The 288,358-nt window shown below is 39.0% G+C and overlaps 4 protein-coding genes and 2 pseudogenes across 11 annotated transcripts in view; 3 read left to right on the top strand and 3 right to left on the bottom strand.

Moving 5' to 3' along the window:
- The window catches only part of DCDC2 (doublecortin domain containing 2), a 170,111-nt gene extending 145,885 nt beyond the window's left edge, over positions 1 to 24,226 (bottom strand). The window contains exons 1-3 of one of the 3 annotated variants that reach the window (XM_037844571.1): positions 24,183 to 24,226; positions 23,157 to 23,543; positions 19,424 to 19,478 (exon numbers count right to left, since the gene is read on the bottom strand). In XM_037844571.1, coding sequence (XP_037700499.1) covers positions 19,424 to 19,478; positions 23,157 to 23,449 — 348 coding nt within the window. In that variant the 5' untranslated portion in view covers positions 23,450 to 23,543; positions 24,183 to 24,226. Of the gene's footprint in view, positions 1 to 19,423; positions 19,479 to 23,156; positions 23,544 to 23,706; positions 23,920 to 23,968; positions 24,081 to 24,182 lie in introns of those variants that run through there. The other 2 variants (XM_037844569.1, XM_037844570.1) reach the window with 2 other exon arrangements.
- Positions 24,227 to 64,603: 40,377 nt separating this feature from the next.
- Positions 64,604 to 122,857, top strand: MRS2 (magnesium transporter MRS2). 2 transcript variants are annotated; one of them, XM_037844573.1, is made up of 12 exons: positions 64,604 to 64,899; positions 66,692 to 66,765; positions 69,081 to 69,117; positions 91,873 to 91,985; positions 101,672 to 101,845; positions 104,102 to 104,232; positions 113,893 to 114,009; positions 115,274 to 115,426; positions 115,676 to 115,793; positions 119,790 to 119,903; positions 120,344 to 120,399; positions 120,506 to 122,857. In XM_037844573.1, the coding sequence occupies exons 1-11, from the start codon at positions 64,710 to 64,712 to the stop codon at positions 120,374 to 120,376; spliced, it is 1,254 nt and encodes a 417-aa protein (XP_037700501.1). In that variant the 5' UTR covers positions 64,604 to 64,709; the 3' UTR covers positions 120,377 to 120,399; positions 120,506 to 122,857. The 2 variants fall into 2 exon arrangements, with proteins under 2 accessions (XP_037700501.1, XP_037700500.1); XM_037844572.1 differs by lacking the exon at positions 120,344 to 120,399.
- Positions 114,008 to 197,414, bottom strand: GPLD1 (glycosylphosphatidylinositol specific phospholipase D1). Of its 5 annotated transcripts, none has more exons than XM_037844563.1 (26): positions 195,677 to 197,414; positions 195,163 to 195,245; positions 192,629 to 192,684; positions 183,567 to 183,645; positions 180,650 to 180,747; positions 180,119 to 180,229; positions 179,273 to 179,321; positions 178,550 to 178,604; positions 173,664 to 173,771; positions 173,414 to 173,441; positions 173,172 to 173,311; positions 170,709 to 170,774; positions 166,436 to 166,559; positions 156,063 to 156,202; positions 145,705 to 145,891; positions 140,149 to 140,259; positions 138,679 to 138,753; positions 138,423 to 138,579; positions 137,531 to 137,672; positions 136,946 to 137,051; positions 136,769 to 136,862; positions 130,511 to 130,687; positions 129,875 to 130,035; positions 128,560 to 128,586; positions 128,388 to 128,438; positions 114,008 to 125,219 (listed from the first exon to the last, which is right to left on the bottom strand). In XM_037844563.1, the coding sequence occupies exons 1-26, from the start codon at positions 195,751 to 195,753 to the stop codon at positions 125,133 to 125,135; spliced, it is 2,589 nt and encodes an 862-aa protein (XP_037700491.1). In that variant the 5' UTR covers positions 195,754 to 197,414; the 3' UTR covers positions 114,008 to 125,132. The 5 variants fall into 5 exon arrangements, with proteins under 5 accessions (XP_037700491.1, XP_037700492.1, XP_037700493.1 ...); XM_037844564.1 differs by having other exon boundaries at positions 166,436 to 166,556; XM_037844565.1 differs by lacking the exon at positions 195,677 to 197,414 and having other exon boundaries at positions 195,163 to 195,572.
- Positions 197,415 to 207,572: 10,158 nt separating this feature from the next.
- LOC119540429 lies at positions 207,573 to 209,813 on the bottom strand (annotated as a pseudogene).
- A 1,835-nt stretch (positions 209,814 to 211,648) lies between these two features.
- ALDH5A1 (aldehyde dehydrogenase 5 family member A1) lies at positions 211,649 to 236,167 on the top strand. The gene is made up of 10 exons (XM_037844568.1): positions 211,649 to 212,143; positions 216,901 to 216,984; positions 219,509 to 219,679; positions 221,490 to 221,606; positions 222,183 to 222,326; positions 225,555 to 225,698; positions 227,521 to 227,679; positions 230,545 to 230,714; positions 231,274 to 231,332; positions 232,749 to 236,167. The coding sequence occupies exons 1-10, from the start codon at positions 211,784 to 211,786 to the stop codon at positions 232,952 to 232,954; spliced, it is 1,614 nt and encodes a 537-aa protein (XP_037700496.1). The 5' UTR covers positions 211,649 to 211,783; the 3' UTR covers positions 232,955 to 236,167.
- LOC119540426 lies at positions 217,458 to 219,151 on the top strand (annotated as a pseudogene).
- Positions 236,168 to 288,358: the final 52,191 nt, after the last annotated feature.

Here is a 288,358-nt window from a genome sequence, read left to right as displayed (position 1 = left end):
TCCTTGAGGAATGATTTTCTAAAGTGGCATCATTCAGTCTGAAGAAGAGAAGGCTAGGCAGTGGTTTAATAATATTTTTCAACTCCATAATGAAACTTTACCCCAAACAGTGTTGCCCAGTTGTGTTACATAAAGGCTTAAATTGCAGGTTAAGAAACTAGGTATTTTCATCACTAAAATGAAATACAGTGAAAAGAACAAACATTTTCTCTATTTTAAAAATACAATATTTGGGGAGAAGAAGAATACTGAAATAAAAAATTGGATGCCCTTTCCTTTTTCTTCTCAGTATGACAAAGCTACATATTGGCACATTGGCTTCTGTTCCAAGCTCTCCCAGTCGTCTCCCTTTACTCAAACAGTTACTGTAATTTTACCGTTTCTCTAAAATCTTTCCTGTCTAACTGGAAAATGTGAAGAGAATTCCCTCTGATAACATGTAATTCCCATGGCTCTCCCTTCACTCAGAGCCCTATAATATGCATCAGGCCAGTGCTTATGCAAAATGCTAATAATTCAATCTAAGTCAAGTCTTTGTTTAATATTTTTTATCTATACATCTTCACCAGTACTACCTGTCTTACAAGTTCCTAACTGACTGCCACCCTCTCTTTTTGGGTAAGTAGCCTAGCACAGTAGCATGATAATTTTAAAAGTTCAACAGAAAGGGGCCAATTTGCACTCACACAGTGCAAATGGTCTGATATACACAGCTTTATTTTATAATTCCATGTGAAGACTTTATTAATATGCTTAAATAATAAATGTACCTCAGATCAATGAGGAAAAAAATCCTTAGGTGGTTGAATAACAAATGAAACTGACACATTCTTATCTGCAGTTGCACTTCTAAGGATCTCTAATTTTTATGAAGTTTTAAATAGTACACACCATCTGTCCTATTTGAAGGAAAAGAATTTATTTTGCCAAATTATTTGGGAACTCTCTACATGTCTTTCAAATACATAGAAAAATTTTATATCATCTACTTCTTCTATGTGAGTCCAAAATATCTTTAGCAAGACAGTCTTCAAAAATTGTCAACTGAAAACTCTTTTTTTCATTAGAATGGATGATGTATTATACATTAAATGGTAATAGTTTAAACCTAATCCTTTGTTTGATAACAATCACTGACATTCAAATAAGCATGGCATTCAGAGGAGTTACAGTCACTCATCCACTCATTGATTCATTTATTAAGCAATCCTTTCATTTATAAACCATAATTGATTTCATCTCACCTATAACTTTGACTCTCAAAAACCACGTGATGAAATAATCTAGAATATTTTTTGCCAAAATTAACATGTTGATGTTATCAAGAAATAAAAATCAATTAGGGGGATCAACAATGCATAGACTGACAAAAAAATTATATTTAACCAAGACATTAGAGCACATATATTTTAAATTAGAAAATAAGGTATAAACCACTCTAGAAAGAGATAAAGTGAGCAGCTGGGTGATGAAGTTTTTCTTTCTCGTTTTTTTTTTTTAATCATGTTTAATAGGTGTTGCAGTAAAGGCCAGAAGATGAACATGCAAAGAGCTTAAAGAGTATTGAATTAACTAGTAAGTTAAAGAAATGAAGAGAGAAGATGGGAAAAGGTGAGACTGAAACATGCAAAACTGTTAAATGTAAAACATGAAATAAGGAAGAAAAAATATTTAAGAAAGATGGAAATGTGGCCAAAAAATTAAGCACAAAAGGTTTTTAATAATTCTATTTAGAATTATTTCTAATATCTAAATATATCATTTGGGTATATTTAGAAATATTTAGATATAGTCAGAAATATTTAAATCTTGCAGAAAGTCACTTTATTCAATTAGTGGCATGTGAATATGGTAGAAAATGTTAGGATTCACCAGATTTAATTCTACATGTTGCTAATATGTTTCTACTCAGTTCTGGTGACAAATTATATTTCAGAAGATCCAATTAAATGGCTCCTTACGTTCTTTATCCTGTATTTGCAGTTCTCTATAGGAGAAGTTTCCCAAAACATAGTGGGACTTTCTCAGTAGTCAGAAACATGAGAAATTGTTTATGGATTGGAATAAACCAGTTACCCAAATATAAAATATGTGGACTTAATTCTGGGAACAATTAGGAGGAAAAAAAAAATCAGTTCTTCATTTCAAGATCCTAAAAAATCAAGAGGTATGGAAAGGAAAGGAGCCTATGTGCTAATTCACAAATTAACCATCAAATATATTAACATCTGGAGCTGTGCAATAACAGTATCTAAATGCTGAGACTGAAATAAATTCCTTGGGTAGCAGACTGTATTTCCCAAAAATGGGTATTTCCAGCCCCACATACTTTTCCAGAACTTTGCCACTCCCATCAAGAGATAGAGTCTATTTCTCTCTCCCTCCCTCTCCCCCTCTCCCTCCGTCTCTCCTTTCCCCTTTCCCTCTCCCTATCCCTCTCCCACTTGCCCTTGCAATCCTGCCACAAGTATTTCAGGAAGCCCAATCTAGGCCACAAGGAGAGACCCCATGGTAACAGCAGGTGAGGAGAGAACTAAGGCCCAGCCCTGGTCCAACATCAGCCACCATTCAAGTGAGTGAAGGAGCTTTCAGATGATTCCAGCATCCAGCCTTCGAGGCGTCAGCGAAGGCTCCAGATATCATGACGCCAAGAAAAGCTATCTCTCCTGTGCCCTCTCTTCATTCCTGACACACCAGATATGTGAGCAAAATAAATAGGTGCTCTATGCCAGTAAGTTTTGGGGTAATTTATAAGAAATACTTTGTTTCTGAAAATCTAAAAATTTTAAAACAAAGAAAACAGTACTATTTAAAGCAAAACTGATCACGGCCATCTTCACAAACCAGGAAAGTAGCATGATTAGTACGCACTCAAGAAAATATATTTCTGTGTGCCAGGCACTGTGTTTGAGGCCCAAGTAGTAGACAGATGATATGTGACCTCTCAGAATTTATGATCTAGGAGAAAAGATAGATTCCAATCAACTATTGAACCCCACAAAGATAAAATTCAAGTGCTGCAAGGGAGAAAGTCCCCGTGACTACCTAGAGTGGGGGGGCTGACCTAATTAGGATGGTCAGAGAGGACTTCACTGAGGAAACGAACTTGAGCCATTGCGTGGTATTTGTCTTAATAGCCCAGGAAACCAAGGCAAACAACAAATAGAGCTTCATGCTAAAAAAAAAAAAAAAAGCGATAAGAATTTGGTCATTGAACATTGAAGCCTGGTAGTTAGGAAAGGGACAAAAGGATTTTAGGGGAGAGACAAGCCCAAATGATAGGGACTGTTAGCCAATAAACTTTTAGTACAACATTGTCTTATATTCTACTTTAAGTTTTTGCCTTTCAGAACAAGTTTGTTCCATGTTCAGCACTGTATTAGAGGAACTTTGGAATAATGAAGAATTATAGGTAAAAAGTAGGGTGGAATAAAGGGGGAAAAATAATAACAATCACAGGAGATGATGCACTGAGAAGAAGAGAATTTAAAAGAAGCAGAAAACTGGAGCCAGAAATGAGTAGAATAGTGACTGGTGAGGATTCTGGATTTTCCACTATACATGAAATAAGGACTGGAGGACTTCATATTCACAGTTAAGATTATACCAAAGATACACAAGAATATTCCTCATTGACATGTACAACTGATTTATAAAGGCCCTTATTTTTGTTAGAATTATTCTATTTTACTAGATTCAACATGGCAACTAACAGCCATGAAGAGCTTCTGGTTGATGATAATGCATGTGTGAGTCTAAATATTCGGTACATGACCAAGTACTATCTCCCAGCTTCATCTTGGGGCTGCTCCTCTTCTGCCACTCTGGTCAAGGCCTTTATCATGTCCCAACCAGACTGCAGCAGTCCCTCAGTCTTTACAAATACACGGTTACTCCCTGGAATGTTCCCTCTCCCACTATCTGCTAGAAATTCTTACTAATTTAAGTCTCAGTACAAATGCAGTTTGTGATTTTCCTGACTTCCCCAAGCAGACTTCCATGCACACCCCCTTATACTCTTAATACTTTATTATAGAAATCATCTTATAGTATCTAAATTGTGTTTTTTTTTTTCCTATTTGCCTTCCCCTTTAACATACTTTCCTTGAGGACAGATGTGTCAGCTCACCTTTGCCTTCTACCATACCTTGTACAGTGTCTGGCACTACAGTGAATGAATACTTCTGAAATGAACAAGATGGATGTATTCACTTGGAAATACTGTTTCAATTTGGGGGCCTCTGTAATTCCTAGATTCCTAAACTGAAAGAAAATAAAAGACTGCAAGCAAGAAGAAAATAGTAAGACATAGAAGTTAGTAGTTAGTACAGTGGTCAGAGATTAAAATGACATATAACAAAGAGTTTTCTCAAGCCCATTAATGATACTCTCTCAGCAATATGAAATTTACCACCAACCCATACTTTACTTGATCATGCTGATGAGGATAATGATGAATACTTAAGAATACTGAGAACCCCTCTAACTTTTGATTGATAGTGCTATAATCTATGTAACTATTGAGACTAAGTTTATTGTTATTGGCTTTTTGTATGATCAAATAAAGATATATTGTTGATAAAATATAATCAAAGCAATGCCTGTGAATCTATAATTAGTACCTAATACATTACTTTTTTATCTGAATAATCAACTGGTTTTTCTTGCATAATCATAACATATATCTTTTAGATTTTTATGTCAATGAAGATTTAAAAGAAAGGTTGCCTTACTCTTAATCCAACTTTTTTGGTCAAATGATCTGTTTGAAAGGCTAAATTCTTTCTTGAAAAAAAATGAAATTGATATATAGTGATATATAAATAGTATGGGAAGAAATGAAAAGAGGACTTGAATAGTCAAATCTGTACTCTTCTATATTTTATCAAATGATAATAAATTTAGTCAATTATCTAGGCTTTCTCTTTTCTTTTTTTTCTGAATTTCTTACCAGCTTTTATATGAATTTTTAATGTGAAATTAATTATTTTTGGCACTAATTTTACTTCCTTGATTAAAGGTTTGAGGAGTAATCATACAGAATGGTCAAAATATTTTACGAACTTAAATTGTATGTGCTAGCTTTGTCATGTTAGCAGGAATGAAAATGAATTAGCTGCATTTATATACACAATTTGGGAAGCAAAAGACATATTAAAATAATTGTCATTATCATCAGCATGTTATTGAACTACACAGATTAGCATGTTGCAGAGGAGATTTGCTTTTCTTCTGGCTCTCCACTTGGATCAACTGGAATTCATTACCAAATATGTTTTGCCACCAGCCATAAAAGCTAACAAGGCCAGCTACACACTTTATGCTGCCCCATAAAAACCGAGGGCATGGCGCATGATCTGAGTTTGGACAATCCGACATGCTAGGACTTTAATTGGGATCTAAAAGCAAAAAGAAAATAGGGCATAGAGAATTAAGTTTGGTTGTAGTGGTAACAGTTAGTGTACAGCTCCCAGAAATGGCAGTTCTGATAATGCCAGAGGAGGTGACTGGTGTTCTGTATCAACAATGGTGGAGGTAAAATGTGTAGCATCCAGTTCTCAGGGCAGCAGCTATTGCACTAGCAATGGTAACTCTGTGGACTCATTTTGTGGTCAGTTTTACCTGTGGTTCTAGCTGCCCAGTCTCCCTTTATTTCTGAACTTGGATTTCCACATCTTCCACATCTGAGAGTTAGTCCATATCCTCTTAGTACTAATTCCTTTTCTGCTTATGTGAGCCATAATTAGATCCTGTTGCCTGTAACTAAGAATACTGAGTAATAAAGAAATTGATTCCAAGGGTAAATGTCGACAACAGATCTGCAGGAAAATGGAAGAAACCTAGAATTTGTTGTCAGGCAGGCTTTGTTGGGGCTGAAGGCAGTGAAAAATCCAAATAGCATTAATGGATGGAATTGGGGAGTCCATGGCATGCTGTAGTGAAGGAGCTAAACCATTGTTAGATATCACCCAGAAAGGGCTACAGGAGGTAAAGTTTGGGGGAACTAAATACCTGTCATAGACTAACATGAAGAACATGGAAATTCAAGTGCTATATATGAATTAGTTATTCGTAACGAAGAGCGTAAATAAGAGAATGACAAGTTCAAATCCCTGCATTGTGAAAACACTGCATTTAAAATAGGCTTTCTTGTTTCAATGGGGTAATAGGATCCTGGGGTGGCAGAAGACAAGTAGCAGCACTTACTCCTCAGCTACCAGGCAGGCATAGTAACCAAATAGGCAGCAGAGTCATTTGGTAATACAGTGAACTGATCTGTAAGGACCTATGTGGTCACTAAATAATCATGGAATTTCTAATATTTAAAGAGGTATATAACCCACTACTTGAAATCTCCATTCCTTGTCATTAACGGCCTAATTTAAACCACCAGTTATCACAACCCCAAAATCATTTGACCTAACAGCTCCCCAAATTGAAGGGAATACCTGATGTAGAAGGATTCTACAATAATACCACAAATAATACCATGAGTCTTTCTCAAAGTCTTTTCAAAGGGAGCTGAAGCAATTTATCAGGGTGATGAGCCCTGGGGATGGGAGTAAAATACCCAGGTCACTGAGGAACTAACAGACATTGGCTCTTAACAGACATGATTTTCAACCCAGAATGGTGCTTCCATTCATAAATATGTATACTTCAGGAAGAAATTCTTGCAGTTGTGCACTGAGATATGTACAAAAACATACACATTAGTATTGTTCATAATTCAAGGAAGGAAGGAAGGAAGGAAAGGAGGGAGGGAGGGAGGGAAGAAAAAAGGGTATTACATTTACAATTTGGTATACAAGTTTTAAAATATTGAAATAGGATCATAGCAGAACTAGAAAAAAAAAAAAAAAGACATACCCAGAGATCACAAGTTGGGACAGGATGTGGAAACTAAGGAGACATTAGTTTGAAGAGAATGAGTATATTTTCAGAGATATGAGTAATCTAATAATTTTGGCAGAAACAAAACATTTTGAACCCATTTTCTATTTGAAAAGAATTCTCACCATTTGAATCTCGGAGGAAAGCAGATCCCACCCCCACTTCCAGAAGGTGAAAAGGCTGGTTCACTTTCTCAGCCCATTTGCAGCTAAGCCCATCAGATCATGGCCTGAGCCTGGCCCAACAGTCCAACCCAGAACTAATGATACAACAAAGCAGAGAAGGTAGAAGTGGTATAATCAACAGAAGCAACATCCAGTTTCTAAGGGGGTGGCAGTTGCAGCAGCCACATTCAAGAGTTGGAGGCAGTGGTCTGAGCATCTGAATGTCTCCACTGTTCAGTGGGTGGTGGGATTTTCCTCAACGGCCTGGTCCTTTGGCATAATGTGGCCTGGACTCCCTGTAACTACTCATTGTATGAACTTAGTTCTCAAGCCCTATCAGAGATTTTGAAGGATATCCAATATGCTTTTAAAAATTCCTTTTCTGCTAAAATAAGCCATAGACATTTTATTTTATTTACTGCAAAAACCTCTGACTAATACACATTTTTCACTCTCTCTATAGCTCAGTCTTTATGAAATTACGCAAACCCTCAGTATTTGAAGAACAACTCCAAGACTCAATGACACACAGAAGTTTACTCTGTGCTACTTTATTTACTGGAATACTTCTCTTTTCAAGTGTTTATTTTATAATGATCTATACAATTTGTCCAATGTCTATTCTGCGGTCATCACAGTAAAAACTAATGATGAGTAATACCTAGCATCTGTAGAGGGTTTTGTAGCTGATCAGCACTAACATTACATTTTCTCTTTTGGGTCACAGCCTGGTAAAGCATGTAACGTGATGTCAGTGACCCCTCTCTTACTCCACTTAACAGCTACCCAAAACACATGGCCCTTAACATCAGCAACAACATGCCAAGACTTCCACTGACTGAGGTCCAGCTATGTTATCAGGGACAGGGTAAGAAGTTTAACTTCTATCTCTACATTTCTCATCCTCACAACAGTGCTTTAAGGGAGGCCTTAGCATTTCCACATTTCAGATAAAGAAAATGAAGCCCATGGAGAACTGCTTGAGTTCTTGGAGGGGGAAATGCAGTTTTCTCCAACACATGAGTCCCTCATGAGTCCCTTTCCACTTCCCTTCCTCCAACCCTGCAGTCTGCTTTGTCTGCCTAGTAACTGCACATGAAAATAAATAAAAACTCATTCAGTGTTTCTTGGCTCAATATCTCTTTCTCTAATCTCTTCACACTCGGTAGTAAATTTCCATGTAGAAATATTTTGGGCTTCCTGTGGGAGCCTTTTTGTAAACACACATGCCAAAGTCATTTCAAGTACTGTATTGGAAACACTCAATATAAATATCCTTTCCTACAGGGAATATTAGCAGAGGCCAAAGAAAAAAAAATGTCAATTAAGAATACAACTAAAATAACTCTAGGCAAGATTTTGTGACTAATGATCACTTGTTAAAGAAGGACATTAAGGAGATTAAAAGAAAACTGTACCCCCCCTTTTCTGGATTTACTTCTTAATTTTTAGCCTTTCTTATATATCTTCTCCTTCCTATCATCATCAAAGAAGGCATGATGAATAAATAAAAACCTTCACCACCCCTCAAATACCCCTTCAAGAAAAAAAATGATACTAATCATTTTGAAGGAAATTTTAACTCAGAAGGAAATGCTTCCCTTTGCACTAACACAAAATACATTATCACACATTCTTCTTGACTGTGAGCTCCACAGGGCCACGTTTTAGTCATCAACTTCCTCCCCTAAAATGCAAATAATCAATCTCTTCTCAGTAAGGTTGTCATGAGGCTTAAACTAGATAATCCTTGTAAACAGCTTAGAACACTGCTAAGCACATAGTAAAGAGTCTCTTTGTCTCTCTCTTCCCAACCTCTCCCCTCCTTCTCTCTCTGTTCCCCTCTCTCAGGTGGGTTCCAGTTTTGTGTATTTCCCAACATTTGGGTTGGCTCAATATTCAATCCAGTTAATACTTCAAAGACTTCTGACTCTCGCTGCTGTGAAAAAAACAAACAAACTGTGTCCCGTGTCAGTGAAGAGAAATACCATCTCTCCAGTTACCCAGGACAGAAACCCAAGAATCATCTGACCTACCTCTCTTCACTACTCCCACATCACAATCAATCACCAAGTCCTGTCTCTCAAAGCTGATCCTTCTACCATCGTCACAGCCTCTCCCAACAGGATACCACATTCATCTCCATCCTTGGCCCCTGGCTTCCAGCCCTGCTGTGGTAGCAAGAGTGATCATGGCAATTCCCTGCTGAACCCCTTCATTAGTTTCCAACTGTTATTAGGAGAAAGCCAGACCTTAACAAAAACCCCTTATGGCTTGATCCCCATCTACATCCTAAGCCTCATCTCTCATGTCTCCTTCCCCACCCTTCTACCTTACCCACTTCCCATACTTCAGCCAAACAGAATTTGTGTAAGTTCCTAGAATGTCCCATACTGTCTTTCATCCGTGGACATTCACATGTGCCATCTTCTTTGCCTGGAACACTCTTCCTCCCTATTTGCCTGGCTGACGTCTACTCATCCCCTTTAGGTCTCAACATAAATGCCACTTGTTCCAGGAAGCTTTTGAGGACTCCCCTGGTCAACGGTAGCTGCCTCTCTTGCACCCTGTGCCTTCTGTATCCTCACAGACAGCACATTTCATTATGACAACTTGTTTACCAACCTGTCTTCACTAGACAACAAGTGTCATGAGAGTCGGGATAATGACTAGCTTACTCACCAATGCAAATCCAACTAGCATGACGCCTGGCACATAAAAACATTTATTTGATGAAATAATTTATGGTATTAATTCTTAACCATCAAAAAGTAAGAGCAATAAATTTGTGATTAGCGTCATTCCCTTGAGCTCCATATCCTCCCACGTGAAAGGAGGTTTAAAATAACAGCAATTCATCTCTAGGCTCCTCTTCTCCAGACACTGCAAACAATGAAGCCATCTTCTGTAATCCTTTCAGGTCATTTAGATGGCATACTGGAAGAATGTCATTATGATTTTATAATTCTGTCTACATACCTAGAGTAATTACATGGTGTCTGGGACACACAAGATAAAATAATATTGGTATAGAATAACCAAGATTGTCTTTCTATTTATAACAAGTGTAGGACAGGACCTCTTGACAACAGATTTGATGCATACCAGAGATAGAGAGCGCGATAGGAATTCCTAAACAAATACAGAATTACAATTTGAATATGGTTATTTATAAGCTAGTAAATTGGGGAAGTGGGAAGGGGAATAGACTTCAGGAATAAATAAAAGAGTCACAAAGCTACTGAAAATTCTCAGCAGACAAATCACATTGCTTATACAACATATTATATATATATCTATGTATATGTGTTTAGATAGACAGATAGATGAGGGGAGCCAGATAAAGTTAATATTATTGATAAAATAATTGAACTAGAAATAGCAAGGGAATTGAAATCTGATTAGGAGAAGTGTAGGCTATGGGAAAGTAATTTAATCAAATTTTCATGTACTATTTGACTAAATTATGTATCAGCCAATTGAGCTTTCATGAGACACAAGCTATACATTTGCAAAAACCACACCAAAATAATCTCCTTGATACAGTGGAAAAAAAGTATAACCAAAAAAAGGTGACTTTTTTTCTTTAAGTCAGTTTCTTAAAAACAGCTGTAGAAAATCATATACTAGCTAATGCAAAATCCGTAGTACTGGAAATTGAGTTATCAGCTCATTTTTAGGAAAACAGGCTACGATTACGGACTTTTATCTATTAGCATATAATTTATAAAATGCAACTTAGATAATATTAGATGACTTGCATAAAAAATTTCTAAAGGTTGGCAGCCCAGTTAAATTAGGTTGTATAATTTGAAATAGCAAAGGTGGCCAAGGAGGTTCATAAATCTTTGAAACTCAAAGCTACTTACTGCTAGAAGAGAAGAGAAGAGAAGAGAAGAGAAGAGAAGAGGGAGAGACAGAGAGAGAGAGAGAGAAAGGGAGGGATGGAGGGACAGAGGAAGGAAGGAAGGAAGGAAGGAAGGAAGGAAGGAAGGAAAGGAAGGAAGGAATTCATTACACGTCATTCCTTCCTTCCTTCCTTTCCCGTCCTTCCTTCCTTCCCCTCTCCCCGTTCTAGAAAGAAAGGAAGAATGCATTAGAAATTTCCTAGAGCGAAATGTTCCAGGTTAAACATTAGACACTGCAAATAAACCCCACAATCCGTTACACTAAGAGGTTTTTCCCCCAGATCACAGGTTGGCCGAAATCAACCTTATTTCAACAAACCAAACATCCAAACTATGTAATCACAGGATGACATCCGAGCTTGATCTTGCTGGCTGCTTATAAAGGAGTCTTTCACAAAGATAAATGGGAATTTTCATTGTTGACCAAGTCAGACACTAAGGCATACCACCTGCATACTTCATGCTGAAATAAATCAAATGCAGATAAATAGCCCTGCCTTATTTAAAAAAAAAAAAAAAAAAAAAAAAAGCCTCCATCTGTTTTGAAGTACACTGAAACTGGCTATATTTCTGTACATAAAGATAAGGCTGTTGGCCTCTACCTGGGAGACAGAGCTTTTTAGCCGTTTTACAGTATAGTGACAGAGATCAACTGAATTACCCACATACTCTCTCCTGGCCTTAATCACCGGACACTTGAGAGGACAATGGCTGTTTAGGGGGACAGTCTGGGTCCAGGGACCTGAGTAGAACTAACAGTTCCTCAGTATCCAAGGCCAAGTCCTTGACTGGGTACGCACAGTGTTCTCACCATGTGACCTCACAAGGAAGGGTCCAAGGATTTATTGCTGCTATGAGCTACTGGGGATCTTGAACAAAGTTTCCCACGGTGCAAAAACACTTACCCATGCGTTAGGTATTTAAGGTTATACACACACAAGCGCACACACACACACACACACACAATCTGTTCTAAATTAAAGAGAAATTAAATTTGAACTCTCTAAACCAAGTGTCTACATAGCCTATTCAAAAGTGAATGTATCACCACAAATGACTGTAAGTGCTTGTTTCTTATTAATGTTTCCTATTCCTCTGAGTTTCAATTCCCTTGTTCTTTGAATTCATCACTCTCTTGGGTTCTATTTTCTCGACACACAGTGTGTGGAAAAATTGCAAACATCTTTTTGGATAGCTGCTCTGTCTGTCCAGGGTGCTATGCTACCTTCAGTTCTAAATACTAAACCACATTCCAAAAAGGGAATAATCTCTAAATCCTTTACTTTCATGGTGTTACTTCGAATTTTGTTGTTGTTGTTACTGCTGCTGTTTTTTTGATGCTGACTGGAAGTGTCAGCAAATCACAGGGCCACGTGCCTGTTTATACAGAAAAACTGAAAACTGGGAAATCAAAGGTAGCAACATGGGTTGCTGCCAGGCAGCTAACAGTTTTCCCCCACACACTGCCTCCTCCATGAAGGAGGGTGACAAACTGTGCAGTGGGGTCCTTCTGCATTTCCCAGGGAGGCTCTTGAAAACAATCTAACCCAAAAGACCGTACATTAGAGGGCATTTTGAAATTTAATTCAATCTCAGTTCATGCCTGCCACCCTGGGGGCACAAGTTCAATATGTAAGTCAGAAGAATATATTTGCCTGGTGTGTTTATTTTTAAAATAGATTAGAAGGAGATCTGACACTCTCTTTCAAAAAGTATTCAGTAATCTTCAGCAATTAAAAAAGAAAAAAAGAAAAAAAAAAAACCTTCCTTCAGTCTGACCTAAATTCTTCACCCTTCACACCACAGCTTAATTTTGTTTTCCACTTTTTGGTTCCCAGCTGTGATAGAGAAGAGCTGGCCAGTCACCATAGTCTTTGTAAGCACTGAAGCCAATAATTAAATAGGTCTAAATCATTTGTATAGTTATCCAATCTTTTTTATTATTTTTCATGTATCTTACTTTATAAAACTCTTTCCAGAGTCCTCCCACAGCAATTACCTTGCAGAAATTTCTAACTGACACATGGTATGTGTCTTTTTATACCTGCAATGCTAGAATCTAACCATCTGTAGGGCTTTCAGTAGGCTCTCAATAAGTATTCTTGAGAGAATATGAAACCATCCATGAGCAGTAGTCAATAAATGGCTAAGCATAATTCATTTGTTTTCCTTGACTAGATTCTGCATTTCACATTTCCGTATCATTCCTACCATAAGGAAATAATCAAAAATACATCTTGATCAGTTCCTCTGACTTCAGCAAAAATACTCAATAAGTTTATTCTAACAATTATGCTAAAATGTGAACCTAAGTATTGGTTTTCTAGTATTTAAACTACCCTTTCAACCAAAAGGTTAGTATTTAAACTGCCCTTTCAACAAAAGGTTAGTAAACTTTGATACAACTTCAAATCATGCTACATAATCCTAAAATTTCATCATATATATTTCAAATCTGAATCCCGTGCAGAACAAGAAGTTCTTCCCTATTCAATGGGTGGTGGTGTTGGAGTTGCAAAAAGGACCTCATTTTAGTGGGGACTTAAATGAAATTTTTTATTGAGAATGGTTTGGTACTTCAAACCATTTAGTTGCTAACTTAACTACTTTATCATATATTTAAATTTTTTCTTAAAAAGTTGATTATTTTGTCTACTAAATGTATATCGATTAGAATTCATCACTATAAAATAAAAAATTACATATGCTGTAATTCTGATTTCTGCCAATTTAACAGACAGCCAATCTCCTAGAATCATGTCTAAATGCCAAACAGAGAATGCAAGACATTTGGAACAAATGTCACAATACTTGTTAATGGCCAAACTAAAATCACCAACCTTTTGACTTTCAGTCAGAACTGATTATAGTATTATTGATGGATATTTTTCATTAGAGCAATATTTCCCAGATTGACTTAAAAACTACTTTCTTTCTCACTCTCATTCACATGCCCACACAGCTCAATACGGGGGTGGAGTGGGGAAGATAAAACAAGGAAATGTGAAACAAAAAAAGAATATAGTCCAGTTGTTGCTCTTTTACAGAAAATTTGGTCCTTACGGATCGTTGGCAAGGTCAAACCCGCCTTATAATCACCATGATCGCTGACATGAATTAGGTGTCCTTGAAAGAATGCTTCTTAATTAGCAACTATATTAGAAAAGTAGAGAAAAGGGGTAGAAATAAAAGAATGGGGGGGGGTCATTTCAGTTACTGAAGAAAAATTTGTAAATGTAGGTTTTATTTTCTTTGATTCTTCAATAAGTCAGTAAATGTGAGAACCATGATCTGAAAAGCTTCCCACAAGTTAAAGAAATATTCAGGAGTTTAACTATTTAGTAGTGTCCCTTTGAACCCAAAATTCCCAAGCTAAAGATCAGTGAGTTAAACCACATAGCCCCATGCCTTCCTGCAGGAGGGTTAATGATTACACTTGACTTAATGTCTAGCATCCCATTCCCAACCAACAGTCTTTAAATGGACACAATCTCTAATGAAACACTGAGATTTGATAATTATGAAATTGAAGTTAAGGACATTCCCCTGAGTAACAAACTGGAAGTTTAACCCAAGTTCACAAAACTTTTCAGACAGAGGCAAAGTCAAGATTTCAAAAACTCTCTTCCTTTCTCTCCTCTTCATGGTACTCCTGCAGCACTCCACCCTGCTAAGAAGAAACACAATTAACCCAAATTCTCCATAAAGGAAAATCTAAAATGAGGCAGCTGTTTTCAAGAGGACTGTGTGGTGGCTGATCCAGCAAGGAGTTCCTTGGGAAGACATTCACTAGGGTCTTAGTTCAGATTTTAATTTACAGATTTCAGTTCAGATTTTAATTTACAGATTTCTTCTTAAGGCAGCACTTCTCCAAACAATAGCTAGCACACTTATTCAGGGGTGGATTGCTTAGAGTAAGATGAGCCTGATCTTCTACCTACCACTTCACTTGTGGCTGACACCTCCACCAGCAGGCAAGGAAAGAAGACAAAAGGGGAAACTCAAGCCAGATGTTCAAATGTATATTTTTAAAAGTATAAATGTGAGGATTGGCTGCTGTTTTTTAGATGGGATTAGGAGAAACTGAGATTAACTAGGGATTGCTGTGAGGTAAGGATGGACCCCCAGTAAAAGAAAGAAATTGCAAAGCAGGTCTGGGGGCATCAGCAGTAAGCAGGCAGAATCACTCAAAGAGGAAGCCCTTGTGGCATTTTACAGAAGCTGCATGACCTTGGGAGAAACAGTGTTTGCTGATAACGTTTCCCCCAGTTTTCTATGTGTCTATCCTTCAAGCCTGATAAATGGCAGGGCTCCTTTCCTTTTCCAGCAAAGCTGATTTTCATGCTTTTGGTATGAGACAGGTCTTGTGTCTTTCACAGAGGTAAGTATTAAACAATATCCCCTCAGTTATCTATATTGTAATAGTTCTTTTCTTTTTCTTTTTGCAACTGGAAAATGTGGTCCTCAAACTTCAATATCATTACTAGTCTACAACATGACTGTAATTATCTACCCATCACCCTGACTTAGAGAGAGGAAAATAGTTTTATTGCACTAGCTCCCCAGATGATGCACGTCTTGTTCAATTTTGCTCCCCAGCACTACTCCCACTGTATTGTACAGCCTGGATGTTCAATCATATGGGAGCAGAAGAGATAAGGTAGAAAAACAAGAAAAAAGAAAGCAGAAATCATGGTCATTGCAAACAGAAGGGTAAGAGCACAGCATGGGCTGGTAAGGGAGAGGCAGGATATCACAGATTCAGACTCAGAGGCTTTCACTGTGTGTGGGAAGGGAGGACTCCCACTGATGCTTCAGTTCAAGAGGAAACGACCTGGAAAGTGGCCTTGGAGAGGAATGAGGAAGCGTAGCATGAGATCTGGATCTAGGCTGAGAGGAGAGGCAGGAGGAACCCACGAAGGGACCAGGAGGTTACAAATAGAGACGAGCTGCCGAGGTCAGAAACCGTCTTAGTAACATCACAGATACAGGGAAACCACAAGGAAAGGTGAAAACATAGTGATGTGAAATGACACAGAAACAGAGGCAAGAGTATGAGGGGAGCCTGGAAACTCTAGTAAGACCAAGATCTCGGTGTTCAGGGGCAAGGGGAAGACTGCTCGGAGCACACAGCGCTGCCCCCTACTTCGATTCCTTTCTTTCTACTTCTCCCTCTTTATTCCCCTCCCCTGACCTCCTGCCACTCAAAGTAGTGGCCAAATGAGACCCTGTGCTTCGTTCATTTTGGCAAAGAGGCCCATTACATTTCTGGCTTTCCCTGCCCGGACAGTAGGGCAGCAGAGGAGAAAGAGGGGAAAGAGGACTGGCTGTCCTTTCAGTGTCTCGTCAAAGACAAGCCTCATGGAACATAAAAGCACGAGCCACAAAAGAACTTCAAATGTTAAGGTGACACACAGATTTCAGTTACTGTGACCTGTTATCAGCAAGTGGATACCATCCTGTCGGAATTATTTACTATCTTAAGAGCAACTGGATTATATCGTGGACTTGGCTGAGGGTGCCCTGGGAGAAGGGGAGGAATGTCACTAACTTCCAGCAATCACTGGTGGGGTTTCCCATCACAGGTGAAAACCCCACACATGGGCTAGGACCCAGTGTTCCATGTGCTGCATTGCCCCATCAAGCCACACAGGTCTTTCTGTAGTAAAATGCCCTGGGAGTAATTAGGATTAAGATGCTCTGAGCGATTAGGAAAAATAAATCATGTAAACCGGTATTGTGACTTTTATCATTCGGACCCATCACCAAAAACCCAAACAGTATGAAATTCCCTCAGCTTTGTAGGAAATGCCCCGGTTTTGGTGAATAACTAACTTTACTCCTTCCCTTCATACTGACGCATATTTGAATAAACACTTTTAATAGTACTACTGTCCTGAGACTTCCCATGAAACAACTCTAAACCCTCCTCTGTATGTTCATGTTCGAAACCCACTTCAAAATTAATTCTGTGATATCCTCCCTTTATATGCTATCCTGCTTTAAGGAATACCTGTCAACAATAGTATTTGCAAAAACAAAAGATGCAACAATAGTTCAATTGGCTCTCAGAAGATACCATGATTGAAAGGAAATCACCACCTTAGGCAGAGAAAATAGAAATCTATAATTTTTGGTGAAAGACCAGCATCTGTGAAATTGGTTCTCCAATTCTGAACACAGACATAGTCCTCTAAATTACAAGTTTGTTGAATTCCAAAAGTTCACTGGTATATCACTTGTGGACAAAAGAACAGTATTTCCTCACAGTAACAATTATACAAACAATAGTTAATCATGGTAGCCCACAAAACCCTTTTCAACTTGTGCTCTACTAAAACATAGCAGTAACAATACTGTAGAACCAACAGTTAAAGTAATGTTTTTATGGGGAAATGCATTAGAGTTCTCTTTTGGGATGCTGGGAACACAAAACACTCTTTTGGGCAATGAAAGTAGGGCTCTCCTTCCTCAAAGCAGGCTTCAGAATGGGGGTCATGGTGTGGACTTTGGGGAGCAGGGTCTCTGGGTTGAAGATCAGGACTGGGAAAACAAAATAAGGAAAGTGAATATACTGCTTGTCTAGACTGGAAGTAAAGGTTGGGAAGGATGAAAACAAGAGAGAGGGCTCCAGGGAGAAAGTGGGAGAGTGGGTTTGGGTGGGTGGGGGAAAGCACTGAAGGTCTTGGACAAGCAATTTCTCACAACCTCTCCCCACCTCTTTCACATTCCAAAATTTCCTCTACTTCTTTCTTTTTGTTCTCTTTGGAAAGATTTGTGGGGAAGGACTCAGAAGAAATGTAAAGGCTTCCATAAGGGTCTTTGCAGCAAAAGGGAAGAGGTGGGGAGGAATCACCAGTGATAACTAGAGTGGAAGAAGTGGAGTCTTCAGTTTGGAGAACAGGAGTGAGTTTTTCACAAGTAAGATGTGCATAAGTCAGAACCTTCTCTGTGTGACTCCTGCATAGGCCCAGAATAAAGAGGAAACAATGGCTACTGCCCCCAAAACAGTAGAACAATTAGCAAATGTGAAGGCTTTCCATTTCTTAATCTTTTAAGAAAAAAAAATTGTCAATAAATTTGTTGCATACCTGTTGCACTTTTCATCAAAGACACTGTAATCCAGAATAAAGATGCTATACTTAAATTTTTAAGGCATTCAAACATTTCAATTTCTATTGCAAAAATCCAGGTTCAGTCACCAATGACATGCATGGTAACCTATCTCAAACAGGTATGCATCCTTCAAACACAGTTATATCCAGAACTAAAGGACTATTCTGTCCTTTGTTACTACTTGCTATAGATATCAACTTTGGCTGTAACATAAACACAACCTGAAAAAATGTATACCTTTGTCTACTTTAAGCTAAGTCCATCACTTTCATAAACAATTTCCCACACACTGGAATTCAGAAATACAAACTAAAACATTAATTGCTTTAAACAAAGTATCAGAATAGGACCTCTTCTGAAAATAATTTTAATAATGAATTTAACTTCACATTCTTCAAATACTGTACCATTAGAATTTTTCTTATGTGCGTTTCTTTTCTAGAGAGACCTACTTGGTCCTATCGGGAGTAAACATGATGTGAGAGGAAATGGTGATTGCTGAGGAGAGCCTCTCCAGAACCCTGGACTTCAAATGAGAAAATCTACTTTTTCTATCAGTCATTTGTCCCCTGACAGCACATGCCCACTGGAAACCCTGGTTTATGTGGGTCAAAATGGGAAGTGTGGCATCTGGACTGGTAAACAGAGTCCCAGTCTGGGTCTAGGTCAATTTTCCCTCTGCCTCACTGGGACATTTAAGGTCCCTGCCTTAGCTTTGTTTTTAATCTGCTTCTCTCACAAACTAAGGAATAACTTCCTACAGGATACCTGAAAATTCCATGAGGGTTTCAGAAACTATGTGGGATGTGATGGTCTGAATATCTCTTTCACAAGGCTTACTTCCAGTATTCACGCAAGCTTTTACTGACAACACTCATGTAAATGTGAATGCAAGTTAAAGTAGGGCTGTTTTCCTGCACATCATACAAAGTCATTCTGTGACTCAGAGGTAGCCAGGGTGATCCTGGCTATCTCAAACGCTGGGCTGTGAGAAGCAAATCAGGACAGGGGATGCAGTTTTGGTAAAGATTTATGTAACAGTGCTCAGTATTTCTTCACACCTGACAGGGAAAATCCCTATGGATTTCAGTCAGACCTAGCTAGCAAATGGGAAAATAAGAACATGCTGCTTCTAATCCTACAAGTCTCAGTCTCTTCATTTCTGATACTGATCCAAAGAAAGGGTCACCTTTACCTTAAAACATATAATATCTCATTTATATAAATTAGAAAACTCAGCACTTACAGTTAGAATGCCACCAAATCTCTAAGACACACAGAAAGAAACACAAGAATGGCATTGTTCTTTATTTTGAACCTGAAAAATATTATTCACTTTACCTCTGAATTAACAAGTTCCATTGGTCTTTTCTTGGTTTCTCCTATGTCCAAGTAACTGGAGGGGAGAGGAGAAAAAAAAAAACAATAATGGTTGCTTTTACAGCTTTTGAGTCAGTTATGTAAATTTCTTTCTAAAAAATATTAAAAAGTAAAGCAAGTCATAGGAAATACTTAGGCCTAAAGCAAAAATCAATAGCTACTAATTAAAAACAATTCTAGTAGCATGAACTGCTGTCAGCATTGTCAACCAGAGCTGAGCCATGTTTACACTACATTTCAAGGGAATTGAAATCTTAGAAATACATACTTCTATTAGGAAACATTTTTTTTCTCATCATGGTTAGATATATTTATTATATATATATTTCTGATTCTTTTATGAATTTGAAATAAAGACTGGTTTATCACTCAAGCTGCTTAATAGCCCCATTAACAGCTGACTTTAGATCAAATAAAGTGAAGAAAGCACTGATAATGTACATTAGGATAACAGCTGGGAAATCTTTTTCCTATGAGAACACTTGAATGATACAGAAATGCTCAGTCATGTGGGGTGGTTCAGATATTGGTGTAGCTAAGAGACAGATGAATAGACTGGTTAACCTCTGGAGACCCCTACTATTCCATTACTATTTGCTACAGATATTAACTAGTGAGCATTCTTCAGCTAAAGTACGCACAACCTGAAAACTTTATATCATTGCCAACTTTAAGTTATAACTCCAACACTGGGTTCTGTTTTCAGTTTTGTATGATCCTTGCACTATGCTTCATACATAAATGGTGATAAATAAATATTTTAACTTATAAATATAAATCTAGCTCCTAATTTCTAATCATGTGTATGTATATATATTTGTGGGTGTGTGTATATATATATACACACCTAAAAATACTGTAATTGCTGAGTTGCCCAAAAAAATTTTCTATTGGAATTACTTCTGGCTTTTGGCTATTGAAATGTGGTTTTTTGTTGTTGTTCGCTTTTCTGGATAGAATGCTTTAGTTAAAGCAATACAATTCATTTCTTCCAAGCAAACTATTTGCATAAGACAGTGCAAATACTCCCTCTGACATTGCAATAAAATAGCTTGTTTGTGAATCTGCAGGGATGATTTCTGTTTTAATCCCAACACTTTCTAACTGTGTGAGTACAAGAATACTAGAAATGAGGGTAGAGAAATCCACAGAGCAACGGGTTAGTTCTTTCCATATAGCCAGAGTGGTTAGCAAGACCGGGAGTGACATGACCAGGCCTTGCTGGCCACATTGTCTTTGGGACACATGGCTAAGGGCAAAGTTCTTCAAAGCACTGGGTGGGCTGACGCATGTCTTTGGTTGAAGGGCAATTGAAAGACATTATACTGCTTTGACAGAAGCCTCAAGAAATAAATCTGAAGGGTTAGTAAAGTTCTGCCTAAAGGTAACCAATTTGCAAATGTTCATAGGTTTCATAGGTCAAGAGAAGCACATGGAAACTGTGAGGGCAGAGTTACTGCTGGTTAGACATTGAAAACAATTTCAAGGCCAGTCTGAGAATTTTCACCTATTGGTGCGGTCCTACATGATACTCAAGCAGCAAATAAATACTGGTGCTTAAGAGATAGAACATGTGGTCTACCAACCAGGAGCATGGGCAGAAAACGTGATAGAAATGCAGAAAATCAGGTTCCACCCAGGTGTACAGAATTTAAATATGTAATCTAACAAGATTCCCAAGTGGTTTGTGTGCACATTCAAGCTTGAGGGCTGACAAGTCAATTTTGACTTGAAGTTAAGTTTGATTATACTAAAGCCATGGAAGAAGACTGGTAATTAAATAAGACACAACCGTGTTGTATCTATTGTAATCAATACGATTTCTGTTTCAGTTAATTCAGTAAATCATCATTTTTTAACTAAAAAAAAATTCTCATATGTAGGAAAGTGATCTCATATTGAGTGAATTTCCAAAATGTATAAGGAAAGTTTGGGGAAAACTTCCTAGAATTCTGCCACCACAAAATACAGGTTTAACAGCTACCTGGAGTTTAATTATGGTTTCTAAAAATATTAGGAAAATCTTAGTGAAAGTAATTCAAGCAGAAAGTTGAATTACTTGCATTTGAAATGTATTCTTCCATTGTTGCTGTATTCCTTAATTAACATCATTTAGGATCCAAATGAAAGTACATGAATCACCTTCAATACCATTGAGGTATTGCTTCGTTTGTTATATGAACTTACAAGTGCTAAGCTTCAAATACATTTAACTGTTAAATCCCCTTGGCTTCTATCATTATAACTATAGATACAACTACTTTAGCACAGATAAACTATTCACCTGTCAGCATGGAAAACTAACAACCATGGGCAATGTTATAACAAAGTTTTTGTTGTGAATTAAAAGCAAAAATAACCATGCAAATCTCTTATACACATAAAGGGTATTTCTCACATATACTTGAAAGGTAAGATTGACGTGCACTTTCTATTTGGTTTGGAACTGTATCTATTTTTATCTTTGGAGTTGGTAATGACAAATAGACAAAAGACAATATGAGTTACTAAGGTGATCCTACAACAATTTTCAGCAGATAATAGATTCCGAATCAGATTTCCATTACCACGAAAATGTTTTATGTGGAAATTATTCAACGAAAAATAAAGTATGAGATGAAAGGAACTAGACATAGAGATGCCTCGCATGTATGTAGTTCTTTGGTGTTTACAAAACACATTCCCTTCCACAGCATTTACTTTTCAAAACGACCGTCTGAGGTAGGAATGGTTAAGTTCCTTTTCTGTATTAGGAAAATGTTTAGCTAAGTCAAGTGACTTACCCAAGAATACAGAGTTATAAATAGCTCAGCCTCAAGTCTTCTGATTTGAAGGTCTAAGTTTCTTTGAAGCACACAAATTTCGTTTTGTTCTTTTCTACCAAGCTAGGCAATGCACCCTTGCCGGGAAGTTTCAGGGAAGGAAAAAATAAATCCAAATATATCCTTCACCTTCCATAAAAAGAATGCCTGGTATAACAACAGGGAGAAAACCCAGAACTCAATTTATAAGAAGTAGGAAGGTTAGGATGGATTTCGACAACCTTAATGACATTTGAAAAAATAATTCTATATAGTTAAGAAGAGAATTCACAGGGAGCGCAATCAACTTTTCCAAGCGCTATGCTAATAGCAGAAGCAAGCAGGCTGTGAGAGGAGGAGCACAAAATCAGAGTTTGGTCAATTGCACTTGGAATGAAAGGCTGAAAGAATTTTAAACGGGGGGGAGGGGACAATAAGAGTAGGGGAAGGAAATGCAGAGAAATTCTCACGATAATATAGTATCCAATACTCAGAACAATCTTCTCAGTAAGAGCGATTTTTAAGAAACTTTTATCGAGCTAAAAGGATAGGTTACAAGAAAAAGAAAAGGAAAGGGAGAGAAAAAAAGAGGGGAGGAAGCAGAACGCAAAATGCTAAAGTATCAGATTGGTCACTGACCTTGTTAAGAAAACTTTTTTAAAAGATTCCTGTTGTTTAGACACAACTTTTAAATCTGTTCCTACCGCTACCCAAGGGAAATCCCTTCTCCATTCACGCTTCCAACCTCTACCCTCAACCGCAAGGGGAACTTTGAGAGGCATGCGGTTACAGCCGCTCAGCTCCCTGGGTGAGTGTGGATGGGGGGTGGAGAAGGGTTGTCACGCATTTCTTCACCACCTGAAGTGGTGAGCGGGGTGGGCAGAGGGACTCACTTGAGTTTCTTGAAGGCTTCCTGGCCCCCAGCCACGTAGTTGCCCCCGCTCTGGATCTGGTCTAGCTTTCGGATGCGGTGGCCGGTCCGCGGGGTGTAGATGTTCCTGACCGCCCCAAAGGGCGCCTGAACGCCGCCTGTCACCTCCTTCAGGAAGACGTCAAAGCTGGACACCTTCTTCTCGTGGATGACGACGCGGCGCCCCGCGAAGAAGGGGTCCCCGTTGCGGTACACCAGCACGCTCTTCACGACCGGCTGCGACAGGTGGCTGGACCTGGCGCTGGAGCCGCTCATCTTCCCCGCGGGACGCCGCCCCGACTCGCTTCTCAGGGGCAGGCACCTCCGCTGCCCCAGCGGCCTCTCGGCACACACAGCGCGTGGACGACTCCTGAGTAACGAGAAACAGACAGACCCAAAGGTGAAAGAGAAGGGACGGCTGTGCGCCTGGCGTCCACCTCGCCGAGACCCTACAGGCTGCGAGACTCGGAGGAGGCGTTCAAGGGTTTCACCACAGTCTGCACAACCAATCAGCGCTCGCAATGCCCACACACCTGCTTCACATGCTACCCGCAGAATCCAGGTGTACGTCCCAGAGCAAGAGCCACGCGAGGGGCTTTAACCTGAGTTCGGGGAGAAGGGAGAGAAGTGGGGGTTGGGGGACGTGAATGGTAACTACGATGAAAGCCAACTCTTGACAAAGGACTTAGTTTTCTTTTCTCTCTTGCTTCCTGACCCCTCACCCCTCAAGCTCCCGCGTGCTCCCAAGTTAGAGCATTCGAGAGCCTCACTGGAGTTGCTCGCATTTTTCTTTACCGATTCAAAAAATAGATGCCTGAGGTTCACTGAGAGACAGAGACGGAGACTCCAGTGTCCGAGACCCCTCGCCCCTCCCCTGAGACCGCCGCCGCTTGGTGGCGAAGTCGAGGGTATCGTTTGAACTGGGCGGGGAGCGGCACGCAGCCAGGCCCCGAGTGGGAGGGGCAGGTGGTGGGGTCGCCGGGGAGGCGCCCCGGGAGGTGGTACCTACCGACACTCGGGGGCGGGTGGGGAGGGGGCGGCCGGGGCGCTCGCCCGGCTGGGGAGGGGGCGCCGCGCGGGGGCGCAGGGCGGGGATGCCGCGCTGCGGCTCCGCTGGCACCGCCGTGAACTCGGCGGCGGCCGCCCCTCGTTCGCGTTGTTCCTCCGGCTGCCGTTACCTCTGTGGGCCTCACTGGTCCCCGGGGAACAGAGTTGTTATTTCCCGCTGTTTCCATAGCAACTGCAGCCACGCGCGGGGAGCGGAGTCCGTGAACTAGGCCTGGCGCGCGCCTGGCTCCCTCGGGCTTTGCTGGCTGCCACAGGCAGAGGCGCAAAAGAAATAAGGGCGGAGGGTGAGGGATGAAGGGGCAGCCTGGGTGGCATTTTCGTGCACTCATTCAACAAACAGGTGCCTACTGTGTGCCAGGTGATGCGCTAGGAGCTGGGAATACTGCAGTGGAAAGGAGCCTACGATTATTTTGAGAGCCTACCGAATGCCTTACTCTCCGCCTGGAAAAGAATTTTTTGCTGCCTTCAAGGAGGCTAAATGGCTAAACGGTTGGCTGTGCCCAAGGTTCCACATCCATGCTGTTTGTGTGTAGATTAAATAGACCAATGGGGCAAGAGGGGGAGAAAGGAGCTTTGAGAATATTATGAATCGCAGTAAAAGAGGTGTTTTGTCCAATTCAGTCTGGGGGACACATATTTTGGGACCAGAAGAATTCTCTTAAGATGCAGCTTCCAGTTAATCTCTGCCAGTGTTCCCTTTATTCCTCCTCAGAGCTGTGTGTCATGTGCAAACTTCATTACTGGGTGTTCCTAATTCATCATACATGAATTAAAATATTAATATTAACTACCATTAATTGAACTTAACAACAAACCAGGCATTATGTTATGCACTTTACATAGATCATCTATTTAATGTTCACAGTAACTTCAGAGGTAAATATTCTTTCCTCAGATGAGGAAACTGAGATATAAAGAAATCAAATCAGGTCACACACAAGGATTCTGTCAGATTCCAGATACCATGTTCTTAACCACCATGGCAAACCAACATAAAAAGTGAATATGGGGGACATTGCAATCTCATGCCAAAATATTTTTGTTAAAGTCACTTAATACATTAAGGCCTTCAAAGTTCACGGTTTTCAAAAGGAGGAGGGACCATCCTCATACACAACTCATCACTAAATCCTGTAGGCTTTACCTGCTTACCGTGTCTTAAGTCCTTCTGCTTCTCCCCATCTCCACTGTCCCTTCCTTGATTCAGAACTTTGGTAGAAATGCCCATTCTGTAAATTGTCACATATCTAAGCAGTTAAAAATAATAAAAATGATATCTTACTTCTTTAATTTATTGATTCCCATTTAGCATGCAAGAAGCCTAAAATGAAGACAGGTTTTTCCTTACTAGGCGGCAGGCTGATACCAAGCATACCTTTATTCAGAGTAATCACAATCCTTTGAAACAGTAAACACTGAATCCTATTTTTTGGTATTGCTTCTTGCCATAAAGTGAACCCCACGGAAATCCATCGCTGCTTATTTTTAAATTTTAAATTTGGTATAAACCAAATAACTGTGAATTACTATTTTCTTTCTCTGAAAAATACATACAATTTCATTTTGAGAGATTTAATGTCCGTAAAAGACTCTGTAGTTCACTAGAATATGATCTGCAAACTCAATGTTAAAATGATAACTTTAAAAGTAGAGGGGAAGAAAGTTGAGAGAATTCACACAGAGAGCTTCTATTTTATCTGTGCTGCCTAAGGAAATATTATCTTGCCTGGATCTTCCAGCACTTAGCACCATGGTAAAGGTAAGTGTTCAGTAAATATTTGTCAAATGAATTAGTCTGAGAGTGAAGGGTGGTGCAGGCATGAAGAAAGAAGGGATGTTCCTTGAGGGTAGTTGGCGAGTTTGAATAGCTAATATGATGTGCCAGAGCACAGAGCACAGAGAGATAAATAAATGAAAAATTTTAAATACAGGCTGCCAGCTAAAGTAAGACTGTATTACATGCCTCTAATCAAAATTCCAGAAGGAAAATGCAGCAGAGGCTTTATTCAAAGAGTCAAATTGTTGAATTGTTCAAAGGTACAAATTATCATATTCAGAAAGTCAAGTGAATCCCAAGCAGGATAACTACAAAGAATTAATACCCAGGGCCAACATAGCAAATCTATCATACAAAAACAGACAAAAAGAAGATCTTAACAGCAGCAAGTGAGAAAAGACCAGTTATCTACAAAGGAAAGACAATTAGTTTAATGACTGACTTCTCAAAAGCAACAATAGAAATCAGAAAACTGTGGAATAAGATCTTTGATGTGCTGAGAAAATAATTGCCAATATGGAATTTGTACCCAGCAAAATTATCTTTTTCAAGAATGAGTGTAAAAGGAGAACATTTACCACAATGGAAGTTCACTAATGGAAATTCTGAAGAACTTAGCTCAGGCAGGAAAAAAAGAAAAAAGGTTTTGAATGAAAGTCTAAGGCAAGAAGGAATGGGACGGAAAGACATTGGTGACTGTGGTAAATACTTTTAATGATTGTATAAAACAATAACAACAATGTCTGATGTGTGACCTTTATGCTACAAATAGGACTAAAATACTAGAAAATATTAGCATATAAATTGCAAGGAGAGTAATCAAAGTTTAAGAATCATGACTCTTGTTTTGTGGAGGAGAATAAAAATAATGAAAACTTGAGATACTATTATATAGGCATGTTATAATATCTAGGGTAATCTTCTAAAATAGATATACTGAATATAACATGGGGGAAAGTGGAATAATGAAGTAGAAAAATAGTAAATTAAAAAAACCTAAAACATAGCATATATAAAGCACGAAATTTGTGATAAAATAAATCCAATGAGATTAATAATCCCAATCATAGGAAATGTTCTACATTATCAAATGAAAGAAAAAGATTATTAGACTGAGGGGAAAAATCCAGCTCTATGCTTTTTACAATGAACATACCAAAAATAAAAGGACACAGAAGCTACCACTTCACGCCCACTAGGAATGGCCATAATTAAATAATCAGACAATAACAAGTATTGGTGAGAACGTGCAGAAATTGGAGCCCTCATGCATTGCTGGTGGTAATGTAAAATGGTGCAACCACTGTGTAAAACAGCTTGTCAGTTTTCTAAAAAGATGTACATTGGGTTACCATAAGACCCAGCAATTTCACTCCTAGGTATATACCCAAGAGAATTGAAAACATATGTCTACAAAAAACTTATACACGAATGTTCACAGCAGAATTATCCATAACATCCCCGAAGTGGAAACAACCTAAGTGTCCATCATTTGGTGAAGGGATAAACAAAATGTGGCATATCCATATAATGCAATATTATTCAGCCATAAAAAGTAGTGAAATACTGATACATGTTGTAACACGGATGAACCTTTAAAATTTATGTTCAGTGAAATAAGTCAGGTACAAAAGGCCATGTATTGTTTGATTCCATTTATATTAAATGTCTAGGATACGCAAATCCATAGGGACATAAAGTAGATTAGTGGTTGCCAGGAGATGGGGATAGGGGAAAATTGGGAGGTATGAGGTTTCTTTTTGGAGCAATGAAAATTTTCTGGAATTAGTTAGTAATGATGGTTGTACAACACTGTGGATATATTAAAAACCACTGAATTGCACACTATAAAATGGTTAAAATGGTGAATTTTATCTGGGTTTTATTGCAATAAAAAGGAAACTGGAAGCAAAAGGATGGAAAAATATCTATCATATATACCAAAAAAAGTTAGCCAGGAGAAAAGCTAGGACTACTATATTAACAGCAGGCAGAGACTTCAAGGCAAACGGCATCCTTATCAGTAAAGAGGATCTTCCCCTAATGATACAAAGTTCAACTCACCAGGAAGATATCCCAGTTTTGCATTTTTGTTAGTTATACCACCATAGATCCAAATAAAGCAAAACTGACAGAATTACAAAGACAAATCAACAAATCTACCATCATAACGGTAATTTATAGCATAGCTCAAGAATTAACGGAAGAAACAGACAAAAAATGTTAGGACAACAAATATTTGAATGACCCACTTAATGACCTTGACCTATTAACAGTTGAGCAAACTTTTCCATAAGGGGCCAGACAGTAAATAGTTTAGGCTTTGAGAGCCAAAAGGTCCCTATAAAAACTCCTCAACTCTGCCATTGTAGCACAAAAGAGGACAAACAAAACATCAACAAATGGGCTATGACTGTATTTCAATAAAATTTTATTTAGAAAAAGAGGCAGTGGGCCATATTTTGTTCGCTAACCATAGCTTGCCAACCCCAATAATAGAGAGCTATAGAAAGGCTAAAAAAAATAAACCCTCATCTCAAAAAGTGGTAAAAACAACAGTAAAATAAACTCAAAGGAAGAAAATGATTTTAAGAAGCACAAATTAATGAAATAGGGAAAAAATCATACCATAGGAAAAAAACAGAAAAATGAGAAATCATACCATAGAGATGATCAACAAAGCCAAAAGTTGATTCTTTGAAAAGACTGATAAGATTAACAAAACTCTAGTGAGATTAATTAAAAGAATGACAGTGTAAAGAAACAATGGCAGAAACGGAAAAAAAATGAGGTATATCCCATACATGTGCAGACCTTTAAAAGATAATAAAAGGATGAACAACTCTGCCAATATTTTGAAGAAGGATGAAATGGACATATTTCCCAAAATATATAACTTCCCAAATCTTACTAAAACAAAAACAAAAAGACTAAAAAGACCCAAATAGCTTCACTAGTGATTTCACTGGTGAATTCTGGCAAACACTTAAGGAACTATAATTTCACTCTACTACAAACTTTTTTTGAGTTTAGCATAAATTTTCCCCAAATCTTGCAAGAAGAATAAAAGAAAAGAAAATTACATAAAAGAAAAGATTCTAAACTAAATCTTAGCAAACAAAATCTAGGATGATACATTATAAATAAGTTGAATTTATCCCAGGAATGCAAAATTGGTTTGACATTAGATAAATCAATTAATTAACTCCTTGTGTTATAGATTAAAGGAGAAAAATCATATGATAGTTTTAAAAGATGCAAACAAAATTCAAGCTCCATTTAAGATGAAATCTCCTAGTAAACTAGGAATTGAAGATAATTGCCTTTACATGATAAAGGACATCCACCAAAAAAAAAAAAAAAAGAAGAAGAAGAAGAGGAAGAAGACGTGACATTATACTTAATGATGAAACACTGAAATCAGTCTCTTTGAAATGGAGAACAAGATGAACTGCCAAGCATGTCTCTTCATAATTGTGCTTGAGTTCCTACCCAGTTCAGAAGGGAAAGAAAAAAGAAATAAAGTGGATATGGGTTGGAAAGAGACTAAATTGTTCTTCTTCCCAGATAATATAAATGTATGTGCAGAAAATATAAAAGAATCTATGGATAATTATTATACACCCAGGGGAGTGAATCTCCCTGGCAATGTGGAATTTGACTCCCGGGGAGGAATGTAGACCTGGCATCATGGGATGGAGAACATCTTCTTGACCAAAAGGGGGATGTGAATGGAAATGAAATAAGCTTCAGTGGCAGAGAGATTCCAAAAGGAGCCGAGAGGTCACTCTGGTGGGCACTCTTACGCACACTTTAGACAACCCTTTTTAGGTTCTAATGAATTGGGGTAGCTGGTGGTAGATCCCTGAAACTATCAAACTACAATCCAGAACCCATGAATCTTGAAGACAATTGTATAAAAAATGTAGCTTATGAGGGGTGACAGTGGGATTGGGACAGCCATAAGGACTACACTCCCCTTTATCTAGTTTATGGATGGATGAGTAGAAAAATAAGGGAAGGAAACAAACAAACAAACAGACAGACAAAGGCACCCAGTGTTCTTTTTTACTTTAATCGCTCTTTCTCACTTTAATTATTATTCTTGTTATTTTTGTGTGTGTGCTAATGAAGGTGTCAGGGATTGATTTTGGTGATGAATGTACAACTATGTAATGGTACTGTGAACAATCGAAAGTATGATTTGTTTTGTATGACTGTGTGGTATGTGAATATATCTCAATAAAATGAATGTTAAAAAAAGAGTTTAGCAAGGTTTCTGGACACAAATGAATACAAAGATCTATTGTATTTCTATACATCATTAGCAATAAACAGAAAATAAATTTATAAAAACATATCACTTTTTGAGTCAGATTATTAAGTTATAAATTTTGAGAATTTTAAATTTTATTAGTTTTCAAATATATTGTTGTAATGTTGTAATAACATCCTCTTATTATCTTTTCAGTATCTGTAGCATCTATGATTAAGTCCTGTTTTCCAGTTCTGATTTAATTTCTTTGTGACATCTCTCTTTTTTGTTATGGGTGAGCAAAGGATCAAAAACAGCCAAGACATCCTTTAAAAAGAAGAAAAATGTGGTAGGATATACCCCACAAGATATCGGGACTTATTATAAAGCTGTAACACTTACAATAACATAGTCTTGCTGCAGTCCTAGACAAATGGACCAATGGAACAGAATGGAAAGCTCAGAAACAGATCTACATTATAGTTGAACATTATATATGGATACATGACAGAGGTAACAATGCATTCCTGGGTGATACACTATACAATAAATGATGCTGGGACAATTGGTCATTCATGTGGATAAAAAGAAATTGGATCCCTCTCTCACAACACACACACAAATCAATTCCTGGTGTATAAAACCTAAATGTGAGTGGCAAAACTTTAAAGCTTTTAGAAGGTAATATAGGAGGATATCGTCAAGACCTCAAGGTAGAAAGAATTTCTTAAACAATACACAAAAAGCACAATGCATAAAGGAAAGGATTTATAAATACAGTTTAATTAAAATTAAGAACCTCTGTTCAAAGAAGACAGCCATGGAAGAGAAAAAAGCCACAAACTGGAGAGGTGATATTTGCAAAATATACAACCTTTAAAGGACTACTACTGACAATATATGAAGAACCATTATACATCCAAAACGGGAAGGGGAAAAAAAAAAACCTAACTCAGAAAAAAAATGGACAAAAGACTTGAGCAGGTTCTTAACAAAAGAGAAAATCTAAATGACTAATAAACATGTTAAAAGATGTTTAGCTTCATTGGAAGTCTGAGAAATTCAAACTAAATTTGCCACTGGACTAGCAAAAATTAAGTATGTCATTAAGTGTCATTAAGGATGCAGAACAATAGGAATTCTCATCCGCCACTGGGGAGATTATAAACAACCACTTTGGAAATCATTTGTCATTTCCTATAGAGTTGAAGATGTATGTGCCCTTAGACCCAGTAATTCTTCTACTTGGTATGTCTCTTAGAGAAACTCCTGCCCATGTTCACCAGGATGCATGTAGAAGAATGTTTATAGAAGCATTTCTCATAATAAGAAAAACAAACAATCCAAATGCCAAACAACATAGAATGGATAAATAATGATACATTCCTACAATGGAGCACTATACAACAATGAAAATGAACTTAACTGCACGCATCTATACATGGAAGTCTCTCACAAACACTTCATGAGCAAAAAAGAGCAAGACAGAAGAGTTCATCTGTAATAATCCCATTTGTATAAAATTCAAATGCATGCATAGCTAAATAATTCATTGTTTAAGAATCCAAATTGGTACAACTATAAAGAAAAGAGAGTGATAGATCCAAACTTTAGGATAATGGCTACCCATTGGGGTAGAGGAATAAAGGGGATGGGATCTGGCAGGAGCATACTGAGATCTTGTAGGAAAATGATACATTCTTGAGCTGGTAGGGGTGGTGGTACATGTGTTCATATTATTGTTTTTGTTTTATATCCTTCATATATAGGATAAATATTCCTGGTGGGTTTTCAATATTTAGTAATTTTTTTTTTCCAAAACAAAAGTCAAGATAAGTAGACTAATTCTAATTTAGAAGGAAGGAAAGGAGAGAGAGAGGGAGAGAAGAAGAGAGGGAGGGAGAAAAAAAGAGAAAGGAGGAGGGAGAGGGGAAGGAAGAGGAGCTACCAAGAGGGTATAAGCAAGATTTTAGGTGCTTGTTGGCAATCAGGAAAGAAGAGATTAATGTGAGCAATAACAACTGGGGAGGGCCCCCAGAGGCAGTGGATCTTGAGCTGGTCCTTGAAGAATCATCTGGATGAGACACAGTGTAAGAGATGGAGAGGAAATAAAAGGAGTCATAGAGAGGGAAAGACGGTGAGCAAAGACAATATGGAGGAACAGGCAAATCATCACCTGACGGAGGCTGGCTCAGGAGACGAGGAGGAGGCTGTGTGGCTGGGGAGTTTGGGGTGAAGGACAGTGACATATATCCCTGCATAGGCAGGGTGTACCCCATCACGGAGCACCTTGAAAGTCAGGAAAAATCAGTGAGGCTGCCTGAGAGAAGGCCTGTGGCCTGAGCTGATCAGTGTCCCTCTGAGCAGTCGGAGGAGACCCTGAACCACATAGGGGTGCAGGGGCTGGTGGGAGGGGGGGAGTCCTGGGTGGCCTCCTTAGTCCCTTAGCTATCTTGGGGAATCCAGGCTTTATAAGCCTGCTATATCAGAGATGCCCCGTGGTGACTGGAGAAATCCCTACTCCTTCTGGGGCTTAACTATGTGGATTCTGGAATTCCCTGCATAAGTGGGATGTGGGGCTCCCACCGCCCTCTGCTCAGCAGCAACTCTGCATCTGAGCTGGGAGTTCCCTGAAGCTGCCTTCCCTGTGGAATTAGGACAGAAACCCTGAAAACCATATGCCCAGAGGCCCCATTAGAGTGAGCAGTGACTCGGGGATGTGGCTGTGCCCCACGAGGGACCTGCAGAGGATCCCTGGAGCTAAGGGCCCTGTGATATGGGGTTGTTCATATGGGGTCCTGCTCAAGATGGGCTCCAGCAACATACCTGAGGGGGCGAGCCAGCCTGGATGGGTTCTGTGTAAAACTCCACTTCTTACACCTTTAGGGATAAGGGAAGCTCCAAAGGGGAGATTAACATAACATAACAAACATAACATAAACATAATGTAACATAACATAACAAACATAACATAACATAACATAACAAGGATAAAGCATTGCTATTTTCACTGTGTAGAATGCTGAATACCTGGTTTTTGTACAGTTGGAGTCAACTCTCAGCTGTCGTTTACCTCATCAGAAAGGCCGTCTCCAGTCACCCTGTCTAAATTGCCCTGGTCTCTGTCAAAGCCACTATTACATTTCCTAGCTCTCAGTGCTTATCACTCTCTAAAATGCTCAGGAAAGCGGGGCATTGTCTATTTTGTCACGGCTCCATCTGAAGTGCCTAGAACAGTGCCCGGCTCGTAGTTGGTGCTCAGTGAATCACTATTATATCCGTATGTGTGTAAAAAGGAGATGAAAAGGGAGAGTAGGAGAGGGGAAGGGAGGGAGGGAGAAAGAAGGAGGAGGAAGGAAGAAAGGAAGAAGGGACGAAGGAAGAAGGGAAGGAGGGTGGCAGCATCCTAGCTTTAGTCTCAGCTCCGTCCGCTACAGGAATTCACATGTCTAGGTACGTATGGAAGACCCACCAGGAATGTATTTTTATAAGAAATTGAGGCCTCTCCTGGGGGGGGGGGGGGGGTCGACAAAAACCTCCTCCTAAAGAAAAAGGGAGTAAGAGAAAGTTGATCCCAGAAACAAAGCCTAGACCATAGGAGAAAGACAGTCTTAAGAGTAGCATCACATTTGTCAGCTCCAGTCCCCAGATACTCATTATGGGGAATGGACATGGCTATAAAAGCTGAGATAAATATTTCACTCCAAATACTATAAACCTTTGAGCACCCTGTCTAAAAAGAATGTGGGAAGGGGAGGGAGCTGTGCTTGTGCAGGGAGTGGAGGCACGTTGGCTGCTCCCCTTGAACCTGGGTACTCTCACGTGGCATCCATGGCAGGGGAGCGTGGCAAGAGACAGTGTAACCCACAGAGGGGACCCTGCCCCATGCCCAGTGCCCAGTGCCAGCTTCTGGCTTTGGAAGCAACAGAGGCCTCAGTCGAAGACAGCACCAAAAGGAGCTGGAACAGGGAATGAGGAACATGTAGAAGTTGTGCAGAACTGTTTGAGAGCTCATTCCCTGGGAACTCCAGAAATAACTGGGAGCAACTTTGACAGGGGAAGGTTATGGGATGCACAGGTACTTTTCATATGGAAGCAAGAGCCTGGCAAGCCTTACTCGTTTCCACCTCTTTTATCCCCTGGTCCGATATGGCCTGGGAAAATTCAGGAGTTGGAGTGATGAGAGTGAGAGACAGAAGTCTATAAAAAAATTAATAGAATGTAGTAATTTTGAAAAAGATAAGTTATAAACAATTACAAATATCAGTTTGGGTTTACATTTAGAAACAACTTGGAGAGTTTTCACATCTCTGCAATTCCCTTCACAAACATGCTCACTTCTGGAGATCCAGTTCTAAGGGATGGAATTAATGAGATTTTTTACCAATAGGTCCACTTGTAAACCACAGAAATCCTCAAAGGGATTCATCAATGCTCCAGGCCTTCTGGAGGCATTTAACTAGCCACCTGGAGGATTCTCCCATCTCTAGACAATTATTTCACAGCAAAGAAAAAAACTGCCTGAAGTTTTCAGCAGGAGGGCAGATCCCACAGTCAAATCCTTTGGAGTCAATAAACATGTCAGATGGACCACATAGCTGCTGCAGGTCAGTTAGGCACAAAACTTTACTCTTAAAAGGATTGCTCTTTTCCTATGCCCAGATATCATATAGATAGGACCAAAAAATTACATACGCCAGATGACAGAGGTCTTTTTTTCAGGGCTTTTTTCAGAATATGACTTCTGAAATTGATTCATTCAATATTTATTGGTAATAATAGACTTTTACTATAAGAGAAAAATTAAGAAAGTTATCCACTAAGATTTTTTTTTTGTTTTTAAATACATACACATTCAGATGTATTCATCAAATTATTTAAATCTCTTATCTTAATAAAGATCTGCATCATTTCACAGGGATGATCTCAAAATTGATTTTAAATCACCTAACTGAAAATGTCACTATACTTCGAAATAGATTGGCTGTATTGTTTTATTTATACATCACACTTGTAATCTGGTTTTGAATACTGGCTCCATTGCTGAATACTGGAGTCACAATGGGTCTGTTACTTAAGTTTTCTAAGCCTTAGTTTCCTCATTATAAAATGAGCAAGAAAAGCCTACCCATATAATTTTAGGAGAACAAATATCCAGTGCTTATGGATGTTCTTGGCACATAATAAGCCCCCAGTCAATACTGTCTAGTATTTTTAAAGCTAATTTTTCTTCTTCTCTTGTCCAGATGAGTGTGGTAAATTCCAGAGAATACATATACAGCAATTGGCCAGACCCAGTAGAAGACAACAGAGCAGGGAGAAAACAACCCTACCGTGGACTGAGTCTTAAAGATATCACCGCTTGTGGAGGACCTCATCAGTGCTCCACACAGATCCTCTCCAATCCCTTTGACCCCTTGGGGTCATCCCACCCAATCCCTTTGACCCTTTGGGGGCATCCCACCCAATCCTTTTAACCCCTTGGGCGCAGCCCACCACTGGCTTCTGTGTGCCTGTGACTCTTGTTTGGCAGGCTATTAGCTATTTTCGGTAAGGGTATCCACTGTAATTTGGGTGTGACAAGTAACAAGCAAACATGTTTCCTAGTCCTAGGAGTTGATTCATAGCACTGGCATGTTGTTCACCTAGTCCTGGTAAATTCATTGTGCCAACCGTGTCTTGGAATGGGGGGAGGCAACTAGCATTTAATAACTTCCATGTTCCCAGCACATACTGTGCTAAGCCCTTTACATGTATTTGGAACCAAATAATGCACTGGTTAAAGAAGGGAGCTCTAAAGCTGGGATTGAGTTCAGGTTCAGCACATTGGGTGAGCCATTTAACCTCTCAATCTCCATAATCTTCTCATCTGTAAAGTGGGAGTAATAATATTACCTATTTCATAGGATTGTAGTGAAAGTTAAATGAGATGATGCCTGTGGGGCCTTTGTACAGGCAATAATAAATGATAGTGCTTGTTATATTAGGAAAAAAATGTCTATTCATTCTTTTTGTAATTGTTGCATCAAAGAAAATTTCAATTTAAAAAATTATTAGTATTCCAAAATATTTTTCTTTGTGTGTACACTCATTAGAAAAAAAGTGTGATAGATGATGGTGGTGTCCTGAGGCTGACATATTTAGCCTATAATATGGATAAGATACCATATATACATTTTAAAAGAAAAGGAATTTTAGGGTTTCTAAAGTGAGAAGGTACTATAAGGGGATTATTCTTATTTGCAGAATATTTACATATCCATTATTTGTAATTCATGTAGTGCCAATTCTAGTCATCTACCATCCTCTTTATTTTGCAGATTGTTCAATCTAAAGTGTGGAGACACGGAAGTTCCCCTGGCTTAATAAACTATAGAGCAGGGCCTTCCCAAAGCTCCAGAGGTCTGAAGGCGGTCACTGGGCTAGGAAAAGGCTAAAAGCTTTGCATGTCTGAAAGTGGACTGCAATTTAGATGAGGGAATAATCTCTGAGCTCCTGCTGTGCTCCTTCCATGCTCCTGTCTCCCATCCCCACTGCTTCCCATCTAGCACCCAAAGAAATTGTCCCTAAAAATATGTAAATACACCTCATGGCATTAGAAAAAATGTACCCTCCCAGAGATACCTGAAAAGGGTCACGTAGGAAACTACCTTGTATGCTATAAAGACCTGTAGAAATGAGTAGAATAAAACTTTCTTTTGCATGAACACTGAAGACAGAGTGTGCTCCCCTTCTTTCACACTTAAGTGTCTGGTATACATTTATCAGTTATATTCATTTACTTCTTTTCTGGGAAAGAGGACAGATCTATGTCTTAGAGTGGACTGAAGTTGAATTTAAAGCCTACACCATCAAATGTCACTACAAGTCTTTAAATGATCATTCAATTGCATGAGCTACCAGAAAAGGATGTAGCAGAAGTTGGGATGGAAGTAATCATCAACTCATTAACTCTCTGATTTGTTTCAGTGTATGTATTGATGATATGCATAATTTGAATCATAGATGTATTTGTTTTGCTCTTATACACTCTAGTTTCTGGAAACCGAAGAACAAAGTTTTACGCTAGTGTTACAGAAAACCAGAAAAACAGTGGGAATTCTTCAATTATAAAGAGTGAGAACTAGAGTAGAAATTGGCTTTTTAAATAATTTCTGCCTCAGTAGGAAGGTGTAAGAAGCTGCTAGGCTGACTTTACTTGCCTGCTAGGCAGCTGGAAGTAGATATAATATTGAAAATTTTCCTTGAGTAATTCCACTTGTGAGCATAATTTACTCTCTCACACAAGGAATTTGCTGTGTGAGAAAAGCTATTTAAACAAAGTAATTTCTTCCCCATGGTGATTAAATAGTCCAGGTAGGGGAAAAAGAAAACTTTCAAGAAACCAGGCAACCTAAGCTCAAAATCCTTTCAACACTTGGGCAATTCTCCATTCCCTTCACTTACAATTAAATTATTTTGGTCACTCTCCATACGAGCAAGCCTTTCTTCAATTCTGAGTTAATAAAATTGGAACTCATTTTCTTCTGCTTGACTCTATTAATGACTAACTACCTTAGGAATGGTTTTGCTATACCAAACTGAGTTTTGCTTTTCTATCTCTCAGTTCTCAATTCTTTACATGCATAGTCATTAAATAAGTAGGTATAAATATCTTACTGACATAAGTGGCATTAATAAATTAAACAGAACCAAAGTATATTAAGGCAGTTAGTGGCTTTTTAAATTTTTTTTCTAGCAAGTTCAAGGTACTTTGGGTCAATGAATTTGGCTTGCTGCCTATCCAAATTACTACTAGATTTTGTTAAAGTAAAAATTAGAGTAATGCATACCTAAGGTTGTTAATTTTTGTTGTTGTTGGTAAACTGCATTAATCCTTGGGTGATGTATTTTTTTGTCATTCAGGTTTTGAGCAATGTAACAATGCAATGGAACTGGATTGGGCCTGTCTCAAATATTCCAGGGGCTTCTTTCATATTTTCACACTACTGACAGGCTAAATTTTTCCACTGACATAACCTCAGAACAAATTTTACTTTTTTAAAAATTACAAAAGAACTTCACCATCCTGTAGTACCAACCAGTGTGCTCAGATGGCACTGTCTCCAGCTCCATCACCATCACAAGGCTATTGCTGGGAATATCTTAGATGTTCAGTTTGGACTATCAGTTTTTTAGTTAGTTCCTTTCAAGGATTTTCTTTAATTCACTGACAATTACAGTGAATTAAAACAGTCCTATTTCTTAGTACCTAGTAGGGTTTTTTGTTTTGTTTTGTTTTGTTTTCAGGTAAAACGTCTTAACTCACTGTGAATAATAATAAATAAAAGAATTTGAGGCAAGAAAACTACCCCCCACTGTGAACAACTAGGAGAGAAGTTAACCATTACAAAAGAATGATTTTTCAGGAAATTATGTCACTGGTACAGAAGTTATTGGTTAACAGCAATCCAGTTTCTGGAATTAAAGGAAAGAGCTGCTTTAGTGCACTATGATGTCCTGATGTCATTCAGAGTTCAGAAATTCTAATCAAGAAACTTTATATCAATCAATAAGAGCATAGAGGTGAGTATTTTTTAGACATTCTAATATTTTCTACTCACACATATTGATTTCTAAGTAATTATAAACCAACAACAGATGTTTTGTATAGCATTTTTCACAATATAGCATTTTTCAATCCCTCAGTTTTATGACCTATTTGATCATTTCCTAATGACATTTTCAAGTATTATAGTCAAACCGTACACAGTAAAAACCATACTGAGTACAGATTTGACAAGTGCTTTTTTAAAACATTTACTTGAATAAATGGTTTTAAGAACATTTAAATTAAAATACAGTAAAAGTTTACCTAGTAAGAACCAGGCATGACCTAATTTTTCTCACAATTAACTCAATTTTAATCTGAAGGAGACAGATGACAAAATAAGCTCACATCAGGAATTTACTTAAGCCAGAAGAAGGTAAAGGAGGAGAGGAAGGAAGACACAGATCACCACATTTCATTTATTCTAAAATGTACATCTTTTTCATATCTTTAAATTCATGAAATCAGGATGTATCTTACAGCCAATGAAGTCTTATAATTGTCATTGGCCAAGTGCTGGGCATGAGTAGTTGTATGCATGAGCAAGTGAGAACTTGGTCACAAACTGCTCACAGCGTCATCACTTCCACTGAGTTGTGAATATGGTTGTAAAGTTTAATCGAATTTTAAAATGAACTTTTTAATATTACACTATGATTTAGCAATGAAATGAAGTTTTATGAATGCTTTAACTAATTTATTTTGCTTACATTTTCTTTTATATATAAGAATGTGTACTAGTCAGGGTTCTCTAGGGAAACAGAAGCCACAGGAGATATCTGTAAATATGAGATTTTATAAAACTCTCTCACACCACTGTGGGGATGCACGCGTCCAAACTCTGTAGGGCAGGATGCACGAGTCCAAATTCTGTAGGGCAGGCCGCGAGCTGGCAACTCTGATGAAGACCTTCAATGAATTTCCCAGAAAAGGGCAGTTGAAGGAAAAAAAGTGCAAGTCTCTCTTCTCCTTTAAAAGTCTTCAAGTGATTGGATTAAATCCAGCTGATTGGATTCTTTCATTGGGGAAGACACTCCCTTAGTTGATAGTAGATGCAATCATCCACAGATGGAATCAATTGACTGATGATTTAATAAACTAGCCTTCTGGTTTATTAACCAGTCATGAAATGTCCTTGCAGTAATGGTTAGGCCAGACACCTGGACACCATCACCTGGCCAAGTTGACAAATGAACCTAACCATCACAGAATAGTATATGATGTATGTCTAAATAAGTCTAAAAGAGTACTTTTAATGAGCATACAATTTTTAAAACCTATGTGATAAGAAAGCATTGTCATCATTGATTTGGAAATGTCTTTCTTTGTTAGGGGTACATAAAATAATGGTGTATCTTGTAATCAAAGGTCTCTTGGATTGGAAAAAGTAGCATCATGCCAGGCTATAGTGTCAATACTCATAAATCTCTCCTACAGCTTTACATTTACAGCTGGAGTCCCCAGCCATTTGATATTCTCTGACAGACTGATGTCGTAGTTGCCATCACTACTTCTTCATCCCTGAAATCATGGAGTTTCCCAGTAGACCATAAAGCAAAGCTGGTGGCTGCTTCTCAGGATCCAGGGGTCACCCTTTACTCTCATTAGCATACTTTAATTGTAAGGTATTACGGAAATCAAAAATAAGTTTACCAGGTGTAAGACCTAGTTTTGGAGTATAATTCAGGAATAAATTATGTTTAGAATTATAAGTCCAAATTACCAAAGATCCATTATTTGTTATGGCAGAAAAGAATAATATAGTTTGGAAAACATTCCCAATAAGAAGAGTTGAAACAAAAAGGGGGGTGTTCTGATTTGCTAATGCTGCCATTATGCAAAATACCAGAAATGGATTGGCTTTATAAGGGGGCTTTATTTGGTTACAAGGTTACAGTCTTAAGGCCATAAAGTGTCCATGGTAAGGCATCAACAATAGGGTACCTTCACTGGAGAAAGGCCATTGGCATCTGGAAAACCTCTGTTAGCTTGGAAGGCATGTGTCTGGCGTCTGCTGATCCCAGGTTGTGTTCCAGCTCTACTCTCAACTCTTGTATATTCTACAAAGTATATCTCTTGGCTGCAGCACCTCCTGTCTGTGAACACTTTTACAGGACTCCAGTGATTCAATTAAGACCCTCCCTGAATGGATGGGGTAACACCTCCCTGGAAATTATCCAAAGGTCTCACCCATAGTTGAATGAGTCATATCTCCATGGAAACACTCAATCAAAGGATAACAACCTAATCAACACTAATAGGTCTGCCCCACAAGATTGTATCAAAGAACATGCCATTTTAGGGGACATAATACATCCAAACTCGCACAGGGGGTCTAGCTAACTATCTATCCACTAAATCTGGAACATATTCTCTGCACCTTCTGATTAGTTTAAGTTCTGCCATACTGTATTGAAATTTTGGCACTATGAGACCTTTCCTTAGGCCTTAAGGCTATATTAAAATGTATGAATGCATCTTTATCAATTTCAAAACTTCACTTCCATATTTGAGAAACTGGGGAAGGTCTAGAATAATTTACAACCTTCCCATAAGAGTGATAGATTAAAACTCTTCTCGCTTCATCATAGATCAGACACCTGAAAAAGGCTTCACATTATGTCTTAATTTCCAAGCTGCTATGACAAATACCACACAATGGATTGGCATAAACAACAAGAATTTATTGGCTTATGGTTTCAGAGGTTAGAAGTCTTGCTTCCTCCTGGGGTCAGAATCCTTGGGTTCCTTGGTTTTCCCATCACATGGCGATGTCCTCTCCTTTCTCTTCCATTCCTGCTGACTTCCAGCTCCTCCTCATGGCTTTCTCTCTATAAGGCCTCCAATAATAGGATTAAGACCATCCTGATCCAGTTGCCCACCCCTTAACTAAAAAGAACATCTTCAAAAGGTCCTATTTACAATAGGTTCATACCCACAGGTATGGGATTAAGAGTAAGAATATGTTTTTTTCTGGGGTACATAACTGAACATACCACCATGGTGTGTCCTGTAACAAGCTGGATTTTTTAAAGGATGAAATGGTGAACTTTAATAAATGGTACACCATGTCAAATAAGGTTTTACCCTGCTTTATCTTCACAATATAAATTACTTTAAAGGGATTTTTCATGAAATTACTATATAATTCTTTACTATTATCTAGAGCCAATTCAAAGGTATTACAGTATAAAGTGTCCGCACATATTTTTTTAGAAGCATACAGATGTATGCTTGTTAAGTGCCTCTATCTTCACAAGCCAAAATTTCAAATATTTTGATAGAAGTTAAATCTTTACAAAAACTAAAAACGCTGCCTACATTCAATACCTTCTCAATATACCTGTAGATACTACATAAAGGTAGAAGTTGCAGTAAATATCAGATACCACCATATACCATGTATTTTCTTCAAAGGAAAGGGTGTTAATTTTAACAGTTTCATTCTGAGAAATCCTTTAAAACAGCTGTGTAGTGCAGCAGTCTTTAAACTAAAGGCACTATCTTAAAGAAACTGATTTCAAAAATTAAAATTGGAAAAGGAAATGCAGTGGCAGGTAGGCATGATCTTAGATTAAAAGAATGTAAATGAGGTTAGATTTATATAGGTACAATTTATCTGGTTTTGATTTCTAGACTAGGAATTACCTGCATCATTTAACTCTTCCTGACAAGTGTGAATTAAAATAATCAATCAATAAATAAGCAAGCAAGCATAGGAATAGTGCTACCTTCTGTGGCCACATTCCTGAAAAATCTTCAAACATGATAACAGCTATATTTTGCAAACCGAGGTGGATCATGTGAGGCAAGCTGAACTAGGAAAATCATCTTGCAGACTCTGAGGCACCTTTAGATTTGGTGCAGGGAGTGGGGGGCATCTAGAGAAAACAGTCAGGCTCCTGAAAACCGAGGAAATTAAACAAAGCAAGATGCATCGTTCAACCAAGTGGCATGGACAAATCACAATAACCCATTCTCAGTCCTTAATTTGAATTCTATTCAGCCTTTTGTAATAGCTTACTTACAAACCTTAATTTACATCTTTATTAACCAATCACAAGAATGTATAGACAACCAATTGCAATAGCCTACTTACAATACTTCATTTAAACATTTACCTACTGTTTAAGTTTGCTAATGTTGCCATTATGCAAAATAACAGAAATGGATTGGTTTTTATAAAGGGGATTTATTAGGTTACAAATTTACAACAGTAAATTAAACAGCATCTCTCAGCATCTCCAAGCGTCTAGGTCTGGGTCAGCTCTTAGCTCCTCCCCAGGGCAAACTCGGGAATTACATATCATATCTTCAAAATGTCTCTTCTCAGCTTTTCTGAGCTTCTTCTTTCCACAGGCTCTTAAAGGACTCCAGTGATCTAATTAAGACCCACCTGGAATGGGCAGGGTCACACCTCCATGGAAATGATTTATTCAAAAGGTCTCAACTACAGTTGGGTGGGTCACATCTCCATGGAAGCAACCTAATCAAAAGGTTCCACCCTAGTCAAAAGACCAGTAAGTCAGCCCCCACAAGATTGCATTAACGAACATGGCTTTTGTGGGGGACATAACAGATTCAAACCAGCACACCCACCAATCACAATATACCAACATTTCAAACCCTTCATTTGATCTTTTAAAAACCCTCGTGCCAAACAACCTATGCATCTCCCCCTTGAGCACGCTCGTGCTCATCCCTTGAGCATGTACTTTCTCTTTCTTTTCAATGAACTTTATTACTCGCTTATATCTTCTTGTCTCATCCTTGAATTCTTTCTTGCAACCAGAAAGCAAGCCTGGAATGAAGCTCCCGTAACATCTTCTTCGAGGAGAACAAAGCTCCAGTAACACACCAGGCCCCAAAGAAGCCCACCTACCACTGTAGATGCAATATTTAAACAGGAAGATTTTAAAAGCTGAACTTCAGTTTGGAATAATGGAAATGAATCCTCTGCAAATAAATCCTGCATGCATTCTTAAGTCATAAAAACATAAAGAAAAACAGAATTTAACTCCGTGCTGGAATCTGGTAACATTAGGTTTGCACTTTTTAATGCCTACCATGAGCGGAAAATATCTATCAACATTTAAAGCGATGTATCTTCTAAAGAGAAAAAATGGTCTTAGGGTTTGTGGACTCTTATTATTATACATCATGTGGTTTGCATACACACCCCTCCCAGGGGACACTGGGCAATGTCTGGAGATATTTGTGATTGTCAGAGCTGGGTAGGCAGAGCTCTACTGGCATCTAGTGGATGGAGAACAAGAATGCAGATAAATAGCCTACAATGCACAGGCCATCCCCCAACAAAGAATGATCTGGTCTGAAGTGTCAGTAGAGCTGAGGTTGAGTAACTCTAATATAAGAATACTAAATACATTTTGACTAAAATTTCAGCCAAAAACATTTTAAAAACCATAAAGTTTGATTCTTATGAATTCAGTCTCTTATGTTTGATTACATTCTTCTGAGTTATATTTTTTGTTTCATACTTTGATATATTTACAATGTTTAGCCACTACTTTTCAAAACAGAAAATATATTTGACAGCCATCATGAGATACAAATACAGATATTCTTGTCCCTTGGAGAAATACTAGAAGATTGAAGTTGTTTGAATTAACTTCAGATGGGTCTGAATGTTTTCATTAGAAAAACATGCCTGCTAGAGAAAGGTGCATTGAGAACAGGAAAGAAGAGAAAAAAGAATGACTGCAGCAGGGTCATCCCTTCAGCAATCAAGGAAACGTGATTCTTTTAGGACTGGGATCCATAGCCTGAGATCTCTGAATGCTTAGGCTCTATGACACTTACAAGAGTCTGAATGCTATTTTCAACATTTCAAAAATAATCTAATAGTCATTGAACATTTGTCCACAATAAAATTTCATAGGCTCATTAAAACAGAAAACTCAGGGTATTGCATATAAGGTTTATTTTATGTGATGTAACCTTGTACGAATTTCTAGATCCTTTGGCAAGAAAGAATACAAGGAATCCTTTGTGGTTAAACAAAAAGTTGGAAACCACTGCTGTAAGGAAACCTGACAGTTGAAATCAATAAGTGTGGAAAAGTAAAACCAAAATACAATATGGTATGGATTTTCTCCCCTGGTTTGCAACTTGCAGTACTTCTTACCATAGTGTTTGGTATATAACTATAAGCTCAATAAATATTTAATGAATAAATGAATGAATAAATATGCAACCAAATTCTTGCTTTTCTGTTACACCCTACCAGAGCTCCCAGGGCCTATTTTTTTCAAAGGTCCCCCAAATTTTCTTAATGATACTTAGATAAATCTTGAATTTTTAAAAGAGGTTAAGAAAGGAACTCCTGCTCCTAATTATACAAAGTAACTTAGAGTAGACCTCTTGGAATTTTTGACTAAAGAAAGCCAAGAGAACTGGAATTTGATAGTTTTGGAAAAAAAAATACATAGATCCATAAAAATTCAGACACATGGGGATTGAAGTAGATTCCGTACAATTGTCTTACAATAATTTTCAAGTTCTGATTACTAGTAGTTGTGCTGGTTTGAATCTATTATGTCCCCCACAAAAGCCATGTTCTTTTAATCCAATCTTGTGGGTGCAGATTTATTATGGGTGGGACCTTTTGATTAGATTATTTCCATGGATGTGTGACCCACCCATTGAAAGTGTGTCTTGATTAGTTTACTGGGGACTTTTATGAGAGTTCAGGAGCTGACACAGACCCAGATGCTTGGAGATGCAGACAGAAAGATGTTTGGAGATGCTAAGCTAAGAGATGAAGCCCAGAGTTTGCCCTGGAGAAGCTAAGAGAGGACCCCCAGACGCTTAGAGAGAAACACCCCGGGAGAACAGGCAAAGATTCATAGGAGCTGAGACAGAGAAGCTAAGAGAGACAGAAGTGCAAGCAAGGATGCACAGAGTCTGAAAGTGAGAAGCTGAGACATATCTTGGAGGAAGCCATTTTGAAATGCAACCCTGGAGCAAAGGACCAGCAGATGCCAGCCACGTGCCTTCCCAGCTAATAGAGGTGTTCTGGATGCCATCGGCCTTTCTTCAGTGAAGGTATCCTCTTGTTGATGCCTTAGTGTGGACTCTTTTATGCCCTCAGAACTGTAAATTTATAACCTAATAAATCTCCTTCATAAAAGCCAATCCGTTTCTGATATTTTGCATAATAGCAGCTTCAGCAAACCAGAACAGCAGTCTTTGTAAAGGCAAGCCTTCCTGGAATTGAAAATGACCTCTGGCTTCAGGTATGTCTTGTGTGGATGCTACATTTATTGTGTTCTGATATGCTTGGTCTACTGAGGCCAGTCCCCCTTGAGCAAAGGCAAAGTACCATCTTGAGTAGGTGGATACTTCCTGTGTCAGTTATCCAAGGAAAAAGAAGGTGCTCAGGCAGGAACCAGGAATCAGGGAAGTTGTCTTACACTAGCAAGACTGGGAAGTCTAGCCTCCCTCTGGCCTTCTGGGCTAAGCACTCCTGAATCATCAAGGAAGAAGCCCCTGTCACATGGGTCTGTGTGTGGTACCCACTAACTTCAAATGAGTATACCATGTTTCATAAATAAGATTATCTAGATTAGTTATCCTTTGTATTCCTTACACAATTCTTTTCTAAATATGTTCTGAAGACACCTACATCAAAACCTTTTAAAGGGATTCTAAAATGCAGACTCCTGGGCCTTGCCTCAAACCTTCTGTTCTAGTTTGCTAATGCTGCCAGAATGCAAAACACCAGAAATGGATTGGCTTTTATAAAGGGGATTTATGTGGTTACAAAGTTACAGTCTTAAGGCCATAAAGTGTCCAAGGTAATGCATCAACAATCGGGTACCTTCATTGGAGGATGGCCAATGGTGTCCAGAAAACCACTGTTAGCTGGGAAGGCACGTGGCTGGCATCTGCTCCAAGTTCTTGTTTCAAAATGTCTTTCTCCCAGGACATTCCTCTTTAGGCCGCAGCTCCTCTTCAAAATGTCACTCTCAGCTGCTCTTGGGGAGTTTGTCCTCTCTTAGCTTCTCTGGAGCAAAAGTCTGCTTTCAAAGGCCATCTCCACAATGTCTCTGCCAACTGCAGTTCCTCTCTCAGTTCCTGTGCTTTCTTCAAAGTGTCCCTCTTGGCTGTAGCTCCTCTTCAAAATGTCACTCACAGCTGCACTGAGTTCCTTCTGTTTGCCAGCTCATTTATATGGCTCCACTGATCAAGGCCCACCCGGGCCACACCTCCATGGAAATATCTCATCGGAGTTATCACCTACAGTTGGGTGGGGCACATTTCCATGCAAACAACCTAATCCAAACGTTCCAACTTAATCCCCACTAATATGTCTGCCCCACAAGATTGCAACAAAGAATATGGCTTTTTCTGGGGGACATAATACATTCAAACCGGCACACCTTCTTAATCAAATTGGATCCCTCAGGTATAAAATCATATTTAAATGTTCCAGTTTTGAATCAGATTTGCTATGGGGGTCTCTAGAGTAGCTTAAGCCAGAACTTGAAAAGGGAGCAGAATCAACTCACACCCACTAGAATGACTATTATTTTAAAAATGGAAAACTAATGCTGGTGAGAATGTGGAAAAATAGGAGCCTTCGTACATTGTTGGTGGGAATGTAAAATGATGCAGCTGCTGTGGAAAATAGTTTGGTGATTTTTCAAAAAGTTAAACACAAAACTATTATATGACCCAGCAATGACATAATTATATACCCAAGAGAATTAAAAACAAGGACAGATATTTGTATACCAATGTTCATTGCAGCATTACTCACAATAGACAAACGGTGGAAGCAATCCAAACATCCATCACCAGATAAATAGATAAACAAAGTGTGGCATATACATACAATGAAATATTACTCAGTCTTGAGGAATGAAGTTCTGATTCATGCTCCAAAATGGATGAAACTTGAAGACATCATGTTGAGTTAAATAAGCCAGACACACAGAGACAATTATTCCATGATTCCATGTATATGAAGCAGCTAGAATAAGCAAACACATGGAGACAAAAAGTAAAGTACAGGTGTACATGTTACCAGGGGTAGAGGTAGGGGGAGCAGGGAGTTAATGCATAATGGGTATAGAGTTTCTGTTTGGGGTAATGGGGAAGTCCTGGTAATGAAAGGTGGTGAGGACAGCACAACATTGTGGATGTGATTAATCCCACTAAATGGGATGTTTGGAAGTGATTGAGATGGGAAAGTTTATGTTGTATATATGTTTCCACAATTTAAAAAAGTAAGTGACTAAACAGACAATGACAGTTAAATGCAATATACGATACTGAACTTGATCTAATAATGGAGGAGAAAAGGTCCAAGAGGACATTATTGGGACATTTGGAAAAATGGAATATAGACTGAAAGTTTTATATCAACGCTAAAGTTCTTGAACTTGGTAAGTGTACTTAAGGTGGTTACATAAGTGAATATCCTCATTCTGAGGAAATAAACATGGAAGTATTATGTTTTCGAGGAGCATAATGCATACAACCTACACTCAAATGTTTAGAAAACAGATCAATGATAGACAGACAGATGATAGATAGATAGATAAATAGATAGATAGAAAAAACAATATGGTAAAGGTGGTAAAATGCTAAAATTGGTGGATCTGGGTATCTGGGAGAGGGTCTGTGGGAGTTCTGTGTATGAATTTTGTATTATTTTTGCAACTATCCTATAAGTTTGAAATTATTTCAAAATTAAATGTTTAAGGGGGGAAAAAGGGTAGCAGAACCTGAGTTCAGTTCAGAATGGTGGCGATGGCAGTAAGGAAGACCCAAGGGAAAGAGCAGAGGCACCCTGAGGCCAGGCCTCTAAGCCCATCACAGAGAACGCTCCTTACTCACCATCCTTGAGGATGTATTTGTTTTTATTAAGGAGACCCATGTGCTGTTTCCATATGGAGCTTGATGAAAATTAAAGCTACAGTGACTCCCAGTCATCTCCACTACAACCAGCACACCATCTCTACTCTACCACCACAGCCCAAAGCAGTGTGGTTTCAGGGTAACTCCATTATTCCATCTGAGTTACTACTGTTTCAGTGAGTACATGTAAGGACAGGCAATGGGCCCATCCTGCTCAGTTTCCTGGGCTGGCTCCTCCTCCATCCCCATGGGGTTGCTTCCTGTGTCTCAGAGACTGCAACCTGGGCCCTTTTCTCTTCTTTTTCTCACACTTTCCCTAGGCATTTGCCGGCACTCCCATAGCTCTATTGGTCAAAAACTCCCACATTTATATATCTAGCCTAGACTCTTCACAGCCCCAGACCAATGTCTCCAGTTGCTTATTCAGTTGGATATTTACTTGGAAATCTCAAACTCACCATGTCCAAAATGCAACTCTGATCTTCTCTCTAAACCATTTCTTTTTTTCCAGGGTTCCCTTACTCAGTACATAGCACCGCCATTCACTTTTTTGCTTCTCCCATAATCATGGATTTCATCTTTACCTTCTCCCTCTTGTCAAATACCAAGTTCTACCCATTCTACTTCCCAAATATCTCTCCAGGCTATCCTCTTCAGAGCCACTGCACCTGCCTAGTCCATGCCCACCCACCCCCATCAACTATTTTAGGGATGTCTGCAGCAGCCTTCCAATGGTCTTGATTCTGCTTTTCTCTCGTAGAATCCATTCCACAAAGGGAAGCCAGAGTGATCATTTAAAAATGAATATGTAATATCCACCCCCCTCAGGTTTAAAAATCATTAATAGTTCCCCATTTCTTGAAGAATGAAGTCAAAACTCCTTAACATGGCTGACAAGGCCCACCCAGCACGATCTAGCCCCTGCCTACCCCACCAGACTCATCTAGAATCACTGACCTCCTCACCCACCCTGCTCCAGGCACAGCCACCTCTGATAGTCCTCTCAATGCACCAAGCAACACTAGTCTTCCCAAATGTTTTCCCCATTGTTGGAAAATTTTCTTAGTTCCTCCATTTCATCTGGCTAATGTGTATGCATCCTTCTGTTCTCAGCCAAAATGCCACTTCCTGAGAGGCTTTTCCTGACCTTCCAGGTTAGGTTCACTTATTATAAGTTCTCACAGAACCCTGCACAGTTCATTCAGCACTCTTAACAGGTGAAATTGAATAATTATTTGTATAATCATGTTTCTAACGTCAGTCTCTGCTATGAAAACTCCCTGAGGGTACGTATCATGTTGTTCTTTGTATTCCCAGGTCCTAACATAGTTCCTGGAAAATATTTGTCAAAGGAATGAAGAATGACCAGAATGCATTTTTGTTTCCAAGAAATATAGATGAGGACACAAAGGAATAGAACTTGCTTCCTCTGAAGGCACAAAATACCATGGGAAAGCCTTGCTTCTGGGTCCCACTGATGTTGACTTTCAGCATTCTCAGTCCCCTGTGTCTTCTTCTCTGTCCAGTTTCCTTTGCTTATAAGGACTTTAGCCATATTGGATTAAGGTCCACCCTCATTCAGTTTGGACACACCTGAGCTAATAGCATCTTCAATGTTCCTATTTATAAATGGGTTTACACCCACAGGACCAGAGATTAGGCCCTGGACATGCTTTTTGGGAGGACATGATTAAATCCCCATCAGTAACCAATAAGCTGTAGAGCTAAAGAGGTAAGAAAAGAGGTGAAGAAATTTTAAGATTATGTCACATAGGCGCAGAAATCTTTTGGGATTCTGTCATGTCTTGGGATGAAAAGGAAGATGGTGTTCAAGGTCCAATTTCTTACTACCCTACTAAAAACTGTTCTTATCAAGATCACCAGTAAGCTCCACAGTGCCACATTCAAAATAGCCTATTCTCATTTCTCATCTTTTCTACTGTAGATCTACCTATGGTAGCATATAACATAATTGGTCACTTCCTCATTCTTGAAACAATTTCTTCATTTGGCTTCTAGAACCCCACCCTCTTCTGATTTTCCTCCTATTTCTAGGCTATTCCTTCTCATACTTTTCTGCTGGATTCATCTCCTCCTCCCGACCATTCAACATGGAAGAATCAAACATTCAATCTTAGGACCTTTTCTCTTTGCTGTCTAATTCACTTCCTAGTAGGTCTTACTTAATCTTACAGCTTTAAAAGCTTCTATATTATCCCCTGGAGCTCCAGACTGCTTACTTGACATCTATACTTAAATATCTGTCTAGTAGATTCTTAAATTTAACATGGCTAAAAACAAACACCATGCCATAACCTGCTCTCCATGCAAACCTGCTCCTGTCCCAAATTCCCTATCTCAGTAAACAGCACTACCATTACCCAGCTGTTCAAACCAAAAAAATTTGAAGTCCGCTTCTATGTCTCTCCCTCTCTTATATCCCATCTGCAAATCTTATCAACTCAATGTTCATTACATAGATCCAAGCCCATCCCTTCTCCTCCTCTCCACCACTTCGACCTCATTCCAAACCACCATCACCATCTTTCTCTCCCTCTCTCCCCACTTATCTGTCTATTATCTCCTTTTCACACAGCCAATGATCCATCTAAATATAAACCAGATCATTACCTCCGTGCTCAAAGTTTCCCAATGGCTACGACCCTTCTCAAATGAAAATCCAAATCCTTGCTATGAATTACAAGCAATGTGTCTGGCCTTGTCCCAGTGTTTTTCTAAGCCTCTGAAAGGGACAACTAAGATAGAGTTGTTTCACTGTGCTGAAAGCAAAGTTTAGAAAAAGAATTACCACATATTTCCTCAAAGAAATATCTTTGAGAGTATGTAACATTTTTGAAAGATTTATTTAATCACTAAGGCCTTATTAAAATGAAAAATCTACCAACCACATTCTCTGTATCCAAGGCTCCTTACAGACTTCAAGTCCCCTGGAAGCAGTGTTTGAAGTCCTCCCTTGTCCTCAACGCCCAAATCAAACACCCCCTCTTTTGTAATATGCCTTCTCTATCTACTGCCCTCCTACTCCATGCCCAATCCTAATAACCTGCAGAATAAATGGTGCTCTCCTGTGTTTTTTTAGCTTCCTGTTCACACATAGTGATTGAATGGAAATCTGTGAAACTCAAAGAATTACTACTGTGAAAGGGACAACAAATTAACTCACATTTAAAAAAATATGCATCTATACCATATTTAATCAATTCTAAGGCTTACCTTTTTTCATATTTTTAAGACTAAAAGTGGAGACGCGGAGCAAGATGGTGGACTGGTGAGCTGTATGTTTTAGTTACTCCTCCAGGAAAGTAGGTAGAAAGCCAGGAACTGCGTGGACTGGACACCACAGAGCAATCTGACTTTGGGCATACTTCATACAACACTCATGAAAAAGTGGAACTGCTGAGATCAGCGAAATCTGTAAGTTTTTGTGGCCAGGGGACCCGCACCCCTCCCTGCCAGGCTCAGTCCCGTGGGAGGAGGGGCTGTCAGCTCCGGGAAGGACAAGGGAGAACAGCAGTGGCAGCCCTTATCAGAAACTCATTCTACTGATCCAAACTCCAACCATAGATAGACTGAGACCAGACACCAGAGCATCTGAGAGTAGCCAGCCCAGCAGAGAGGAGACAGGCATAGAAAAAAACAACACGAAAAACTCCAAAATAAAAGCGGAGGATTTTTGGAGTTCTGGTGAACATAGAAAGGGGAAGGGCAGAGCTCAGGCCCTGAGGCTCATATGTAAATCCCAAAGAAAAGCTGATCTCTCTGCCCTGTGGACCTTTCCTTAATGGCCCTAATTGCTTTGTCTCTTAGCATTTCAATAACCCATTAGATCTCTGAGGAGGGCCCTTTTTTTTTTTTTTTACTCCTTTTTTCTTTTTCTAAAACAGTTACTCTAAGAAGCCCAATACAGAAAGCCTCAAAGACTTGCAATTTGGGCAGCTCAAGACAACAGCAGAACTAAGACAGCTCTGAGACAAAAGGCAATAATCCAGTGGCTGAGAAAATTCACTAAACACCACAACTTCCCAAAAAAAGGGGGGTGTCCGCTCACAGCTATCATCTGGTAGACAGGAAACACTCCTGCCCATTGCCAGCCCCATAGCCCAGAGCTGCCCCAGACAACCCAGTGTGACGGAAGTGCTTCAAATACCAGGCACACACCACAAAACTGGGCGTGGACATTAGCCTTCCCTGCAACCTCAGCTGATTGTCCCAGAGTTGGGAAGGTGGAGCAGTGTGAATTAACAAAGCCCCATTCAGCCATCATTTCAGCAGACTGGGAGCCTCCCTACACAGCCCAGCAGCCCAGAACCGCCCTGGGGGGACGGTACTCACCTGTGACATAACACAGTCATCCCTCAACAGAGGACCAAGGGGTGCACAGCTTGGAAGAAGGGCCCACTTGCAAGTCTCAGGAGCCAAACGCCAATACCAAGGACTTGTGGGTCAGTGGCAGAGACAAACTGTGGCAGGACTGAACTGAAGGATTAGACTATTGCAGCAGCTTTAAAACTCCAGGATCACCAGGGAGGTTTGATTGTTAGAGCCACCCCCCTCCCTGACTGCCCAGAAACACGCCCCATATACAGGGTGGGCAACACCAACTATACACGAAGCTTGGTACACCAATTGGACCCCACAAGACTCACTCCCCCACTCACCACAAAGGCTAAGCAGGGGAGAACTGGCTTGTGGAGAACAGGTGGCTCGTGGACGCCACCTGCTGGTTAGTTAGAGAAAGTGTACTCCACAAAGCTGTAGATCTGATAAATTAGAGATAAGGACTTCAATTGGTCTACAAATCCTAAAAGAACCCTATCAAGTTCAGCAAATGCCAAGAGGCCAAAAACAACAGAAAATTATAAAGCATATGAAAAAAACAGACAATATGGACAACCCAAGCCCAAGCACCCAAATCAAAAGATCAGAAGAAACACAGCACCTAGAGCAGCTACTCAAAGAACTAAAGATGAACAATGAGACCATAGTACGGGCTATGAAGGATATCAAGAAGACCCTAGAAGAGCATAAAGAAGACATTGCAAGACTAAATAAAAAAATAGATGATCTTACGGAAATTAAAGAAACTGTTGACCAAATGAAAAAGATTCTGGATACTCATAGTACAAGACTAGAGGAAGTTGAACAACGAATCAGTGACCTGGAAGATGACAGAATGGAAAATGAAAGCATAAAAGAAAGAATGGGGAAAAAAATTGAAAAAATCGAAACAGACCTCAGGGATATGATAGGTAATATAAAACGTTCGAATATAAGACTCATTGGTGTTCCAGAAGGGGAAGAAAAGGGTAAAGGTCTAGGAAGAGTATTCAAAGAAATTGTTGGGGAAAACTTCCCAAATCTTCTAAACAACATAAATACACAAATCATAAATGCTCAGCGAACTCCACATAGAATAAATCCAAATAAACCCACTCCGAGACATATTCTGATCACACTGTCAAACACGGAAGAGAAGGAGCAAGTACTGAAAGCAGCAAGAGAAAAGCAATTCACCACATACAAAGGAAACAGCATAAGACTAAGTAGTGACTACTCAGCAGCCACCATGGAGGCGAGAGGGAGTGGCATGATATATTTAAAATTCTGAGTGAGAAAAATTTCCAACCAAGAATACTTTATCCAGCAAAGCTCTCCTTCAAATTTGAGGGAGAGCTTAAATTTTTCACAGACAAACAAATGATGAGAGAATTTGTTAACAAGAGACCTGCCCTACTGGAGATACTAAAGGGAGCCCTACAGACAGAGAAACAAAGAAAGGACAGAGAGACTTGGAGAAAGGTTCAGTACCAAAGAGATTCGGTATGGGTACAATTAAGGATATTAATAGAGAGAGGAGAAAAATATGACAAACATAAACCAAAGGATAAGATTGCTGATTCAAGAAATGCCTTCACGGTTATAACGTTGAATGTAAATGGATTAAACTCCCCAATTAAAAGATATAGATTCGCAGAATGGATCAAAAAAAATGAACCATCAATATGTTGCATACAAGAGACTCATCTTAGACACAGGGACACAAAGAAATTGAAAGTGAAAGGATGGAAAAAAATATTTCATGCAAGCTACAGCCAAAAGAAAGCAGGTGTAGCAATATTAATCTCAGATAAAATAGACTTCAAATGCAGGGATGTTTTGAGAGACAAAGAAGGCCACTACATACTAATAAAAGGGGCAATACAGCAAGAAGAAATAACAATCGTAAATGTCTATGCACCCAATCAAGGTGCCACAAAATACATGAGAGAAACACTGGCAAAACTAAAGGAAGCAATTGATGTTTCCACAACAATTGTGGGAGACTTCAACACATCACTCTCTCCTATAGATAGATCAACCAGACAGAAGACCAATAAGGAAATTGAAAACCTTAACAATCTGATAAATGAATTAGATTTAACAGACATATACAGGACATTACATCCCAAATCACCAGGATACACATACTTTTCTAGTGCTCATGGAACTTTCTCCAGAATAGATCATATGCTGGGACATAAAACAAGCCTCAATAAATTTAAAAAGATTGAAATTATTCAAAGCACATTCTCTGACCACAATGGAATACAATTAGAAGCCAATAACCATCAGAGACTTAGAAAATTCACAAATACCTGGAGGTTAAACAACACACTCCTAAACAATCAGTGGGTTAAAGAAGAAATAGCAAGAGAAATTGCTAAATATATAGAGACGAATGAAAATGAGAACACAACATACCAAAACCTATGGGATGCAGCAAAAGCAGTGCTAAGGGGGAAATTTATAGCACTAAACGCATATATTACAAAGGAAGAAAGAGCCAAAATCAAAGAACTAATGGATCAACTGAGGAAGCTAGAAAATGAACAGCAAACCAATCCTAAACCAAGTACAAGAAAAGAAATAACAAGGATTAAAGCAGAAATAAATGACATAGAGAACAAAAAAACAATAGAGAGGATAAATATCACCAAAAGTTGGTTCTTTGAGAAGATCAACAAGATTGACAAGCCCCTAGCTAGACTGACAAAATCAAAAAGACAGAAGACCCATATAAACAAAATAATGAATGAAAAGGGTGACATAACTGCAGATCCTGAAGAAATTAAAAAAATTATAAGAGGATACTATGAACAATTATATGGCAACAAACTGGATAATGCAGAGGAAATGGACAATTTCCTGGAAACATATGAACAACCTAGACTGACCAGAGAAGAAATAGAAGACCTCAACCAACCCATCACAAGCAAAGAGATCCAATCAGTCATCAATAATCTTCCCACAAATAAATGCCCAGGGCCAGATGGCTTCACAGGGGAATTCTACCAAACTTTCCAGAAAGAACTGACACCAATCTTACTCAAACTCTTTCAAAACATTGAAGAAAATGGAACACTACCTAACTCATTTTATGAAGCTAACATCAATCTAATACCAAAACCAGGCAAAGATGCTACAAAAAAGGAAAACTACCGGCCAATCTCCCTAATGAATATAGATGCAAAAATCCTCAACAAAATACTTGCAAATCGAATCCAAAGACACATTAAAAAAATCATACACCATGACCAAGTGGGGTTCATTCCAGGCATGCAAGGATGGTTCAACATAAGAAAATCAATCAATGTATTACAACACATTAACAAGTCAAAAGGGAAAAATCAATTGATCATCTCAATAGATGCTGAAAAAGCATTTGACAAAATCCAACATCCCTTTTTGATAAAAACACTTCAAAAGGTAGGAATTGAAGGAAACTTCCTCAACATGATAAAGAGCATATATGAAAAACCCACAGCCAGCATAGTACTCAATGGTGAGAGACTGAAAGCCTTCCCTCTAAGATCAGGAACAAGACAAGGATGCCCGCTGTCACCACTGTTATTCAACATTGTGCTGGAAGTGCTAGCTAGGGCAATCCAGCAAGACAAAGAAATAAAAGGCATCCAAATTGGAAAAGAAGAAGTAAAACTGTCATTGTTTGCAGATGATATGATCTTATATCTAGAAAACCCTGAGAAATCGACGATACCGCTACTAGAGCTAATAAACAAATTTAGCAAAGTAGCGGGATACAAGGTTAATGCACATAAGTCAGTAATGTTTCTATATGCTAGAAATGAACAAACTGAAGAGACACTCAAGAAAAAGATACCATTTTTAATAGCAACTAAAAAAATCAAGTACCTAGGAATCAACTTAACCAAAGATGTAAAAGACCTATACAAAGAAAACTACATAACGCTACTAAAAGAAATAGAAGGGGACCTTAAAAGATGGAAAAGTATTCCACGTTCATTAAATGTCATTAAGATGTCAATTCTACCCAAACTCATCTACAGATTCAATGCAATCCCAATCAAAATTCCAACAACCTACTTTGCAGACTTGGAAAAGCTAGTTATCAAATTTATTTGGAAAGGGAAGATGCCTCGAATTGCTAAAGACACTCTAAAAAAGAAAAACGAAGTGGCAGGACTTACACTTCCTGACTTTGAAGCTTATTATAAAGCCACAGTTGCCAAAACAGCATGGTACTGGCACAAAGATAGACATATAGATCAATGGAATCGAATTGAGAATTCAGAGATAGACCCTCAGATCTATGGCCGACTGATCTTCAATAAGGCCCCCAAAGTCACTGAACTGAGTCATAATGGTCTTTTCAACAAATGGGGCTGGGAGAGTTGGATATCCATATCCAAAAGAATGAAAGAGGACCCCTACCTCACCCCCTACACAAAAATTAACTCAAAATGGACCAAAGATCTCAATATAAAAGAAAGTACCATAAAACTCCTAGAAGATAATGTAGGAAAACATCTTCAAGACCTTGTATTAGGCGGCCACTTCCTAGACTTTACACCCAAAGCACAAGCAACAAAAGAGAAAATAGATAAATGGGAACTCCTCAAGCTTAGAAGTTTCTGCACCTGAAAGGAATTTCTCAAAAAGGTAAAGAGGCAGCCAACTCAATGGGAAAAAATTTTTGGAAACCATGTATCTGACAAAAGACTGATATCTTGCATATACAAAGAAATCCTACAAGTCAATGACAATAGTACAGTCGGCCCAATTATAAAATGGGCAAAAGATATGAAAAGACAGTTCTCTGAAGAGGAAATACAAATGGCCAAGAAACACATGAAAAAATGTTCAGCTTCACTAGCTATTAGAGAGATGCAAATTAAGACCACAATGAGATACCATCTAACACCGGTTAGAATGGCTGCCATTAAACAAACAGGAAACTACAAATGCTGGAGGGGATGTGGAGAAATTGGAACTCTTATTCATTGTTGGTGGGACTGTATAATGGTTCAGCCACTCTGGAAGTCAGTCTGGCAGTTCCTTAGAAAACTAGATATAGAGTTACCATTCGATCCAGCGATTGCACTTCTCGGTATATACCCGGAAGATCGGAAAGCAGTGACACGAACAGATATTTGCATGCCAATGTTCATAGCAGCATTATTCACAATTGCCAAGAGATGGAAACAACCCAAATGTCCTTCAACAGATGAGTGGATAAATAAAATGTGGTATATACACACGATGGAATACTACGCGGCAGTAAGTAGGAACGATCTCGTGAAACATATGACAACATGGATGAACCTTGAAGACATAATGCTGAGCGAAATAAGCCAGGCACAAAAAGAGAAATATTATATGCTACCACTAATGTGAACTTTGAAAAATGTAAAACAAATGGTTTATAATGTAGAATGTAGGGGAACTAGCAATAGAGAGCAATTAAGGAAGGGGGAACAATAATCCAAGAAGAACAGATAAGCTATTTAACGTTCTGGGGATGCCCAGGAATGACTATGGTCTGTTAATTTCTGATGGATATAGTAGGAGCAAGTTCACAGAAATGTTGCTATATTAGGTAACTTTCTTGGGGTAAAGTAGGAACATGTTGGAAGTTAAGCAGTTATCTTAGGTTAGTTGTCTTTTTCTTACTCCCTCGTTATGGTCTCTTTGAAATGTTCTTTTATTGTATGTTTGTTTTCTTTTTAACTTTTTTTTCATACAGTTGAGTTAAAAAAAGAAGGGAAAGTTAAAAAAAAAAAAAAAAAAGAAAAACAAGGAAAAAAAAAGATCTAGTGCCCCCTTGAGGAGCCTGTGGAGAATGCAGGGGTATTCGCCTACCCCACCTCCATGGTTGCTAACATGACCACAGACATAGGGGACTGGTGGTTTGATGGGTTGAGCCCTCTACCACAGGTTTTACCCTTGGGAAGACGGTTGCTGCAAAGGAGAGGCTAGGCCTCCCTATGGTTGTGCCTAAGAGCCTCCTCCCGAATGCCTCTTTGTTGCTCAGATGTGGCCCTGTCTCTCTGGCTAAGCCAACTTGAAAGGTGAAATCACTGCTCTCCCCCCTACGTGGGATCAGACACCCAGGGGAGTGAATCTCCCTGGCAACGATGAATACAACTCCCGGGGAGGAATGTAGACCTGGCATCGTGGGACGGAGAACATCTTCTTGACCAAAAGGGGGATGTGAAAGGAAATGAAATAAGCTTCAGTGGCAGAGAGATTCCAAAAGGAGCCGAGAGGTCACTCTGGTGGGCACTCTTATGCACACTTTAGACAACCCTTTTTAGGTTCTAAAGAATTGGGGTAGCTGGTGGTGGATACCTGAAACTATCAAACTGCAACCCAGAACCCATGAATCTCGAAGACAGTTGTATAAAAATGTAGCTTATGAGGGGTGACAATGGGATTGGGAAAGCCATAAGGACCACACTCCACTTTGTCTAGTTTATGGATGGATGAATAGAAAAATAGGGGAAGGAAACAAACAGACAAAGGTACCCAGCGTTCTTTTTTACTTCAATTGCTCTTTTTCACTCTAATTATTATTCTTGTTATTTTTGTGTGTGTGCTAATGAAGGTGTCAGGGATTGATTTGGGTGATGAATGTACCACTATGTAACGGTACTGTAAACAATCGAAAGTACGATTTGTTTTGTATGACTGCGTGGTATGTGAATATATCTCAATAAAATGAAGATTTAAAAAAAACAAAAAAAGAAGAGCATGGTAGGTTTAGGGAATGGGGAGTAGTTTTATTTAGTTGGAGCAGATTGTGCATTGCAGTAGGAGGAGAGGTGGTGGTTGAGACTAGAAAAATAGCATCTGAAATATTACAGAGTATAGTGCACCTGTTTGAGTTACCTGTTACCCATACATCTTCTCTAAGAACTTTCCTCTCCACAGCTTCCACTGAAGATGTGATCCCAGTTTGTCATGTTTTATCCACATGACCTCACTGTTTCAGAGTCACAGATGATTGAACCCCTGAGGTTCTTTTGACTTCCAGTTTCTTCCTGTCATTTCTCTATGTCTGAATTTCATTATCCTTATAAAGGACTCCAGTAATCTGGATTAAAAGCCAATTTGATTCAGTTGGCCACACTTTAATTGAAAATAACATCTTCACAAGGTCCTATTTGCAGTGGGTTCACAACCATGGGAAAAAATTAAGATTAAGAACATATTTTTTTTTTTTTCCCCCTCTGGGGTACGTAATTATACCTACCACAGGAGACATGTGGGCAACAGCTTAAAGAAGAGAGATACAGTAGACTGATTGCAAAACTGACCCAAATCCTTCATCCCTCCCTGAATCTACACCCTTTGCATTGTGACTTTACTGTTCCTTCCATCAAGAAGTAGACTCTATTTCTTTACCCCTAGGCTAGCCTTGTGACTTGCTTTGGCTAATAAAATGGGGCATAAGTGATTTCATGCAGTTTAAGAGAAAAAAAAAAAATGTTCAGCTTCACTAGCTATTAGAGAGATGCAAATTAAGAGCACAATGAGATAACATCTAACACCGATTAGAATGGCTGCCATTAAACAAACAGGAAACTACAAATGCTGGAGGGGATGTGGAGAAATTGGGACTCTTATTCATTGCTGGTGGGACTGTATAATGGTTCAGCCACTCTGGAAGTCAGTCTGGCAGTTCCTTAGAAAACTAGATATAGAGTTACCGTTCGATCCAGCAATTGCACTTCTCGGTATATACCCGGAAGATCGGAAAGCAGTGACACGAACAGATATCTGCACGCCAATGTTCATAGCAGCATGATTCACAATTGCCAAGAGATGGAAACAACCCAAATGTCCTTCAACAGATGAGTGGATAAATAAAATGTGGTATATACACACGATGGAATACTACACGGCTATAAGAAGGAACGATCTTGTGAAACATGTTACAACATGGATGAACCTTGAAGACATAATGCTGAGCGAAATAAGCCAGGCACAAAAAGAGAAATATTATATGCTACCACTATTGTGAACTTTGAAAAATGTAAAACAAATGGTTTATAATGTAGAATGTAGGGGAACTAGCAATAGAGAGCAATTAAGGAAGGGGGAACAATAATCCAAGAAGAACAGATAAGCTATTTAACGTTCTGGGGATGCCCAGGAATGACTATGGTCTGTTAATTTCTGATGGATATAGTAGGAACAAGTTCACAGAAATGTTGCTATATTAGGTAACTTTCTTGGGGTAAAGTAGGAACATGTTGGAAGTTAAGCAGTTATCTTAGGTTAGTTGTCTTTTTCTTACTCCCTTGTTATGGTTTCTTTGAAATGTTCTTTTATTGTATATTTGTTTTCTTTTTAACTTTTTTTTCATACAGTTGATTTAAAAAAGAAGTGAAAGTTAAAAAAAAAAAAGAAAAACAAGGAAAAAAAGATGTAGTGCCCCCTTGAGGAGCCTGTGGAGAATGCAGGGGTATTGGCCTACCCCACCTCGATGGTTGCTAACATGACCACAGACATAGGGGACTGGTGGTTTGATGGGCTGAGCCCTCTACCATAGGTTTTACCCTTGGGAAGATGGTTGCTGCAAAGGAGAGGCTAGGCCTCCCTATGGTTGTGCCTAAGAGCCTCCTCCCGAATGCCTCTTTGTTGCTCAGATGTGGCCCTCTCTCTCTGGCTAAGCCAACTTGAAAGATGAAATCACTGCCCTCCCCCCTACGTGGGATCAGACACCCAGGGGAGTGAATCTCCCTGGCAACGTGGAATATGACTCCCGGGGAGGAATGTAGACCTGGCATCGTGGGACGGAGAACATCTTCTTGACCAAAAGGGGGATGTGAAAGGAAATGAAATAAGCTTCAGTGGCAGAGAGATTCCAAAAGGAGCCGAGAGGTCACTCTGGTGGGCACTCTTATGCACACTTTAGACAGCCCTTTTTAGGTTCTAAAGAATTGGGATAGCTGGTGGTGGGTACCTGAAACTATCAAACTACAACCCAGAACCCATGAATCTCGAAGACAGTTGTATAAAAATGTAGCTTATGAGGGGTGACCATAGGATTGGGAGAGCCATAAGGACCACACTCCACTTTGTCTAGTTTATGGATGGATGAGTAGAAAAATAGGGGAAGGAAACAAACAAACAAACAGACAAAGGTACCCAGTGTTCTTTTTCACTTCAATTGCTCTTTTTCACTCTAATTATTATTCTTGTTATTTTTGTGTGTGTGCTAATGAAGGTGTCAGGGATTGATTTAGGTGATGAATGTACAAATATGTAATGGTACTGTGAACAATCGAATGTATGATTTGTTTTGTATGACTGCATGGTATGTGAATATATCTCAATAAAATGAAGATTAAAAAAAAAAGATTGATAGTAAAACTTTAAATAAAACAAACAAAAAATAAACCAGCCCTATGGAAAACAAAACAACAACAACAAAAAAGACTAAAAGTGTAACGCACCTTACAATTGTTGAAATTGGAATGCACCTTACAATTACTTATAGCTTACACCCAAAGCACAAGCAATGAAAGAAAAAATAGATAAATGGGAACTCTTCAGAATTAAAAGCTTCTATACCTCAAAGGAATTTTTCAAAAGGTAAAGGGACAGCCAACTCAATGGGAGAAAATATTTGGAAACCATGTATCTGACATGAGACTGATACCTTGTATATATAACAACAATGACAATAGTACAAACAGCCCAATTATAAAATGGGCAAAAGATATGAAAAGACATTTCTCTGAAGAGGAAATACAAATGGCTAAAAAACACATGAAAAAATGTTCATCTTCACTAGCTATCAGGGAAATGCAAATCAAGACCACAGTGAGGTATCATCTCACACCAATAAGAATGACCGCCATTAAACAAACAGGAAAGTACAAATGCTGGAAAGGATGTGGAGAAATTGGAACTCTTACTCGTTGCTGGTGGGACTGTATAATGGTACAGCCACTCTGGAAGACAGTTTGGTGGTTCCTCAGTAAACTAGACAATGAGCTACCCTGTGATCCAGCAATTTCACTTCTTAGTATTTACCCAGAGAATCCGAAAGCAGTGATAAGAACAGATATTTGTACACTGATGTTCATAGCAGCATTGTTCACAATTGCCAAGAGAAGGAAACAACCTATGTCCTTCATCAGATGAATGGATAAGCAAAATGTAGTATACACACACATGATGGAATACCATGCAGCAGTAAGAAGGGATGAGATTGTGAAACATAGGACAATATGAATGAATCTTGAAGACATAATGCTGAGTGAAATAAGCCAGACACAAAAGGAGAGCTATTGCATGTTACCACTAACGTGAACTCTGTGAAAAATGTAAAATAAGTGTCTTATATTGTCAAATATAAGGGACTTAGAGATAGACAGCAGCTAGTAAAGGATGAACGATAATATAATAACAACAGACAAGATATTGAGGGTGATCTTAATGATATGGGAATGCTCTGGTGTGATTTTTGGTTGTTAATTTTCTTTTGGTATGGTAGGAGTATTTTGGAAGGAATGAAAGATACTTGTTTTCCCCATTGTTTTGTTTTGTTTGGAAATGTTTTTTTTTTTTAATTTGATAAAGAAATTTTAAAATAAAAAAACAATTACTGTAATTAGAATGTGGAGTTTATCTGTGATTTTTCTTTTTTGGCATTACAGAGTTATGGTTATCTTGAAATTGATGTTTGTGGGGACCCAGGACCTGGGCCCCCTCCCCTTCATAGTGACTTCACATAGCTGCCTACTTTACCAGAAGAGACGTTAAAAGTTATCAGACCTCCCCAGGGGAGGAAAAATGTACTGTAAACAAAGTATTGAAACTATCCTCCCCGTCACTGTTGATAACAAATCTCCACACCCTTGTGTCACAAGATCGTGCAGAAACTCTGTTCTCACACCCTTCTCGCCCTAACCCTTATAAACCACCCTCTGGCACCCCCAGCTTTCGCCGAGCGCTAACATCCATCTTTCCCGGCGCCACGCCTTGGAACCATAACTCCTTTAAGTCCTATTAAACTAATGTCTAACTCCGTGCCTGGCGTGTTCTTAGGTCCTAGGGCTAAGCTGGGTTGTAACAATGTTATCTTAGATTTGATGAAATACGGAATATAAATTCTGTGCGTGCATGTTCCAGAATCTTTGTTATCAAGAATCTGGAAAACATTATTCCATTTGTCAATTATTTTTACTACATTAAATTTAAATATAAATTAAATGAGTTGGGGATGTTCCTAACTTCCTCACTTCTAATTTGCAAATTTCAACATATGAATGAAAATGCAAAGTATTATACACATGTCGAGTATTTTTTCACCTTTAACCGGCTTTCGACAGCTCGTCTCATCATTTACCTGTAAACGTGCCCCACCTTGTCGGAGCCCGTCCCTCCTCACTTCAGTGGAACGCAAACTCCTATTGGCCACGAGACAAACGCGGCGCACCCCACAAGGCACCTTCCGAGCATGCGTGGGAAGAAACAGGCAGAGCGGCCTTCCCCGCGCATGCGCGGTACGCAGCGGCCGCAGCTTGGACGCCCGCTGGAGCCGGCGTGTTGCGGGCTTAAGAGCTGGTGTCGGGTATGAAGGGTTGGTGTTTGGCTGCGGCGTCCTCCTAGCTCCAGGGCCATGGAGTGCCTGCGGAGTCTGACCCGGCTGCTGCCCCGCGCGGTGGGACTCTCCCGGCGGTCCTTGTGTGCCGTGGCCTTGGGCCGGACCCATGGGGTTCGTCCTGTTGCCGCCAGCGGCCGCGCGGCCCAACTTCTCGGAAGGAGCCCGGCTCTGCAGCTGTGCGGGCCCCGCCGGCTCCGCGTGGCAGGTACCTTCCCTCCCCACCCTACAACCTTGGGACGCAGGTCTTGGAGTGACCTTAGGTCCCCGTCCCGACCTTCTAGCCTGGTTGTGGCGGCCCCGCACGGCGTCCTAGGCCGGCCTGGGTCTCCGGCTCCGCCTTGGGCGCCGGGTGATTTGCCAGCTTGCACAGGTGCGCGGGACAAGCTGCGTCCCGCCAGCTCGTGATGTGACTGCCTTGCTAGCGTCCAAAACAACCCACCTCTCTGCTCTCTCACCGCTCCTTTTCGCAAATCTTGTGACGATAGTTGGAACCTTGAAAAATCCTGTTTGTCGCTTTGTGGTTTGCAGAGCGCGTTCACCTGGTGCCTTGGTTACCACCCCGCTTAAGTGTTCCTGTGAGAAGGACTTTTAAACACGAGTTGTACGCTTACTCATCATGATAGTTCGGAGGCCAGGTTTTTCTGTCCCTTCTTTATACCAGCTTCTAGACACATTTACACCATTGTCCAGTTACGCAGGTAGGCTGAAACACTTCTTGGTGAGAGTTGCTCCGGAAAAACATGTGACTTTATTTTCAAGTATTGTAGAGCTAAACAGCCAGAGAGGAGTGGGGGTGGGAATCCGAGTTCAAAAGCATGGTGATGCGTTTTAACATTTTCAGACAATTTGGATGCTAATATTGCTTAGAAATAAAAGATATTGAAATGTATGCCTTTCTCAAAAATACAGTACTCTTCTCAGTTGTACTCTAAAGTGCCTTCCAAAGTAACTCACTACCACCGCCTCTTTCACCATGCTTATTCCTGTCATTGGAGATTCTTTTCTAGTTGGTTTATATTCCATGTACCCATCTGTGACAGTGCTTGGGAACCCAGTTTCTGCCCATCTACTGGGAGAGCTTTAGGATCAGTACTGAGAATCAGAATCTTAATTCTGGTGACACTGTCTAACTTGTAACTTACTACCTTTATTCGCCTAACCCTTATACTTTATGTTTTGTAGAGGGAAACAGCAAACCTCAGATATTAACAAATTACGTAAGCTGTTAAATATATATAGTTGGAAGGGACTTTAAGATCAGAAATGAGAATATATTTACATGTTCTCTGGAGTCAACATTACTTTGGAAGCATAAAATAATTGGTGATATTTTTACACCTACATTCCTCTTATGTTTAGTATTTTAAAGTGTCTTTTGTCAGTTATAAATTTACTTGCTTTTATCTCCTGCGCATTTTATATAGACTTATTTTCAAATGTAGATTTGTTTTCATTTCAGTTGAATGGTGTATATCAAAAGTACTCATTATACAGTGTATCTGACATACATAGAAAAGAAGTAAAATTTGTCAATTTCATAATTGATAGTTCAGTCCCATCATAGAATGCTGAAAGATAAGGTGGTAATTGGAACCATTGTTTTCTGAAGTATATAATTTGCATGAAAAACCTTCTTAAATTGTGGAGAAAAGAATACTGGACATTTTCTTTTAGCTCAGTACATTGTGTTATGTATTTGTTCATCGAACTCTGAGATATCGTAATAATTAGAAAGGAAAAGAATGGTTAGGATCAATAAATTATTCTCTCACCTAAGCCATTAATTATTTAAAAATCCTTCCCTGCCTAACCTAACAAAATCATCTCCAAATATTAAAATTAACCGATAAAGAGAGTTTCATCTTTTTCCCAAAGCATAGAAGATTTTAAAAATAGTAAAATAGTCTGAAGGTCTCCGCATAACTATGAGAATTGTATTTCAGCTACACGTGAAAAACCAATTGTATGACCACAGGGAATTTTCATTTATTCTTCAGGTGAAATGATCCGGTTTAGAACTTCTGATGTCTCTCAAGCCACTTTAGCCAGTGTGGCCCCAGTGTTTACTGTGGTGAGTATGTATGGTACATTTGATAATGTATAGAGAGCACTTCACATGCTTATTAAGTTAATGGGGTTAGATTGTGGCCAAGATATTAATTTTTGTTTTTTTAGTGAATAGTATAAGTTATGTTGTCTTTGTTTTGTGGGTAGCCAGTGACCTGAGTACCAGCTAGATGCTTAACAGAGTTCTTGAAATTTGGCTAATGACTGTAGAGCTCTTCTTTTAATACTAGAACAGGTCATTCATATCACTGTTCAGAGCTTCCTACTTGAGCACTCAAGATTTCCCTGTGAGTCTGTTTAGAAGTCCTTAATGGCTATCAGTAATAGAGAGCCTTGAACCTGTGCTATACAGGATAATAAGCGGGAGCATCTTGGAGGCAGCACAATGTGGTATTTAAGAGTACATGCTTTTTAGGGTCATGCTCTTTGCAACTTTATCTCAAATAGCTCAGCAAAAAATTGATAAGAATAATATGTACAACAACACTGTATGTATATTTAGAGAGAGGAAATAAGACCACTGGACCAAAATGTTAACAAAGGGTGACCCTTGGTGAAAGTTATACTAGGAATTAGTTGTAATATTCTTACAACATTTTTGGCAGGCTTTTAATTAAAAAAAAAAAGTTTTATTTTAAAAAAATATATTCATGCTCTGAGCCAGACTTCCTATATTAGTATTTCTCCCTCTTACCATAAACTGAGTGTACTTGGACAAGTTGTGTTAATATCTTTGTGCCTTAGTTTTCTCATTTGTAAACGGGAGAGAATACTATTTACTTTTTAGAATTGTTGTGAGGATTAAATTAGCTCATATATGTAAAACTTAGAATAGTGCCTGTCACATAATCATTAAATATGTATTAGCTGTTGACATCATTATTATCATTTAGGCTTATTAACATAAGAATTTTTCTTTATAAACTATACAGAGCAAGATCACCCCCAGAATTACATGTAAAATTTATCACTGTCACTTAATGTTATTATTTGCCAGTTTAGAGAAGAATACAAAATCAGATTTAAATAATGAAGGGAGATTCACTGCTGGTGAAGTAATTGCCTACCAAGAGCATTTAAGAAAATCAGTTGGTGGTATTAGAAATAAGAGAGTTTAGAAAGTGAGCTATTTACAAAAATAAACATTTTTTAAAAATCATAGCTTTTATTGATTTTATTTTTTTTTTAATCAGAAAAAAAATTCCATTACCAGGGTCTGGATGGGGGTACAGAATGGGGGAGTTAATGCTTAATTGTTACAGAATTTCTATTTGTGGTGATAGAAAAGTTTTGGTAATAGGTGGTGGTGATGGTAGTACAAAATTGGAAGATAATTGATAGCACTGAATTATATATTTGAATGTGGTTAAAGGGGAGATTTTAGGTTGTGTATATGTTATTACAATAAAAATTTAAAAAAGAAACAATAGAGGACTTATAACACAAGCAATGAACCCTAATTTCACTTCAGACTTGACTGCTAGCAAGCATTATGGAAATCTATTCCCTCTACTTTAGAGGAAATACATGCATTTTCTGCTTCATGTTCTCTCTTCAAACCTTCAAACTAACAGAAGAGGCTTTTAATATAAATCTTTGATTCTGTAGCACCTACCAGGGAGATTTCTTAGCCTCAACTAGATATTTAGATTCATAAAATAGGCCTCACTTTGTTCAAGTTACTCAGAAGCTGATAGGACAGGAACCACAGCAGGGCAGCTTCAGGTGTTTTCCTCTTCAGAAGAAGTCCTTGCAGCAATCCAGGGACTTCCCTGGCTCTCCAATGACAGCTGAAGTGCAAGGAGATGAGATTCTCAAAGGTGGATGTGAGATCCACCTTGGCTTAGAATCCCCATACCTATAGGGCCAGTATCTCTTGTAACAATCTAAGAGGCACAGCTCCCAGTACCCCACAAGGAACAAGGCCAGTTATGAGAGCCACCAACACCCAAGAAAGAGCAGAGCTATGACTTCTTACCAGGTATCCATAATTTGTTCATAGTCTTCCTGGTCCCATGCAGTCCACCAGTCAGTGGTTATTTTTACTGTATGGAATGTTGCCTAATAACACAACTGATACTCCTTCTTTATCTGATTTCTAGGGGAACTGAGATAGAAAGTAAATCCAAGATCACATTTGTCCTTAGCTAAAGAAAAAGGGTGGTTCTTTTAAACTCTTGACTCATAACTGGATAACCTAAAGAAGGGCAGTTACGACTTATATCTGCCCTTTAATATTTTGATGTTATTACTCATAATATAAATAGTATACTAAGTTGGAGGGAAATGATATTTTGTTTTTGTATTATCTCTTTTCAGACAAAATTTGACAAAGCAGGAAATGTTACTTCTTTTGGTGAGTATTTTTAGTTATTTTCTTCTGAATCAGTTTTTTTTTTTTTTGTATTCTTTGTGTATAGTGAGTATTGAAGAGCTCTTTCTTCAGCATTTGTCCATCAACCCCTAATTAGAACTGGCCACACCTGACTGTGCTTATTTTCCCAAATTGTTTTTTTTTTTCTCTCAGGTGGCCACTTTTGTCTAATGCTGCATTAAAGGGGTGTTTTGGAGAGCAGTGCCTAATGTAGAGCTGGAGCACAAAGACACACTTTTCCCTTTTGTTTCTCTTCTGTTATTCTCCCTTTCACTGCCCTACTCGTATTCGTTCTCTTCTTGTACTATGATTAAGGTGGAATCACATAATATCACTGACTTTGCAGTGGCAGTGTGTGAGGGTAGAGCACTGGATGGCAGACAAATGGAACACCACCACTTATGACTCTCTGTGGACAGTAACTTTTTTTTTTCCCACATGTCACAAAATAATTTTATTCAAATTCATTACAAAATCTTGGGCTAACATCTTGGTCTTGAACCACTTTTGAATCATCTAACATGGTATCAAGAGAATTCCCTTCTCTTACATGACATTGTTTGAGATCCAGGTCTTGAGAATCTGTGTTTATGGTACAGATGGAAATGTTATCCTGAGCTTTAAAAACTCATTTGCATCACTTTGGAACAGTTGGCTTTTTCATTTGTTCAGTGGGGAGTGTTTTTGATTTCCATTTAATGGACCACTTTTGTTTCTTTAAGCAGTTTTAGTCACACACCATACAATCCATCCAACATGTACAATCAATGCCTTGGTATAATCACAGAGTTGTGCTTCCATCACCAAAATCAATTTTATAGAGCATTTTTCATTTCTTGAAAAAGTCTCATACCTCTTAAATCCCCTATTATTGACACTTAGCATTGACACTTCATATTGATGAAAGAATGTTGCAATATTACTGTCAACTATAGTTCATAGTTTGCATTAGGTATGTTTTTTCCCATATATCACCCTATTATTAACACCTTGTAATAGTGACGTACATTTGTTGTAGTTCATGAAAGAACATTCTTATATTTGTACTATTAAACACCTTCATTGTCCACAACAGGGTTCACCATGTTATACAGTCCTATGTTTCATTCTCTAGCTTTTCCTCTAGTGACATACACAACCCTAAACTTCTTTCAACCACAATCACACGTGTGATTCAGCACTGCTAATTACACTGATAATAAATAATATGCTACCACCACTCTATCCATTTTCAAGCATTTACAATCCACCTTATTAAAAATTCTGCACAAATTAATTATCAGCTTCCCATTCTCTACCCTCATTCTAATTCCTGATAACCTATTCGGTAGGTATTGATATCATGTTACTCATTATATTTAGTTCATACTAGTGAGATTATATAATATTTGCCCTCTTGTGTCTAGCTTATTTCACTCAGCAAAATGTCTTCAAGGTTCAGTCATATTGTCGCATGTATCAGGGCTTCCTTCTCTTTTTTTTTAAAGCAATTTTATTGAGATAAATTAAAATACCATACAATCAATCTAAAGTGTACACTGTCTTCTAATATATTCACAAAATTGTGCATACTTCACCACAAACAATTCTAGAACATTTTCACCCTGAAGTAGGTTCACTCACTCAGTTATACAGTCCCATGTTTTATCTTCTGGCTTTCCCTCTAGTGTCATACACAACCCTAAACTTTCCTTTCAACCACAGTCACACCCACATATCATTGCTGTTAGTTACACTCACTATAATGTACTCCTATCACCTCCATCCATTTCCAAATATTTAAATTCAATCTGGTTAAAAATTCTGCACAAATTAAGCAGCAGCTCCCCATTCTCCACCCTCATTTTATGTTCTGGTGACCTATGTTCTAGATCTTAACACCTTGAGTTTGCTAGTTATATTTAGTTAATAGTACTGAGAACATACAATATTTATACTTTTGTATCTGACTTATTTCACTCAGCATAATATCGTCAAGGTTCATCCATATTGTCGCATGTGTCATGACTTCATTTCTTCTTACAACTGAATAATGTTCCATCAAATACATACACACATACACAACACACACATATATATATACACACACGTTTTGTTTATCTATTCATTGGTTGATGGACACTTGGATTGTTTCCGTATTTGGCAATTCTGAATGATGTTGCTATGAACTTTGGGGTGCAAATGTCTGTTCATGTTCCTGCTTTCAGTTCTTCTGAGTATGTACCTAGTACGGGGATTGCCAGATCATATGACATTTCTATACTTAGCTTCCTGAGTAACCACTAAACTGTCTTTCACAGCAGCTGCACCATTCTACATTATCACCAAAAGTGAATAAGTGTTACTATTTCATCACATCCTCTCCAACACTTGGCAGGTTTCTGTTTTGTTGTTGTTGTTTAATTCAATTAGTTGTTTATTTGGGGGAAATTCATTTCCATCTGTGGCAGTAAAATTGACTATCAGCTGAATCAGCTACTGGGAGTCCATTTACACTTATGGTCCCTCTGTAATTAGTTTTACTTTCTAACCCAGATAGTTTTTTGTTTGTTTGTTTGTTTTAAATTTAATTTTATTGAGATATATTCACATACCATACAGTCATCCAAAGTGTACAATCAGTTGTTCACAATACCATCATATAATTGTGCATTCATCACCCCAATATAGTTTTTGAACATTTTCCTTGTACCGGAAAAGTGAGACTAAGAATTAAAAAAAAAAGTAAAAAAAGAACAACCAAATCATTCCCCACATCCCACCCTATTTTTCATTTGGTTTTCTTTTTTGTTATGATTGTCTCTCTTCTTTTTTTAAATTCATTTTTATTGAGATATATTCACATACCATGCAGTCATCCAAAGTGTACAATTGTTCACAGTACCATCATATACTTGTGCATTCATCAACCCAATCTATTTGTTGAACAGTTTCCTTGTACCAGAAAAAGTGAAAAAAGAATAAAAAATTAAAGTAAAAAAAGACACCCAAATCATCCCCCTACTCTATATTTCATTTAGTTTTTTGTCCCCATTTTTTACTCATCCATCAATACACTGGATAGAGGGAGTGTGATCCACAAGGCTCTCACAATCACACCGTTACCCCTTGTAAGTTGCATTGCTATACAATTGTATTCAAGAGTCAGGGCTACTGGATTGTAGTTTGATAGTTTCAGGTATTTACTTCTAGCTATTTCATTGCATTAAAGCCTAAAAAGGGTTATCTATACAGTGCATAAGAGTGCCCAGCAGAGTGACGTCTCGACTCAGTTTGGAATCCCTCAGCCACTGAAACTTTGTTTTGTTTCATTTCGTATCCCCTTTTTGGTCAAGATGTTCTCAGTCCCACGGTGTCGGGTCCAGATTCATCCCTGGGAATCATATCCCACATTGCCAGAGAGATTTACACCCCTGGGGGTCAGATCCCATGTAGCGGTGGGGAGGGCAGTGAGTTCACCCACTGAGTTGGCTTAGCTAGAGAGAGAAGGCCACATCTGATCAACAAAGAGGTACTCGGGGAGACTCCTAGGCACAATTATAAGCAGGTTTAGCTTCTCTTTTGCAGTAATGAGCCTCATAAGGGCAAGTCCTGTTATACAGGGCTTGGCACATCAAACCATCAGTCCTCAAAATGTTTGTGAGAACATCAGCAACAATCCAGGTGAGGAAGTCCAACACCTCTGCATTTTTCCCCAGCTCCTCAGGGGGACCCTGCATATATATTTTTATTCTCTCCCCAAATTACTTTGGGATGTTGCTATTTCACACTAACCTATGCAAACCTACCAGGTCTCACTTCCTCTTAAAAGTTCCATGTAATTATGGTATTTAAACAAACTGTACTAGTTAAATTGTCTAGGAAATATAGCTCTTGCACCAACTAACCATCTCTTCCCTTGGTCTCACATGGAATTGGAGGCTTTAAAATGCAGTTAGTATTGAACTTTACCCTTTCCCCTAGTCCTAACCACATCTGCTTCATTCATATCTCTGGTTGAAGTCTGGACTCTTTTTCAGCTTTTTTAACAGTTGCCATATGTTCTAATACTGACATTCATATCTCCCGAGTTCTAGCTCTGAGTTTCACGTGTCACCCAGATACCCAAAGTTCCAGGGATCAAACAGGTTACACACAAAGGGATCAAGATCTCAGAATCTGGAGATAGCCATTACCGTTCAGGAATAGATGTGACTGCTGTAAGAGCTTACAATCTAGGGACCATTACGATAAGCATTCCCCTGATAAGCTGTGCTCTAAGGGTCAATTCTGAGTTTACACATTGTAGTTAGTCCATATTGGTGAGGCATTATAGTGTTTGCCTTTGTTTCTGGTGTAGTTCATTCAGAATGCTGTCTACAGGTTCCATTCACTTTCCTGCCTGTCTCACAGCTTCACTCCTTCTCGCAGTTGCTCAATATTCCATTGTATGCACGCAAAACAGTTCACCATTCTGTTCCTCAGTCGATATACCCTTACGCCACCTCTACCCATTGCAAATCATGGATATTGCCTCCATAAACACCAGTGTCAAATGTCCATTCATGTCCCTGCTCTCAGATCCTCCAAGTGAATGCCCCCTAATGAGGTAGCAGGACCTTAAGGCACCCACATACTTAGCTTCTTACGGAACCACCCCGCTGTTCTCCAGAAAGGCTATACCATTCTGCTTCCTAACCAACAGTAAATATGTACATCCCTCTTTCCATGTTTTCACCAGAACTTTTATCCCTATTTATATTTTTTCATACAATTTTATAGAGCTATAGTCACATACAGTGTAATTATTCACAGTGTACAATAAGTTCACGATATCATCATACGGTTGTGTATTTATCATCACAGTCAGCACTTTGACATATTGGTTTCTATGGGAAAAAAAAAGTTGTTGGTTTTTCTTTTGTTTTGTTTTGTTTTTCTTGAGATTGTTCACAAACCATACAATTATCCAAAGATCCAAACTGTACAATCAGTTGCCCACAGTACCATAATAACAGCTGTTATTTTTTTTCAATTTTTAGAACATTTTCATTACTCCAAAAAAGAAATAAAGATAAAAAAAAAAAAAGGAAACTCATATCCTCTACCCATTGCAAATCATGCATACTGCTTCCATAAACACCAGTGTGCAAATGTCCATTCATGTCCCTAACCTGCCCCCCTCCATTACTGATTCATAGTATTGGTATAGTACATCTGTTACTGTTGATGAAAGAATGTTAAAATACTACTATCTGTAGTATATAGTTTGCAATAGGTATATATTTTTTCCTATATGCCCCTCTATTTTTAACTTCTAGTTATAGTGTCATACATTTGTTCTAATTCCTGAGAGAGATTTTTAGTATTTGTACAGTAATTACGGAGGTTGTCCACCACAAGATTCACTGTTTTATATATTCCCATAGTTTAACCTCCAGCTTCCTTCCGGTGATATATGTGACTCTGATCTTCCCCTTTCTACCACCTTTACACACCATTCAGCACTGTTAGTTATTCTCACAATGTGCTACCATCACCTCTGTTCATTTCTAAATGTTTAAGTTCACCCTAATTGAACGTTCTGCTCATAATAAGCAGCTGCTCCCCATTCTTTAGCCTCGTTCCATACCCTGGTAACTTACATTTCATGTCTATGAGTTTACATATTATAACTAGTTCTTATGAGTGAGACCCTGCAATATTTGTCCTTACGTGTTTGTCTTTTTTCACTCGATATAGTACCCTCAAGTTTTTTTCATTAACCCATTTTTTAAAAGATGGTTTTGTTCACATACCATACATTCCATCCTAAGTAAACAGTCGATGGTTCCCTGTATAGTCACGTATTTATGTATTCACCACAATCACCACTATCTATATAGGGACATCACCATTTCTTCCACAAAGAAAGAGGAAGAGTCAAAGAAGGTACAGAGACAAAAGAAAAAAAAGAAAGAAAAAAAGAAACATGACAGGAAGCAACAAAAGGAAAGATAGCATTAAACCAAAGTAGTAGAATAAAGAGTCAGACAGCATCACCAATGCCAAGAGTCCCATACCCCTCCCTTATGTCCCCCCCACCATATTCATTTAGCTTTGGTATATTGCCTTTGTTACATTAAAGGAAGGATAATACAGTGTTTCTGTTAATTATAGTCTCTAGTTTGCATTGAGTGTATTTTTCTCCCACTCCTACCCTATTTTTAACACCTTGCAATGATGGCATTCATTTGTCTTGCCTCATGTAAAAACATATTTGTACCTTTTATCACAATCGTTGAGCACCCTAGGTTTCACTAAGTCATACAGTCCCAGTCTTTATCTTTCCTCTTTCCTTCTGGTGTCCCACATGCTCCTAACCTTCCTCTTTCAACCACACTCACAGTCATCTTTGTTCATTGTACTTACATTGCTGTGCTACTATCTCCTAAAATTATGTTCCAAACCTCTCACTCCTGTCTTTTCCTTTCTGTCTGTAGTGCTCCCTTTAGTGTTTCCTGTAGAGCAGGTATCTTGTTCACAAACTCTGTCATTGTCTGCTAGTCAGAGAAATATTTTAAGCTCTCTCTCATATTTGAAGGACAGTTTTGCCGGATATAGGATTCTTGGTTGGTGGTTTTTCTCCTAGTATCTTAAATATATCACACCACTTCCTTCTTGCCTCCATGGTTTCTGCTGAGAAATCCGCACATGGTCTCATCAAGCTTCCTTTGTATGTGATGGATCGCTTTTCTCTTGCTGCTTCCAGGATTCTCTCTTTATCTTTGATGTTTGATGATCTGATTATTAAATGTCTTGGTATAGGCCTATTCAGATCTATTCTGTTTGGGGTACACTGTGCTTCTTGGATCTGTAATTTTATGTCTTTCATAAGAGATGGGAAATTTTCATTGATTATTTCCTCTATTGTTTCTGCCCACTTTCCCTTCTCTTCTCCTTCTGGGACACCCATGACAAGTACATTCCTGCATTTTGTATTGTCATTTAGTTCCTGGAGACGTTGCTCATATTTTTCCATTCTTTTCTCTCATCTGTTCTTTTGTGTGTAGGCTTTCAGGTGTCTTGTTTTCTAGTTTCTGAGTGTTTTCTGCCTGTATCATATTGAGAAAGTTTCCTTCTATTCCTATCCTTTGAAGTGTTTTCATCAAGAAAGAATGTTGAATTTTGTCAAATGCCTTTACTGCGTCAATCGAGATGATCATGTCATCCTTCCGCTTTGATTTATTAATGTGTATTGCATTAATTGTTTTTCTTGTGTTGAATCAGCCTTGCATAGCTGGAATAAATCCCACCTGGTCTTGGTTTATAATTCTTTAAATGTGCTGCTGGATTCAATTTGCGAGTATTTTATTGAGGATTTTTGCATCTATATGCATTAAACAGATTGGTCAATAGTTTTTTGTTTTTTTTTTTTAATTATCTTTGTCTGATTTTGGTGTAGGGTGATGTTAGCTTTATAGAATGAGTGGGGTAGCTTTCTTTTTTGAAGAGTTTGAGCAGGATTGGTATGAATTTTTTCTTGATTGAGAGAAAAATTCACACGTGAAGCCATCTGATCCTAGGCTTTTCTTTTGGGGGAGCTTTTTGATGACTGATTCAGTGTCTTGTGATTGATTTGTTGAGGTCTTCTATTTCTTCTGAAGTCAGTGTCGGTTGTTTATGCTTTTCTAGGAAGTTGTCCATTTCGTCTAAGTTGTCTAGTTTATTAGCATATAGTTGCTCATAGTATCTTCTCATTATCTCCTTTATTTCTGCAGGTTTAGTAGTTATGTTTCCTTTCCCATTTCTGATTGTATTTATTTGCATCCGCACTCTCGCTCTCTCGCTCGCGCTCGCTCTCTCTCTCTCTCTCTCTCTCTCTCTCTCTCTCTCTCTCTCTCTCTTTTGTTAGCCTAGCTAGGGGTCCATCAGTTTTGTTGATTTTCTTAAAGAACCAACTTCTGCTTTTGTTGATTCTCTCTATTGTTTTCCTGTTATCGATTTCATTTATTTCTGTTCTAATCTTTATTTCTTTCCTTCTGTTTGCTTTGGGGTTAGTTTGCTGTTCGTTTTCTAGTTCCTCCATGTGAATAGTTAATTCTTCAATTTTTGCTCTCTCTTCTCTTTTAATATAGGCATTTAGGGCAATAAATTTCCCTCTTAGCACCACCTTTGCTGCATCCCATAAGTTTTGATATGTTGTGTTTTCATTATCATTTACCTTGAGATATTTACTAATTTCTCTTGTAATTTCTTCCTCTACATACTGGTTTTCTAAGAGGATGTTGTTTAGCTTCCCTATGTTTGTGAATTTTACAATCTTCTGCCTCTTACTTACTTCCAATTTCATTCCATTATGTTCCAAGAAAGTGTTTTGTATTATATCAATATTATTAAATTTGTCGAGACTTGCTTTGTGACCCAACATGTGGTCTGTCCTAGAGAATGTTCCATGAGCACTTGAGAAAAAAGTGTATCCTGCTGTTTTGGGGGGGGAGGTAGTGTTCTATAAATATCTGTCAAGTCTAGTTCATTTATCATACAATTCAATATCTCTGTTTCTTTATTGATCCTCTGTCTAGATGTTCTATCCATTGATGAGCGCATGTATTGAAGTCTCCAACTATTATTGTAGAGGTGTCTACTTCTCCTTTCAGTGTTCTCAGTGTTTGCCTCATGAATTTTGGGGCATTCTGGCTTAGTGCATAAATATTTATGATTGTTATGTTTTCTTGATGAATTGACACTTTTATTAATATATAGTGTCCTTTGTCTCTTTTAATTGTTTTACTTTTGAAATCTAATTTGTCTGATATTAATATAGCTACTCCCACTTTTTTCTGGTTGTTGTTTGCATGAAGTATCTTTTTCCAACCTTTCACTTTCAGCTTTTGTTTATCCTTGTGTCTAAAGTGAGTTTCTTGTAGACAGCATATGGATGTGTCCTGTTTTTTAATCCATTATGCCAGTCTGTGTCTTCTTTTGGGGAGTTTAATCCATTAACATATAGTTTTATTACTTTAAGGACAGTACTTTCTTCTACTTTTTGGTCTTCAGGATTTTATATGTCATATCTTATTTTTTTCCTCTCTCTCCTTTTACCCTTCCTGATAATCTTTATTTCTACACTCTTCTCCAAACCTCTCTCTCCTGTCTTTTCCTATCAGCCTGTAGCACTCCCTTTAGTATTTCTTGTAGCGCCGGTCTCTTATTCACAAACTCTCTCAGTGTCTGTTTGTCTGAAAGTATTTTAATCTCTCCCTCATTTTTGAAGGACAGTTTTGCCAGATATAGAATTCTTGGTTGGCAGTTTTTCTCTTTCAGTATCTTAAATATATCATACCACTGCCTTCTTACCTCCATGGTTCCTGCAGAGAAGTCTGTGCATAGTCTTATTGAGCTTCCCTTGTATGTGATGGATTGCTTTTCTCTGGCTGCTTTCAGAATTCTCTCTTTGTCTCTGACATTGGACAATCTGATCAGTAAGTGTCTTGGAGTATGTCTGTTGGGATTTATTCTGTTTGGAGTACACGCTACTTCTTGAATCTGTAATTTTCTGTCTTTCAAAAGAGTTGGGAAATATTTCTTCTATTATTCTTTCTGCCCCTTTTCCCTTCCCTTCTTCTGGGATACCCATAGCACATATGTTTGTGCACTTCATGTTGTCATTCATCTCCCTAAGACCCTGCTCATATTTTTCCATTCTTTTCACTATCTGTTCTTTTGTGTGTATGAATTCAAATGTTTTGTCTTCCAGTTCACTGATCCTTTCTTCTGCCTGTTAAGTCTACTATTTTTCCCTGTGTTGTGTTTTTCATCTCCTCAATTGTGCCCTTCATTTCCATAAGTTCTGCTATTTGTTTTTTCAAGTTTATGAGTTCTTCTTTATGGTCATCCAGTGTCTTCTTTATATCCTTCTTCTCTTTTGCCATATCTTCCCTCAGCTGACTGATTCAATTTTTGAATTGAATTAGGGGCTCCGTTTGATTATTAATTATTTGTTTCAGTTCCTATATCTCAGTTGAAGTATTAGTTTGTTCCTTTTGCTCATCCATATTTTTGTATTTCCTAGCATGGCTTGTTATGTTAAGCTGTCTAGGCATTTGATTTTTTTGATTAGTTTATTCTGGAACTTCTTTTCACTCTTTTACCTGGGGTTTTCTTGTTTGGCTTTGTTCTCTATCCTTTGGTGTTCTGTTCATCTTATTTTAGACCTCTAACTTTGGTTCTATTTAGTTGATCAGAATTTTTCACCTCTTGTTTTTCTGTTTCTTGCTATGCCTCTATGTAGCCTTTTTATGAGACGGTCTCCTCGGATATGGTCAACCCCCATCAGGTTTTCCCAGTCCAGAGAGGCCCAGGTCTCAGAAGGAAGACATGGAGTTTCCTTGTGAATGAGACCTTCCTATGAGGCCTCTAGACTTGGTGCTTTTCCTATCCTGTCCAGCAGGTGATGCTTGCCAGCCTGCAGCTCCCTCATCAGTGTAAGGAGGTGTGGTGTCTTTAATTCTCCTGCTGACTTGGACACTGTTGGGGGCATGGCTGTCTCAAGCTGGTTTCTGATTTCCAGCCCCTGGGGTCTGAGTTCCCAGGAGGGCTGCCACTGGAGCTGGGCCACGCCCCACTCTTCTTGGGGAGGTTAAATGCCCTTCAGGGAATTGTCTTCCTCACCAGGCTCACTGCTTTGCCTATTTCAGCTCTATTTTCTGGGTTCAGAGGCCAGTTGCAGATACTGAAAAGAGCTACTTATAATTGTTATTTTAAAAAGACAGAAAGAAAAAAGTCCCTTTTTAAAGCATTTCCCCAGCCTGGAAGTTTTGTCAGTATCAGAATAGAGCATTTAAAGTTGCCCTTTTGGCTATTATCTGGATAATTACTCTCCAACAGCTTTAATTCTGACCTTGCCAGGGGGTTATTGAAGTGTAAAAAGTTGAGTCAGAGAGCAAGAAAGGAGGAGGGGCAAAATGTAGGGGGAAAAAAACAGCCTTTTTGGATCCAGGGAATGGGTGCCCCCTGGTATGTGCACCCCCTTCCTGGAGCCCAGCTCTTCTCTAGCACCCCCAGCTTGAAAAGTTAATTAATTTGTTAATTAATTCTCCAGTTGAGACTGGGTTGAGCCCCCTTTTTGTTCCCAGCAGATTGTTTTTTTTCCTTTCAGGGAGCCAGCTGTGAGACAGTCTGAGAGGTCTAGGCGGGGAGGGGCGCCAGACCCCTGGTCGGGGGAACTTAACAGACTTCGTTGCAGTCTCAGCTTTTTCACTATATCCAGACTTGTGTACAATGTGTGACTGGTCACTGGAGACCCCGAAAACAGTTTCATATAGTTCCTGTTTAATTACTAGCTGCTGTAGAGGAGAGACTAAATTCCACTCCTCAACACGTCACCATCTTGTGCCACCTCTCTGTATTTTTTAATAGTGGCGATTCTAGTAGGTGTGAATGATATCTCATTGTAGTTTTTTTAATCCAATTTTATTGAGATATATCACATACCATACAGTCATCCAAAGCGTACAGTCAGTTGTACTATCATCACATAGTTGTTCATTCATCACTACAATCAATTTTTTGAATATTTATATTACTCCAAAAAATAAGAATAAGGATAAAAATAAAAGTAAAAAAGAACATCCAAAACATCTCATATTCCTTTTCTCCTACTATTATTCATTTACTTTTTATCTCCCTTTTTTCTACTCATTTGTCTATACACTGGATAAAGGGAGTATGAGCCACAAGGTTTTCACGATCACACAGTCACACCTCTAAGCTATGTAGATATGATCGTGTTCAAGAATCAAGGATACTGGGTTGCAGTTCAGCAGTTTCAGGCGTTTCCTTCTAGCTATTCTGCTACACTAAAAACTCAAAAGGGTTATCTATATAATGCATAAAAATAACCTCCGGAATGACTTGCCAACTCCATTTGAGATCTTTTCACCAACGAAATGTTACTTTGTTTAATTTATCTTCCTCGTTTTGATCAGAAAGGTTTACTCAGTCCCATGATTCTGGGTCCAGGCTTATCCCTGGGAGTCATGTCCCATGTCACCAAGGAGATATATACCCTGGAGTAAGGTCCTACATAGCAGGGAGGGAAGTGAGTTTACCTGCCAAGTGGGCATAGAGAGAGAGAGACAGGCCACATCTGAGCTTTAAGAAAAGAGGTTCTCTGGGGGTGATTCTTAGGCATTATTATGAGTAGGCTTAGTCTCTCTGTTGCAGAAACAGGCTTCATAAGGGCAAGCCCCAAGATCGAGGACTTGGCCTAATACAATGTTATTCCCCAATGCTTGCGAGAATATCAGGAATTCCCCAGGTGGGGAAGTTTAATGTTTACACATTTTTCCCCAGACCCTCAAAGAGGCTTTGAAAATACTTTTTATTCTCTGCCCAAAATACTCTGTGATATATCGGGGCTTCATGCTAACCTGTACCAACCAACCAGATCTCACCCCCTTATTCAAGGTTCCATGTAATTATGGTTTTTGAATAAACTGACCATACAAGATAAGTTACATAGCATGCTAGAGAAAGTATAGATTTTGCACCAATAAACATCTCTTCCTTCGGTCTCACGCAGAAGTTGAGGTTTTGAAACTAGTCAATATCATCCTTTTCTCTTTAGTCTGAATTAACTTAGTTCCCATCAAGTCCATTTTGTTCATATCTCTAATTGAAGTCTGATCCCTTTTTCAGCTGTTTTTAACATTTGCTGTATGGGGTAATGCTGATATTCATAGCTGCTGAACTCGGGCTCTGAGTCTCAGGTGTCACACAGATACCCAAAGTTACAGGGACTGACAAGGTTATACACAAACAGCTCATCATCTCAGAATTTAGAGATAACCATTCCAACTCATGAGTAGATGTGACTGTTGTAAGAGCTTACAATCTAGGAACCTTTACCATAAGCTTTCCATTGATAACCTATGCACTCAGATTCAATTCTGAGAGTTTGCACATTATAGTTAGTCCATATTAGTGAGGCGTTAAAACATTTGTCGTTTTGATTCTGCCTTATTTCACTCAACATACTCTTCTCAAGGGCCACTTAGGTGCATACCTCACAACTTCATTTCTTCTTGCCACCTCTCAGTATTCCATTGTATGTATGGTTCACTATTCTGTTTATCAGTTGATGTACCCTTAGGCCACCTCCATCCATTGCGAATCGTGAACATGGCTGCCATAAACACCAGTGTACATTGTCCACTCATGTCCCTGCTATCAATTCTTCCAAGTATATACCCAAAAACAGGGTTGCAGGACCATATGGCAGCCCCATAGTTAACTTCCTGTGGAACCACCACTCTGCCCTCCAGCTGGGCTGCACCATTCTACTTCCCTACTAACAGGGAACAGGTATATCCTTCTCTCCACATTTTCTCCAGCACTTGAATCCCTCTGTTAATTTTTTTAATGGTTTTATTCATACCCCATACAATTCACTGTGAATAAGCAATCAGTGATTCCCAGTATAATCAAGTAATTGTGCGTTCACCACCACAATATATACAAGGACATTTCCGTCTCTTCCCCAAAGAAAGAGGAAAAGGAGAAAAAAAAAGAAAAAAGAAAAATACAGAAGACAGAAAAAAATAAAAACAAAATACTATGAAAAGGTCACACAACATCACCACCACCAAGAATCCCATATCACTCCCTTATATCCCCCCTTATAGACATTTAGCTTTGGTAAATTCCCCTTGTTATAATTAATGGAGGCATCTTACAGTGTTACCATTAACTATAGACTCTAATTTGCATTGATTTTATTTTTTCCCCTATACCATCCAATTTTCAATACCTTGCAATATTGACATTCATTTGTTCTCCCTCATTTAAAAACATTCTTAAATTTGTGCATTTAATTACCGTCATTGACCACTCTAGGTTTTGCTAAGTTATACACTCCCAGTCTTTATCTTCTATTTTTCCTTCTGGTTTCATACACACACTTAGCCTTCCTCTTTCGACTGTACTGACATTCATCTTTGTTCATAGTCTTTACAATATTGTATTACCATCACACAGTATTATGCTATCCATTCCATTTTTGCTTCTGTACAATCAATCCTGTTGTACCTTCTGTACTCATCAAATAACTGATCTCTAACCTCTTTTTATCTCCTGATAACCTGTGTTCTCAACTCTCAAATTTCAGTCATCAGTGTTAGTCCATATTAGTGAGACCATACAGTATTCGTCGTTTTGTTTCTGGCTAATTTCCCTCAACGTAACGTCTACTGTCTACCATTTTGTCTTTTGGATTTTATATGTAATATTTTATTTTTATTTTTTCCTCTCTTTCTCTTTTTACCCTTACTGATAGTCTTTATTTCTACACTCTTCTCCAAACCTCTCTCTCCTGTCTTTTCCTAGCTGCCTATAGTGCTCCCTTCAGTATTTCTTGTAGAGCAGGTATCTTGTTCACAAACTCTCTCGGTGTCTGTCATCTGAAAATATTTTAAACTTTCCCTCATTTTTGAAGGACAGTTTTGCCAGATATAGAATTCTTCGTTGGTGGTTTTTCTCTTTCAGTATCTTAAATATATCATACCACTGCCTTCTCATCTCCATGTTTCTACTGAGAAATCTGGACCGTCTTATCGAGCTTCCTCTGTATGTGATGGATCGCTTTTCTCTTGCTGCTTTCTGAATTCTTTCTTTGTCTTTGAAATTTAATAATTGATTATTAAGTGTCTTGGAGTTAGTCTTCTCATAGCTATTCTGTTTGATATATGTGGTGTTTCTTGGATCTGTAATTTTATGTCTTTCATAACAGATGGGAAATTTTTAGTGATTATTTCCTCCTTTATTTTTTCTGTCCCTTTTCCCTTCTCTTCTTCTAGGATACCCATGATAGGTATATTCGTGTGCCTTATGTTGTCATTCAGATCCCTTAGGCTCTGCTCATATTTTTCCATTCTTTTCCCTATCTGTTCTTTTGTGTGTAGGATTTCATATGTCCTGTCCTGCATTTCATAAATCCTTCTGCCTCTTCAGATCTCCTGTTTTATGTTTCCATTGTGTTTTTCATCTCTTCTATTGTGCCTTTCATTCCCATAAGTTCTGCCAATTGTTTTTTCAAACTTTTGAGTTCTTCCTTATATTTTCTCTGTGTCTCCTTTTTATCCTTATCTTTTCACCATTTCTTCCCTCAACTAATTTATTTGATTTTTTAATTGATTTAGGAGATTTGTTTGATTAATAGTTGTTTCAATTCCTGTATCTCAGTTGAGTGTAAGTTTGTTCCTTTGGGCCAATTTTCGTTTTTCCTGGTGTGATTTGTAATTTTTTGTTGTCTAGGCATCTGGTTTCCTTGATTACCCCAATCAGATTTTCCCAGAGCAGATGGGCCCAGGTCTCAGGAGGAGACTGTATTCAATATGAGGTTTCCCTGAGGATGAGACCCAGCTGATTGTCAGACTTTCCTGTGAGACCGCTAGACTCTACTTTCCCTGTCCTGCCCAGCAGGTGGCACTTGTCAGCCCACAGCATCCCACTGGTATAAACAGGTGTGGTCCCTGTAATTCTCCGCACACCCTGTCCTGGCCAGGGACCAAGGATGTCAGAAGTCAAGTTTAAGTTGTTTCTGGTCCCATACCCCCACCGGTGCTACTGTCTGAGTTCTCTGAGGGAGGACAGGTACTTAAACTGGGTCCTGCCCTGCTTTTCTTAGGGAAGATACACCCTTTAGGGAGTTATCTCTTACAGTTTAATTCCTTCTTTGTGTCTTTGGCTGTATTAACACCATACTTGCCTGGGTCAGTGCTGACAATTGAAAATACCTGAGGCTTTCTCTAATGAGCTACTTGGAATGGGAGGGAAAGAAAAGGAAAAAGAGAGAAAGCCCCTTTTCAGAGCCAGTTCCCAGAAGCCCCCGTTTCACCAGTCCACTGGTGTTGGTACCTGCTTCTCTGTATCCCTTTTCTTGGAACACAACCATTTTCCAGTATTCTGAGCTCAGCGGTCTCCAGAAGCCTCTGTTTTTATTTATTGATTTATTTTTTCCCATCAGCCCTCCTCTCTGCTGGGAGCAACTGTAATGTACTTTCCTGCTTGTTCCTGAAACCAGTGCTTGTAACTTGTTCAGTTGTCCAAATTTGTTAATTAAAACTGCAATTGGAGCTTGGTTGAGTTACTTTCTCTCACTCCAGGTATCTTGCTTCTTTTCCCCACAGTGAAGTTTTCCAACTCAGCCTGCTGTGCTGGTGTCGGAGGGGCACCAGCTCCCCAGTTTGGGGAGCTTTACTTAGAGTTCTGTGCTGTGATCTCAGCCATTCTACCCATTCTAGACTGGTGTACAGTGTGTGTCCAGTCACGGATATCCCCCAGCAGTTGTTCCAGAGTATTTACTAGTTGTTCCTGACTACTTACTAGTTGCTCTTGAGGACTAACTAAATTCCACACCTCTCTATGCTGCTATCTTTTTTTTAAAAATTCATTTTTATTGAGATATATTCACAAACCATGCAGTCATACAAAAAAAAAAGTGTACATTCAGTTGTTTACAGTAACATTATATAGTTGTGCATTCATCACCAAAATTAATTTTTGACATTTTCATTACCACATACACAAAAATAGTAAGAATAAAAATTAAAGTGAAAAAGAGCAATTAAAGTAAAAAAGAACACTGGGTGCCTTTTTTTTTCTTTTATTCCCCCATTTTTCTACTCATCCTTCCATAAACTAGACAAAGGGGTGTGTGATCCATATGGCTTTCCCAATCACATTGTCACCCCTCATAAGCTACATTTTTATACAATCGTCTTCAAGATTCATGGGTTCTGGGTTGTAGTTTGATAGTTGCAGGTGTTTACTGCTAGCTACTCCAATTCACTAGAACCTAAAAAGGGTTGTCTATATTGTGCGTAAGAGTGCCCACCAGAGTGACCTCTTGGCTCCTTTTGGAATCTCTCTGCCACTGAAGCTTTCTGTGCTACCATCTTGCTCTGCTTCTCCCTCTCATTGTAGTTTTAGTTTGCATTTCCCTAAGAGCTGATGGTGTTGAATGTCTTTTCATGTGCTCCTTCGCCATTTGTATATCCTCTGTGGAAAAATACCTGTTCATGTCTTTTTCCCATTTTTTTAATTGGGTTATCTGTCTTTGTTGTTGCATTGTGGAATCTCTTTATATATTCTACATCTTAAATCCTCACTGGATATGTGATTTCCAAATATTTTCTCCCATTGAATAGGCTGCCTTTTCACCCTCTTGACAAAGTCCTTTGAAACACAAAAATGTTCAGTTTTGAGGAGGTTCCATTTATTTATTTTCTCTTTCATTGTTTGTGCTTTGGATGTAAGGTCTTAGAAACCACCTCCTACCACAAGATCTTCAAGATGCTTCCCAGCATTTTCTTCTAGGAGTTATGGTTCTGGCTTTTATATTAGGTCTTTGATCCATTTTCAATTAATTTTTCTATAAGGTATGAGAAAGAGTTCCTCCTTCATTCTTTTGGACATGAATATCCAGTTCTCCCAGCACCATTCATTCAAGAGACTACTCTGTCTCAGTTAACTGGACTTGGCAGCCTTGTCAAAAATCAACTGACCACAGGTGTGAGGGTCTGTTACTGAACTCTCAGTTCGATTTGATTGGTCAGTGTCTCTATCTTTATGCCAATATCATGCTGTTTTTATCACTAGCATTGTAGAATGCTTTAAACTCAGGAAATGAGAATCCTCCAACTTCATTTTTCTTTTTCAAGATGTTTTTGGCTGTATGTGGCCTCATGCCATTCCAAATAATTTGGTAATTGGCTTTGCCAATTCTGCACAGCAGCTGTTGGAATTTTTATTGGGATTGTATTGAATCTTTAAATTAATTTGGGTAGAATTGAAATCTTAACAATGTTTAGTCTTCCAATCCATGAACATGGAATGTCCTCCCATTTCTTTAGGTCTTTGGTTTCTTTTAGCAATGCTTTGTAGTTTTCTGAATACGGGTCTTTGCACCCATGGTTAAGTTTATTCCTAGGTATTTGATTATTTTAGTTGCTATTGTAAATCTGATTTCTTCCTCAGATTGCTCATTATCAGTGTATAGAAACGCTACAGATTTTTGCATATTGGTCTTGTACCCTGCAATTTGCTGAACTTGTTTACTAGCTCTGATAGCTTTGTTGTAGATTTTTCAGGACTTTCTAACTGTAGGATGGTGTCATCTGCAGATAGTGAAACTTTTGCTTCTTCCTTTGCAATTTGAACGCCTTTTATTTCTTTTCTTTCCTAATTGCTCTAGCTGGAACTTCTGGTACAATGTTGAATAACAGTGGTGACAGTGGGCATCCTTGTCTTGTTCCCGATCATAAATGGAAAGCTTTTAGTCTCACACAATTGAGTATGATGTTAGCTGTGGGTTTTTCATATATGGCTTTTATCATGTTCAGAATGTTTCCTTCTGTTCCTGTCTTTTGAAGTGTTTTTATCAAGAAAGGATGCGGGATTTTGTCAGATGCCTTTTCTGGGTCAAACAACATGACCATGTGGTTCTTTTCCTTTGATTTGTTAACGTAGTGTATTATATTGATTGATTTTCTTGTTTTGAACCACCATTGCATACCTGGGATAAACCCACTTGATTGTGGTGTATAATTCTTTTAATGTGCAGTTGGATTCAATTTGCGAGTATTTTGTTGAAGATTTTTACATCTATATTCATTAGGGAGATTAGTCTGTAATTTTCTTTTCTTGTAATATCTTTATCTGGTTTGATCTTAGGGTGGTGTTGGCTTCATAAAATGAGTTAAGTAGTGTTCCCCCTTTTTCAGTTTTCTGGAAGAGTTTGAGCAGGATTGGTAATTCTTGGAATGATTGGTAGAATTCACCTGCAAAGCTGTCTGGTCCTGGGCTTTTCTTTGTTACGAGGTTTTTGATGAGTATTTCAATATCTTGTGATTGGTTTGTTGAGATCTTCTGATTCTTCTGGAGTCAGTGTGGTTGTTTGTGTGTTTTCTAGAAAATCATTGATTTCATCTTAGTTGTCTGATTCGGTGTACAGTTGTTCCTAGTGTCCTCTTATGATCAGCTTTATTTCCGTGGGTTCAGTAGTAATGTCTTCCCTCTCATTTCTGATTTTCATTTTCATCTTCACTCTTTTTTTTCTGTGTCAGTCTAGCTAAGCATTTGTCAATTTTATTGATCTTCTCAAAGAAACAACTTTTGGTTTTATTAATTCTCTCTGTTGTGTTTTTTCTTCTCTGTTTCATTTATTTCTGCTTTAATCTTTGTTGTTTCTTTCCTTCTGCTCTCTTTGGGAGTATTTTTCTGTTCTATCTCTAGTTTTTCCAGGTGTTCAGTTAGGTCTTTGATTTTAGCTCTGTCTTCCTTTTCGATGTTGTTTAGGGCTATAAATTTCCCCCTCAGCGCTGCCTTTGCTGTACCCCATAAGTTGTGATATGTTGTGTTTTTGTTTCCATTTGTTGAGATATTTATTGACTTGCAATTTTTTCTTTGACTCACTGTTTTAAGAACATGTTTAGCTTCTGTATATTTGTGAATTTTCTAGTTCTCTGGCTGTTGTTGATTTGCCAGCTTCATTCTATTACAATCGGGCTAATTGCTTTGTATAATTCAGTCTTTTAAAATTTATTGAGACCTGTTTTGTGATCCAACATTTGGTCTGTGCTGGAGAATGATCCATGTATATCCTGCTGTTTGGGGATGTAATGTTCTGTATATATCTGTTAGGTCGAGTTCATTTATCATATTGTTCAAGTTCTCTGTTTCCTTATTGATCCTCTGTCTAGATGTTCTATCTGTTGATGAGAGTGATTTATTGAAGTCTCTAACAATTATTGTAGGGACGTCTATTTGTCCCTTTAGTTTTGCCATTTTGCCTGATGCATTTTGGGTAACCTGGCTAGGTGCATATTTATGATTGTTATTTCTTTCTGGTGGATTGCTCCTTTTAGTAATATGTAATGTCCTTGTCTCTTATAATGTTTTTACACTTAAGGATTATTTTACCTGATATTAGTATGGCTCCCCAGCTCTTTTTTGGTTACTGTTTATGTGTAATACCTTTCCAGCCTTTCTTTTTCAACCTATTTATATCCTTGAGTCTAAGGTGAATCTCATATATAGCATAAAGATTGATCATTTATTTTTATCCATTCTGCCAGTATATATCTTTTGATTTGGGTGTTTAATTCATTAAAGGCAGTACTTGTTCAGTCATTTTATCCTTTGGCTTTTGTATATCATATCTTATTTTTGTCTCTGTTTTTATACTTTTAGTTACCCTGATTATCTTTGTTTCTACACTTTCTTTGAAGCCTTTGTCTCCTGTCTTTTCTTTTCAGCCTGCAGAACTCTGTTTAGTATTTCTTGCAAGACAGATCTCTTGTTAACAAACTCTCTCAGCATCTGTTTATCTGTGAATATTTTAAACCTTACCTCATTTTTGAAGGATGGTTTTGCCAGATAAAGGATTCTTGGCTGTCAGTTTTTCTCTCAGTATATTAAATATATCATTACCACTGCTTTCACACCTCCATGGTTTCTGATGAGAAACTGGCACTTAATCAGGCATCCCTTGTATATGATAGATTGCTTATCTCTTACTGCTTTCAGAATTCTCTTTATCTTTGGCATTTGTCATTCTGATTAGTGTGTGTCTTTGAGTAGGTCTGTTTGGATTCTCTCTCTTTGGAGTGTGTTGTGCTTCTTGAACATGTGCTCTTACGTCTTTCATAAGAGTTGGGAAGTTTTCTTCCATTATTTCCTCAAACATCTATCTGGCTCCTTTCTTTCTCTTCTCCTTCTGGGACAGCTATGACATGTATGTTTATGCACTTCACGCTGTCATTCAATTCCATGAGACCCTGCTCCGATTTTTCCGTTTTTTTCCCTCTACCTGTTCTTCTGTCCTTAAGAATCAGATCTTCTGTCTTCTAGCTTGCTGATCCTTTATTCTCCCTATTCAAATCTGCTGAATGCCCTAGTATGTTTTTATTTCATCTGCTGTGCCTTTCCGTACCATAAGTTCTGTCATTTATCTTTGCCTGCTTTCAAATTTTTTTATGCTCACCTAGTGTCTTCTTAATATCCTTAATTTCTTTAGTCATATTTCCCTTCATCTCCTTGAGTTGATTTTGAGATTTGTTTGAACATCTTTGATTAGTTGTTACAAATTCTGTATGTCCTCTGACTTTTTGATTTGTTTCTTTGACTGGGCTATATCTTCCTGTTTATTAGTATGGCTTGTAATTTTTTGCTGGTGTCTGGACATCTGGCTATCTTGATGAGATTATTCTGAAGATCAGTTTCTCTCTTGTCTAGGATTTTGTTGTTGGTTGGGTTTGTTTTAAGGCTCTTGTTTGACATTTGGTTCGTCAGTATTTCCCAGCCAAAACAGAGCCAGGGACCCACACAGGAGGTGCAGATCAGTTCCAGAAGGCCTTGGGGAGAGTGTCTGAAAGATGCCAAAAAGCCTTTTTTTTTCCAGCTCCCCAAAGCTACACTTTCCTGATCTGTCCGGAAGATGGCACTCTTCAGCCACCTGTTCTTTGCAGCTCTAAGCAGGGTATTTTTAGCCCTCTGCCTGTCCTCCTCTGACACTGGTTAAAGCAATGTTGCGACAGCGCCTGTCTGGGACAGACTAAATCACTGGAACCCAGTGGTCTTAAATTCTCTGGCCAATAGCTGGATCAGTCCTGGGCCATGTGCCCGCTCTGTTCTTGGGGAGGAAGACTTCTGTGGCTCTCCCAGTCTATAACAGCTCTCCAGGCAGAGACCAGGCTGTCCTGAAGCTGCTTGCCTGAAGGGTGGGGGTTAGGCTCCAGGAGTTGCAGCCATGTGAGTTACTCACAGTTCCTCACTCCAGTTTGTCATTCTCTTTGTCCCATTCTTCCTTGGATGCTTTGCAGTACTCCCCTGGTCTCCAGAGCCCCTGGACAGTTGTTTCAGACAGTTTCTGCCTGTTCACTGACTGTTTTTGGAAGAGGAGTGAGCCCTGCAGCTCCCTACTTCACCATCTTCCCAGAAGTTCAATGGGGCAGTTACTTTTTAAAATGAAATTAGTCATTATTTTGTTGTCTGACTTGAGAAACAGGTTCAGGTTTCCCTTCCCCTCCACCCATTATCCTGTTTCTGCTGTTGCTGAGATCCTATTCTGAGTGCTTTATGCACCTAGCTCCTTCAAAAGATTGTTCTAGTAACATCTGTTTCACCAGTATGGTTTGACACTACAAGTACAGATACTACTGTAATGAGTATAATTTCTGTAGTTTCTGTCAACTTTTATGCATTCTTTTAGGTAATTTATTTTTCAGGTGGACAAATCCAATGTGTTATTTTCTTATTTTGTATTAGTCCTAGAGAAAAGAAAATTGAACTTACCTGTTCACAGACTTAAAATACTAAAGATAATGCTGCAGCGAGAAAAAAAAAAAAGATGTGTAAGGTTTATATTCAAGGAAGATGATCATTCTCTAGAGCCAGAGATTGTTACTATGAGTTCTGTTGATCTATATCTATGGTTTTATATTGATCCCAAGGGGCTTCCAAGTACCAAGAAATTTTATAAATTCTATATAAGAGGAGCAGAGAATAATTAGAGTTTAGCCATATTTGGCCTGAGTATGTTTTTGACCTGAAAATGTGTACTTTGGATATAGAAAGACTCATTTTAACTCTTCATTGTGATAGTAATAGAAAATCTGTTACCTCAATAGCGGTGGTAGGAGTACTCTGACATAAAAATCTGAACTCGTCAGTTTATTAGGTTAGTTCAGTCTTGTTAATGAAATGTTTCTTTTATAGAAAGGAAGAAAATTGAATTATACCAAGAGTTAGGTCTTCAAGCCAGAGATTTGCGATTTCAGCATTTAATGAGCATCACAACCAGAAACAATAGGATTATCATGAGAATGGAGGTAAAGAACTTTTTTCATCTACATTTCTCCGCTTCATTCTTTTAAAAATTACTTCCTATCTTGATTAATATCTAGGTTAAAAGTAATTTTGGAATAAAAACAACCTATGTGAAACATAGGGTATTCTTTAATTGACATGTTAGTAAGCGTAAAACTCGTTTTACACGGATTATAAACATATGCTCTTGCCAGAAGTCAGCAGCACATAATACTGCTCTCATATATGTTGGGAAAGTTCTTACTCTGATCTCTATTCTGATGACTTGAATAATATTCACCTTAGTCTCTAGCTTTGAAATGAAAGAATCTTGATTTATAATAGATACAATATTTTCAATTGTATGCAGTTAATGTGTAATTATAGTATAATTTCACTTTTTCAGAGTTATCATAAAAGGTGAAGTTTAGGATTTAGAAGCAAGTATGGAGACATGGCCCTGCAGGGCATGGGACTTACTTTCTTCATAAAAGCCTTTAATGGCAGTTTTTTTATGCATTCACCTGGGTAAAAAATAAAAAATGTAAGCAGTCTTCTCCAAAGTGATTTTCTCAACTTTCTTGTTATCAGAAGCTAGCAGCACCCTTCAAAACAGTAACTCTTTGATGGATTGACTGAAAAAAAAAAAAAAAAGTCTACCCAATATCTGACTTTTCTTTTAATAGAGAAATTGTAGGTTTACAGACAAATCGTGCAGAAAATACAGAGTTCCCATAACTCCCCCACCCCCAACTATGAACACTTTCATTAGTGTGGTATCTTTGTTACAGTTGATGAAAGGATAGTTGTACAATTGCATAGTTGGACTATTAGCTATGGTCCATAGTTTACTTTAGGAATCCCTGTTTGTGTACAGGCTTGTGGTTTTTTTGTTTGTTTGTTTTTTTATTCTAGTAACATATAAAACCTAAAATTTCTCCTTTTAACCACATTCAAATGTGACATTAATTATGTTCACAATGTTGTCCTACCATCAATTACCAAAACTTTTCCATCATCCCAAACAGAAATTCTGTACCAATTAAGCATTAACTCCCTATTTCCTACTCCCACCCCAGCCCTGGTAAACCTATATTCTATATTCTGACTCTGAGTTTGCTTATTCTAATTATTTCCTATCACTGAGATCATACAATATTTTTTTTTCTTTTTTTTTGTTACATACAATATTTGTCCTTTTGTGTCTGGCTTATTTCAGTCATGTCTTCATGGTTCGTCCGTGTTGTTGCATGCATTAGAACTTCATTTCTTTTTAATGCTGAAAAATATTCCATTGTAGATCTATATACTACCTTTTGTTTATCCATTCATCTGTTGATGGACACTTGGGTTGTTTCCACTTCTAGCAATTGTGAATAATACTGCTGTGAATATTGGTGTGTAAAAATCTGTTCAAGTCCCCACTTTCATTTCTTTTGAGTATATACCTAGAAGTGAGATTGCTGGGTCATATGGTAATTCTGTACTTAACTTTTTGAGGAATCGCTGAACTGATTAGTACAGTAGATGCGCCATTTCACATTCCCAGTGCCAATGCATGACTATTCTAATTTCTGCACATCTTCTCAAACACTTATTTTTCAAGTTTTAAATAGTAGCCACTAGTGGGTGTGAAATGGTATCTCATTGTGATTTTGATTTGCATTTCCCTACTGGCTGATGATGTTGAGTATCTTTTTGTGTGCTTTTTGGCCATTTCTGTATCTTCTTTGGAGAAATGTCTATTCATGTCTTTTGCCCATTTTTTAATTGGATTTTTTATCTTTTTGTTATTGAGTTGTAGGCTTTCTTTTACATATTCTGAGTATTAAGTCCTTATCAGATATTTGGTTTCCATATATATTCTCCCATTTTGTGGGTCATCTTTTTGCTTTCATTATGAAGTCCTTTGCACAAAAGCTTTTAATTTTGAAGAAGTCCCATTTATCTGTTTTTTTTTTTTTTTTTGTTACTCTTGCTTTTGGTATAAAGTCTAAGAAGCATTGCCTAGCACAAGGTCCTGAAGATGCTTCCATATGTTTTATTCTAGGAATTTATAGTCCTGGTTCTTATATTTAGGTCTTTCATCCATTTTGAGTTGATTTTTGTGTATGGTATGAGATAGGCATCCTCCTTCATTTTTTGCTTATAGACATCTAGTTTTCCCAATGCCATTTCTTTTTTTTCTTTTTTTTTCAGTTCAGTTTTAGATATATTCACATACTGTACAGTCATCCACAGTGCACAGTCAGCTGTTCACATTACCATCATATAGTTGTGCATTCATCACCACAATCCATTTTGAACATTTTCCTTACTCCAAAAAGAATGAAAATGAGAATAAAAATAAGACTAAGAAAGAACTCCCAAAGCATGCTATCCCCCCATCCCACTCCATTTTTCATTTAATTTTTGTCCCCATCTTTCTACTCATCTGTCCATACAGTGGATAAAAGGAGTGTGAGCCACAAGGTTTTCACAATCACACAGTCACACTGTGTAAGCTACATAGTTAATACAATTGTCTTCAAGAATCAAGGCTACTGGGTTGCAGTTTGACAGTTTCAGGTATTTCCTTCTGGCTAGTCCAATACACTAAAAACTAAAAAGGAATATCTGTATAGTACATAAGAATGCCCTTCAGAATGACCCCTTGACTCCATATGAAATCTCTTCGGTCATTGAAACTTTATTTTGTTTCGTTTTGCTTCCCCTTCATGGGCAAGAAGATTTTCTCAATCCCACGATGCTGAGTCCAGGCTCATTCCCGGGAGTCATGTCCCACGTTGCCAGGGAGGTTTATACCCTTGGAAGTCATGTCCCACATAGGAGGAAGAGCAGTGAGTTCACCTGAATGGGCTTAGAGAGAGAGGCCACATCTGAGCAACAAAGAGGTTCTCTGAGAGAGACTCTTAGGCACAATTATAAGTAAGTTTAGCTTTTCCTTTGCAGTAATGAGCTTCATAAGGGCAAGCCCCAAGATTGAGGGCTCAGCCTACTAAATTGTGAGTCCTCAGTGTTTGTGAGAATATCAATAATAACCCAGGTGGGGAAGACCAACATTTCACATTTTTCCCCAGTTCCTCAGGTGGGCCCTGCAAGTTTATTTTTATTATCTATCCAAATTACTTTTCCCAGCATCATTTCTTTTTTGTTCATTTTATTGAGATATATTCACATACCATGCAGTCATACAAAACAAAGCGTACATTCAGTTGTTCACAGTACCACCACATAGTTGTGTATTCATCACCAAAATCAATCCCTGACACCTTCATTACCACACACACAAAAATAACAAGAATAAAAATTAAAGTGAAAAAGAGCAATTAAAGTAAAAAAGAACACTGGTTGCCTTTTTTTTGTTTGTTTTTTTCCTTCCCCCATTTTTCTACTCATCCATCCATAAACTAATCAAAGGAGAGTGTGGTCCATATGGCTTTTCCAATCACATTGTCACCCCTCATAAGCTACATTTTCATACAGTCATCTTCAAGATTCATGGTTTCTGGGTTGTAGTTTGATCATTGCAGGTATTTACTGCTAGCTACTCCAATTCACTAGAACCGAAAATGGTTTGTCTATATTGTGCGTAAGAGTGCCCACCAGAGTGACCTCTCAGCTCCTTTTGGAATCTTGTCTGCCACTGAAGCTTATTTCATTTCCTTTCACATCCCCCTTTTGGTCAAGAAGATGTTCTCCGTCCCACGATGCCAGGTCTACATTCCTCCCCAGGAGTCATATTCCAAGTTGCCAGGGAGATTCACTCCCCTGGGTGTCTGATCCCACGTAGAGGGGAGGACAGTGATTTCAACTGCCAAGTTGGCTTAGCTAGAGAGAGAGGGCCACATCTGAGCAACAAAGAGCCCAGCACCATTTCTTGAGGAGACTTCTCTTTCCCGATTGAGTGGACTTGGTACTCTTGTCAGAAAATCAGTTGACCATAGATGTGAGGGTCTATTTCTGAAAACTCAATTTGATTCCATTGATCTGTATCCTTGTTCTAATACCATGCTGTTTTGACCGCTGTAGCTTTGAAACAATTTTATAATCAGAAAGTGTGAGTCCTCCAACTTCATTCTTTTTCAAAATGGCTTTGGTTATTCGGGGCCCTTAAGCCTTCCATATAAATTTGATGATTGGGTTTTCCATTTCTGCAAAGAAAGCTGTTGGAATTTTGTTTGGGATTGTGTGGAATCTGTAAATTGCTTTGGGTAGAACTGACTTCTTAATATTTGGTCTTTCAATCCATGAGCATAGACTGTCCTTCCATTTATATAGTGTTTCAGTTTGCTAGGCTGCCAGAATGCAATATACCAGAAATGGCCTTTACAATTGGGGGCTATTAGGTAGCAAATTTATAGTTCTAAGGCCATGAAGATGTTCAAATTAAGGCATCCAGAGTAAGATACGTTCTCTGAGGAAAGGCTGCTGGCCTCTGGGGCTCCTCTGTCACTTGGGAAGACACATAGTGACATCTGCTGGTCCTCTGTTGTGGTTAGCTTCTGGTTTCTGTGGCTTTCTCCAAAATGTCTCGGATTTTGTTTCTAAGTGGCTCTGGGCTTCTATCTTAGCTTCTCTGTTAGCTTCTCCCTGGGGCAGACTCTGGATTACATAGCTTAGCTTCTCTCCAAAATGTTCCTTTCTTTCTGTATCTCCAAGTGTGTGGGTCTTTGTTGGCTCTGAGCATTCTATCTCCCTGAGCTCTCTTAAGGACTCCAGTAAACTAATTAAGACCCACCTTGAATGGACGGGGTCACATCTCCATAGAAATAATCTAATCAAAAGATATTACCCACAATAGGTCTGCCCCCACAACAGTGGATTAAAAGAAGATAGTCTTTTATGGGGTACATAACAGATTCAAACCAGCACATACAGATATTTTAAAATTTCTTTTACCAGTGTTTTATAATTTTTCATGTACAAGTCCTTTATATTCTTGGTTAGATTTATTCCCAGATATTTGATTCTTTTTAGGTGCTGTAATCAACAGAATTTTTTCTTAATTTCCTCTTTGGATTGCAGTTTCTAGAAAACTACTGATTTTTTGCATGTTCTTGTAACCTGCCATTTGCTGAATTCGTTTATCAGCCCTGGTAGCTTTGTTGTGGATTTTTCTATATATAAGATCGAGTCACCTGCAAATAGGGAAAATTTCACATCTTTCTTTCCAATTTGGGTGCCTTTTGTACTTTTTTTGCCTAACTGATCTGGCTAGGACTTCATGTATAATGTTGAATAATAGTGGTGACACTGGGCATCATTGTGTTCCTGATCTCAGAGGGAAAGCTTTCAGTCTTTCAGAATCGAGTGTGATATTAAGAGTTTCATATATGCCCCTCATAATACTGAGGAAGTTTCCTTCTATTCCTAGTTTTCTACCTGTTTTTATCAAGAAGAGTTGCTGGATTTTTTCAAATGCCTTTTCTTCACCAGTTGAGAGAATCATGTTTTTTTTCCCCTTTGTTCTATTAATGTGCTGTATTACGTTAATTGATTTTCTTACAGTTGAGCCACCCTTGCATTTCTGGAATAAATCCCACATGTCTTTTCACAAAGGAAAGTGTCTGTCATTTTTTTTTCTTGTGATGTCTTTATCTGGCTTTGGTATTAGGATGACATTGGCCTCATAGAATGAGCTAGGGAGTATTCCCTAATCTTCAAATGTTCAGAAGAGTTTGAGCAGGATTAATGTTAACTCTTTTGGAATTTTTGGTAAATTTCCCCAGTGAAGCTGTCTGTTCATGGGCTTTTCTTTGTTGCTGGATTTCTGATTTCTGATTCAGTCTCTTATAATTGGTCTACTGAGATCTCCTATCTTCTTGAGTCAGTATAGGGAGTCTGTGTATCTATGGAAATTTGTCCATTTCATCGAAGTTATCTAATTTATTGGCAGACAGTAATTCATGGTATCCTTTTATAGTCCTTTTTATTTTTGTGGGGTCTGTAGAATGTCCCCCCTTTCATTTCTGATTTTAGTTATTTGCATTCTTGTTTTTTGGTCAGTCTAGCTAAAGGCGTGTCAATTTTATTGATCTTTATCTTTTCAAAGAACCGCCTTTTGATTTTGTGGATCGTATATTTTTTTGGTTTTTTGTATGTTTTTTGTAATTGTCTATTTCATTTATCTCTGCTCTAATCTTTGTTATTTCCTTCCTTTGGCTCACTTGGAGTTTAGTTTCCTTTTTCTAGATCCTCCAGTTGTGAGATTAGGTCTCTAATTTGAGATCTTGCTTCTTTTTTAATTAAGCATTTGAGCTATATATTTCCCTCTCAGCATTGCCTTTCCTGCATCTAGTACATTTGGTATGTTGGGTTATCTTTTTCATTTGCCTGAAGATATTTCCTAATATGCCTTGTGATTTCTTTGACTTATTGGTTAAGAGTGCATTCATTTCCACATATTTGTGAATTTTCCATTTTTTCCTGTTATTAATTTCTGGCTTCATTTCATTGTGGTCAGAGAGATACATTGAATGATTTCAATATTTTTTAATTTTATTGAGACTTGTTTTGTGACCTAACATACGGTCTATCCCAGAGAATGATCATGTGCACTAGAGAAGAATATGTATTCTGCTGCTATTGGATGAAGTGTTGTTCTGTATATGTTTGGTCTAGTTTGTTTAAATTATTGTTCAAGTCTTCTATTTCCGTATTGATCTTCTGTCTAGATGTGCTATTCATTATTGAAAGTGAAGTATTAAAGCCTCCTGCTATTAACATAGACCCATCTGTTTCTCCCTTCAAGTCTGTTAGTAATTGCTTCATATATTTTAGGGGCTCTGCTCTTAAGTGCATATGTTTTTATAAGTCTTATGTCTTCTTGTTGAATTGACTCCTTTATCAGAATATAGTGACCTTCCCTCATAACAGTTTTTGACTAAACATCTGTTTGATCTGATATTAGTATAGCTGCTCCAGTTCACCTTTGTGTTTTACTTGCATGGTATATATTTTTTTCTATCCTTTCACTTTAAGCTTACTAGTATCTTTGAATTTAAGGTGAGTCATTTTTAAGGCGCTTGGTTTTTTATTCATTCTGCCAGTCACTGCCTTTTGGCTTAAGAGTGTAATCCGTTTACATTTAAAGTAAAGAGTAATAACAAAAGACTTTCTTCTGCCATTTTGCTACATGGTCTCTGTAAGTCTTATACCTTTTTTGACCCTCAATTCTTCTTTTAAAGCCTATTTTTATATTTATTTGATTCTTTGTATTATATAATTTGAATCCCTTTTCACTTCTTTGTGTATATATTTTTCATATATTTTCTGTGTGATTACTGTGGGGCTAAATTTATAATAATCACATTTAATTTGACACTAACTTAACTTCAATAGCATACATACACACTGTTCCTTTACTTTGTTGCCCCCCTTTTTTTGTACTTGTTATACAATATATGTTTATACAGTATTTGTCCAAAACTATAGTTTTACATTACTTTGTATGCATTTGCATTTTAGAACCTATAAGAAGTAAAAAGTGGAGTTGCATACCAAGAAATAGAATACAGTATTAGTAGTATTTGTAATTGCCCATGTGATTATCTTTACTGGAGGTCTTCAGTCCTTTATGTCACTTTTTTTTTTTTTCCTTTATGTTACTTTAATCTACTAGCTAGTTCCCCTTCCTTTCAGTCTGATGAACTCCCATTAGCACGGCTTATAGGGCAGGTCTAGTGGTGATGAACTCCCTTGGTTTTTATCTTCAAATGTCTTAATTTTGCCCTCGTTTTTGAAAGACAGTCTCGCCAGATGTAAAATTCTTGGTTATCAACTGTTTTCTTTCAGCACTTTAGATATTTCATCCCACTACCTTCTTGTTTCCTTACATGAGACTCACCTTAAATTCTATGACAAATCAGCACTTAATCTAGTTGGGACTCCCTTGTACATCACACATTGCTTTTCTCTTGCAGCTTTCAGAACTCTATCCTTGTCCTTGGTGTTCAGCAGTTTGACCCTGCATCAGTGTGTAGTTCTCTTTGAGTTTATCCTGTTTGGGGTTTATTGAGCTTCATGAATGTACGTATTCATCTTTCATTAAATTTGGGGAGTTTTTTTGTTATATTTCTTTGAATATATTTTCTGCTCCTTAATTCTTTTCTTTTTTCTGTTCCTCAGACTGAATCCTTTCAATTATCTTGTCTTCAGGTTCACCGATTCTTTCTGTTGCCACCTCCAATCTGCAGTTGAAACCTTCTAGGGAATTTTCCATTTTTATTATTGTCTTCAACTCTGTTTGGTTGCTTTTTAAAATTTCTACTCTTTCTTGAGTTTCTCATATTGTTCATTGTTTTCCTGATACCCTTTAATTCCTTCTCTGTGTTTTCTTTTATCTCCTTGATCATATTGAGGATCATTTTTTTAAAAGTCTTTGGCCAGTATGTCTAAAATCTGTTCTTTGTAGATGATATCTGGATTTTTAGCATGTCCCTTTGGATGGGACATCATTTCCTATTTCTTTGCTTGTGTTGCATTCTTTTGTTGCATACGGTACATTTTAGTATTTTTAAAGTGTTAACTCTGGAATTTAGTCTCTGCATTGTAAATTTGGGTCAGATAGTGATATGACAGAGATTTCCTTGAGTGCCAGGAGCTAACAAAGAGAAACAAACCAATGCCAAATCACCTTTCACAGAGTTTGCATATTGGCTCTGTGTTGGCAGTTGCTCTCCTTCAGAGTTTAGCCATCTTATCAAAAAGATCAGTCTGAGGCCCAATGTGAAGTGAGGGTCTTCTCTGTCTTTTATAAGCCTGTATCTTGTCCTTGGCTGATACTTGCTCATGGTCTTAGGAAGTCCCCCATTTACAGGAATTTCAAATGCCCCCTCTACTCCCTATAAAATAGAGTCCCACTCCCCCCACTCCAAGGTCTATTGTATGACTTGATACAGGTAACCCTTTGCCCCAGGCTGCCTTGACTTAATTGTTTCTTCTTACACGGCTTTTGCTGTCTCTTCTGTGTGTGCAGGAGAAGTCTTGGGAGTGTGAGCCCTAGACGAGTTCACTAGTTCACTCTTTTATGCTGCTGCCCAATTGCTTGTCACTGACATACAGGCACCCCAATATGTGCATAGGGGTTACTCTGCTCTTACGGGAACAATCTGGGACCCACAGTAGGGGCATGCTGGCTCTACACCACGCCAGCAAGAGGAGAGGGAAAAGCCAGCAAGTGCTCCAGGTGCTTCTGTGGTTTTTGAACTTAATTTTCTTGATTTGGCATTTTCCCAGTTACTGCAACCCTTTAACTGTTTTCTGGAGTTTTGAGGAAGATGGCTTTGCCAGTTTTTGCTAGTTATTGAAAGATTCTATAGGGGAATGGCACCATCTTGGTTGACTGGAAGCCTCTAATACCTAACTTTTAAGAATTTATTATGTGCCTTTTATTCCCTATTGCTCTCATGATTACCTTGGAATTCTTAATAAATATATAACTTGTGTAAGTAATTACAGTTCTATTGAGAGTGAGTTAGAGGTATCATGACTTATGGATAGTTTATGTTCCTATTTTTTTAAACACATTTTTTTATTAAATAAGCGATGAATTTTACTGTAATTTGGTTATGCTTAATTAAAAACTAGTGAAGTATTAAACCTCATTTTATGAATGTTATTTTTTCTAAAAGTTCTACAATTTGTATAAAAACATATGCGTGTCTGTATAAATATACAGATGTATCGTTTTATTTATCTTTTACAGTATTTGAAAGCTGTGATAACTCCAGAGTGTCTTTTGATATTAGATTATCGGAACTTAAATTTAGAGCACTGGCTGTTCCGAGAACTTCCATCACAGTTGGCTGGAGAGGGTCAACTTGTCACATATCCTTTACCTTTTGAGTTCAGAGCTATAGAAGCACTCCTGCAATATCGGGTGAGCCTATTTTAAGTAGCTTTTTGAGTTTGTTCTTGCTTTAAGATGGTTTTGAGTAAGAAGACAAGTTGGTATTGTTACAATAGCTCTTGCCTTGGCCACACACTCTCCAAACAAAAGCATTTCTAAGGTTCCTCTATGCAGAAGGTACTTAATTCTTAAACTTTATCACCCAATCAGTTAGAACTAAGGGCTCTAGAGTCTCTTTAAGAGTTTCTTAATGACATTCAATGAAGCACATTTCAATCTGGCTCCCTTTTTGTATAATTTTCATAGCTGGGTTAAGGGGTAATAGTGAAAAAAAACTTAACCAAAATATGATATAAATTAATATATACGTCAAACACTTAAATGTATTCTACTTTATTCTTAACTAAATTAAACTATATGTTATAAATTGCTTACACATGATAAATATTATAGTGCAAGTCATTAATCAAGTCATTCGTATACTTTACAAATGTTCTTTGATTTGTTGGTATGAGTCTTTGAAGCCGCTAAATGATGCCTCTCTTTGAAATATGGTTGGGCATAGGGAGCCATAAACAATTCTAATGATTTCCCCATTAAATTGATAGTCATTGGGTACCTGGGGATCTTGTCAGCCCCTTTCCTCGCTCCTGTAAAACTTTCATTATCCCTTCTCCTCTCACTAGTTAGGATAGATTGTTTAGGAGTTGGCTGCATGCAAGAGTTGGCACTAGGAGTGAACTAGCCAGAGGGGGAGAAGAAAAGGAGGGTAAATGGGACATGAGGTTGGTATAAATTGGGTGAATCTGGTACCCTTCTGTTTTGTCTGCCTTGCTCTACTAAAAGGACAGCAGATAGCTACATTCCCTGGTCAGGTTAATTAGGCAGTGGCACCAGCTAGTACCAGTCAAAGAAGTGGTAATAGTCGGAGCACAGTTATTAAGCAGGAAAAAAGGAGAAGTGAGTAAAAAAAAAAAATTATCAATGGTTATCAACAGTGGTTAACAGGCTGAACAGGCTGGGTATGCTTTCAGTTGCTCTTGCTGTTTGGAGAAAGGCATGGCTCTCAAAAAGGGAAGGTGAGTGTGGGGAGGGAGAGGGACTGGGCTGGTATGAGTCTCTTCTGCCTAGAGATTGACCTTAGATAGAATAGAGGGAGCTCAAGCTGTCAGCTGGGGCACACATTCTTCTTATCATTAAATGGAGTCCCGAGAAGATTGTCTTCTGAAAGACCACTATATGATATGCAAGAATAGCCACCTTCACTCTGGATGAATTAAAAAAAAAAAAAAAAAAAAAAAAATCTCCCCAAACCCCGTTGAGGGGCCATTACATGCCATGAACAGACATGCCCCACACAAATAGCCATCTCTGCCCATGACCCTTGGCAGCCTTCCCAGCTGCTACCTGAATCCACACCTAGCTGGGCAGGGGGTTTGGTATTTCTTTTCAGTACTTAAATATTAGGTCTGTCTCAGTTTGTCTGTCTAGCTCTCCTTCCCACACAATGCTTCTTGAACCTCAAAGCAACTCCTCAGTACCTGAAATAAACAACAGGATGTCTACAGCAGACACCATGACTCTCTTCTCCAATTTCCTTACCAAAAAATTTTAGATGCACAGTAATTGTGTGTTTCTAAGATAAACAAAATATGCTGGAATTTATATTATTGCTTAATTTTACTACTTAATTCATTTACTGTTATGCTGTTTGCCAACTGTCATGGAAATATTTCAGTATTTTAACAACTGGTATAGCCATGTAGTCATACCAGTATATACCTGCTGAATATCAACATCAACCTTGCCTATATTAACCTGAATAAAAGCGTATTTTTTAGTTTAAACGGTTTATTTTTTAAAGTCCAAGTTATGTTTTGGTTTTCAAAACAGCTTTGTCCTTAGAATTTAGAACCGTATTCTGTTTACAAAGAACACAGGTATTATTCACCACATGTAAAGTTTGTGTTTTAACTATGGAATGACATTTTGTTTTAATCAATCTCCATTCCTTTCATAATAAGTGCCTGTAGGGAGGGAAATCTTGGGAGAGCGAATTCCCTGTCAACCAAATCTGAGCCTGTGTGACAACATTATGCATGGTTATCTTTTAAGCCACTAGCTTTGGAATAGTCTGGAATAGGCATTCCAGTAATGACCATGTTCTGAAATGTTACCAACATTTCTAGCTGTTACAGATTTCTGTATCTAATCAGAGGATTCACTGATTCTGAGTATTCTAAAAGGATTGTTTTAATTCTTATGAAAGGTCATGTTGTTATCTAGATCAGCACCCTTCAGGGGAAACTTAGCATTTTGCAGCCACTAATCCTTGAGACATTGGAAGCTTTAGTGGATCCCAAACATTCTTCTGTGGACAGAAGCAAACTGCACGTCTTACTGCAAAATGGCAAAAGGTAAATATGGGTGATTTACCAAGTTGGGAGTTAAAAGCAGATACCTTTTTTTTTTTTAATACTTTATTACTGGACAACTTCATATGATTATTCCCTTTAAATTCAGATTTATTGAGATATATTCACATACCATACAGTCATCCACAGTGCAATCAGTTGTTCACAGTACCATCATATAGTTGTGCATTCATCACCACAGTCAAAAAAAAAAAAAAAAAAAAGGTAAAGTAAAAAAGAACACCTAAAACATTCTATCCCCCCCCCAATATCCTGTTTTTCATTTAATTTTTGTCCCCATTTTTCTATCCATTTGTCCACACATGGGATAAAGGAAGTATGAGCCACAAGGTTTTCACAATCACACAGTCACACCCCCTCCATTATTGATTCATAGTTTTGGTATAGTACATTTGTTACTGTTGATGAAAGAAAGTTAAAATACTGCTAACTGTAGTATATAGTTTGCAATAGGTATATATTTTTTCCTATATGCTCCTCTATTATTAACTTCTAGTTATAGTGTCATACACTTGTTCTAGTTCATGAGAGGGATTTCTAATATTTGTACAGTTAGTCATGAGCATTGTCCACCATAAGATTCACTGTTTTATACATTCCCATCTTTTAACCTCCAGCTTTTCTTCTGGTGACATATGTGACTCTGAGCTTACCCTTTCTACCACCTTCACACACCTTTCAGCACTGTTAGTTATTCTCACAACATGCTACCATCACCCCTGCCATTTCCAAACATTTAAGTTCACCCTAGTTGAACATTCTGCTCATAATAAGCAACCTCTCCCCATTCTTTAGCCTCATTCTATATCCTGGTAACTTATATTTCATGTCTGTGAGTTAACATATTATAATTAGTTCATATCAGTGAGACCCTGCAATATTTATCTTTATGTGTCTGTCTTATTTCACTCAATATAGTGCCCTCAACATTTCTTCATCAACCCATTGTTTGACAGTTTTTTTCACACACCATACATTCCATACTAAGTAAATGATTGTTGGTTCCCTGTATAGTCATGTATTTATGTATTCAACACCACCACCATTATCTATATAAGGACTTCTCCATTTCTTCTCCAAAGGAGGAGGAAGAGTCAGAGAAGGTAGAGGCAAAAGAAAATGAAAAGAGGAAGAAAGAAAGAAAAAAAAAAGACAACAAAAAACCAAAACTTGATAGCTAGAAAGTGATTAAAGGAAAGATAGTATTAACCTAAAGTAGAATAGAGAGTCAGATAGCGTCACCAATGCCAGGAGTCCCATACCCTTCCCCTATTCCCCACCCCCCCATATGCATTTAGCTTTGGTATATTGCCTTTGTTATATTAAAGGAAGCATAATACAATGTTTCTGTTAATTATAGTCTCTAGTTTGCATTGATTGTATTTTCCCCCCAATCCCACCCTGTTTTTAACACCTTGCAATGTTGACATTCATTTGTTCTACTTCGTATAAAAACTTATTTGTACCTTTTATTACAATCATTGAGCACCCTAGGTTTCATTGAGTTACACAGTCCAGTCTTTATCATTTGTCTTTTGTTCTCATGTCCCACATGATCCTAGCCTTCCACTTTCAACCATATTCACAGTCATCTTTGTTCAGTGTACTTACATTGCTATGCTACTATCTCCCAAAATTGTTTTCCAAACTTCTCACTCCTGTCTTTTCCTTTCTGTCTGCAGTGCTTCCGTTAGTGTTTCCTGTAGAACAGGTATCTTGTTACAAACTCTTGTCATTGTCTGTTTGTCAGAGAATATTTTAAGCTCTCCCTCATATTTGAAGGATAGTTTTGCTGGATATAGGATTCTTGGTTGGTGGTTTTTCTCTTTGAGTATCTTAAATATATCACCCCACTTCCTTCTTGCCTCCATGTTTTCTATTGAGAAATCTGCACATAGTCTTATCAAGCTTCCTTTGTATGTGATGGATCACTTTTCTCTTGCTGCTTTCAAGATTCTCTTTGTCTTTGACATTTGATAATCTGATTATTAAGTGTCTTGGCATAGGCCTATTCAGATCTGTTCTCTTTGGGGTATACTGTGCTTCTTGGATCCGTAATTTTATGTCTTTCATAAGAGATGGGAAATTTTCATTGATTATTTCTTCTGTTATTGCTTCTGCCCCTTTTCCCTTCTCTTCTCCTTCTGGGACACCAGTGACATGTACATTCCTGCCTTTTGTTTTGTCCTTAAGTTCCTAGAGACGTTGCTCATATTTTTCCATTCTTTTCTCTATCTGTTCTTTTGTGTGTAGGCTTTCAGGTGCCTTGTTCTCCAGTTCCTGAGTGTTTTCTTCTGCCGCTTGAGATCTGCTGTTGTATGTTGCCATTGTGTCTTTCATCTCTTGTGTTGTGCCTTTCATTTCTATAGATTCTGCCAGTTGGTTTTTCGAACTTTCAATTTCTACCTTATGTACACCCAGTGTTTTCATTATATGGTTCATCTCTTTTGCCATATCTTTCCCTAAACTTTTTGAATCAACTTAGTATTAGTTGTTTCATTTCCTGTATCTCAGTTGAAGTGTAAGTTTGTTCGACTGGGCCATAACTTCGTTTTTCTTAGTGTAGGCTGTAGTTTTCTATTGTCTAGGCATGGTTTCCTTGGTTATCCCAATCAGGTTTTCCCAGATCAAAACAGGCTCTGGTCACAGAAGGAAGAACTATTCAGTATCCATTTTCCCTGAGGGTGTGTCTTAGAAAATTGGTACACCTTTTGAGGCCTCAGGTCACTGTGCCTTTCTGCCCAGCAGGTGGTGCCTGTCAGCCTGTCACTCCAGACTAGTGTAAAGAGGTGTGGCCCGTGGCTGTTTTCCCCCAGGCTCTGGAGTCTGGTACTGAATGGAAGGCAGGTAGTAGAGCTGGGCCTCACGTCTTTCCTCTTAGGGAAGATAAACCCCCTAGGGAGAGGTCATTAGCATTTGAATGGTCTCTCTCTGCCTGTGCTATCTCAACTTGTGTCTGGGTCAAAATGCTGGGAACTGAAAATGGCTTAGGCTTTCTCCACTGAGCCGAAACAGGGACAGAAAGCCCCCTTCGAAGGGGCCAGCCTGCAGCCACCCTCCGGCTCTCCAAGGTCAGTCATCACCCAAAGCTTCTGTCTGCTTGTTGGGGATTCGTAGCTTGTATTGTTAATTAAAACCCCAGTTGGAGCTCAGCTGAGCTGTATTCACTTGCTCAGAGAGAGTTGCTCTCTAGCACCACAAGGGTTTGCAGGCTCAGGCCTTGGGGGGAGGGGGCTCCCAGCTTGAATCTGCAGATTTTACTTACAGATTTTATGCTGCGATGTCGAGCATTCCTCCCAATTCAGGTTGGTGTATGATGAGTGGACTGTCATGTTTGTCCCTCCGCAGTTATTCCAGATTATTTACTAGTTGTTCCTGGTTGTTTATTAGTTGTTCCATGGGTACTATCTAGCTTCCAGTCCTCTCTATGCTGCCATCTTCTTCATAGCTTTTTAAAGTAGGAAAGTATCTCTCTCAGTTTGCCAGGGCTGTTATAACAAATACCACAGACTGGTTGACTTAACAGAAATTTATTGTCTCACAGTTTGGGGGAGGTGCTAGAAGTCCAAAATCAAAGTGTTGGCAGAGCCTTTCTCTGAAATCTGCAGTGCCAGCAATCCATAACCCAGCCTCTGTCTTCTTCACATGGCCATCTCTCTCTTTCTCTCCATCTTTTCCTCCTAGCTGTCCAAATTTCCTCTGCTTATCAGGATTCTAGTAATATTGGATTAAAGACCACCCTGTGTTAGTATCGCCTCATTTTAAGTGACGGCATCTATCAGAGGGTCGTATTTACAAATGGGTTCAAATCCACAGGATCAGGGTTGGAAATTGAACATATCTTTGTGGGGGGGCATGATTCCAATCCATAACAGTAGCCTAGGTGGGAACTTGAGCAAAAAAAGGGGCACATACGCTAATGTTTACCTGAGCAGCTATTTTGCAATGAAACACTATTAATGAGCTCTTTTGCACATGTGATCTCATTTCATCATATCAGTAATCCATTTGGCAGTTCAGTTGCTGTTGTCCTCATTTTCCAGATGAGAAAACTGGGGTTTAGAGAATTTAAGTAACTTGACTTAACTTACATAGCTAGTAATTAACAGACCTAAATTCAAGTCTAGTTCTCTTTCTCTCCAAGGTCTATGTTTGTTATTGTTCTTTTTTTTTTTTTTCCAGTCAAAATCCATTCCAGAATTTAAGAGCAATAATTTAATTTGTATCATAAATTGTATTAACATGCGCTAAGGATTTGTATTCCTAAAATCCCTTTACGAGTTAATGGTTCAAATTCCTGGATTGGTGGTACCATGTCCAAAAAATGTTGGGGTCTTTTCATCATGTAAGAGTAACTACTCGAGGGACAGTGCAAGGTGGCGGCACAGGGAGATGTGGACTTTGGTTCGTCCACTGGAGCAACTAACTAATGAATAGTCAGGAACAACTAGAAAATAGTCTGGAATAATTGATGGGAGTCATCTGTGACAGGACAACATCATACAACAGTCAAGAATGGGTGGAATGGCTGAGATCACAGCATAGAACTATAAGTAGTGCTCCCCCACCAGCACAACAGGCTGAGTTGCAAAACTTCGCTGGTGGGAAAAAAGAAGTGGTCCCTGCTGGGAGCAAGGGAATGTAGCTCAACCAAGCTCCAATTGCTGTTTTAATTAACAAATTTGGACTACTGTATACATGCTGTGAACACAGATAAACCTGGAGCAAGCAGGAAAAGAATCCAGAGGTTTATCCTGGCAGAGAGGAGTATGGCTGATGGGAAAAAAAATACATAAATAAATAAAAACAAGAGGTTTTGGAGGTGAGCTTCAGAATACTGTGAAAAGGGCTGTGTCCCAGAAAATGGGGCACACAGAAATGGGTACCACTCTCAGTTCTTACCTGGTGAACTGGAGGGCTGAGGACTGCTGCTCTGAAAAGGGGACTTCTTGCTCTTTTCCTTTTTTTTTGTTTGTTTTTTTTTTTCCCCTCTTATTCTAAGAGCTCATTAAAGAAAGCCTCAGGCATTTTCAGTTGTCAGCATTGACCCAGGCAAGGGGGGTTAAGATAGAGACTCAAAGGAAAAACTCAAGTGTAGGAGGGCAATTCCCTAAAGGGCTTATCTTTCCAAAGAAGGGGGCAGGTCCCAGCTCAAATTGTGGCCCTCCCTCAGAGAACTCACTCCCCAGGGCCTGGTGAGCAGGGGACAGAACAGCTTAAGGACACTGGCTTCTGACACCCTCAGTCCCCTGTCTGGGGACATGGTCCACTGAGAATAAAATATACTGCATCTCTTTACAAACCAGTGGGGAGCTGTGGGCTGACAAGCAACCACCTTCTTGGGCAGGATAGGAAAGCACAGAGTCTAGAGGCCCTCACAGAAAAATCTGACAATCTTCTGGGTCTCATCCTCAGGGAAACCTCATACTGAATACAGTCTTCTTCTGGGACCTGGGCCCATCTGCTCTGGGAAAATCTGATTGGGGTAATCAAGGAAACCAGATGCCTAGACAACAAAAAATTACAACTCACACTAGGAAAAATGAAGATACGGCCCAGTAAAGTAAAACGTCAACTGGAGATATAGGTAATTGAAACAACTAATTATTAATCAAACAAATCTCCTAAATGAATTCAAAAATTTAAATCGAGTTGAGGGAAGATTATGGCAAGTGAGATGAAGGATATAAAGAAGAATTGGGCAAACATAAGGAAGAACTCGAACGTTTGAAAAAAAACAAGTAGCAGAACTTATGGGAATGAAGGGCACAGTAGAAGAGATGAAAAACACAATGAGACATACAACAGCAGATTTGAAGAGGCAGAAGGAAGGATTCATGAACTGTGGGACAGGATAGCTGAAATCCTACACACAAAAAGAACAGATAGTGAAAAGAATGGAAACATATGAGTAAGTCTCAGGGAACTGAATGACATCATGAAGCACACAAATATACATGTCATGGGTGTCCCAGAAGGAGAAGAGAAGGGAAAGGGGGCAGAAAGAATAATGGAGGAAATAATAACTGAAAATTTCCCATCTGTTATGAAAGATACAAAATTACAGATCCAAGAAGTGCAGCGTACCCCAAAGATAATAAATCTGAGTAGACCAACTCCAAGACACAATAATCAGATTATCAAATGTCAAAGACAGAGAATATTCTGAAAGCAGCAAGAGAAAAGCAATCCATCACATACAAAGGAAGCTTGATAAGACTATGTGTGGATTTCTCAGTAGAAAACCGTGGAGGTGAGAAGGCAATGGTATGATATATTTAAGATACTGAAAGAGAAAAACCGTCAACCAAGAATTCTATATCTAGCAAAACTGCCCTTCAAAAATGAGGAGAGTTTGAAATATTTTCAGAGAAGCAGAAACAGAGAGTTTGTGACAATGGTACCTGCTGTACAAGAAATACTAACGGGAGCACTATAGGCAGATAGGAAGACAGTAGAGAGAGGTTTGGAAAAGAGTGTAGAAATGAAGACTATCAATAAGGGAGAGAGAGGGAAAAATAAAAATAAAATATGACATCAAATCCAAAAGACAAAATGTTAGACAGTAGACATTACTTTGATGAAATTGGCTAGAAAACAAAAGGACAGACACCATATGTTCTCACTAATATGGACTAACATTGATAAGTGAAATTTGAAAGTCGAAAACAGAGATTATCAGGAGATAGAAAGAGGTTAGAGATCGGCATTTGATGAGTACAGAAGGTTCAACAGGATTGATTGTTATACATCCCACAAATTGCAATGAATAGCACAATAGTATGTGATGGTAACACAGTACTGTAAGTACTCTGAAAAAGATGAGTGTGAGTATGGTTTGAAAGAGGAAAGGCTAAGGGCATATATGACACCAGAAGGGAAGACAGAAGATAAAGACTGGGTTTGTATAACTCAGAGAAACCTAGAGTGGTCAGTGATGGTGATTGAATGTACAAATTAAAGAATGTTTTTTAAATGGGAGGGAGAACAAATGAATGTCAACATTGCAAGGTGTTGAAAATTGGATGGCATAGGGGAGAAAAAATACAAGCAAGTGCAAACTAGAGTCTATAGTTAATGCTAACATTGTATAGGATGCTTCCGTTATTTGTAACAAAGGCAATATACCAAAGCTAAATGTCTGTAAAGGGGGGATAATAACAGGAGTCATATGGGAATTCTTGATGGTGGTAATGTTGTCTGACCGTTGCATTGTATTTTATGTTAATTTTTCTTCTATCGTTTGTATTTTTATTCTTCATTTTTTTTTTTTCTCCTTTTCATCTTTCTTTGGGGAAGAGATGGAAATGTCCTGATATATTGTGGTGACGAATGCACAATTCTGTGATTATACTGGGAATCACTGATTGTTTACTTAGTGTGGGTTGTATGGTGTATGAATAAAACTTAAAAATTAACAGAGGGATTCAAGTGCTGGAGAAAATGTGGAGAGAGGGATGTACCTATTCCCTGTTGATAGGGAGTAGAATGGCGCAGCCCAGCTGGAGGGCAGTGTGGTGGTTCCACAGGAAGTTAACTATGGGGTTGCCATATGGTCCTGCAACTTCATTATTGGGTATATATTTGGAAGAATTGAGAGCAGGGACATGAGTGGACAATGCACACTGATGTTTATGGCAGCCATATTCATGATTGGCAATGGATGGAAGTGGCCTAAGGGTACATCACCTGATAAACAGAATGGTGAACTGTAGTGTATACATACAATGGAATACCTGGCGGCGGCAAGAAGAAATAAAGTTGTGAGGTATGCATCTAGGTGAATGGACCTTGAGGACAGTATGTTGAGTGAAATAAGCCAGAATCAGAAATACAAACATTATGACACCTCACTAATATGGACTAACTATAATATGCGAACTCTGAGAACTGAATCTGAGAGCACAGGGTATCGGGAAGGCTTATGGCAAAGGTTCCTAGATTGTAAGCTCTTACAGCAGTCACATCTGTCATGAGTTGGAATGGTTATCTCTAAATTCTGAGATGCTGGGCTATTTGTGTATAACCTTGTGGGTCCCTGTAACTTCAGGTATCTGTGTGACACCTGAGACCCAGAGCCAGATTTCAGCAGCTATGAATATCAGCATTACCCCATACAGTAAAGATTAAAAAAGCTGACAGAGATCAGACTTCAATTAGAGATATGAATGAAATGAAGGAAACTAAGGTAAACCATACTAAAGAGGAAAGAATGATACTGTGTTTTAAAATCTCAATTTCTGTGTGAGACCAAAGGAAGAGATTAATTTAGTGCAAAATCTATACTTGCTGTAGCAAGCTCTATATTTTAACTTGTATGGTCAGTTTATTCAAACACCATAATTACATGGAACCTTGAATTAGGGGGTGAGATCTGGTTGGTTTGTACAGGTTAGCGTGAAACCCCGATATATCCCAGAGTAATTTGGGCAGAGAATAAAAAGTATTTTCAAAGCCCCCTTGAGGGCCTCTGGGAAAATGTGGAAATATTAAACTTCCCCATCTGGGGAATTCCTGATATTCTTGCAAGATTGGGGACTGCTTCAATTTTGGGGCTTGCCCTTATGAAGCTTGTTACTGCAAAGGAGAGGCTAAGCCTACTTATAATGGTGCCTAAGAGTCACCCCCAGAGAACATCTTTTGTGCTCAGATACGGCCTCTCTCTAAGCCCACTCAGTAGGTAAACTCATTGCCTTCCCCGCCATGTGGAACATGACTCCCAGGGGTGTAAATCTCCCTAGCAAGGCGCGACATGATTCCTGGAGATGAATCTGGACCTGGCATCATGAGACTGAGAAAGCCTTCCTAACCAAAAGGAGAAAGAGAAGTGAAACAAAATGAAGTTTAGTGGCTGGGAGATCTCAAATGGAGTCAAAAGTTCATTCTGGAGGTTATTCTTATGTATTATATAGATATCCCTTTTTAGTTTTTAGTGTATTAGAATAGCTAGAAGGAAATACTTGAAACTGTTGAACTGCTGTCCAGTATCCTTGATTCTTGAAAACAGTCGTTTAACTATATAACTTATACAGTGTGACCATGAGATTGTGAAAACCTTGTGGCTCACACTCCCTTTATCCAGATGAGTAGAAAAATGGGGACAAAAAATTAAGTTAATAATAGGGGGAGAGGAGGAATGTAAGATGTTTTGGATCTTCTTTTTTACTTTTTTTTTTTGGTGTAATGAAAGTGTTCAAAAATGGTGTGCACAACTATATGATGATACTGTGAACAACTGATTGTACACTTTGGATGATTGTATGATATGTGAATATATCTCAATAAAATTGCATAAAAAAAGAGGAAATACTCTGTCCTTATATTATCAATGCCATATTTATTAATAGTAGTAGGCTCTCCAACCAAAATATCTTAGATTCATAGTCATTTTGTTTCTGAGATGAATAGTATATGCCTAAGTGTGTATTTATATCACTAAATCATTTTACTGCTTAATTTTGTTTGGGGAATTTATTCTTAATTTGCATGGTAAACATTAAAATATTTTCTAACAAGTCAGATTTTACCATGAATATATAAATGGTCTACTTGATGAGACTCCCTAAAAAGGCACTGTTCTTGTAATGAAATGCTTGTCATGAGTTTATGCTGTTGATCATTTCTGTACTATTACTGTTATAGTCTTTCAGAGTTAGAAACAGATATTAAAATTTTCAAAGAGTCGATTTTGGAGATCTTAGACGAAGAAGAATTGCTAGAAGAACTCTGTCTGACAAAGTGGAGTGACCCACAAGTCTTGTAAGTAAACAACTGTGCTTTATTATTGTTTTTCTTAGGGATGATTTTGCCAAAGAGAATATAACATTTTTTCTCGAATATAGAATATCAGTACTTCTCAACCCCAATTATTTCACTTTTTCCTAATTCAATTTAATTAGGTTATATGGAGTATATATTGTGTACTTAACACTGTGCTTGGGTTCTGGTGAATATAAAGATAGACACACAATTAGGTTTATCTTCAAGGAGTTGACCACTAAATTGGCACACACATTTACCCAAATAACTTAGGGAGAACAATAGAAGAGAAATTCACATGAGGGGAAAAAAATGGTGAGAAGGAGGGGGTGGAGAGCAGGGAAAGGGAAAAGAGTAGGATATCAACATAAATTCTCTAAGTTTGGTTTAATATAACAGTATTCCTCTTATAACCTTTTATCTCTTACGAAATAAGAAATCATTCACTGTTCTTAATTCTGCATACTTGTGTTATTTTATAAATACCAAAATATTTTGGTATTAGAAATCAGATATCTTTTTAATGTGTATAGTTTCTATAGCCTGTACAGATTTTTTAAGCATTTTGTGAAATTGAGTGTGTTCTAATAAGAAAATATTAAGATAAAAAGGGCTATGTAACTTTTGACAGTATAGTAGATAGATGTAGCAGGAACATGAACATACTCTAACTTTGGATTGTTTTGCTTAGGACAGTGTCTCTTCAACATGCTTTGTGATATAAGTATTTTTTACAGAGTACTTTATTCCCTTTTCTCCTCCTCCTTGGTGGGGGAGGGGTGTAAGTAAGGGGGAGCAAAATAACTATTGACATCATTCAAGAACATTTTTCTTCATATATGAAAATGACATATATACACTTTGGAAAGGAAATGTTTTTTATGTACATTTTTAGCTTTTGCTTTAGTTTTACCTTATAGTGATTTTGAATTTGCATTTATTCATTGCATTCATGCATCTGGATTTTCCTGTAATTGATGTCATATATTTGCATGAAACTCTTTGGATTGGGGTCATGGAATAGAGTGACGCTAACTAGCCTAACTGGGGATGGAACCTGTGCCTTCAGCTCATCTGGATAGTGTTTAGGATCAGTTGATATAGCCACTCGTGGATTGACCTCAGTCACAACAATTTAAAAGACAAAGGCTAGATTTTTCACTGGTGGCTGAATATTATATACTAATTCAGGAAGTCTTTTGGGACTAAATATATGATGCACATATTGGAGGCATGTTAATTATGTTAACTGTTTTACTTGAAGTGAGAAGAGCAGTACTGGAATTGACCATGCAGAAGAGATGGAGTTGCTTTTGGAAAACTATTACCGATTAGCTGATGATCTTTCTAATGCCGCTCGAGAACTCCGGGTACTGATTGATGATTCACAAAGTATTATTTTCATCAATCTGGACAGGTAAGAAAGCATTATATAAAACAATTAGTGTTTTCTTTATAAGATAATTATTATAAAGTAATAAAGCCTTAAAGGAACTCATTTTGGTAGGAATTACATTATCATCATCTTTAAACAATCACTACATGGAAATATCTTTTTTTTTTTTAAAGTGGTGTGGGTTTGATCCATGTGGTCTTTAATAGGTTAGGAATTTGCTGTCTATAGTCAGTAGGCCATTCTGATCTGAATAGATGCTCTCCTCTCCAGCCACCGTAATGTGATGATGCGGCTGAACCTACAGTTGACCATGGGAACCTTCTCTGTTTCACTCTTTGGACTATTGGGAGTTGCTTTTGGAATGAATTTAGAGTCTTCTCTTGAAGAGGTAAGACTGTATTAAGTGATTAGGGTTTTTTTTTTTTTAATGTTTTGAAGATCAAATTGTTAATGGATTCTAAAAACCCTTGGTAAAATAAAACAGATATTGTAACTTGCTGAAAATTGAGGCAGTATGGTTGTACCCTGTTATAGCATAGATATAAATATAGCCTAGGTTACTTTATGTTTCCCAAAACATAACTACATGTGAGAAGGGTTTGATATAACAGTTTTCCTCTGTGAAACAATGTTAATATAAATGACTCCATCTGTGAAAATAGATTTGATATTTTGGCACATTCTGGTGCTAGATTCCATGTACTGATAATCTAACAGGTCTATTCTCTGACTCTACCTGATACCCTAGTCCAACTCATTATTGTCTTTTATCAGCAACACTGTATACTTTTAAAGAGTAGTCTTTAAAAGTTGCAAATCTGAATGTGTCAGTCTTCTGCATAAAACTATTCAGTGGCTTTCAATTTCCCTTAAGACAAAAATTCGCATTCTTTTGCTGTAGGTCTTTCCGTGGTCTGGTGCTGCCTCCATCTCCGTCTTGTCTCCAGCTACTCTTCCCCTCATTGTCGGTTGCTCCATCAGTGTTCCTTTTCATCCGTGCTGCCTCCACACCTCTTCCCTCAGTTCCTGTCTTTTTTGTGCCTAGCTCACTCCTCCTACTTACCTGTCAGGTTTCATTTTGTGTGTCTCTTCCAAGGAAAGTCATCACTGATTGTACCCTCAGCCTAGCCAAGAAAAAGTACTCTCCTGGCTATACATGCCCAAATAATCCCACGTTCTTCAGTTTTCCAGTTATCTGTTCATAAAGTCCCTGAGGCAAGGTAGATATTCAACATTTTTAATGTTCCTCATGGTAAAATGTAAATGGAAAATAACTGCAGTATATTTGTTCATTCATCTCTCAAGTGTCTTATTTAGTGCCTACTATATACTGTGCACTGTTCTAGGCCCTGGGGTCATAGCCCTGAGTCCCTGTCCTTGTAGAGGTCACATTATAGTAGAGGAGAGATATGATAAACAGATATATAGTATGTTGGGTGATAAGTGCCACAGAGAAAAATAAAGCCAGGTAAGGAGATAAAGAAATGTAGGAGGTGGTGGGATGAGTGACATTTTAGAGATAGGGTAGTTAAGGAAGATCTCTCTGAGGAGGTGACATTTGAGCAGAAACCTGAATGGAAAGGGCAAATGGGAAGATTTGGGAATCCCTCTAAGCAGAAGGAACCACAAATGCAAAGCCTCTGAGGCACAGTGAGTGAGCATGTTTAGGGAAACCCAAGAAGGCCAGAGTGGTTAAAAAAGAGGGTAGTTAGGGGGTGAGTGGTAGGAAATGAGGTCAGAAAGGCAGACAAGTATGAGATTATGTATGTAGATTGTAGTAAGGGGTTTGGATTTATTATAAGTATGAAAGGAATCTATTGGAGGTTTTTGAGTCCAAATCGAGAGTAGTAGAAAGTTCAGAAGTAACCTGAATTATCTTAGGTAACAGACCAATATCCAAAAACCTTTGCAAATTCTCCACTTTGTGACTACCAAACTTTTTGTACAGGTTTCTCCTTTCTCCCGAATCATTTTTGTTAGGAAACGTTTAAATACATATGCTCATTTCTACAAGCTATATCCACTTTATACTCATTCTTACATTTTTCTCTCACTTAATGCCTGTTTTTAAAAGGAAGATTTTTTGAACTTCTCTTCTGATAGTTTCATTGTATGTAATCATAGGTATAGATAATCTGCCATGAGATGAGAGTAGTAGATAAGTGAGCTGAGTTTGCTCAATAGTTGGGTCACCGGCTCCCACCGAATAAGATGTCAGATCAGTGCCTTAACAGAGGTACAAATTACACATCGTTGGGTTTCCTATTCATTAAATCCATGAAGCCAAAGGTCTCTCCTCCTATATAGTTAGGGCTGATGTTTACAATGGTGAGTCTACGGTAGGAAAAACTTATTTTTTACTGTTTATTTTAAGATAATTTCAAGTTTATAGAAAAGTTCCAAGACTAGTCAAAGAATTCCCGTATACATTCACCCAGCTTCTCCAAACATCAACATATTATCACACATTTGCTTTATCAGTCTATCTTTATATACATACTTCTGTTTTATTTCAGAGTATGCAGCAGGTGTGATACTCCTTTACCTGTAAACATTCAGTATGTATTTCCTAAAAATATGGACATTCTCTTCCATAACCATGGCAAAATTGTTGGAAATTAGGAAATTAACATTGAAACAATACTGTTTTCCAGCCTATAGACCCTATCAGATTTTGCCAGTTGTCTCAGTAATGCTCTTTATCGCAAAGAAAATCTTGGGTCCCTTGTGCATATAGTCGTCATGTCTCCTTAGTCTCCTTATTTAATCTGGAACAGTTCTTCATACTTGGGCTTTCATGACCTTGACATTTACGAAGAAAACAGGCTAGTTCTTTGACCCTTGATAATGTTTTCTCAATATTAGGCTCTGGTTTTGTGTCAGCATGTTCTTTACATCGCATCCATCAGGAATACATGGTGTCAATAGTTTCAGCATCCATGGATGATTCTTGCCTGAATCAGTTATTACTATGAGGGTTGCCAAATGGTGATTTTCTAATTCCATCATTCATTCCATGTTTTTTTAGTTGGCCTTGTATTGTAAAGAATAGCTTTCCCTTTTCTCCCACTTCATTTCTTTCAGTATGGATTCCTGGATTCTTATTTTAATCAGAATAGAGTTATAATCTGTTACTAAATACTATTTTGATACTTGGCTTCTGAGTACTTTTTTCCCTTTCATGCTGGCTCTTAAGTACATTTGACATATCCTTATCAGTTTGTAGTGCTTTCTTAGCTTCTGGCACATCAAGATATTCAAGGCAAGACAAACTATTTCTAAATGGTGTGAATGGGGTAAATAGTGGAGGTGATAAAGGGCATTGAGTTTGAAAAGTGGAAGCCTTAAAACACCAGGCAAGGAGGAACAGCCCCTCAATTTTGCAGGCACAGCCAAGGCAGAGGGAACACTAAACCTCTAACAGACACCTGTCCCTTTCTTTGTTCTCCTAAAGGCCTTCATACTGTGCTGTGTGTTTATAATGGAATTTTGAACTCATTGCCTCTGACTTAACTTTCCCCTCCCTAACATCAAACTTCATGTTTAAAAGGAGGCAGATTGCTGCTCAAATATGAAACAAATTTCCAACATTAATGGCTGGTCAGTTGTGTAACAGGCTGTAGGGGGAAATAAGCTCTCAGTTATTGGAACTAACCAAGCAAAGGCTTATGATGGGATTTCCTTCCTGTGGGAGATTAAATTAATACATTAACTAAAAATGTTGTACTGCAAATATATCACAGCTTAAAAAATGATAGGTCAAAAGTTTACTATAAGTAAGAAGTTCTCAAACTTTATTGGTTCACAATGTCCTTACTGTAATAGTAATTTTTTCATAGCATCCCTAGGCCAAAAGAAATACCTAGCAATTACTTTTATGAGATAATTGGGTCCAAACAGCTTAATAACAGTAGTTCTTACAGTGTCCCACAAATGTTGCTCGTTTCCTTTGAAAATTTTAAATATTCTGGGGTGCTGCAATGCCCAGGGCACCATGCTCAGCTTACAGTTGGAGAACTGCAGCTATAAGCAGAAAAATGGAAGTAAGTTGTGTGTCTTCTAGGATTATGACTATTAAAATTTGTATGCATGTAAACAAAGATCAGAAAGAAACAAAAAAAGGCAGTAATGTTTGAGTCATAGACTCACAGATTATTAAAATATATTTAAACTGTTAAATCACATTTCCCTTCTAATTAATTTTATGATTCTTGGTCTCTGGGTGCTGTCAAGACATTTGTTTTTACTTCTTTTCTATAGGAGAGACCTGTGTAAGTAATAAAAGACTTCTTTTAAACTCTGGGGCAGTAATAGTTCAGGAAATGCTCTCTCTATGGAACCTATCCTTTTGTGCTTGAAATTAAACTGTGTTGTTTTATTTTAGGACCATAGAGTGTTTTGGCTAGTGACCGGAATTATGTTTATGGGAAGTGGCCTAATATGGAGGCGTTTGCTTTCATTCCTTGGACGACAGCTAGAAGCTCCTTTGCCTCCCATGGTATGAAGGGTGTGGTTCATGGTGGTATAGCAGAGGGGCTACAGTCATGAGCTCTGCAGTCAGCCTGTATTTAAGGGATCACAGACTTTGTGACCCTGCACAAGTTATTTAATTTCTCTAGGCCTCCCTCAGTTTCCTCATCTGTCAGTTAAGACCTAACCACTGCTTCATAGGATTGGGAGAATTAAATGGGATAATATGTGTAAAGCACTTAGCACAGTGCTTGGCACAATAAGATGGAAATATATTTTGTGTAGAACACCATGACAGGCATTAGACATGTAGACAGCTGTTAGTAATTCTTGTATGAATCAATTATTGCTGTGATTTTATCAGATATTACTATTTTATCAGAACCAAAACTGAAGTGTAGAAAATGTGTGTTCTTGTTAAAAAAAGATACAGAAAGTGTACCTTCTTTTTTCTCTTTATCCTTGAAGATCATACCAATGGAAAAGTGCTTGAGATGCTGATATTTTGATATATGCATACCATGGTAGGCAGCCCTCTCCTTGTTTAGTAATCACATAATATGTCATGCTGCTAGTGACTTTTCTTTTAAGAAAATCAAAAACCAAAAATAAATTTTCTCCTTTATTTAGATGGCCTCTCTACCTAAAAAGACCCTTCAGGCAGACAGAAGGATGGAAATGAAAAGCAGCCTCAGGCAAGATGGACTTGGATCAAGCAGTAGTATCCTAACAAACCGTTAGGAACACCTGGTGGGGACTGCATATTTTGTTATTGTACTCACAGGAGACTTCTGATATGCTTTTATAGAATCAGAGACTTGGGGGGGGGGTGGGAATCTGTGATATTTAAATTACAATGTCTGATGGTAAAAACACATTATGGCAGGTACAGTACTAGAACTTACTTGGATATTCAGAATTCTGAGTAAAGAAGCAAAGTACTTGCTTTAAAAAGGGAAAAAATTTTATTTCCTGCAAACTTAGAAGAACTGTTTTTATAAGACATGGCATGAATCATGCAGAGATTAATATAACACAAGAACAGACTATTTTTATTTAATTTATACATATTAAAGTATAATTTTAATGCCAAATGAAGCCTATAAACTTGATGAACCCACAGTTAGGATATCAGGTAGCCATAGTTTGTAGTCAGTACGGGCATATCATGTTCATGTTAATTTCCTAATTTTCAGGTGAATGAAAGCTAGCAGAATATGTATTAACCTTAAAACAAACTTGAAGTTTGTGCTTTAAAATTAAGCATTGACATATTATTTTCTTGTATTTGCCTCTTTTTTATAAGGCAAATAAAGATAAGGAAATGTCAATTTAATATCAGCATTATTTGGGTTCCAGTTAAGGAGATTTTGCTGTAATTCTGGACCCCCTGAAACTGTGTTTCTTTTGCTTGGCTATAATTAAAGCCTTTGAAGTACAGTAGAAAGCAAATGCTTCCATTCTGTTACTATTTTATAGCTGCATTGTTCATTGCCTGGTTTTTAAGAGCATATATATAGATGTGCTACCCTACTCCCAAAAAGGAGTATTTATGTAGCCCAGCCAATCTATGTTGCCTACACCCCAAATTTGACAGATGGGCTTCCTAAAGCAAAAGGGCAGTTACATTTTAGAATTGTGATAACATTTAGTTATCACAATAAGAGATTTGGACTTTCAATCTTGCCTTTTTTTATATTTTCTGGACTTTAAGTACACTTATGCAGTTGACTATTACAGTTAAACTTTCCTCCAAAAGTAGCATGTATGGAATATTCTATAATGTCCTTAAGAATCCAGAGCAGCTCCTGTACTGCAAATGCAGTTGTAACAGCAAAATAAATACACCTAGCCTGATGATGTTGAGGATACCCTAATATGTCATATGAGGAAGTTGAGAGGTCCATTTACTAGGGGATTTGGTGAACAAAACTACTACTCCAGTAGCTGATTTGAAAGGAAACAGATGAAGTTACAAGTAAGGTCTCCCCACTCCTGTGAGTTGTGATGAGAAGCCATTAGAAGGAGCTGAGGATAGAAGGGCACGAGACACACTGGCTCATCTTGGAGCACCGAGTGGCCCACTCTGCACCTCACCATGGGCCTAGAACATGCCTGCTCTGTGGTGTGGTTGGTGGAGAGTAAATATACAGCCCTCTGTAGCATTTTAAGAGTTCAGTGGTTTTCATGGACATCTTGATAAAATTACATTTTGATTTCACAGCACACTCTTCTTTGGCATACCTCAGAGCCCTCTACTGCTAATTCTGTTAAGTAATATTTATTACCTGTTTTAGAGATAACATAACTGAGTTATGAAGACTTTGGCAGCAGAGGGCAAAATTTGATTTGACTAAGATCAGGAATAGAACAGAATTTGGTAATTTTTCCTTGTAGTGTTACTGAGTTAGTGAGTTTGTCATAGCCTATCAGTAAAAGGTATAACATAACTACCTCATAAGTCTAATAAGGGAAGTTACTAATGGTTTATAAAATTCTTGGAAGTATTTTTAGATCAAGTATGATTTCAAATGTCAGCTAACTCTGCTTTGGTAACTGCAAGATGCTTCTTTTATTATTTAAGGGAGAGTTAATACAACAGAGTCTATGCCAAAGAATATGAAACTTAATAGTTTTAAATGTGGAATTAAAATAATCTAGCACATTAACTACTATTTGAAAGTAAGGTGACAGAATTTCAAACACTCAGTGATATGAGTAAGCAAGCAGTTGTATTTCATTTCACATGTACAAGCCCCAGTTGTGATACTCGTAACAGACTGTCTTTTTCTTCTAAGAAAATGTGGCAGAATAGATGTCATTTTAAGATATCATTCATGTTTGCATTATTCTAGTAAAATTAGGTTGTAATAACCACTTAAACCATTTCATATTAAAAAGCTACTTATTTTGGTGAGTTATTCCCAAGAATTGTAGACAGTTTCATTTTCTGGAATTGCAATATTAAACTCACATTTTGAATTTAGGATTTATTTTCATTACTTAAACTACAAAGATGGTCTAACAATGTATGGTATAGGGTATCTGGAGACCGAGTTCTATTCCCAAGTTCACTGTAGACGTTTAGTCTCTTAGATCTGTGATACAAATGGCATAAAGCCTTGAAAATATTATATATCTAGATATTAGAGACAAAAACTGCAAATATATAAAATGTCTGTGGATCTCTTGAAATATAGTTCTGATTTACTAGTATTGTACATGTTCAATTTTGTATTAATGAGAAATCATAACCCTATAGAGGATTCCATTATAATTATTAAGCATTTCAGAGTCAGTGCTAACACTGACTTTAGTGGAATGAAAATTTAATCTACTTATATTCAAATGTCATAGATTTAGTTTTTTTCTATATGTTAGGTTTTACATAGTTACCATACAGTTGGCCTTCAACAGCAGAAGTATACTTTAAATCATTTTTTGCCTATGGGGTTGGTATGGTTAAATATCCTATAAGCTTGGAAATTTGCTTCCAGCCTTATAGGTTTCGACCTATTCCACGTGGTTCTTGCTGTTTAATAGTTACAGGTATATTAAATGAGAAACATAAATCCCCAGGTAAATAAAGATCACGTTTAAATGTCGACCCTGTCATTTGTTGATGCATAATCACATAGTATGAAGGTATGCATCCTTCTGCTGGGAAGAACCAGCATCTGAGAGAGACAGGCCTTTGCTGAGATGCAAGGTCGATGACATTCGAGTGTGTTTACACTCATAGACTTCTCACTTTTTATGTGAATATAATTAAGTAATTTCTGTTCCCCTAAAAATAAATTTCCTTTAATTAAAAATAATTCTAATAGGTTGAGCTGCCAATAATTGTTAACCAAATGGGGTTTTTATGGCCTTTTTTGATGTGCCATAGGGGAACCATGCAGCTAGCACAGCTCTTTTTAAAAGAACAAGATGCTCTCTGATCTGCACTTATTCATGGTGTTTTCCTATGTGTATCCACCATATGCTAACAATTTCACCCCAGTAGCTTTTTCTTAATTTCTGATTTAACTTTCAACCCTTCATCTGAGTTGCTTTTCTTGTCTCTCTCACCAGTCTTCCCTCTGCCTCTAGAGAACCTGACAAGGGAAGAAAAGGGCTCTTGTCATTTGTTACTTTTCCTGCTTTTTTCTCATTTCACTAGTGTCAGAAGAAAAAGGTTGATGCAGAAATACTAGTTGATCTTGTATCATTTTGTAACTCACTTTCTGATGTTTACAGATAATAATGCCTTCAGAGTTTTTGCTCTGCTAATGTACAGTGTTAGTTAGCTGAACCCTGTGGTCCATTCCTTACCCTTAAATGTGCTACATTGCCAGACTGGCAGATGAACTCCACCTACTGAAAACAGCCCAGGGCAAGCGAAGCCAGGGCCTGCTTCACTCCTCTTGGTCTCTTACCAGTCAGCAGCCTTCGGGTCATGCCAGATCTCCCTTTCTGTTCTCATCCTCCTGTTGGCACAACTTGTGGCAACCCAAGGCAATGAAGGCCCCTCTTGGGATGACTTAAAACTAGTGGAGAGTCATTAGGTTGTTGTTCTTTTCGAACAGCCATCTCTGCAAAATCATTTGAGGGCACAGAAAGTTGAAAGATTTTTATATTTATCCTTCACTGTATATAATTGAAAATACAATAATCCTCATTAAGAAAAGGCATTTACAATAAGTGATTTGGAATTGTGAGATTCTCCTTCGCTGCATACTTTCTCCCCACTTACTGTTCCCCCCCCCATTTTTTCTATATAATTTGATTTCTATTATACTTTGATTGGAACAGGACATCAATGAAAGGAAAATCTCTGTACACAATTCCTCCTAAAAATGTCTTCCTAAGGGGTAACCACAGAGAGAGCCTTTGCAGGCTTGGGAAGGACAGGATAGGTATTTGTGTGGAATAAGAAACAGGCTGTACAACAGGTCTTAGCACAGATAATAAGCTAGTTAGGGGAGGAAAGAACAAAGGTTTAGATGCAAAGGGAACAAAGAAGTAAGTTTTGGAAGAGGACATGAATAACCAGAGTTTTGGCTATGTCACATACTTCTGATGTAGTCATAAGTTACTATATCAGATTTCCAGGCAGTCTGGCCATTACTGTTGTGTCTCCATCCCCCAGGGACCCCACCTCTATTAGGACCTAAGGTGGCTCTTCTGGATGTGCCACACTGTCCAACAGAACTCTCACTCTGGAGCACTAAGCATGAGAGAGGGAGGGGCAGATTAGGAAAACAGAGTGATATCTTTAATCTGAGCCAAGGCTATAGATGTGAAGCGCCCCAGAGAGTCGGGCTCCCATAGAACTCCTTTCAGCAGCAATGACAACTTCATTCTGTAGGGGGAAATAATACAGATAGAATTATTAATTCATAACATCTGTTAAATTCCAACTATAATCTGGGCATCATGGTATACTCTGAGGATATAAAGATGACCAAGACATTGACCATACCTCATGGCTTGAGCTTAACTCCTTTTTCCCTTTGTTTAAATACCACTTTCTCAGACCCATAGGTTCAGAAAAGTACACCTGAGGAATTTCACCCTAATCGCTTTTCTGGCACATAAGGAATAAAGGAGAAGTGCCCTAGTACATGTTTATTCCAGAATTCTAGTTGTGGTACAACATAGCATATCTGGAATAATAAGGACTTTCACAAGGAGCTGTCAGTAGAGTTTAATACCATCTCTTACTTCCCTTGCTGCCTGAAACATTTTAAGAGCTGTCATCTTTAAGGATTGCCTTCAAAACCAGCTACAGGTTTTTAAACATTTCATTGGTAGCAAATCTTTATACTTTGAGTTTGGATTTGATTTTTGGAAACTGCCAAATGTTATTCTGAACCAAGGCTGGTAAATAAGGGGTAGGTGATGAAACTGATTGTGTTTTGGTCAGAAGCAGTGTATGACCATGAAGCAACCAAACCTGAGGAAACAGTTTTTCATTGATTTAATTTTGAAAACTACTGATGGAATCCAGAAATAATAACAGTTAGCATTTATTGGACCTTTGCTTGTATTATCAGGCACATGTAAAGGGCTAAGCATAGTATCTCTTTTAATACCCCAGTGTCAATTAAAAGGGAAAATTTTAATGTGATTTTTTTTTCAGAAAAATGAACCAACTAGTAATTTCTTCTCTCTTCCCTTATTTATAGAATTACTCATTTACTAATTTGTCTGTGTTTGGCCACGAGCTGATCTCAACTCCATTTCCTAGTTAAGTCATAGTCATTCCTAAAATCAGATCTGCCCTCACTTCTTGCTCTCTCTGTGCTTCATCAGTCTGTCGACTCATATTCCAGATCCAGCTCAGGCCCCATGGGCCTTCCCTGATTCCACCAGCAGAGATTTCTGCAACAGTTGCTGTCTGACCCTCTGGGGCTCCTGGGCATCATCTGTTGCCTTACCGAGTCACTGAATGGTCTTAAGGACATACTAATTCTCCACCTAGATTATAAGCTGGCTCTGAAGACAGTACCCTGAGAGGTCTCGGAAATACAGAGACAGTAGCAACACCACTTAAGTGCCAAAATTCATTTTTTAATAATTGCATTACTTAATGCTCATATGTCATAGAACAGAAAAGGAGTCTTTGTAAACATAATTTTTATTCAAGTCTCAGAAAAAGGCCACTACTGATCATCCCCAGATTGTCCTTGTCCATTTTTTTTTTTTTTCCTTGTCCATTTTTTAAATGTAAAGTCTGATTTATCTTTGCACTCAGAGTGCTTCAGTGCTCCCACTTTCAGGTAAGTGTTGGGAAAGTATAGTAATTTTAATATTGACCCAAGTGAACTGTAGTTAGGAAGGTGAATTTGCAGTGTTTTATAGAAAATCAAATACAAATTACCTTCAGATGATTTATACCACTCCTCCTCAATTAGTGTAGACAATGTTTGATGTATTTATAAAATTTTTTTTATTGTGGTGACATAACATAAAATTTGCCATTTTTAAGTGTGAAATTCAATGACATTAATTACTTTTACAATGTTGCACTACTATCACCTTTCATTACTAAACTTTATCACCCAAACGCTCTTTCTAATACATGGATACTTGATAATATCTAACTTTGGAAAATAAATAAAATTTTAATTAGAGGTCAGAATTATGATATAAAATATTCCTGTGGCCAGACCTTTTGAGAATCCTCCTATACACTGAAATAATCCATCTTTCTTCATTGCAGTTAACCCCAGATTTTTGTTATCAGGCTTGCCTGTAAATGGGTTAAAGCAAAGGTCATTGGAACTGTTGGCCACTAGAGGGCAATTAAGCCACAGTTCTGGGCAGGAGCCCAGGCCACAGCATCTACCAAGCCTTACAGACTTTGGACCTTTCTGCTGTCTCCTGGGTTACAGACACAGGTTACTGAACTCCAGAATGCATGAAGCCTTCCCCAGCCCTCATTCCCACAGTTAATTCTGTTCACACCACTCTTAGCATTTATTCCTCTGATTTGCATTTCTTTTTACTTTCTCTGTGTATTAATCGTATTTTCCCTCAAGATTAGAAAACTATCTTGTTTCTTTATGTATCTAATAGCCTCAGACAGTTCTGTATGGCATTATATCTTGAAATAAATGAATAGATAGAATCAACAGTTTAGAAGTATAGTCTAAGACAAGACCCTTTAATCTAAAATTTAGTAATACCTATAAAAATTTAAAATGTGCACACCCTTTGATCTAGCAGTCTCACCTGCAAGGATATTTGCATAATTATATAAAGATATAGGTGCAATAATGTTCACTACAGCGTTGTCTGTGATAAGTAAAAACTGGAAATAACCTAAATGTCCATCAGAATGTGAACCAGTGAAATAAAATATAGTACACGTGACAATAAAATCAGGTAGCTCTACATCTCCCTGTCTATAAAGGGGGCGTATATAGTACATGAAACAAAACAATGACAGATAGAAATAGTGTTTGTCTCTATAGTCATACAAAAACTCTGAAAATAATGTCTGGAAGAAGACACAGCAAAATATTAATAATGGCTGTTCTATAGGGCAAGGGTTGGCAAACTTTTTTATACTTACAGGTATCCAATACAATGAATCAGTTCTGCCACTGCAGTACAGTAGCAGCAGTAGATAATAAATGAATATGGCCATGTTCCAATAAAACTGTTTACAAACACTGAAATTTGAACTTCATATAAATTGCACATATCATGAAATACTCTTGATATTTTTTTTTTTTCCCACTCATTAAAAAAATAGCCAGTTTTAGCTCATGGGCTATACAGCAACAGGCAGCAGACTGGATTTTTAGCCTGTGGGCCACAGTTTGCCAATCCTTGCTACAGAGGACGAAACTGGAGGGATGAGGAGGGAAATTTTTCAGCAACAAAAAAAATGATGGGATTTCATGTCTTAATTTTTTTGTGTGTGTTCCTGTCTGGTTTTTAAATAAAAAGAAAATATAAAATAGAAACAAAATCCCAAGAACAAATGTAAACATCAACAAAGTATAGTCTTTGTACTTACCTTTTCCTTTGACCTCACAGTTACCATAGCACTCCCAAACCTTGAGCTTGCCTGTAAAACATTCAGTCTGTTAATGGCCTTTTGGGAACATAATATTTTACAATTTAAAATGATAATAAGGGAAAAGGCATTTTTCATAATTCCTTTCTTCAGTCCTTCAGCAGGTACTTACTTCAGGAGAAATCAACACATACTGGGCCTGAAAAAAAAAAAAATGGTGGAAATGAAGACTATTAATGTTATTGCTGTTCTTATATTTTTAAAATCAATATTAATTATACCTTTACACTGGTATAAAAAAATGCTTGCCCTTTGACCCCAAAATTCCACTTCTAGGAATTTAGCTCAGAAAATATAATGAGATGTATAAAAATGTTTATATGTGCTTTTCACGTATAAACAAAATCTGCCATATTATTTAGAATAGTGAAAGTTGGACGGGGCCTAAGTGATTGATAATCATCACTTAAATAATGGTTAAATACATCACTTAAATAATGGTTAAATAAACTATGGTTTATCTACAGATAAAATACTTGGTAGCCCATACATTTCATATTGTATAAGTATTTAGACTGACATAGAAAAATGTTTGACATATTGATAGATTAAAAAAATAGTTTATAAAGTTGTGCACAAAATCCTGCACAATATGACCACAACTGTTAATAAAAATAGACACATATACTACCATGATTAAAAGTGAGCTTTAGAATCAGATCTTGGTTCAGTTCCTTATTCTACCCTTTTTTAGCAGTGTGACATTGAACAGATTACCTCTCTGATCTTCAATTTCTTTTTCTGTAAACAGGTATAATGCCAACTTTATAACTTTGAGGTGTAGATTATTTGTATATAAAGTGCTTAACAGTGCTAGGCACAGAGTAAATGTACAAAAAATGGCTGCAATTAAATTCACAGAAAAAATACTAGGATACATATCAAAAGTTAACAGGCATTATCTCTACAGAGTAGAATTTTAGGTAGCTGATTAATTTTCTTTGTACTGTTGTATTTTCTAAAATTTTCACAATAACCTTTCATTAATTTTGCAATCTGAAAAATATTTCTTTTAATTTAAAAAATAATAATGGCCATGTGTTTTAGGCTCAGGAAACACATCCGAGAAAAGGAATAAAACAAAGCCATTAAACAGGAAACAAAACAGGAGATGTCTGAATGAAACGTCAATGGCTGTGGCCAGTTTTCTTTCTTTTACTCATAACCAAGCAGTCCAGGTTGTGACCAGGGACCGACATGATGCTAAAAGCCCAGCTGTTCATTAGCTCTGCAGGTGTAAACAATGCAGAACTGCAAGAATATAAGCAGCCATTCCTATAAAATGAGGACAAGTGTTTGTGTTTTGACCTCGGGACCTCTGAGTTCAGGTAAAAATTGCAAGAGTTTTACAGTGAACATGATTTAATAAGCAGTCAGCAAGTAGTATCCTTTCCCAATATGATGTAGAATTTTGTAAAACACTTTACCTTTTCTTCTGGACATGGAGTTATCCATGATTTGCATTTGCCTGTCATGTCGCCAAGGGTAGTGTGTTTGCCATTATATACATAAACGCGGCCATCTTCCCCACCAATCAGTCCAGAGGTTATATCTGCTATCCTCAGTGGGGCTGACATGATGATTTCATCTGTAAACAACAAAGACTGAAGGAAGCAGGTAACAACTGCTCCCTGTCCTTTTCACTGTTGCGCTGCTGAACACTAAGCCTACCCTCCACAAATAGCATTGTGTCCTTTAAATAGTCTACCCCGATTTCATCCTGACAAAGTCAAAGGCTTTTGTTTCCTATTTCATCATTTATCAACAACAGCTGACAACAGTGACTCAAAGGTTCTGTGGGCACAGAGGTAGAGGGAACAAATATTACCACCTTCAAGAAGTAAAACTCATTCTTGCTGTATATCCAGCTCTAGTCTTACCTGATTCAAAATGTATCTAAAGGCTTGTGGGGCCACAGGCTATCAATTATATATAATTATATATATATACTTATATATATATATTTTTTTTTATTAGGGCAGAGCATAGATCATACAATTAGGATGATACAACCAGTCCATTGGGCATATTTTGATTGGTTAAAGCCACTGTTCCTTTCCTACCTAAGCCATCGTTATCCAGATCACTCAAGTGCAGAACTCTGCCAAATCGAGAGAAGCGGCGGTCTCCACTGAAGGTGCTGAGCAGAGAGGGCTGTGCATCATGTGTTAGTTTATACATCCGAGTGGTTCCACCCTGGTGCAAGGTCATAGTCAGGAATGCCATTTTAGACACGTCATCTGAAATAAACCAAAACGATAAATCAGAAGGGCCTGCTGACATCACAAGAATGAAGATAAGATATAAAAGCACTGAATAGAATCAGATTCTTGCTTCATGCTCATATACTTCAAATGATGGAGAGCACTCAAAACCATCAGTTTTAGTGCTGGTCAGCTCTGGTTGTTAGAAGGTACAACTGGCTTGTGCACCAAGACCCAAACATTGGATAAGCTCAGTGATATCCCATCAAATAGGTGTTCCTTCTGATCTTACCCCTCCAAAACATTCCTTACACAACCATCTTTTTTTATCATTTCTTTTTGCTTTTATTTTTTATAATATATTTAATGTATAAAATACAATATACTTAATGCACACAAAACTCTGTATATATTAGTTATAAAGCATAATAAAATGAACACCCATAAACCTACCACCAAATCCAAGAACTAGAACATTACTAATAAGTGGCATTCTATCTGTGTGTTCGTTTCCTATCCCATCTCTCTGTCCCCTCCTCCCAAGGGTAACCACTATGCTAAATTTTATCATTCCATTATTTTCTTTTTACAATATAGTTTTATCCCATATGTATGCTCAGACAAAATATTTGGTTTTGTTTTTGTGCTTAATAAAAATAGTATACCATCATACCATATGTGGTCTCTTAGAACATTTTTAAAATATGTTCCAAAATTCATTCATATTGTGAGGTAAAGCCTCAAACTTAGTGTGACTATAATCTGTCCATACTCCTACAGACAGGCATTTCAGTTTTTCCAGTTCTTAACTATTATGTTACTATGAATATTATTGAAAATACCTTCTAGTGCATACATGCAAGAGTTTGTGATGTACCTAGGGGTTATAAACTAGATCATCAGGCAGGCAAATGTTCAATTTTCGTGAGGTATTATTATTTCTAAACTGGTAGTGCCTGTTTACCCACAAATATGCATGAGTTCCCACAGAACAACCATCTTTTTTTACATCACCAGTCAATCTGCTTATGTCACTCTCCAGACTTACACCCTTTGGATGAAGTCCAAACTCCTCACAAGGCCACCCATAATCTGAATCCTCCTCAGAGCTCTAGCATTGCTTTGGAGCACGTCATCCTTTTCACCCATAGGCCATATTTCTTAAATCTGGTCTCTGCCTGGAATGGACACCCCTTCCCCCACACCCCTCATTTCCCCCCATCCCTCCTTTCCCCTCTGCTGGCTAACATCTGCTCAGCCTTCAGGATTTGGCTCAGGTGTCACCTCTTCTGTGAAGCCTTTCCTAACGTCCCTGGTGCCTAGCTCCACTGTAGCATGGATCGCAGCAGAGCATAATTTTCCATTTGCTGTGTGTCTCCTACGTCAGGCTGCCAATTCCAGAAGTGATGGGACCATGTCTTTGTCATTTATCCACTCTATCTAGTACACTGATGGGTTCATCACAAGTGCTTAATAAATGGTTTTTAAGTGAATGAATTTTTAACAAATTCAGAACAAAGGTAGTTATTAGATTTTTGCCTGTAAACTTAATCATTTGCAACAAAGCTTTGATTTCAGAAACTGAGTGTATGTTCCAGAAACCATAACAGCATCAGTGGCTTGGCGTGATGGGCCTCTGAGTGGCTTCCTCTGAGCCAGGCAATGTCCAGCAAGGGGATACAGTCACACATCAGTGTCTAGTTAGTATCATGGATAATGCAGGTTATACTTTGATGAGAAAGTTATTTGTTTTTACTACAACCTTCTGCCCTTGTTTATAGCAGACTGGGGGCTCAAAAAGAGGAAACAATAGCAGTAAGAACAGCTAAAAAAAAAACATAAGAAATAAGAAACAGTACTGTAAACAGTACAGTGGTTTATATTCAGGGTGACAGCCCAGAGGCATAAAAAAAGAAAGGCTTAAATTAGAAATAATCTGTATTCCTTTCTTATGTTCCTCAATGGAACTTGAGCTCCTGGAATGATGAGGAAAATAGTAATCCTTCGAGCTCTCTGTCCACCCATCCCCCTGCCTGCAGGTCAGACACTTGGTCTGGTCCTGCTGCATGTGGTCTCCCAGGGGCCATGGCCAGGGCTGCCTCCTAGGTGCGGCCTGCCACACAGACCCCAGCTCTCTCAGGGACATGATGAGGGCAAGGATTAGAAGACCTGAATATGGCTGCCCATCTGAACCATGTTCTCCAACCCAGTTCAATCAGTTTTTAAAAAGCACAAGATTTTCTGTTCATCTGAATGATTCATGAGTCTACCTCTCAAATGGTTTAAAATGCACAAGGGCAGGGAAGAGATTAGATATCGCGATTTTGATATATCATGAGTTGGCATAAAAAATTAAATAGGAATTTTGGGGGAGTTTAGCAGCAGCCACAGATGAGTCAGGCCAACAGACAATGCAGAAAAAGTTTAGGAACTCAGAAACGCATAAAAAAGATGTATAGGGTATAATATCAACATACTTTATCTTTTGATACCAAAAAAGTACTGTAAACACCCCATAAAAGAACAAGAAAAAATTCAGACTTTTTCTCTGGTATGAAGAGAGGGGCAAAAATTTTATGCAGATTTTCCAGATCATGGGGGCACCGCACCCCTAACACTGGCAGTATGGAAGGGATAACTATCGAGAGGCATATTATATAATTTAGAACAATTTCATTAACATGATTTTTTTAATTCTCAGAATGTAAAAAGGAAAGATTTAGATACCTTAAAATTTCAGCCTTTCAAAACATCTGATTCCACTGATAATGCAAATTAAACAAGGATTTTAGACACACAAAAAAAAAAACCCAAGGTAAACTTTTGCATGTCTATTTCTATTATTTCAGTAATATATAACAAAATAATTAGGCAGACCCTTGGTTTATAAGAGTTATATCCTGAGACCTTTATGAATTCCCATATCTTAGAATTCCACAATAACAAGCATTCCTTCCATGATGCTTATACTTGCCGGTTAAGGACCATTATTTTGTAGACCTCAACTTTTTCTTTATTTCTGTAATAAGCACTTATCCCTCGGTTTTCTTTGAGGGAGAGGGCAGATTTTTAAAGCACATGCAAATGTTTCAATAGTTTCTCAAGGATAACAAGTGGCAGCAGGAAACAATAGAGCTATTGTGAAACACAGCTGGGCTGCTGTCTGCCTCGTGGCTTATCTCCCTCATGGGCCATGGGAAAGAACCTGTCTCACAGCGAGGTTTCGAACTGTGATGTGAAAAAACTATGGATTATATAAGTCACATCATGTCACAGACTCAGAATTGCAAAATACTCAAAACTTGAAAAACCTATGGATTATATAAGTCATGTCATGTCATGGACTCAGAATTGCAAAATACTCAAAAGTTGAAAAGCCTATGGATTATATAAGTCACGTCATGTCATGGACTCAATTGCAAAATACTCAAAACTTGAAAAAACTACGGATTACATAAGTCACGTCATGTCATGGACTCAGAATTGCAAAATACTCAAAACTAGGAATGTTAAACTTACGAATGCCAAGATGATAAGTACAAAAAGTTTGGAAAATTTGGGGGGAAAAGGGATAAAAAAAGAAAAATAATTTATATATCACTGAATATGGCTACATGTACATATTTTAAACAAAATGGGGATTTTGTGAATAATAAAATGTTCTGCTTTTCATATTTAGGTTATTTCTAAATATTTTGCTCTATAAATACTGTAATCTATTGTTCTGAATAGTTTTTGAGAACAGAGTGATAATGTGGTCCATACAGGGTCCAAGGGAATAAAGATTTTTAAGGTTCCTGACATATTGCCAAACTTCTTTATTTCAAAGATGTATTTCTTTACATTCTCATCAGCAGTATATGAGTGCCCATCTCAACTCACCCTTGCCATTATTATTGTTTTCATATTGAAAGTACTTCGTAGTTACTAATTAGTGCCTTAAAATCCCCATTTGATATTTAAGCTGTTAGTTGTGTACAGTGGCCAGTCTGAACCAAAGATTCTTCTGAGCCAGAGCACTAATGCATGCAGACAGAAGACAGGGTGAGAGGGATGTAGCTGAGGGAACTAGCTCCTTACATTACTGCAACCCAGACCAACAGATCCCAGCCTGGTTTCACAGCACCTCCGGGGGGTTCCTAATTACCTGAAAGTAGATCAGAATTCTCAAATTTATAAATGAAACTCAGTAAAATTCACTTTTTAATATGTCAGTCTGTACCATACAGCTGTGATTCCCAAACTGTGCCCTGAAGTGCTTCAGTGAACTCACAGGGATGTTGCAGGCACTTTAAATTTTGGAAGGAAACACAAGGACATTTGTTCACAGTTTCTACAGTAGATCCATACATCATGTTGTTGCAAAGCTGGGTTTCTGGGGGTTACAGTGATAAAACATGCCGGTAGGGATGTCAAATATGATTCCAAGGTTTAAAAAGTTGTGCAGGGAAAAAAATTTTATAAAAATAAAAAAACAAAATAAAAATAAATAAAAAGTTGTGCAGTGTTCAACAGGCACTGTTGTTACAACATAAACACAAGGCAGGCTTCATGGGCATGTGACCATGGGTAGAAGGGCCCTGTGCTTGGTTTAATGCTCTCCTCTCACTAACCTGAAATTCTTAATAATTTTTGAATAAGGGGCCTATCACTTTTATTTTGCACTGGGCCCCACAAATTATGTAACCAGTTCTGCACACTTAACTATTTGCATTGATTATTTAATAAACAGGACTGTTAGGTAATCCTTTTGGCCTAGGGAAATACAAGTAAAAGTGGTGAAATCTGGACAAGATCAGTAGATTGTATCAGTGTCAATAACCTGGTTGTAATATTATACTACAGTTTTGCAAAATGATATCATTGGAAACTAAAAGTGTACACAAGAGCTATTATTTTTTACTACTGCATGTGACTGTAATTATCTCAAAATAAAGTTTAATGTATACACACACACAGTTTATGATACAAAAATTACTGAGACAGAGCCCCAGAACCAAGAAAATCTGGGAAACTCTAACTCACAGCACTCTAGCAAAAAGAGTGGTGTGGAAAAGAAAATTAGTTATGTATTGCAAGAGTTTAGAAATCAGTACACCTCGTACTCTGTAAAGGAAAAAAAAAAAAAACTAATACTAACTCAGCAAGTTTTTTATTCTTATAATGTTATGTCCTGAACCATGCAATGAAAAATTTTGCTATTCCTTTGCCTAATCCACTTTTGATTATTCCACTCTCTCCCATAGTGTATGAAACAAATAAAAATCTTTCTGAAAAACAGTTTGACAATATGTAATAAGAACCTTAAAAAAAAATTAGATCATCTAGTCCAGGAGTTCAGCTTCCAGTAATTTACCAAAAAACTACTTAAGAAATACAGCAGAGATTGATGTTCATGAGTTTCAATAATACCTTATTCAAAATGGTGAAAAACTGGAAAAAGAACTAAATTTTCAACATTCAGATGATATTAATAAATGTTGGTATGTGCATATGGAAGAAATGCAAAACTACCAAAAATCATGTTTTAGGAGAATATTTAACGAGAACATGCTCAAGTTATAAGTGAAAAGTTAGATGGAAAAACAAAATAATATGAGCTTAAATTTTTAAATATCATATAAGGGGTGATTTTAAAATATTTTCTTCTTTATGCATGCTTGTATTTTCACAAATTTCCACAATAAGAATTTTTTACATTTATAATTTAGAGGGAGTCATTTTTTGTTGTTTTAACTCCCCCAAAAAGTAAACAAAATAATAGTTTAAGATAAATCCCTATATCTTCAGAGTGGATCTATTTCTAGTGAACTGATGGATAAAATTTGCTGAGCTCCTCCTTGGCTCTCAGCTCAGTGGGATAGGAGCCTTACAAATGTGCTGAGTTACTTTCATGTATTATTTTCAGCAAAACTTTGAGGTAGATATTATAATCCCTATTTTGTAGGTGATGATACTAAAGTTCAGTGAGGATAAGTAACTTACCCAAGGTATTAAAACCCAGGCCTGTCTGCCAACAGATACCTTAACTGCCCCCCCCCCCACCCCACCCCTGGGTGATGTGGTCAGGGAGCCACGGGAGTAAAAGGAAGCTAAGTGCTACAGTGTAGGACCTACCATGAGTCGGGGCCCCAACCAGCAGCACCTGTGTGAGGGTCCCATCCACCATCACCTGGCCACTTGACAGGGAAGTACCCAGTTTCCCCATTGCCTGTGAAATACAATAAAAGAATCATGTAGAGCTAAGAAAACTTCCCCTGTAGTGCCCACTCTGCTGGGGAGTGGCTGCCATACCTTGTCTCCAGAAATGGTAAACCAGCTTTGACAATTTGGCGGGAAATAGCCATACACCCTTCCGAGGCTTAGCTTCTCATCACTTCTGTGGGATAAATGGCCCAGCCTGGAATAAAGCACATGGGGCTCAGGCTGCAAGCCCAGAAGTAGAGGCCAGCCAGCTATTCAAAGAAGCAGGCAACCAGGGACTGGTCCGAGGAAAGTGGTCACCCCCACATCCATGCCTCCCATGTGATCTCTGTCTCCGTGACCCTGGCCAGAGCTTGGCGTGGGTGCATGTGTACCCCAGAGTGAATCCCAACATCCAGGCTCTGCAGATGCCTTTCTTGAAAATACATGAAAGGACAGAGAAAAAATAATTTAGATCACCCTTGATGCCAATTTACGCCAAATATAAGGACACCTATTTATCTCATTTCTGAACCTCTACGGAGAATTTGCAACCTTGCCAGAGCTTTAGCTTTTCCCAGAAAGGAACCAATTCTGTAGCCACTTTCTCTGAACCCCTGTTCAGTGGGCTTCCACAGCAGTGGCCCCTGGCCCCTGGTGCTCACTGGTCCCCAGGCTGCCCGTGCCAGCCCTCACCTGCCGGCGTTCTTCCAGGTCGGGCTTCCAACCAACAGCAAAGTTCTGCTGTTCATGCTGACGCCGTGCAGGGAGTATCCAAACCAGGCGAAGTCCTCCTCACCTCTCACCAGCCAGTCGGCTGCCTCCACGTTCAGCTTTTCTAAAGAAGATGACCAGGCCCTTTTACTTTATATGGGAAGACTGCCAGAGTGGAAAGAGCAGATTTTTTTTGTTCCAAGCACATTTTTTTTTCTTATTGTGCTAACATACATAACATACAATTTGCCCACTTTATTCATTTTTAAAGTAAAATTTAGTGGCATTAATTACTTTTATAATGTTGTGCTACCACCACCTAACATATAAAAAAAACTTTTTTTTTTTTAACCACTCAAAAGAGAAACTGTACCCTTTGAGCAGTAACTCCTAAGAGTGGGCCCTTTTTGCAGGTTGATGAGAAACCGGGATTCATTCTGCTGAGATTTTGCCAGAACTCATATATGCCCCCTAGCTGATTCCAAGACCCCAATGTCAGAAAAGGATCTCACACTTCCTATGAGAAATACATTTCTAGAGTTCATTTCTGGAACATGGTAGAAGCTATTTTAAAAGAGCCTCTCCTTTGGAGAGGAGAGAATCATTGGGATGCTTTTGGTTCTAAGTATTTCTGCTCTCACACTGAGAAACTATGAGAATAACCTATTGGCCCCCTTCTGTATCTAGAAATTGAAAATACAAGAAAACTTTTTTTATATTCAGTGACTATCTATATTTATGTATATCACTTGGCAGACATCTGGAAAGTATCAGATGATATAGAATAGGGAAAAGGACATAAACCCACATGCAAGAGAAGAAATCACAGAAGTACAGAGCAGCTATACCCCCCACCCCCCACCCCAAGCATTACCTTTATCGTTCTGGCTGGTGGCAGAATAAAATGCAGCCACAATTCCCCTCTGCTTCCCTCCACCTGGTGCAAAAGGGGAGCCAATCACCAGGTCGGGCTCACGGTCTCCATTCATGTCTGTGGCCAAGAGTGCCCAGCCCAGGTTACAGTAGATGTCCTGGAAGGAAACCAGGAAACCACTTTTTATTCTGCACTGCAGGCACTCAGGGTGCAGAGAGTTTTAATTTTCTGCACCTGGCTAAGGTGGAAAACATACCTGGCAAGAAATGGTGATATTAGGGGAAGACGGCATTCTTCCTTCTTTAGAACCAAAGTAGATGTACACCTCACCCTAGACATGGACAAATGGCAGAAAGGTCAAAAGTCTCATATGGTGACCCAAGAAACTTAAATAATAGCAAAACAAAGAGGGCTGGCTGTGAAATAAGTCCCCATCAGTGTCAGGCACCTCATGGCCAGAAACCTGTCCTGTGCATCATTGCTGGGCTGAAATGACTTTTTAAGTCTGACACTTCCATCAGACTACGAGAGCCCACAAAAGCAGAAACTGGGTCAACTGACCTTTGCCTCTCCAGTCTTGCTCCTGGTCTGCCATACATAATGGTTCATCATTTGCAGAATGAACCCTGCAACTGCTTCCCCATGCCAGGCCCAGCACAGTTTATGGCTCCTCCATGAAGCCTTCCCTGATTACCCCAGCCCATCATGTGCCTCCTGGCTCAGCAGACCATGTCTGCACTGCTCATTTGCCTTCAGACACATTGTATGCCATTATTTTGTGTCATAAATCAATTCCTGTCTTATACTTGCCTTGTCTCCAGCCCCATTCATTAGTCATTGTACAAGTCTTTATTTCCCATGAGCCAAAGTACTGGGGAATCAGGAGCCAAGTACCGGGGACCCAATGACTATTAATAATCTCTGTCTTCCCAAAAGGCTAGTAAACGGGCAATGATGATACAGCCTAGAGAGTGCTATGCCAGGGGAAAGCCTGAGATGCTGTGCAAGGACAGTGACACGTCATCTAACGCAGGGGTTAGATAACACTTCCCACAGAAAGTGGCATGTCACTCCTAAGGAAAAAAACGGGAGAAAGGGCTTTTCAGGTGGAGGGAGCTGTATGAGGAAAGATCCCAAAATGAGAGAGCATGATGGGCTCAGGAAGTCACCAGTTGTTTACACGACTAGAATTAGAGCATGAAGAGGAAAGGCAAGAGGTGAGCCTGCAGAGGGGAGCAGGCACGGTCCCACACGGGGCCCAGATGCCCCGTGCACTGCCATGACATGAAACACACGTAGGGAGAAAGCCTGGTGGTCCCCAGGGCCAGGAACTCTGCTCTTCGTAAGAAAATGGGATAGGTTGGGACCTGTGCATGAAAGAGAAGGTCCAGGAAAGTCACCTCTCTGCTGTGATGACAGGAAGCTACGGATTTGCTGGAATTTCTTTCTCCCTTTACTCAAATTCAGCATCATGGTGGTAGGGGGTGGGGGTGGGGGAGGGGGAGGAAGGTAACATCTCATGGAACTGGGAAGGCCAGTGAGGTAGGAACAGGTGCTGCGGGGTAACCTGAGATCATGTCAAGGACCCAAATGGGGGCCCAAGGTCTGCTTTTTTTCAGAGGCTCTATCCAGCCCTGGCCTCCCCTAAGTGCTCCTTCCCTCCCACCCCATTCACCCAGCAGCAGGGAAACACCTGCACCCACCCCCACGCGCACAACAGCCTTACCCTATACGTGAGCTGCTCGGAGCCCACTGAGGGGGCTCCCACGGCCAGGTCCGGCACGCCATCCTTGTTAAAGTCCAAGACAGCCACGGCAGAACCAAACCGACCTGAGGGCTGAAGAGGCATGAGTTACTTCTCCCCTGGCTAAGCCACAAGCTTCAGAAGAGCACAAAAGAGGCTGTTCAAGAGAGGGGTGGAGAGGTCCAGTGACCCCACCAGACCTCTCCAAGGGCTAAGGAACAAAATCGCAGCAACCTGTAACACCTCTGCAACACTCCAGTGGACAGCTCGGCCCGAAGGGTATTTGTTGCATGTGTCTGTCAATGTCTTGAGGGGAAGATGAAGTACCAGAAAGTAAAAGATCAGTTCTCAGGAGTTCTAGGTTTTCAGAAAATAGTCTAGCATGCAACTGTACCCAACATTCAGCACCAAACTCCTTTAGAATGTATCCAAATTAATAATTAAGTGGCAGCAGCAGCTAGCATTAGTTGAGTATTCAGTTGTTCTAGAACCAAACTGCCCGATTTGGTGGCCACCAGACACAGGCTGCTATCACATTTAAATTTAAATTTAAAGTAATTAACAGTAAATAAAATGTTTAAAGTCAGTCCCTCCATCACATTAGCCACATTTCAAATGTTCATTAGCCAATGTATTAGTGTTTACCATATTGGACAGCACAGATAAAGAACATTTCCATTGTGGCAGAAAGTCCTACTGGGTAGGGCTGAAGAAGATACTGTTCTAAGACGTTTACATGGATTAAAGTAAGTACTGTCATTATCCCCATTTAACAGATGCAAAACTCGGTCCACCTAGGGACAATTTTCTTTCAAGGTGGATTTCCTAGATCTTTGTTCTCCTATTGTCTAGAATCAGCCTAGACCTAAACGAAACTCACTGGGTTCTCCTGTTCTTTTATAACTTAAATGACAATGAATGGTCTTTCACAAGGTTGACACTTGCCACGTAACACTCAAGTGCTAGTATCCACATCTATTATTTATTGGCTAATCTCTCACACCCATGTGCAATGGCATCTATGAGCACTGCCCCTTGCTACAAGATAGGAACCCGATAAACAAGATGGAGCTGCTTGGGGACAAAAAGCATGTTGGGGAAGAGTGGAGAACCAACAAGTAGTCTTCCAAGGATTGGTTAATTTCATCACGACCAGCTGCATCATCAAGCCCTTCGGCAGGTTAACCATTACTCCTAGAGAAGCCCAGAATTTCAACATGGACTAGCACTTGAACATACAAACAAGGACACACGAAAGTTAGTAGCAGAACCAGGGCTAGAGTGCAGGATTCTCATCCCTGGTCATGCCTTCATCTGGCCATCTCCCAAATTATCAAAGGTCACTGGGGGGAGGAGGACATCTCCTTCCTTGCTGCAATAAACTTTTTATTTTGAAATAATTTCAAACTTTCAGGACAGTTGTAAAAATAATACAAAACTCAGCACAGAGAACTCCAACATACCTGCCACCTAGAGCTAACAATTTCAACATTTTGCCACATTTGCTGTATTATTCTATCTGTCCATCCATCTATTTTTCTGTACATTTGAGAGTAGGTTGTACACATTGTGCTCCTTGAACACATAACACTTCCACGTACATTTCCTACGAACAAAGATACTCATTTATCTAACCACCTTAAGTATAGGTAATCCAAGTAGACTTTGAGAGAGTTTATTACCCACAGAGATCATCTGCTTCTCTTATTCCCAGTCTTCTTGAGCTTAGACAATTATACTTTACATAGCAGACAGATGGAATGGCTTTGTAAAGAAGTAAGAAGCAACAAGAACGTGTGGATTTATTTTGGAACTTTCTTGTGTGGGTCAGAAGGCTCCAGAAAATCCTGCCCCTCTGGAACTATGTGACCTCACACACTGGCCATTCCACTTATTCACACTTCTCAGATCAAGGGCTCCTTTCATTGGAGCCTAAACTAGACCATAAACCATTCTGTTTTTCATTTTTAAAAGTATTTTCAGAGACCTGAAACAAGATGGGCTCTGCACCCACAGAGGCTTTGAATAACCAGCAAGAACTTGCTGAAACATCTTTCTCAAAGCTCCAGAAAAGTCAAAAGACTGAAGTAACAGGGCATGCACCAAATCAAGAAAAAGGCTACTTAAGTTGTAGGATTTCCTGGTGCCCTGGCTGGCCCCTTCCCCACCCTTCATCAGCTCTACAGAGTTGGCCTGCACTCCCAGTCCAAATCTGTGGTCCCAGTTTTGGAGGGAGAAGGGTAACCCTCGTGTACATACTGGGAACATGCATGTCTGGCCCATACTGTCAGGTAGTGTCCTGAGGGATTCGCTGTCCTAGCACTTGCTGTGTGTAAGGCAGTTCATAGAGCTCTCCTACAGAACACAGTGGGAGAGTAGCCGAGTCGTGCTGCCTTGGGCTATAGGACATACAGTGCAGTGCCTGGGACAGTGAGGAAACTGTTTCCTAGAAAGAGGGAATATTTAGAACTGGAACCATGTAACAAGGGAATTCCTAGGGCTTCATGTGCATGCCCAAGACAAGATGCATGCACAAAAAGGATCAGAGGCCACCACACTTTGGACTGGAGTTATTCTCTAAACTCTCTGTATGGATAAGCCCTGAGAGAGCGCACTCGCACAGATCAATCTGCAAAAACTGGGAAAAGTGCTTTATTTTTATTTTTCTTCTTCTCCTTTTTTTTTTTTTTTTTTTTTTTGTTACCTCCTGGCATTCAAGGAAAGCGTCTGTTACAGAACAGACACTGCAGAGTCTGAATTCCAGTGATAACATTAAAATATCAAAATGTCCAGGTTTTCAACAAAAGATTACAAAATATACAAAGGAAAAGGAAGTGATGGCCCAGGCAAAGGGGAGGATTAAAGCATTAGAACTATCAATGAAGAGAATCAGACCTGGGGCATTTCAAAGACTTTAAAAAAAACGATCCTAAATATGCTCAAAGAGCTAAAGGAAAACATGGACAAAGAACTTAAATCAGGTAAACAACAAATGAACATGAAGAGAATATCAATAGAGAGATGGAAATTATGAAAAGGAACTAAACAGAGCTGAAGACCACAGTAAAAATTCTCTAGAGGAGTTCAACAGTAGATTGGAGCTAGCAGAAGAAAGATTCAATGGACTTGAAGATAAGATGATTGAAATCATCCAGTCTGAGAAGCAGAAAGAAGAAAGAGTAATGAAAAGTAAACAGAGCCTGAGGAATCCATGGGATACCATCAGGCATACTAATATATGCATTGAGGGAATTCTAGGAGAAGAAAGAGAGAAAGTTGCAGAGAGAATGTTCAAAGAAATAATGGCTGAAAACTTCCCAAATTTAATGAAAGACATGGATATAAACATCCAAGATGTGAAATGAACACCAAACAGGATAAACCGAAATAGAACCACACTGTGCCATATTATAATCCAACTGCCAAATGCCAAAGATAAAGAGAGAATTCTGAAAGCTGCAACAGAGAAGCAATGTGCCACATACAAGGGAGCCTCAAAAAGATTAAGTGCCGATTTCTCATCAGAACCTATGGAGGCAAGAAAGCAGTGGGAAAACATTTAAAGTGTTGAAAGCAAAAAATTGCCAAAAAAGAATTCTATATCTGGCAAAACTGCCTCTCAAAAATAAGGACAGACACTCCTAGATAAACAAAAGGTGAGGGACTTCATCACCACTAGACCAGTCCTATAAGAAAAGCTAAGGGGAGCTCTGCAGGTTGAAAGGAAAGGGCACTAGACAATTGACTGAAGCCACATGAAGAAATAAAGATCTCTGGTTAAGATAATGATGGGGGTAAATACAAATACCAGTACTATGTAATCTGTGACATAAAGGTGGGGGGGACAGAGGGCCATAGGAACATAGTGTGTGTGTTCTACTGAAGTTAAGTTGGTATCAAAACAAACAAAATTGTTATAGATTCAGGATGTTAAATTTAAGCTCCATGGTAACCACAAAGAAAATATCAGAGAATATGCAAACTCACAGAGACAGAAAGTAGAGTGGAGTTTACCAGGGGTAAGGGGGCAGGGGCAATAATCTTCCAAAGTAACTGAGAAAATGGAAGTTAGAGGGAAATAAGCAAAGAGAAATCAGGGTAGGGAATATAATGAAGTTAGGTGTGAATTTAAAACTAAAAAATATACATGTGCTAATGGGTGTAGGGTTTCTAGGGCTACTAGGACAGTTGTAGTAATGGATAGTGGAGAGGGTACAGCAACATTGTGAGTGTGATTAACCCCACTAAATGGAATGCTTGGGAAGGGTTGGGATGGGAAGACTTATGTTGTATATATGTTCCCACAATTTAAAAAAAGAAGAAAGAGAAATTAAAAAAATAATAACTAAACGAGACACGTGATACTGGCTGGGATCCAAGAATGGAGGAGAAAAGCTCAAAAGGACATTATTGGGACATAAGAAAAAGTTGGAATATAAAACGTAAGCTGTATATCAATATTAAATTTCTTGAACACAATAACTGCACTTAAGGTGATTAAGTGCATATCCTTGTTCATAGAAAATGTACATGGAAGCATTATGTGTCAAGGAATATTATGTGTGCAACCTGCTTGCAAATGTTCAGAAGATAGATGGACAGATGGACAGATGAACCCATAGATGATGGGTGGATAGATGGATGATACGGGAAAGGTAGCAAAATGTTAAAATCTGTGAATCTGGGTATCTGGTAGGGTGGGGATATGTTAGAGTTCTCTGTAGGGGGTTTGTATTATTTTTTCAACTGTCCTGTAAGTTTGAAATTATTTCAAAATAAAAAGGTTTTTTTTCATTATTTTTAAGTATTTCAGGTATTATTTTCTATTCATAGCAAAAGGTTAGGTGGACAAGAACCACTACCTCACCCAAAGCCCGGGTTCCTTCCACTGGCCCCTAACACTCGGTGCATCCAGCACCAGGACAGCGTCACCCAGAGCCCCACATTCTAGACAGAGCCCGCTTGTTTCTACCAGAAGGACTGAAACCTCTGATGTCTGCAATCCCCTCCTGGTTCCTCGTACCCCAAAGAGGAGTTAATGCTCAGCCTATGTGAGCGACACTGGACAGCCATTGTGGGTTTTTTTCTGGTGATGAAGAACCACTTAAAACAAACCAATGAGATCTGAACAAAGTCTGGGTTTAGTTATTAATACTGTACCAGTGTTGGTTTCTTATTTTTGACAAATATACCTTAGTTATATAAGATGCTAATATTAGGGGGAATTGGGTGAGGGGAATGCAAGAACTCTATAATATCATTGCATGATCATGAGGGTTGTATTATCAAGAAATCACATCCTGAAAGCAGTTCTAAATAACACATTATTTGTGAAGATGGTAAACTAAATGTTCAGATTTAATAATAAAATGAGATAAATGAAGTGAACATTTCAAAAATGGAAGGTGTTACACAAATGTAAGGAACCAGCCGTTGTTACTATAATTATTCTTGTTATTGTTATTCATTCCAGAGAATTTGCCATAAATTACAGTGGCTTATCAACCACTAAAAGAGAAACCACGATGGCTGTCTCACCTGGAAGCCCTCCAGGATCCTGTGAGCCTCCTTGTCCAAGTCCAAGTCAACAGGGGGCAGGCCCAGGTCGTTGCCATAAAGGAGGTACACGCGGCCGATCTGAATGCGGCCCAGGCGACTATAGCCCGGTGCACCCACCACAAGATCACCGTAGCCATCCTGGTTCAGGTCTGCTGAGGTCATTGCCCTGTAGGGAAGAAGGAGGGACCACTGCAGCATCCACCGATGCGATGGGTTAAACTGCCTCCTGCTTCTTTCTTTCTAGAATCCAACACTTTAACTTTCTCCCACTGATTTTTCTATCCTGAATGACATTTTGGATTATTCTTTCTGAGGTTGTATTCTGTTTGTGTGATTTGCAATCTCACTTTCAGAGATAATCAAGCTGGACAAGTCAAGGCTTCTGTGCAATTCTGTATCACATCACCTGAGCAAGATGAAAAGCATCCTCACAAAGCAATGTGTTCTACTTGCACAACCCAGAGCGACCAAAACACGATCCTGGGCTCAGCCTGAGAACAGAGAAGAAAATTGTTCCCAGCCAAACTATTCTAGCCAATGGCACAAGCTGCTTTCTGATCTGCTCAACTAATTTCAATCTGTTACCTGATCATATGCAAGTGTATATTAAATATATCATTTTATTTGTGCCTTGTAGTGGCACAAATCAAATGTCCAACATAGTTAGTGGACACTCTTTAATGAGATTCTGTGATCTACTGGTTTTAGAGATGGACAGTCTGAGACAATGATTCAAATGTCTGTCGGGGATGAAAGACTTAAGTTATTTATTTATCCCAGTTCCTACGGTAACACCAAGAACAAATGGACATTAACAAGAAAGTGAAAAGACAACCTACAGAATGGGAGAAAATATCTGATAAGGGTTTAATATCCAGAATATGTGTAGAACTGCTACTACTCAACAACAAAAAGACCAACAAACCAATTTTAAAATGGGTGAAGGACTTGAATGGACATTTCTCCAAAGAAACTACACAAATAGCAAATAAGCATATGAAAAGATGCTTGATACCATTAGCCATCAGGGAAATGCAACCCAAAACCATGATCAGAACACTTCACACCATCTAGGATGGCTATTATTTTTAAAATGGAAAACAACAGGTGTTGGCAAGGAGAATTTTTTAAATGAAAAACAACAAGTGCCAGCAAGGAGAATAGTGCTTGGTTGATGGAAATGTAAAATGGTGCTTCCACTATGGAAAACAGTTTGGTGATTTTAAGCAGAGGGGGGAGGAAGATGGCAGTTAGGAGAGACAGGGCAAAAAAAACTTCTCCCTGAAAGATACTAGATAAAAGACAAAAAGTGCTCCAGAATACCAGTTCCAGTGATGCACCAGCTAGACGAGGTCTGCTAAATCCACAGGGACCGTGCACCTGGTCAGACCGAGAGTCTGAGTTCCGAAACGAGTGAGTGAGCCTGCTGGAGGACCAGCAGCCACGCCATGGTTGGGAGATACCAGGGGTTGGCGTTTGCAGATGGATTAGTTTAAAAACCCAAAAGTGGCTGCAGACTTGGCAGCGAGGACTGCACAAGCCAACGTGGCAGGAAGTCCTTCCCGCAAAACACACACAGGCCTCAGTAACTGGTGTGGACAATAGCTTTTCACACACCCGCAGCTAATTGTCCCAGAGCTAGAAAGGTGAAGGCCCGCACAAAGGGGGAACGTGCCACACCCCATACAGACTTCTTCTCGGAGGGCTGGGAATGCCCCTGCAGGGTGCCATGGGCCAGAGCTATGCAGCACAGCCCAGTACCACGGGAGTGCTTCCCCAAAACTGTAGGCACACCACAGTATCTGGCATGGGTGATAGCCTTTCTCACACCTGCAGCTGATTGTCCCAGACCTAGGAAGGCAGACATCTGCGAAAAAGGGGGAAACTGCTACACCTCATACAGCCATCTTTTCAGCAGGCTGGGAACGCCCCTGAGCAAAGCAGTGGCCCAGTGCTTCCCTTGCGGACTCTGCTCACCTGTGACGCTGTGCTGTCTTACACCCACAGAGGCCCTTGGAGGTGGGACCGCACAGAAGTCCCAGGGACCATACACCAATACCAGGGACTCGTGGGTCCGTGGCAGAGAGAAACTGTAGGGAGACTGAAGCAAAAGTTTGGACACCTACAACAGCTATTAGTCTCCAGGATCACATGGGAGATTTGATAATTAAAGCTGCCCTCCATTCCTAACCGCTCAGACACACCCCCTGCATTCAGGGCAGGCAGCACCAACTACACATGGAAATTTGGTGCACCAATTGGACCGCCACAAGATTCAGACCCCCACTCACCACCCACAAAGACAAAGTCGGGGAGAACTGGCTTGAGGGGAACAGGTGGCTTGTGGATGCCACCTGCTGGTTAGTCAGAGAAAGTGCACTCCATCAAGCTGTAGCTCTGAAAATTAGAGATAATTGTTCAAATAAGTCTACATAACCTAAAAGAACCCTCTCAAGATAAGCAAATGTCAAGAGCCCAAAAACAACAGAAAATTTTAAAGCATATGAAGAAACCAGAAGATATGGATAACCCAAACCTAAATACCCAAATCAAAAGATCAGAGGAGATACAGTACTTGGAGCAAATTAATCAAAGAACTAATGACAAACAATCAGATCATGGCACAGGATATAAAGGACATGAAGAAAACCCTAGAAGAGCATAAAGAAGAATTTGCAAGAGTAAATAAAAAAATAGACTATTTTATGGAAACAAAAGAAACTGTCAATCAAATTAAAAAGGTCCTGTATACTCATAGTACAAGACTGGAGGATGCTGAGGAGGAAATCACTGACCTCAAAGAAGACAGAACAGAGAGTGAAAGAACAAAAGAAAGAATGGAGAAAAAAATTCAAAAGAATTGAAACATAGCTCAGGGATATAAAACACACAAATATAAGAATCATTGGTGTTCCAGAAGGGGAAGAGAAAGGTAAAGGTCTAGGAAGAATATTCAAAGAAATTGTTGGGGAAAACTTCCCAAACCTTCTAAACAACATAAATACACAAATCATAGAGGCACAACAAACTCCAAACAGAATAAATCCAAATAAACCCACTCCAAGACATATTCTGACCAGATTGTCAAATGCTGAAGAGAAGGAGCATGTGCAAAAGCGGCAAGAGAGAAGCAATTCACCACTTACAAGGGAAACAGCATAAGACTAAGCAGTGACTACTCAGCATCCACCAAGGAGGCAAGAAGGCAGTGGCATGACATATTTAATGTTCTGAAAGACAAAAATTGCCAACCAAAATTCTTTATCCAGCAAAGCTCTCCTTCAAATTTGAGGAAGAGCTTAAATTTGTCACTACTAAAGGGAGCACTATGGACAGAGAAACAAACGAGAGACAGAGGTATGGAGAAAGGTTCAGAACTAAAGACATTCAGTATGGGTACGTTAAAGGACGTTAAGAGAGAGAGGGAACACAAAAGCTAAGAGATGAAATAAAGAGAAACACCCAGAGAAGTTTAGAGAAAAACCACAGATGGAGAAGCCTGAAGCAATGAAACCCAGGAGAGAAGGACCAGCAGACATTGCCATGTGCCTTGCTATACGACAGAGGAATCTGAGCTTGCTGGTAACTGGTCTGCAAAGAAGGTATTGTCCTGTTGATGCTATAATTTGGAAATTATGATGGCCTTAGACTGTAAATTTGTTAAGCTAATAAACTCCCATTGTTTAAAAAAAAAAAAAAAAAAAAAAGAGAGAGGGGAAAAATATATCCGACAAACATAAGCCAAAGGATAGGATGGCTGATTCAAGAAATGCCTTCACAGTAATAACACTGAATGTAAATGGATTAAACTCCCCAATTAAAAGATACAGACTGGTAGAATGGATTAAAAAATATGAAGCATCAATATGTTACATGCAAAAGACTCATCTTAGACACAGGGACACAAAGAAATTGAAAGTGAAAGGATGGAAAAAATATTTCATGCAACCTATAGCCAAAAGAAAGTAGGAATAGCAATATTAATCTCAGATAAAATAGACTGTAAATGCAAGGATGTTATGAGAGACAAAGAAGGCCACTACATACTAATAAAAGGAACAATTCAACAAGAAGAAATAACAATTATAAATGTTTATGCACCCAATCAAGGTGCCCCAAAATACATAAGACAAACATTGGCAAAACTAAAGGAAGCAATTGACGTTTCCATAGTAATTGTGGGAGACTTCAATGCATCAATCTCTCCTACAGATAAATCAACCAGACAGAAGACCAATAAGGAAACTGAAAACCTAAACAATCTGATAAATGAATTTGAATTAACAGACATATATAGAACATTACATCCCAAATCACCAGGATACACATTCTTCTCTAGTGTCCATGGAACTTTCTCCAGAATAGACCATATGCTGGGCCATAAAACAAGCCTCAATAAATTTTAAAAAACTGAAATTATTCAAAGCACATTCTCTGATCACAATGGAATACAATTAGAAGTCAATAACCATCAGAGACTTAGAAAATTCACAAATATCTGGAGGTTAAACAACATGCTCCTAAACAATCAGTGGGTTAAAGAAGAAATAGCAAGAGAAATTGCTAAATATATAGAGACAAATGAAAATGAGAACACAACATATCAAAACCTATGGGATGCAGCAAAAGCAGTACTGAGGGGGAAATTTATAGCTCTAAATGCACACATTAAAAAAGAAGAAAGAGATAAAATCAAAGAACTAATGGAGCAACTGAAGAAGCTAGAAAATGAACAGCAAACTAATCCTAAACCAAGTAGAAGAAAAGAAATAACAAGGATCAAAGCAGAAATGACATCAAGAACAAAAAAAAAACAATAGAGAAAATAAATAACACCAAAAGTTGGTTCTCTGAGAAGATCAACAAGATTGACAAGCCCCTAGCTAGACTGACAAAATCAAAAAGAGAGAAGACCCAAATAAATAAAATAATGAATGAGAGAGGCAATATTATTGCAGATCCCAAAAGAAATTTAAAAAATTATAAGAGGATACTATGAACAACTGTATGCCAACAAACTAGATAATGTAGAGGAAATGGACAATTTCCTGGAAACACATAAACAACCCAGATTGACCAGAAAAGAAAAAGAAGACCTCAGCCAACCAATCACAAGCAAAGAGACCCAATCGGTCTTCAGAAAGCTTCCTACAAATAAACGCCCAGGGCCAGATGGCTTCACAGGGGAATTCTACCAAACTCTCCAAAAAGAACTGACACCAGTCTCACTTAAACTCTTTCAAAACATTGAGGAAAATGGAATAGTACCCAACACATTTTATGAAGCTAACATCACTCTAATACCAAAACCAGGTAAAGATGCTACAAGAAAGGAAAACTACAGGCCAATCTCCCTAATGAATATAGATGCAAAAATTCTCAACAAAATACCTGCAAATTGAATCCAAAGACACATTAAAAAAATCATACACTGTGACCAAGTGGGGTTCATTCCAGGCATGCAAGGATGGTTCAACATAAAATCAATCAGTGTATTACAACATATTAACACATCAAAAGAGAAAAATCAAATGATCATCTCAATAGATGCTGAAAAGGCATTCAACAAAATCCAACATCCCTTCTTGATAACAGCACTTCAAAAGTTAGGAATTGAAGGGAAATTCCTCAATATGATAAAGAGCATATATGAAAAACCAACAGCCAGCATTGTACTCACTGGTAAGAGTCTGAAAGCGTTCCCTCTAAGATCAGGAACAAGACAAGGATGCCCACTGTCACCACTGTTATTCAACATTGTGCTAGAAGTGCTAGCCAGGGCAATCTGGCAAGACCAAGAAATAAAAGGCATCCAAATTGGAAAGGAAGATGTAAAACTGTCACTATTTGCAGATGATATGATCTTATATCTGGAAAACCCTGAGAAATAGATGACATAGCTACTAGAGCTAATAAATAAATTTAGCAAAGTTGTGGGATACAAGATAAATGCACATAAGTCAGTAATGTTCCTATACACTAGAAAAGAACAAACTGAAGAGACACTCAAGAAAAAGATACCATTTTCAATAGCAACTAAACAAATCAAGTACCTGGGAATACACTTAACCAAAGACGTAAAAGATCTATATAAAGAAAACTAGATAACTACTAAAAGAAATAGAAAGGGACATAAAAAGAAGGAAAAATATTCCATATTCATAGATGGGAAGGCTAAATGTCATTAAGATGTCAATTCTACCCAAACTCATCTTAGATTCAATGCAATCCCAATCAAAATTCCAACAATCTACATCACAGACTTGGAAAAGCTAGTTATCAAATTTATCTCGAGGGGGAAGATGCCTCGAATTGCTAAAAACATTCTAAAAAAGAAAAACAAAGCGGGAAGACTTACACTCCCTCACTTTGAAGCTTATTATAAAGCCACAGTAGTCAAAACAGCATGGTACTCGCACAAAGATAGACATATTGACCAATGGAATTCAATTGAGATTTTGGAGCTAAAACCCTAGATCTAGGTTGACTGATCTTTGATAAGGGCCCCAAAACCACTGAACTGGGATATAACAGTCTTTTCAACAAACAGGGCTGGGAGAGCTGGATATCCATATCAAAAAGAATGAAAGAGAACCCCTACCTCACACCCTACACAAAAATTAACTCAAAATGGATTAAAGACCTCGACATAAGAGACAGTAACATAAAACTCCTAAAAGATAATGCAGGGAAACAACTTCCTAGACCTTACACCCAAAGCACAAGCAACAAAAGAAAAAACAGATAAATGGGAACTCCTCAAGCTTAGAAGTTTCAGTACCTCAAAGGAATTTGTCAAAAAGGTGAAGAGGCAGCCAACTCAATAGGAAAAAATATTTGCAAACCATGTATCTGACAGAAGACTAATATCTTGCATATATAAAGAAATCCGACAACTCAACGACAGTAGTACAAACAGCCTAACTATAAAATGGGCAAAAAATATGAAAAGACAATTCTCTGAAGAGGAAATACAAATGGTCAAAAAACATGAAAAAATGTTCAGCTTCACTAGCTATTAGAGAGATGCAAATTAAGACCCACAACAAGATACCATCTCATACCAATTAGAATGGCTGCCAGTAAACAAACAGGTAACTACAAATGCTGGAGAGAATGTGGAGAAATTGGAACTCTTATTCCAATTTGTTGTTGGGACTATATAATGGTTCAGCTACTCTGGAAGTCAGTCTGGCAGTTCCTTAGAAAACTAGACATAGAATTATCCTTTGATCCAGCAATCGCACTTCTTGGTATATACCTGGAAGATCGGAAAGCAGTGACATTAACAGATGTCTGCATGCCAATGTTCATAACAGCAATATTCACAATTGCCAAGAGATGGAAACAACCCAAATGTCCTTGAACAGATGAGTAGATACATAAAATGTTGTATATTCACACGACGGAATATTACGTGGCAGTAAGAAGGAATGATGTCATGAAACATATGACAACATGGATGAACGTTGAAGACATAATGCTGAGCGACATAAGCCAGGCACAAAAAGAGAAATACTGTATGTTACCACTAATGTGAATACTGAAAAATGTAAAATAAATGGTTAATAATCTATAAGAACAGATAAGTTATTGTGGGTAAATTTAACATTCTGGGAACACTCAGGAATGACTATGGTTTGTTAATTTCTGGTGGATATGGTAGGAACAAGATCACAGAAATGTAGTTATCTTAGTTTATCTATTTTTCTTATCTCTTTCCTAGGATATAGTCCATATATTTTCTTGGGGTAGAATAGGAACATGTTGGAAGTAATGTAGTTATTCTAGGGCATTTGTTTTTTCTTATCCCTTTGTTTTGGTTTTGTTTGAAATAATTTTTTATTGTCTTTTTTTTTTAATTTTTTGATAAAGTTAATTAAAAAAAAAAACATTAAAAAAAATATGCAGAGTCCCCTGAGGAGCTGGGGGAAAATTCAGAGGTGTTGGGCTTCCTCACCTGGATGGTTGCTGATGTTCTCACAAACACTGAGGACTGGTGGTTTAACGTGCTGACTCTCCATCCTGGGACTTGCCTTTAAGAAACCTGTTACTGCAAAGGAGAAGCTGGGCCTGCTTATAATTGTGCCTAAAAGTCTTCTCCTGAATCCCTCTTTTTTGCTCAGATGTGGCCCTCTCTCTCTAAGCCACCTTGCAGATGATCTCACTGCCCTCCCCGCTACATGGGACCTAACTCCCCAGGGTGTAAATCTCCCTGGCAAAGCACGATATGACTCCTGGGGATAAATCTGGACCTGGCATTGTGGAATTGAGAACATCTTCTTGACCAAAAGGGGGATGTTAAATGAAATGAAATAAAGTTTCAGTGGCTGAGAGATTTCAAATGGAGTCGAGAGGTCACTCTGGTGGACATTCTTACACACTATATAGATAACACTTTTTAGGTTTTAATGTACTGGAATAGCTAGAAGTAAATACCTGAAACTATCAAACTCCAACCCAGTGGCCTTGATTCTTGAAGACGACTGTATGACAATGTAGCTTACAAGGGGTAACAGTGTGACTTTGAAAACCTTGTGGATCACACTCCCTTTATCCAGTGTATGGATGGATGAGTAGAAAAATGGGGGCAAAAAACTAAAGGCAAAATGGGGGGGGGCATGGAATGATTTGGGTGTTCCTTTTTCACTATTATTTTTTTATTCTTATCAGTTTTTCTGGTACAAGGAAATTGTTTAAAAAAAATAGACTGGGGTGATGAATGAACAACTGTATGATGGTAATGTGATCAACTGATTTTTATTTTGGATGATTGTATGGTGTGTAAGTAAATCTTAAATAAAAAAATAGATAGGGAGATACGTAGACAAAATGATATAGCAAATTTGGCAAATCTATATAATTTATAGGAATTCAGGAAGATGTTGGGGTTGTTTCATTAGGTTTAGATCATGTCTGCAACAGCATTTTAAGCCTGAAAGTATTTCAAAACAAAACACTGAAGGAAAAATAAACTACAGCTGCATTTGAGCTGCTCTACCTAAAGAAAAAAAAAAAAGTTAAGCATAGAATTATTATGACCTAGAATTCCAATTCTAGGCATATATCCAGAAGAACTGAAAGTAGGGACTCAAAACAGGTATTTGTACACCAATGTTCATGGCAAACTTATTCACAATAGCCAGAAGATGGAAACAATCCTATTGTCCATTGACAGATAAATGGATAAACAAATGTGGTATATCCATATAATGGAATATTATTCAGCCATAAACAGGAATGAAGCTCTGATACGTGCTACAACATGAATAAACCTTGAACTCATCATGTTGAGTGAACTAAGCCAGACACAAAAAGATAAATCAATCCACTTAAATGAAATATCTAAAATAAGCAAATGCATAGAGACAGAAAATAGATGAAAGGTTACAGGGACTAGGGGAAGAATAAATGGGGAGTCATTGCTTAAAAGGTAGAGTTTCTGTTTGGGGTCATGAAAAAGTCTTCGTAATGGATGGTGGTTATGGTAGCACAACGTTGTGAATATAATTAATACTATTGAAGTATACACTTAAAAATGGTTATAGGAAATTCTATGAGATGTGTGTGTGTGTGTCAGTCACCATAGTGGATGGATGGATGAAGAATGAAAAAGCATGGATGGCAGAACAGATGAAAAGGAGGAAAAGAATAGACGGCAGAATGGATGAAAAACAGAAGAGCAGTCTTCTAAATGGTGGCACTGAGCCCAGGAGGAGGCCTTGTTTTGTATCTTTCAGGAAGGAGGCCAAGAAGTGCCATTATTCACAAGTGAAAGGCCAGTGAAGGCAGCATTCACTTCCCACTTCCTGTGCCAGAACCAAATGCATTCACATCCTGAGAAAGGGTTCTCGGTAAACTGTTTCAAGAAAATGCAATGTGGGTTGGACTTAAGAAACTTGGCCTCTTTTCAACATTATCATGATGCACAAGGTGTTTACCATATCAAGTTAGAATATTCGAATCACTATAGTAGCTACCTGTGGTATAATGGGAATCTGCTTATATCTTTCTAATGTCATTAGCTTCCAAAAAAATCTGAAAGAAATTATTTCCATCAGCATTTGAAACATTATAAATGAATATTCTATAAAAAATTCTTCCATGTTGCAATTATTTAATAAAGTGAAAGCTCCTTGTGTTTAAACATAGTTTGACCAGTTGTAAGGAGACGGTTTCATCCTTGCCATAATTTAACCACTAAATTAATGTTTTTGTGGATGATGAACTGATTGGTAAATGAGGGACTAACAGGTACCATTTAAAACATTTGTTGAACAATGGAATGAAACTAACAGTCATGAAAACATTCACAGATAACATATACTTACACCTACCAGCCAAGTCTTGCATAGGGAAATGACAGGAAGTAAGATGATGAGGGGCTGGAGACATGCTTTAGTGACTGCTGGGAGCTGCCTGTAAACACTGTCCATATGTTCCGTTCAAAAGCCTGGTACACAAATGATAAGGAATCCTGAAATAAAGGAATAATTACAACAGGTAAAGACATAGCATCATCAACAAAGCTACTGTTTCCAGTCAAAATACTGGATTTTTGTGAAGGAAATAAATTGTTCCATGTGCTAAAAACCCAAACATTGACTCCTATCAACAAGAAAGGTCACTTAGGACAGGCAGTTGGAAGAGTGAAATCACTACCACACACATCTGCTGAGGGATGGTTCAGTCATAGCCCAACAGGACAGGTCCAGCATGGGAAGCAAGTCAGCTGGGACTTAACAAACCACCCAAGTCAGGATGATCTATACTAATTTGCAGAACTTAACTGAAAAAAAAAAAAATTATGGACTAAAATCTTTAAAAAGAAAGGTTAGTTCAATCTAGAACTTCAATTATATTTATGTATATAGACTTTCCCTCCTCCCAAACAAATGAACCAGAAGTATACCAAAATGACAAAAAATACCCTCCAAACCAAACCCAAATCGAGATGCTACTGTATTTGCTTCGAATCCCAAGAAGCCAGGCAGGCCTGAGCAGTGGTACACAGAGTGCCAGAAGCTGTAAGCTAGAGAATTTAGAGGACAAGCCCTTCATCTTGGGATGTGGAATTGTTCTTAACATGGTTACTGCGGAGACACAAATATAGGCTGAAGAAGCACAGGTTATAAGGACCCTGCAGGAGAGACATGGCTTCTGCTTTCCCCACTCTAATGCTTCTGGCAGGCTGCACACACATTGCACATCTTAATGCCCTACTTGTAGCTTGCTCACTCATCCAGGAAGCATTTAGTGAAATCCTATTGTGTGCCAGGCACAAGAGGCCATGGGAACATAAAATCATTCCCTTAAACAACTTTTGCAAAGGAAAACAGACGCAGATACAAATAGTTGCAAGACAAAATGATACGTGCCCTGATAGAGGTTTCCAGGTCCAGGACTGACTACATAATTGGCGGAGCCCAGTACAAAATGAAAATGTGGAGTTCCCTTGTGCAAAAAAGTGTTACAAATTTTAAGGAGCAACAACAGCACATCATCCCAGTCATGGGCCCCTTCTAAAGTGTGGGGTCCTGGGTGACTGCACAGGTTGCACGCCCAGGAAGCCAGCCCTGCCCATGTCCTGGCCCAACTCCCAGAGACACCGTGCACAATGCTTTTTAAACCCTTCTCCTGATATTAAGAGCCCTCCACAAGCCAGCACTCACTAACCCTCCCAATCCTCTCATACTTCCTTGTATCCCTTGTCTTGTGTTCAAGTCAACCAAGACTACTCCCAGATTTCCAAACAGCCTGAGACTTTCCTAACATGCTACCAAAAATCTGCCCTGTGACTGCTGAAATCCTATCTACTGTTCAAGGCCTAACTCAAATGCCACTTCCTCCATGAAGCCTTCTCCGATAGCCTTTCAAAGGTAAAAAGTATCTTGCTACTAACTGTCCCCCCACCTTGGATATACTATGGTGTTTGTTGCATTCTACCCACATAATGGTTCTTTGTGCATTTGTCTTTTAATCCCTACAAGACTGAAAGTTTTTAAAGGTCAGAGTCTCTTTCATTTTTGTTAGATCCCAGAAGAAGAAACTAACATGTAGAAGAAGTTTCTAACCCAGGGGCCCCGCAGCTTATCTCACAGAAAACAGGTGCTCCATAAACTTAAGAATGAAGGCTGTTCCAGCTACAGTGGCACCTCAAAGACGGGTAAGGCAAGGTCAGATAGGTCCATAAGATGAACAACCAAAAAGGCCTGCTCTCCCTAGTTAGATAATGCAGCTGCTTTCCTAAAAAGAATACTATCTCGGAGGTGGGGCAAGATGGCGGACTGGTGAGCTGTATGTTTTAGTTACTCCTCCAGGAAAGTAGGTAGAAAGCCAGGAACTGCGTGGACTGGACACCACAGAGCAATCTTTGGGCATACTTCATACAACACTAATGAAAACGTTGAACTGCTGAGATCAGCGAAATCTGTAAGTTTTTGTGGCCAGGGGACCCGCACCCCTCCCTGCCAGGCTCAGTCCCGTGGGAGGAGGGGCTGTCAGCTCCGGGAAGGAGAAGGGAGAACTGCAGTGGCAGCCCTTATCAGAAACTCATTCTACTGATCCAAACTCCAACCGCAGATAGACTGAGACCAGACACCAGAGAATCTGAGAGCAGCCAGCCCAGCAGAGAGGAGAGAGGCATAGAAAAAAACAATACGAAAAACTCCAAAATAAAAGCAGAGGATTTTTGGAGTTCTGGTGAACATAGAAAGGGGAAGGGCAGAGCTCAGGCCCTGAGGCTCATATGCAAATCCCAAAGAAAAGCTGATCTCTCTGCCCTGTGGACCTTTCCTTAATGGCCCTAATTGCTTTGTCTCTTAGCATTTCAATAACCCATTAGATCTCTGAGGAGGGCCCTTTTTTTTTAATCCTTTTTTCTTTTTCTAAAACAATTACTCTAAGAAGCCCAATACAGAAAGCTTCAAAGACTTGCAATTTGGGCAGGTCAAGACAAGAGCAGAACTAAGAGAGCTCTGAGACAAAAGGCAATAATCCAGTGGCTGACAAAATTCACTAAACACCACAACTTCCCAAGAAAAGAGGGGTGTCCGCTCACAGCCATCATCCTGGTGGACAGGAAACACTCCTGCCCGTTACCAGCCCCATAGCCCAGAGCTGCACCAGACAACCCAGTGTGGCGGAAATGCTTCAAATAACAGGCACACACCAAAAAACTGGGTGTGGACATTAGCCTTCCCTGCAACCTCAGTTGATTGTCCCAGAGTTGGGAAGGTGGAGCAGTGTGAATTAACAAAGCCCCATTCAGCCATCATTTCAGCAGACTGGGAGCCTCCCTACACAGCCCAGCAGCCCAGAACTGCCCTGGGGGGACGGCACTCACCTGTGACATAGCACAGTCATCCCTCAACAGAGGACCCAGGGTGCACAGCCTGGAAGAGGGGCCCACTTGCAAGTCTCAGGAGCCATACGCCAATACCAAGGACTTGTGGGTCAGTGGCAGAGACAAACTGTGGCAGGACTGAACTGAAGGATTAGACTATTGCAGCAGCTTTAAAACTCTAGGATCACCAGGGAGATTTCATTGTTAGGGCCACCCCCCCTCCCTGACTGCCCAGAAACACGCCCCATATACAGGGCAGGCAACACCAACTACACACGCAAGCTTGGTACACCAATTGGACCCCACAAGACTCACTCCCCCACTCACCAAAAAGGCTAAGCAGGGGAGAACTGGCTTGTGGAGAACAGGTGGCTCGTGGACGCCACCTGCTGGTTAGTTAGAGAAAGTGTACTCCACGAAGCTGTAGATCTGATAAATTAGAGATAAGGACTTCAGTTGGTCTACAAATCCTAAAAGAACCCTATCAAGTTCAGCAAATGCCAAGAGGCCAAAAACAACAGAAAATTATAAAGCATATGAAAAAACCAGACGATACGGATAACCCAAGCCCAAGCACCCAAATCAAAAGGTCAGAAGAGACACAGCACCTAGAGCAGCTACTCAAAGAACTAAAGATGAACAATGAGACCATAGTACGGGATACAAAGGATATCAAGAAGACCCTAGAAGAGCATAAAGAAGACATTGCAAGACTAAATAAAAAAACGGATGATCTTATGGAAATTAAAAAAACGGTTGACCAAATTAAAAAGATTCTGGACACTCATAGTACAAGACTAGAGGAAGTTGAACAATGAATCAGTGACCTGGAAGATGACAGAATGGAAAATGAAAGCATAAAAGAAAGAATGGGGAAAAAAATTGAAAAAATCGAAATGGACCTCAGGGATATGATAGATAATATGAAACGTCCGAATAAAGGCTCATTGGTGTTCCAGAAGGGGAAGAAAAGGGTAAAGGTCTAGGAAGAGTATTCAAAGAAATTGTTGGGGAAAACTTCCCAAATCTTCTAAACAACATAAATACACAAATCATAAATGCCCAGCGAACTCCAGATAGAATAAATCCAAATAAACCCACTCCGAGACATATACTGATCACACTGTCAAACACGGAAGAGAAGGAGTAAGTTCTGAAAGCAGCAAGAGAAAAGCAATTCACCACATACAAAGGAAACAGCATAAGACTAAGTAGTGACTACTCAGCAGCCACCATGGAGGCAAGAAGGCAGTGGCACGATATATTTAAAATACTGAGTGAGAAAAATTTCCAGCCAAGAATACTTTATCCAGCAAAGCTCTCCTTCAAATTTGAGGGAGAGCTTAAATTTTTCACAGACAAACAAATGCTGAGAGAATTTGCTAACAAGAGACCTGCCCTACTGGAGATACTAAAGGGAGCCCTACAGACAGAGAAACAAAGAAAGGACAGAGAGACTTGGAGAAAGGTTCAGTACTAAAGAGATTCGGTATGGGTACAATTAAGGATATTAATAGAGAGAGGGGAAAAATATGACAAACATAAACCAAAGGATAAGATGGCTGATTCAAGAAATGCCTTCACGGTTATAACGCTGAATGTAAATGGATTAAACTCCCCAATTAAAAGATATAGATTCACAGAATGGATCAAAAAAAAGGAACCATCAATATGTTGCATACAAGAGACTCATCTTAGACACAGGGACACAAAGAAACTGAAAGTGAAAGGATGGAAAAAAATATTTCATGCAAGCTACAGCCAAAAGAAAGCAGGTGTAGCAATATTAATCTCAGATAAAATAGACTTCAAATGCAGGGATGTTTTGAGAGACAAAGAAGGCCACTACATACTAATAAAAGGGGCAATTCAGCAAGAAGAAATAACAATCGTAAATGTCTATGCACCCAATCAAGGTGCCACAAAATACGTGAGAGAAACACTGGCAAAAGTAAAGGAAGCAATTGATGTTTCCACAATAATTGTGGGAGACTTCAACACATCACTCTCTCCTATAGATAGATCAACCAGACAGAAGACCAATAAGGAAATTGAAAACCTAAACAATCTGATAAATGAATTAGATTTAACAGACATATATAGGACATTACATCCCAAATCACCAGGATACACATACTTTTCTAGTGCTCATGGAACTTTCTCCAGAATAGATCATATGCTGGGACATAAAACAAGCCTCAATAAATTTAAAAAGATTGAAATTATTCAAAGCACATTCTCTGACCACAATGGAATACAATTAGAAGTCAATAACCATCAGAGACTTAGAATATTCACAAATACCTGGAGGTTAAACAACACACTCCTAAACAATCAGTGGGTTAAAGAAGAAATAGCAAGAGAAATTGCTAAATATATAGAGACGAATGAAAATGAGAACACAACATACCAAAACCTATGGGATGCAGCAAAAGCAGTGCTAAGGGGTAAATTTATAGCACTAAACGCATATATTAAAAACGAAGAAAGAGCCAAAATCAAAGAACTAAAGGATCAACTGAAGAAGCTAGAAAATGAACAGCAAACCAATCCTAAACCAAGTAGAAGAAAAGAAATAACAGGGATTAAAGCAGAAATAAATGACATAGAGAACAAAAAAACAATAGAGAGGATAAAGATCACCAAAAGTTGGTTGTATGAGAAGATCAACAAGAGTGACAAGCTCCTAGCTAGACTGACAAAATCAAAAAGGGAGAAGACCCATATAAACAAAATAATGAATGAAAAAGGTGACATAACTGCAGATCCTGAAGAAATTAAAAAAATTATAAGAGGATACTATGAACAACTGTATGCCAACAAACTGGATAATGTAGAGGAAATGGACAATTTCCTGGAAACATATGAACAACCTAGACTGACCAGAGAAGAAATACAAGACCTCAACCAACCCATCACAAGCAAAGAGATCCAATCAGTCATCAAAAACCTTCCCACAAATAAATGCCCAGGGCCAGATGGCTTCACAGGGGAATTCTACCAAACTTTCCAGAAAGAACTGACACCAGTCTTACTCAAACTCTTTCAAAACATTGAAGAAAATGGAACACTACCTAACTCATTTTATGAAGCTAACATCAATCTAATACCAAAACCAGGCAAAGATGCTACAAAAAAGGAAAACTACCGGCCAATCTCCCTAATGAATATAGATGCAAAAATCCTCAACAAAATACTTGCAAATCGAATCCAAAGACACATTAAAAAAATCATACACCATGACCAAGTGGGGTTCATTCCAGGCATGCAAGGATGGTTCAACATAAGAAAATCAATCAATGTATTACAACACATTAACAAGTCAAAAGGGAAAAATCAATTGATCATCTCAATAGATGCTGAAAAAGCATTTGACAAAATCCAACATCCGTTTTTGATAAAAACAGAAGGAAACTTCCTCAACATGATAAACAGCATATATGAAAAACCCACAGCCAGCATAGTACTCAATGGTGAGAGACTGAAAGCCTTCCCTCTAAGATCAGGAACAAGACAAGAATGCCCACTGTCACCACTGTTATTCAACATTGTGCTGGAAGTGCTAGCCAGGGCAATCCGGCAAGACAAAGAAATAAAAGGCATCCAAATTGGAAAAGAAGAAGTAAAACTGTCATTGTTTGCAGATGATATGATCTTATATCTGGAAAACCCTGAGAAATCGACGATACAGCTACTAGAGCTAATAAACAAATTTAGCAAAGTAGCGGGATACAAGATTAAGGCACATAAATCAGTAATGTTTCTATATGCTAGAAATGAACAAACTGAAGAGACACTCAAGAAAAAGATACCATTTTCAATAGCAACTAAAAAAATCAAGTACCTAGGAATAAACTTAACCAAAGATGTAAAAGACCTATACAAAGAAAACTACATAACTCTACTAAAAGAAATAGAAGGGGACCTTAAAAGATGGAAAAATATTCCATGTTCATGGATAGGAAGACTAAATGTCATTAAGATGTCAATTCTACCCAAACTCATCTACAAATTCAATGCAATCCCAATCAAAATTCCAACAACCTACTTTGCAGACTTGGAAAAGCTAGTTATCAAATTTATTTGGAAACAGAAGGTGCCTCGAATTGCTGAAGACACTCTAAAAAAAGAAAAACGAAGTGGGAGGACTTACACTCCCTGACTTTGAAGCTTATTACAAAGCCACAGTTGCCAAAACAGCATGGTACTGGCACAAAGATAGACATATAGATCAATGGAATCGAATTGAGAATTCAGAGATAGACCCTCAGATCTATGGCCGACTGATCTTGGATAAGGCCCCGAAAGTCACTGAACTGAGTCATAATGGTCTTTTCAACAAATGGGGCTGGGAGAGTTGGATATCCATATCCAAAAGAATGAAAGAGGACCCCTACCTCACCCCCTACACAAAAATTAACTCAAAATGGACCAAAGATCTCAATATAAAAGAAAGTACCATAAAACTCCTAGAAGATAATGTAGGAAAACATCTTCAAGCCCTTGTATTAGGCGGCCACTTCCTAGACTTTACACCCAAAGCACAAGCAACCAAAGAAAAAATAGATAAATGGGAACTCCTCAAGCTTAGAAGTTTCTGCACCTCAAAGGAATTTCTCAAAAAGGTAAAGAGGCAGCCAACTCAATGGGAAAAAATTTTTGGAAACCATATATCTGACAAAAGACTGATATCTTGCAATATATAAAGAAATCCTACAACTCAATGACAATAGTACAGACAGCCCAATTATAAAATGGGCAAAAGATATGAAAAGACAGTTCTCTGAAGAGGAAATACAAATGGCTAAGAAACACATGAAAAAATGTTCAGCTTCACTAGCTATTAGAGAGATGCAAATTAAGACCACAATGAGATACCATCTAACACCGATTAGAATGGCTGCCATTAAACAAACAGGAAACTACAAATGCTGGAGGAGATGTGGAGAAATTGGAACTCTTATTCATTGTTGGTGGGACTGTATAATGGTTCAGCCACTCTGGAAGTCAGTCTGGCAGTTCCTTAGAAAACTAGATATAGAGTTACCATTCGATCCAGCGATTGCACTTCTCTGTATATACCCGGAAGGTCAGAAAGCAGTGACACGAACAGATATCTGCACGCCAATGTTCACAGCAGCATTATTCACAATTGCCAAGAGATGGAAACAACCCAAATGTCCTTCAACAGATGAGTGGATAAATAAAATGTGGTATATACACACGATGGAATACTACACGGCAGTAAGAAGGAACGATCTCGTGAAACATATGACAACATGGATGAACCTTGAAGACATAATGCTGAGCGAAATAAGCCAGGCACAAAAAGAGAAATATTATATGCTACCACTAATGTGAACTTTGAAAAATGTAAAACAAATGGTTTATAATGTAGAATGTAGGGGAACTAGCAATAGAGAGCAATTAAGGAAGGGGGAACAATAATCCAAGAAGAACAGATAAGCTATTTAACGTTCTGGGGATGCCCAGGAATGACTATGGTCTGTTAATTTCTGATGGATATAGTAGGAACAAGTTCATAGAAATGTTGCTATATTAGGTAACTTTCTTGGGGTAAAGTAGGAACAGGTTGGAAGTTAAGCAGTTATCTTAGGTTAGTTGTCTTTTTCTTACTCCCTTGTTATGGTCTCTTTGAAATGTTCTTTTATTGTATGTTTGTTTTCTTTTTAACTTTTTTTTCATACAGTTGATTTAAAAAAGAAGGGAAAGTTAAAAAAAAAAAAAAAGAAAAAAAGAAAAACAAGGAAAAAAAGATGTAGTGCCCCCTTGAGGAGCCTGTAGAGAATCAGGGGTATTTGCCTACCCCACCTCGATGGTTGCTAACATGACCACAGATATAGGGGACTGGTGGTTTGATGGGTTGAGCCCTGTTCCACAGGTTTTACCCTTGGGAAGATGGTTGCTGCAAAGGAGAGGCTAGGCCTCCCTATAATTGTGCCTAAGAGCCTCCTCCTGAATGCCTCTTTTTTGCTCAGATGTGGCCCTCTCTCTCTAGCTAAGCCAACTTGAAAGGTGAAATCACCGCCCTCCCCACTACGTGGGATCAGACACCCAGGGGAGTGAATCTCCCTGGCAACGTGGAATATGACTCCCGGGGAGGACTGTAGACCTGGCATCGTGGGACGGAGAACATCTTCTTGACCAAAAGGGGAATGTGAAAGGAAATGAAATAAGCTTCAGTGGCAGAGAGATTCCAAAAGGAGCCGAGAGGTCACTCTGGTGGGCACTCTTACGCACACTTTAGACAACCCTTTTTAGGTTCTAAAGAATTGGGGTAGCTGGTGGTGGATACCTGTAACTATCAAACTACAACCCAGAACCCATGAATCTCGAAGACAGTTGTATAAAAATGTAGCTTATGAGGGGTGACAATGGGATTGGGAAAGCCATAAGGACCACACTCCACTTTGTCTAGTTTATGGATGGATGAGTAGAAAAATAGGGGAAGGAAACAAACAGACAAAGGCACCCAGTGTTCTTTTTTACTTCAATTGCTCTTTTTCACTTTAATTATTATTCTCGTTATTTTTGTGTGTGTGCTAATGAAGGTGTCAGGGATTGATTTAGGTGATGAATGTACAAGTATGTAATGGTACTGTGAACAATCAAATGTACGATTTGTTTTGTATGACTGCGTGGTATGTGAATATATCTCAATAAAATGAAGATTAAAAAAAAAAAAAAAAAGAATACTGTCTCAAAACTCTACCAACCAATCAACCCAAAACTAGATAAGCACTTACCCAATCGAGGCACAGACGACCACAGCAGGCACCCTTCCCAACATGGGTTCCTTTTTTCATTAAAAAATGTTGCTCTCAGATAGAGAGCTGGAGCCATTATCTTTATTCTTCTTTTCTGCTGGCTCCCACCTGCCTTCTTCCTCTAATAAATCTTAAACTTTATACTTAAACTTTGACTCACTGCGTTGTCTGGATTCCTGAATGACTCCAACCAAACAGTTTTCATCTTTTATTCCCTAATAGAGTGTCTTACACCTTAAAGATGCCGTTTCATATATAAGGGTGTCACCAGCATGGGGCTTTGCAGGGCGAGCGTTCCATATTGCTGATGTGCTTTGGACTCAGGTCATAAAGGATTGGCCTGGGGGCGCAGGGCTACCGTGGGTTCCACTGAACTTGCCAGAGGCCACAGAGGCCCAGATTTACATGTCCAGGCATCTCTGGGACAAACCAGATTTGGAGGCCAAGGGTATTCACTGGCCTGATGCAGGCCCAGGTAACTTTCAATGGATAATTAAATCCTCAGTGGCTGGACAAACCAAGATATCACAAGAAGCAGCATTTTCCTCTTTCTCTGTTAATAGCAGAAAATTCTTACTTGGGTCCAGGAATCCACACTAAAGAACACTCCTCTCTCTGTATAGTTTATATTTCTTTCAATGTCTTCAGTTAGAAATGCAGTTGAATTTCTATGAAGATCATTTTTCTGCACTTTTGAGCTGCTGAAAAGAGACAATGATGAAATGGTTAAGACTGAGAAAATGATCTATCCCCTGAATAACTGAATTGGGGTATATATAGTCAAATTAATCACAGGTTAACAGAATATAAAATTTTAATATCTGAAAGCTGAAAGAACCCACCACAGAAAACAAACAAACTTTTAGAAAAACCTCCATAGGAGATGCCTCAGAATCTTTTAGTAAACACACATTTCCAAGGTTTAAAAGATGGCTCTTATAAGAAACAATATTTCTTATATAGTCTCAGAGTTCTAAAATGGGAGTAAAAGGGAGGGAGGCGGGGCAAGATGGCGGAGTGGTGAGGAGCAGAATTTCGTCTCTCCCCTAGAGCAGCTGGCAATTACCCATGAACTATATGAAACAGTGTTTTCGGGATCTCCAGTAACCAGTCACACATTGGACACAAGTTTGGAATTGGAGGAAAAGCCGAGATCGCAGCGAACATTGTAAGTTTCCCGGACCAGGGGTCTGGCGCCCCTCCCCACCCAGACCTCACAGACTGTCTTGCTGCCGGCTCCCTGAAAGGGGGGAAAAAAAAAACCAAAAAACAGCAATCTGCTGAGGGCAAGAAGGGCGGCTCAAACCAGCCTCAACTGCAGAATTAATTAACAAATTAATTAACTAACTTTGGGAGCTGGGGTGCTAAAGAAGGGCTGTGCTCCAAGAAGTGGGGGCACGTAAAAGCAGGCACCCATTCCCAGACTCCAAAAAAGCCATTTTTTTTTTTCCCCCTACATTTTGTCCCTTCTGGCTTCTCGCTGATCCCTTATCTTTTTGCATTTCAATAACCCCCGGCAGGGGTGGAACTGAAGCGGTTGGAGAGTAATTATCAGACAATAGCCCAAAGCATATCTTTAAATGCTCTATTTTGACACTGACAAAACTTCCAGGCTGGGGAAAAACGTTTAAAAGAGACTCTTTTTTTTTTTTTTTTTTACTTTTTTCTTTTTCTTGATTTCTTTTCTACTTTTTTTTTTTTTTTTTTTTTTTTTTTTTTAAATCTAAAAGTAATATATGTGGTTGTTTTCTATCGGAAAGCCCAAGTTGAGGGACTAGGCTGGGCTTAAGGGGAGACAGAGTACCTACAGTGTCTTTGAATTCCGTATTCACTACTGAAGGCCTCCACCCCCGTCTTTAATTGGCAACACCCCCGTCTTTAATTGGCAACTCAGGCTGACCAAGGAATCTACCTGGAGAGGCCCCAAAGAGGAGAGAGGAGAAGGGAATAGTGCCCCTGAGAGACAACTGGAATTCTGAGGATTGGGAGAGTGGAGGGAGGCCCAGCTCAACTGGCAGTCCTCCTTCTGGGAATTCAGACCCCAGGGGCTGGAATTCAGATTCCAGCTTCAGTCAGCCACGCCCCTGACAGAATCAGAGTCACCAGGAGAACTAAAGTCTCCACACCTCCTTACACTGGTGGGGGAGCTGCAGGCTGGCCAGCGTCACCTGCTGGACAGGAGAGGAAAAGCACCAATTCTAAAGGCCTCATAGGAGGGTCTCATTCTCAGGAAAACTCCATACCCTCCCAATGAGACCTGGGCCTCACTAGACTGGGAAAATCTGACTAGGGTCGACCATATCTGAGGAGACCCACTCACAAAAAGGTTACATAGAGGCAGAGCAAGAAACAGAAAAAACAAGAGGGGAAAAATTCCGATCAACTAAATAGAACCTAAGTTAGAGGTCTAGAATAAGTTGAAATGAATAACAGAGGCCAACCAACAAGAAAACCACTAAGTAAAAGACAGAAAATAAGCTCCAAAATAAACTAATCAAGAGAATCAGATGCCTAGACAACTTAAGATAACAAGCCATACCAGGAAACACGAAAACATGGACCAGCCAAAGGAACAAACTAATAGCCCAGCTGAGACACAGGAGTGGAGGCAACTAATGCTAAATAAATTTGATGAAATGAAGGAAGATATAGCAAAAGAGCTGAAGGATATAAAGAAGACACTGGCTGACCATAAAGAAGAATTCATAAACTTAAAAAAACAAATGGCAGAACTCATGGGAATGAAGGCCACAATGGAGGAGATGAAAAACACAATGGAGGGACACAACAGTAGATTTGAACAGGCAGAAGAAAGGATCAGTGAACTGGAAGACAGGTCATTCGAATTCATACACACAAAAGAACAGATGGTGAAAAAAATGGAAAAATATGAGCAGGGTCTTAGGGAGCTGAGTGACAACATGAAACGCACAAATATACGTGTTATGGGTATCCCAGAAGGAGAAGAGAGGGGAAAAGGGGCAGAAAGAGTAATAGAAGACATATTCACTGAAAATTTCCCAACTCTTATAAAAGACAGAAAATTAGAGATTCAGGAAGTACAATGTACCCCAAATAGAATAGATCCCAATAGACCTACTCCAAGACACTTACTGGTCAGATTGTCCAATGTCAAAGACAAAGAGAGGATTCTGAAAGCAGCAAGAGAAAAGCAATCCATCACATACAAGGGAAAGTCAATAAGACTATGCACAGATTTCTCTGCAGAAACCATGGAGGCAAGAAGACAGTGGCATGATATATTTAAGATTCTGAAAGAGAAAAACTGCCAACCAAGAATTCTATATCCAGCAAAACTTTCCTTCAAAAATGAGGGAGAGATTAAAACATTTTCAGACAAACAGACACTGAGAGAGTTTGTGAATAAGAGACCGGCACTACAAGAAATACTAAAGGGAGTGCTACAGGCTGATAGGAAAAGACAGGAGAGAGAGAGTTGGAGAAGAATGCAGAAATGAAGATTATCAGGAAAGGTAAAAGGAGAGGAAAAAATAAGATATGACATATAAATTCCAAAAAACAAAATGGTAGTAGAAAGTACTGCCCTTACAGTAATAACACTAAATGTAAATGGATTAAACTCCCCAATAAAATGGGAGTAAAAGGTTTGAATTCCTCCTAGACTACTAAAAAAATAAAGATATTCTAATGTTGCACATAGAAGGTCAAGAAACTGGTTTATAGCTGTTTGGGAAACTGGTATGCAGGCTTACTGATGTATTTTTAAAGATATCCAAAAATTAATTATATAATAAAAACGCATTTACAAAGTCAGATATTTTCCCCAGCCTCTTTATACATAAGAGAGATGCTCAGGAGGGCCAGATAGTCTTCCAAAATGATTGAAGTTAGGAAGGCAACAGAAACAAATGAAGAGGGCCCCACATAAGACACCAGGGAGTGTAGAGATTCTGACAATCTGGAGATTACAAACCCAATCAAAGGCGTTCGATTCAATTTTTTAAAATCTGCCTAATTCAAATAAATTAAATGAGGATTAACTGAACATTTTCTGCAAATATTCAATTCTTCCAAAGTTCTAAACTCCCTCTCACTTTAGCAACATTCACGGCAATACCCTCTGTTTGAATATCTAACCCTTACCCTAAATATCTCCATTTGAACATCACTTCCTCAAGGAAAGCTCTCCTTTGGCTGGATTAGGACACTCTGTATTACAGCCCCAGAGTGCCCTGTACTTTCCTTAATAACACTTAAAATATTTACAGATTCTTCTTCAGTGCTGATCCACCTGCTAGACCAAACATTCTATGAGAGTGGGAACTATTTTTGTCTTGCTCACAATTGTATCTTGAGCGCCTGAATTAGTTCCTGGTACCTAATGATTAATAAATATTTATTGAATGAATGAATGAATGAATGGTGGTTGGTACCTGAGTCTAGCAGGGGACCCCATCTCTTATAATGCAATGAGGTCTTCCTTCTCGGGAATCACTGCTACCTCATTGCTAAATATGTTTTCAGGGTGAAATCTGGACAGTTTATGAGTAAAAATGATAATAATGATGGGTAATAATAATATTAACTGCCACTTTGTGAGCAACTTACTATGTGTTAACTGCTTTATATCCATACCATCACTCTGGCATTAATGCATATATGTATTTTTCTCCATTTTACAGAAGGAGGAAGCTGCTGTAGCTTAGGAGGAAAAAAAAATCACACCATTGTAAATGGCAAAGCTGGAATTTTAACCTACATCCACCTGTCTGTCTGCAAACATCAAGCTCTCAACCCCGTAGGGAGCCTGTAGGGAGCCTCCAGGTCGGATGCTCGTCTTCTAATGAACACTTTTGAAGCCCACTTACCCATGGTTATTGTTTTGCTGGCCTCCACATGCTATGAACAGAGGGTTCTCAGGTAGGTTGCAGTCACTGGGGAAAGAGTCAAATGAATTAGGCATTTTTCTACCTTCTTTCCAAGCATGAACTTTACTGAAAATCAGTGGTGCACTGCAAACCACCTGCAAAAGGCTTGGCTTACAGGTGTTCATTACTGATCCAATCAGGACTCATAAAGGACCCAAGTCCTTCTAGCCTGGGGCAGGTAAACCAGCTGCAGGTGGTTAGGCCAATACAGGCTGCCCCACATTAGCCGCCACCCCAGACTCACAGTCCTCCTCTTCCCTGCCCACTCCACCTGCTTTGCTGCTCAGTGCAAAATGAAGCACCTTAGAGACTGTGAAAGAAACTTGTTCCCAACTATCATGCCTTCTGCCCAATTATGCCCATTATGTCCAAGAGAATCTAAGAGGTGAAGTCTTTAGATCAGGGGTTTAAACCCCATCTCTGAACCAAAGCACCTGGGCAGCAGGTATCACTGTAGGGGAGTCTTTATTTTAGAATGAACACTATTTTTAAGGAGAGGAAGGCTCAGAGTAGTAGTAAAGCCAGGAGCCTTGCAGGGGAGAGACTCTGCAAAGGAGGTAGAAAGAAGCTGGAGACAAACCCTTAATGTCAAAGTCCTTCTCAGGGCCAGCCTACGACATTCATGGAAATTTCTGCCTTGCTAACTTAGGACAGAGATCAAGAGACAAGAAATGTGATCCTTCCCAATTATTTCCTTCTAATTAAAGGATACCAGCTACCCATCTTTCCTTAGCTATGTGAAGAACCAGATAAAAAGAAATATTAAAAACTGTTTTCCAGTTTAAGGATTGTTACGCATGGTTTATATAGAATAAATAAATGCAGGTCACTCACTCTAACAGGGTCATGTGCTATGAATCCTCCCCATATAAACTTAACTTCTAATAATAATTACAGTACTAGGAGCCAACACTTATTAAGCGCTTACTACATGATAGCTCTTTAAATGACTGATGTCATTTATTCCTCATGACAACTCTATTACCATCCCCATTTTAAAGATGAAGAAACTAAAGCTGAGGGAGGTTTAACAACTCACTCCAGATAACTCAGTAGTGAGTGGCAGGTCTCTCAAATTCCAGAGCCTCAAACTCTCGACGACTGTGCTGGCATGCACCTAAAAATCCACAACCACAGAGAGAGGGCTTGGGGATTTCATTTGAGGTTTGACTATTAAATATGGCATTCATATTAGATTGTTTACGCATGCCAAGTTGTCACTCACCGAGTCTTAACAACAACCTCAATATTTACCAGGGTGAAATAGAATTTGTCATCAAAGGATATTTTGTTTTAAATACAATATATAATTAGCCTTAACAATATTTGAATACTAGCAAATGTTTTTAAGAGCAAAGGAACATCAGCCAGTGTATATTATTCCAGAGCCTATCTGGGCCACTCTGGCTTATAAACACCCATCCCTCCTATGATCCGTACCTGGAACGGCTGCCCACGCTAGCTCCTACCCAGAGAACCCCTTCTCACCTTTTCCACTGCTGTGGCTGCTGCTTAAGCTTCCCACCTGCCCCTTCCAGCATCAGATGCTGCTTCAGATGCTTCCTGCCCTACATGGTTCAGCAGTGGGGAAGGGGCTACATACTCAGGGTTTTGATGGGACCTGGGTTCTGCAAGGAACCTATGGGAGGTGAAAGCTACATTCAGACTAAGCTTGGAGAAGTGACAATCCCAGTCTATCCTGATCTAAATTCCAAGTCTCTTTGATTGACACACTTCCTCAGCACACAGAAGAAGAAAAGCACCTGGAGGCCAAGCAGCTGTCCTATTGGGGCTGGGTGTCAAATTCTGATAGAAGGCTATGCCTTACCAACGCATCCATTTCTGGCTTTATTTTGGAGGGTGTGGGGGGAGGTGGGGGGCAGGAGAAGTATCTGGGGTTCTCTCTGTTTCTGTCCTTTTAGTTTTAGGTGAAGCACCCTTTGAAACCCTTGAACCCTGGGAGGCCAGGCTGGAGAGGAGGGGCCACCACGCCCCGTTGCTGGTGGCAGCAAGGGCACAGCGATTGGAGCCACTCCAGAGCCTGTGGAGAGCTGGCACTTAAGCCCACAGCTTGTGTTCTCCCAAAAGAAACAAACGGAGAATCAGCTGTGGAAGCTGATTCCTTCCTACCTAAGCCATTTCTCACAGACCACAAAATCTGCACTCTCTCTCTCTCTCTCTCCCTAAAACATGAGAGGCATCAGCAAATCTAACTAGATGGGAACCCGTCAAGATTTTGAGTTGGCCACATTTTCATTCTTTTCTTCCTTAATTAGGTTAGAATGGCACTTCATGAGATTTTTTTTTTTTTTTTTTCAATCGGTTGAAAACCCTGGGAGTTGTACTAGGGAAGAGGGCAGCAAGTCAGAGAGTGATTGGCATAAGAAACCGAGTCAAACTCACCTGGTCCCATTCTCTAACATGAAGCTTGTTAGATGGTAAATCTTAGTGGACCAAAATGCCATATCATCCAGTCCTCCAAGGAAATACTCCTGGAATTGTTCCACCAAAAACGGGGACTTTGTAGAGTAAGTGGGATAAAGCTACAGCAGAGAGAAAGAAAAGTAAATAAATAAATAGGGTTCTATGCCTGGTATCTGTATAACCCTTCAAATTAAGAGCATTTGTATGAATAAAGTCCTTACCTTGGAAACAGCTAACAGCTCACCATACCTGCAACATAAACAATAACTTGACTGTGGGTTGTGCTTTCTACAGAGAAATGAGGCAAATAATGAAGAAAAATCTCCCTCAACAGGTATCCACTACCACACAACAGGATTTGAATGAGCAAAATCCACACATCTTAAACTCTCTGGATACTGAGACATTGAAAACTGCACTGATGAAGTCACAATAAAATTGGATACAAAATTTCCTCTGGATTACACTTACATTTCCAAGAACTGAAGATACGAACAGTCAACAATTACATTTTTGGTGATGACTTCTCGACCATAGAGTTTCTTATAAATTCCCAATAGATCTTTGACGGGCACATACCTAAGAAATGTATTAGAATAAAATTAGAGTTGTTTTCATAATGAAGCTGAAGATAATATCAACAACAGCAAAAGCAACAGCAGCTAACAGTTATTCCATGATCATTATGTGCCAGACACTGCAAGGGCTTTACACACACTATTTATTTAACACTACCAATGACCTAGGGTAGTTACTACCATCATATTCCCATTTTACATAAGAAGAATCTGAGGCACAGACAAGTTAAATACTTCTCCCAGTGATACAGAGCAAGCAACTAATTCCTTAATCAAATATTTTGAAGGTACATTCTAAGACAGGAAACTAAGTACAAAAGGGTATTTGTTTGTGAATTCAGAATATGAGAACAATTTTAAAGATTTCTTCTTTTTAGTGAAATTAAACTCAAATACGGCTCCTTACCCTGACATCCCAGTTTCAGAGTGCACAGTATAAAGTAATTGAAAAGAATTCTAAATCAGGCTTTTAGTTCACAGCTATTAGTTATTTCAGTTTGAAGACAAGAAGCATCTTAAATATTAGACTTATACTGAATCATCTTTTAATCTTAATTTCAAAATCTTTAGAGTATAAAAGACAAAACTCACAACCAAGAAAATCTGATTTTAGTATATTAGAAAAAAAGTTAAGATATCCATTTTTTATTTTATGAGAGCACCAAATTGGTACTCCCAATAAAAATAGCTTAAAAAGCTAGACAAAATAACAAAAATATTTTTTTTTAATGAATCACAAAACTAGCAAGAAAGTGAAAAATTTCCACAAAGGTTAACAACAAATGGAAAGGGGAAACCTTGGGTGGTAAGCAAGTGGGAAAGCCAACTTCTGCCCAAGGACGACTGCCAAATCCTGGTAACCTGAAGTTTCCGGGATGGCTGTGTGGAATGCCGATAGGGCTTAGGAACTACTCAAAATGGGACAGCTCACAGGAGACCAGGACACAAAAGGCTACACCTTCCAATGAATACAAACTATAAATAAACCTACCACACAGCAAAGAAATCTGCCTGCCTTGATCTCGGCAATGGGGAGAGAAAGGAAAAAATCTCTCTCCACCCCCCACCCCGAATTTGTAACCACTAGTCAGCCTTCGCATACGCTTTGTCCTGCATTCTTGTTAGCTGTGTGGTCAGAAAAATTTTAAAGTAGTAAAGTAATAAAAACTTAAAAGTAACTTAAAGTAGTCCTGAATAAGTAGGCTTCCAGGCCAGGACAAGTCCTTTCTGGAGAATGCAATTCTAACTGGAGCACCAATTATTTTCAAGGAGCACAGAATATAACCAAAAGATGACCAGTGTAACTACATTATGTCTGAAAAAATAGACTTTAAGGCAACAAGCATTATGAGACATAAAGAGGGTCATGATGATAAAAGGTTCAATTCACCAGAAAAATATACAATTTTGAAAAGTGAATGTACCTAACAGTGCATCCTCAAAGCATATAAAAGTAAACCTTGACAGAACTATAAGGAGAAACTGAAAAATCCACCATAATTTAGGGAATGATTTTTTAAGAAATCTCTCAGTAACTGATAGCTCAAACTGACAGGAAAATAAAGAAATAAATAGCACAGTTATAAGAAGATTTGAACAGCAAATTTAACAAGTTTGAGCTGGTGGCGCATACAGAACACTACACCAAAATTGGAGAATTAACATTCTTTTCAGCCATGCTTGGAATATTTTGAAAAATTTGACCATAAACCTAGGCCATAAGTCAAGACTCAACAAATTTCACAAGAAACCAAAGAAAGTAGATGGAAGTAAATAAGAGTACAAAGTAAAGAAATAGAAAATGAACATATAATAGGATCAATAAAACCAAAAGTTCATTCTTTGAAATAATAAAACTGAGAAATATCGGACAAGATTAATTGTTTAAAAATATGAGAAGGCAGAATAAACAACATTAAGGATGACAAAGGGAACACCAGTGTAGGTAAACAGGCCTAACAAGATATTTAAGTACATAGATTGAATGGGAAAGTCCTAGCAAAATACAACTTACCAAAATCCTTAAAAAGAAACTAAAAAACTGAACAGTCCTATGACCATTAAGGAAGTTTAAAAATTCCCACAAACAAAGCACCAGGACTACATAGCTTTACAGGTAAGTTCTACCAAACATTCAAAGAATCAATGTTCTATCTTACATAAACTTTCAGAGAACAGAAAAGAAAGGAACACTCCCCAACTGATTTCATGAAGCCAGCATAATCTTTATACCAAAACCAAACAAAATCAGAACAAAAAAGGAAAATTATAGTACAAGTTCACTCATAAACATAGGTGCAAAAACCCAAAACAGCAAAAACAGATGCAACATATATAAAAAAGATATGCCATGATAAAATTGGTTTTGTCCCAGGCATGTAAGACTGAATTAATATTAGCAAATTGATTAATATAATTCTCTATATTAACAGATTAAGAGAGAAACTAACTCAACAAACACAGAACAAGAGTTTAACACAATCTGAAATCAATTTATGATTTTGAAGTTATTAACAAACTAGAAATAGAAGGAAACTTCCTTAAGCTGATAAATGTATCCAAAAAAATCTACAGTAATCATTACACATAATGATGAAATTTTGGAGGATTCTCTTTTAAGATCAGGAACGAAATAAGTATGTGTAATATCACCACTTCTATTCAGATTCACTGAAGATATTAGATATTAGGTGAGACACAGCAAGAAAAAACAAAAGGTTTAAAGATTGAAAAGGAAAAATAAACTGTCACAATTTATAAGCTATAAATTGTGAATATATAGTAAATTCAAAAGACTTTTCAGATAAATTATTAGATAAGAAGAGAGCTTAGAATTATTGCTAGATACAAAATTGAAATCAGAAAGTCACTTGCATTTCTATGCATCAGCAATCAATTAGGAAATATAACTTTTAAAAGTTACCGTTTATGGTAGAAAGTAAAAATATTAAGTCTCTGGGATGAAATCTAATAAAATGTGTAAGACCTTTGTGGAAAAAAATTGTGAAACTTTAGTGAACGTTATTAAAGACAACAATGAAAATATATAGCATAGTTTATGGATAAGAAGATTTAACATTGCATGGTCAATTCTCCCAATTGATCTCTAGATTCAATAAAATTCTAACCAATATTCCAAAGTTTTTGTTAGAACATGACAACCTGATCCTAAACTCTATATGAAAGAGTAAAGGTAAAAGGATAGACAAGCTGTTTTTGAAGAAAAAAAGCACAAGGTGGGGGATTTGCCCTAATGGATGTCAAGAGTTATTATAAAGCTACAGAAATTAAAACGATTGGTATTGCTCAGGGATAGTCAATTAGATCAATAGAATACAACAGAAAGTCCAGAAACAGACCCGTACGCATAGGGAATTTTAATTTATGATAGGGCATTTCAGGACAGTGAGGAAAGGGTAGACTATGGATAAAGGTTTCTAAGGTAGTATCTATGGGAAAAAGTGAAATTAAATGTCTACCTCAGAATGCGTAAGAAAATTAATTTCAGGTAGAGTGAAGACATAAATATAAACAATAAAACTATACAACCCTCAGAAGACTAAGAAGGAGGATAACCTCATGACCTCAAAGTAGAAGAATTTTTAAATAAGGCATCAAAGGTTAAAAACTATAAAGGAAAAGATTAATATAGCCAACTACATTAAAATTAAAAAATTATTCAAGAGACAACATAGAGTGAAAAGACATGCCACAAACTGTAAAAAAGATACTTGTACCAAGTGAATGAAAAAATGACAAATTAGAACACTCAAAAATAAAGATAAAGAACTTAAGCAGAAAAATAGGTGAAAAATTGAAGAAGGCTTTCACTTAAACACAAATGATCAATAAATTATGAAAAAATATTCAACCTCATTAGCAATCTGGGAAACACAAATTAAAAAATGAATGAGATACCACACACCAAGCAAGTTGGTAAAAATTTAAACGTTGGACTATACCAAATACTGAAGAAGGTGTAGGATAAAACAGGAAGAAGTATAAACTGAGAAGACCTTTTGGAGAAAGAGTCTGGTATTACTTAGTAAAGTTAAACATGTGCAAGCCCTACAATTCAGCAATTCTACTTCTGGTGGTGTTTACTTGAGAGATTTTCCTCTGGTATGAAAGTGTATTATGAAAATTTTTTCAGAGCAATACTGTATGCAAAGCAAAAACACTTAAAACTAACTATATATCCGTCAACACTAGAATAAAGTAATTCTCTTTGGTACATTCATACAATGGAGGATCACACTGGTGTGAAAATGAATGAACTACAGCTGAACATATCAATATGATTAAGTCTCAAAACCATAATTTCAAGCAAAAATTTACAGAAGGATACATACTATGTAATTCCATTTATCAACTGTAAAAAAATATTTTTCATATGAATGCACACATATGTAGTAAACTATAAAGAAAACAACAAAATGGTTAACAGGAAACTTAAGATCATAGTTACCCTTAGTAGAGAGAAGGTGATTGAGGAACTTCTAAAGTACCAGTAACTCTCTATTTCTCAAGTTGGGTGGTAGCTACCAAGGTGAGCATTATCTTCTTATTCTTTTATTTGTATTATACATTTTTATGTTTTGTATATTTTGCAATTAATTTTTTAAAAGACTTTACTTAGACTATCCTAATGCACAATTTTACATCTCAAAGTTTATAAATGTAGGTAATTCCTAATTATATGGTAAATTAATTTTCTAGGAAACAAGGATCAAGCTATTAAATGCCATTTAATCACGTTTAAATGTATATTACTCTTACCAGCGCCGTGCGAGATAATTAAAATTGAACTCAAACTGGCTCAAAACATCTCCTCCTATGGTATAAAAAAAAATTTACATTTGGTGAGTTATGGTAACATGCAGCATCCTTCTTCAGCACGAGTTTTCACAATTCAGATTATTAGTTCTTCACATGATTACATGTTTCTGTTAATTGTTTTAGGTATACACATGTCTTTAAGAGAAGGCAATCTTTAAAAAAAAAAAACAACTTAGCTAATGAAACATGAAATTAAGAAAAAATCGTCCATATAACCAAAGGATTTTTCACCTTAAGGAAGGACAGACCATAAGGATTCTTTTCAGTGAACACCTGTCACCACTTAATTTGTATATTTAAAGGTAATTTACTACAGAAAAAAGATGGCGTTAACCAGTTTAAAGCTAAAGTATTAGGGGACAATAGCTAATGCATTTTAATACAATATAAAGGTAATGATTTTCTAAAATTATGACAAATAAAATATTAAGTTTTGCTATGAAAAATTACACATATCCACAATTTTTCAAAAATACATATCTATGTCAAATGAGGTACACCTGTTCTCTAAAGGAACTACAATATTCAAATAGATAGCTAGTTACCACATGCTACTGGCAAGATATGATAAAAAGATACATATTTAAAAAACAGTATTGATATCATTATTAGTGAAATATAACTACCACAGGAGAAAGTTTTGCAAATGTAAATAAACAGTACCAAAATCACCAGCTGAATGAGCCTCAGAATAGGAGCCGTGAAAATCAATCTGAGAAAGAAAGAGAACCATCTGGTATAGATCACAAATTGTGGCCAAAACTTTTATCCCCACAATCAAACATGTAGTAGGGAGTTGACAGCATAACCCAATGAAATGCTGAGGATGTGTAATGGGAAATGCAATATTCACCCAAACATTTTCCTTTTTTTTTTAAGTTACTCTTAGTTTAAAAAAAAAAAAATCATATTGGCAGCTGAGTTGTATACTTAATGTCTGATAATAAATAAAGCTATTGCAGACAATTGTGCCTTATAGGGTATATACACAGTCTCCATTAAGTCCAAGTTTAAATTTCTAATGTAATGGAATCAATATCAATCAACCAGGAGTTACATCACCAGGTAAGATCACAATTTTCAGTTTGGGAATAGGACACTTTTAAGGGTAAAAACAGAGGGGAAACAGACAAAAAACCTGGAACCACTACTTGTAAATAAAACCAAGTGGCAGGTATTCCTTTCCTTATCAAGAAACATGGGTCATTAAAAACAGCTTTAATACAGACATGAAACTTTTCAAATATTGTTTGTGGCTAGAATAGACAATCACATCTATCATTGTTTTCAATGTGCTTTAGTCACACTGCCCTTTTGAAGGAATTTACCCAGGTGGCAAATAAGAGTAAGAGGAATGAAAAGGAAAAGATGGAAATCTAACAAAACATTACTTTCAGCAAAAAGTCATGTTTCCACACATCTGAATACCTGAAGTTTTCCTTTCCTTCAAAAGAGTCCTTTTTCTTTTTTCAATCCTTAAAGTCATTGACCAGAAAGAGATATACTCACAGCTCCCATTGTCCTAAGGAATCCCTGTTCGATACCCAGGCTGTGCCAGCTGACATCTGCCACCATGTGAGAGGTAATTCCAAACAGGAAAGCTACCAATTTCTCTGTGTCCTGCCAAATAAGCAAGTTAGAGTCGTGTGTGTTTGGGTTATTTTATAACAATAATCCTATTTAAAAAACACCAAGTCTTAACAAAAAAACAGAGGCAGGTATATTGTCGTTTCTAGCTACCAAAAACCACCTAAGACTTTTTGAAAGGTTTTGTACTGTCTTGGAAGTGCTTTCAGATTAACTACTATTGGAGCAAAATGACCAAGTGGCATACCCCAAGCATTTTTTTAAAATAATACATTCAAGTATTAAGTAGCAATCACCTATATCCCAAGTACTCTATTTGGCATTGAGGGTACAACTATAAATAAGCCCTCACACATTATGGGAGAGGAGGGTAAAAACAGGGTAAAAGCAGGTACAACAAAAATACTTAGCAAGGTAAGAACTCAATTTTTTTTAGGATAGGGGCGCACCTACCTTCTCCCAGGGAAGGGGATAGTTCTCCCGGATGTAATGAACGCTTGCATTCAGAAATGGAGTCCAGTGTGTGCTCTCAGACACATCATGGAATTTTCCTGACAAACAAAAGAAGGCCTCAGGATTCTTTCTTAAAAAGTTGGAGATTCTCAATCAAGTATTCACAGAACCAGCTCTTCCACCACTGCCTACTGCTTGTGTCCCTTCGCCTTCTGTCCTCCAAGCCCTGAAGTCTCTTGGAGTTCAAAGGAAGCCTCCAGAACAGAAGAGCTAACCAAGATTTCAGAGCAGGTACAGTCTCTGTCTGCAACACGACCGAGCCCTACAGTAAATGGAAAGGAGTCTAAACTGGTTCACAGTGTCTCATATCCCTAGGCTCCGATATGGGCTAGACATGTTTTTCAATTTCTGTATCCTAAACTCAAGGAGACAAAAGTTTTTTTGTTTGTTTGTTTTTACAAAATCCAAAATGAATCATCCTTACTCTAAGAAACCATCAGTTATCAAGCAATCCTTTCTAAAGTTTACAAGTCAGTTGGAGAGTCAGCCATGTTTGCTTCTACTCCCACTTATGGCAAATGTCCTTGCTACTATAATTAAAGAAATTAATTCACTATTAGGTAAACTGATGAAATATGAGTACGAAAAACAGAGCTGTTTCTGTGGAAACTAAATGTCTAGGAAAATCAAGTGCTTTTGAAAGATACAATAAAAGTGAATCTCCCTCACCTACCCACCCCCCAAAAAAACCCTACTTTTAGCATTAGGTATGACACAACAATAAGAGATTTGGGCAAATTCACTAAAATCTAAGAGGAATTTGCACTGAAATTCCTTGTAATCATTATATATTTTTTTAAAAGAATTATAAACTATATCAATCATATACACCCAATCACATCAGATAAGAGAATATGTGTGACAGAGCTAGGATTAAAACTCGCAGAGTTCTTGTCCAGTAATAGCAATGTTCTTGTAGCATTCTTGTAAGTCTGTATCCAGGGTCTGTAAGATAATTTATTTTTGAGTTTACGTGCTCTGAATCAATGTGGCCTAGGTCCATTTTAAACTTGAAAAAGTAAAAGCAGTATTTTATAAATTTAAAAAGAAAAAAAAAAAAAAGAATATCTACTACTTTAAAAATAATTGGAAAATGCTGGATGAGTAGTTTGCATTCCTTTTTCACTCTTTCCAGAATCTTTATAATCTGTTGCCAATCTCTAAAAATGATACAATGTTTCTCTAATTTATTTGACCAAAAAACTTCCTTTTTTCCTTTCTTTCCTTTTGTGTAAGCTATCAAGGGACTGCTAAAACATCAAAAGACAGAACTCAATGAATACAGCTTGGAAGATGCCAAATTGGAAATAGGGTAGAAAAGGGGAGAACTGCAACGAGCAGGCAAAATAACAGGATAGGGAAAAGATAAATTAAAAAGAAACAGGGGAAAAAAATTTTACAGATAAGCAAAATACAAAAGCTAACCTGTTTGGGATCATAGTTATAGGGGGGAGTAGCTGTAAATATTTCACCAGCCCTAAAGGTATTACTGTATTAAGAGAATGGGATAGTGGCTAAGGACCTCCAGACACCAACAACAGTTTACACGGTGACCTAGTGTGCTGGACGTCTTTGGTTTGTTCCTCCAGATCCACTCCCCACTCTCCTTCACCAAACGTTGTGCCTTGGAGGCAACCTGCTTAGAAAGGCCTCTCTGCCCTCTGGCTTTTGGGTGGGGTTGGGTGAGGCCAGTGGAGAGAGCTCGCAGGAGATGGGGAGGAGAGAGGACAGAGAGGTCAGGCTATTTTAATCCCTCAGCTCCCCTTCTTTGGGTGAGGCTGGCCGTGTCCCCTGACTGAAGGTCTGGCTCCAGGCACACAGCCCTCTCTCTGCAGTTCCAGTATCAGCTCGTCTCCCTTCCTTTATATCAGGCTCAGAGGCCCAGAGGAATACAAACTACTAATCCAGCATTTTCTAATTATTTTTAAAGTAGTAAGATACTCTCTTATCTGATGTGATTGGGACAAGTGTATGATTGATATATATTATAATTCTTTTTTAAAAATATATAATGATAAGGAATTTCAGTGCAAATTCCTCTTAGATTTTAGTGAATTTTCCCAAATCTCTTATTGTTGTATCATACATATCTAATGCAACAGTTTTTTGGGGGGTGGGTAGGTGAGGGAGATTCACTTATATTTTTCAAAAGCACTTAATATTCCTAGACACTTAGTTTCCACAGAAACAATTCTTTGTTTTTCGTACTCGTATTTCATCAGTTTATCTACTAGCAGCTTTACTGCTCCAGTACAGCACTATCCTTTGTGACTTCCTTACATGCTTTCCACACCTTTGTAAATAGTCCCTTTATAAAACTCCCCACAAAGCACTCAGTTTGAATACCTTCTTGGTCCTTCAGGACACCCAACCCATAAGCTCAGTTACTTATAATGCTACTTTGGATTTGTGTAACACACGACAAAATACTAAGTATGAATGCCAGCAACAACCCAGTGAGGTAACAGGCATTATTATTACTATGTTACAGGCATGGAAACCGAGACTCAGCATGTAAGTAACTTTTCCAAAGTTACATGCTTAACAGGTTATATAATAGGAACCAAAACTCAGACCTTTCAACCTCTTGCAAAACGTTTTCTCTCAATGCCACAAAGCAGTAAAGCAAATGAGGACTCAAAGAATGGTTTTCATAAAAAACAGTTAAAGTTTTCATAATATTTATGCTTAAGTAGAAAATGTACTTTTTCCACTTAAATGGAAAATGCACTTTTGTGAAATAAGTCATTGGCCAACAATAGTGGAGAACATAATGTGCTATTTATATTTAAAGTCAGAGCCATTTCTATTAACCAGGTAAAAGTGACATTGTTTGGTCTGCACTCTTCCATCTTACCTCCTTTGCAGATGTCGGGGTAAAAACAATCAGGAAACACGGATCCAGCCTGATATGCATCTTGGTGTTCAAGTAAGAGCTGGGGAGTAGAAAAATATAGAGATTAGGAGGCAAGATTCAGCTATCTGGGAAATGCAGGGCTTGTCAATTTCCAGCTATGAGATGGAAGGAAGGAAGGAAGACAGGGAGAAAGGAAGAAAGGCGGGCAGGCGGGAGGACATAAATAATATTGCAAAAATCCATGCATAATCCAAGAGAAAACACCACAATATATAATTTCAGGTTCTTTCCTAGAAAACACAGGCAGGCTAATTAAGAACTAGGAAAAGTCACCTATTTGAATTTCATCTCCTTTCATTTTTTCTGTCCAGCTACTAGAGCCGGATTTCCTACAGCAGTTAAATAGAAAGCTATTTCACCAGCGCACAGCCAAACGAGTTGATTTGAGATTTTGTGGCCATTCGCTGGCATGCGCAGAGCTGCTAAAAATTCTTAGCTGAGGCTGCCCTGCTAAAGATTCTCAGCCGAGGCTGAACAAGGCTGGTTCGCTGTTAGCTAATTCAGTGTTCCACGGGACTTTACAGCCCATAACAACCATGCATAACGATAATCAACTGTTATTTATCAGAGTATAGTTGCCACTTGTGCTTTAGTGTAAGATTACCATCCCTCATGCTTTTGGAGGGTGAAAAATATATATATATCTCCTTTATCTTTTAAAGTGATGCACTAGTAAATACTGGAGGTTTTCTTTGAAATGTTTTTCCTTGGTGGACTTGGTTACTTCGTTTCCATCCCAACCTGGCTGCATGCTAGAGACTAGAATACAAAAGACTCACAGCTGAGGTCTGATGTGGCCCAGCCTCCTCCACCGACCCTACTTCTACCACCTTTGCCTCTCAGCATAGAGTGCTTGGTTTTTCTGCAGCAATGGTAGCAGAGGCCCCAGTGTTTGGGCTCTAGCTTCATAAGTGCTTATCTATTTTGCTAATGAGGACCGTGACTGACGTGACGAGGCCCCAGCACCAATAGTTAAAGTAGTGGCTTCTTAATTTCCAAACCATATATGAGACAGTTGGATCTAAACTGGCAAATGGGACAGAGGCTTTTTCACTATGGCGTAGGGAACAGGACATTTCTGTGTATTATCCCAGGAGTCCTTTCTGGATTCTCAGCCTAGAGCCTTTTCCTTTTTTTTTTTTTTTTTCCAATGTGAACCATGCATGGAGGCAATAAGAAGTATATTCAAAGAATGTAAGAAATAAGAGAATAGAATATCATCTATTCTTTTTCTGACCAGCATTCCATTCCTCTCCTTCTGTGAACAGAATCACTTACACCTGAGGAGAACCCATTCATCTTGATCAGGTGGGGCTGATTCCTGTGTAATGACCAGCAATGCACCCACCGACCCCCCCCCCCCCCCCCCCCCCCCCCCCCCCCGCCCTCATCTTTGGCTTAGAGATGCACATTCGATCCAAGCTAGTTCAATCAGGATCTTCCCCCAAAGTTCTCAGTCAGCACCATGGGAAAGATACCTCTTTCCTTTGTGGCTGATAAACTTTAAGAATATGAGTCTTGGGCTCTCACTGCTCGACACCTGAGAGAGGCAGAACATCATCTAGACCCCTTGATCTCCCAGCACTATCAGTTATAGAACCAATAAATTCCCCTTTTTTCCTAAAGGTATCTTGAGTTGGACTTTTGTCACTTAAAAATAATAATTAACTTTACTGAGTATTTACTTTACCAGCCACTGTTCTGTATTTCTCAGTGAGACAGGTAATGTTATTTAACCTGACAAAATAATTCTGAAATAAATTTGAAAACTAAAGGTGCAAAATAGGCTAGAAACTGCTGGAATAAAAAGAAGAGTAATGAGGAAGGATGAATTCCCCAGATATAAAACTGCATTTCAAAGCTAGAGACATTAAAACTACATAAAAGTTAATGACAAAAAAATTTATGTGGACTTAACTACATAAAAATTTAAGAATTCTGCATGGTAAAAAGCACCAGAAAAAGACGTAAAAGAAAAACAAATAACCAAAGAAATTCGATAGATGAAGGGTTAATTTATTTTTAAAATTAGCCATTAACTATAAATCAAGATAAAAATAAATTTCCTAACAGAAAAATTAGCAAAAGACATAGGCAACCCATAGAAGTAATAGAAACAGCCAATAAACCTTGGAAAATATACTTAACCTCATTAATAATAAATTAATAATTAAGATGCCAATTAAATCTACTACAAAATACCATTTTTCACCTATCAAACTGACAAAGATGCAAAAAGAATAAAAATTAAGTCCTAAGAGTGATCTGTTACCAAATCTGAAGATACTTATCAAGAAATTTCAATGAAATAGATGGGCAATTAAGATTATCAAAACTTCCTCTGTCATATATGCCTCCCCTGTTTTGTTTTGTTTTTCATTTGTTTCTGGGCCAAGGGTATTCAGCTGGTAGTGCCAGAGCTAAGCAGATTTGCCAAGTATGGTCAGGAAATTGATCACACAGAAGGAGGTTGAACATATAAATAAATATATTAAGAATAATGTGAGCTAAGTTTCATATTGTCGGAGAAAATAATTACAAATACGGATCCAGAGAAGGCAAGACTAAAACCTGTAATGCTGGATTGGAATTGGAAATATTGGTGTAAACTTACGGTTTTAAATAGGTCAATAGATGACAAGTAGATAAATGATAGATGGATAGACAGATAGATGATAGGTAGATAGGTAGATAGATAGATAGACAGATAGACAGATACAAAAACTAGCTTGAAATGTCTCCCACTGGTCAAATTTGGGATAATTTGAGCATCTAACTAAATAATGATACTGATATATTATAAGCCATTGAAAAAAATAGGAATCCATGAATCCATATTGAAATAAACATATAAGTGAGAGAGAAAGGAAAGCTCTACCTTATAGCAAAAAGCCAACTAATAGATATAGAGGGATCGATGGAAACAGATAATCACCATTAGGCCACCATCGTAATGATTATTATAGGCAAGAATCACCAGTGAATGCTAAAACTAGTGGGTAAAAGTTTGATGAAAAACAGAATATTTATGTAAACTCAATGTATTGCCCCACAAAATATTTAATCACTAATTAATTAAATAGAAAATGCTTACTGATTGACTTTACAGTATAAAAATCTGACAGATGATAAAAAACTAACATCACCAGGACTTCTGCTTCCAGGAAGATGGAGTAAACATACTTTTCCCTATCATTCCTGCTATGTACAACCAAATTCCTGGACATTACATGTAAAACAAATATAAGAAGACTCTGAAAGATGGAGATAAGTAAGCAGGCAGGCTAAGGAACACAGGACCCAAGGAATGAAACTGAGATGAATTCCCTGGGTTTTCTTTTTGCTTCATGTATCACAAACTGGATACTGGAAAAGCCGGCAAGCCAGAAATGCCAGTGGACACAGAAAAAAAAAAAAAAAGGCCCCAAAGAAAGCCTGCTCTCTTTAGTCGTAAAACCAGGAAATGGGCAGCCTAGCAAGGCAGAAAACTTTTAAACAACAACCTCTCTACTCCAGCCAAACATCACAGAAAGAAAACTGTGGCCTCACCCTCACCCCCACCAGCTAAGGCCAAATGGGGAGCAGAGACTTCCATTCTTGACAGGCTATAACCAGGCACCCAGCACCCCCACCATGGGGCAGTGTCAGAGAGGGCCATGTTGGGAGTTAGTACTTTCATCCCTGCCTGCCAGTAATGACTGCCGCCACCTCCACCCCTTAGTGTCCATTAGGAGACGATTAGGGAAGCCGGAGTGTCCTATCCCACCTGCCAGTAATGCGACAACCTCCCCTTACTCACTGGAGTGATGTCAGAGGAGACCTAGGGGAGAGTTAGAAACTTTTGCCACCATCCAGCAGGAAGGAGGCCATCCCACCCTCCTGTGTCAGTGGAGGCCCTGGTGGGGAGCAGTAATCAGGCACTCCAACCCCTGCCAGCCAGGGAGTTATCAGTGGAGGCAAGTGGGGAGCCAGAACTCCCACACCTGCGTGGTGGTAACAAGGAGGACCTACCTGTGTGTCAGCACAGACCAAGTGGGGAAATCTGGATGTCTGTCCCCACTTGGCAGTAAAGAGGCAGTGTTTCCCCTTCTCCTGCTGAAGTGGTGCCAGAGGATGCCAGCTAAAACAGAAGCTTTAAATAGGATCCAGAATCACCTAATATAAAACCCAAAATGTCCAGGTTTCAATCAAAATTCAATTATCATTTTACGGTGTGTTTATGTAATTGTGAAAAACTTGCTACTGACACTCCCTTTTCCAGTGTATGGACAGATGAGTAACAAAAGAAAGACAATAAATAAATAAATAATGGGGTGGGGGAGTATGGGATGTTTTGGGTGTTCTATTTCATTTTTATTTGTATTCTTTTTTTTTTTTTTTGGAGTGATGAAAATGTTTTAAAAATTGATTGTGGTGATGAATGCACAACTGTATGATGATACCGTGATTATACACTGATTGTACACTTTGGATGCTTATCTGGTATGTGAATGTAGCTCAATAAAATTGCATTAAAAATTCAATCATCATATCAAGAACCAAGAAGATCATAAACAGAATAAAATAAGACCATCAAGAGATGCCAAAACTGTGATTACAGAAATATTAGTACTACCTGACAAATATTTTTAAGAAGCACCATAAAAATGCTTCAATGAAAATTGTGAATATGCAGAAACAGAAGAAAAAATAGAAAATCTCAGCAAATAAAGATATAAAGAAGCACTGAATGGAATTTTAGAACTGAAAAATAAAATAATATGAAATAAAAGTTATCACCAGAAATGGGATAAATTGACTCTTCATGCTTCTGATATTATGCAATGAGAAAAATATAAAATCACATCGATGTACCATGATATTCCTGCCAAAATGCATAACCTGCAGGAGAATCTAATGAAGTAACATCAGACAAAACCAAATTAAAGTACATTCTACAGAGTTACTGAATTATAATTTTCAAAAATGTCAAGTTCATTAAAGACAAGATAGGTCTCAGAAATTGTTCTAGATTGGAGGAGACCCAAGTGAACTGATAACTAAACACAACATGTTGTCCTGGATTAGACCTCGACCCATAAAGGACATTACTGGGACAACCGTGGAAATTTGTATGAGGTCTGAAGATTGGGTGATGGTGTTATTTCAACATTGATTTTCTGATATTGTCAACTACACTGATTATGTAACAGAATGACACTGTTTCCAAGAAATACACAATGATGTGTTAAAGGACAATGGATCTCTGATTAGCACTTAACTCTCAAACGGTTCAGGAAAAAAATAATAGGTATAAAAAGAGAAAGAGAATGAAACACGGTAAACTGTCAACAACTGAAGACCTTGTAAAGGGCAAACAGGAATTATCTGTCCTATTTTTACAACTTTGTTATAAGTTTCAGATTATTTCAAAATAAAAAGTTAAAATAGGGAATTGGCTAAATAAATTACAGAATATTCTAGGCAATAAAAATATGTAATTGTTAAAAATGATTCTGTTAAATGTTAGATTTCATCAAGTTTTGGAAAATGTCAATAATTATTTCTTCAAATATTATTTCTGTATCCCTCTCACCCTCCTTTGGGGATTATATCTGGCTGTAAGGATGAGGATGAGCTTCACTAGAATGAGGTGAGATCTGAGATAGGCTTGACAGTTGGAATAGGATGTGAACTGGTGGACTTGTGAGTATATCTGGCAACTTATTTATTATAAGATGATCAAGAGAGGAAAGGGGACAGCAATATTTCATGCCTGAATGGCTTGGAAAATAGTGGTGCCATTGTCAGGAATGGGAAATAATAATTTTAATTTTCATGTATGCTCTTCTGCAAACATGCTAAAAGAAACCCTGACATTTTATGCTGCTTCTCCCCCAAAACTTCACCAGAAGGAGCCTGCAGTACAACAGGACCTGAGCCCCTTGCCCGAGCAGGCCAAGGGGAGGCTGGTCCTGGAGCTAACGCCCAGCACAGAGTGGACTGTTGGTCAGTGACGCGAGACGGAGCCATTTCTCAGCATCACTCGATCCTGGAAAAAGCAATGCCAGGCTATCTCTTCTACAAACAATCTAATGTGCCTGTTCACTACCCTACCAAGGCAGGGCTGAATATCACACCTATTTCATCTATTTCCCGAAGTCTGTTTCCCACCATCGACTGTGAACCTGCTCATGTAAAGCAGAATTTATGGAAATACAACAGTGAACAATGCAGATGTCGTCTTTGCCCTCCTGAAGCTTGCAATCCAGTGGAGTCAGACAGAAAGAAATCCATTAAAAGATATATTATGTAATTACAGATTGGGTAAGTCCCACACAAAGGAAACAAAACTGGATGCTGAAATAGATTGGAGGGCAGTGGCAGCAGGAAAGAATCTAAGACAAGGTTTTTCAAACTGCTGATTGAGAAACATTAGCAAATCATGAAGTCTATTTAGATGTTCACAATCAGATTTTTAAAATAGGAGATAGATATAAAGACAGATAAAAACAGAAAATATTAGAGTGTATCACATATGGTAAGTGAAATACTGTTTCATGAAGCTATTGTTTCTGTTGTATATAGAATTATGCATTTATGTATCTACTAGGTCACAATGCCAAGTCTATTTGTTACAGTGAATGGTGGTAAAAGTAAGTTTGAAATAAATGAATTGAAGCTATGGTCTCAGGGAAGGCTGCTCTGAGGAAGACATTATACCAAACACCAATGAATTGGTTGACTGGTATTTTATTTTTATTGACTAGTGCAACTTAATGCCCATGCTTGTATCTGTAAAATGAAGCAATAAAACAAAAATTAATAACAGATTTTATTCACGGAAGCAAAATTGCTACAAGTTGCTCTTTTCAAATATTAATTCTCTTATTTTTAGTGGAAATCCATCTTAAGTTCTAAATGTTTATGAATAGTTTTAAGTAATTAACAGAACTCTTCAAAACGTATTGGCAGTAATAAAATTGCCACCTTAAAAAATGTTTCTAAACTCTCAATTTATTGACACGGAAAGATATCTCTGATATATTAAATTTAAAAAAACAGGTTACAAAATAGTGTATAGGGTGTAATATTTTTAAAGAAGAGTGCCAATATATGCAGGGAAGATGCCTGGAATGATGATATCAAGCAAAATGTTAACAATGGTTATTTTGGAGAATACAAATATTTTAATAGTAAGTTTCTATAAGTTTTATAATCAGAAAAGATGAAACCTTTTTTATGTGGAGGTTGGTGGCCAGGGAGAGGACAGCAGCCAGCCAAATAACTCCCAATGCTCTGTTTCAACACATCATGTTCACACTCTATTTTTGTAGAAAGAGAATAAGTATTAGGGCAATAATAACCACTAATGTGATGTTGACCTGGTTCTTTCAGTTCTCATAAATTAAAAAACTGATTTCTTGGCTTTATGCATTAATCTATTAATAATTTGGCTAGTGTAAGTCAAGTCGACTTGGTTCTTACAGTACTTATAGATTAAAAAACTGATTTCTTGGCTTTATGCATTAATCTATTATTAATTTGGTTAGTGTAAGTCAAGTCTTTGAAGTGCAATCAGCTTTGGATGTATTAATAAAAGCTAATCTCAAAACCAAAAAAGTTCAGATACTGCCCAAAGGTGGTACAGATCTTGCTGAGATATTGCTAGCTTGTGGGGATCTGTCTACACAGCTTGCCAGCTAGCATCCTTCAGGCCCTGTTCCCTCTGTATCACTTTGACAAACTGTATCAGTGAGTTGAGAGGTCACCAAACTCAGAGATTAGTAGGGGAAAGGGAAACAGCAAAGATCCTTACACATGGAGAAATAAAATGGATCATCAATCTTTGAAAAGAGACTTGACAATAATAATATTATAAAAGGTAAAATAAACCCTATCTATCTTTATTAGTTAAAAGGGGAAAGTGTGAGTACTCAGAGCACTTAGTCATGTTCAGTGACAATATCAGATTTTCAAGTAGGGCCAATGCTGAGGAGCATCTGGTGTCAATTTAACACATTTTAAATTAAGTTACTTATATAATTTTGAATAAGTCTCTAGTAAACACTCAGCGTTGCCTATTCAGGCCCTGAATCAGGCAGATTCTCACTTCCCCTCCTCTTCCTGCCTACTTTCTACAAGGGTCAAAAAGATGACAATCAGATACAAACGTTTTTTTCTAGAGGTCCTGCTAAATTGGCGAGTAATAAAGTTGAAATTAAGGACTAAAAGTAGTTTGGGATATAACAGAATTCAGTTATCCTGCCTCCCTGCTTTCCATACGGATCATCAAGACTCATAGGTAATAATTTGATCCAACTCTGATGTCATGAGGGAATGTTAACTAGTCTTATCAAGTTTGAGTATTTAATGATCATCTTTGTTTAATATAAAGATCATTTATTTAATTAAATGATCATAATTGAATATAATATTAAGGCTCAGAATGGATTAAACTAATTTGAGGATGACTAAAGGTGAGGCAATACAGTAGTAGAGATTGGAAGGAATATCCCAGTGTACACTTCTGAGTGAATACTTCCTTCTCCCTGTGGTGATGCAATTTTACATAACACACAGGGACAAGAAGTGAAAAATAAATGATTAACTCAGATATGACCTCTTTTACAAAAACAAAAATTATAGACTAGCTTTGAAAATTATTTTTCAAATATTATTTCGAATTGTGATTCATATTATTAAAATATTTAAATGATGCTAAGTGGGTATGTGTATAAGCATATAATGTCCAAATAGCTCGTGGAGGCAAGCCATTCTCCTGGACATACATCTTTTAACCCAAAATATCAATATTAATATAATTAATATTATTAAATATGATGAATATTAATATAATTAATATGATTTAATGTGATTACTATTAATATATTTTGCAGAGACATAGAAGTGACTCTTAAAATTACTTTTTAAATATGTTTAAATATCTGCTAGGAACTTTCTTTGCCACCTCTGGAAGGAAGTTAAAGCACATGGAATAAAAGAAAAAGCAAGCTTTATACCTCTTTATAGTTAACACTCCCATCTTGAAGTCTGAGGTACTCCAGAGCTCTGTGTCCTAAGAGAAATTAATTAATTAATTAAATTCAAATATAACTTCATGTAAATTCAAATGGAATTTACTAGAGATCATTTTAAAAGGAAAATATATAATTTCATGGTTGTAAATATCAGTGAAAATTAAGTCTGTTGTACTCGTTTATAATTTTCATTGGACATAATTAGATTCATAAAATGTTTATATTGTTATAACAAATCAAATTTGCATGATTTAAAACTCTTGCTTAACTAGCTATATGAGCTTGGGTAAGTTACTTAACCTCTCTAGGCCTAAGTTCCCTCCTATGTAAAATTAGGTAAATAGCATCTGCCTCTACAGGTTTGTTGAAAGAACCACAGAAAATGAATGCTAAGTCACAAGCACAATGGCTGACGTATGGTAGGAGCACAATAAACAGAAGCTGTCACCATCATATTTTGCCAAAGAACAATCCACTAAGGTAAATACACCCAATAGTAAATACAATAAAGGGCCTAAACCATGGATTGAGTCAGTGATCCTCAAATGTTTTTCATCATTGGAATACTCTGGAAGGGTAAAAAACCTCAGGAGGCCTCCTACTCCACACACAAACCCACACGCATACACACACACCTACAATCGAAATATTCTTAGAATCAACAGGAAGACTAACCTTGCTTGTCACAAGACATCCAAAGATGTTATCTCATTTTTACTGTGACTCACATCCAACTTTTTTATTCATCAAGAACAACAAAATAGACAATACTACATCAGAAGCAATAATGCCATTAGAGATAAATCCACAGCCACACGTATAATCTCTATCTATACCTATATCTATATATACACGATTCCAGTGATTTACAGACAAAAACAACTAAATGAGGCCAATCATTGTCAATTAACTCCCATAAATGTAAACCTTCCACTCAGGTCTTATATAAGAAATGAAAAAGCTAGCAACCAAGATATTTACAAAATTATCTAAGTTACTACTTAAATAAATGCTAGTTTTTTAATCTCTATTTATATAAAAAAAAATCTGAGCAGATTCTATTTCAGGAGTTGCCTTCAATTATATTCACAGCAACATACATTTTACTCTTTTAATATCTGTTAGGACCTTTGTTTGACAACTACTAAAGAAAAGTGAACAATTATCTGATTTTACTAAAATTTTAGATTTCATCTGTTTTGTAAATTTTTAAACTCCAAGGATTAAAATTTGAATATTTCCATTTACATCTGTTTCTCTTCAGCATACTTCAATAGTTTTAGTAATTTCACAGAACTTGGAGTTGGAAAACACTTTAGAATTCATTACGAAGTTCAACTCCCTCATTTTACAGAAAAGAAACAGAGAATTTCTCCGTCACACCTCTGGTTTACAGCAGAGCTGGTATTAGAACCTAGGTTTGATTCTCTTTTCCACCATCTCCTACCTCCCTCTTGGTAATAAATGTTTAATGAAAATAACACCAGACAGGTAATTCTAGGCCAGGTCACTAACAAACTTATCTTAGGTGTGAAATTCCCTAAGATAAGTTTTCTCATCTGTAAAATGAACTGGACTCCAGGACCTCTTGTGTCTCTTCCATTTGTAAAATTCTACCCACCACAGCTCGATTATTCATGTCTATTTTGCACTGATGAAGTTTCCTATTTTATTTGTAATCTTGCTCTGCTTTGTAATTTCTGGATGTCGTATAACTATAAAATATCGGTATTGTTCTTTACCTAAAGAAAACCCAGAACATCAGGTATATCTGAAATTAATCTGATATCCACCGCAGAATGTAGTTATAGCTAACTGTATTAGAAATTGGCTGATATTTTCCATGTGTTAAAAAATATTACAAACACACTCTTATAATATCCATAATCTTATCATCTACCTATATCCAGATCCTTTTGCCTTTGCCCTGGCCCTGGCTTGCTGTATCCCTCTCCTCACCAATTCCTGCCATTACTCTGGGCACTTCCAATGTCAATGCAGACAACCATTCCAACACCCTTACTTCCTTGTCCTCCCCGAAGCCAACCACTTTTAAAGCCACTTGACGTAGGGACCCAATCCCATGGCCACAGGTGGCCCTTTTCATATCCTTGGAAATGCCTGTCCTCAGAAATGTAAAACAAAATAAATTCCTCACTCCTACCATACCCCTCACCACCCCCACCCCACCTTCTCCTCTCATTCTATCAGTTCTGCTTCATTGCAGTCTCTCATTGGTCTAGCCCTTCACTATCCGCCCGCCCAGTGAAACACCCAGGGACCCTAAGACCAAAGAGGCAGGGGTTCTCTTGCTCACCTGCCCCTCCACTGAGCCCCTCTGACCATATCCCCATCCCTGGACAACTCTAGTCACCCCTTTCTCCTTTGCACTTCTGGTCTGCTCACTGCAGCTGGGGAAAAGAGCATCGAATCTTGGGATCGACTTTAAATAGCTTCCTTAATTTCTTTTGATGGATTTATTGTCCTTCAATACATTTCAAAGCATCAGAACTTACCTATTTCTACGTGTGTTGAAATTCCACATGAAGAACCTCTAGGGCAGAGATAAGCCAGCATGATCAGCAGGCCGGACCAGGTCCTGAAAGCAGACATGCTGTCATTACTTGCTGGCTCCTATGCCGATTTGGGAAATGTTCGGAGCTGCAGCAGCACCCTGACTCTGAAATCAAAGGAGAGGCCCACTGCTTTCCCTCCCAGCAGGTCATTGACACAGGAAGCCAAGCCTCATTTCAAAATATCATTTTCCAAAGAAGTCAACTGTTCAAGTACTGTTTAGCTTCTCCAGAACAGCAAACAAACTCTGTCCACCTTGCAAAAATAAAAAAAAATGAATAAATAAAAGTGATGAACTAAAATCTTAATGGCCCTAAGTGGAAGCATTGCTATCTTCTGGCTGAGATTATCTCTAGATTTCATTTTAATATGAAATTTATATGGAGACACAAGCAAAAATTTTTCCAGATGATTTTTTGCTTTCTAAAAAAAAAAAAAAGAGAGAGAGAGACTCACCTGTGTATACTGATAGTCAGTATGCTGGACTGCCTCATCTCACAAGGGCTGACAGCTCCTGCATCTTTTCCACACATTTGTCAGGTTGCTCTGCCTCCTGGGTCTCAGAAACCACAAGTGCTGGGAAAGCTTTTAGGACAATCATCTGGAACCAGCTTCCCTATCAGTATTTGGCAACAGATTCTGACACTAAAATGGGATTACACAAGAGCAACCACTCCTCATCTCCCTTACAGAGATTATCTGAAGCTTGTTGCACGATCAGATTCCTGAAGCCCAAGCAAAAATGCCAATTCTACTGGAGGAATGAGTCAGGGCCAAGAAACAAAGGTTTGGAAGATGCCAAGCTGAGAATATATCTGTTGTGAACTATCTCACCAATAGCACTCAATCCATAGGAATAATTAGGTTAAACTCCTCAAGAAAATGATGGTGATTTTAAAGCTGAAATTATGCATATTATATATTTAAAGCAAGAAGGTAGCTTCTAAAAGAGAGGTGGGCAATGGTATCCATTCTCAGATTAGCCAAATGGAAGAAAGGAACAAGAGAAGATGGGATGATTTGAAATTCTAAGTTGTCTGCTACGCATTTCCTCGTAACCTTAAGTGGGCCACCTGCAAAACTCCAAGGTAAGAAATCCCACAGCCCTCTGCCAAGCCTGAGAGCATTAGGCCCAGATGCTTCTGATTATTTTTAGGCCACGGCATCAGCTAACATTTTATTTGGTTTAACAGGACATTTAATAAAGCTGAACACATTTGGATTTCACAGAGAAATCTAGATTTCTAGCTTCTCTTTAAAAAACAAAAAGACTGGCTACATGAACTGACATTCCCAAGTGACATGACAATCAGCTGGAGCTGGGGAGCCAGCTGTCCCCCTACCCAGATCATGCCCCCCTAGATGTCATCCAGTCCCCACCACCCACACGATGTGTGCAGGCTTCCATGCCCATTCAGCCACCACGGGTCTTTGAGTTTGTCCTCCCCTCACCGTGAGCTCCCAAAGCCTGTGGGTAAGATGGTGGCAATTATAACTTGGGACTTTGATAAGCTCAGAGAACTAAGAGTCAGTCACTGGTAATAGTACCAGGGTTGCAAAGCATCAGCAGGGAAAAAAAATAAAGCTCCCTGGGAATGATATCTAACCAGATTTAACAAAACAAACCCACCCAAAAAGCACCAGAGAAGGAAACAGGCTCGTTAACTAAGCAATACTAACCTGAATTTCTCATTATGCATTTTTTTGTGTTTAAGATTCAGAGTGACAATTTCAATGGTTTAAGAATATCAATTATAAGAAATTATGAACATCATAAAATAGAACAGGAGGGAATTATTTGCTCAGAGAGGTGCTATAGAGTGATGCTTACATTCATCACCACACAAGACCTATCTTACAAGCAAGGCTAATGGGAATTCTTAAGACTTGAAGGAAAGAACACTAGGTAGTGGATCAAAACATCAAAAAGAAATAAAGATCTCTGGTAAAGGTAACCATATGGGTAATTATAAATGCCAGTATTATTGAATTGTAATTTTTGGTATGTAATTCCACTTCTCACTTCCTACAGGTGATAAAATGTAAATGCATAAAAAGTAATGATAAATAGATGGTTTTATAATACAATGTACAAAGGTATAACTTGTAACAAGTACACAAAAACTGGGGGGATAGAGGGTATAGGAACAGTGGATTTGCATGTGTATGTTTATCAAATCATATATGATTGTTATAGATTTAGGATGTTAAATTTTAACCCAGGGTAACCACAAGGAAAATACATGAAAAATTTATTCACACGAAAAATGAAAAGGGTCTAAAAAATGGTAAAATTCCAAATAAATAAATAAATAAATAAATAAGTAAGTAAGTAAATATGGAAGTAGCCATTAGAAGAATTAAGGGTCAAAAAAGGTATAAGACTTACAAAGACAAAACAGCACAATGGCAGAAAAAAGTACTGCATTATCCATAATTACTTTAAATGTAAATGGATTAAACTCTCCAGTCAAAAGGCAGAGATTGACAGAATGGGTAAAAAAGCATGACCCCACTATATGCTGTTTACAAGAGACTAACCTTAAATTCAAAGACATAAGTAGGTTGAAAGTGAAATGATGGAATACCATGAAAGTAGTAACTAAAAGAGAGCTGAGGAACTACACTAATATCAAATAAAAAGACTTTAACTCAAAAACTGTTATGAGGGACTGTGCCAGTTTGAATGTATTATATCCTCCCAAACGCCATTATCTTTGATGTAATCTTGCGTGGGCAGACCTATCAGTGTTAGATTGTAATTCTTAGAGTGTTTCCGTGGAGATGCACCCACCCAACTGTGGGTGATGACTCTGATTGGATAATTTCCATGGAGGTGTTGGCCCGCCCATTAGGTGGGTCTGAATTAAATTACTGGAGCACTATGTAAGATAGACAGAACGAGCAAGCTGCCACAGCCAAGAGGGACACTTTGAAGAATGCACAGAAGCTGAGAGAGGAGCTTCAGCTTACAGAGACATTTTGAAGACAGCCGTTGAAAGTAGACCCTTGTTCCGGAGAAGCTGACAGAGGACAAATACTCTAAGTGCAACTAAGAGTGACATTTTTGAGGAACTTCAGCCTAGAGAGGAACATCCTGGGAGAAAGCCATTCTGAAACTAGAACTTTGGAGCAGACACCAGCCACATGCCTTCCCAGCTAACAGAAGTTTTCCAGACGCCATTGGCCATCCTCCAGTGAAGGTACCTGATTGTTGATGCATTACCTTGGACACTTTATGACCTTAAGACTGTAACTGTGTAACCAAACAAACCCCTTTTATAAAAGCCAATCCATCTCTGGTATTTTGCATTCCGGCAGCATTAGCAAACTAGAACGGGGACAAAGAAGATCATTATATACCGATAAAGGGGTCAATTCAACAAAAAGACATAACTAGTATAAATATAAATGCATATAATAGAAGAGCCCCAAAATATATGAACAACATATTAACAGATTTGAAAGAAGAAATAGATGGTTCTACATTAATAGTAGGAGACTTTAATGTACCACTTTCAATAATGGCTAGAACATCTAGACAGAAGATCAATAAGGAAAAAGAAGACCTGAATGATATTCAAAACCACCTATACCTAACAGAAAATACATAGAACACTTCACCCAACAGCAATAGAATACATGTTCTTCTCTAGTGCATATGGATCATTTTACTGGGCAGACCAATACTTAGGTTACAAAACAAATCTCAGTAAATTAGAAAATATTTAAATCATACAAGATATTTTCTCTGACTACATGCATGAAGTTAGAAATCAATAACAGAGGGAGAAATGCAAAATTCACAAATGTGTGGAAATCAAACAACACACCTTAAACAACCAGCAGGTGGAAGAGAAACTCACAAAGGAAATTGGGAAATATATTGAGGTGAATGAAAATGAAAATACAACATATCAAACATATGAGATGCAGCAAAGGCAGTGCTGAGAGGAAAATTTATAGCTCTAAATGCTTACATTAAAAAAGAAGTAACATTTTCATTACTCCAGGAGGGAAAAAATAAAAGAAGTAAGATGTCAAATCAGAAACCTAATCTCAAAATTGAATGGTAGTGATGGCAGCATAATATTGTGAATGTAGTTAACATCAGTGAACTATATATTGGAATGTGGTTAAAAGGGGAAATTTTAGGTTGCATATATGTATTAGAATATAATTTTTTTTAAAGAGTCCATAAAACTGTTCTACACAGTGAACCCTAGATTAGACCATGGACTATAGTTAACAGTACAATTACAGAAATTTGCTTTCATCAATTGTAACAAATGTACCACACCAATGCAAGGTGCTAATGGGATAGCATATGGGAACCCTGTATTTTACGCATGATTTTCCTGTAAACCCACAACTTCTCTAATAACAAAAAAACCTGGAAGAACAAGAAAGAGAAGAACAAATTAAAACCACAGAGAGCAGAAAGAAGGATATAAAAAGACTGGAGTGGATAAAATTGAAATAGAGAATAAAAAACAATAGAGATAATCTCTATCAAAACAGAGAATCTTTGAAAAAAATCAACAAATCTCGCAAACCTTCAGCTAGACTGATGAAGAAAAAAAGAAGACACAAATAACTAAATCAGAAATAAAGAGGGGAACATTACTACAAACCCCAATGAAATAAAAAAAGAATACAATGAACAACTGCACATGAATAAATTAGATAATCTGGATGAAATGGACAAATTCCTAGAAACACACAAACTACCTACACTAATCCAAAAAGAAATGGAAGATCTCAACAAACCAATAACTAATAAAGAGATTGAATCAGTAATCAAAACATCCCATCAAAGAAAAGCCCAGGGCCAGGTGGCTTCACAGGAGAATTTTACCAAACATTCCAAGAAGAATTAATACCCACCCTGCTGAAACTCTTTCAAAAAAGAGGAAGGAACACTCCCTAACTCATTCTATGAAGTCAACATCACCCTTATACCAAAGCCAGATAAAGACACTACAAGAATAGAAAACTACAGACCAATATCCCTTATGAATATCGATGCAAAAATCCTCAACATTAATACTAGCAAACCGAATACGACAGCATATTAAAGAAGTCTACAATGAGTGCTATGGGTGTGGGATATGTGGTTTGTGCGAGGTAAGCATGAGATTCAGAGGAAGAAGCTGCTAGTGTGGGGAGATGACTCGGTGCCTTTGAGTCACTCCTGAAGCATGGGGCTTCCTGAGGAGGCAGGCATGCTTGTGATTACTGCATCTGTGATTAGCCACAGGGCCATTCCTGCACTGATCAGTTAGGGGGAAGATGGCAGATTAGGCAGTTAAAGGGCACACCCCTTCTACAAAAACAGCTAGCAGGCAGGCAAAAACTCTGAATCAATGGTTCTGGGGCTCCAGAGGCCAGAGTATCACTTTACAGCATCCAAGAAATAGTAGGACACAGAGACTGAGAAGCTGCAGCAAAAACCGTCAGTGAACCATTCCCATGGCAGTGGCCAGCTCCCACCCCTCACCCTCAAGGCTTGCCTCAGATACAGTCTGAGCTGGCTGTCCCACATGGAGAGGGGCATGAAGGTCTTCCGTCCTGAGAATGGGGGGAAAGGGGGACACGGTCAAGTGCTGAACATGGCTTCTGATTGGTGGGTTTAGACTGCTGAATTCCAGCTCTGAATCGTGGTTCTAGACTGCCCAGAACAGGGATCCCTGCAGCCAGTGTTTCAACACTGCCCAGTGGGGGTTGAAAAAATACACTCCCACCTTAGGGCTGCAGGGAAAGGTTTGCCCAAGAGTGCCATGTGCTGGGCAGGCCTGGAAAGTGCATCTTAGGGGAGGTGAAAGGAAAAAAAAAATTTTAAGGCATTTTGGCATCTTTCCTGAGCCATTCCAAAAGACCGTTTGGGACTGATCTGCACCCCCTTAGCAAGTCCCTGGCCCTACTTTTTTTTGTGCAGAATTTTTAACTAGGTTGGCTTTAAATGTTTGGAAATGGATGGAGGTGATGGGAGTACATTATAGTGAGCGTAACTAACAGCAATGATATGTGGATGCAACTGTGGTTGAAAGGAAAGTTTAGGGTTGTGTATGACACTAGAAGGAAAGCCAGAAGATGAAACATGGGACTGTATAACTGAGTGAGTGAACCCACTTTAGGGTGAAAATGTTCTAGAATTGTTTGTGGTGATGTATGCACAATTCTGTGAATACATTAGAAGACAGTGATTGTACACTTCAGATGGATTGTATGGTATTTTAATTAATCTCAATAAAACTGCTTTAAAAAAAAAAAAAGGAACTCCTGATGCATGCAACAATATGACTGAACCTTGAAGACATTATGTTGAGTGAAATAAGCCTGATACACAAGAGGACAAATATTGTACAATCTCACTCATATGAACTAAATATAATAAAAAACATGATGCAAATATCTACCAAATAGGTTATCAGGAGTTAGAATGAGGGTAGCGAATGGGGAGCTGATGCTTAATTTGTGCACAATTTTTAATAAGGTGGATTATAAATGTTTGCAAATGGATAGAGGTGATGATTGCACATTATCGTGAGTGTAATTAACACAATCAATTGTGCAGATTGAAAGGGGAAGTTTAGGGTTTTGAATGTCACTAGAAGAAAAGCTAGAAGGTAAAACATGGGACTGCAAACATAGTGAGCCCTGTTGTGGATGATGATGTGGTTAATAGTACAAATATAAGAATGTTCTTCCATGAATTATAATAAATGTACATCACTATTACAAGCTATTAATAATAGAGTGGGATATGGGAAAAATGCACCTAATGCAAACTATGGACTACAGTAAACAGTAATATTTCAATATTCTCTCTCATGAATTATAACAAAGATACCAACCAAGGCTAAGTGTCAATAATAGGGGGGGAATAAGGGGTATGGGTTTTTCTTTCTGAAGCAATGAATGTTCTAAAATTGTGGTGACGAATGCACAACTCTGCAGTTCTACTGAGAATGATTGTATACTTTGGACAGATTGTATGGTGTGTGAAAAAAACTGCTTAAAAAAACTTATAAAACATGATCTAGTGATATTTATCCCAGTTACGCAAGGGTTCTTCAACATAAGAAAATCAATAAGTTAACGGAAACAAGGGGAAAAAAACACATGGTTATCTCAATTGATGCACAAAGGACATTTGACAAAATCCAGCATCCTTTCTTGATAAAAACACTTAGAAAATTAAGAACAGAAGGAAATTTCCTCAACACGAAAAAGGGCATATATATGCAAACCCTACAGCTAACATCATATTCAACGGTGAAAAACTAAAACCTTTCCTTCTAGGATCTGGAACAAGGTAGGATACCCACTGTCACCAAACATTGTACTGGGTGTTCTAGCCGGGATGATTAAACAAGAGAAAGGAATAAATAAGAAGCATCCAAATTGGAAAGGAAGAAGGAAAACTTTCCCTATTTGTAGATGACATGATCCTATAAACAGAAAATTCAGAAAAATCCAGAACAAAGGGACTGGAACTAATAAACACATTCAGCAAAAGTGGCAACATTCAAGAACATCACTCAAAAATCAGTAGTATTTCCAGAAGTACACTAATAATGAATAATCTGAAGAAGAAATTTTTAAAATTCCATTTATAATAGTAACTATAAGAATCAAATACCTAGGAATAAATTTAACCAAAGATTTAAAGGACTTCTATACAGAAAACTACAAAACAGTGCTAAAATAAATCAAAGAAGACCTAAATAAATGGAAGGACATGAAATCTTCATGGATTCAAAGACTAAATATTGTTAAGATGTCAATTCTATCCAGAGTGATGATTTACAGATTCAATGCAATCCCAATCAAAATTCCAATAGCCTTTTTTGCAGAAATGGAAAAGTCAATCACCAGATTCATACTGAAGGGTAAAGGGCCCTGAAAAGCCAAAGCTATCTTTAAAAAGAAAGATGAAGTTCGAAGTTTCATACTTCCTGATCTTAAAACTTATTATGAAGTCACAGTAATCAAAACAGCATGATTGTATGGTTTGTGAACATATATCAATAAAACTGCATTTGAAAAAACAGTATAGTACTGGTACAAGATAGACCAATGGAATCAAATTGAGAGTTCAGAAATCGACCTTCACATTTACGGCCAACTGATTTTTGACAAGGGAGCAAAGTTCACTAATTCGGGAAGAATAGTCTCTTTAACAAATGGTGCTGGGAAAACCAGATCTCCATATGCAAAAGAATGAACACCATATATAAAAATCAACACAAAATAGATCAAGACCTAAATATAAGAAGCAGAACTATGAAAGTCCTAGAAGAAAATATAGGAAAGCATCTTCAGGACCTTATGTTAGGCAATGTTTCTTAGGTTTTACAACCAAAGCACAAACAACAAAAGAAAAAATAGATAAATTTTTCATCAAAATTAAATTCATCAAAATTAAAAACTTTTGTGCATCAAAAGACTTTATCATGAAAGTAAAACGACCATCTCAGAATGGCAGAAAATATTTGGAAACCATATATTCGTTAAGGGTTTAATATCCAGAATATATGAAGAAATCCTATAACTCAACAACAAAAAGACAAACAACCCAATTTAAAAATGGGTAAAAGACTTGGATAGACATTTTTCCTAAGAAGATATACAAATGACCAGACAGCACATGAAAAGATGCTCAACATTATTAGCCATTCAGGAAACGCAAATCAAAACCACAATGAGACAGCATCTCACACCCACTAGAATAGCTACTATTTAAAAAATGGAAAATTACAAGTGCTGGAGAGGTAGGAGGGACTCATTCATTGTTGGTGGGAATGTAACATGGTGCAGCTGCTGTAAAGACTTTTTGGCAGTTCCTGAGAAAGTTAAGTATAGAATTACCATATGATCCAGCAATCCCTGTTCTAGGCATATACCCAAAAGAATTGAAAGCTGGGACTTGAAGATTATTTGCACACTCATGTTCATAGTGGTATTATTCACAATGGCCAAAAGATGTAGAAACCTAAGTGTCAAACAACCAATGAATAAATAAACAGAATGTGGTATATGCATGCACTGGAATATTATTCAGCTGTTAAAAAAGAATGAAGTTCTGATGCATGTGACAACATGGATGAAACTTGAATACATTATTCTGAGTGAAATAATTCAGACACAAAAAACAAATATTGTATGATCTCATTGATATGAAATAATTAAAATAAGCAAATTTATAGAGTCAGAATCTAGAATATATGTTATCAGGGGTTGGGGTCGGGGTAGGGTTAGGGAATGGGGAGTAATGTTTAAACTGTACATTGTTTCTATTTGGGCTGATGGGAAAGTTTTGATAATGGATGGTGGTGATGGTAACACAATATTGTAAACATAATTAATGGCACTTTGAATGTGGTTCAAAGGGGAAATTTTAGATTGTATATATGTTACTAGAATAAACATTTTAAAACAAAAATATAGGACTGGACAACATAAACAGTAAATCCTAATGTAAACAATGGACTATAATTCTAGTACAAGTATAAAAATGTTATTTCTTGAATTGTAACAAATATAGCAATTTGTTCTTGAATTACAACAATATAAAAAATACATGGTGTCAATAGGGTATATATGGGAACTCTTGTAGTTTATGGATGCTTTTTTTTTTCTCGAAGTTAAAAAGACACATATTCAGTATGATCCTAATTATGTTTAAAGTAATCTATAAGCATAGAAAAATGGAAGGAAATACAGCAAAATGTCAACAGTGGCTATCCGTGGATAATGAGATTATGGGTGATTTTATTTTTTTTTTTTATTTTTGCTTTTCTTTCAACATTTCCACCATAAGTATGAATTTCTGTAATAATCAGAATAAAATATTACTAATTTTGTTTAAACTGAAAAACAGTAAAGTAACCAACAACATGGCAACTTCCAAGAAAGAAGAGAGAGAAAGAGAGACAGAGACAGAGAGAGAAGGAAGGAAGGAAGGAAGGAAGGAAGGGAAGTAAGTAGGAAGGAAGAATAGGTGTAGGAAATATTTTTCTTTTCATCCCACACCCCTTATCCTAAACAGGTGGCTTGGTGATAAACAAGACAGCATGAGTCTCTCATTTAGCACTCTTCTGAAAACAAACACAAAATGCGAACGAAAATACACAGGTACCTTAAGTGAGGAGGTGGTGTTTACAGCCAGAGAGCCTCAGGCTTCATTTGGGTCCCTTCTATCTATGAGACCCTGGGCAAGTTACTAAAAATCCTATGCCTCAGTTTCCTTATCTATAAAATGGGTATAATTATAGTATCCACTTTATAGCATTGCTCTGAGGATTATATAGGTAAGTACATACAAATTTCTTAGAATTGAACCTGGTATACAGTAAGTGTTCAATGCCTGCTGACTATTATCATACAAAAGAAAATTTCCTTCTTCTAAAAGATTCACCACAGATTTCTATTAAATAACTGTCTTCTTTATTGAATTTAAAATTAATCAAGAAAACTTATTTTTTACTTAAGTATTCAGGAACACATTTTTAGAACAATTTAGATATGTGCATATAGCAAAATTGGGTATGGCTTTTTAAGTGAAAGTGGGTTTCCTTGTGGAGATAAATGAGATACAATTTTTGTGTCTGGAAACTTTTTTTTTTAATAAGTGTTCTAGTTTGCTAATGCTGCCGGCATGCAAAACACCAGAAATGGATTGGCTTTTATAAAAGGGGTTTATTTGGTTACACAGTTACAGTCTTAAGGCCATAAAGTGTCCAAGGTAACACATCAGCAATCGGGTACCTTCACTGGAGGATGACCAATGGTGTCCGGAAAACCTCTGTTAGCTGGGAAGGCACATGGCTGGCATCTGCTCCAAAGTTCTGGTTTCAATATGGCGTTTTCCCAGGACATTCCTCTCTAGGCTGCAGTTCCTCTCACTCTCAGTTGCTCTTAGGGTGTTTGTCCTCTCTTACCTTCTCCCAAGCAAAAGTCTCTTTCAACGGCCATCTTCAAACTGTCTCTCATCTGCAGCTACTCTCTCAGCTTCTGTGCATTCTTCAAAGTGTCCCTCTTGGCTGTAGCAAGCCCACTCCTTCTGTCTGAGCTTATATAGTGCTCTAGTAAACTAATCAAGGCCCATGCTGAATGGGAGGGGCTACACCTCCATGGAAACTATCCAATCAGAGTTATCACCCACAGTTGGGTGGGGCGCATTTCCATGGAAACAACCTAATCCAAAGGTTCCAACTTAATCCCCACTAATATGTCTGCCCCACAAGATTGCATCAAAGATTATGGCTTTTTCTGGGGGACATAATACATTCAAACTGACACAATAGGCAAAGAACTTCCAGTTTTTATTTTTTTAAAATCACTTAACAAGAAAAATACTCAACCAAATTTTTAAAAATTGGAATGGATTAATTTACAATAAAATAGTCAACCTAAAATATCAGCCCTTTTATTTAAGGCCAAGGAGGCCAATCATTCCCGTTTAAGCAGCAGAATTGCACAGTTGATATTTTTACCTATATTTGATGGTATCATTGTGCCAAAACTAACACCTAAGTTCAACTTCTTAAGATGATAATAAAAGGATGTTTTCAAGTCTGAATTTGGGCCCTATTTAGATACTTCTGTGCTTAGAACATACTTGAGAAAACTATAAGGAGATATGAGCACAAGAGCCTGAGATGAGTAACTATCTCTTCCTCCCTAATTTGACATTAAATTTAATAGACTTTTTAGGAAAAGAGTCAAGCTACTAGTCATATAGACACTTAAAAGAAGAAAAAGAAGATTTGTTGAGGCAATAAGCCTCAGGAAAGCATCAGAGCAATGCTCCAAAAGGAGCAGAAACAAAGGAGAGCGCTTCTGTTTACAGGTGACGACAGTATTGTGAAGACGCTCAGAATCAGCCCCAAGGAACACAACTGTCTGGCTTTATTATACTCTATGCACAGTATATTTTTTCCCCTCTTCTGAATTCCTCTCAAGGTAATGTGGAATTTGCTTAATAAATGAAGGGTCATAAAGAAGATGGAAGACCTCAGTAAATTCAGAATTAAAACACCAGAACAGAGAGTAGCCATTTGGAATTATCCTTTTATCAAAAGTTATCCGAGCCTATTTTATATTTTCTATTCCTTTCTCAAACAGAAATTTCAATTCAAAGACTACTTATTTTGAACAAACTCATAAGCTTTAGTTATCTGATATGCATAGACTAATTAATCAAAATCCTGTTTTAAATCCTTCAGAGAATATTATATATAAGGAAAAATTTTTTAGTTTTGATTTAAAGCATCCTCATTCTCAAAAAAATATTTAATGAGAAAAACTATTGGCTTAATTTAGAGTTTCTACATGGCTAAAAAAAAAAAAAAGCATGAGTACTTTATTCATAAAGAATTCTAAACTGACCCTCCTTACTACATGAAGTTATGGTGAAGGATTTGTGCTAATTGACCTCTTTCCTTGTAGGGCCAACAGCAAGCATCTGGCAAAACCATGAGCTGGAATTACTGGTGCAAAGTGCTAACGTGGAAGAATTTCTGTCTCTGTAGTACTAACTGGCTCATTCAAGTTTTGAAACTGTGATCCTGGTTCATTAGCACCATGCTTGACCCAACTGAAATAATTAATCAAATACCCATTGATGCGGGGTGAAGGACACAGGATGGGATGAAAGGGGGATTGAAAGCAATAGTTATATACATCACAAGATACCATGATATGTAGTGAAAATGTAATTTGTCTGTCAATATATTGCATTTGATGCTTGAAAATAATTGATCATAGCTATTGAACAAAACTGCATCCAAAGTTTTTATAATATCTGAACACCTGGAAATGTAGAGCACGCTGGTATGACCCAAATTTGAATACGAGCAGAAGATCATCGAACATAAGTGTATCAGGAAGCTAGAAGAAACAAATAACATACACTTTATAGGTAGTAACCTACAAAAAATGTGGAGATTAGGTAAAAATTAAGTGAAATGATTCATAATTGTTCCCATTTCAACTTCCTCTTTGGAAGGCCCCAAAACTGGCCTCTGGAAGATCAACTTAATACAACTTAATACAGGTAAGAAATGGCACCTCAAAGGACTGATCATAAGTATATCTCAGACATTCATTTTCATAATGGTTTTTGAGACACTGACTCCACTGAAGTATTGTAAAGGAAGGCTCCTAGGAAAGTTGGATTAAATTACATGAAAGTTGAGAAGACTAGGATAGACTCAAAAGTCAGCACTCACTTTTGTATTTATGAAAACAGAGCAGATGCCAGTTTAGAGAATGTAGCTGACAGCATTACAAACGAACCAAACAGCAATATTTAACTATGTTCTCTACAAAACAGTAATTGATGACATTATTCGAAAAACCATCCTAGGGCAGAAAAATACTGGGAAGTAATAAGAGATGAATTTCTCTAGTCAGACAACTGAGTGAGGAGGTAGTTATTCTGAGAACTTCTCAAATAAAGAATATTGTACTGATCTGAGAGTTGGGGGAGTAGCAGGAGCTTCTCCATGAGATTGAAGAAAGCAACAGGAAGCTTTCTCCTCCAGGGAAGTCAGGACCCGGCATCAGTGCAGCTTGAAAGTGGCTCTTTTCTGATGACAGAACTTTACAATATCTTGTTACATTACACACACGGTAACCCCATACAACTTGGAGTTCCAACATCACTGCTGTTGAGTTTAGGGTCTGACGTATTTCTCATACAAGTGTGTAAAAGCATCTTCAACACCCTGTCTGGTCTTGGCTGAGGTTTCAATAAATAGAATCCCATAATTCTTGGCCAGTGCATGGGTTTGTCTTGTGTCAATTATCCTTGTTGGCAAATCACACTTGTTTCCTACCAGCACTATGGGTACATCATCTGAGTCTCTAACTCACTTCATCTGCTCCCTGTAGAAGTTAATATCTGCAAATGATTTGCTATTATTGATGGCAGACACACAAATACATGTCTTCATGTATTTGCCTCTCATGGCAATGTTCTCCTCTTGTCCAGCTGTATGCAGTATGTCCAACAGACAGTTTTCACCACCTATTTTTGGTAAGAATCTTCTATGGTGGGTTCATACTTATCTACAAAGTGGCTCTGGATTAGCTGGATTGTCAGTACACCTTTCCCAACATCACCTGCTCCAACCACCACCAGTTTATACTCAGTCATCTCACACCAGCAAGAATCTCAAGCTCTGCTGTCTCCACTTCAGATGGATACAGGACTACAATCAGGAAAAGTGCTGGAGACCCCAAAACCACCATGAAGAGCCCCCACCAGGGAGCAACTGTCCAGAAACTTTTGAGATAAAGCATACAATTTCAGTTTCCTATTGCATCATCATCATCATGTCATTATAATGAGTGGGGGAGACAATGGAAAAAGGTGGGAATTGGTAGTGGAGATGCCCAGGACAAGAGCAGGCAAGGGAAAAGAGGGAACAGGTCCTCATTGACTGGTGACCTTGTCCTTGAAGGCTCCCTGATCACACCAAGACAGGCTGGAGGGGGTGGGGTGTCAGGGCAGCCTAGGAGATGACAGGAGCCAGAGGGAATGGTTCCCAATCTGAATGGGAACTTGCAGAGGGCACAAAGAGGTGAGGGGTGGGGGGAAGGACTATATTGTGAATTTCCTGAGCCCTAGGCACTTTTGCCTCTGAGGGCCCCTTTCTCCATTAAAAAAAAGTAAATAAATAAAAATTGAAAATCAATTTAATCTACTGATTAAATTAAATTCATCAATTTAAATGAAAATTATGTAAAATATTCATCTCAAAGATGAATATATTAACCTATTAACACAGGACCTAAAAGTTCATTTTTGTCTTCTGATTGTAGAAGAAATTAATATATTTTTGCGGGCCTCTAAAAATATTGTGGATTGTAGTCACCACACCTGCTGTGCCTAATGCGTAAGTTGGGGGTGGGGGGTGGGGGCGGCAGCACCGTTTGAGAAGGAAACTGTAAAAAAGACAGGCAAACTAGGGAAATTTTGGGGTCAAGAGAGGCAGTCACAGTTAACTTCACCATTCTGGGCCTCAGTTTCCTCAACTCAACTGAATGATTTCCTCAAGTAGAAATTAGCTGTCAGTAGGGCTCCTTCTGCAGCCAGTAGATGTAAACCCAGTCACAAGTGCAATATGCAACTGGCAGCCTCTCTGAGGCCTCCCTCTCTTTCCCTAGCAATTCCTTCAATAAAATATAGAATGAAATAGTGACTCCACACCCACAGATGACTAAACTCCGCTGTAATAACGTCAGCTAGATGTGATGGCCTTAAGACTGAATGGCTCTGACTCAGCAAAACAGAGTCCAAATTTAAATCACTGCCCTGGAACTTTACACATAAGAATTCAGTGCCCTAGGAAAAGGTGAAGAGCCCATAGGCTCAGGCGAACAACAACAACAACAACAACAACAAACAAAAACACCAAGAGACTCTCAATACAGTAGGAATTGAGAAGGGGACATATATTAAGAGTAAGAATTCTAAAATCAATGTCCAGCATTAGGCTTCGTCAGTATAGGACTGCTATTTTAATTTTTATTCTAAAACTCCTATTTCCGGAGTTTTAGGCCCAAGTCTAATTTTTCGCTGGATGAAGAATGACATTTAAAGGTAATCATACCCCGATTATTTCCATTTTGGTAAAAGGTTCCATTTACTAGATGGCAATCTAACTTGCATCTTACTAGTGCCCTGACCCGCCCTGACCCAAGGCAACTAGTATGACTTTGAACACTGCACTGCATTTAATATAGCAACTCTACTAAATTGTCTCCCAGCAAACCTATTGGGTAGGTATTGTCCCATTTTACAAATAAGAGGAATGAAGTAATTTACCTAACGACACATAGCTTGTAGGCAACAGATTATGAGTGTGGATCCAAGTCTGTCTCTGAAGCACGCTCTTGTATACCAAAAGTATCACCGCTCCCAATAGCTAGATACATATGCAGAAAAACAGACAAGCAGCAAAACTTAGTGCCGCACTTCGCCTGCTCAGAGAACCCTCGCCCCAAATCCTACGTGTTCGTGAGCTGCAGCGATGAAGAAAAGGGATCGTGCGGTTAGCAGCCGGAGCAAGCACCAGCGCTCTATGGACTGAGCACAGATTCCTTTGGCAGAATAGATGCTGGATTTGCGGCGGAGGGGCTGCTTCTTTTGGCGCCAGATTTCCCACTCGCAAACAACCCTCTTCTTTCCTTCCCATTCCCAGCGATTGGAGATCGAGAAATAGATAGAGACAAATGAGCACCGAGAGGTGAAAGGTGATGTGGTCCCAGGAGCTGCGCCCATCCTCTGTCCCAACCCTTCCAAGGAGAAGGTCGCGCAGCGCGCAGAACCCCCGCTGCCCTCAGGGCAAGGTCCCGAGTCTGGAGCGGCGGTGCAGCGCGAAGGACGCGGGGAGAGGCGCTGCTCGGCGTCACCGCCGCCTTCAACCCTGTACTCCACCGCCCCCTCGCGTCCCCGCCGCGAACCCGCTCCTCCTGCTTCCCCGCAGCCCCTGCGCTCGCGTGCACGCGCTTGCTTGCCTGCTTCCTGCAGACGCTGCCAGCCGGGCCATGGCGATCTGCTTTAGGCTGCGGAGCTGCTGGGCCGCGCGTCTTCTCCCGGCTCCTTCGAGCCGCGGTCCCCTCCCCCGCCCTGGCGCTGGCAGCTGGGTGCCTGCGGCGCCGCCCGCGCCGGGCAGGGCCCAGGCCCGCGGCTATGCCGGAACCCCGGCGGGCCTCCCCGCGGCGCTGCTGCGCACCGACGGCTTCGTGGGCGGCCACTGGCTCCCGGCCGCCGCCACCTTCCCCGTGGACGACCCGGCCAGCGGCGCTGCGCTGGGCCAGGTGGCCGACTGCGGGGTGTCCGAGGCCCGCGCCGCCGTACGCGCCGCCTACGAGGCTTTCTGCAACTGGCGGGGGGTCCCGGCCAAGGTGAGAACGCACAGGGTCCAGGGGACGAGGGCTGGCCCGGGACTCGGAGGGGAATGGAGGGGGCTTTGCCCCAAGGTGAACCCAATCACATCGTATTTCCCCCAACCTCCCAATTCTCCCGGCAACACAGTGCAGAAAGTCATACAGGAGAGGAGGAAATGATCAGCAAATAAACTGGAGCATCGGCTTTGGGACGGGTGCTAGGGACACTGCTCCAAACCCCTTAGTGTCTGGAAGCTTGCTGCCCAGTCGCGGCGGAGCACGAGCCGGTAATTACACGCGAGCTGTTGGTTGTAGTGGAGAGGAGTCGACCTGTGGGTATGGAGAGTGGAGGATCTGGAAGGTGAGTGAACATGATTGGCTCTTCAGGGCACCTGAAAGACCCGCCGGGCTGCTGGGAGACCGTGTAGGAACTGCTGCAGTGGTCTGGAATTAGGCGGATTAGTGAGCGGGGTTGGGAATGGAGAGGACTGTAGTTCTCATTGACTGTAGTTGGAAAGGACGAAGTCCAGGACAATACTCCAGGTTTTCAGCCTGGATGGATAGATTTTGCTATTTATTGACAGAAAATACTAGAAAATTGGGGTGGGGGTGAGGCATGGAAGGGCTTAGAGGCCGAGGACAGAGTAAGAAGAAAACAATTTAAGAGATTTTCTTCCTCCTTCCTTTATTATATTGCACCTGGAGTATAATTATAAATAACCCCTAATGCTCATTTCTTCCACCCTCCAAGGCCCTGACACTGAATTTAAGCGAAATCATTTTCTACCCTATTCTTCAGTCTTCCCTCTGAAGATACACATCTTGTAATTAGGTCTGAGTCCCAGAGAGTTAACATTCATTCACTTACCAGTTGTCTACTGAGTGCTTTCTGTATGCCATGCACTGTTGGAAGTGCTTGGGATACATCAGTTAACAAAACAAACATTCCTGACCTTGGGAACTTACCTGGGGATGGGGTTTTAGTAAGTTTATTACAACCGATGAATGCTAGGAGAGAAAAAGGGTAGAGAAGGGTAAAGGGGCTCAGGGGCCAAAGGGATGGAGCAAGATGCAGTATATGTAGTGTGCAGGTAGACCTCCGTGAGGGCTTGAGATGCAAAGGCCAAGGAGATGAAGGAATTCTGCTAGAGCAAAAGCCCGGGGTGGGAGCCATGCTCCATGGGGCCCAGTGGAGTGAGCTGGGGGAAGAGTTGTCAGAGAGATAATGGGGTTGGGGGTTGGATCCCATGGGTCTTCTAGGCCATTCTGAGTATTTCAGGATTTTCTCTGAGTGCAGTGAGGAGCCATTTCAGGGTTTTACGCGACAGGGGCATGAGCTGACTCCAGCTACAGTGTTGAGAATTCACTGTAGGAGGGCAACGGTGGAAAGAGACACAGCTTAGGAGGGTGATGGGTAGTTTAGGTGGGAGATAATGATGAGTTGAATGAGGGTGGGGGCAGTGGAGTTGGCCCTGAGTAGCCAGGATCTATTTTGAAGGTTTAGCCAACCAGATTCCCTAAGGGGTTCTTGTGTGGGATAAGGGAAAGAGAGGTGTCACTTTTGACTATGGGGCTTTTGGCCTGAGTAGCCAGAAGGACAGAGTTACCAGGAGCTGAGATGGGGAAAGGTGTGAGTGAGCAGCCTTGGGATGAGACATTGGAGCTCAGTTTTGGACATGTTCGAGTCTGAGGTGTCTGTAAGACACCCAAGTGAGCATCCAAAGTAGGCGGATGGGTGTATGGGTGTGGAGTTTGAGAATGAGGCCCGGGCTAACAATAGAAAGGTGGAAATCATATGCATGTTTTCAAAACTACGGAAATGGCGAGATCACAGGAGAAGAGTGGATCAAGGCATCATTTTGGAGTCCCACAAGGGTCCATAGATCTCAAGACTACTCTTCACTGCTGTTCCACCAGGGTATCTGGGGAGCTCTTCCAAGGCCATCTCCAGTTCAGTGGTTACCTGGACACCCCGGGGCTGATGTTGGGGCCTCTCACTGAAACTGCTCAGACCACACTCATCCTATGTCAGTGTCCCTTGAACCTGAACCTGACATCAGCTTCTGTCTTACAAGGGCTCAGGTCTTTTGAGGGAACCTTCCTTCTTGAAAGGAGGGGTACTTGGATCAGGGAACATCTTTTCTGGATTCATCCCACGCTTGCCTCCAGGCCTCTGCTGTCTCTCTCCCCAGGTCCACATTCCCCTCCCTTCTCCAGGCCAATCCACATCCCAGCTGTTCTGGAAGGTCTAGTTCATGGTTACTGCTGCCATTGAGCCTGTCACTCCACACAGTGTTCTCATTCTTTTCCCTTCTCTGAACCTGTAGCCCTCGTCCACACGCCTTCTCTTGTGCTCCCCATTGACATCTTTGCATTGCCTTGTGTTTGTTTTCATCTTGTTTTATGATCTCCCTTTTTCCACCTTGTGAATTCCTACAGGATAGGGAATGGAAGGGAATGGATATTTATGGACCACCTTATACACTGATGTATGCAGCTCCTACAGTCATGTAACAAATTACCACAAACTTGTTGGCTTAAAACAACACAAAATTATTAGTCCTGCAAGTTAGAAGTCTAAAACAGGCCAGCAGGGCTGTTTTCCTTCTGTAGGTTCTAGAAGAGAATCCGTTGCCTTGCCTTTTCCAGCTTCTAGAGGCTGACTGCAATCCTTGGCTTGTGGCCCCAGATCACTCTGACCTCTGCTTTGTCATCAGATCTCCTTCTCTGACTCCGACTCTCCTGCCTCCCTCTTCTAAGGTCTCTTAGACATTTGACACACTTGAAAAATCCAGGTTAATCACCCATCTCAAGATCCTTAATTTAATCACATCTTCACAGTCCCTTTTACTACGTAAAGTAACAGAGTCACAGGTTCCAGAGTCATTGGTGTGTGTGTTGGGGGGAGGGGTGCTGTTAATTGTGCCTACAACAGCGAAATACTGCTCGTAGTGCTTTCCGTGCGTTTTGTGTGGTCCCTTCAGCAACTCTGCTCCATGCTGTGGGTGAAGGGCCTGGCTAAGTGAGGCTCTTACTTCACCCTCTGTCACTTTGCTGCTGGCCAAGTGCAGGAGCCGGGATTTGAGCCCCATGTGGCTCTGTCCGCTGTGGCTTCCCAGAAGCCATGTCTGGGTCTTCCCATCCACATAGATTCGTCCCCTTCCTGGCTCCTATGTTCAGCCTGGACATTATGCTTTCTGCCCACAAGCAGAATCTGCTTTTTATTCTTACAGTTCTCATGTTGTCTCATGTTCTTCTCTCATCCTCTCTCAGCTTTATTCCTAGCCAGCCGTTTACTCTGATATTTCATTCCTTTCTCTCAAACAAGGCCTCCTAGATTTTAGTCCTTCATCTCTCACCCAGAATAACCCACCGTACACTGGCCTGTATTGTCAGGTTATTAACTGGTATTGCACAGAACGATAGTAAATAAAATGTAATCCCTTAAGTAATATTGTTTAGAGATGCCAGTGCCTTTTCTGTGGGGGGGTTAAAATTTAGAGGCCTTGATCTCAACAACACCCTTGAGAGGTGAGAAAATGCAGCATGTTAACCTGTGCAAAATAGGGTAGGGAATTAGCCAGAGAAAGACTGTTAGCAGTGATTACACATGCTCAGACTCTGTGAGTGGAATAAGAAAATAATTAAAATCTCTAGGTCACTGTGTGGATTAGAATGTCAGAATGACAACTTGGGTTTGTTCGTTGCAGTGGCCAGAACTGCCGGCAGTTCCTAAAAAATAAACCAGAGATTCTTTCCTTTGGAGTCACCTATTCAGATGTGGGAAGCTAGAGTTCTGGGGCAGATTTGTCTCCAGAGTCCTCTGTGTGGCCCCATTGGCCTGGGTTCCCTTGGCCTCTTCTTAAGTGTGCAAAACCCTTCCTTGCACTGCACACATCCTACCCTGACTCCAGTCTGTGGAACAAATCTAACTTGCCGGTAAGTCTTTAAATTAGGGAACGATTCCTTTGTGTGGTAAAATCAAAGTTATTAATATTTACCATGAACAATAATAGCTGTCCCACAACTCTTTTTTCTCTTCTGTGATTTATGATTGGGTAAACGCCTATAGATACAACCTGGAATTGGTACTTTACTATTTATCAAAGTAGTCTCCATGTATTTCTCCCAAAATGAGACCATATGTATTAGTTATGGTTCTCTAGGGAAACAGAATCAACAAGAGATAGCTATAAATACAAGATTTTATACAAATGTCTCACGCAACTGTGGGTATGCACAAGTCCAAATTCCGTAGGGCAGGCAGCAAACTGGCAACTCCAATGAAGATGTTCGACGAATTCCTCAGGCAACGAACTGGCAACCTCGATAAACGTGTTCGATGAACTCCTCAGGAAGGAACTGGCAATTTTGATGAACTCCTCAGGAAACACTTTGCTGGTTAGCCAAAGAAGTGAAGGTCCTCTGTCTGTCTTGCTTAAATGTCTTCGGCTGATTGGATTAAATCCAGCTGATTGCATTCTCTCATTGTGGAAGACATGCCCTTCACTGATGTCATCAGTCACAGCTGCAGCCAATTGACTGATGATTTAATAAACCAGCCTTCTGGTTTATTAACCAGCCACAAATGTCCTTGCAGCAACGGTTAGGCCAGTGCTTGCTTGACCAGACACCTGGGTACCATCACCTGGCCAACTTGACACATGAACCTAACCATCACACCATATAACTGGTATTTTAGGAAACTGAAGATTTTCTAATAGTCTCTCTTACACTTGGCATTTCATTGCTTCTTTATCTTTTTTCTTTTTCAGGAGAGGAGTTTGTTACTTCGGAAATGGTATGACTTAATGATTCAAAATCAGGACGACCTTGCCAGGATAATCACAGCTGAAAATGTAAGTGCAGGGTCCTGGATCGCCACCCTAAAAAACTGTCCAGGCATTCTTAGCCTGAAGCTTGAGAAACCCTCTGACTGCCCTTCATTGCTCTTATCTACATAAAGAAAATGTGAATTCTTGCCTAATGATTATGTATTAAAAATTAATTTGCCAGTCACAAACATTTTCTAATTAAGCCCCAATACTTGTATTTGCTAAAACAAAATCTAAATGTTCTAGTTTATTCTCTAATAATAGGCAGAAAATAGATTTTAGAGAGAACTATATGAATGCTGCTTTTATACCATTCCCATTTTTTTCCTACATGACTCTGTTCATTGATTTTTCATGTTGTTTTTATACATTTAAAAATGTACCAGTAGACATGCAGCTGCCCAGAGAGAGGGTGCCGGTGTCCTGTGTCAGAGCCACCGCTGGGGAGGAGCAGCCGCTGCCACCCAGGACCAGGGAGGAGGTGAGAAAACTGTGGACAATCCCAGGACTGCTGACAGGAGTGTGGAGATCTGGAAGCTTGGAGGCGGCCCACGGCAATTGGCACAAGCATGATTTCTTTGATCATTCCTCCTAAAGACCAGATTTCACTAGTGGCAAAAATGTTAGCAGATGAGTTTGGAACTGTATCTACCATTAAGTCACTAGTAAACCACCTTTCAGTCCTGGGAGCCATTACATCTGTACAATAAAGACTCAAACTTTATAACAAAGTACCTCCAAACAGTCTGGTGTTTACTGTGGAACAATTTTAACAGAAGGAAAGGAAAAGAAAGTAACATTGACTTTGAGCCTTTCAAACCAATTTATACGTCATTGTAGTTGTGTGACAACAAATTCCATACAGAGGCTTTTAAAGCATTGCTTTCAGATGATGCAAGTTTGGCTTCATTGTAATAGATGTAGTGGTGCACTTTTTGGTACACTCCAAGGAAACACAAGAGAAGCCCTGCACAAATTCACTGTGGATCTCCCACAGAAACATGGTAAAGGAGGTCAGTCTGCCTTGCATTTGCCCATTTAAGAACCGAAAAACAAACCATGTTCAGAAAGTAGCTGAGAATGCTGTGCAGCCGTTTATTTCTGAGGACAAAGGGAATGTGGCTAATATTTTAGCTGGATCAGCTAACTTTAAAACTGAACTCAATCTGGTATGTTTCATGAGAGGTTGCAATCAAAAGTTTTAAAATTAGTTGATCTCTCCTATGGCAGTGAAAATGGATTCAACCAAGCTATTGAGTTATCTACAGAAGTTCTCTCCAACATGAAATTTATTCAAGAGAAGAATTAATAGGATGATATGTTGATGAAATCAGCCAAGATACAGGCAAGTACTGTTTTGGAGTTGAAGATACACTAAAGGCTTTGGAAACAGGAGCTGTAGAGATTCTAATAGTCTATGAAAATCTGGATATAATGAGATACATTCTTCATTGCCAAAGCACAGAAGAGGAGAAAGTTCTCTATCTAACTCCAGAACAAAGAAGGATAAATCTCACTTCACAGACAAAGAGACAGGACAGGAACATGAGCTGCTTGAGAGCATGCCCCTGCTGGAATGGTTTGCTAACAACTATAAAAAATTCGGAGCTACACTGGAAATTGTCACAGATAATATCACAAGAAGAATCCCAGTTTGTGAAAGGATTTGGTGGAACTGGAGGTATCTTGCAGTACCAAGTAGATATCCAGGGATTGGAATACCAAGGAGATGATGAATTTTTTTACCTTGATGCCTACTAGGTAGTCAACACAGGTCCAGCAAACTGCCTTGCCCTCCAGTATCCAACCCATGGACCATACCATGGTGGAATCCAAAAAGATCCTTGCCTTACAATTGGAACATCTCTAGAACTTAATCCATGAGCACTGGATAGTGAAAAGAAAACCAAAACAAAACCAGACCCAATCTATACTTTGGTTTATCATGATGCCAGTGCAGCAGCCTACAACTAAATTCCTAAGTGCCACTTGGGAATTTGGAGGATTTTATGTTATGTGAATATATCTCAATGAAATTACATTAAAAAAAAAAGTGCCACTCTACTAATTTAAAAAAGAATCACAGTTTTTACTTTTACTCATTTGTGAAATTGGTGCTCTTGTATTTTATAGGGGAAAAAATGATTTTTTTAAGCTTCATACATAGAAGCAAAAATACTTTAACTGCTGTAAACCTTCAAAAGTTAATAGAAGATCATTAGAAAAAAAAGTACCAGTAGTTCCTCTATTCTATAATTCAATACTTTGTACCATAGCCACAACATAGAGAAGATATTGAAAGGAGAAGAAATTAGAAGATGCAGTTCTGGCTTCCCCTCCTAATTTGTAAACATGTTGAGAATGCAAATGTCTTGCTGGTGGATGGTGGGACAGCCATGTGTATCTCCATCACCCTCTCTACAACCCTATTGGTCTTGTAATGGGAGACTTTTCTATACTCTTTGCAGCCCTGAAGAATTTATAAACCCAGAAGTCATGCTTTTGGTCTAAGAAGGTAATAAATGAGTCCTTTTCTGATTTAATTCAGGGAAAGCCGCTGAAGGAGGCCCAGGGAGAAATTCTGTATGCTGCCCTTTTCCTGGAGTGGTTTTCAGAGGAAGCCCGCCGCATTTATGGAGACGTCATCTATACCCCAGCAAAAGACAAGAGGGGCCTGGTCCTCAAGCAGCCTGTGGGTGTGGCCGCGGTCATCACGCCGGTATGTGGCAGGATCAGCAAGGTCCTGGGGGAGGGGAGATGGGCCAGGACTCAGGGACAGTTCATTCTTCCTTGGGAAGATGCGAGCTCATCCTTATCATGTGTTCTTGATTTCCTGGTTCCCTTGCTGGGCACTCAGGTGTGTTTCCTGGTCCTCCGCAATAAGGGTGGGTGTGGTGGCAGCGAGTGGGAGGACGTGTTTTCTGATGCCCGTGGAAGGGAGTGGGCGGACCCTCAGGAAGTCCCAGAGGGTTTTCTGACTTGGCATGTGGCTTTTTCCTGGCATTGCCCAGCACTTCTGAAAAGATCTTCTGGTATTTGTCATTCATTAAAAGAGACTTATGACACATTTTCTAATAAGCCATAGTTGTGTAAATGTTATGCTTAATTTACGGTTATCACCAACAGCAAAACATTTGTGCACCTGTGCAGCAGGCACCGGGCCAGGATGTATAGGTAAAGAGAGCTAAGAAATACAATGTTGTGTCTGCCTAGAGGGGCTGCGGTGTACACCTGGGGCTCCCACCTGTCACCCGGTGACCAGCCTTTTCCTTCAACCTACCTTCTGCTTGGTCCCATGTTAACTTGTCTACAATAGCTGCCAGCTGGTCTCAAGACTACCTTCTTTTCCTGCTCAGGGTAGTTGCAGATGCCAACCCCTTTACTGCCGAGGTGACTCTGTGTGACTCGGAGCTCGCCATTCACTAGTTGTGTGACCCTGGGCAAGTTACTGTCTCGGTTTCCTCAAACATGCAACTGTAGATAATAATACTAACTGAATAATACTGTGCTGTGGATTTAATTAATTATAATTTTAAAGTGCTTAGAACAGTGCCTGGCATAGAGTAAGCAGTATATAAGTATATGTTAAATTAAATTATTGCACCACTAAATTGTATACTTGAAAGTGGTTAAAATGGGAAATTTTATATCGTATGTTACCATAATAAAAATTAAAAAAAAGAAAAAACGAAACCCTCTTATCAAGTTTCAGTGTCATATCAAAAAAGAATAGGCACAATTTTCTGAAAAGGCTATTGAAATACTCCTCCCTTTTCTAACCACATATCTGTGTGAGATTAAGTTTCCTTCATATTATTAAACCAAGACAACATATCACAAGAGACTGAATGCAGAAGCAGATGTGAGAATAAACTGTCTTCTATTAGCTAGGCATTAAAGAGATTTTAAAAATGTAAAACAAAAATGAATAAATAAATTGAAAAATATTATTCTTATAGATGTGTAGATACCTACAGATAAACATGTATATAGAAGGAAGCATTAAATTATCTGCTAATTTTAAAATCACCTTTGCCAATATGTTGTCTCAAGTATGTAGCTTAGGGGTTGGCAAACTACAGCCTGGGGGCAACATCCAGCCTACCACCGGTTTTTGTAAATAAAGTTTTATTGGGACACAGCCACACCCATTCATGTACGTATTGTCTGTGGTGGCTTTTGTGCACAACCAGAGTTGAGTAGTTGAGACAGAGACTGTATGTCCTGCAAAACCTAAAATACTTACTATCTGGCTCTTTACAGAAAAAGCTTGCCTACCCCTGCTGTAGATGATTTTGTCTTGTATTAAATTCTGAAAACGATTCCAGTCTTTTTGAGCCTTTGTCTCCCGAGTCCCTCAAGTTGGCAGGTGGCAGGTGTCCGAGCTCACCTGTGTGAGAGTGGAGACCAGCCTTGTCAGTCAGTTGGGCAATGAAATTCATTGACTGACTTCCTGACCTGCTTCCCTTTGGACAGATGAGTCAGCCCGTCCTCTCACATTCTTACTTCCTCTGCTCTTATGGCTCCAGTGGAATTTCCCCAGCGCCATGATCACCCGGAAGGTGGGGGCTGCGCTGGCTGCCGGCTGCACTGTGGTGGTGAAACCTGCTGAAGACACTCCCCTCTCAGCCCTGGCCCTGGCAGAGGTGAGTCTTTCTCCTTATGTTTGTGCAGAGCCAAAACAGACCAAAAATGGGTATTTATCCGGCACAGAAAGCAGCAGCCTTGAAGCCTCCTTCTTTGCCACTGCTGCTCAACCCTGCTCAATCCCGTAATTCATCAGAAGATACAAAAATGGTGATACTTGACTTCTTTCATTTCTTTTTTCATGTATTAGCTGGTCTAATTCTATAAAGCAAAGCTTGCACTCTTGCACCCTTGATTCCACAGGTGAATCAATGACTGTTTTTTGGAAATCTCTGATTCTTCTTGGGAAAGAAAGCCAAGTTTTTTTTAAAAGAAGGTGGCATTGAAACTCTCACTCTAAGTTTAATTTCATTTTAATGAAGTTCAACAGCATATTAATACTAATGAAACAATAACACTAATAAAAAAAAAATCTTACTTCAGTCCCAAATAGATTATTTTGTTGTACACTCCTGGAGTATTTATTTAAGCTTAAATTTTTCCCATTACTTTTTGGATTAAAACTTCTATTTATTTCTGCTTTCTATTTTTTGCTTAATAATTTGCTGCCATGCATCTCCTGTTTCTCCTTCTAGCTTGCAAACCAGGCCAGAATTCCTCCAGGAGTATTCAATGTTGTTCCCTGCTCTCGAAAGAAGGCCAAGGAAGTAGGGGAAGCTCTTTGTACTGATCCTCTCATATCCAAAATTTCCTTTACTGGCTCAACAGCTACTGGAAAGGTATGTGATTTCTTTTTAAGTCTCAAAAAAAAAAAAAAGAAAAGAAAAGAAAAAGAAATGGCATTCTAATGTTTTCCTTTTATCGACTATTAAATACTGTTTCATCTTGATGACCATTTTTAGGAAGATTCCCAGCAGAGTGTTAAAAGCGCTGTCAAATAAAGCAATGTCTGGTCATCCTCTGCAGACAGTTTGGATGTAGTTCCCGATTGACATAGGTTTCTTTTTGACAATACCAAAGGGCTTTTGGCGGGAAAGAGAGTCCCATTATTTGTTGTTTGTGAAGTAGCTAAGAACTATCCATTATCTTTCCTCAATTCTGGAATGCATTTCTTTCCTAATTCAATGTTGTTGGAATTAGAGATTCCAGAAGCACAACTGGTGTTGAAATAGGTGTCTTAGAATTGAACACAAAATGTATTTAGTATAAAGGTACTTTCAGAAATGGAAAGGTTTTTTTTTGTTTTTTTTTTTTAAGCTTTTTTCCCCTTTAAAGTTGAGTTCTTTCCCCTAAAACTTCAAGTGCATGCCTTTAAGTGGATTTTCAACCTATCCTTTTAAATGTTCAAAAGAAATAAAAGTTGGGGTCAGAACCAAAGGTTTTTTTTTAAATGGTGCTTCTCTGGAGTTGATACACTTTTTTCTGCTAGTACCTATATACATTTATACTCATGCCAGTTATGTACCTAAGCCCAGCAGTCATAAATAATATAAATAATATAAATCTAATCTGAAAGGTTTTGTGGACCTGTGGTAGTTTTTAGAAATCATGGCAAGCAGGAAGGAATCAGGCAGGTGTAAAACTCCTAGGCACGATCACTTTTGTCATCCTGTCAACTCACACTCTCAGAGTGACACTTTGGGATCCTCTCCTTCATTCACATCAGAAATGAGATTTTTAGATCCATAAACTCGTGTCCATGAGATTAATGGATCTCACTATACCAACTTATTCTCAGAGGGTTTCAAATGTCACTGTGAAGTAATTTGAGAAAAAGAGTCAGTCCTGGGAGAAAGGGTTGTAAAACACCATTCAAGCCAGAGAAAATCCCAGGATGCTGGAAATTGCTTTTCCTCACTTTTCTCTGCAAAATATCACCACCTGATGGACCTCCAGGAAAATGCCCAACCATCTTCCTGCCAAGTCCAACTTTGCCTCTTAAATTTTTTTACCCAGAAAAATGATTTGCTTGAAGTGGCTTAAAGGGGTAGCTAAAGCAATAACTGACTAATCAATGTAACTGTTGACTGCAAAACTAGATAGCTTTAAACAGTATGTCTTTGTAGGATTGCAAGATCTGATTCTGAATACACCAACACCTGCTGCCTGTTCTGCAACTGAAGTGACATTAAAAAGGAGGGAGAGTAGGTGTACTGAGCCAGAGCTCTTATTTTTCTAGATACAAAAAGAAATAAAGAAAAATGCATATGTTTACAAAAAAAACTAATCAAGAGATCAAAGGCCTTTCCTGAGTTGATCTTTACAGTCAGTGGCCAAGCTCCTGGTCCTCAGGTGTAAATCTTGCCTCTTAAGTGAACCACGTACAGCAAGCTTGTTTTAGTGATGCTTGCACTGCCCTCAAGGGGAAATCACCCTTTCTGGAGCCCTCTGGAGGGAGCATTCATAGCACCATGAGTGGTCATTTCACCCAAGGGAAACAGAAACAGTGGCCCAGGACAAGTGGCCAGATCTAGAAAGATGAGTGGGACCAAGCAGCCTCCCTCTGCAGGGCGTCGGAAGCTGAAGTCCTGAGTAGGTCAGCAGTGGGAACCAGAGCTGAGAGGATTCACTAGGAGATGGCAGGAGTTACACGTGGTACAGCAGGAGCCGCGGCGGGCCAAAGCCAGGGTCAGGTCATCATTGTGGGGAGCAGAGGCTGTGTGTGGGAAAGGACACTGTCAACAAGGACATGACAGGTGCACACACACCGTGGGCAGGTGCTGTGCCCAAGGCCCCGAGGAGGCGAGACAGAGTGACACAACCGTAAGGAACTTTTATTACACTGGGGCAAATCCAGGAAAAATGAATTGCTTGGCAGATGGCATTTCTCAAAAATTCAAAATGAAAATAGCTATTTTGAGTCCAATTGAAAAAAACTGATCTTAAAACTTGTTAGTACTTTGTTGAATAGTAACATTTCAATGAAAAGATGGTTACTACTTTTTGATTGCTGGAATGTTCACACCTGGGAACACAGAGAAATATGAGCACAGACACAGCTTCCCAGCCATTCGTTCCAAATTTTGACCAAGGACCCTACCACAAAGCCCACGACTGAAAAGTGTGCGTCTCGGAAACCGTTCCTAAGTGAGCTTGCGAAGCCTGCCTGCTTCACTTGGACTATCTCAGGTGGTTCTCTCTTCCCTGCAACGGTAACTGGAAGAAGACCTGCTATTCTGTTATAAAGAAGTAAAAAGTCCCTGGGCAGCTTTCCTCAACCATAAAATCACTTAATGGCTATTTAAAGCCTAATGATTATATGTATCAAAAAGCCTTACAATTGTGCTTTGAGCTAGCAATCCTACTTCGATTAAATTATCCTGAGGGAAAAATTGCAGTGTTGTTTTCAAAAGCAAGAGATTGGAAACAACCTAAATGTCCAACAGATGGGGGCTGCAGGCATATAAAGGAATATCACCAAAGCTTGTGTGCTGATACGACAGCATCACATTATAATGTTATGTGAAAGGAGCGAGATATAAGATGGTAGGAACATGTCAAGATGTTCCAGATAAACTGTTAATTGGGAAAATAAAATAGGTTATAAAACAGGATAATAATACCATCCTGCTTTCTTTATTTTAAAAAAAAGTAGATATGTATGATCCTGCATGGCTTATTCTACATGAATATCCCTCAAATCACTCACCTCTGTATTATGATTTTTTCAGTCTATCATATAATTTTTAATAGGTAATACGCTTATATGGTTTAAAAATCAAAACAATACAAACGGGTTTACATTGAGAAATCTCATCCTCCTGTTCCTGACTCCCACTTCCCCCACATTATATAATTACTTTTAGTCTCTTGTTATCTTCCAGGTGCTTCTTTATGCAAATACAAAATACATATTCTTGCTTCCCCTTTTCTTAAATGAAGTATCATCCTGTATTCATGACTCTGCACCTTGCTTTTTCCACTATTGGGTACTTTTTTAAAACAAAGGCTTGATAATCCTGGGTAGTTCATTTTGATGCTCACAGCATTCTGTCCTCTGCTTACAGATACTGTTGCGCTATGCTGCAGACTCCGTGAAAAGGGTCTCCATGGAGCTAGGTGGCCACGCTCCATTCATTGTGTTTGATAGTGCTGACGTGGACCGGGCGGTAGCAGGGGCTCTGGCATCTAAATTTAGGAACTCTGGACAGGTGAGCCCTGTGTAGTTTTTCAGGGTTTGGGGTGGAGTGTATATGTGTTTTATCTGTGCCCTCCCCATCTCCTGGAAGGAAACTTCCGGGTTCCTTCCATCACTGATCAATTCATTCACTCTTTCAGTACATATTTACATAGTGTCACACACAGTGCCAGACCCTGAGGGTCCACAGGGATGTAAAGCGCAGTTCCTGGTTTGGGGGAGTTTCCTGAATAACAGATGTCTTTCAGTCAAATTGTCCTCTCTTCTCTTCTTTTCCTCAACCCTTTAAATTTGGTTATTTTAGAGTTTTCCTTCATTGAGCTTTTCTCTACTGAATAAGTACAATCATCTCAGACACAAAACAGCCTTGAATGGCAAGGGCCTGGGATCCATTGTCTTAGGGAAAGAGAGGAGGAACATGTTAAGGAGATGATGCCTTGAAATATTCAAAACGCCGATGCCTGCTAAGACCTCCCTGGGTCGTTTTCTTTCTGCAATGGTGGGGCACCCCCTGAGGGTTGCACACCCGAGGACCAGCCGCATACCCAAGGGGCGTGCCGGGTTGTCCTTGGGAAAGTGGTGGCCTGAGCTCACCTCTCAGTAGACAATCCTGGAATAGGAGATCTGGTGGGGACCTTCAAGGTCATCTGCTACTAACCTCGCATTTATACAGATGAGGAAACAAAGCTCTTTCTAGACTAATTACCTTGCCTACGGTTATATATATCCTTGGGTTGCAGTCCCAAGTCGGTATGGAGCTGGGACTGTCAGCCAAGGGTCCCAATCTCCCAGTTTCTGTCCAGGTTTCCACCAGGATCCTGGCTTTTTAAGAAACATTCTTAAAGCACTTCATCTTAAAGTATCATCAATAAGAGGTTTTAAATGTGTTCCAGAAACAGAATAAATACTGCTAGACGGTTATACGGTGAAAAAAGGTGAAACACTGTGCAATATTCTATATTAAATAGTTTTCACCCTGGGTTTGGCCTTTATCAACTCATGTTTCCCCCTTTCATATAACTCATAAATGAGCTTATTTTGTTTTTTTTTTTTTTCAGAAATATGTCCTTTCACAAACTCAGATTGCCAATGTGTATAGCCTTTAGAGTTACACTATTTGTTAAAATTTTTACTTTAAGCCAATAAAACCATTTATTTAAAATGCATAGGACACAAAATTGTATGTACATTTGTTTCAATTAGGAAAATGCATGAATAAGAAAATAGACTAAAAGAAAACTTATCATTGGTAACTACATTTGCTGTAATGTAGCTATATTTTAGCATTTAAAACTATTACGTCTAATTAGAAAAAATGATTCAGGCTGACGTGGAAGAATGGTCTCCTGTCCATTTTCAAAATGTCAGCATCAGCCAAATATTTGGAAAGTTTAAGCTAAGAGATCTACGTGAGTACTTGACCTTGCTCCTTCTATCCTCCATTCTCTGTGCCCACTTCTGACACCACAGCATCACTTCCTCTCGAAGGGTACAGATTTTTTTTTCTATTTATTCTTTAATGGCTTATTCAAGTCTTGTGAAAAAGTTTGGGTTTAGTGGCCATTTTTTTTTTCCACACAGATATTTATACTTGCTTACTCATTTAACCACAGAGGTGCAGGAGCTATGGAGGGCATGAGAGAGGAATGTGCTCTTGATGAGTGCAGTTATCTTTTGAGCCAAGCCCATGTGGGGAGGAAAATAGCTGGTTGGACTCATGATGAGGACCACGTGGGGTTTTCATGTGCAGACACCTGGCAGCACTCACTGTATATTGGTTGGGTCGGTAGATTTGTACAAACTATCTACGTGCGTTTCTTTTCTCTTATGTTTAGACCTGTGTTTGCTCTAACCGTTTCCTGGTACAAAGGGGTATCCATGATTCCTTTGTGAAAAAATTTAGTGAAGCAATGAAGAGAAGCCTGCGAGTGGGTAATGGATTTGAGGAGGGAACTACTCAAGGCCCATTAATTAATGAAAAGGCAGTGGAGAAGGTAAGTTAGTTTTACTGTCTGTTAAGGTAAATTTCATGGTTTTGATATCAAAAGCTTAACCGGCAAACAAAATAACTTTGGTAAGATGCCCTGCAAGGCTATTTTGCAAACAGCTGAGAAATCTGAAAAAGTTAATTTCTACCAATTTGTATGACTTGGGTGGCCTCAGCTGGCAATAAGCTTTTCTAGTTCTGTCTCTCAGCCCTTGCAAGATCGGTTGCTGCTAGTCTCCTACTGCCCTTCCTGCCTCTCCTGTTATAGGATAACACAGAGCTTCTCTCCTTCACCACCTCAGGGACCACGATCTTAAAACACCAAGTTCTTTAATTTTTTTTTTGAACACCTAAAAGGAAAGGAAGACCAGCTTCATTTTGTGATTGTTATGGTTTAACTGAAATACAGGCATTAGTCTATTGTTTCTTCTCTTGACTGCGAAATGCCCTTCCAGAAGAATCCTTGGTGAAAGTCTCCCAGCAGGGAGATTTATATTTGCATATGCCATGTTCAGGATTATTTAGAGATGTTGGGAAAGGGAGGTTGCTTTTGAGATTAGGAGGGATTTGTTTGTTCAAGAAAAAAAGGTAACAATTTAGACTACTAGCTGGGTAAGATTTCTTTCCTTGATCTACTATTTTAAAAAAATAGGATCTTCTGTGGAGTTGCTTATAAGGAACTTTCTTGTAAGACTAAATATCCAGTATGCTCCCTAGATAAGGCTCTTCTGATAAAAAGGATTTTAACAGAATAATTTAAATCAGGCAGAAAATGGAGGCTGGAGATCACGTATGGGAAAGAAATGAGAGGAGACGGCTTAAGGAGACCCCAGAGTGGAGGCACACCCAGCCTCTGCACGTCATCTGAGGAAACCCAGATCCAGTTACAGCCAAGGCAGTACTTGTTCCAGTTTGCTAAAGCTGCCATTATGCGAAATACCAGAAATGGATTAGCTTTTATAAAGGGGGTTTATTTGGTTAGAAATTTACAGGTCTAAGGCCACAGAAGTGTCCAAACTAAGGTATCAACAAGTGAATACCTTCACTGATGGAAGGCCAGTGGCGTCCTGAACACCTCTGTCGGCTGGGAAGGCACGTGGCTAGTGTCTGCTTGTCCTTAGTTTCTCTCTTTTTCATCTTTGCTTGTTCTCCCAGGGCGTTTCTCTCTAAGCGTCTGGGCATCCTCTCTTAGCTTCTCCAGGGAAAACTCTGGGTCTCATCTCTCAGCTTAACATCTCCAAACCTCCTTCTGTCTACATCTCCAAGCATCTCCAAGCATCAGCATCTGGGTCAGCTCTTAGCTTCTCTTAAGTACTTCAGTGAACTAATCAAGACCCACCCTGAATGGATGGGGCCATACTTCCATAGAAATACTTTAATCAGAGGTCTCACCCACAGTTGAGTGGGTCACATCTCCATGGAAACATTCAAACCTTTCCACCCAACAAGACTGGGTTAAAAGATCATGGCTCTTCTGGGGTCCATAATGTTCCGAACTGGCACAGCACTCAAGTGGGTAATAGCCGGACCCCTGTTCAGTGGTCTCTGGAGAGGATGAGGAACAAGCCCGGGGATTGCTGCTCTGAAGAAATACAGAAGCCTGCTAGGAGAACACAATTTCGAGAGTAAGGGTAGATGCCCCAGAGCAGGGCTCTCCTGACTAAAGTGAAGCCTGCCAACTCAGAATAAGCCCAAGCTTGCAGCTGTCCCTCTTACTCAGGGGAGAGGCTAGAAACAGCAAAGGCCACCCATTCCAAGCACCTCAGTTATTAATCCTGTCCTTCATCACAAAGATGAATGACCAAGGGTCATGGAACTTGAGGGAAATCATCAGCAAAAGAGAGGAAGGATGGGAAGAACAAATAGGACCCCTTCTGAAGGAAATCAGAAGTAACTTGAAGCAAGCGGGAATATCCATTTTAGTAATACTTCTAGAAAGAAAGAATTGAGAAAATGGAAGAAATGAAATTATCAAATAAATAACAGACAAAAACATCTCAGAGCTGGGGAAAAAATAAGTTAATTCTTCGGACTGAAAGAGTTCACCAATTGCTGAGTAGAATGAATGAAAAGAAAAAACCCAGATATAGTTTGCTAAACTTTCAGAATTTAAAAACATAAAAGAAGACCCTAGAAGTTTCCAGAGGGGGATAAAGCTACCTACAAAGGAGGGAAAACTATTTTTGAATCAGACTTTCCACCAGCAACACTAGCAGACAGTGGAGAAATGCACTCAGAGTTCTGAAGGAAAATCAAAATTCCATAACCAACCAAATTATCAGTCAAGTGGTGTGCAATATAAAGTACAAGACATATAGTGAGAGGAAACTCAGAAAGTAAACCACTTTCAATGCACCTTTTTCAAAATAACTGCTTGTAAATGTGAAAAGGAGCAGTGGTTAAGCAAGCTGGGAACACTTGGACAAGCTAACTCTCCACCATTGAGGAGAATGTATTGGCACAAAATGAAAGTGAAGTCCAGGAAAGAGGACAACATGGGATTCAAGACACTGGAGCTAACCTAGGAGGCCAGGAGTGTGATGAAAGCAAATCCCAGGAAGATAACTGAACAGCAGGCCTAGAAAGAAGTTGGTGCATATCAGACCACTCAACAAATAGTAGGATCACACCGCTGGAAAATCAAAGAGCGGGAATGAAGGAGGCGTGTGCTTACCACGTACCCTCACACTGCTTCTGTATCTGCATATTTGGTTCTTCCTTCCTAGAAGGAACTAGAGTGTTTTGTTTCTAACCTTTTTTGTTTTATAAGAAGGGAAAGAAAACCAATTAAGGTTTTCTGCAGTTTAAACATTCTAAGAGATGGTATCATTTGGAAAGTAACCCAAGGGCCCTTCTTTTTCTCCTCCCACAGGTAGAGAAACATGTGAGTGATGCAGTCTCCAAAGGGGCCACCATTGTCACAGGCGGGAAGCGACATCAATTTGGAAAAAATTTCTTTGAGCCCACCCTACTTACCAGCGTCACCCAGGACATGCTTTGCTCTCATGAAGAGACTTTTGGGCCCCTGGCACCAGTTATCAAGTAAGAGCATCCAGCCTACAGAAGACAAGGGAAACCTAGAGAGAGGTCATTGTGCTGTTTGAGGGATAGGTTGTGGGCACAGGGGAAGCTAGAGAGGCAAAAGTTGTGTTATCAGTTGAAGAGCTCAGTTCAAGTTATAGGGTTTTTAGGTTGGGTTTTTTTTGTTTTTTTTTTTTCATCGTCACTTATTTAGACCATAAAATTTACCAAATTCTTTACTCATCTTTGCTTTCTGCTGAATTATTTTTTCTTCTTAATGGAGTACATCCTCAAAGAGTTCTTTAAAGGGAGTTTGTGGGAAGTGAACTTTCTGAGATTTATGAGCCTGAGATGACCTGTTTTACATCCACAAGCAAATAACCATGTAGCTAAAAAAAATTCTAGGTTCCACGCTTTGAAGGTATCACTCCTTTGTCTGTGAAATCTAATGTCCTTTTTTCTTTGCAAAACTCCTATTAGCCCTTTGTGTTATTGAGGAAACAGATCAGGAGAAAGAGAGCTGGTTTTCTTTACTCTCCCCCTTGCAGATTTTGCTTATGACCCATCTTAACTTTGGCAGATTCGATACAGAGGAGGAGGCTGTGGCGATCGCTAATGCCACTGAAGTCGGGTTAGCAGGTAAGCATTCTCCTTGTTGACTAGCAGTCATAGTCACCTTCTCAGACTCATGCTGCCATTTGCCTTTTCAACACTGCCCTGTGTTTTGAAAAAGAGACTTCAGGAGAGTATGTTTTGTTGCTTTCTGAGAGGCAAGAATAGATGATGTGCAAGTTCATGTTCTTTTGCCTTGTCCCCCACAGTACATATTTGGGAGCTCTGATGAGAGTCAGAGCTGAGGATGAAGCTGATGGAGAGAAGCAGCAGTGCAGATTGTTCTAGGTGGAGAATTGCATGCATCCCAAAAGCGCCACGTTCTCTGAGGCCTAATGCCCTGAAATTCCAAGTGCTTTTTCTTGCATTTTTTCTGTGACCAGAAGGCCTAGCTCCTGAAAGCGTGAATGGAAGATGAAGCCCTAGATCAAGGACAGAGAGTGTCAGGGACCAGGCCAGAGTGGAGCCTCAAGGAGTGGCTGTCGTTCTTTTGGTCTTGAGATGATCGAGGTGGCCACAGTACATACTCTCTATTCATAACCCTAACAAAAGTCTATGTGCATAAATGCATTCGGTAACTCTGTATTTAGTATCCACAGTGCATTAGGGACTGAGGAAGATGCAAAGTAACATAATACAGCTGTAGCTATGGAAGCTTCCCTTCTAGGTGTAAGAGAACTGCTAACAGCAAGGGAAAGGATAAGCATGTGGTGAGAATCTTACCCAGTGCTACCTCCTCAGTTATAATAAAGCTGGGGTAAGATACTGTGCTTCTATAAGGTTGAATCCAATGTTCATTACTTCCTTTCTGGATGAGACAGTGGTAGGGGAAGCTGCGCCCTGAACTAAGTCACAGATGATAGGCAGGATTCTGACTGCACAGAGATTGGAAGAGAGAGATTCTGGGCAGAGGGGACTAAGTGAGTCAAGAAGCTAAGCAAGAAAGGTGAGGAGAATTTGGATTGACCAGTTTGAAGGAGATGGTTAATGACTAGAGTAATCGGGGGTAAAGCTGAAAATGTTGACTGAAACCAGGTTAGGGAGGGTTTGGATACCTGCTAAGGGATTTAACCTTATTGTGTAGATAACAAGGTGCTGCTGAAAGGTTTGAGCAAAAATATCATGTGGATAATGTAACAGAGGTGTGTAGCATGGGTTGAATGGTAGAAAACAGCAGCCAGAGAGGTTATCGTTAACAGTCCTCAAAAGGAGAGTGAGAGCCTACGTGAGAGTGGAACAGAAACAGCAAGGTGAGTTCCATGGGTTCCAAAGATGAACAAATGGTCAGGACCAACTCAGGGCCTTCTATGGAAGCAGGGAAAGCAGTGAGGATTCCAGGCCTGAGTGACTAGACAAATAGTCATCAGTGGCAACTCAGCTGTGGAAGTGATGTCTTTAGTGAATATCCTACATACCACCTATGTCTCTCTATCCCCGCAACAGGTTATTTTTACTCTCAAGACCCAGCCCAGATCTGGAGAGTGGCAGAGCAGCTGGAAGTTGGCATGGTTGGCGTTAACGAAGGGTTGATTTCCACCGTGGAGTGCCCTTTCGGTGGGGTGAAGCAGTCTGGCATTGGGCGAGAAGGGTCAAAGTATGGCATTGAAGAGTATCTAGAACTCAAGTATGTGTGTTATGGAGGGTTATAGGATTCTTCAGTCCTTCAAAATATAAAAATAAAAAGGAAGCTTACCTCCATATGTGGGGACATGCCATCCATTATTTTGAATAGATGTTTGGGGTCTTCATAGATGATCTGAAATACAAATTTTTAAAAAACTCATCCAGTCCTTGTAATCTTAAGCAGGTCTTGCCAATCCCATCCCTTCCATTACTTTACTAGGGTCTAATAGGTGCCACATGCTAGTGGCTGCAGGCTCCAGGAAAGCCAGCGTCGAAGCCCTGGGACCTAGCACACCCCGTCTGCCTCACAGCCAAGCTCAGAGGAGGCAGGGTGGCCTTTCAGCCTGGTCTCAAAGGCTGATTACTGACTGTGCACTGACAGAACCATCTGCAGCGTGGTTCAAGATCCTGGGCCCAGAGGCTGCCTGGGAGACCCCTGAGTGTGAGCAATGGGCTGGTCAAGGGGCCCAATACCCCCTCCCTGGCCATCGGCCCACTGGGCGCTAACGACTTATTGTATCTTGGGAGGTGTTGCAGCAGAGGTAGAATTACTTGGCTTTTAAAGATTTCTGAAATAGCAGAGAATTGCCTCTGCTTTTATGAGGAAGGAAGGAGCACCTCTCCCTTTTTCTGGACCGTTTTTTAAATTGAAGTTTCATCATTCTAAATTTACTGCTTAAGGATTATATTTTCATTTCTATTTGGTTTTCTGTTTAATTTTTTTTTTTTCCTTAGGAATTGAGACTAAGCATAAAGAAAATACTAGCAGAAACAGCTTGGTAGAAGCTAGGCCTGACCCCTTACTGAGGAGCTCAGTTACCTTGTACCGGCTGTTCAATATTTCCCATCCCTCAGGTGGAGTAGAGGGTCTATAAAATGTCTTACTCACCTCCATGGGGTTTTGTGAGCTTAAGAGAAAAGTGAAAATACTTCGTGCCAAAATGAAAATTCCGTGTAAGTGCAGGAGTCCTTGTATTATTAGCAGCACCCTCCCCGCCCTGTGGCTTTGCCCAGGTGATGGGAGGCTGGTGCCCACCTGTCCGCCCACCTGAGCCCGAGTAAGTGGTTGTCACTGCAGCCTGCTCTTCCCGTCCTCAGGTAGTGCTGCTCCTTCTCTGCCAAAAAAGCAAAAGCGCTTTCACCACTGTAGTCTCAAAAGGGAGAATTTCCATATTGTCAGTCCACCTGAGGCTTGAATTTCAGGCACCTTTTACCTGAAGAGTTTTTAAAGCTTTGCACGAAAAGCCCCATGACCCCCGTTGCCTCTCACCCTCAGAGAGGAACTTGGATCCAGAAAATCATAGTTGCTTCTGGGCATGTGTGAGGTCAGCTCTCCCACCCGTCCTGACACTGAGGCATAGGAACGCAGGCTGTTCCTGGCTGGACATGCAGAGATGAAACTCCTTCCTTTCCCACCCTCCCTGGGTGCAGAATCCACTGACATTCTGGGGCATTCTGGGTAATGGAAGGAAGCCGTGAATGAAAGCAGTGCTAGATGCAGTTGCTCCAGAAGCCCACCCAGGACGTAGCCTCCCTCACTGTCCAATCGATGGTGGGAGAAGGGGACTGTGGTCGAAAAATTAAAGGGTCTGGAAAGTCCCTGTGCATGCAGGGGTGGCTGCTAGGCCTGAGGCCGCTTCGCATTTGGCCTGGATTATACCAGCCACACCAATGCCAAGGAGAAGGAATGAGCTCATATTAGTTTCCCATGAACACTGCCCATCTCCTGTCCAGAACCACATATTCACAGTTAACTGCTACTCTTTAGTTTTATAGTTCTAAATTATTTCAAATAACATTCTAATTACTTATGACTTGGGTGTGTCCATCTTTTTTCTATGAAGAATAAAAATGCTCTGACGTTATTTTTTAGAAGTTTGGAATACTGATGCAAATAAATGCAACTTTGTAAGCCAGTGGCTTTCTTGAATGGGTGGCAAATTTTGAGCTTTCTTGTGTATTTGGCTTACCAGGTACATAAATTAAAGTCCAGACACTCATTGCAATATCCTTGATTAATTTTGTAGTTAAAATAACTTGTAAAGGAAATAATATATTGTCTAGTAAAATGGTACTGGACGTGGGAAGGGAGAGAAGGGGTCTTTAAATAAACATTTTTTTGTTATTTTTCAATAAGGTAACCATATGTGATGAATGGGATAGTTTTTAAAATGTATTTTACAACATGAAATAGAAAGGGACCATTAGAATGGGGGCTGGCAAACTACAACCCACAAACCAAATCTGGCCTGCCACCTGTTTTCTGTATAATTTGTGGGCTAAGAATGTTTGTTTGTTTGTTTTTAATTTTCAAATAGTTTTAAAAAAAAATCTAAAAAGAATAACATTTCATGGCACATGAAATACAGGAAATCCAGACTTCAATATCCATAAATTGTTTTATCATAATACAGCCGTGTCCATTCATTTACAGAATGGTCTCTGGTTTTTCATGCAGAGTTGAATAGCTATGACAGAGACGATGTAGCCTACAGAGCCTAAAGTATTTCCTGTTTGGCTTTTTATAGAAAAGTTTGCCAACCCCTGATCTATACCGAGAAGGAGATATTGACCTTTTTGGGTTTATTGGGCATTATTTGATTTAACTGACTACTACTGTGTAAAGGTACTTTTCTGGACATTGCTATAGTGAGTTCACACCAAGAGCTTTCCAGCAATTATCACATAACTCAGATGAAATTACCCAGATAACAAGAGTCCAGTGCCCTTGAAAAATCACTTCTTGCTTCTTTGCTAACTCCAGCTATGCAGAGATTCCCTTATTTAAAGAGCTGGTTTGCATCTGATATCTATCTGATTGAGAGGCTTTTAAATTATTTTATGTAAAAAAATGCTTCTTCTTTTCTCCATATCTATCTTAATTCTTATGGAAACACTCAGTGAAAATAACAACCAGAAGCACAATGTAAACAAATCTATTTTATCGTTAACTTATGTTTTTAATTTTAAATTGTGCCATCTCTGAAGGCTGGGTCCCAGTATTCTAATTACTCATCTTTAGCTATTTTTAGGTAGCATTTTAATTTAATAATATTTATGCTGTGATTTTTTTCATGCTACTCTTTGTAGGATAAACTTGGTAATAAGTGTAATGGTGAATATATAAACATTTTGCTTTTTAAACATGTGCACAACTCATTTTTCCAGTTTTTAATAACCATATATATATATGTATATATGTATCAGTGACTTGTTGATAGAGTGATGTGTGTATGTGATTAATAAATGTTGAATTAACATTTCCTGTGTCAGTGTTAAGGTTTCTGGTGGGGACATTTTCTTAGCAGGTCATCATCTGAGTTTTTGTTGGATATTATTAGAGCAGTTCGGAAGTATGTAAATAGGGCTCCCTCCCGAGAGGGCTGCTAGTCAGTGAACTCCTTGGCCCTGGGAGCCTACATGTGAAAGTTTGTCCTACCGGTTGGTGCTTATTAAATATTCGCTGAACTGGACTGAGAATTCATCTAGCTTGGAGGTGTGGCTGCCTAAGAAAGGAGCAGGTGGCCTCTCAACACTACAGCTTTCTCAAAGTAGGCAGTCTTCCTCCTGCACACCCCACTGTTTTTATACACTTTTTCCCCAAGGTTTGTTAGTACAGAGAACAAGAAGGAACAAACTTTCTGAAACCCTGCCATTCGGACATAATCACTGTTAATTACTGTAACAATGTATTTTATATTTTCATCCAGTGTTTAAGAAATTCCATGTGGCCTCATTGATTGAATGTAACATTACATGTGTGAGCTTTTAACCAAGGTATAAGATTTTTGGTGGCAGAAACAACAGTGTCACTAGACACGCATCTCCCACTGTCATTCATTTCTTCTGTGCATTTCTCTTAATCTGCTTTTGAGTTTTAAAATTATTTTGTCACCTGGGGAAATAATCTACTTACCTCTAAATTTACGGATTTTTTTACATGTATATTTTTATCTTAAAGTTTCTTTCACCTTCTAATTATCAGTAAATTTTTACCTGTTAACAGCTGCTTTATCTCTGATTAAGCTTATGGCAGATTTAAAAGCAAATTGGTATGGTTTTCATTTATCAAGTCTGTGAAACTCGTCTGGGACAAGAACAGGACCTGCTATCTTGGCTCAGCCTGGAAGTGTTGAAGGGCTGCAAGTACTTTCCACTTGTATGTAGTATTTATAAATGAATGGAAATCGGTTTGGAAGTCAGCAGTCTGCAGATTTACCAGTTTGTGTGTGCACAACTGTGTGTAGAAATCTACTCAATTTTATCTCATCTATAGATAGACTTCTGTAATCATCACAATCAAGGTACAAAACTGTTTCATCACCACCATGGGATTCTCTCATGCTAGCCCAAAGTTTTCCTTTTTAGTAAAGTCACTTGGCAAGGCCATTGGTTTTTAAAATTTTTTTCATTGCAGTATGATATTCATACAACAAAGCGCACATAAGTGAATAGTTCACTGAATTCTCAAACAACACACCCATGTTAACAAGGACCCTTCCAGTGCCTGCTTGCACTCCTTCCAGGATGACTGATTTGTTTTTCAATGACGTCATCTAGGCTATAGGTCTCTGTTGAGGACTTAGTGCTGGGAAATATCTCCCTTTTCCTCAAAGAAGAGCAACAGGAAATACTAAAGCTTTGGGAAAGCTTTAAAATAAGAGTTTCATGCTAAGTCTTAGGCTGTCTCAGAGTTATCTCAGGAAGTTTTTTTTTTTTTCCTCAATCCCTTTATTTTCAGAAATGGAAAGCCATCATTGTTGAGATCATAAAGATTTGGCTCATTTACTTTAAAAAATAGTTTGGTTTCCCATTAAATTAATACCAAGCTTTTATAGGACTGAGGATGATCTAGGAGCCATTTAATTAGTTTCACTGACTACAATAGACCCATTTTCATAACCAGCATCTTTACTTCAACAGGTTACTTTCTGTATCAAAGTTGCTACTGGATTGCATTAAATGGCATGGAAAGGAGGGGGGAAAGCTAAGTGGTACCATAGGATCCCATTTCTATAAAACTAGAAAATTCAAGAAAATATATAGTAACGGATCAGTGGTTGCCTGGGTAGGGAGATGACAAAGGGGCACAAGGAAACCTTTGGGGGGTGACATATCTATTCATTACCTTGATTGTGGTGATCATTTCACAGGTGTCTGTGTATGTCAAAACTTAACCCAGTTTTACTCTTTAAGTACGGGCAGTTTACTGTATATCAGTTAAACTCAACACACTGCTATAAAAAAAAAAAAAAGGCAGTGAAGCTTCATAGCTCTTTCCAGTTAACCCCTGTTGGCTGCATAAGAGGGAGGCAGCCCTTGTAACAGCCAGGCATGGCTGTTTTACAAGATCAATAAAAAACACCTCCCTCTTCCCCAATTTGGAGATGAGAAATTGATGCTGGAGTCAGACAGACGGAGTGCAGTGTTGGCTTTACTACTAAGGAGAGAAGCTAGGTTAGGAAGGGATGCAACTTAGGTATACACTTCCCTGAATTTAATTTGCTCCTCCCCAAAACTGTAGACCTTCAGCAGGGGGCAGGCTCTGCCCACTAATGGCCGAGAGAGAAGGTTGGACTTCACTTTCTCGGCAGCAGGTTTGAAGCCCGGGAGAGCACAGGCCAAGGTGAACACGCTCAGTTTGTCTTCTACCCACCAAGCAGGTAGCACCGGGGGTGGGAGTGGTGTTTACCTCTGACTCAGCATAGATGGCAGATCCCTTTGTGACGGAAGGATCAGACCGCCAGGCTGAGCTGCCAGGGCAGATAAGGAGGCATGGCAGGGAAAGCACACTGCAAACCCAGAGAAAGGGGAGGCCCAAGGTCCCATCCTCCAGGAGAGACCAGGGAGGCTTTCTTTCCCTTTGCTTTTTACTCTCTTGACAAGCCAAAAGGAATTCCTCTTAGTCCTAGGAACAGAACTTCCAGGAAGTCTGAAAGAGCCACCAGACTTTGTCCTCCAACCTTCGGAGTGGGGATTTGTGTAGTGGAGGGGGAAAAATAGCATGGACTTTGCAGTAAAAAGAAATTTGCATTCAATTCCCAGATCTACTACTTATTGGCTATACGACCTTAGGCAAATTACTTAACCCCCCTACCCTTACCCCCAACTCCCGCCATTGAATGCAATAACAGATAAGTAACATCTATTTTTCTAGATTGATTGTAGTGATCATTTGAGATAAGGTGCAAAATGTGTGTATTATGTATATTATGTATATAAAGCACCTAATGAATGTTCACTCTCTTTTTATTCTATTAACCTCACATTTGGGGTGCCATCCTCCATGCCAGAAATTTTCTATTCTGCACAAAAATAATACTTAACAACTTTGGTCACTGGAAGGGTAGATTTTATGTTCATGAAGCTAAGTAGTGGTGTAAAAAGCATCACACTTTCCTTCTGATGCTATAGATAGTATTGAACATTAATGGCTAGCTGTCTAGAAAGTGTAGCCATAAGCAAAGAAATTTTAAAAAAATAATAACAAAATTGCACCCCTATGCTTTTTAGTTCTGCCTTTCACAAATAATAATAATTTAAAACAAGATGGTTCCATAAGGATGAATCTTAGAGATTCTTTTCAAGGGCCCATGGGAAATATTTTCTCTGTCACTCCTGCCTGATGGTTTAAACTGCCCACCTCTCTTCCTAATCATAACAAAGTGATCCTAGTTTCCCCCCATGTGTTACAGGAGAGTTGTGCAACAGAATATTGTCTAGGTGATGTCACGTTTGTTGCCACAATAGCCCACCTCATTCTAATCTTACAAAAAGAATGTCAAGGACTTCGTCCAGTCCACCACCTCAGTACCATGGAAATGGGAAGCTATGCTTAAAACCAAGTATTAAGGATTAACAAATAACTGACAGCCTTGATGTATGTTAGCCTTTTAAAGTAGCTAGATGCAAATATCTAACTGTTATAATTCACTTAACTTGTTTCTTTGATGCTGGTGCTGTGTTTTATAATTGCATAATCTTTACCTTGCAATTGGACAGTAATGAGTTAACTCTACTGGCCCCAGTTTCTTCTATCTCCTTAGCTTATTTTACATGCCCCAGCTGGATTTGTCAGTTCCTAATGAATGTTAATTAAACAAGTTATGACCCAGTCTTAACCTGTAACCCAATGCTTACTTAGTCCTTATTGTATTACTTTGTTCAGCTTATCTCTTTACTTATTATCTCATATTAATTAAGTGATTTATAACCATTTAGCTTAGCCTCCTTACTTATTATCTTATGTGGATGGAACTATTAAAATTCCATGTAACCTGTAACCCAGCTGGGGCTGGGCTTATACACTTTCAACTGAACAAATCAATCATGTCTCCAACATACCAACATTATCTCCACCTCCCTTTGAATTTCATAAAAACCCAAAGTTTATCCAATTCGGAGGGACAGATCTGGGGTTTTATCTCCTAATCTCCCTGCCTTGTGCAACCTCAATAAAAGCTATTTCTCTCTTTGAAATCCCAATATCTCAGAATTAATCATTGAGCATATCGGGCAGCTTACCTGGATTTGGCTGGCATCACGATGAATCAGTCAATTTGTCAGGCTACAAGTAACTCCAGCACAGATGTGCTCTAGGGTTCTGCTTTGTGGTTGGTAACAGTTTAATTTTTTTTTCATCTGTTTAAAAAAAAAGGTTTCATAAATTATTTGAGTACAAAAACTGTGGAACAAACAAATACCATTTTTTAAACAATGAAGTGAATGTCAATGTCTAGTTGTTACAGAAAGTATCTGTAGAGGCCAAAGTATCAAGGGCATGTCATCCTCATTAAGATTGATTGTATTTCAGAGTTTTAGATATATACCAAGTTGCTGTTTTATTCTGTGTATGGCGGTCCAAATGCATCCCTTTCAATACATGCTCAACAAATGTGCGATGAATTAATAATCACTTGTATTGTTTTCAATGTAAACTGAAGCTAAGAGGAGCCCCATTGGAGAGGATCAGTGTTTTCGGGAAAAGAAAAGGTAAAGAATGTTATAATGCTACCTTTTTAACTTCAACTTACAAATCATTAAACCCCACCTCCCTTCCTATTGCCTCCTGTCCTTAAAATACAATCTTTACTCAGCTCTAACTTCCAAGAGCTGCTTTCTAGAGAGAGCACAGACATGGTGGCTCTCCTTAGCAAAAGAATAACAACTGGGGGGCTTTGCCATCTATGGGTGTCCTGGTCAGTGCAAAAAATTGCTGCACAGAAGACTCTCTGGTCATCTCCATGGATGACAAACTATACTGCTTAGATAAATTATTTTAATATACACAGCCATTGGACTCTGCAGGTCTTACCAGAGAAACTGTGTTTGGAAAGTCATCCTTAAAGGCAATCACGGGTACCGAGAAAGAAATCAGCCCTCTTGAAATCCTCATTTAACTCACCTTCCCTATGGTGCTGCAGATAAAAACAAATGTTAAGCTTTCTTTGAATGTGGGCAATAAAATATTGTGCCAGCGATAAAAACACACAGCTTTTTAAAGTTTAGAGTTTCACCCAGCCTTTATTCCTGCTATCAAGCATGCCAGTTAAAAGAGCAATATTTTTGTTTTGTTTTATGACTCAAAAACGCCAAGAAAACAGGTCTTTTAAAATAAGAGGATACACGTCCCGCCCAGCGTGAAAGGAGGATGCTAACATGAGTTAGTTTTGTGTTTTAGCTCCCATTGGCTGGTCTTGGATTGGAAGATTCCTGTTGGGGATCCTTCCATTTTATAACTACTCTATTACCTGTCCTTTGAGCAGTAGCTGAATGAAGCTCCATTTCTGATGTAGCCATTCATGGAAACTTTTGGATTCCTTCTTCCCATCTTTTCTTGGCTGAAGATTGTGACCTAGTCACTGTCAGACTCAGATTCAGACACCATCAAGCTAGAGTTGTGTTCTGTGCTTCGGTGTTTAATACCTAAGGAGAAGCAGACAGGAGCATCTTGGGGAAAATGCCATTGTTCACTCTCAGCTGTCATTCTGGTCACAGGTCACGTAAGGAGCATGGCAGTGTGCTCTGCACGCTCAAAGCAGCATGCAGCAGGCAGCTTGGCCTGTGCGGTGATTAATATCAGGGACTTCGGCATCACAACTGAGTTCAAGTCCCGCCTTTGACACTCAGTAGCTTCAAGATCCTGGGGCAACATATCTAAACTGTCTGGGCTTTCAGTTTCCTCACTGATTAAATCTGGCAAAACAAAACATCTACCCCACGGGTTTATGGTGAGGACTGTGTGGAACCATGAGGAACCAGCACATAAAGCTCTGACCCAGCATTTAGCACACAGTAAGCATTCGAAAAGTGAAGCTGTTGTGATTGTACTATTGGGCTCAAGCAAATATTTTTTGATAGGATATTTCATTGCTAGGGCTCAGAAGAAGAGACAGAACAGGGATAAGATGTGATCCCTGCTCTCAAAGAACTTACAGTCCAGCTCAGGGCTTAAGACATCTACTCACAAGAAGATGGCTTGTAACAGGGAAAGAATGGAATGTTCTTGTATGAACCAAGAGAAGATACACACACTCACTTGTGGCTGGGATTGTTTCTGCAATCTTCACATAGGATGGGATCTGAAGAGAGAGGAGGATTTAGATGAGGAGAGAGGGGCATGGAGTGTGTAGAGACATCCAGGATTACCTGGAGAAAGCCACTCCGTTTCAAGCAAAGGATTTTTGTAGGGAATGATGAATGACGGGCTGGAGAGACAGGCTGGGACTTCACAGCAAACAGCAAGAATGTGGTGCGTTTTGGATTTTATCCTATAAGCAGAGGGATGATGGTTAAAATGATTTCTAAAACAATAATAAAACCACAGTGTACAGGATGGAAGGAAGAAAGAGGCCATTTGAGCTGACTGCAGAAATTGAGGCAGTGCCGGGTAGAGGCTGAGAGCCCAGGCTCTGGAGCAGGTGGCCTGGGCCACGCTGCCTTTGGCACTAACCGTCTATGTAACTTGGGCAAGTTTCTTTTGCCTCAGTTTTCTCTTCTGTAAAATGGGGATAACCATGGAGCTGCTTGGTAGGGCTAAAATTAAATGGGTAAATTGCTGAGAACAGTGCTGGGTATGTATTAAGCATTAAATCCCTGTTAACTGTTATTGTTATTAATATTAGTTCAGATATGTTGTTATAAGGACCTGAACTAGACTGGGGATAATGAGAATGAGGAGGGAAGAGGGCAAAAGATGGCGCTAGACCAGGTGGCTGGGGTGGGGGCCATTGGGGAAGAACCAGTGACTGAGATTTAGAGCCTGGGTAATAAGAAGAGTGGTGGTTCTCTGAATAGAAACAAGAAAGTCTGAAGGACCAGTGTATTTTAGGAGCAAGATGGGTGAGATAATGCAACTTACAGCACCTTGAGCTCTTAGGTATGAAGTCGCTTTATGTAAAATACCTCTGATATTAACTTATGTAATGTAAATGGTGAACACTCAATAAAGTTATTCTATTATTTTTATTTATTTCCAGTGACGCTTTCCCTGACAAAGCCCCTTAACTACCCTCTCCTTTCACGATCAGTCATTCTGGCCTCTTGTTCCTGCAGGGCCTTGTCCAGGCTTCTCCACACTGAGGTGTGATTATCTTCCTTAAGGCTGGGAGCTCCTAGAAAGCCAAGCACTGGCCCCTTTCAGCGCCCAGTCTCCAGAGCCCAACCCGGTGTCTGTGCACAGGGCACGCACTCGACATTTACCATGCACAACTTTTTGCATCTCACAACGTGGAGGGTGATTATGTTCATCTGTAAGAATTAATTCAGTTACAAATTCAGAATTACACTGAATCCAGAGAATCAGTGCTAAGCAGCCTCAGGGGCAAGGGGAGTTTCATTAAGTCTGCAAGACTTTGTTAAGATGAGAATTATCTTTGATAAGAATCAAGAAGTTCACTGATGTGAGCAAGAGGTGGTTTTAAGCACAGGTTTTAAGCACTTTGTCTGTGAAGAAAGTCAATTTACTGAAAAAGTCTTTGTTTCCTCTATACACATAGGGCTAGTTAGCCAATGCAGCTGCTGAACCATGGCTACGTATGATTTCAAAGTCCAAAGGTGATGTTGCTGCACTTCTTGTCTGGCAGACCTTAAGGGAACGGCATTCAGAGACGAGCTGGAGTGAAACAGCATCACGTGCCCCATCACCCTCCAACCACCAGTAGAGAAAAGGCAGGCACTGGGGACACCCCCGTTTCAAAAGCAGTCTTTGCCCTGGGGTCATTCATCTGATAAGCAGATGCTCAACTGATAACGGCCTTTTCATATCACTCATAATGCCTCAAAGCACCTTGCCAAAGTTTCATTATATGTGTACTCCAACTATTGCCCACCAGTCAGCCTATCTTGGGAATTGATGTAAGTTTTCTCTTCACAGAGTCCCAGCCTCATCCTTGCTTTCCAACTAAAGAGCTGACTTCAGCCTGTTGTTCTCACTTTCACCCAAGATAACTCTCAGGCAAACACCTGGATTCAATGATTTAAGGTACTGGGAAATCACCTTGGAAACTGTCTTACCATATCCGGGCTTCAGCTCCATTCTCTCCTGTTCATCCATGTTATCCGGGATGGTGTTTTCTTCCTTATTTTCATCTGAAAGGAACAATGAAAAGCTCAACTCAGATTCTCAAAAAGGTAAATGGGCTCCAGGATTTGAAACACATGGAGGACACTCTAAAGGAAATGTTTTGCATTTAGTATATAATAGTTGGCACCTTTTATTAATGATAAACATGGAAAGCCAGGTCTGAGTTCAGTAGGAGAAAAGTATGTCATGCATCTTGAAGAAACACATTTAGGAGCAGGAATGGCCCCATCACTACTGCCACCTAACTGCAGGCTCTCAGCTAAGCCACAGTGCAGGGACCAGGGACCAGAGAAATCCTCAATGTCAGTGTGTTGGCCCAAGAAGCTTTTCTCCATGAGCAATTACTTACTCAAAAATCTGGGAAAAGTTTCCCCCTAAATTTATACTATCCTGGAATTTCCACAGGTGCAAAAACGAAAAGATATCAAGAACTAGCAATCAGAAAAAAAAACAATAGAGAGAGATTACAATCAACTCCCAAAATTAGTTAGCAACAATCCAGTCTTTCATTTTCTCACAAACAGCTAGGTAAGTCCTGAGTGCCCCATCCTATGCTTCAGAGAATTATTTGAAAATGTACATCAAAACCATTCTAAGATAGGTAGAGAAAAGACAGCAACTTCATAGCACAAGGTAATTTTCTGATTGTTTGGTGATTGGGAGCATGCGCCTCTCACCCAAGGGTTTGAAACTTGGATTTAGCACTTACTAGCTGGGTGACTGAGAAAACTGTGTGACTGACCCTTCTAAGCCTCCATCTCCTCATGAGTAAAACAGGACTAAGAACAGTCTCTATCCTATATAGCTGATGGAAGGACTAAATAGGATAACACATGTAAAGCACTTAGAGTCATCAATCACAATGACAAATACTTAAAGGCATCACCATCATCAACATCATCATCATCATCACCATCATCTTACCTGATACATGCACAAAGGTGCAAAAACTTTAAAGCCACGCACAGTAGGGTGACTGTCTCCCCAGACGGTTTTGGGAAAATGTAATGGGATTTAGGCCTCTGTGGTGCCTGGTTCCCTTTCACCACTTTCCTTTGGAAAAGTAATCACAAATCAAACTAAGATAATGTATAAGTGATTTTTTTTGACAAGGGACTACTAATTATGGTAAGCCCGTTATTTTTGAACACGTCTTCCCTATAGAGTATTTGTAATATTTACTATTGAAAAGTGGGCCCAGTGTTCTCTGTGCGTCTCCTTACGGGAGGGCTGGGGACAGAACTCTGGAAAAGTCGGCTGATGGGCAGCTCAGGGGCTTCTCAGAGGTCAGCTTTATGGGAAAAAGGAGAAGAAAAAACCTATAGCAAACACCTCTTAGAGTTTTACGTTTATTAAAGAGGATTTGGGGAGATCAGACTGTTGCTTCACACAATTACAATAATCAAAATCTAGGATTCGCAGCCATAATGAACTCCTAGAATTCCTTCCTCTAGGGAAGCCAGTACTGCTCCCTACGTCATGTGAGGCTGATAGAAAATAACATCAGATTTGATAAGGAATTGTTGAACCTCCTAGAAACAATAACAGCTGCAAAGAGAAGACTCTGCCTCTGGTGCTTTCATTTACCTAGGCAAACAGGACTTGTGGCAGAAAATGCATTAAAAAGTACTTTTAAAGTCTAGTTTGTTTTCTTAAAAAAGTGATTGTCGAATAGTTTAGCAGTTTAACAAACCCAAGGAAAAGCTACTGAAGTTGTCACTTCACATTTAATGAGGTGTTTTCATTTCAAATAAACAAATAAATAAGCACACAAGGTACCTCTTGCAGCCTCGGATGCAAAGCCAAGTTAAAGCCCTTGTTAGCACTATCAGAGTAAAAGCCAAGGCTGACTGACACATAGAATATATTCCACGCTGAAAAACAAGAAAATCAGAGTCAACACTGTTATATACTATTTGCAAAACAATTTTATTGGGATGATTTACAATGAATATTTCTGGGTCCTTACAAGCATAGGCCATCTGTAGTGTTGATAACATCTTATCAGGCTGGTAGCAGAGCATAAGCAAGATAAAATATGAATAAAACAACAACCTAAAGTCACCCGATTTTTGTCCAGTTGGAGCTCACAGAGCACATATTTCATGCTGGCTTGAAAAGAGAATAATCTGAAGTAACTAAAATCAGTGTAATTACTTTAGAATGCCTCTAGCACAGCAAAATATCCGTTCTAGAATCAAAAGAATCACAAAGTTCTGGCTTGGCATTAATAAAGCAAATGAAGCATTTGTATGTCTGCCTGCTCCATGAATTCACTTTTCGCAGAGCCAGATGGCAATTCAGAAACTACCCAATCTTCATTCCCTGCACATCCTTGAAGAAGCCCAGTGTAAAAAGCTTTTCAACAGCAATTCAGGAACAGAGAGACCAAGGGAGCAGAGGCACAAAGCTTAACTCTATTAAATATTACATAATCTCTTTGGAATAATGATCCACGGGCTGGCTATTTTCATCTTTCTTAAGTAGGAGTGAGTGGGAATGTAATTTGACAGTCAGCACTTAAACAATTGTCTCTGCCAGTCATGCCCATCTGCATCCCCAAGACAGTGAATTTACCCTGAGAATCAGACTGGTCTTAAAATAGAGTTTCCTCCCCAGAACAGAGTTAAGGGTAACAGTTTGGCCTGCTGAGGCTGTGGCTCCAATTTTTGGTACTTGCTTGGGTGGAGAGCCTGGAAGAGGGGCCAAATTCCCATCTTCCTCTGATTCCCGCAGGTCCACACCAGGCCCCCTTCACCACAGGGCCACAGCGAGCCTAAACCAAGGCAGGTACAACCTGGAAATGCTGCCCATGTGGCCTAAAGAAACTTTTTCTTGGAGATGCTAAGGATCGTTAGCCAAATTTGCTCAGCCAAAGCAAATTTCCTCATTAGCAAGTGTTATGTAAAAGCCTAAACACAATCCCAATAGTAATTAGCTCAGTGAATTGTGGGGAGAATCTTTTTTATTTTAATTCAGTTTTATTGAGATATATATGAATATACCATACAATCATCCATGGTGTACAATCAATTGTTCACAGTACCATCATATAGTTATGTATTCATCACCCCAATCTATTTTTGACATTTTCCTTACACCAGAAAAAATAAAAATAAGAATAAAAAATAAAAGTAAAAAAGAACACCTAAATTATCCCCCCATCCCACCTTATTTTTCATTTAGTTTTTGTCTCCATTTTTCTACTCATCCATCCATACACTGGATAAAGGGAGTGTGATCCACAAGGTTTTCACAACCACTGTCACCCCTTGTAAACTACATTGTTATACAATCGTCTTCAAGACTGATAGTTTCAGGCATTTACTTCTAGCTATTCCAATGCATTAAAACCTAAAAAGGGTTACCTATATAGTATGTAAGAATGTCCACTGGAGTGACCTCTCAACTCCACTTGAAATCTCTCAGCCACTGAAACTTTATTTTGTTTCATTTTACATCCCTCTTTTGGTCAAGAAGATGTTCTCAATCTCATGATGTCGGGTCCAGATTCATCCCCGGGAGTCATATCTCGCGTTGCCAGGGAGATTTATACCCCTGGAGTCAGATCCCACGTAGAGGGTAGGGCAGTGAGTTTGTGGGGGAGAATCTTAACTCACTAATTCACTTGGTTTCAGGCAAGAAAAGGGCTGAATGGTCACAGCTGCAAAGCTAGGCAGTTATGTCTGGCACTTTAGAATGAGTTGTCTCAAAGCTCCTCACCCAGAGCCACCACCACACGAGCACTCAACACGGTTGCTTCCCCCGTCTTGGATGTAACGCTGGATCAGATTCTCTATCCACATCCGAGAGCAAATGCAGCGCTTTGTCATGGGGTCGCAATGACTGTGGCTGGAACACTTCAGAAAGGAACCTTGGACAGGAGTGAGCAGGGCCGAGGTTTACCACGGAGGGAAGGAGAAAGCCTTGCTTCAGCTTCTCTTGTGTCTTCTATGGCGTAGACCATGAGTAGATGCATCCTGTTGAAATAAAAGCCTCTTCTGGTTTGGCAGGGGTTCTGGACACAGTGTCTCGGCACTGACACAGTAGGAAGCAAGTGGTAGAAAAAAGCCAAACCACATCTTGTAGCAAAAGCCTTAGAAATGTAGCAAAAATGGAGCACCCTCTGGCCTAAGAAAAACTCTAAGAATTTATCCACTGAAAATAATCAAGGATGTGCTCAAAGATCTATCTACAGTGTAGCAACATTTAAAATAGTGAAACCAGCAATGCATGGAATCAGTCTCAAAGACCATGAATGGAGGACTAGTTGCACAAATTATGGACCATCTCCTAGGTAGAGTACTATGCAGACATGAACATATCATTGAAGATAAATTTTAAATGAATTAAGGAAATGTTCATAATATAATTTGAAGTTAAGAAGCAGAGGAAAAATATACATCAAATTAGCCCAAGAATACTAAATATTTCTAGAGATGGGGGAACAGGAGGACATACATAAGAATCTTTACAAAAATTATCTTTGGGTGGGAATAATAGACTCTAGAATCTAGAGAAATATTTTCTTCTTTATTCCTGTCTGGAAATTCCAAATTTCCTACAATAAACACTTTTGCAGTAGAAAAAAGGAATTATTTTAAAAATAAGTTCCTTCCACTGTATAACAGTGACTCTTGTGGTGGACGATGACTGTGATTAACAGTATATAAAAAAAGTTCTTTTATGAACTAGAACAAACGAATGACACTATTAGGAGTTAATAATAGAGTGGTATGTAGGGAAAATGCACCTATTACAAACTATGGATGATAGTTAACAGTAATATCTTAATATTCTTTCATCAATAGTAACAAATGTATCACACTAATACCAGAGGTCAATAATAGGGGGCAATAAGAGATATGAGACGTTTGGAGTTTTCTTTTCATTTTTTTTTTATTATTTATTATCTACATTTTTGAGTAATGAAAATGTTCTAAAATTGACTGCAGTGATGAATGTAAAACTATGCTATGATATGTGAGTCACTGATTACATACGTGGGATGGATTGTATGGTGTATGAATATACCTCAATAAAATTGCATTTAAAAAGTTTTTAAAAATGTCATTCCATATTCCAATTGAGAATGTCAATTGTGGGTAGACATATATCTGAAACAAAATAAATTTTATTGCCCAAACATCACATACCTTGTAACTCATATTTTCCTCAGTGTCTATTCAAATGACCGCTTCATCGTAATAAAGGATTCACACTCCTTTTAAGCAGTGGATAGGGAACTTGGACAGAGAATACATTTCCATCCACACTTACGAATCAGCTTGATGCCCAGGAAAGTGTGACAAACAAGGAGCTAAGAAAAGAGGTACAACTGGAAAGCACTTAAAAGATATCTTAAATTTTCAGTAGTCTCCATAACCACATTACCAAAACCTAAGGCACAATGTCCAAGGTAAATAAATTAAACAAACATAGCTTTTCCAGCCAATAACATTTTCTGTCTTTAACAGTTTTATGAAATATAAATATGCAATTTCTGACAATGACCATTATCTGTGAGTATAGTTTTTAAAATTGACCCATGACCAGTATTTCTTTCATTTCCCTCGAAGACAAAGAGTAACTGGAAAACATGTCATGGGAAAACTACTAGAGAAATAAATGCAAGACAAGTGCCTGGATGCTAATGTGAAAACCTGAGTATGGTTATGTCTATTTGCACTAATATACACATTGCTCATTTGCACTAAGGTCTGTCTATCAGCTGTGCTTTGAGACTGAAGAGCTTGTATTTGTGCATAGAAACAAACCACTTCCAGGTCACAGGATACACCCCTGTGTCCTCCCCATCAGAGCTGTAGCTGTCCACCTTCCCAGCACATGTGCCTCTCAGGCCAGGTGCTGTGTGGCCCCTCTCTCCTTGTTTTCTCTGCAGCACTGTGATATGTGGGGACATTTTCTTAGCTCCTTGCTTGTCATTCCTCTTTCTGTACCAATGAAATGCATCCATAATTGGTGCATCTGATTCTTTTAGAACGTTCCCCCAGGGGACATATCTGCCATGTCAATCCTCAAGACCTTGAAAAGCAAGAAGTCTGCCTTCTCCTTTGAGAAGTACTTTTAATAATAACTTTACTGAAGTTCCTTCAGGCTTTTTAAGAGAAAGTTTCCACAAATCTACCTTGGCAAGACCCTCAGATAAAAAGCAGTCAATAATTTGGCAACAGGTATTAAACACCTTAAAAACCTATGCCTTCTGACTCAGAAATTTTACTTGTTTATCCCAAAACAATAAATAATGGAGTTATATACAATATATAAGCAAAGCCAAGCCACATCTTGTAGCAAAAGCTACAAGATACTCGTGACAAATAGATAATTCAAAAGCAGAGCCATGCGTATTTATGAAAACTTGATATAGGAGAGATCTGGGATTATAGTCTGGGAAAGGATAGACTAGTCAATAAATAGCACTGGGGCAACTGATTATCCATATGGAAAAAAAATAAAACTGGATCTAACCACAATTCTAGATAAATAAAAATTTAAATGTGATAGACCAAACTTTTAAAATTCTAGGAGGAAATATAGGAGAAAGTAGCTTGCAAAACACCTTGCACATTTTGTTCCAAATTTTCTTTTAAAATTTTGTTTAAATTTACATGTACATAGAAAAAGGACTATAATAATAAATAGTAAACTTTTAAAGGTGGTTATTTCTAGGTGGTGGAATTAGGGGAGTTATTCAATTTGCTTCTTTTTGCTTATAGATATATTCCATTTTTATTTTATGGTAAACACATATAACCCTTATTATAAGAAAAACATATGTATTTTTTAAAACTCATGCATTGTTACTTGTCTCTTGAAAATCTACATTTTGTCTGGATCAAGCTGTGTCTGCCAAGATAGTAAATTTAAAACAAACACTAGATGTCCCAGGTGATTTGCTCATCCAGCCTCCACAAAGTCTGTAGATTCCAAGTATCCACTCTTAAAAGCAAAATAAACTTATAAAGCTAAGTAATTGTTTCGCTGAGATTTGAAATATAACAAAACAGAAGCTTTTAAAACCATATGTAAAATGTGAAACACTTTTGGGCACCTCTGTGAACTTTTCAGCCAAAATGAATCCAGTCAGTCTTGAGGCTTTCTTAACCAGGAGAGAATTCAGAGGACCCATGAATAGGTATATATGGGCTCTTTCTCTGGAATCATCAAAATCTTAAGAAGTGTACAAGACCTTAAAATAAAGCTTGTCAAAATGCATGTGATGCAGATTAGCACCACACAGAGAACTGTAGCTATATTATGTGGTTATAAAAACTTACATAATAAAAGAAGATGATGAATAGCTTAAGAGTCTACCCTAAGGAGTTACAAAAAGAAGAGCAAAGTAAATCCAAAGTAGGTAAAGGAAGAAAATGATAAAGATAAGAGCAGAAATCAATGAATCAGAAAACAACCAGAAAACACAGCTCCAGATAGAAATTCTTCAAAAAGATATTCACAATTAACAAACTCCTAATTAGACTTACTGAAAGAAAGAGAGAGAACATAAATCACCAATATTGGGAATGAACAAGAAGTTATCTCACAGATTCTACAGACATTAAAAGGATAATAAGAAAAATACCATGAACAACTTTATGCCAACAAATTCAGCAGTTTACATGAAATAGATACATTTCTTCAAAAATACAACTTACCAAAACTGACACAAGGAAAAACAGAAAATCTGAATAGTCTTACATTTATAAAGAAATAGAGTTTTTTTTATTAAAAACCTTCCCAAAATAGCTAGAGGTAGATACTTGAAACTGCCAAGCTCCAACCCAGTAGCCTGGACTCTTGAAGACGATTGTATAACAATGTAGATTACAAGGGGTGACAGTGTGATTATGAAAACCTTGTGGATTGCACTCCCTTTATCAAGTCTATGGATGGATGAGTAGAAAAATGGGGACAGAAACTAAATGAAAAATAGGGTGGGATGAGGGGATAATTTGGGTGTTCTTTTTTACTTTTATTTTCTGTTCTTATTCTGATTCTTTCTGGTATAAGGAAAATGTTCAAAAATAGATTGGGGTGATGCATGCATAACTATATGATGGTACTGTAAACAGTTGATTGTACACCATAGATGACCGTATGGCATGTGAATGTATCTCAATAAAACTGAATTTAAAAAAAACCTTCCCAAAAAGAAAACGCCATGCCCAGATGATCTTATGGTGAATTCTACCAAACATGCAAGGGAGAAATAACACCAGTTGTACCCAAAGGTTTTCAGAAAATAAAGGAGGACAGATCACTGCCCAACTTGTTTTATTAGGCCAGGATAATCCTCATACCAACCTTGACAAAGATATTGTAAAAAAAAAAAAAAGAAAGAAACATATAGACCAATATCCTTCATGAATAGAGAAGCAAAAATCCTTACCAAAATATAAGCAAATTGAATCCAGTATATAAAAAGGATATCATGACCAAATATGGTTTATTCTAGGAATGCAAGGCTTGTGTAACATTCAAAAATCCCACATGATACACAGAAACTAATTCAAAATGGATCATAGATCTAAATATAAAATCTAAAACTATAGAACTTCTAGAAGAGATCAGGAAACAATATTTTTGGTCTTGGGATAGGCAAAGGTTACTTAGAACACAAAAAGCATGAAAATAAGAGAAAAAATGATAAATTAGACTTCATCAAAATTTAAAACTTTTGCTCTTTGAAAGATACCATTAAGAAAATTATAAAGGCAAATCACACATGGGGAGGTAAAATCCAAACACATATCAAACAAAGAACTTGTATTCAGAATGTTTAAAGAACTCTAACAAGAAAATAAGAAGACAAACAATGCAATTTTTACAACAGGCAAAAGATCTGAACAGACACCTCACAAAAAGTAGTATAAGAATGACCAATCATCATATGAAAAGATGCTCAATATCATTAATCATTAAGGAAATGCAAATTAAAACCACAATGAGATACCACTTACCATAAGATTGAGTAAAATGTTAAAAGACTAGGTGGGAAGATGGCAGTGTAGGAAGCTCCAGGAACCAGTTTCTTCACCAGACAACTATTAAACAGGCAGGAACTGTCTGAATCAACCATTACTCTTCAGCATCCAGGGAAGAGTGAGAGAAGAGCTTGGTAAATTAAGGTAAATAACAGTAAATTGCTCCCTCGGCATGGTGGTTACTGTCATTCATCCCCTACTCTCGCAGCAGGCAACAGTGGGGTCCCACCCTTTGGCATAGCCTGCTGGTACCGGGGAGGGACATAGAAACATGGTTCTCCAAAACTGGGGGGAGCACAGTCCAATCGCTGATCACTGCTTTTGATTGCTGGCCTGACTGAGGCAGGCAAAGGAGACTGGATACAATGAGATACCATTTCAACCCACTAGAATGGGTACTATTGGAAAAACAGAAAATTACAGAGGTTGGAGAGGATATGTAGAAATAGGAACACTCATTCACTGCTGGTGGGATATAAAATGGTGCAGCTGCTGTGGAAGACAGTTTGGCAGTTTCTCAGAAAGTTAAATATAGAATTATCATTGACCTGGCAATCCCACTTCCAGGATATACCCAAAAGAACTGAAAGAAGGGATGTTAAGAGATATTTGCAAAGTGATGTTCATAGTGGCATTACTCACAGTTGCCAAAAGATGAAAGCAACTTAAATGTCTATCAACATATGAATGAATAAACAAATGCGGTATATGCACACAATGGAATATTATTCGGCTGTAAAAAGGAATGAAGTTCTGATACGTGAAACAACATGGATGAACCTTGACGACATCATGTTGAGTGAAATAAGCTAGATACAAAAGGGCAAATATTGTATGATCTCACTGACATGAAATAATTAGAAAACATACACTCATAGAGTCAGAATCAAGAATATGGGTTACTAGGGACAAGAAAGGAGTAAGGAATAGGGAGTCATTTAAGCATTAAAATGTACAAAGTTCCTATTTGGGATGATGGAAAAGTTTTGGTAACGGATGATCGTGATGGTAGCACAACATTAGGAACATATTTAGCAATACCGAATTATATATTTGAATGTGGTTAAAAGGGGAAATTTTAGGTTGTGTATGTGTTACTTGAATACAAATTTTTAAAAATCCATGGAACTATACAAGACAAACAGTGAATTCTAAGTTAAACCATGGACTATAGTTAATAGTTGTGAGGAAGGAACTGACTTGGAAGAACTTTAAAATACAACACTAAAGGAGATGGTTATTTATCAGTACATTAGCCCACAGGTCTTCCCAGCCTGGATGCACAGCACCCATTAAACATCAGTAATATTTAGGGGGGGGAAAAAAACCCCACAAAGTATCTCACGATACTCACAGCTGTCATCGATGAAGGCTGAAGTCATAGGCAGAGTAAGCTCTTATATTTGGGAAGAAACAACTGCCACAGGTGGCTGGGTGACTCTTCTGGCTGTGTGACAAAAAAATAAAAGGACAGTGACTAAGCTTAGGTTATTCATTCATATATTGTTACCCAAATAAAATAATTTGCTTTTTAAAAATTGATTATAAATATCCTGTCAACATGGTATTTATCCTACAGGCATCAATTTGGAGAGCACTTTTGAAAGTTTTGGATTCTTCCCATAAAGTTGAAGAGTTTGTCTGCAGGTTTAAGCTTTTGTACTGAAGTCCAGGCTTAGCAATGACATGTAGTAATAACCAAGAGGTTAGCCACAGAATGTGGGCAGCAGTTGCAGAAAAGGAGCAACGGAATGTGATTTCAGCTTCTATGATTACCTGGGTCTTCAATCTTTGACTGAAGCATCACCAAACCACCACCACCACCACAATGTTTAAGCTCTAATTAACAGTCAGGCTGAACATACAAAAGATAAGAGTCTTCAGCCCCTAAAAGTAAAAGTTGGAAGTTGGAGTTGGCACAGGGGAGGGCCACCTCAATTGTGCAGGCTGTGTCCTCAGCCCAGCTGAGGGGATAGCAGAGGCTGAAAGCACCTCGTGTTCCACTCACTGAGCCAGGGCTGTGCCCACCTGGACAAAAACTCACCTGATTCTAATTCACATAAATGCATTAACCCATGGGCTAGCAGCCATCTAAAAGGAATAGTAAGCTGGAAAGCCCATGGCATACATTTTCCCCTGAAACCTGAGTTGTGCAGCTGAATGTATATTAAATGCCCTTGCATCTAAAATAATGCTGAATCATGGGGAATGGAGGTAGGAGTAAGGATGGATGCATTAAATGTCAGGCAGAGAAAACTAAGATACAGACAATTTGCCACCATTCGAGAAAAGCAAGCCACAACCTTCTAACATTAAAGAGCAGGGTCAACCAAGTACTAAGAGTTAGACAGAAAGTAGGGAAAAAAAAAAAAAGTCCTTTCATGTTTTCTCTACAACAGAGCCCACTGGAAAAGAAAAAAAAAAAAAAAATTTTACCATGCTAGTCAGGCACCAAAAAATGAGATGAACCTGTGCAACAGAAGGCCATTCTCTTTCACAGGCGTACCTGGCTTAACAGTGACATTTACAAATCCTTCTCCAAAGGCGTTTTTGCAAGAAACAACTACTTTGAAGGCATAAAGTCCTACTGACAACTGCAACATAAATAAAAGTTACAGAGGGAAACATGCAAAAGACATGGCGGGTCCACTGCCTAGAAAAGTCTAAAATATCCCCAAAGCCATGCTCCTAATGTTAAAAGAAGGGGTCAGGAGAAAGGCTCCTTTGGATTTACCCAGGGACAGCCATGTGTTTGAAGCCTGTGCTTCTGAACACGGAGATCAGCTACACAAGCCTTTACCGTAGTTATAGATGAAGTGGACCAGCCAAGGAGCAGTTCTCCAACTTGACTGTATGGGAATAGCTCGGGAAGTGTGTTAAAATGCAGATCCCACAGAATCCTCCTCAGCAGGTCTGAGGTGGAGCCCAGGACATGCACATTTAATAAGCAGGGCTGGTGAGTCTACCAAGGTGGTCTGAGCAGCACACTCTAAGAAGCAGAGCTTGTTGACAAGGGGGCTGATAAAAGCTGGTGTTGCACCTTTAGCTGTGCATCTCAGGAGATGAAGACAACATGGCTGGCTGGTAGGAAAACCAGACACTTAGCAGCTGAGTCCATTTATTTACCTTTATAGGCCAGGAAGTTTCCTCCTGTGAGGTGCTTATATAGTGGAGCAATATTTGTTAATCAAAATGATTCGTGAACTGGAATGGAATTCTTGGTAACTCTAGAAATATGCCTGGTTGAGAACCAGAGGTAACTAGAATGTCTCTAACATGAAAAAGAGAACCAGAACTTTTTATCTCATCAGAGATACCGCTGGGCAACCAATCTCTTTTCCTAGAACTGCCCTGCCAATAAAGAAAAGCTGTCCACAAAGCCCCTTATTTAATCACTTGCCTGTCTCCCTACATGGTTGTAAGTTTGTTCATTTACAGCTTTCTTTTAGTCTCTGTCAAGTTTTAAGTTTAGGAAGGTGTTAACTGAATTCTACTGTTAGCTGTCAAATGCAACCAGTCTCTAGGTTACTTACTTGAGAGAGGTTATGAGTGCAAGTGTTTTCGTTCCATTTCACCTAGGTAGACTACAGGGTGGCTTATTAAACTCCATTCATAGCTATAGGTGTTTCTGGGGACAAAAAAAGAAATATAAGTAGTTATCAGTTCTTTGCGGTCATATATATATAGTGGGCAGAGGGGAATGGACAGCCTTAACTCCACTAGTATAGATGACTTCAGATGTACTGGACTCAAATTTCAACTCTCATCCATCTAAAAAATAACACGGTGTGCTGGTTTAGATGTATTATGGCCCCCAAAACACCATTATCTTTGATGCAATCTTGTGGGGGCAAATGTATTAGTGTTGATTAAATTGGAATTCTTTGATTGAGTGTTTCCATGGAGATGTGACTCAATCAACTGTGAGTGAAGCATTGGATTGCATAATTTCCATGGAGGTGTTATCCCACCCATTCAGGGTGGGGGTTAATTGGATCACTAGAGTCATACCAAGGAGTTCACAGACAGAAGGACTTCAGAGCAACTGAGAATGACATTTTAAAAAAAGAGCTGCAGCTACGATAGGACAAAACGCCCCAAGAGCAAAATTTTGGAGAATGCCATTTTGAAACGCAACCTGGGAGCAAGCAGATGCCAGCCACGTGCCTTCGGAGCTAACAGAGGTTTTTGGAACACCAATGGCCATTCTTCAGTGAAGGTACCCTGTTGTTAAGGCCTTACTTTGGACACTTCATGGCCTTAAGTCTGTAATTTTGTAACCCAATAAACCCCCTTTATAAAATCCAATCCATTTCTGGTATTTTGCAAAAAGGCAGCATCAGCAAACGAGAACACACGGTTGCTGTATTTCTTAAACAAAATTTCTTTTTTGTTTTAAACACATACAACTTACATAAAACTTAGAAAATATAAAAAATTTAAAATAATCCTTAATCTCACTGGCAGCATTTTATAACTTTCCTTCCAGGTGGTATATCTGACTCTCTATAAATGTCTTTAACATAGTATAATCTGCTATTCTTTTTCTCCTTTTAATAAAAGGAAAGGAAATTTCAATTTATTTGATCTGTTGTAGGCTTAACTGAAGGATGCAAAAACTGATTAGATATCCCCATGTTAAGATGAAGCTGTCTCCCATATTGAGAGACTAGTAATTAAAGAAACCATATACTTCAGTTCAAAGGACTAACATGCAAATACTAAATGTTATTATCTCTATTTATAAAGTTTTGACCCAGATATGATAGGGAAGAAGTAAATAAAGGAATTAACCCAGATGAAAAATATTCAAACACCTTAAGAATAGCTATACCATAAGAAAGAATACATTTGACAGGTCACAGGGATGGTGTTCTAGTTTGCTAATGCTGCGGAATACAAAACACCAGAGATGGATTGGCTTTTATAAAAAGGGGGTTTATTTGGCTACACAGTTACAGTCTTAAGGCCATAAAGCGTCCAAGGTAACACATCAGCAATCGGGTACCTTCGCTGGAGGATGGCCAAGGGCATCCGGAAAAACCTCTGTTGGCTGGGAAGGCACGTGGCTGGCATCTGCTCCAAAGTTCTGGTTTCAAAATGGCTTTCTCCCAGGACATTCCTCTCTAGCAAGCTTGCTCCTCTTCAAAACATCACTCACAGCTGCACTCAGTTCCTTCTTTTTGAGTCAGCTGATTTATATGGCTCCACTGATCAAGGCCCACCCTGAATGGGTGGGGCCATACCTCCATGGGAATATCCCATCAGAGTCATCACCCACAGCTGGGTGGGGCACATTCCAAGCAAATCTAATCAGCACCAAAACGTCTGCCCCATAAGACTACATCAAAGATAATGGCATTTGGGGGACACAATACATTCAAACTGGCACAGATGGGTCAAATGTTTACTGAGTAGTAGAGCACTAGATAAGTAGAAGAAAGAGCATTTTGAAAAGCATTTTTTGAACAGCTGGTATGGGAATCTAGATAACCTCAAAGCCATGTCATATACAATGGCAGTATCTGCAAGCAAACCTTTGGGCACATCCCACCTCCATCTCCTCAGAATGGAATCTTCCCAGGCTCCATGGGTTATCACAGGTCAAAATCATTCCACAGGGACATGGAAACCTCTCCTACTGTAACATATCACTCTGCTTTGCATCATTAGTAGTTTATAGCTTTCAACCTGACCAATTAAAGGGCATACATCGTATTTAATTCCCTGTACTCCTTTTAAAACTATTTCAATAAACTTTGATGCTTATGATCATCAAATCCTTGTATTCTTCCCTAGAACCTTCATTTGTGATCTCACAAAATGTGAAAATAATCAATGTTACAAATAACCTGTAAAGACCTGTTCTCCAAAAACACCCAGGGTATACAGGACCCTAGTGGTCAAAGAGGAAAGTCAACCTCTCACCTGCAGGTGGCGCTGGCACAGCAAAAGCCTTCAGTTCAACTTCCTTTTTTGGTAAAGTTATTATTAGATTATCATAAGCAGACACCATGAGTTCTTTCACTAAAGTTAATTAGAAATAGTACATTCCATTACATGGTATAGTGATGTTATATTCCTGTCCTACAATAGATTAATTTTATGTATCCATAAAATAAAATAACACATATCTTGGAAACTACAGCAGGTATTCAAGTGGTACCAGGCAAAGTGCAGTCTGCAGATGCAGTGGTGCAGGCCCCTGAACTCTTGTTTACAGTCCCTGACTAAATGAGAACAGAAACTGAGGCTTTTAGAAACTTCTGTAGCAAGACAGAAAGTAGATTACAGCATGCTAAGGGTCGGGGAAGGCGGATGGGGAGATGGACAGGAATGGGGATCTAATGCTTAATTGGTACACAGTTTCTGTTTGGGGTGATAGCAAAGTTTTGGTAATGGATGGTGGTGATTGTTGCTGACAGGGCGACGCAGAAATGAAACACAGATATAAAGTTAAGATTCAAGGGAGCAGGGGACCCACAGCATCGTGTGCCAAGTGGGTGCTGATGCACCTGTGCTCCAGTTACTTATTCGTTTGTTACACAAAGCTAGACTATGCTACGTGATCAAAAGCATTCAGGGTCTCTCAGATATTAATCTTTACATCCTGCTGCAGATAAGAAGGAACAATCTGGGGTCAATGGTTAACACTGCTGTCATAGTCACAAAACACACATCTTTACAGGGCGTGCTTACAATGGCGTTCCATGCAGGCTTATGACCCAGCGTTCCAGGCCACCGCCCCGGACATGGTCTAAGTGACCTGAAAAGCTTGGTTCCTCACAGGTGATAACAGCACAACATTGTGAAAGTAATTGATCCCACCGAATTGTATACTTGAAAGTGGTTAAAATGGGACATTTTATGTTGTATATATATTACCACAATAAAAGTTTCATAAAAAGAAACACAACAGTATATTACAAAGAGTGAACCCTAATATAAACTGGGACTTTCATTAATAATATAATTATAATAATATTGGTTCGATTTTAATGAATATATGACATTAATGTAAAATGTTAATAATAGGGAAAACCCTGTGTATGTGTGTGTGTGTATGCATGGGAAATCTGTACTTCTTGCATGATTTTTTTGAACACTTACAAACTGCTCTAATAAATAAATAAATTGCCTGAAACTCAAGTGCAGAATCACTTTTGATTTTTCTTTTTTTTTTTTTAATTTTACAAAAGAATTAGACTATGATGGACTGGAAATAAAAACAAACTGGTCTTCACCATGTATAATTTTAACAGCACAGTATTAGATAGTTCTGCTGCAGAACTCAGAAAGGTAAAAGTTCTTTTTCTTAGTGAGGGAGGGCCCATCAATGATAATTCTTTTAATAACTATATATTTTTTTTCACATTAGGAACTGTCAAATTCTTTCTAGCTAAAGGTAAGTGAAAACGGTTATATACAGTATAGGAATCATCTTTATTCTTTCCTATAACACATGGCTTCACTGTTATAAAAATTTTTTTTCAATCCAAAGATTGTTACCAAACAAAAGCAGTGGGTTCTCTGCCCGATGCCCTATGACACCTGGGTTTCAACGAGAGAAAGGGTTTAATGCTACACGTGAAGCAGGAGAGCCTATGGCCCACAGGCCCAGAAATCTGTCTCCCTCAGAGTCTAAGGAGTTTAAGGTTTTTCTGGATTCAAACAAGGGGGGATGGAGTTGTTAGTATTACAATACTGTAACTGAGAAGTTAGGATTTGAGAGCTGATTATGATTACTGAATCATTATATAGATATTCCTTTTTACATTCTGGTAAAGCAGAGTAGACAGAGGGAAATACCTGAAACCTGAACTCTAATCCAGCTGCCCTGATCTCTGATAATGATTCTATAGCCTTTATCTCGTGCCCTTTTGATTGTAAAAACCTTGTGACTAACCTTCACTTGTACCCATTTATCCAGTTTTTTGACTTTAAAGACAGCCCCTAATGTTTATTAATGAAGGGTCTTGGGTCAGCCCAGAACTAACTCACCCCAAGTCCAAAGTTGTCTTGATAACCAAAGCTGGATCTAACCAAAATGGGCCTGCCTGACAAGTGCATTAGCTTAGACTTTAACCTACAAGTCACCTATACCTCGTTATAATACTAAAAATCACGCCCATCATCATTTTAAAGCCGCCATTTTCTTACATTCTATGGTGAAGCATGTCATCAACCCGTGCGTGCTCAATAATTGAATCACTTCTATTTACATCATCTGGGGCCATTGTACTCATTATTCTAAAACCTGCCCATCTTTTGCTACTATGAAACTATCAGAATTATTACAGTTTGGGGAGACAGATTTTGGACTGATAGGCCATCTGTTCTCCTGCTTTGTGCCTAGCAATAAATATTCTGTCTTTGAAACCCCAGTGTCTCAGGAATTGGTCATTTGAGCTCATTGGGCAAAGAATCCACAACCCTGGTCTGATAACAACAGAACCTGTAAATAGGGCTGAGACCAGGCTGTAATAGCCATTAAAATAGAAAGTATAAATGAGAGTGAGACTAGTTGAGTTTCAGTAATTTCAGATATTAACTTCTGCCTATTCTACAATACAGAGGAAAACATCTATATAAAGATTCAGTAATCATAATCATTTATTAATTCTTAATTTCTCAGTTACAATATCAGCTCTATGGGAAATAGTAATTGGTCCAATTAAATAGAAATTAGATATAATAGATATGGATCTTTCCCAATGAATTCACTGGTGACAGACTACTTAAACTGAAATAACATTTTCTCAAATGCAAATCTATTTTTGACAGGAAAAAAAAACCCACCTTAATAGTTTTGGCCTTATATTTCCTAGAGAAGAGGTTAATCTCAGATATGGAGAAAATAATAATAAAGTCCACCTGAACATAACAAAATGGCTTATCTTACCAAGTTCAAGAGATAAGGGGTGCACAACAGAGAGACAACTAATCTCTAATTCCCAACTCCACTCTGCAAAATACCACATTTATTTGCAGAGACAACTCTACATCACTCAGTGGCCTTTAAATGAATACTCAAGCAAGAAATTCTTTTAAATCTAAATGCCAGGATATGCTTTAGTTTATTGAGAAACTGTAACTGAGAATTAAGAATTAACAAATGGTTGTGATTACTCAATCATTTTATAGATGCTTTTTTTTCCTTTTAGTGAATTGTAGAATAGCCAAACATTAATACCTGAAATTACTGAAACTCTGTAACCAAGAAGTTATGATTTAATGAATAATTATGACTACTGCTTCATTATATATGTATTATTTTTTCTTTTTGGTTTATTAGAGAGAAGGAAACACTGGAAATGTCTGAACTATAATTCAGCTGCCCTGATCTCTGATAATGATTGTAAAAGCCCTTAACTTGGGCCTTTGTCCATTTTTTTTACTTTAAAAACTTGTAAGGGCAGACATCCTAATGCTGAAGGAGGAATCTGAGTCAGCCATTAACTGGTTCCAGCCCAGTTTCACTCCTTTCCATTTGCAAAATGTTTCCGCTTACACTTGATATCGAAATGATAACTCTGTCTCCCTTCCTCTCTGCTTATCTTGCTATTGAAATTGTAATGACTTCATCTCCCCTTGTTAGAATCCACAAAAACCTTGGACCTCCTAGACTCGGGGAGACAGATTTTTTAGGCTCCCAGGCCATCTACTCTACTGCTTTGCGCCTAGCAATAAACTCTCGGTTTGAAACCCTGGTGTCATAGGTTGGCTGTTAAGTGCATTGGGCTGAGAACCCCACTTTTGTTTGGTAACAAAAGTGTTGTGTCATCTCCTTTTGCACAATGCAATTCAACCCAGCCTACTCCGTTTCTGGCCTTGGAAACCAGAAAGCTCAAGAGTCGACTTTTTTTTTCCTACAAGAACCAACTTTTAAAACTGTGTCACTGGAACTCCTAGAACAAGCAAATTGTACAAGGGCAAAAGGAGGCCTTTTGATAGCAAAAGCCATCAACTCAAAACTTAAAAAGCAGGAGTTAGTCTGGTTGGAGGTGGAGACCCAGATACACCTCTGGGACAGATCATCCCTTTGTTCTGCAAAAACTCACCTGACTAAGCTGTTTAGTATACATAACCTTAAGCAGAGCTCTTAATGTTAAATAAAGAAGTCTGAGCAGGTGGGGCTCCCAACAATTAAACCATTCTTTCCTTGGACCAAGTTCCCATAATTATTTCAGAATCTATTAAAAGCACTCAAGAAAGCACTTGAAGTACTGCTAAACTTCTAGAGACTAGGGAACTTGTCACCCATGTTTGTACGCTCCATGAATTCCTAGCCTAATCCATAACCATAACAGATGCTCAATGACTGTTGACAGATGAATAAAATCTTGGTTAGCATCTTATTAAAGTAAAGAGGGGGTGAGGTGGGGCATATGGGAGCTCTTCTTTCTGCAAGATTTTAATTTTTCTGTAAACCTGCAACTACTCTAAAAATAATAAAAATAAATATTTTTTTTAAATGAAACCAAAAATAGGTAAACAGGATAGACAGAGAAGGAAGACAAGCAAACTGCAAATAATGTTATTGGGGCACAATAACACAGAATTGATATTTTGAATTAATGGAGAATACTTTACAAGAAAAGAGTAAAATGTGGAGACTTGAAAGGGAAAAAAAATGGCTGCTCAAACATTAATGACAGCACTCTCCAGCAGAACATGAATTAAGCATGGAATACAGGAACATTTTATCTTGCAGTTATGAGTTTAATAAGGGGGGGATGGTAATCCACAGGTCACGCCAGAGCTTTTCCAATGGCAGCACTTTCCGAGGTGGCCCTCACATAACCTAAAACAGAGCGTCTCCAAATTTAGGTGCTTCAGAATCATCTCAGGTGCTTACCTAAAGTCCAGACACCTCAGCCACACCCTTAGAGAAGGGGACCCTGTGGGTCTTAGGTACTTGCCCGGCATGGCAAGAATGGTTTGTCCCATTGGTTTGGACACAAAAAGAAAGTGATTTATTAACCTCACAGTCTCAAATCTGCCTCCCCAAACTAGAGAAATATGGCTTTTTATTAAAATCAAACAAAGGAAGGTGGAGGCAAGGATGTTTGGGATATTGGCATATGGTGGTTGGTTAGTAATATCTAAATTAACAACTACAGGTTAACTTTTTTGCAGCTGGCTGTTTAAATATTCAAAAAGGGACTGCAAACTAGCTACTTCTGGTAATTGGTCCTTTATTGTTATAGATGGGGACTGTGACATTGCCAGAACTGGTAATGGATGGACCTCTTGCTTTCTTTTTGGGGTACAGTGTTTCTTTTTCCTGTTGTTCCTGCTCACTTTAATTCCATTCCCAGGGTATTTTATGTACTAGGGTTGCTTTACGTTCAGGGTCCTTCTTTCAGTGCATGCACAGCAAACTGGTTTGGACTGCTTTTTAGATAAGGCGGGCTCAGCAGCCTTATCTGGGAATTTTGGTAACAGGAGGGGGCCATTGGCTTTTTATCTGGGCATCCCAGGAGCTGGAGAGAGTGGGAGGGGCCCTTGGCTTGGGTAAGGCTGGGGTCTCAGGCCTGAACTCTATCCTTAGGAGCTCTGATTCAACAGGCCCAGGGTGGGGCCCGTGAAACCACATATTAACAAAGACCTCTCTGGGATGATCCTCATTATGGCTTCATCACACTTTGACAAACCCCAGATTTGAAAAAGTTCCTCTGGCCATATCTCCACCTCCACACTGCTGGGCTCAAAGGGGCTTGGTTGGCCCAGGTGTGGCACAGATCACCAGAATCAACGCTCAATAATTATTTAATGCCATGGGTGTATCCACTATAAGCAAACTGAATATATGGAAGCAAAGGTTTACAATTAAAATGACTCTGCTTATTTGCTTTCCAGAAAGATCTACTATGAAAATCTTTTCAATACAAAGTTTTCCAAGTGTATATAAAGTGTGATTTTATTTTCCAACAAAATAGCTATTATAATAACAAATAAACAATTTGAATTCCTGTTTCCAGAAAACCATTCCAACATGAGATTTCCCTTTTGTATCTTTCATATGTAAAGTAATTCAACTTTCTAAGTACTCTATCAGAAAGCAAACACACAGCACCTTCACCTCCTCAGGTTGATGTGAGTTGCTTAAGTCAAAAACAGGAAACTGGAGCCTGACCCTGATGTCTTCAGGTAACAGTGTCCCACCTGCAGTGGTCGCCAGCAGCAGCAGTGAAGAAAACGGGCTTAAGGAGGGGCTCATTCCGCCTCCCCGGTGGGTGGAGGTTGTCTTCTGAGCTGGCCTTGAGGGGCATTTGTGCAGGCTTCCTTTGATGTTTCTTAGGAGCCAGATTTGGCCTCAAAGAACTTCAAAGGAAAAACAGAAATGAGTCAGTTAGGAAGAAAAGAACAGCAAATGTGTGGAAACATACAAAATTGTTGCTATCATTTCTCCATGTCAATGAGAAGCCTGTACGTTCTTGTCACAGGGCCATATTCTGGGCAAACCATTCACACAGGGAAGTTTGCTCAAATACCAAGTGCAGTTCCCAAGAAGAGGCAAAGCATTTCATACTTGCTCCCCTTACAAACCCAACCTATGAAATTATGATAGAATAAATCATACTACTACCGTAGTTCATCAATTCCATCATGTAACTATTTTCACATTTTACCATCTCAAAAATCACGCTATGTCTGATAATAGCAATGGGACAACTGCCAGGCAGGATATAGATGTCATTGCTTGCATGTGCACATCAAACAGGTAGAACTGGTGTCGGAGGCTTGGAAGAAAGCCCCAAAGACAATAAGAAGCACTCTAAAAAATCCCGCATAACCAACACTTGCGAAGGCACTGTCAGCCCAAGGGGGCTTTTGCAGCCAAAAGACTAAAGAGGATGCCAGGCTTGTTCTGAGGCATGAACTTTTATTTAGGACTGACTTACAAGGAAATGGAAGTCAGCTGCTCTGAACGGCAGTGGGTTCAGAGCTCAGTGTGTAGGTACTCCCCAAAAGCATGGGGTACCAAGGAGTGGTTTACAAGGGTTAGGACAAAGACATTCCAATGGGTAGAAAAGTTGTTGTGGTTTGCTAATGCTGCCGGAATGCAAAACACCAGAAATGGATTGGCTTTTATAAAGGGGGTTTATTTGGTTAGAAAATTACAGTCTTAAGGCCATAAAGTGTCCAAGGTAATGCATCAACAGGGTACCCTCACTGGAGGATGGTCAATGGTGTCCAAAAACCTCTGTTAACTGGGAAGGCACATGGCTGGTGTCTGCTCCAGAGTTCTGGTTTCAAAATGGCTTTCTCCTAGGATGTTCCTCTCGAGGCTGTAGTTCCTCAAAAATGTCACTTTTAGTTGCTCTTGGCGCGTTTTTCCTCTCTTAGCTTCTCCAGAGCAAAAGTCTGCTTTCAATAGTCGTCTTCAAACTGTCTCTCATCTGCAGCTCCTTTCTCAGCCCCTGTGACACTTCAAAGTGTCCCTCTTGGCTGTAGCAAGCCCACTCCTTCTCTCTGAGCTTATATAGTGCTCCAATAAACTAATCAAGGCCCATGCTGAATGGGCGGGGCCACACCTCCATGGAAATTATCCAATGAAAGATCTCGCCCACAGTTGAGTGATCACATCTCCACGGAAACATCCAATCAAAAGTCTCCAACCCAATCAACACCAATAAGTTTCCTGCCCACACAAGACTGCATCAAAGATAATGGCGTTTTGGGGGGCATAATACATCCAAACCAGCACAAGAGTACAAGCGCAGGAGGGGGGGTGGGTCTTGTGACATAGGGAAGGATCGATTGTAGTCAACAGGAAAGAGGGGAGGATTATAGGTTATCTTGTAGATAATAGTATCTCAGGGGGTTTCAGGGAAGAAGTAAGCTATAGATTACATTTAGTGTTGGAGGCCTGATCATGCAAGGAGAATAGGACAAACCTTAACTGACCTAGGTCACATAAGCTGCTGTGTGCACAATCTTCAAGGCCCTTGGGGAAGGCCCTGGGCCTGGACTCCCACATTCCAGCCCCCCACAGCAATTTGCATTGACTATAGGATGGACACTGCATCCATTATCCACAACAATAATACAGTAAACAGCAGAGTACAAGTAAACCAGTACATATGGACAGTAATCCCATAACTAAGTGGCACCACGGCCAAGTTAAAGAATTAAACCATTTGGACAAAGGGTTATCAGATAAATCTTCAATATTTTGTAAATGATCTTGTATGTGATTAACAGTTTGTGAGTTATCAGGTATATATACACAACACTGAATATTAATTAAAGCACAGGTACCACCTTGGGCAGCAGTTAAAACATCCAGAGTCATTCTGTTTTGTAAGACTACTTTCCTAAGTTGTGTAGTTTCATCATTAAGCAATGATACAGCTTATTTTGACTCATTGAGCACTTGCATGCTGTGGTTAGCTAAAGCAGCTACATATTTTTCAGTTACTATGGTAGCACTACCTGGGGCTAAAAAGCTAAAGGATAAAACCACCAGACAGTCTGCTTTATTCTATATCTAGTTTTTACCATTTACCAATTGCTGGGTGTATGTAGTAAAGTGTCATAAAGGGTAGCAGGCACAGGGTTGCCCCCATGTGCATCATCCAATCCAGTCATAGAGCAGGTAGGTCCAGAGCCATCCCTTAGGAAACAGATAAGCTCCGTGGCTAATATTAACATTTTGCCACTGAAAACAGCTATCCTTTTGTAGGTGGATGCTCATGCTGCAGATTTCAGGGGGCAGCTATCCCATTTCTTTATACCCTTCAGTATACCCCATACAAACCAGAGCCACTTTATACATGGTTACAGTCTCGGCAGTGAGCCATCCTAAACCATCATGTACCAAGTACCCAAATATAGGCTAGACTAGGGAAGATAGGTAAGAATAAGATTCAGTCATGGAGGGAAAAATATTCAGTGACACAGAGAAAGGGAAGAAGTCTTTCCACACTTGTGTCGGTGAGTGCGTTGCCACATCAGCATAGTGTCCCAAGTTGGTTGGCAGGAGCGATGGTCCATGTGAGGCTGGTGGTGCCGGATGATGCAACTCAGTATATACCCAGCACCGAGACCTGTTATGTGCGGACGTTACTGTAGATGCCCACTCAAGAAATGTTATTTCCTACAGTGCTATGGGTGAAAAGAAAGATGTTTATGGGGTATAATAAGAGGCAAATCTTGGTGGTCTAACAATAAACAAGCTACATTTCCATCAGTGGATACCAGTGTCCCGGGTGAGGGGCATTATGAGCGGGGCTTTAATGCCACATCTTTTCCCCTTAGGGTTGCAAAAGACCCCACCCCCCCACCAAGGGGTTGCATCCATGGTTAGCCTAGGCATAAGAAGAGTCCATAATGTCACACATATAGTACTTTGAGGTATAGGGGGTCCCGGGTTGACAATGTATATAGGCTTTGGCATTTTAAAAATAAATTGTGGTCTAATACTTAGGTTTTGGGTGATCCCAACCTCCCATGGGCTTAGGACGCCCAGTCTCCAAGGCTGCACCGGCCAGGACCAGGGCCAATCCACCTTATTTTCCCCAATTTCTAGTGCTTATGGCATAGGCAAGTGCAAACTACTATCGTTACCTTGCTGCAGTTGTAAGGTTGCTGGTCCCTTTACCTGAATTTGCAAAGCTTGCATGGGTTCAGCAGTTACCACCTTGACAGGAGTGGGGCAGCTGCCCTAGGCCTGGAGTTGATACTGATTAGTGTTGAATACAGGCATTCAGTCCATTCCATTCTTTTAAAAGGCCATTCATTCTCTCAATCAACCCTGTTGCAGTGGGGTTGTAGGGCAGGTGGAATGTCCAGAGGACATCATGCTCAGCAGCCCAGGCTTGGGTTAGCTGCCTGGTAAATGGGGTCCCTCTATCACTGTCCACACGTGTGGGGACCCTAAAGAAGGCAATTCATTTCTCAAGGCTATGTATTGTAGCCTGCTGGTTGGCCCTGCCCACTGGGAACGCCAGCAGCAGTCCTGTAGCTATATCTACCATGGTGAAGGCATATTTTGCTACTTCACACAGGGGAAGGGGGCCAAGACAGTCTACTTGCCACTGGACGACAGGGATCTGATCTCAGCCGATGTGCCCAAGTCAGTGAGGAAGCATCCTGGGCTGCTGCAGCGAGCAGGAGGGGCAAGCATCCACTACTTTTAATTGGTGTCAGTGGTGCATAGCTGGAACTGCTGTGCCAGACTCCACAGGGTCTGATATCTTCAGGTCAGGGCCCTGTTTTTCAATGCAGCCACTCAGCAGCTTCATGCTTTGTTGGTGCTAGGCTACAGATCTTTGCCAGGGTGTCTGCTTCTATGTTGCCTCATAATAAATTGGTGTTATGGGCAGAGACATGAAAAATGGTTACCCTGCATTTGTGAACAATGACCATCCACATGGGCCACAGATCAGCCCACTGGCTGCTTTGCAAAGTTCCAGTCTCCCACCAGATGATGTCAGTACTGGGCTGGACGGCCATGGCCATCCAGGTGGCAGGTTGCCCATGTGACAACCCATCCGTATACCATGGAGAGTTGGCGATACTTCCTTCTCCATTAATGGTGGGCATGGGAGGAGCCACCTCGGGAGGATCGACTGGAAGTGGAGCATGCTGCTCTTCCACATAGGAGACCAGTCCTAAAATTTCATGCATCTCTGCACTCAAAGGGCTGTTGTTAAAAATGCTGCGTTGTAGGAGGTAGGCTTTCCATTTTATTAGCATGCTTAGCTGAACACTCCATGAATGGGGCTTGTTTATAGTGTCACATATCTACTCCTGTATGGGTATGTACAGACAGACCCTGTCCATAAGGTCACTGGGCACCTATGAGTTAGACCTTTGACTTATAACAGAGCATTATAAGCCATGCACATCTGCTTTTCCAAAGGGCTATATCTGAGTTCTGTGCCCTTCCATAGTTGGGACCAGAATCCAACAGGTACACATTTAGCCTGTTGCCTTTACCACAAACCCCACCCAAAGCCAATATTGGCAAATTTGCAGGGTATATTGGGTTCCACTCCACTTAAAGCCTGTGCTTGTGCGATAGCTCCCACTTTTCCTTTCCTAATTAGGGTGTCCAAATGTTTTAGAATTTGTACTACATTGAGTATAAACAGTTTCCAATAACCTAATAAACCAAGAAAAGCTATTAATTGTCTAGGAGTATGCAGTGTGGGATAACCTTGTATTTTATCAATGACAGCTGAAGGAATAGCTTTAGTTTTACCCAACCAGACAATACCCAAGAACTTGACAGAATGTCCAGGCCCTTGTAATTTGCTTCCATTTGTTGCCCATCCTTGACTTTCAAGGTGGGTGACCACAGTGCTAGTGGTGATTTCTAGTTCTGGAAAAGAATTACTCGTTAGCATGATATCATCCATGTAGTAAATCATAGTGACATTTTTAAGGGTGTCCATTTCTTTAAATCTTGTGCTACCAGTCCATGGCAGATGATGGGACTGTGGAGGTATCCTTGTGGAAGCACAAAAAAATTGTTGTTTTTCCCACATGAAGGTGGGCTCAGGCTGACTGGAGAGATCTAAAGAAATACTAAAGAAAACTTTAGCAAGGTTTAACACAAAGTGAAGTTGGCTTAATTGAGTACTTATATCCTGCAACAAGTTAGCTATATTCAGCACAGCTGCAAACAAAGGAGGAGTTACTATATTAAGTTCGCTATAATTAATAGTCAATTTGCCAGGTACCATCCAATTTTTTCACTGGCCTGATGGGGCTATTAAATGGACTCAGAGTGGGGATTATAATGCCCACTCTCTCTAATTCTTTGATGGTGGCAGTTATTGTTTTATGACCCCCTGGTAGTTTATACTGATATACTGCCACAGTATGTCTAGGGCAAGGCACCTTTTGATCAGGAGCTGATACTAGGGTGGTGGCAGCTGCTGTGCCGTCTTCCCTCGTTGGAGGATCAGGGTGTTGAATTTGCTGTGTCTTAAGTTTTTTTGGACCATAGGATGAGCATTTTCACTGTGATGCTTAGGTTCATGTGTCAACTTGGCCAGCCAACCAGCCAATCTCACAGACCCAGGTGTCTGGTCAAGCAAGCAAGCACTGGCCTAACCATTGCTGCAAGGACGTTTGTGGCTGGTTTATTAAATCATCAGTCAACTGACTGCAGTTGTGACTGATGATGTCAGTGAAGGGCATGTCTTCCACAATGAGAGAATGAAGTTGGCTGGATTTAATCCAATCAATCAGTTGAAGACTTTTAAGCAAGACAGATAGAGGATCTTCACTTCTTCTTCGGCTGCCCAGTGAAGCATTTCCTGAGGAGTTCATTGAAGTTGCTAGTTCATTTCCTGAAGAGTTCATTGAACACATTCATCAAAGTTGCCAGCTCGCTGCTTGAGGAGTTCATCAAACATCTTCATTGGAGTTGCCAGTCTGCTGCCTGCCCTACGGAATTTGGACTCATGCATATCCACAGGTGCGTGAGACACTTTTATAAATCTTATATTCATAGATACCTCTTACTGATACTGTTTCCCTAGAGAACCCTAACTAATACATTTACTTTCTTCAGTTTTTATTTCCCAGGCAGAGAGGTGCTCATCATCTTTTGATGAGGAATCAACAGGGTCCCACACTTTAGGTTGCAATCAGGGGAAGCTAGGATATGCCTAACTTGCCCTTTGGGCAGCTTTTGCCCTCTTACTCTAGTGTACTGGCATGCCAGTATTTCTAAACTTTTAACCAGAGCGTCTTTCAATTCTTCTTGGGTCAATTGCATATCCCTTTCTAACCTCAATTCTTCTTCTAACTGGCATATTGCCGCAATGGCTGTTAGGGCCTTTTCCATGACTGCATACACAGCCTCCAAGATTAGCCGCTACTGCTGCAGCAGCCTGATGGCTTTCCTTGTTCTCATGAAATCCTACTAGTCCTGTGGCCTATTGCAGGAGGGCTATTAGTCCAGCTGGAGAGTTATACACATCTCCATACTCCCTCAGCAGACCCAATTCCTCTAGGAGGGTAGCTGCCCCTCTCCATGTAGACATTCATTCATTTAGGATGGTAGGCACCCCTCCCCTCACAGATGTCACAGGCCACCCCAGTATCCCACCCAGGGACTTCCCCTATCCTTTCCCCTAGTTCATGTCCTCAGTGTGTGGGACTTTTTTAGTCTCAGGGCTGGCAGCTCACCAAATATCACGGCCCAAGGGGGCTTTTGCAGCTGAAGGACTAAAGAAGACACTGGGCAAGGTTTGAGACATGAGCTTTTGTTCAGGACTCACTTACAAGGAAGTGGAAGTCAGCTGCTCTGAATGGTAGTGAATTCAGAGCTCATGTGTGTGGGTACTCCACACTTTGGGGGCGCTGATTAGACTGGTTATAAGGGCTGGAAAGCAGGGAGAGGAGGTGCAATGAGGGAGCAGGGGTCTTATGACATAGGGAGGGATCAACTGTAGTCAGTAAGGAAAAGGGGAGGATTACAGGCTATCTTGTAAATAATAGTATCTCGGGGAGTTTCAGGGAGGAGGTAAGCTACAGATAAATTTGGTGCAGGATGCCAGGTTTTACAAGGAGAGTAGGTCAAACCTTAGCTGACCTAGGTCATGTAAGCTGCTGTGCGCACAGTTTTCAGGGCCCTTGGGGAAGGCCCTGGGCCTGGGGCTCCCACACCAACGATACCTAACAGAGATATACAGAACAGTGCACCCAAGGAAAACAAAATAAACATTGTTCTCAAGTGCATATGGATCATTCATCAGGATAGACCAGAACATATGTTGTGTCACAAAACAAGTGTCAATAAATTAAAAAATATTCACATAATACAACAAAAATTCTCCAACTACAACAGAATGAAGCTAGAAATCAATAACAGAGGGAGAAATGGAAAATTCACAAATATGTGGAAGTTAAACAACATACTCTTAAACAACCAAGGGTGGAAGATGAAATCACAAGGGAAACTAGGAAATATCTTGAGGTGAATGAAAATTAAACTACAATGGTTTTGTAGCTATGACACCAAAAGCACACACTACAAAAGAGAACAATAAGCTAGACTTCATTAAAATTTCAGAAATTTGTGCTTCAAGGGATACCACCAGGAAAGTAAAAATACAATCCACAGAATGGGAGAACATTTTTGCAAATTGTATGTCTAATAAGTGACTTGCACCTAGAATATACAAAATATAATTACTACAATTCAATAATAAAAGACAAATAATCCAATTTTTAAAATAGCCAAATAATCTGAATGGATTGTTCTCCAAAAAAAGATATACAAAGGGCTGATACACCCAAGAAAAAAATGTTCAGCATCAAAACTACAATGAGATACCACACCTACCACCATGGGTATAATTAAAAAGACTGACCATAACAAGAGTTGGTGAAGATGTGGAGAAAGTGGAAGCCTCATACACTGCTGGTGATTTTGTAAATAGTGCAGGCACTTTGGAAAATAGTCTGGCATTTACTTAAACAGTTAAACATAAGAGTTACCATATGATCTCGCAATTCCACTCCCAGGTATATACTCAGAAGAACTGAAAACATATGTCTACACATAAAATTGTACATTAATGTTCATAGCCGAATAGGCAAAAACTGGAAACAACTCAAATAACTGTCAACAGAAAAATGGACAAACATAATGTGGCATATCTAAACAATGGAATATTACTCAGTAATAAAAAGGAATGAGGTTATATACTAGAATATTTAAGGATCTTGAAAACATTATGCCTAGAGAAAGAAGCCAGAAACAAAGGACCACATATTATATTACTCCATTTATATGAAATGTCTAGAACAGGCAAATCCAAACAGACAGAAAGTAGCTTAGGGGTTGCTCAGGGTTGTGGGGGATTGGTGGGGTTGGGAGATGACAGCCAAAGGGTGTGAGGATCTTTTGGGGGATAACGAAAATGTTCTAAAATTGGTGGTGATGGTTGTACAATTCTGTGAATATACTAAAAGCCATCAAATTGTACACTTTGAATGGGTAAACTGTATGGAATGTGGATCAGATCTCAATAAAGCTGCTTTTTAAAAAAAGAAAACTATGAGAGAATTTGTAATCTTTGAGTGGATAAGGTCTAAGTATGATATAAACCCAAAAGTCATAACAGAAAAATATGGATAAATTTTATCCATTAATATAAAATATGAATAAAATTTTCATGGAAAACATCTGTATAGACAAGTCAAACTATCAACAACAAACCAGACAACTTCTGTATTTTCCAAATATTCCAAATATTTGCAACTCATGTCACAAAGAATCTTTGTAATACACGTGAGCTCCCTCAAATCAATAACCATCCAACAGAAAAAGCCACAGACAGAACACAGAAAAGGAAACAGTACCAATGAAAAAACTATGAGATACCATTTTTCACCTATGAAGTCTGTCAAATATGAAAAGTTTCATGCCCCCGTCTGGTGGTGTGGATATGGGTGCAACCCTTACTAGTGAGAATGTAAATTGTACAACTTGTATGGAGGACAATGTGGCACCACCCACATACCCAGCAGTTTCACTTCTAGGAATTTATTCCACAGACATACATATTTGAAATCATGTACAGACTAGGTTACTCCTGAGAGCAACACTGGTGTTAGCAAACAGACTGAAAACAACCTAAACATTCATCAGCAGGGGACTGATCAAGTGAAGGGCAGTCTGCTCACCTAATGAAACAGTCTGCATTTGTAAAGAACAAAGAGGAAGCTCTCCGCATGCCTGTATATGCCAAGATCTATTGTTAAGTGAAGAAAGAAAAGTGCAGAACAGTGTATATATTATTCACTCTTTATGAAAAAGGAGAATGGGGTGAGGAAAAATATAAGTATGAATCTGCTTGAAAATGCATAAAATACCTCTGGAAGAAAACAAAAGAAACTGTTCACATCAGTTATAACTGGGAAGAGGGCCCTGGGATGGAGACTTTTTCGTTTAACAAGTAGTATTTTGTATCTTTCAGGTCATGTTTAAAATATTTACTGTTTTTAAAAGAATAAACAAAGAAACAAACAAAATATTCCGCTACTATACTTGGTCACTGGAGGCTTAGATCTACTCAACACTGAGAGCCATGAGGAAATAACACAAGTGAGCAGTTAGAGGCTCTGTGTGCATGGGAAGTTATAAGAGGTCATATTCAGGAAGGAGATGCTTCTGCACAGTTACAGACAGGGATGAGGTATGAGTAGAGTGGCTAGATTTTAAAAATAAAAGTACAAGATTACCAAATAAATGTTAATTTCAGATACACAACAAATAATTTTTTTATGCAACACTGGAGACATATTTTTACTGTATTTTATCTGGCAACCTGAGCTACAAGAAAATGTCTAGGCTGCCCTGGGCAGCTAGCGAGAACTGTAGCTGGTATATGTCTCTCCCCAGAAGTTCTACACACACCATACTTTCAAGAGAAAGAGCTGATATTTACAATTCATCCACAGAACGGATAGTTTAACCCAGATTTCAGTTGATATCCCAAATCCCCCGTTTCAGTTTCCTAGCTACTAAGACAAATACTGTACAATGGGTTGGCTTAAATGATGGGAATTCATTGAGTCATGATTTTAAGGCTAAGAGAAGTCCTAAATTGAGGTGTCAGCAAGGCAATGCTTTCTCCCAGAACACTGTGGAGTTCTAGGGCTGGCTGCCAGTGATCTCTGGAGTTCTTTGGAGTTCCTTGGCTTTTCCATTGTATGGTGATATCCTCTACTTCTCTTCTGGGTTCCACTGACATCCAGTTCCTTGCTATTCCCATGGTTTCTCTTTCCATGTCTAATTTCTATTGCTTATAAGGACTTTAGCCCTATTGGATTAAGGCCGACCCTCATTCAGTTTGGTCACACTTTAATAAAATCTTCAAAGGTCCTATTGACAAATAGGTTCACACCCACAGGACCAGGGACTGGGACCTGAACATGCCTTTTGTGGGGGATGTTCAATCCCCAACACTCACCTAGGACATCATTTCATGTAAGCCTGAACAATTGAACAAGAGAAAGAACACAAGGAGGTATTCTCATTTAAGACAAAGAAAGAACCAAAATAAGAGAAAGACCTAGAAAAGAAACCACTGAAAAAAGGGTTGTATTCTTATTAACTTCTAAAATTCATTAACTTCTATTTCAAAAAAATATATAGAATTAGCATGTTACTCTGAAAATAAATTATTTTTCACAGCCAGCTGACACCTTTCATTCAGCTGGGGCTGAGTGTATGAAAAAAAAATCCTTCATGTGACAGCCAGAATCCAACATATTTGATATTTACTTAACTGCCTTGATTTGTGATACGGTTTGCCCAGAATATACTGTAGAGAAAAGGAAGAAATCTATTACTCACGTATTTCTCCTTCCATTTCACTGCACTTGGATTCACTTTTGATCTCAGAAAAGTCACTGTAGCTGTGACAGATTAACTCAGCTAATAACAACCCCGAAGTGTCTGGAGACAGTTCTCCTGGGAATGTGATAAAATTGCTTGCATGTTACCCAGAATGTTCAAATGATGACAGGAGCCAGTGCTAGAAATTCACAAAATATGCCAGGACAGAGGCCTCAGGAGAGGAGAGTAAAGGCTTCACACCACCCCTCCAGGCCCTCCTCCCCTTCCCAGCCTTCTCTCTAACAGCCCCAGTCTCCCAGCGCCCTCCCCCTGCCAATCCTCAGCTCAAAAGCCCGTTCTTCTACGAGGCCTTCCTCAGCTTCCCAAACACGACCTTTAAGCTGACTTCACTGCTCCCTCTTCTGGACATGTCCCATGGCTACATGGCCATTAAAATTATAATTAACATTTATACAAATTAGCTTTTATTTTATAATGTCCCTGTTTTAGTTTCCTAGGAGCTTTAAGCAAATAACCATGAAATAGGTCAGGTTAAACTTTGGGAATTTATTCACTCACAGTTTTGAGGCTGTGAAAATGTCTAAATCCAGGCATCAAGACTATGCTTTCTCCCGGAACTCTGGCCTTCTGGGGCCGGCTGCCGGTGATCCTTGGTTCCTCCGACACATGGCGAGGCACATGGCGGCATCTCCCGGTCTCTTCCTTCTCTTCCAGGTTCTGTTTCAGCTTCTTGTTTCCAGTGGTATTCTCTCTGTGTGTGTGTGTGTGTGTGTGTCTGAATTTCATTCTGCTTATAAGGGACTCCAGCCATAGGAGTAAGCCCCGTCCTGATGGAGGTGGGACAAACCTTAACTAGGCAGGCTATTTACAGTGTCCTGGTTCACACACACAGAAATGGATTAGATTTAAAAACATGTTTTTCTGGGGTACATACAGCTTCAAACCACCAAAGTCCCCAACTCTTTACACGCATTAGTGAAATCCTCTGGGAAAAAAATAACCAATTACATATTATTATCCCCAATTTATAGATCATCAAACTGAGGCTCAGAGAGGCTAAGGTGTCCAGGAATTAGAACCCAACCGAAGTATATCTGACTCCATGCTCTTTCTGCGCTGCTTTATGTGCTCCTTAGGTGTCTCTCTCCTTCATTAAATAATATATATTTATTTATTTATTTATTGGGTTTTCTTCTAATTTACAAAAGAAGTAAGTGTTCATTATTGAAAATCCAAGCACTTAGGCATGCTCTTGTTTTACCAGCCATCCCCTACCCGTTACATCTATAGTCGGTGTCCAAGAAGGAGTCTGTCTTACCTCAAGAAATAATATGATCTGAAATATGAGTTTCTCCTATAAGTATGATGAACAGTTTCAAAGCAAGGCAGTTTTTCCAGCAGGACTGAAAGTCCAAGGAAATAAATATCAAATGAATAATTTTCCCAAACTTTTTCAAAGAAGACATTGATTATTGTTGTGGACATTAAGGACCCTTTGTCTTGTGTTGGTTACACATGTTTTATATATTGTTCAGATAAACAAGGCTTTACAAAAATGACTGGTGTGAAAATTGAGGATATTTTAAATCTAATCAGCTGAAGGAAAAGATTCAGCATGAGCCTATTGAGGTATCCTTAAAAGTTCACTGTATTCAAACACCATAAAAGTTTAATATGCCTTGATGTTTTTTAAGATGAATTATTTACTTGACAATTTCTTACTATTGCAGTTTTTCAAATAAGGTTACTTATGATAGCTTACTTTCCAAAAACCCTACACAAATGGAATATAGACTTTTTAAATATTTCACTTTCCACAAGTGTTTATGACTATGTAAATATTGTTCACTAATAAGCCACATAAAATCATACATCCTTATTTTTAAAACTTTTGTCTTCTTGTAGTTAATAAATATATCAATTGGTTGCTTCTTTAGTTTTCTATATACCTATTTATTTCCCAAGGGCAATAATAAAATTGTAAAACGTTTTTCATTAGTCAAACTCATTACTCAAAAATTGAAGAAATAAATAAAATGCTGAGTTAAAAAGGACCTGAAAAATTGGGAGTTGTATATAGGGATGGTCACGTAAAAATATTTAAACAAATAAAAGCCCCATAACTATCTGGAGTACCATCATTTCATTAAAAAAAATGGTATTGTAGTACTGTAAAAGTAGGAAGGATATAATCTCATAATAAAGGGCAACCTTTAAATGGAATAAATCTTGCCTTGTTAAAAACTAAAAATAAATATTATTAATAATATATTGGAGGAGAGGCGGGGCAAGATGGCGGACTGGTGAGCTGTATGTTTTAGTTACTCCTCCAGGAAAGTAGGTAGAAAGCCAGGAACTGCGTGGACTGGACACCACAGAGCAATCTGACTTTGGGCATACTTCATACAACACTCATGAAAACGTCGAACTGCTGAGATCAGCGAAATCTGTAAGCTTTTGTGGCCAGGGGACCCGCACCCCTCCCTGCCAGGCTCAGTCCCGTGGGAGGAGGGGCTGTCAGCTCTGGGAAGGAGAAAGGAGAACTGCAGTGGCAGCCCTGATCGGAAACTCATTCTACTGATCCAAACTCCAACCATAGATAGACTGAGACCAGACACCAGAGAATCTGAAACCAGCCAGCCCAGCAGAGAGGAAACAGGCATAGAAAAAAACAACATGAAAAACTCCAAAATAAAAGTGGAGGATTTTTGGAGTTCTGGTGAACATAGAAAGGGGAAGGGCAGAGCTCAGGCCCTGAGGCTCATATGCAAATCCCGAAGAAAAGCTGATCTCTCTGCCCTGTGGACCTTTCCTTAATGGCCCTAATTGCTTTGTCTCTTAGCATTTCAATAACCCATTAGATCTCTGAGAAGGGCCCTTTTTTTTTTTCTTAAATCCCTTTTTCTTTTTCTAAAACAATTACTCTAAGAAGCCCAATACAGAAAGCTTCAAAGATTTGCAATTTGGGCAGGTCAAGACAAGAGCAGAACTAAGAGAGCTCTGAGACAAAAGGCAGTAATCCAGTGGCTGAGAAAATTCACTAAACACCACAACTTCCCAAGAAAAGGGGGGTGTCCGCTCACAGACATCATCCTGGTGGACAGGAAACACTCCTGCCCATCGCCAGCCCCATAGCCGAGAGCTGCCCCAGACAACCCAGTGTGACGGAAGTGCTTCAAATAACAGGCACACACCACAAAACTGGGCATGCACATTAGCCTTCCCTGCAATCTCAGCTGATTGTCCCAGAGTTGGGAAGGTGGAGCAGTGTGAATTAACAAAGCCCTATTCAGCCATCATTTCAGCAGACTGGGAGCCTCCCTACACAGCCCAGCAGCCCAGAACTGCCCTGAGGGGACGGCACTCACCTGTGACATAGCACAGTCATCCTTCAACAGAGGACCCGGGGTGCACGGCCTGGAAGAGGGGCCCACTTGCAAGTCTCAGGAGCCATACGCCAATACCAAGGACTTGTGGGTCAGTGGCAGACACAAACTGTGGCAGGACTGAACTGAAGGATTAGACTATTGCAGCAGCTTTAAAACTCCAGGATCACCAGGGAGATTTGATTGTTGGAGCCACCCCCGCTCCCTGACTGCCCAGAAACACGCCCCACATACAGGGCGGGCAACACCAACTACACACGCAAGCTTGGTACACCAGTTGGACCCCACAAGACTCACTCCCCCACTGACCACAAAGGCTAAGCAGGGGAGAACTGGCTTGTGGAGAACAGGTGGCTGGTGGACGCCACCTGCTGGTTAGTTAGAGAAAGTGTACTCCACGAAGCTGTAGATCTGATAAATTAGAGATAAGGACTTCAATTGGTCTACAAATCCTAAAAGAACCCTATCAAGTTCAGCAAATGCCAAGAGGCCAAAAACAACAGAAAATTATAAAGCATATGAAAAAACCAGACAATATGGACAACCCAAGCCCAAGCACCCAAATCAAAAGACCAGAAGAGACACAGCACCTAGAGCAGCTACTCAAAGAACTAAAGATGAACAATGAGACCATAGTATGGGATACAAAGGATATCAAGAAGACCCTAGAAGAGCATAAAGAAGACATTGCAAGACTAAATAAAAAAATGGATGATCTTATGGAAATTAAAGAAACTGTTGACCAAATTAAAAAGATTCTGGACACTCATAGTACAAGACTAGAGGAAGTTGAACAACGGATCAGTGACCTGGAAGATGACAGAATGGAAAATGAAAGCATAAAAGAAAGAATGGGGAAAAAAATTGAAAAAATCGAAATGGACCTCAGGGATATGAAAGATAATATGAAACGTCTGAATATAAGACTCATCGGTGTTCCAGAAGGGGAAGAAAAGGGTAAAGGTCTAGGAAGAGTATTCAAAGAAATTGTTGGGGAAAACTTCCCAAATCTTCTAAATAACATAAATACACAAATCATAAATGCTCAGCGAACTCCAGATAGAATAAATCCAAATAAACCCACTCCGAGACATATTCTGATCACACTGTCAAACACGGAAGACAAGGAGCAAGTTCTGAAAGCAGCAAGAGGAAAGCAATTCACCACATACAAAGGAAACAGCATAAGACTAAGTAGTGACTACTCAGCAGCCACCATGGACGCAAGAAGGCAGTGGCACGATACATTTAAAATTCTGAGTGAGAAAAATTTCCAACCAAGAATACTTTATCCAGCAAAGCTCTCCTTCAAATTTGAGGGAGAGCTTAAATTTTTCACAGACAAACAAATGCTGAGAGAATTTGCTAACAAGAGACCTGCCCTACTGGAGATACTAAAGAGAGCCCTACACACAGAGAAACAAAGAAAGGACAGAGAGACTTGGAGAAAGGTTCAGTACTAAAGAGATTCGGTATGGGTACAATAAAGGATATTAATAGAGGGGAAAAATACGACAAACATAAACCAAAGGATAAGATGGCTGATTCAAGAAATGCCTTCACGGTTATAACGTTGAATGTAAATGGATTAAACTCCCCAATTAAAAGATATAGATTCGCAGAATGGATCAAAAAAAAATGAACCATCAATATGTTGCATACAAGAGACTCATCTTAGACACAGGGACACAAAGAAACTGAAAGTGAAAGGATGGAAAAAAATATTTCATGCAAGCTACAGCCAAAAGAAAGCAGGTGTAGCAATATTAATCTCAGATAAAATAGACTTCAAATGCAGGGATGTTTTGAGAGACAAAGAAGGCCACTACAAACTAATAAAAGGGGCAACTCAACAAGAAGAAATAACAATCGTAAATGTCTATGCACCCAATCACGGTGCCACAAAATACATGAGAGAAACACTGGCAAAACTAAAGGAAGCAATTGATGTTTCCACAATAATTGTGGGAGACTTCAACACATCACTCTCTCCTATAGATAGATCAACCAGACAGAAGACCAATAAGGAAATTGAAAACCTAAACAATCTGATAAATGAATTAGATTTAACAGACATATATAGGACATTACATCCCAAATCACCAGGATACACATACTTTTCTAGTGCTCACGGAACTTTCTCCAGAATAGATCATATGCTGGGACATAAAACAAGCCTCAATAAATTTAAAAAGATTGGAATTATTCAAAGCACATTCTCTGACCACAATGGAATACAATTAGAAGTCAATAACCATCAGAGACTTAGAAAATTCACAAATACCTGGAGGTTAAACAACGCACTCCTAAACAATCAGTGGGTTAAAGAAGAAATAGCAAGAGAAATTGCTAAATATATAGAGAAGAATGAAAATGAGAACACAACATACCAAAACCTATGGGATGCAGCAAAAGCAGTGCTAAGGGGGAAATTTATAGCACTAAACGCATATATTAAAAAGGAAGAAAGAGCCAAAATCAGAGAACTAATGGATCAACTGAGGAAGCTAGAAAATGAACACAAACCAATCCTAAACCAAGTAGAAGAAAAGAAATAACAAGGATTAAAGCAGAAATAAATGACATAGAGAACAAAAAAACAATAGAGAGGATAAATATCACCAAAAGTTGGTTCTTTGAGAAGATCAACAAGATTGACAAGCCCCTAGCTAGACTGACAAAATCAAAAAGAGAGAAGACCCATATAAACAAAATAATGAATGAAAAAGGTGACATAACTGCAGATCCTGAAGAAATTAAAAAAATTATAAGAGGATATTATGAACAACTGTATGGCAACAAACTGGATAATGTAGAGGAAATGGAAAATTTCCTGGAAACATATGAACAACCTAGACTGACCAGAGAAGAAATAGAAGATGTCAATCAACCCATCACAAGCAAAGAGATCCAATCAGTCATCAAAAATCTTCCCACAAATAAATGCCCAGGGCCAGATGGCTTCACAGGGGAATTGTACCAAACTTTCCAGAAAGAACTGACACCAATCTTACTCAAACTCTTTCAAAACATTGAAGAAAATGGAACACTACCTAACTCATTTTATGAAGCTAACATCAATTTAATACCAAAACCAGGCAAAGATGCTACAAAAAAGGAAAACTACCGGCCAATCTCCCTAACGAATATAGATGCAAAAATCCTCAACAAAATACTTGCAAATCAAATCCAAAGACACATTAAAAAAATCATACACCATGACCAAGTGGGGTTCATTCCAGGCATGCAAGGATGGTTCAACATAAGAAAATCAATCAATGTATTACAACACATTAAAAATTCAAAAGGGAAAAATCAAATATCATCTCAATAGATGCTGAAAAAGCATTTGACAAAATCCAACATCCCTTTTTGATAAAAACACTTCAAAAGGTAGGAATTGAAGGGAACTTCCTCAATATGATAAAGAGCATATATGAAAAACCCACAGCCAGCATAGTACTCAATGGTGAGAGACTGAAAGCCTTCCCTCTAAGATCAGGAACAAGACAAGGATGCCCGCTGTCACCACTGTTATTCAACATTGTGCTGGAAGTGCTAGCCAGGGCAATCCAGCAAGACAAAGAAATAAAAGGCATCCAAATTGGAAAAGAAGAAGTAAAACTGTCATTTTTGTAGTTGATATGATCTTATATCTGGAAAACCCTGAGAAATCGACAATACAGCTACTAGAGCAAATACACAAATTTAGCAAAGTAGCGGGATACAAGATTAATGCACATAAGTCAGTAATGTTTCTATATGCTAGAAATGAACAAACTGAAGAGACACTCAAGAAAAAGATACCATTTTCAATAGCAACTAAAAAAATCAAGTACCTAGGAATAAACTTAACCAAAGATGTAAAAGACCTATACAAAGAAAACTACATAACTCTACTAAAAGAAATAGAAGGGGATCTTAAAAGATGGAAAAATATTCCATGTTCATGGATAGGAAGGCTAAATGTCATTAAGATGTCAATTCTACCCAAACTCATCTACAGATTCAATGCAATCCCAATCAAAATTCCATCAACCTACTTTGCAGACTTCGAAAAGCTAGTTATCAAATTTATTTGGAAAGGGAAGATGCCTCGAATTGCTAAAGACACTCTAAAAAAGAAAAACGAAGTGGCAGGACTTACACTTTCTGACTTTGAAGCTTATTATAAAGCCACAGTTGCCAAAACAGCATGGTACTGGCACAAAGATAGACATATAGATCAATGGAATCAAATTGAGAATTCAGAGATAGACCCTCAGATCTATGGCCGACTGATCTTTGATAAGGCTCCCAAAGTCACTGAACTGAGTCATAATGGTCTTTTCAACAAATGGGGCTGGGAGAGTTGGATATCCATATGCAAAAGAATGAAAGAGGACCCCTACCTCACACCCTACATAAAAATTAACTCAAAATGGACCAAAGATCTCAATATAAAAGAAAGTACCATAAAACTCCTAGAAGATAATGTAGGAAAACATCTTCAAGACCTTGTATTAGGTGGCCACTTCCTAGACTTTACACCCAAAGCACAAGCAACAAAAGAAAAAATAGATAAATGGGAACTCCTCAAGCTTAGAAGTTTCTGCACCTCAAAGGAATTTCTCAAAAAGGTAAAGAGGCAGCCAACTCAATGGGAAAAAATTTTTGGAAACCATGTATCTGACAAAAGACTGATATCTTGCATATATAAAGAAATCCTACAACTCAATGACAATAGTACAGACAGCCCAAGTATAAAATGGGCAAAAGATATGAAAAGACAGTTCTCTGAAGAGGAAATACAAATGGCCAAGAAACACATGAAAAAATGTTCAGCTTCGCTAGCTATTAGAGAGATGCAAATTAAGACCACAATGAGATACCATCTGACATCGGTTAGAATGGCTGCCATTAAACAAACAGGAAACTACAAATACTGGAGGGGATGTGGAGAAATTGGAACTCTTATTCATTGTTGGTGGGACTGTATAATGGTTCAGCCACTCTGGAAGTCAGTCTGGCAGTTCCTTAGAAAACTAGATACATAGTTACCATTAGATCCAGCGATTGCACTTTTCGGTATATACCCGGAAGATCGGAAAGCAGTGACACGAACAGATATCTGCACGCCAATGTTCATAGCAGCATTATTCACAATTGCCAAGAGATGGAAACAACCCAAATGTCCTTCAACAGATGAGTGGATAAATAAAATGTGGTATATACACACGATGGAATACTACACGGCAGTAAGAAGGAACGATCTCGTGAAACATATGACAACATAGATGAACCTTGAAGACATAATGCTGAGCGAAATAAGCCAGGCACAGAAAGAGAAATATTATATGCTACCACTAATGTGAACTTTGAAAAATGTAAAACAAATGGTTTATAATGTAGAATGTAGGGGAACTAGCAATAGAGAGCAATTAAGGAAGGGGGAACAATAATCCAAGAAGAACAGATAAGCTATTTAGCGTTCTGGGGATGCCCAGGAATGACTATGGTCTGTTAATTTCTGATGGATATAGTAGGAACAAGTTCACAGAAATGTTGCTATATTAGGTAACTTTCTTGGGGTAAAGTAGGAACAGGTTGGAAGTAAAGCAGTTATCTTAGGTTAGTTGTCTTTTTCTTACTCCCTTGTTATGGTCTCTTTGAAATGTTCTTTTATTGTATGTTTTTTTTTTTTAATTTTTTTCATACAGTTGATTTAAAAAAGAAAGGAAAGTTAAAAAAAAAAAAGAAAAACAAGGAAAAAAATATGTAGTGCCCCCTTGAGGAGCCTGTGGAGAATGCAGGGGTATTCACCTACCCCACCTCCATGGTTGCTAACATGACCACAGACATAGGGGACTGGTGGTTTGATGGGTTGAGCCCTCTACCATAGGTTTTACCCTTGGGAAGACAGTTGCTGCAAAGGAGAGGCTAGGCCTCCCTATGGTTGTGCCTAAGAGCCTCCTCCCGAATGCCTCTTTGTTGCTCAGATGTGGCCCTCTCTCTCTGGCTAAGCCAACTTGAAAGGTGAAATCACTGCCCTCCCCCCTACGTGGGATCAGACACCCAGGGGAGTGAATCTCCCTGGCAACGTGGAATATGACTCCCGGGAAGGAATGTAGACCTGGCATCGTGGGATGGAGAACATCTTCTTGACCAAAAGGGGGATGTGAAAGGAAATGAAATAAGCTTCAGTGGCAGAGAGAATCCAAAAGGAGCCGAGAGGTCACTCTGGTGGGCACTCTTACGCACACTTTAGACAACCCTTTTTAGGTTCTAAAGAATTGGGGTAGCTGGTGGTGGATACCTGAAACTATCAAAGTACAACCCAGAACCCATGAATCTCGAAGACAGTTGTATAAAAAAGTAGCTTATAAGGGGTGACAAGGGGATTGGGAAAGCCATAAGGACCACACTCCACTTTGTCTAGTTTATGGATGGATGAGTAGAAAAATAGGGGAAGGAAACAAACAGACAAAGGTACCCAGTGTTCTTTTTTACTTGAATTGCTCTTTTTCACTCTAATTATTATTCTTGTTATTTTTGTGTGTGTGCTAATGAAGGTGTCAGGGATTGATTTAGGTGATGAATGTACAACTATGTAATGGTACTGTGAACAATCGAAAGTACTCGCATTGCTTGCTTAATTCTAACCTGCTCAATGCTGATTATTTGCCTTTGAATATTTTTCTTCAAATAAAAGGGGAAAAAGGTGCATTAAATAATCTATTTTGATACACTGTTAATATCTATTTTGCCCAAACTTTTAATGCTTTCTCATACTTTAACCCGCCATACTCCACAGGCTCTCAGCCAAAGAGTTTAACACACACTACCCAGAGGTAAGTGGGTTCTGACACATCTTGTTTAATTTGCCGTACACTCTTTCTATCATGTATTTTGAGTTCTGGAAACAGTTCTGACCCATAAAGTATGACAAAGGATGCACAAATAATATTGTTGGACCTATCAAAACCAAAGAAAGAGCATCACAGTGGATGTTAAAATGAAAGTTTTAGTGAGGCTCAATGTGCACTTAAGAAAATTGTCAAGGAAAAAAAAAAAGTAAATATCAGCAGGTGTGATATGCAGAATTCTAAAATGGCCCTGTGAAGTTCATCCCCTGGTGTCACTCCCAAGATTATGTTAGTTACAAAACAAAAGGGATTTTGTAGACGTAGTTAAGGTTACAGCTGGCCTTAAAACAGGGAGATTATCCTCGTAGGCCTTGTCTAATTATATAAGCTCTTCTAAAGCAAAGAGTTGCCTGGTGGCAGAAGGGGAAGTCAGAGAGAAGATACTCACATAAGAGAAATAGTCCACTGCTGGCTTTGATGATGGAGGGGGCCGAGTGGTAAAAACCTGTGTGGCCTCTAGAGCTGAGAGCAAACCCCAGCCAAGACCAAGCAAGAAATGGGGACCTCAGTCCTACAACTGCAAGGAACTAAGTTCTGCCAAAAACCTGAATGAGTCTGGATGTGGATTCTTCCCCAGATCTACCAAATGAGAACATGCTTAGCTGACAACCTGACTTTAGCCTAGTAAGATCTGGAGCAGAGAATCCATTGGAGCCCATTCGGACTCTGACCTACACAACTGTGAGCTAATAATGGGTGTGCTGGTTTGGATGTATTATGTTCCCCCAAAACGCCATGTTCTTTGATGCAATCTTATGGGGACAGATGTACTAGTGTTGATTAGGTTGGAATCTGTTGGTTCAGTGTTTCCATGGAGATGTGACTCAATCAACTGTGGGTGAGAGCTTTCATTGGATTATTTCCATGGAGTGTTGCCCTATCCATTCAGGGTGGATCTTATTTGAATCACTGGAGTACTTTAAAAACAGCCACACAGGCCTAGATGTGGAGCAACTGAGAGTGACATTTTGAAGAGGAGCTGCAGCTAAGAGAGGACAAAACTCCCCAAGAGCAACATTTTGGAGAACGCTATTTTGAAATGCAACCTGGGAGCAAGCGGATGTCAGCCACGTGCCTTCTGAGCTAACAGAGGTTTTCAAGATGCCAATGGTCATTCTCCAGTGAAGGTACCCACCCAACTGTCGATGCCTTACCTCAGATACTTTATGGCCTTAAGACTGTAACTTGGAATCCAGTAAACCCCTTTTATAA

This window comes from Choloepus didactylus, chromosome 7 (genome assembly GCF_015220235.1).
Source record: "Choloepus didactylus isolate mChoDid1 chromosome 7, mChoDid1.pri, whole genome shotgun sequence".
Lineage (NCBI taxonomy): Eukaryota > Metazoa > Chordata > Mammalia > Pilosa > Megalonychidae > Choloepus > Choloepus didactylus.
This window is presented reverse-complemented; position numbering and strand designations above follow the sequence as displayed.

Coding starts and splice junctions, on each gene's coding strand:
- MRS2 (XM_037844572.1), top strand. CDS start 64,710: ATGGAGTGCCTGCGGAGTCTGACCCGGCTGCTGCCCCGCGCGGTGGGA. Junction 104,233..113,892: donor TTACTGCAAAATGGCAAAAG/GTAAATATGGGT, acceptor TTACTGTTATAG/TCTTTCAGAGTTAGAAACAG. Junction 114,010..115,273: donor TGGAGTGACCCACAAGTCTT/GTAAGTAAACAA, acceptor TTTTACTTGAAG/TGAGAAGAGCAGTACTGGAA.
- GPLD1 (XM_037844563.1), bottom strand. CDS start 195,753: ATGTGTGGAAAAGATGCAGGAGCTGTCAGCCCTTGTGAGATGAGGCAG. Junction 137,052..137,530: donor ACCTGGAAGAACGCCGGCAG/GTGAGGGCTGGC, acceptor GCTTTATTCCAG/GCTGGGCCATTTATCCCACA. Junction 128,439..128,559: donor ATGTGTTGATTTCTCCTGAA/GTAAGTACCTGC, acceptor AATGTTTTACAG/GCAAGCTCAAGGTTTGGGAG.
- ALDH5A1 (XM_037844568.1), top strand. CDS start 211,784: ATGGCGATCTGCTTTAGGCTGCGGAGCTGCTGGGCCGCGCGTCTTCTC. Junction 222,327..225,554: donor GCTCAACAGCTACTGGAAAG/GTATGTGATTTC, acceptor CTCTGCTTACAG/ATACTGTTGCGCTATGCTGC. Junction 225,699..227,520: donor AATTTAGGAACTCTGGACAG/GTGAGCCCTGTG, acceptor TCTTATGTTTAG/ACCTGTGTTTGCTCTAACCG.